This window comes from Lepus europaeus, chromosome 5 (genome assembly GCF_033115175.1).
Source record: "Lepus europaeus isolate LE1 chromosome 5, mLepTim1.pri, whole genome shotgun sequence".
Lineage (NCBI taxonomy): Eukaryota > Metazoa > Chordata > Mammalia > Lagomorpha > Leporidae > Lepus > Lepus europaeus.
The window spans coordinates 57,422,282-57,710,639 of NC_084831.1; the positions used below are offsets into that span (position 1 = coordinate 57,422,282).

At 40.0% G+C, this 288,358-nt stretch overlaps 1 protein-coding gene and 1 pseudogene across 5 annotated transcripts; one reads left to right on the plus strand and one right to left on the minus strand.

Annotated features, from left to right (window-relative positions):
* The first annotated feature begins 28,159 nt into the window (after nucleotides 1-28,159).
* LEPR (leptin receptor) lies at nucleotides 28,160-168,468 on the plus strand. Of its 5 annotated transcripts, XM_062191488.1 has the most exons (22): nucleotides 28,160-28,483; nucleotides 28,764-28,808; nucleotides 45,570-45,716; nucleotides 65,238-65,297; nucleotides 84,135-84,464; nucleotides 86,562-86,591; nucleotides 87,087-87,210; nucleotides 114,135-114,343; nucleotides 117,286-117,431; nucleotides 119,866-120,010; nucleotides 126,257-126,547; nucleotides 126,692-126,809; nucleotides 129,043-129,242; nucleotides 131,734-131,882; nucleotides 133,559-133,718; nucleotides 133,836-133,918; nucleotides 138,889-139,105; nucleotides 140,466-140,648; nucleotides 142,556-142,651; nucleotides 143,684-143,789; nucleotides 144,736-144,811; nucleotides 164,298-168,468. In XM_062191488.1, exons 4-22 carry the CDS (start codon nucleotides 65,258-65,260, stop codon nucleotides 165,129-165,131), a joined length of 3,537 nt encoding a protein of 1,178 aa, XP_062047472.1. In that variant the 5' UTR covers nucleotides 28,160-28,483; nucleotides 28,764-28,808; nucleotides 45,570-45,716; nucleotides 65,238-65,257; the 3' UTR covers nucleotides 165,132-168,468. The 5 variants fall into 5 exon arrangements, with proteins under 5 accessions (XP_062047472.1, XP_062047474.1, XP_062047477.1 ...); XM_062191490.1 differs by lacking the exons at nucleotides 45,570-45,716; nucleotides 86,562-86,591 and having other exon boundaries at nucleotides 28,164-28,483; XM_062191491.1 differs by lacking the exons at nucleotides 28,160-28,483; nucleotides 28,764-28,808; nucleotides 45,570-45,716; ... (1 more) ...; nucleotides 84,135-84,464; nucleotides 86,562-86,591 and adding an exon at nucleotides 101,406-101,493 and having other exon boundaries at nucleotides 87,093-87,210.
* A 91,517-nt stretch (nucleotides 168,469-259,985) lies between these two features.
* Nucleotides 259,986-273,371, minus strand: LOC133759105 (large ribosomal subunit protein mL42-like; annotated as a pseudogene).
* Between the last annotated feature and the right edge of the window lie 14,987 nt (nucleotides 273,372-288,358).

Below are 288,358 nucleotides of genomic sequence, written 5' to 3' on the forward strand. Positions count from 1 at the left end.
ATACCCTTTCCCTGTCCCCTGCCTCTCTGCCTCTCTGTTAACTCTTCCTTTCAAATAAATAAATGTTTTAAAAACAGAAAAAAAAAAAAAAAAGAATTGCTACTGGCCAAAGATGAAGAATTTGAACCACAAAATACATCAAGAAGCACTGAATTATAATCTAGAATATGGAATAGATACCTATGAGTCTATATTGATATAAGTAAACAAATAAGTAATTAAATGGGAAGAAGGGTAGTCTGTAGATAGTAATATGCACATATTTTGTGTATATTATAATATACACAATAATTTGTGTATCTTTCCCTGTCTTCCTGGAGGTAGAGCAGAACTTTCAGTGCTGGCTGTGCACTGTGACTTCCTTCCAGAAGGTACAGTATGAAAAGAGGGAAAACACAGTAACAGTGTGGGATAAAACCTGGTAAACACTGCCTGAGCCAGGTGGTCAAAGTCAGTATTCACAGTGGAAAGTCCTGTTGATGGTAGATACCCTTGGTATGATGTAACAACGATGGCACTTCTCCTCCGTGCTCTTCCTCCCTACACAACACAGAAGCACAGTCGAACTACGAGGAAATCGTTAGACAAATCATGAGTGAGAGTCGAAACTGTCAATGCTGTCAAGAACAAGAGAAATAGGAGAAATTTTCACAGCCAAGAGACATGCCAGCTACAGAATGTGTGGCATCCTTGAGGAGACCCTCCTCAAGGATGTACAGTAATAATGTACAGTAAAATAATGTACAGTAAATACGGTACAGTAAAATGAGTGAGATCGGAACAAAGTATGGATTTTAGCTAAGAAAACTGCACATTGAGGGCCGGCACCGTGGCTCACTTGGCTAATCCTCTGCCTGCAGCGCCAGCATCCCAGATGGGCACCGGGTTCTGGTCCTGGTTGCTCCTCTTCCAGTCCAGCTCTCTGCTGTGGCCTGGGAAGGCAGTGGAGGATGGCCCAACTGCTTGGGCCCTGCACCCTCATGGGAGACCAGGAAGAAGCACCTGGCTCCTGGCTTCGGATGGGTGTAGCTCCAGCTGTGGCGGCCATTTGGGGGGTGAACCAATGGAAGGAAGACCATTCTCTCTCTCTCTCCCTCTCACTGTCTGTAACTCTACCTCTCAAATAAATAAATAAAAAATCTTAAAAAAAAAAGAAAACTGCACATTGGCTTATTTTTTTTAACTTTTATTTAGTAGATATAAATTTCCAAAGTACAGTATATGGATTACAATGGCATTTCCCCCCCCCATAACTTCCCACCCACCCACAACCCTCCCATCTCCTGCTCCCTCTCCCATTCCATTCACATCAAGATTCATTTTCAATTATGTTTATATACAGAAGATCAATTTAGTATATATTAAGTAAAGATTTCATCAGTTTGCACCCACACAGAAACACAAAGTGTAAAAATACTGTTTGAGCACTAGTCATATCATTAATTCACATTGGACTACACATTAAGGACAGAGATCCTACATGGAGAGTAAGTGCACAGTGACTCCTGTTGTTGACTTAACAAATTGACACTCTTGTTTAAGGCGTCAGCAATCTCCCCAGGATCTGGTCATGAGTTGCCAAGGCCATGGAAGCCCCCTGAGCTCGCTGACTTTGATCTTATTTCGACAAGGCCATAGTCAAAGTGGAAGTTCTCTCCTCCAGAGAAAGGCACCTTCTTCTTTGATGGCCATTTTTCCAGAGTGTCTTGGCTTTCCATGCCTAAAATACTCTCATGGGCTCTTCAGCCAGATCCAAATGCCTCAAGGACTGATTCCCAGGCCAGAGTGCTATTTAGGACAACTGCCATTCTATGAGTCTGTTGTGTATCCCGCTTCCCATGTTGGATCATTTTGTCCCTTTTTAATTCTATCAGCTAGTATTAGCAGACACTAGTATTGTTTATGTAATCCCTTTGACTCTTAGACCTATCATTATGGTCTATTGTGACCTGAAATTGATAACTTGGACTAGTGAGGTGGCATTGGTACCACATTGGCTTATTGATTGTCAACTTTGTAGTATGCAAATGATAGGGCAGACTTTGTGCGTGGCATGTGGGAACTCTGTTATCTTTACAACTTTTCTGTAAACCTAAAACTCCTAAATAAAAACTTTATTCGAAAAATACCTCAACCTCGTTTCATCTCACACCAATTAAGCCAAAATGTTCAGAGGCCAGACATGAACATTTTTCAAAGATCCCAGATGCTGTCAATGTACAGCAAATTTTGGAAATCTCTGGGGTAGAAGTCCTTGAGCCATGGAGGCTGTTACATTTTGGCACTCCTTAATTCATGCAAAATGCAAGTGTTGAGCGTTGCTTCTATTTTATACCTATGAGGTTGAATTTTTGACGAGTGTGATAAAAATAAAATTACTGGAACAAGTTGCCCATTTGAGCACCACTTGATGCTACCCTATTGGATTTGGAGTCCCTAATGGACAAATGTATCAGGCATATAATTACAAACAATATTATGTCTTAAAATTTCTCTTGTAATTTTCCTGCAATTGGAAAAAAAAGGCATCCGGGTGCCTACTTTCCCCTTTGTGTAATGGCTGTCCCCCACAGTTGTCCCTTCAGTGTGCCCCACTGGCTGGCCACCATTTCTGCTGTACATATATGGCCTGCTCAGAGAGCTGACTCTATGAACTGCAACACCCAGGCCACCTTGCCCCTTGGCTTCCATTTTGGTTCAGGCAGAAGGCAGGAGGTAGCTGGCATAATTTAGCTCTACTCTTTTCATTCCTCATCACAGTCTGGCAATGGCTACATTTGTTGCAACCCCAGCTCTGTCAGCCCCAGCTCTGACTTGGTCTGGCAGCTGGGTCCCCTTCCTTCACCCCTACAGACTGAAGAGCAGTAATGGTTTCCTGCTGTGATTAGTCTCTGGGTAACTCACCATCCCTTGTTGGGTTTCATTCGTTAACTTTCCTCATAGGTGTACACATCATCTTTTTAATGGAATGCTTTCAGTTTAGCCTTCCAAGGGTAGCAACTGTTCACTGTCATAATTCTTTTTTTTAAAGATTTATTTATTTATTTGAAAGTCAGAGGTACACAGAGAGAGAGAAAGAGAGAGAGAGAGAGAGAGAGAGAGAGAAAGAAAGAGAGAGATAAAGAAAGAGAGAGATAAAGAAAGAGAGAGAGAGAGAGAGAGAGAGAGGTTCCATCTACTGTTTCACTCCCCAACTGGCCACAATGGCTGGAGCTGCACTGATTCGAAGCCAGGAGCCAGGAGCTTCCTCCAGGTCTTCCCATGCGGGTGCAGGGGCCCAGGGACTTGGGTCATCTTCTACTGCTTTCCCAGGCCAAGGCAGAGAGCTGGATCAGAAGTGGAGCTGTGCCCATATGGGATGCCAGCACTGCAGGTGGAGGCTTTACCTGCTATGCCACAGTACCAGCCCCTGTCAGAATTCTGCATAATAACCATGAGTATACAGTTTTCAACTCTCTGTTCTTGGGGAGGATGACACCCTGATGCCCCTTTTTAAGTTAAACTCATGTCCTGCCTCCCCTGTGGTTTTAAAATGTCCTTTATTTTGTGAAATGATGTTGACTGTAGAGAATAGTATTTTTGCTCAACCCTTTTCTGGTGGAAGGAAGAGTAAGCTGGCTCCTCACACATTTTGAAATTTCACCATGTTTGAAATCCAGGGCCTGGGAACCATTGATCTAAATGAATATTAAACTTTGAGACAATAAGGGAATACAGCTGCACTTCATTTTACCACAAGAATCTTACAAATCTGGTGAAAGCTGCCAATAATGGTCACAGTTAGACACTCAAGTTACTGGGCTCAGTTGTTTGTATAACTTATGTCCCACTCTGGTAGAGAGGGAAATAGTACAAGGGAGAAACGGAGGAAATGATAAAATTTAAAGTGGTTATTTTGTGTGTCTATTGGCAGAGCAGGAGACTTGGAGCACACTTAGAGTATCAAAAACACAGACCAGTATTGCATTTTATTGGAGATTGAATGGCGGGGGGAAAGACAGAGAAGGAGCATACAAGTGTACCTGGAGGTTTAAGCAAGAAGTCTTTCAATGGAAGTGGATGTTTGGTGATAGTGACTTAAACTTTCCATGTTCACAGGCCCAGAAATGTTCACATCTGCACAAACCCAAGTTTTCTTTTTATAAATAATTACACAAGCTCATTTATGGACGACTGCATCACTAAGCAACCCTCATTGGACATTTGTGTTTATTGGTGTTTTTAACTCAACGGGCTTCATAATGTCAAGCACATTCCACCTATAATTGAAACAAAAATTTTGAAGTACCTTATGCTTGGGCAAGGTACAGGAGCTCAGGGCATGTGTTTATCATGGTTCAGTCTCCTTGACAAAATTTTTTCCATGCTAGGAATGTAATATCCTTCTTTGTTGTGTTCTGCTACATTTAATATTGGCTGCAAAGACATTAATATGTGGCTTTTTTTTTTGTTCTCAGTTTACAAGCATTTTTATTGTTTTTATTCTCATTTCTCTATTTTTAGCTGATGACACAAAGTAATCTTTTAAAATTAATTTTTTCCCATTTTATGCCACTAAAGAGGAATGAATATCTTACTCCCAGAGAGTTTTTTTTTTAAGATACAATCCAAAACAAGCTATTGTCTATGTAGCATAGAAGAAGAGTTAATGGTCTCAAGAGTTCTACCTCTTTACATTTCTACTATTGAAACAAAGTAATGGGAACTTTGAACTCTGATACATTTCTTTCCTTCTTCTGATGGTGGAAACTAGTCTATGAAATCTGGGAATGGCCAGCAACATGTTTTCCAGGGTTAGAGTGGTAAGAAAGAAAGTTAGGCAAGCAGTACAGGTAGAGATGGGAAAGTTACTGGTGGTTTTAGGATCCCTGGAGACCATTTGGATATTTTATCTTCCTGTCATTTGATGGTTAAAATCTTCCTGCTTCCATGAAATAAAAGTTATCCCTTTGTGGTTAAGCTGTTCCATTGGGTGGGACTGCATAAAGAGTGCAAGTGTAAGACGTGTGGCTAGAATTAGCTTCAGTAAAAAGAGGGAAACAAGGAAAGATCCTGAGGTAGCTTACATGACTAAGGGAAGAGTTGATCAATTCAGCTTTAGGGAGGCAAGAGTAGGGACTCCAGGAGGGATCAGAGCCCAGCGCTGGCAGTTAGGGACCGGCAGGACTCAGTTTTCCCTCCTGAGGCCTTTGCTCCCTTTCTGGGCATTGCGTCCTCTGCAGAGGAGCATTTTGATTTCCTGATACGTTTTTCTCCAGAACTTACTTTGCTTTGCCCTGTAACCTTCTACTTGTGGGTGCCTTTGTGTCCTTTGCCACAGAAGTAACTGCTGTAGGAGATGGTATAGCACATTGTGTTTTGAGTCTCAAAAATACAGGTGCAGGGTGAATTCAGGCTTGGAAGACTGGAAGAGCTGCTCCACTTTAGGGGCAGGGAGGCAAGCCCAGAGGGAAGCAGAGAGCTCAGTTGCTGTTTCACTGAGAAAGGGGCCCTGAACCCAGTGGGTGATTCCATTGCTAGGCAACACAGAGTAGGCATTCATGTTTACTGGTGCTTTCTAAAAAGGCAGAGGGGCTGATGCTTTGGCACAGTGGGTTAAAGCCCCAACCTGCAGCATTGGCATCTCATATAGGCATGGGTTCAAGTCCTGGCTGCTCCACTTCTAGTCCAGTTCCCTGCTAATGCACCTGGGAAAGCAGTGGAGCATGGCCCAAGATCTGGAAGAAGCTCCTGTCTCCTGGCTTTGGTCTGGCTCAGCTCCACTGTTGCAGCCATTTGGGGAGTGAACCAGCAGATGGAAGAATTCTCTATTTCTGTTTCTACTTCTCCCTGTAACTCTTTCAAATAAAATCTTTAAAAAAAAGGCAGAGTGACAAAGGGGGGGGGGGAGGGAGAGTGAGTGAGCGAGAGAGAGAGAGAGAGAGAGAGAGAGAATCTTTTTTCCATCACTGATTCACTCCCCAAATGCCTGCACTAGCCTGGGCAGGGCCAGGCTGAAGCCAGGAGCCAGGAACTCCACCCTAATCTTCCACACGGATGGCAGATGTCCAAACATTTGCACCATCAACTGCTGTCTTGCCAGGTGCATTAGCAGGAAGCTGGATCAAGTGAAGCCGCTAGGGCTCAAATCAGCACTCCAATAGGGGATGAGGGTGTCTCAAGCCGCAGTTTAACTTACTATGCCACAATAGCTTTCCCTTTTGATGTGTTTTATATAGAATATATTTATAATGTCAGGTACAGCTAATCTATAATTAAAGCAAATCTTTGAAGTGCCCCTCTAGGGTACTGAATTCTGAACTCTATTGGGGAGGAGCAATGAGTTTGGGGGAAATTCAAGAGCTTAGAGAATCAGTTTAGAGAGAGCTATCTTCCCTCAAACTGGACAGAGCTAGTGATGAAGATGAGACCCCAGTGTCCTCCACAATTTAAGGTAGCAGGATGCAATATTTAAGAACTATGTGATGAAGGCAGTCAGATCTGAAGCAGCCTTGTACAATTCCGACTTGACTTGGAAGGTGTAGGAGCAGCAAATAAATCCTAAGCATAGCACAGACACAATGTTGAGCTGTGGAACACTTCACCAAGGTGTCCATAACCCAGAGCAGTGCTTGAGAACACTTCTTGGTGCTCTTTAGAGAGACAATAGTGGAAAGCCAGGACAGTAAGTGATCCTGTGATCTGTGGCATGGATCCATGTGGATCAACACTCCACAAACAGGATGAGAAGTTAGACACCACATTAAACAGATGACCAAAGATCAGAACTTCTGCTTATCCTTGTACTGCCTACTTTATCATCCCCTCTTCCAGGCCAGCTCTCTGCCATGGCCTGGGAGTGCAATGGAGGGTGGCCCAAGTCCTTGGACCCTGCAGCTGCATGGGAGACCAGGAGAAGCACCTGGCTCCAGCGCGCCGGCTGTGGCGGCCATTGGGGGGGTGAACCAACGGCAAAGGAAGACTTTTCTCTCTGTCTCTCTCTCTCTCTCACTGTCCACTCTGCCTGTCAAAAAAAACAAAACAAAACAACAACAACAAAAAAACGAAGTTAGATAGGAACTTGTTTTTTTTTTTAACTATTATTTCTTTTTATTTATTTATTTATTTTTCGTTTAGTAAATATAAATTTCCAAAGTACAGTTTATGGATTACATTGGCTCCCCACCCCCATAATTTCCCTCCCACTTGCACCCCTCCCATCTCCCACTCCCTCTCCCATTCCATTCACATCAAGATTCATTTTCAATTATCTTTATATACAGAAGATCGATTCAGTATATATTAAGTAAAGATTTCATCAGTTTGCACCCACACAGAAACACAAAGTGTAAAAATACTGTTTCAGTACTAGTTATAGCATTACTTCACATTGGACAACACATTAAGGACAGATCCCACATGAGAAGTAAGTACACAGTGACTCCTGTTGTTGACTTAACAATTTGACACTCTTGTTTATGGCGTCAGTAATCTCCCTAGGCTCTAGTCATGAGTTGCCAGGGCTATGGAAGCCTTTTGGGTTCGCTGACTTCGATCTTATTCTGACATGGTCATAGTCAAAGTGGAAGTTCTCTCCTCCCTTCAGAGAAAGGTACCTCCTTCTTTGATGGCCCCGTTCTTTCCACTGGGATCTCACTCGCAGAGATCTTTCATTTAGGTCCTTTTTTTTTCCAGAGTGTCTTGGCTTTCCATGCCTAAAATACTCTCATGGGCTCTTGAGCCAGATCCGAATGCGTTAAGGGCTGATTCTGAGGCCAGAGTGCTATTTAGGACATCTGCCATTCTATGAGTCTGCTGCGTATCCCGCTTCCCATGTTGGATCGTTCTCTCCCTTTTTTATTCTAGATAGGAACTTAACTGAGTTTTAGTTTTTTTTTTTCCTTTGTTGACCACCTCTTTTTTCTTTTCTTTTTCCTCCCTCCCTCCCTCCTCCCTTCACTTTCTCCCTTCCTTCCTTCCCTCCCTCCCTCCCTCCCTCCTTCCTTCCTCTCTTTCTCTCTCTCACACTCTCTTTCTTTCATTTAGTTTATCAGTTGGCAAAATGGAATCTCAATGAAGAAGTTAAGTTCAGTTACACACACACACACACACACACAAAATTGGGCTACACTTTCTGAACATGTGGTTTTGTGGCAGAGAACCTGGCTGCTAGCAGCGGCAGCTCACAGCAGCAGTCATCCCTTGCTACCCAGAAGAGATTGGTTCCAGGATCCTTGCTTATACCAAAATCTGTGGATGCTCAAGTTCCTTATAGAAAATGGTGCAGTATTCGTGTATAACCCATGCACATTGTCTTGCATGCTTTAGACCATCTCTAGATTACTTGTGATATCTAATATAATGTAAATGTTATATAAATAGCTATTTATTTTAAAGGAACAATGACAGAAAAAAAGTACAGGTTCAATGTGGACATAGTTTGTTTTTGAATGTTTTCAATCTGCACTGTTGAATCTGTGCATGGGGAACCCATGAATAGGAGGCCAAGTGTGCTTAACCATCTGAGAGGAAATATGTCTTCACTCCTTTCACTCTCACACCCTGGTAGCCCCACTGCATCTACCATTTGAAAGGCCCCAGGGATTAATTTTGCCTGGCTTTTCTCTGGTCATAAAAATTCCAGCTACGGAGTCAGAAGTGTGAGATACTAAGAGAGGTCCAGAAAGGTGGGACCATATGCTAAGTGGCTTCTGAAGCCCCGATGCCCCAGTGGCACCCCCAATTGTACCATGCTCTTGGAGTCAGTCAAGGAGCAGCTCCTCTGCCAAAAGAGAACATTTTGACCAGAGGGAGAAGGAGAGTTCTGGTAAAACCAGTCTGAATTATGTTCTGTTTCTCATAAGACCTTACTAATAAGAACTTCCTTAATTTCACTTGATATGATCAAGGCAAGAAGTTCACATCATGTGCAAGACACCATGTCTTTCATAAATCATTCATTCAGAGCCAGAACTTGGACAGTGGAAAAAAATAACGCTCAACCTTTAAATTGTAAATTCGTACACTTTGCAGCAGCTTCACTGTGAGTGTTGGCTTATAGGTCGGTGAATAGGCCTGGTGGTTTTGCTCTGAAATCCCATTATGCTCCTGCAGAGAACAAAGTGCTTTGTGCTATGTGAAAATTGGTTTGTAGAATGGGTGTACCAATCAGGAGGATCAGCAGTATTGGCCACTTTCCTTCTAAGGTCCGTAGGGACTTGAAGCTGAAATGTCTTACAACAAAAATTTCATTTAGTTGTATAATCCTAAAGTGATTTTTATTCCAGCCAACTGTTTGTTTATAGCACACTTTCTGGCAATCTTCTAGAAGTAATTTCCCAATATTTATTCTTTTATTCTCTTATCTTTATTTTCCATTATATTCTTTTGGGTACAAGGAAATAATACTTTGACTTAATATAAAATTTGGAGAATTTTGTGTTTTTTCCTCATACTCTTGTGCCCACTTCTGATAAATAAACAAAAACATAAGAAATATGAGGAAATGGCATGCGGTATTGAAAAAAATGTAAACAAAAAATTCTTAGGGACAAGCCAACCCCTTAGTAATAGTAGTAGACTTCCCTTTCAACTCGAATCAGCTTTGCTGATGTCTCACTGCTGTTACATAGATTTCTTGGCACTGTAACAATATTCTCCCATATTCAAGTCAACAACATTCCGAAGGACTAGAAAAAGTGAGCCAAGAGGTCCGAGAGTGTAAGTGAAGTGCAGGGAAATATGGTGCTTGACTTCAGGCATGGTTCTAGTTTGCAATAATAAATTTCTAAGAACACATCTTACAAGAGATATTTTCAAATCATTGCATTTTTTCTGACAATAAAAGTAACATTTGATCACTGTAGATAACTTGAAAAGGTAAAATGAGTTCATCCATTAATCTACAATCCAAAGACATCCACTGTCAGCATTTTCAGGCATTTCTCTTAATTTTCCTCCCCCATATATGTATATTTTTATTTATTTATTTATTTTTAAAAATTATTTTAATTAGTTTTTTTATAAATATCTTTTTTAAAGATTTATTTATTTATTTGAAACTCAGAGTTACACAGAGAGAGGAGAGGCAGAGAGAGAGAGAGAGAGAGAGAGAGAGGTCTTCCATCTGTTGGTTCACTCCCCAAGTAGCCACAACGGCCAGAGCTGCGCTGATCCGAAGCCATGAGCCAGGGTCTTCTTCTGGGTCTCCCACGCAGGTGCAGGGGCCCAACGACTTGGGCCATCTTCTACTGTTTTCCCAGGCCATAGCAGAGAGCTGGATTGAAAGTGGAGCAGCTGGGTCTCAAACCGGCCTCCATATAGGATGCCAATGCTTCAGGCCAGGGCATTAACCTACTGTGCCACAGAGCTGGCCCCTATTTTAATTAGTTTTTAAATATTCAATGTGATGTGTAGATACAATTCTTTTTTTTAAATTTTTTTTTTTGACAGGCAGAGTGGACAGTAGAGAGAGAGACAGAGAGAAAGGTCTTCCTTTTGCCGTTGGTTCACCCTCCAATGGCCGCCGCGGTTGACGTGCTGCAGCCGGCGCACCGCGCTGATCCAATGGCAGGAGCCAGGTGCTTCTCCTGGTCTCTCATGGGGTGCAGGGCCCAAGCACTTGGGCCATCCTCCACTGCACTCCCTAGCCACAGCAGAGAGCTGGCCTGGAAGAGGGGCAACCGGGACAGAATCTGGTGCCCCGACCGGGACTAGAACCCGGTGTGCCGGCGCCGCAAGGTGGAGGATTAGCCTAGTGAGCCACGGCGCCGGCCTGTAGATACAATTCTAAGGACATCATAATATTTTCTTCTTCCCTCCCTCTTCCTCTCTCCCTCCCACCCCCCACCCCTTATTTCTCCCTTTCTTTCTGTATTTTTTTTTATTTTTTTTAGCCACAAATGGCTACAACGGCTGGAACTGCACTGATCCGAAGCCAGGAGCCAGGAGCTTCTTCTGGGTCTCCCACGTGGGTGCAGGGGCTCAAGGACTTGGGCCATCCTCTACTGCTTTCCTGGGCCATAGCAGAGAGCTGGATCAGAAGTGGGGCAGCTGGTCTCGAACCACGCCCACATGGAATGCTGGCTGTGCAGGTGGTGGTTTTACCAGCTATGCCGCAGCACCGGCCCCAGTAAAGCATTCTTAGCCATTGGTTTGACAAAGACATGACAGTTTTACAAAACTATATTTGTAACAATACTGATATGCACAGACACTTCTTTTTTGTTTGGTTTTTAAATTTTAGCTCCCACATATAAGGGAATACATTCAGTATTTGTCTTTCTGGGTCTGGCTTATTTCACTTAACATGATGCCCTCTAGTTACACACATTTTGCTGCAAATGGTAGAATTTCATTCTTTTGAGTAATATTCCATTGTTTAATTTTTTTATTTGATAATAGGTAGAGTTAGACAGTGAGAGATAGAGACAGAGAGAAAGATCTTCCTTCTGTTGGTTCACCCCTAAATGGCCGCCACAGCTGGCATGCTGCGCCAATCCAAAGCCAGGAGCCAGGTGCTTCCTCCTGGTCTCCCAAGTGGGTGCAGGAGCCCAAGCACCTGGGTCATCTTTCACTGCCTTCCTGGGCCACAGCAGAGAGCTGGACTGGAAGAGGAGCCACCGGGACTAGAATCTGGCACCCATATGGGATGCCAGTGTTGCAGGCAGAGGATTAACCAAGTGAGCCACGGCGCCGGCCCCCATTGTTTAAATTTACCACATTTTATTTATTTATCTGATTATGGACAACTATGGTTAATTCCAAATTTTGACTATTGTGAACAGTGCTGCTATAAACATGGTGGTGCAGGTATCTCTTTGATACATTGTGTTTAAGTCTTTCAGGTATATACCCAGTAGTGGGATTGCTGGATCATATGGCAAATCTATTTCTAGTTTTTTTTTTTTTCCCAAAGAAACCTTTTATTTAAGGAATACAAATTTCATAAGGACAACTTTAGGACTACAGTGATTTTTCCCGCTATACCTCCCACCCACACTTCCACACCTCCACTTGCTTCCTCTCCTGTTCCCAATCTCGTTCTCCATTAAGATTTATTTCCAGTGAACTTTGTACATAGAAGATCAACTGTATACTAAGTAAAGATTTCAACAATTTACACACACAAAAACTGTTTGAGAACAAGTTATATAGTTAACTCTCATAACTCATTGAGGACAGAGGTCCTGCATGGGAAGTTAGTGCACAGTGACTCTTGTTGTTAATTTAACAATTAGAACTCTTATCTATGATGTCAATGACCACCTGAGGCTTTTAACATGAGCTGCTTAGGCTACAGAAGCCTTTTGAATCTACAAACTCTGTCAGTATTTAGACAAGGCCACATGCAAGGTGGAAGTTCTCTCCTCCCTTTAGAGAAAAGTGCATCCTTCTTTGATGGTCACTTCTTTCTGCTGGGGATTCACTCACCAAGATCCTTCATGTAGAACATTTTTTTGCCGCAGTGTCTTGGCTTTCTATTCCTGAATTCTCTTATGGACGTTTCAACCAAACCAGGATGCCTTAAGGGCTGATTCTGAGGTCAGAGTGCTACTTAAAGTGATTGTCACTCTATGAGTATGCTTGTGGACTGCTTCTCATGTTGGAACATTCTTTCCTTTTTATTCTATCTATTATTATTACCAGACACTTAATTCTATTAATGTGATCGCTTTAGCACTTACTCCCATCTATATGTTCACTTTAACATTTAATATGATCAGTTTAACGCTTAAGATGGCATTTTTACCACACAGCTTAATGGGATTTGGGGTCCTATGGCAAGTTTTTAAACTGTACCCTTAAGTAAGTCCATAGGAATGTATGCAGAACTATACAGCTTTATAGTTACAAACTTCCTCCTCTCTCTCTTATTCCCATTCTTATTTTTTACTGAGATCAATGTTCAATTGACTTTATACACATATGATTAAATCTATGTTAAGTAGAGTTCAACAATTAGTATGAAGGAAAAAAAAACTGTTTCTCAGCAGTGAAGACAAAGGCTGTTGAAGTCATTGCTTCTTGAAGTGTCAATTTCACTTCTACAGATTTCCTTTTAGGTGTTCTATTAGTTACCATCGATCAGGGAGAACATATGGTATTTCCCTTTGGGACTGGCTTATTTCACTAAATATGATGTTTCCCAGTTGCATTTATTTTGTTGCAAATGACCAGATTTCATTTTTCACCACTGTGTAATATTCCATAGTGTACATATCCCATAATTTCTTTATACAGTCTATGGTTGATGGAAATTTGGGTTGGTTCCATGTCTTAGCTATTATGAATTGATCTTCAGTAAACATGGGGGTGCAGATAGCTCTTTTTTACTAATTTAATTTCCCTTGGGTCAATTCCTAGGAGTGGGATGACTGGATCATCTGGTAGGTCTATATTCATATTTCTGAAGTATCTCCATATTGTCTTCCATAGTGGATTTACCAGTTTACATTCCCATTAACAGTGGATTAGGGTATCTTTTCCCCTACATCCTCACCAGCATTTATTGTTTGTTGATTCCTGCATGAAAGCCATTCTAACAGGGATGAGGTGAAACTTCATTGTTGTTTTAATATGCATTTCCCTGACGGCTGGTGATCCTGAGCATTTTTTCATGTGTCTGTTGGCCATTTGAATTTTCTCTTTTGAAAAATGTCTTTTTAAGTCCTTTGCCCATTTCTTAACTAGGTTGTTTGTTTTGTTGTTTTCATCTGTAATTTTGTTAACTTGGGTCTTCTCTCTCCTTTTTTTGGTTAGTTGAGCCAATGGTGTGTGAATTTTGTTTATTTTTTCAAAAAGCCAGCCCTTTGTTTTGCTGATATTTTGCATTTTTTTTCAATTTTGTTTATTTCTTCTCTAATTTTAATTATTTCTTTTCTCCTACTACTTTTAAGTTTGGTTTGCTGTTGTTTTTCCAGATACTTCAGAAGAATTGATAGTTCATTTATTTGGTGCCTTTCCAATTTCTTGATGTAGGCACCAATTGCTATAAACTTTCCTCTTAACACTGCTTTTGCTGAATCTCACATATTTTGGTGTGTTTTTATCTTCATTGGTTTCTAGAAATTTTTTGATTTCTTTTATGACCCGCTGTTCATTTAGGAGCATGTTATTCAATCTCCATGTTTTTGCATATGTTCTAGAGATTCCTGAGTTGCTGATTTCCAGCTTCATTCCATTGTGGTCTGAGAAGATGCATGGTATGATTTTGACTTTTTTGAATTTTCTGATACTTGCTTTATGGCCTAGTATGTGTGGTCATTGTTAGACAAAGTTCCATGCACTGCTGAGAAGAATGTATTCTGTGGCTGCAGGATGGAAAGTTCTGTAGATATCTGTTAGGTCCATTTGGTCTATAGTATTGCTGAACTCTGCTGTTTCCTTGCTGACTTTCTGTCTGGTTGATCTGTCCATTGCTGAAGGTGGGGTATTGAAGCCTCCCATTACTATTGTATTGGCATCGTTGTCTCCATTTAGATCCCTTAGCATTTATTTTAAATAGCCAGGTACCCTATAATTAGGTGCTTATACATTTATAATAATTACCTCTTCCTGTTGAATTAATCCCTTAATCATTACATAGTGCCCTTTTTGTCTCTTTTAACAGTTTTTGTGTTAAAATCTATTTTGTCTGATATTAGGAGGACTACACCAGCTCTTTTTTGTTTCTGTTGGCATGGGATATCTTTTTCCATCCTTTCACTTTCACTCTGTGTGCATCTTTGTTGGTGAGATGTGTTTCTTGTAGGCAGCAAATGGATGGGTTTTGTTTTTCAATCCATTTAGTCTGTGTCTTTTAACTGGAGAGTTGAGGCCATTTACATTCAAGGTGACTATAAGAAATGACCTGGCCCTGCTATTTTCCCAAAAATATTATTATTTTTTACTTTGGACTTCCTTTGTACTTTTACTGGGATATTGTTTTCCTTTGTTTACTTTCTTTTTCTATTTTTTTGACAGGCAGAGTTAGAGAGAGAGAGAGAGAGAGAGAGAGAGAGAGAGAAAGGTCTTCCTTTTTTGGTTGGTTCACCCCCCAAGTGGCCGCTACGGCTGGCACATTGTGGCCAGCGTGCTGCGCAGATCCGAAACCAGGAGCCAGGTGCTTCCTCCTGGTCTCCCATGTGGGTGCAGGGCCCAAGGACCTGGGCCATCCTCCACTGCACTCCTGAGCCACAGCAGAGAGCTGGACTGGAAAAGGAGCAACTGGGACAGAATCCGGCACCCCGACCGGGACTAGAACCTGGGGTGCCAGTGCCGCAGGCAGAGGAGTAGCCTAGTGAGCTGTGGCACTGGCCTGTTTACTTTCCTAGTGATGATAATGTTTCTGTGTTTCAGTGTGCAGCACATCCTTAAGCATCTTTTGCAGGGCTGGGTGGGTGTTGACAACTTCTTTCAATTTCTGTTTGTTGTGAATGGTCTTTATTTCACCTTCATGCATAAATGAGAGTTTTGCAGGGTATAGTGTTCTTGGTTGACAGTTTTTTTTCTCTTAAGACTTGGACTATATCTTGCCATTCTCTCCTAGCCTATAGGATTTCTGATGGGAAGTCAATTGGAGACCCTCTTAAAGTAATCTGACATTTCTCTCATACACATTTTAGAATCTTTTCTTTTTGTTTTACTATGGTGAGTTTGATTGCAATGTGTCATGGTGAAGATCTTTCTGGTCATGTCTATCAGGAGTTTATCTGCTTCCTGTACTTGGATGTCCTTTTCTTTCTCCAGATTAGGGAAGTTTTCTGTTATTATTTCACTAAAAAGACCTTCTAATCCTTTCTCTCTTTCCTTCAGGAACTCCTAGAACCCATATTTTGTGTCATTTGATAATATCCTATTGATTACCAATAGTGTTTTTTAGTTTTCTAATTTCTTCTTGTTGTTTTTGGTCTGTATAATTTCCTGAGCTCTGTCTTCTAAGTCAGATATTCTTTCTTCTGCTACACCAATTCTGTTGTTAAGGCTTTCCACTGCATTTTGTTTTTGTATTGAATTCTTCATTTCCAATATTTCATTTTGATTTCTCTTTAAAATCTCAATCTCGTGGGAGAAATTTACTTTCATGTCATATACAAATGTCATTAGTTCGTGCATTTGCTTCTGATTACTGCTATGTAATCTGATGATCAATTTTTTGAATTCCGTTTCTGGCATTTCTTCAATCTCATCATCCTCACAAACTAATATTGAAGTGTTTTGTTCTTTTGGGGGTGTCATGTTGTCTTCCTTATTCTTGTTTCTTGATTTGGTGCATTTGGTATTTGGCATTTGTGGCGATACTTGTTTGTTTCTTCTTTGTTTTTTAATTGTGGTGGCTTTTATCTTTGTACTATATCTCTGTAGACTAGCGGAGTGTCTGCTTTCAGTGAATACCCTCTGGTGTGTGGTAGGTGTGGCCAGGAGCTCTGTTTAGTTCTCCAGGTTGAAGGGTGTGTCTGAGGTGACACACCCAGGTTTGGTGTGGTAAATCTCTTATTATTATTTTTTTTTATCAGAAGGGAAGTTTATTTTGTGCTGCTGAGCTCTTCTCCTCAAAGGAGACCAGTGCCTGAGCACTAGCCCCAGGGGATATAATATTCATCTGATCTTCTCCAAGGACCACACAAAGGATCTGTGCCATCCTCAGTGTAAGCACAGATTCCCCAGCAATGTCCCTCACCAGGTAACCAGGAAGCCCTGAGCATGTGGACATTCCCACAGTGACTGCCCAAAGTCCCAGCCACACCATGAGTCCTCCCACACATCTTCAGTTTTTTTACAGTCTCAGCACATAAGCCTCCTACAGTCTTTAGCACCCACACCCCCTGTCAGTTCTCTCCACCAGACTGACAAGTCTCCACTCTGCTGGTTGTTGGGTGCCATTGCGAGCTGGCTCAGCTATTACTTATGTCAAAAAATTAACCTGCTCTTTTGGTTTGTTACAGGATTCTATTGCAGGGTAATCTGAGAGAGAGAAATGTGCCCCTTCTTTCTTTTCTCCTCTAATTTGGCAGGTACACTATCCCCCTCGGGGCTCCAAGGCTGAATTCCTCTAGGTTCTTCCTGCAGCTATATTGCCAGTGGCTTGTGCTATGGTAGTCTGATTTCACCTCACTCCCCAATGCTGGTGTGGCACTCTCAGCTGCTGGGGTCCTGAGTTATGGGTGTCTACGCCCTCCACATAGGTCCACTGTGTCCCTCTAATTTGCATAGAGTTTCCTTTGCCATTTTCTTCCTAACTCTTCTCTGAGACTGCACTCTCTTCACTTACTTAAAAACAATATTACCCTAGACTAGAGCTCTAGTTTTTTTTTTTTTTTAAAGAGATCTCCACAGTTTTCCTCAGTGGCTGCACTATTTACATTCTCACTAACTATGAATGAGTGTCCCCCTTTCTCCACATCCTCATCAGAATTTGTTATTCTCTGTGCTTTGGATTTTAGTCATTCTGACAGGGGTGAGGTGGCATCTAATTGTGGTTTTGATTTACATTTCCCTGATGGCTAGTGATGTCCAGAATTTTTTTCATATATTTGTTGGCCATTTGTATTTGTTCTTTTGAGAACCCTCTATTGAAGTTATTTGCCCATTTCTCTACTGGATTGATTGGTTTTTGATTGTTCAGTTTGTCATACTGTTGGTTTGCAAATATTTTTTCTCATTCTTTTGGCTTTCTCTTCCCTCTATTGATCATTTCTTTTGCTATGCAGAATCTTACACCACTGAAATACAAAGGTTCACAAGAAACTACTTTGAAGAACTGTATGCTAATAAACTGGGAAAACTTGAAGAAATGGATAGATTCTTGGATTCATATAACCTACCAAGAGTAAATCAAGGTGATATAGACAAGCTAAACAGATCCATAACAAGCATTGAGATTGAAGCAGTAATCAAAAGTCTTCCATCAAAGAAAAGTCTGGGACCTGATGGCTTTACTACTGAATTCTACAAAGCATTCAAAGAGGAAGTAACTCCAGTACTCTTAAAACTATCCCAAAACATTGAACAGGATGGAACACTGCCACACTCTTTTTATGAGGCCAGCATTATAGTACTGGAGGTTTTATTTATTTCTTTGAAAGGAAGAGCAACAAATAGAGAGGCTGAGACACAGAGAGAGAGACTGGTTCACGCTTTAAATAGCTGCAACATACAGGTTTGGGCCAGGCGAAAGCCAGGAGCCAAGAACTCCTTCCTGGTCTCCCTCAAGGATAGCAGAGGCCCAAGTACTTGGGTGGTCTTTCACTGCCTTCCCAGGCAAATTAGCAGGAAACTGGATCAGAAATGGAGTAGCCAGTACTCAAACTGGCACTCAGATACAAGATGCCAGCATCACAAATGTGGCTTAACCCACTACTCTAATACACCAGCTCCTGCATATATATTTTTAAAATACATTGAGATTATGCTACACATATAATTCCCATAATATGTTCTATGGAAATTAAGAATAAAAATGCTTCTTTGGTATGTTAATTTTAAACAATACTGAAGATCTATAATCATTGTGAAATAAGTATTCATAAAATAAATCACTTTTGCTTTTGCTCTCCTTAGTTATACAAATAGAAAATTATACAGTTTGCCTTTTATATATCAATCCAATGTATATAAACTGAGCAATTTCCACATCTTACTGCCATAAATATTTTAGGGTAGAGAAAAAACCCAGCATTGATAAGACACAGCCAGCGAGTTAAGCCACCACTTGTGATGTTGGTTTCCCATATCAGAGTGCTAGTTCAAGTCTCAGGTATTCTGCTTCTGATCCATCTTCCTGCTAACGGGCCTGGGAAGGCAGCAGATGATGGCATAAGTACTTGGGCCCTTGCCACCCACGTAGGAGACCAGGATGGAGTTCCTGGCCTCTGGTTTTGTCCTGGCTCAGATCTAGCTGTTGGTGCTATTTTGGTAATGAATCAGTGGATTGAAGATCTTTCTCTCTCTCTCTGCCCTCTCTCTGTTGCTCTGCCTTTCAAATAAATACATAGATATTTTAAAAATATACACAACCTTTTCCTTCAAGGCATGTGTTCAGCTATATGTTCAAGTAACCATTAGATGGATCAGCTAGTGTTTCATGATAAAACAGAAACAATAAATTTCCCAGTGATCATAGATGAAAACATACTTCCAATCTGGGAGGATTATTTCATTGGGTCTTGGCATGTTAGCTAGGATTTCAAACAGTAGGTGATGGTGATGGGTGATAATTGAAAGAGTATTATAGAATGGAGGAAGAACATTCAGGACAGAGTAAAGTAAACAATGTCAGGAAGTGGGAAAAAATGAAAAATGTTTTTAGGTGATTGTGAGTTGTCTCCTGTCATGGAAGAAAACGCTGGTGAGTTAGCTAGGTTGATGAATGTGAGTACCACATTGAGTTTGAACTTCTTTCTGTAGGCAGAATTCTTTTGAAAAGGAGCATAAAATGATCCAGATTGTACCTTAAGAACTATACAGAACCCAAAATTCCTAAAAGAGTGACAGGGCCATTGGTGTGTAACTTATATAATTGTTTTCTAAACATCGTGTATTTACTTGTTCTATAAGTCATTGGTATATTTTTATTTTTGCACTCCAAGAATACCTCCTTAGAACTTCTTAGAAGAGCATAAGAATTTCCTGACGTATCTTAATGTTTAAACTCTCTTGTCTTTATCACAATTTAGGGCTTGTCCTACTTATATATTTGGGCATATTTTCTTTCATAAAATGCTCTATTTATTCAAAAAGCATTAGGGAGCAACTAATTCAGTAGAATATTGTATTAATTAATGAGCATTATAGGAACTTTTGCCCTGGATAAATCTAGGTTAAATTCTGGGCCTGAACACAACACTGTAGTAAGAAATATTTTGAATGTCATTAATTTGAAAAGAAAATTGCTTGCACTTCAGAGTATTAAATTTGATTAGCTGATACTAATTAGCCTGTTAATTAAATATTGATACTCAGATGTTCTTTATTTGTTCTTTAACTTCCTTTCTGAAATTTAAAAATACTTCTTTTTCATTGCTTATAGTTATTGTGTTTAACTTTGAATTACTAAAACCTTTTGAAATATGAAATACATTTGTGTTTAATGTGGAAAATTGATTTTAGGCTCTAATTAACTGGCTTTTATGTTACTTGTTCTGAAGTTTCCCTAGTTGAATGTATTTCTGGTGTAGGCAGAGATGCTGGTTATCCTTTACTCAAATAAAGGTGTCTGCTAATTACGTCCAAGTGGCATGCTAAGTGACACCAAAGTTTAAACTTATTTATGTAAAAGGCTTTCTTTCTATGTTTACTTTAGTCTCAGAATCCATTATTTCATTCAGCAGTTATTGTTTATTCAGCTAATGCAATTTAGTAAAACTAAATGTAACAAGGCATTTACTCAAATCTAAGAATGTACATTTTTATTAATTGTATTAACAAATTCTTTTTAAAACTATAACATCTTTAAAGTTTATGAATAGAGCTCTTTTTTAAAAAAAGAATGTATTTATTTATTTGAAATATAGAGTTACAGAGAGAGAGGGAGAGAAAGAGAGATCTCCCATCTGCTGGTTCGCTCTCCAAGAGACTGCAACGGCTGGGGCTGGCCGATCCAAAGCCAGGAGACAAGAGCTTCTTCTTGGTCTCCCACGTGGGTCTAAGGGCCCAAGCACTTGGGCCATCTTCTGCTGCTTTCCCAGGTGCATTAGCAGGAAGCTAGATTGGAAGTGGAGCAACCAGGACTTGAACTGGCGCCAATATGGGATGCTGGAGCTGCAAGCGGTGGCTTTACCTGCTACTCCACAGCACTGGTTGGCCCCAGATACAGCTCTTTTATTACTAGATCTAAGTGCTCTGTACCCATTTCAAAAACCTTATCACACATTCTGAGAATTCAATTTTGCTGCTTCATCATCCTTTTTCCCTTCCAAAGGAAGACTAAATCAGAACAATTATAGTAACACAAAATAAAAATGAAGCTGAGTGGTGCTCTTTCAGATATTAATAACTAAGCAGTGTCAAATCGTTTTCATGAAGTTCTAGTGCTTAAGTGATTTCTCCTAGTTTCTAGACACCAATAGTAATATTGTTACCAGTATGTCCCAGACCTTTTGGACATTACTAATGGAACATGGAGTATAAAGCTGACCAAAGATAAGGAAACTTTGCTAAGTACTCTGTAACTATAGATACAGTGGCTCCTGGAGGGAACATCAGAGCAGCAGAGCAGACACATTATAAAGTGTCAAGTTACCTAGTTATTCTTTCACTGCTTAACTGAGCTCCTCAAGGCCTGTGTGTGTGTGTGTATAATGCACATCAGTTAATTTTCCTATTTGCCAATTCATCTTGAAAATTTCCCAACCATCTTAAAAGTAAGTTACCTCTATTTCATCTTTTCTTTTCCTTCTCTCTCTCTCTCTCTCTCTCTCTCTCTCTCTCTTCCTTTCCTCTCTCTCTCTGCATCCATCCATCCACCTTTACTGTCTATCTCAAATGGGGAACAGATATGATCAAAGTAAGTAAAACAGTTGTCACCTTTGAAGGGAAAAATCATTCATACTCTATGGATGGTAGGTGAACTCTATTGCGGATGGTAGGTAACATTTTTATTTTATACTTCTTATATAACTTGTCATTTACATTCCAAATCTTATTCATATAAATGCTTTGAAGTTGTAGCTACAAATCATAGATTTTTTTTTTATATGAGAAGGACCTTGATCACCATCATTCTAGTCTAATTTCTTCCCCATCCAATGCTGTCCTATATTTCTTAAGGACAGCCATTTAGCCTCTATTTAAAAACACCTATGATGAAGACCTCATTGTCTCCCCAGTAATCTCTTTCCACTTCTAATGGCTGTGTGAGTTATACACGTATTCCTTAGGTTTGGTTTAAATCTGGCACCTATGCTTTCTACTCACTGACTGATGTAGTTCATTTTATAGGACTTACATGGAATAGTCTTATCATATCTTTTTATGACCATCTTGTTTGAAATGAATGTCATTTCTTGCCTTATTCCCAAAGTTTCCCAGTTTCATTTGATGTGTTTATTAAAATGCACTGTTTTGTTTCTTCACCTCCAAAATTTAAAGAAAGATGTTTATCTTATTTGTTTTTATCTATTTGAAAGGCATGATAAAAGATAAATCTATCTTCAATCCACTTGAGCACTCCCCAAATGGCCATTGACTGAAGCCAGGAGCCTGGAACTCCATCTGAGTCTCCCATATGGGTGTCTGGGACCCAAATAGCCATCATATACTGCCTCCCAGGATGCAATGACAGGAAGTTGGATCAGAAGCAGTGGTGCTGGGACTTGAACTGACACTTACTTAGATTTGGGATGCAGGTGTCCCAAGAAGCAGCTTAACCCATTGTGCCACAATGCCTGCCCCTTCAGAAATTTTTTTCATTAGCTCTTTGGCCTATTTTGTATTGTTGTCTGTGCTTATAGCTGAGTAGTTTTTATCAGACTGTTTCCTGTCTATACAGAATTTTGGAGACCAAACAGCTTTCCTCCATTTTGTATTCTATCTTTAAAATTTCAAGCTAGGAGTGTTTTTCTACTGGTATAAAATTCCCAAGAATCTTATAGGTTTCCTGGGTATATTAAAAATTCATGCTAGAAGAAAAGAAGACATTTATCTGTAGATTTTTCCCTAGATAAGCTCATCTCTATTTTGGGATTCTACTGAAATGGCTGTGGGGATCTGAGTCACCTGATGAATTTCTTCAGGGAGCCTTTATGTGACTGAATAGTCTTTTTCATTTTTCTGAGGTGTCAGCAAAAGGTTGGACAGCACACTCTCAGATTTTGCTCAACAGTCAGCTCTCCTGACAGTGAATCCCTTAAGTTTTGTGTCTACTGGAAGTCGAATGTTGTGCTTTGGCCATGGTTTGTCCTACAAAGGTCCATGTGTTGGAAGCTTGGTTCTCAGTGTAATGATATTGAGGGGGTGATGGGACTTTAAAGATGCTGGACCTGCCGTGAGGTAATTAGGTCGTGGGAACACTGCCCTTGGAAGAAGGTATTTATGCCCATGGGTTTGGTCTTGTGGGATTGGATTAATTCCTGCAAGAGTGGGTTAATTTGAAGGATCAGGCCACTTTCACACTCGCTTTCTTCCACACATGCCCACCCTCTTCTCTCCCATGTGCTTTCACAATGTGATGCTATCTATCATGATAAGATGCAGTAGGAGGCCCTCATCAGATGCAGCCACTGAGACTTGAACTTCTCTGCCTCCCAAACTGTGAGTTAACTAAATCTCTTTTCTTTTTTTTTAAAAAAATAATTTATTTATTTATTTATTTGAAAGTCAGAGTTACACACAGAGAGAAGAAGAGGCAGAGAGAGAGAAAGAGAGGTCTTCCATTAGCTGGTTCACTCTCCAATTGGCCACAATGGCTGGAGCTGTGATGATCCAAAGCCAGGAGCTTCCTTGGGTCTCCCACGCAGGTGGAGGAGCACAAGAACTTGGGCCATCCTCTACTGCTTTCGCAGGCCATAGCAGAGAGCTGGATTGGAAGTGGCGCAGCCGGGACTTGAACTGGTGCCCATAAGGGATGCCGGCACTGCAGGTGGCGGCTTTACCGGCTACGCCACAGTGTCGGCCCCACTAAATCTCTTTTGTTTATAAAGTGCTCAGTCCAAAGTATTTTGTCATAGCAACAGAAAAATGTACTCAGATATTGGATAAGCTAAGAACTTTCTAAATCATCAAGTCCTGCTTCTGTTTTAACAGTTCTTTGCTTTATTTCTTTCCTCTCATATTTTATTATAAACAACAAGAAAAAAAAACAGGATGCACCTTCAATATCTTGCTTGGAAATCTCCTTGGCTATACTCTCAATCTCATTGTTTACAAGTGTTTTCTATATAACAAGACGTCATTCTGCTAAGCTTTCTACCATTATGAGGAAGTATTGCCCATCCTCAGGTTCCCAGTCACATATTTCTCTGATTCCCTCCTGTGTCCTTACCAACAGTCACTTAATGTCCTATTTCTGCCAATAGTCTGTTTGCAATGATTTATGTATGCTCCAAGGTAATGTCAATTCTCTCTACCACACTTCTCACCTCCTTCTGAGAAAGGAGAGTTGTTAATATCTACATTTCTATTAGAAGTCTGTTTCAGATACGATTGGCTTTCATCTTGTTCCTAAAAATTCTACTTCCTACTCACTATAAAATTCCAAAGGCATTTGCACATTTTTAGGTCTTGGTTACACCAGCTTTCCTCTTATATTTACCAAAACCTATCATGTTTCAACTAGAAAGATAGTTATCAAGAAAGAGCTGATTGTGAGGAATCGGTTTATGTAATCAAATGTCTGGGCAGATCAGAAGTCCATAAGGCAGTCTGTCTGGGGATGCAAGCTGAAGCTCTCACTCGTAGGATGCTGCTGCTAGCCACAGCTTCTTCTTTTTAAGGGGAGGCTTATCTATTTTCAAAAGCTTTCTTCTGGCTGGAAGGCCTGAAGAGCAGTCATGCAATTGCAAAGGCCTGATTGAACCTAACCAACTTTCTCTTTTGGGATAGTCTTCATTACTTATAGTTGACTGATTATGGACTTTAATCACATCTGAAAAATACCTCTACAGAAACTCCTAGATTAGTGCTGGATTGCGTAACTGAGGATCGTAGTCATGTTGACATGTCAAAAAGGCCACAGAAAAATCACAATGTCCCTATGATATTCTTTCACCAACAAAAGCTGCATCCTTACATATAACCCAGTAATTTTCTCTTGAGCATTCAGGCTATAAGATAGCAACACAAAAAATTTCCAGGTAGGTTGTGAAGACTAAATGAGAAAATAATAAGCAAACACAGTAGACTACCAGGCAACCAGTTATCTTAACTACAGACATAGTTACTTTTCAAGGCAATTCAGAGAGGTGGTTATCAACTCCATTTTACAAAAATAAAAGAAAAAGGAAACAGAGACTTCAAGAGAATAAGGAATTTATTTAAGGGCTCATAGGGAGTATGCATAAAAACTCAGGCGAACAGAATCCAGACCCACATGCTTGACTATCCTGCCTCTGATGCCATGAAAAACAACTTACAAAATGTTTTTTGTAAATGGCGTGTGTAACTGTTTTTATATGCATGTGTATAAATGTTTTGTATGCATTTATAAATGTGTTATATACTTTTATGTGCATGTTTACATACATTTATAAATGTTTTAAGTGTATGATAATTAGGCATATAAACAATAGCAATTATTGTATTTTGAAAAACATTCCAGAAAATGTGTAGGGTGCCATAAATGGGATAAGGCACTGTTTTAATTGAAATTATAGTCAGTTTTACAGTCCTTCCCAAACGTCCACTGCAGTGGATATATGTGCTTTTGGGGTCCCCTTTCCCTTTGGGAGTAATACTTTAATCTTATTTTGGGGTAGCAGTTTACTCAAATCCTTAGTTCTTCAGTTGAGGTGAGACCAGCCTTCCTTCCATACCATTATCCAGGAGTAGACAAATGACTCACGCCAGGACAGTTGTCATATACCAGCTCACTGGTCACATGGTTGGTTTAGGGATGGGCACCCTGGTAATTCAATGAATGAGATCCAGATTGGCAGCTGTAATCATACAGGCTGATTGTGTAAAAATGTTAGGGTGGAGGAATAAGAAGGAGAGAGTAAGTCAGAGAGCAGAGGTAAACTACAAGAGAGGGGACTCAACCATTGTTTGTAAAGAGTTTAAGGAAGTGATGTATTAATAATATCAACTTAATAGTTGAGCAATCTTCAAGTTTTTTAAACTAGCAACCAAAATACTTGGATAAAATTTTTCATCCACTTTTAAGTAATTCTAAGTTCAGTCATGATTGATTGCTCCCTGCAGGATCCAATTCTGTGTAAATAGGCATCTTATTGATTTTTTTTCAAAAGAGAGAAGATAGGTGATATCATTAATTTCTTTTTTACATCAAAGGTTTACTTTTAGGGATTTTTCCATCATTCAAGAAAATACTGAATGAGTCAGAGTGTTAATCTGGTTTGCTCTAGTAAATTCTGTGTTCTTATTATAGAGATGTTTTTCAATGTGACAATAATTGTCTGATTGGTGGCGGTTTATTTTTATTCATTCACAACTGTTTATCAGGCATCAGATACGCACAAAGTGATGTGTCAGAGGAAATGAGATTCGAAGGTGGCCTCTAACCTAGAATGTAAACCGAGAGCTATAAGGAGCTCCTGACTCAGAGCCTGGTGTGTAACAGGCGCTCAGCGTGGGATCACATTATCAGAATACCACACATACGGAGGTAGGATGTATTTCTGTAACAGTGGTAGCTTGTGTGGGGCCATGCTTGGTCTGTGCTTCTAACATGAGTTTAGGGCTGGGGCTTTTGTATTTCTGTTCTGCTAGGCAGTTATTCTTCATAATGCCTAGGTAAGAATACTCACCTTTCATGGTTCACAGTGAAATAATTAATAATACTTGGTGTTGATAGAATTTTGAATAATGTTGTTGGAAGGACAACTTGATACCACAGTGAACAATGATTTTGGTCCCTATTATTAGCTTATCAGTTGTGGTGGGTTAAATATTGACTTCCTTCCTTCCCTGGAACCTGTGAGTGTGACTTTAGTTGGAAAGAGGGACTTTGCAGATTTAATTAAATTAGGGCTCTTGAGATGTGATCATCCTGGATTGGCTGGAGGTCATAAACCCAACGACAAATGTCCTTACAACAAGCAGAAGTGAAGGCATATACTCAGAGGAGAAGGCCCTAGGAAGATGAAGGCAGAGGCACCAGCTCAGAAACCCTGAAGCCACCAAAAGCTGGAAGAAGCAAGGCAGGATTTCCCCTGGGCGGGGCAGGGACAGTAAACTTGTGGATATCTTGATTTTGGACTTCTGGCCTGTAGAACGTGAGAATAAATCTCTGTTGTCTTAAAAAGCAAGCTTATGGGAATTTGCTACAGCACCCCCAGGAAACGAATGTTAGTTTATACTGATAAATTAAGGATTGCTCTCCTGTTGTTTAGTTTCGTAATAATCTGGGGAAGCTAGTGTGTCTCCTGCAGTTCTCATTTCCATCCCATAGAGATACTTGTCTGTTTTTTGAGGTTGGGTGAAAACGCAAAGGATATGTTTCTGGGTTATTTTTGCCTACCCAAGTACCCCCAGAGGTTTATTTAGTAAGTATGACATTTCTGAATAAAGTGGCTTTGACAAGTGGCTCAGCGACCCAAATATTCTTTAAAACAAAACAAAACAAAACAAAAAAACAGTCCTGAGAGCTTATCCCTAAGTCCAGGAAGTTCCACGTGCAGAGTTCCCCCAAGCGCCCTGTTTGTGTATATAAGGCAAAGTGAAAACCAGTGAGCCAGGAGAACTCTCCTCTGATGCCCCGGGACTGTAGGCCACTCATTTTCTCTCTGCACCACTGTCTCCCACCCACCCCCTTTTCCTCTATGAAATCAATGTTCAGAGGCCTTGAAAAAATAACCACTCACCAGCTCTGGAATATAACCACTTCCGTTTATTGTTTCTCCCTTGGCCTCTAGGTTTCCAACGTCACCCAGCAGAACTCATACTTTCATGAGCTCCTGCTTATGTGTCTGTCCTCCTACCCCCAACTCCAAGGTCAAGGAATGCAATCACTGCACCTAGCATACTGTCCAGTACAACGTGGTCCTCAGCAAAATTGTATGAGATAAACAAATAAATGAGTGTGCATTTTGAGTGGCGAGCAAGAACATGCTATTTACCTCTGGACTGGACAAATTAAGGCTGTCAAGGGCAGATTTTTGTTGTTGTTTTTTATTGGCTTCATGAAACGTCACTAAGTTTCAGGACTGAAAGAGGAGTGGTCATTTAGTCCAGTGCTCTCCCAACACTCACGACCCCGATGCTGGCTGTTGTGTCCTTGGGGACAGGAAACTCACTACCTAACCACGTCCAGCCTTTTCCATTTCACTCCCCTATCCCCACCCCCGCCAATTACTCCATCGTTACTGTGGCATTTTCTACACTTGCCACAGCAGAGGCCAGTCAGTCCCGGGGTACAAAGGACAGGGGAACACCCCACGGACAAGCTCAAGGCAGACGGGCACGCTCAGGGAGGGCGGCTTGGACCTCGCTGCCCGCAACTCCCGACGCCGCCTCCCTGCTGGCAGGGGTCCCGCTCCCCAGCCCCCGGCCACTGCTCCCCCGGCCCCCCCTGGCATCGCGCCGCACAGCGCCTCGCCCCGCTGCCGCTGGGGGTCCGCGGACCCAGCCCCGGTGCGATCGCGGAGAACGCGTGGCGCGCGGGCGACGGTGCCGCGCTTCCCGCCTCCTCCCCACCGCAGCCGCAGCTGCTCAGCCCCTCCTCCCCGCAGCCCCGCTGCCCTCCGCTCTCCTGAGAGTTTCCCGGCACCTTCGGCGAGGAGTTTGGAGCGGCCGGGCTGCGCAGCCCACGGCTGGCCAAGCGCGAGCGAAGGAGCCGGCGACGCAGGTGCTAGGGCCCCGGGGCCGGCGCCATCTCTGCTTTCCGTCGGGGTTCGACTCCGGGCCAGAGGTGAGACCGGCGTCCCTCTCCTCCACCTCCTGCCGCCACCTCTTCTGGCTCAGGGCGCTGGGACGCGGGCGGCTGGCGGGGAGCCCGCGGGCCCCTTGAGGGGACCGCCACCCTTCTAGCAGGGCCACCAAAGGCAGAGGGGCCGGGCCCCGCGGGCGGCGGGGTGGGGTGGACGCGGGGCGACGCTCGGCCCGCGGGGCGAGGGGAACGGGCGCCGCGCCGCGCTCACCTGCGGGGACCCGCGGAAAGGACTCGGCCACCCTGACAACTTCTTTTCCAGGTCTCCTGCCTACTTTGGAAGTCGAAGGGACTGCGACGTAAACCAGTAAGTCCTGGGGCCCTGAAGGAGGATGTGTTTGTTGCTCCGACAAAAAGTTGTACGGTAGGGATGGATGGTGTAGACCCTAGCTTCCGTTTCCCAACCTCTACACCTTCCCGCAAGCAATTCCGAAAGCAAAAACACCCCACAATACAAACTCTCCCTCCTCCCACTGCAGTCGCAACCGAAGCACTTACTTAAAAGGGATTTGTAGCGGTGAGAGAAGAGACCCAAATGAGGAATCCGCTTTGGAAACTCCAGGTGCGGAGATAGCATCTAGGAGGCTGGTTACTGCGGGCTCTGGCTCTAGGACCTGGGTTGACATCCAGATGAGAATGGCCCTCCTAAGACCCAGAGGGCTGCTTATCCGAAGGATTGCCTGCCTCGGTGAGCATTTGTTTCCATCCGTGTAATGGAACAGGTCCTCCTTCAGAGCTTTGCCTTGGAATCAGAATATCTGAATTTTGGTTCCATTTCCCGTTTATCGACTGTGGTGCTGCGGTGAGCTTCACCTCTGTGAGGCTCGTTTCTTCATTTTTCAAATTGGAGGGTTGGGTTAAAATAATCCCGGAGGGGCTTTTGATAATATCCAAGGTGTATCCCAGATTAAAAGTCTGTAATTCTTGAACTCTTTTACCTGGTACAGTGCTAGCTTCGTAATTCCATGAAACAAACAAACAAACAAAAATAAATAAATAAATAAAAAATAAAAAAAAAATTCAACAACCTATATTGATCTTGGCATCGACTTAATACTTTCAGCATTTTCCAGCCAAAAGCTGTAGAGAAAAGCATTTATAAAGAGCTCAGAAATATATGTGGTTTATATGTGAATGTTTAGATCTCCTTTGAAAATGATTTAAAGAATCATATGTATCATTATGCCAGTGTTTGTAACATTACAATAGAAACAAGTGGATTTAGCCTTGCTCATATTCTATTGCAGTGCTGCATATTTGGAGGAAATGGAAATTGTTTTGGAGGGAAAGAAAAATTGTACCTTTCCTGACAATTACTGCTGGTGAACAGTGTTTGGTGCTTTTTAGCATAAAGTTGTGTGCAGAATGTTAAAAAAGTGGTTTCAGACCACTTCTGAGCCTCTCTGAAATTAAGCTCACTAGCAGAGATGCCAATTTTAGAAATGTGTTTAGTCCTCTTGGAATGAAGCCCAGAAAATAGCAGAGGTTAACTACACAGGTAAACCAGAAATTAGGAATTGACGCCCACTCAAAAGTTGTACCAGGAGTGTGGACTATGATGTGTCAGCCCGCTTTTCTCTTTTTTGATTAGAAACCATTGGCTTACTTAAGCAGGCAGAGAATGTTAGAGCAGCCTTTTGTCACTGCTTGTACCAATAGCATTTTCACCGATAGCATTTTCAAATCATTTGAGATTTAGTCACTAACTAGTAGTGTTTCTGGCTCTTTTTGGTGGATTTGACCTAAAATATAAACAAATCTCTTCCCACGCACGTGTACTTTGTATGCCATTTGGGAGAGCCGAGTGGATTTGAAGTACTCTTAGGAACACATTGAACTGACTTTTGATGCCTTTTCACCTTTGAGTTGGAAATGTCATGAATCACTCATGTATTCCGGTGAAATAGATGGTTATCTTCTTAAAACAGACGCTCAGAGTTAAGTCAATCGCACGTTGATTGAACAGGGAGTAGCCCAACTGCAACGCCCTGGCTGCTAGTCGCTTGGAAAACAGCTGGAACATGGATAGATCAGGTGGCTCCCCATCCTCGGCCAACTCATTCAAGGCTCTGGAGTGACATCGTGGCTGGCAGAGGCTCTGTTCCTCTTTTGTAATGTGAGGCCTTACTTTCTCATGAATTTATCGAGGAAAAAACAGTCATCTTTTCACACTTAGATCACTGTGGTAGGACCAAATGGTTTGTGTTTGTGAAATGCAGTATTTCTGGAAGCTCTGGAAAATAAAACCTAAAAATATTCACAAAAGAACTGAATCCTCCTGGCAGATCTTGTACTGCATTCTTCATGCTGCCAGCCAAACACACACACTCCTGTGGAGTTAAAAATGAAGAAAAAGGCTTATAGTCTGCCCTCATTCTTAAGATTTTATGTGATTTACAAATCCCGATTTTAATTAAATTAAGAAGGCACGAATATTCACCTACTGGACAAACTTAGCACATACAAGCTTTTGAAGTTTGTATTCAGATTTAATCTGCTTATGATTGGAATATCCTTACACTCTTTTTGTGCCTCAACAGTGACATTATCTGTTGTGTTTTCACACACATGGTCCTATTCATCTTTCACTTTTTTTTAACACTTTGAATTAATATATGTATTTATATATGTATATAATAGTTGGAGAAGTAGTGAAACTAATTTACAAGCTAGCAAAAAACAGAACGCATTATATTATAAAGCAAATACCCCACTTCTCACCCACCACCCAAGAAAGAGAACATTGTGATTACCCAGAAACTTCTTGCTTGTTCCTTCTCCTCACCGCAAGTCTGATTTTATCTTGGAAAACAATGTGTAGGCATTCTTTCATAGGTTTCTTTGCTTACCTTTAGATTTGTGAGATTAAGCCATTTCTTCTCTTCTTCTTAAAGCAAAACTTTTTGAAAGCGTTGTCTGTATTCCCATCTCCAGGTGCTCTCCTCACACTTTTCAATAGAACCCTGTTCCCTTCTAGCTTGTGTTTTCAGTACTCTGCCAGGACTGCTTAGTCTGCTGCTGTGAGGGTCCCAGTGACATCACCTTCACTAATCCAACAGTTAGATGTCAGTGTCCACCCTCCTTCACCTGTTGGTAGCATTGTAACAGTTGCCACTCTGCTCTTTGAAACAGTTCTTTGGGGACACCATGCACTCTTGATTTTCCTCCTTCTTCACTGGCTTCTCTGTCTGTCTCCTTCGCTGGCCTCTCCTCTCCTGGGTTTAAACTTGCAGTGGCTTCCGCTTTAGCTCTTTTCTCTCTACCCAGATGACTTCATGCAATCTCTGTGTTTGTGTACTGATACTGATGATTCCAGAAGTGACAGCTCCAGCCTTGACTTCTCCTGAACCTCAGGCCTGTGTTTCCAGCTGCCTACTCAGAATTTCTATTTGGACATCCAGTAGATATCTGCATTTCAACATACTCTAAATGGAATCTTCATCCTGCTCCAACCTTTGCTATCTGCAATCTTCCCTGTCTCATATCTCATACATAATGTGCTGGGAAATCGTCTCTGCTATATCTTCAAAATAAATCCAGAGTATAATTACTTCATATCACCCCCTGGCTGCTATCCTGGGACAAGTTGCCATTATCTCCCATATGCATGGATCATTGCAAGGATCTCCAGACTGGTCTCCTTGTTTTTATCCTTTGGTCCTCTCAATTCATTATCAAAGCAGCAACCAGAGCTCGCCTTTTACACTGTTAAGTCAGTTCATGACATTTTTCTGCTTCATACTGTCCAGTGACTTTCCAGTTTTGTACACAGTAAAGACCAAAGCCTGTAGGATAACCTACAAGGCCATACCTGACCTTTCTGCCCTTCCTTCTGCCCATCTGATCTTGTGTCCCACTGTTCTTCCTCTTGCTTACTTAGTTCCTGCTACACTCTGCTCCTTGTTGTTCCTTGAATGTGTCAGAAGCCATCTTTACACTTTAGCTTCCTTTGCTTGGAATGCTCTTCCTACAGATATCCACAGCTTGCTGTAATTACTGTCATTTCCCTTCAATATTTGTTCAATTGTCTCTTTTTCCAGGAGGCCTGGTTATCGTATTTAACATCTTTTTATCTTGAAATATATTCTTTTCCCTTTCCTTTCTTTTTCTAATAGCATGTATTCACTTTTTACAAAAGATATATTTATTTATTTGAAAGTCAGAGTTACAGAGAGAGAGGGAGAGACACAGAGAGAAAGAGATCAACTGCCTGTTGGTTCACTCCCCAGATGGCTACAACTGCTGGGGCTGAGCCATGCTGAAACCAGGAGCCAGGAGCTTCATTTAGGTCTCCTGCATGGGTGGCAGTGGCCCATCTTCTGCTGCTTTTCCCAGGCCATTAGCAGGTAGCTGGATTAGAAGTGGAGCAGCCGGGTTGCTGACATCACAGGCTATAGCTTTATCAGCTATGCCACACACTGGCCCCTGTATTCACTTTTGAAAATCTTTTGTGACTTCTTTTTTTAAAAAAAGATTTATTTATTTATTTGAAAGGCAGAGTTAAAGAGAGAGAGAGAGAGAGAGAGATTGATTTTCCATCTGCTCGTTCACTCTCAAATGGCTGCAGTGACCAGAGCTGGGCCAGGCTGAAGCCAGATGCCTGTTTCTAGATCTCCAGTGTGGTGGCAGGGGCCCAAGCACCTTGGCCGTCCTCTGCTGCTTTGGCAGGCATATTAACAGGGAGCTGGATTGGAAGCAGAGCAGCCAAAACCCGAACCTGCTCCTCATATGGGATGTTGGTGTTACAGGTGGCAGGCTAACCCACTGCACACCAGTCCTTTGACCTCTCAATTACCATTTTTTTTCCTGTAGCATTTCCACTAGAATTTAACCTTCATGGGAGGTGTTTTTTTTTTTTTTTTCTTCTTCTCATTTTTTTTTTTTTATCCCTAGTGGGATATAGGGCCTGGCATATAGGAGCTGCTCAGTAATTTTTGTTGTTGATTGAATTTGCTGCTTCTTTGTTTCCATTGCTGGATCTGTTCCACTGTATGAATATAACATATTCATTTTAAAAAATTGATTCTGATTATGAAATCCTTCATCCACCTTCCTTTTTTGTTGCTGTAAATGAAGCATCTATGATTCATCTTGTACATGAATCCTGGCGCACAGAGGTAGAAGTTTCTTTAGATGAAACTAGGAGGCAATTATTGTGTCACATGACTTTCAGACTTCTGCTATATTAGATAATGCCACGCTTTTTCAAGTGTCGGTTTACCCATTTATTCCTGCTGTCATTGCTCTGTATCTTTGCCAAAACTTATTATTATCAGAACATTTAATTTTGACCCATCTGTTGGTATAAATTATCTCATTAATCTTTATTTTATAAATTAGTAGTGAGATTGAACCTGCTGTCTGTGAGTATAGGCTAGGTTATGCTGCAATAACAAATAATACTCAAATCCCATTACATAATGCAATTTCTCATTTCATGCAAAGTCTCCTGTGGATCAAGACAACTTTCCAGGGAACTGTCCTCCATGTAACAACATGGTGGGTTAAGGACAGGGAGGCTTCGCCATTCTGCAACCGTATGATCTAGAATACAAGACTTTCCCATTTGGTGGAATAGAGGAGAGCAGCATGGATAATCATGAACCAGTTTTGCCATCTGGAAGTAACATGGGTTATTTTTACTTACACTTTAGAAGTGAGAGAAGTCACATGGTAATGTCTGTCTCACTTCAAGGAGTGAAGATCAATAACTATGAAAATATAAGTGAGCAGGATAACTGTACTTATCACCTGTAATTATGTAAAAAATTATCCCAACTTCAGTGGCTTAAGACAACAGAAATTGATCATTTAAAATATTAAGAGTTGATACATGTGTGAATCTGTTTTGGGGAGTCTGTACTTGTTCATGTGACCTCTCTATTTATCTGCCAATGTTACCTAGCCTCGATTAAAACAGATTTAAAAAGTAAATCTTGCTATCTGATAGAGCAAATCCTTCCGTTTTGCATCATATCCAGGAGTGTTATTGCCTTCTTTGACCTTTGCTTTTCCATACACACTTTAGAATCAACCTGTCAAGTTCTAAAATGTTTGTTAGAAACTTGATAAATATGGTATTGAGTTTGTTTCAATTTCTGTGTGATGAAAAGGAAATTATATCTTTTAAATATTCAGTTCTAGAATATGTGACTATCTTTCTTTATATACTGAGGTCCTTTTTTTTTTTTTTTTTGACAGGCAGAGTGGACAGTGAGAGAGAGAGACAGAGAGAAAGGTCTTCCTTTTGCCGTTGGTTCACCCTCCAATGGCCACTGTGGCCGGTGCGCTGCGGCCGGCGCAATGCACTGTTCCGATGGCAGGAGCCAGGTGCTTCTCCTGGTCTCCCATGGGGTGCAGGGCCCAAGGACTTGGGCCATCCTCCATCTGCACTCCCTGGCCACAGCAGAGAGCTGGCCTGGAAGAGGGGCAACCAGGACAGAATCCAGTGCCCCGACTGGGACTAGAACCCGGTGTGCCAGCGCCGCAAGGCGGAGGATTAGCCTGTTGAGCCACGGCGCCGGCTGAGGTCTTTTCTAATGTAAGAAATGTAAACTTTGGCTAATTTTTTCCTTAGGAGCCCTTGAACATTTTTCTATTAGACTTATTCATTGGAACTTTATAGTTTTGAAATTATTTTAAATGACATGTTTTAAAATTTCATTGTCTATTTATTGCTGGCATATGGAAGTACACTTAATTTTAAAAGTGTTTTAAAAATAAGCTTTATTGGAAGCCAGCATTGTGGCATAGATGGTTAAGCTGCCTTCTGCAACACCAGCATCCCATTTGGGTGATGGTTTGAGACCTGGTTGCTCCACTTCTGATCGAGTTCCCTGCTAATGGCCTGGGAAAGCAGTGGAGCATGGCCCAAGTCCTTGGGCCTCTGGGATCCCATGTAGGAGACCTGGAAGAAGCTCCTGGCTTCTGGCTTCAGTCTGGCCTAGCCCCACCAATTGTGACCATTTGGGGAATGAACCAATGGATAGAACTTTCTCTCTCTCACTCACTCACTCTTACTTTCTCTAGCTCTGCCTTTCAAATAAATAAAAATTAATCTTTAAAAAATAGGTTTTATCGGACAATCATTGGACTATCATTCACATACCATAAAGTTCACCCCTTTGTTGTATATAATTTGCTGGCTTTTTGTGCACTGACAGAGTTTATGTGCTTTAACAGAGTGTTGCCATCATCACATTAAATACAGTGAAATACATAAAGAGTATTTTATCAGCCCAGAAACACATCCCATGCTCATTTGCAATCAGTCCTCTTTCCCCAGTGTTCCCATCCCTGGCAACCATGGCTTTTTTTTTTTTTTTTTTTTGGTGCCTATGATTTTGCTTATTCTGGACATTTCAAGTAAATGAAATTGTGGAGTCTCTCCTAACTGGCTTCCTTCAATTAGCATAATGTTTTCAAGGTGCATGTATGTTGTAGTATATCAATGCTTCATTCCTTTTTCATTGCTGAATAATATTCCATTGTATGACCATATCAGTTTTTTTTAGTCTATGTATGAGGGGATGAATATTTGGGCAGCTTCCACTTTTTGACCATTGTGAATTTTGTACAAGGAGCAGGATTGCTATGTCATATTACCATGTGACTATATTAAGCACTCTTTAACATTAAAAAAATATGCTAAATTGTTTTCTAAAGTTTCTGTATCATTTTACTTCCCACCAACATTCTATAAGTGTTCCAGTTTCTCTATATCATTGTCAATGCTGTTACTGTCTTTTGTATTATAATCTTATCAGATGTCAAATGGTATGTTATTATAGTTTGATTTGCATTTGCTGATATCTTCATCAATATTTAAAACTGCTAAATTTCAGAGGGCACCATCCAAAAAGTGAAAAACATATAACCCCATCAATAAAAGAAAATATTTATATGGGAGAAAAATCATGTACCTGATAAGGAACTTTCACCTATATATAAAAAACTCTTACAACACAGCAGTAGAAAGACAAATTACCCAATGAAAAATAAGCAAAGAACATTCTTCCAAAACTTTGTTATATGTTTAATCCTTTTATATGTTACTGGATTTAGTTTGTTGGTATTTTTGTATCAACATCCATAAAGGTTATTGGTCTGCAGCTGTATTGTGATGTCTGTGTCTGGTGTTGGTATCAGGTAATACCGGCCTCAGAGAATGAATTGAGAAGTGTTTAAAATACTTGACGTTGCATAGTTATAATTTTTCAACAGCAACCTTGGTAATTAAGTTAATAAACCTACATGAGGATATTTTTGTATTTTGTAACTTTCATGTCCTCTTTGAGTAATGTCAGTTTTGTTTCTTCTGTTGTAAACTTAGAATTCCCACCTCACTTCCCTACTGCAGTGACGAGGACCTCTAGTGTGTTACCAACGTGAAGTGCAGACACCACTGAGAAGGAAATTTGCAGTGGGTTTGTGGGAGATATTCTTCATCAGATTTAGGAAATGCCCTTCTATTTCTAGTTTGCAAATAGCTTTTGTCGTGAATGAGCATCTGCTGTTATCAGATACTTTTTATATTTGAGTACTCAAGTAGTTAGATGCTTTTTATCCTTTGATTTATTAAAAGGATTAATCATGTTAATTGATTTTTAATGTGTTAAATCAGAATTGTTCTGCAGTAAATTCTACACGTTATATGGTCATTGTTTTTGCATGACAGAATTTCATTTATTGATATTTGCTAAATCTTAAAAAAATTTATTTCCTACGTGACAATGGCTATACTTTTCCTTTTTCAAATTGTCTTTGTGTTTTGGAATTAAGGTTATATTAACTATAAATATGGATTGGCAGATGTTCATTTTTTTCTGAAAGAATCCTTGCTCATTTGCAATTATTCTTTAAATGTTTTGTAAAACTCCCTGATATTTGTGCATTTAATTTCTTTCTTGTTACTGTGCTCATTCAAGTTTTTTCTTTATTTTTCAAAATTTAGCCAATTTTGGTAAATTATATTTTCTGTGAATTCATATCATATAAAATTTCAAATTTATTAGTATAAACTTGGTCCTAAATAATTCTGTATTTGTACCTCTTTTTATTCTTATTGGTTATTTGCACCTTCTCTCTTTTGATTCATTAATTTTATTAATTTTATTTGCCCTTTCAAAATGCTGATTTTATATTGGTTGATTCTCAACCTTGTGTGTTTTCTGTTTTTATATTTTATTAATTTTGTTCATTATTTTCTCTCCTATTTTCTTTAGATCCTGGTTTTACTGCTCTAATTGCTTAAAAGAATGTTCTATCAAATATTTTAGCAGCGTATAAGGAATATTAATCATATTTTCTGCCTTTTTCCTGTTTTTTAAAGATTCATTCTAATTTATTTGAAAGGCAGATTGTCAGAAGGAGAGAATGCTGGCCCTATGAAATAAGTTTTGAGATGCTGTTTCATTATCACCAATTTAAAACACTGTCTGATTTTTGTATATTTTTGCCCAATGATTTACTTAATAATATTTTTATTAATATCTTAAACATATGGCATTGGTCTTTATTTCTGTCTTTTAAAACACTATAGTCTGTATGACTTTAACCCATTGAATTTTTGGGAAAGATATTTTTTGTCTTTTCATATGCAATTTTTTTTTAAGATTTATTTATTGAAAAGCAGAGCAACAGAGGGAAAAGGAAAGATAGAGGTCTGGGCCAGGTGCAAGAGAGGAGCCAAGAACTCTATCAGGCTCTCAAGTGGGTGGCAGGACCAAACTACTTGGGCCATCTTATGCTGCCTTCCAAAGCACATTAGCAGGGAGCTGGACTGGAAGCGGAGCATTTGAGATTCCAACTCCAATATGAGATGCTGGCATCAGAACTGGCAGCTTATCCCCATGTGCCACAATGCCAGCCCCTGATCAGTTTTTAGTTCTTGAAAATTATGTGTAATCTGCAATTTTTAGTGCAAATTCTATGTACAATTTGTTAATCTTATTCCAATCTCATATTTCCTCACATGTTTTTTGGTGCCTGCTTATTTTCTTGATGGTTGAGAATAGTATATTAAAATTTGTGCCATATTTGTGTATTTCTGTCTTTTTCCTTGTAGCACTATGAATTTTTCACTTTATGCATTTTGAAACTACCTTATAATATACATATTATTTTAACACTTTATCATAATGTCTATATACATTTTAAATGTCATATTTTATTCCTGCCTAATTGAAATGCTTACCAACTTGGAGTAACCTTATTTCTCTATGCATTATAGCCTATTTTGTATAACACTGCTGTAACTTCACCAGCTTTTTTGTTTAGTATGCACATGATAAATGCTTCATTTTTTGCCTTTGCTTTCAAACTTTTATATATTTGTTTTAGATGTGTCTGTGGTGTATCCTTTTTCCATCTTTCTACATCTTTCTGTTTTAGATGTATCTCTTGTAAAGAACACTGGTTTATTTAAAAATTAATTTATTTTCATTTTATTTGTAAGTGGGGGGGGGAGAGAAGAGAAAGAGAAAGAGAGAGAAATAACTCTTTCATCTGCTGGTTTCTTTCCCAAATGTCTGCAACAACCAAATTGGGTGAGGCTGAAGTTAGCAGCTTGGATTTCAATCTGAATCTCCCATGTGTGTGGCAGTGACCCAAATACTTGAGCCATTACCTGCTGCCTCACAGGGCACACATTAGCTGGAAGCTGGAATTGGAAGCGAAGCTGGGACTTGAACCTAGACATTCTCACATGGGATGCAGATACCCCAAGTGGCATCTTAACCACTGTGCCAAACTCCTACTGCAAGAGCGCTTACTTCTTTTTTTTAATTTTTAAAATTTATTTTATTGAATTTTATTTTATTTATTTATTTGACGGGTAGAGTTACAGACAGTGAGAGAGAGAGAGAGAGAGACAGAGAAAAAGGTCTTCCTTCCGTTGGTTCACTCCCCAAGTGGCCGAAACGGCCGGAGCTGCGCTAATCTGAAGCCAGGAGCCATGAGTTTCTTCCTGGTCTCCCATGCAGGTGCAGGGGCCCAAGCACTAGGGCCATCCTCCACTGCTATCTTGGGCCACAGCAGAGAGCTGGACTGGAAGAGGAGCAACCGGGACTAGAACCGGTACCCATATGGGATGCTGGTGCCACAGGCAGAGGATTAATCTAAGTGTGCCATGGCGCCAGTCCCAAGAGCACTTATACTTAAAGTATTTTAAATTTGATGTCTTATCATTGGATAATTTAGTCATTTTACATTTTTATATAATTTTTAAAAATATTTATTTATTTATCTGAAAGTCAAAGTAACACAGAGAGAGGAGAGGCAGAGAGAGGCCTTCCATCCGCTGTTCATTCCCCAAATGGCTGCAACGGCTGGAGCTGAGCCAATCTGGAGGCAGGAGCTAGGAGCTTCTTCAGGGTCTCCCATGCTGGTGCAGGGGTTCCAAGGACGTGGGCCATATTCTGTTGCTTTCCCACCCCATACCAGAGGCTGGATCAGAAGTGGAGGCACCAGGACTCGTACTGGCACCCTTATGGGATACCGGCACTGCAGGCAGTGGCTTTACTGGCTACGCCACAGCGCCGGCCCCCATTTTCATATAATTAATGATATATTTAGACTTGTATTTACTTTCTTGTCTTTATCCTATTTTTTTTAAAAGATTTGTTTATTTATTTGAAAGTCAGAATTACACAGAGAGAGGAGAGGCAGAGAGAGAGGTCTTCCCTCCGCTGGTTCATTCCCCAATTGGCCGCAACCGCCGGAGGTGCACCAATGTGAAGCCAGGAGCCAGGAGCTTTTTCTGGGTCTCTCATGTGGGTGCAGGGGCCCAAGGACTTGCACCATTTTCTACTGCTTTTCCAGGCCATATCAGAGAGCTGGATTGGAAGTGGAGCAACTGGGTCTTGAACGGGTGCCCATATGGGATTCTGATGCTTCAGGCCAGGTCATTATCCCACTGTGCCACAGCACCGGCCCCTATCCTATTTTTTAAGTTCTGTATTTAAAATTATTTTTAATCATTCCAAGTTTTGTTTCATTACTTAAAATTTATTTATTTCTATTATTCTGTGATTATTTAGAAGCTACCACATGAATATTTAAGCTATAAAGTTAAAAATGAATCAACTTTGAATAGTAATGAATTCAAGAAAGTGCTCAAGCTCTAATACTATCTTGATATATATTATGAATATCTTGAATTTCATTTGTTTATCAACATATATTTGTTGTGAACTTATTTTAGGTTAAGTAATTTACTAGATTCTGAACAAAACAGATGGGCATCCTTGTGTTTATAAAACATAGCAGGGGATAAACATTACATGAAATCAGTAAATGATGCCATGTATTGAAAGGTGAAAAGTATCATGAGAAGAAAGAAAAAAATAGAGGTGAGTAAAAGGGGTCAGAAGTGGACTGAGGGTTAGAGGAGTGAGAATGAGTAAGAGTGAGAGCCCACAAGTGAAAGTTAAACAATGTGGGAATGTGCCTACACCTGGACCAATAATTTACATAGTTTGTGAGGGCATAATAAATGTTTCTTTTTTCCTTTTGTTTGTACTAGACTTTAGTTAAAGGTTTGAGCCAAATAGAGATTCTCAGGAGCTTCCATAATGGTATTATAATAGGCTTTAAAAATGTGAACTCATGTGTAAGAACAGCTGTCACTGAATACCGGTTTTGTGAAGGCACAGAACAACTTAGTTTTTCTCCAAATTATATTTTCTCATTCTACTTTAACAACAGCTGTTATTTGAGTTTCTAAATCTATGAAAATCTAGAAACTATAAACATGAGGTAATCAAGCATTAGATTTCTGTGTGCAGCAACATAATTTCTGAACCAAACTGGTCTTTAGGAAATGAAAGAAAAAATTATGCACATACATAGATACACAAACATGTTCACACAAATGTAGTGTGCATGTGTGTATAATGGAGAGAAAATGTGCTGGTACACATATAAACACCCAATAATTTTTGCTATTCTGTTAGTTAGATGTTACCTATTTAGAGTTATCACATCCTCATCTTATTAAACTTACCTGAGAGGTAGTTGGGCATTTCTCTAGTGAATTGAATATCTTACACCAATATAGCTAATCAAAAGGCTGATTTAGGAGTACTGAACAATTAGGATGTAAAAAACGTCAATAAAAGCAGTCATTTTCTTCTGGGATGTCTGGGCCCAGGTTCTTGTCACTGGTGCAAGAAAGCCCAGAGGATGAGCTATTACCTCTGGGATAGGTAAATCTTAGCAGAGGAATAGATTGTGAGCAAAGTGAAAGTATGCACTTGAGAGGGAGTGTATGCACACATGATAGTGAGCTGTGTCTAATGAGGTTCTGGGTTATTCCTTTATGTGATCTGGAGGAGCTGAATATTCATAGGGGGCAGTGTTTGAGGTTTTTTATAAATATTTATTTATTTATTTGAAAGTCAGAGTTACACAGAGAGAAAAGGAGAGGTAGAGGAAGGGAGAGGGAGAGAAGTAGTGAGAGAGAGAGAGAGAGCACTCTTCCATCCTCTGGTTCACTCCCCAGTTGGCTGCAATGGCTGGAGTTGTGCTGATCCAAAGCCAGGAGCCAGGAGCTTCTTCTGGGTCTCCCATATGGGTGCAGGGGCCCAAGGACTTAGGCCATTCTCTACTGCTTTCCCATGCCACAACAGAGAGCTGGATCGAAAGTGAAGTAGCTGGGACTTGAACCGGTGCCCATATGGGTTGCTGGCACTGCAGGCAGTGGCTTAACCCACTATGCCACAGCACCAGCCCTGAGGTGGTGTTTGAATACTTCCCATTGACTTGCCCTTTTTGGGAGAGAGATTTTAGAAGTGTCCTGGCATCAGGTACTTGATGAGAGGAGAAATGTCAGTCATGGTAATTTTATTATAATTTAATATATTAGCTTTGGGTCATTTTGGGGATGCAGTCAGCATCCAGGTTGGATATTTTCAGCTGGCACTGGTTCTGGATAGCACTTTCGCAAAAATAGTAGTTTTCTTTTTTTTTTTTTTTTTTTGACAGGCAGAGTGGACAGTGAGAGAGAGAGACAGAGAGAAAGGTCTTCCTTTTGCCGTTGGTTCACCCTCCAATGGCCGCCGCAGTTGGCGCGATGCAGCCGGCGCACCGCGCTGATCCGATGGCAGGAGCCAGGGACTTATCCTGGTCTCCCATGGGGTGCAGGACCCAAGAAGCACTTGGGCCATCCTCCACTGCACTCCCTGGCCACAGCAGAGAGCTGGCCTGGAAGAGGGGCAACCGGGACAGAATCCGGTGCCCCCACCGGGACTAGAACCCGGTGTGCCGGCGCCGCAAGGCGGAGGATTAGCCTAGTGAGCCACGGCGCCGGCAAAAATAGTTTTCTTCAATACAAAGCAGGAGCTAGAAGATAGTGGTTTGGGCCGAGTAGCCAGGGTTGTAGGGAGAGACTGGTGATTTCAGCGCTCTCTTTGCTAGCTACATGCCTATATCATCTTTTCCCTCTCAGAAATTTTCATCCCTTAAACTTTATTAGAATTCAAGGGAAGTAGAGCCATCCTTTGTAACTTCTTCATGCTGTGTCAGGGCATTGTCTCTGCCTAGCCCATAGATGAAAACCCCTTACTAACTGATCTAGAGGTTCTATTGGAGGAACTGGAGGTTTCTCACCAGACGTTGGTAATCGCTGGAATCACTAGTGATCATCATCTTTACTTAAAACTGTTGGATTCTGAAAGAGACAAATTTGACAATTAAGAAAAAAAGGAGCAAGAGTAAGAAACATTTCAAAGAAGGGAGAGTACTTTTTGCTACTTCCCATATGGTAGAAGCTGAGGAATTTCCCTTTCCTAAAATCATGGAGTCACTTGGCTTGATCATAAATCCTTTAGAAACCCTCTTTCACAAATCCACTATTGTCAGTGTAAATTCAGCACATTTTATTAATCACCATACACACATACTCTGTACTATTCTGATGGTAGGTAATTTAGGGCTAGTTGATTGTCCATGAACACATTAGCTAGGGAATCTAAAGAACCTTTTAGTTGCCCTAGGGTCTACTCAGTGGTCTGAGTTTCTTAAAGTGGCTTTATGGTATCATTAAGATTTTTCTCCTTTTGCTACTATGGTAGACTTCATGGTATTAAGATTTTTCTTCTTTTGCTATTATGGTGGAGGACTTTATCAGGGAGTTTTCCTGCCTATGGCCATTACTCCAGGAAGATAGGAGAAGTACGAAAATCATGTCAGCTGGGAAGCATAATAGCCTGAGTGTCTTTCTCGTTAGGAGTAAGTTTATGGCAAAAGCAAATGTTTTTTTGTATTTTTTAGCTTTTTGAAGATAAACTTGGGTTCCTCAATTGGCTCACAAGAGTATGCAGAGCTAAACTCTAGGTGTGCCTTTAAGACTCAAGGGATGGAGGTTTAATTATTGTCAGACATACCCAGCTAGAAATTCCCTGTAATGTGACTGTAACAGGAATAGTAAGTAGTATCTGATAGTTTCATTTACATTTAGGATGTTATTGGTCTGGGGGATCCCTATATCCAAGTTTTTAACGAGACTAGATCTCCTGGAGAAGCTGGCTGGTCATTTAGAATTTGTGGGCAATCTTGTTCTCATTGTCTGAGACTTCTCTATCTGACCTATGTTGATAATATGTATCTGAATCAAAGAGGGTTTCAGAGATGAGGAAGGGTCTCCCAGATAACATCCTAAAAGGACTGAGCTTTAAGATAGCCTTGGGTGCTATCGTCATCCTATGGAGGACAGCAAGAAATAGCTTAAACCAGGATTTGGAGGTCTTTTGACATTATTTTGTCAGAGTCTTAATATAATGGTTGCAATTTTCAACATTGCATGATGACTGGGGCCTCCAAGAGGCATGGAATTTGTAGGAGATTCTGAGTGGTGACTCCCTGATGAGTTATTTGAGAGACAAAGAAGGGCAGTTGCCACTGTGGAGGCACCTTGGGAGTCCAAAATGTGGGATTATTTCTTTCAGCAGTACATTGGATACTTCTTGTTCCCTTTCTCTTTGGGTCAGAAAAGCTTCTATCTATCCAGTGTATGTATCAATGAGGACAAATAAATATTTGTGACCATTTTATGGGGGATGTTAATGAAGCCTTATCTGCTAATCCTTACCAGGATAAGTTTTTCTCCTTTGGATGGAAGTCAGTAGGAGAGGTGAGTTGATGTGACTGCCATGTTATTTTGTAGAAAGAGGGGTCAGGGTTGGGACATTTCCTTTATAACATCATATAATCCTTTTCTTTCAAAGACATGAGTAACTATTTAATTTAAGGCCTCTGTTCCAAGATGGGCAGAGTTATTAATTTCTTTTATAATTTTCCACTGAGATGCCATTGGGAACATTAATTTATGATCTAAAGTCCACCATCCATTGGTATCTTTATTGTAATCCTGTTGCTGGGCCCACTCTATCTCAGGCATCGTAAAGTACGGACTTCCAGCTATCTCTGGATGCTGAGGTATTAGAGTTATTTCTGAAACCTTCTGAGTGGCAGCTTTCTTTACTGTCATATCCACCAGTGCATTTCCTCTTATTATCTGACTTCACCTTTTGGTGTCTCCTGCAATGAATACCCCAGCTATATCCACAGGCTCCAAAACTGCCTGGTGGAGAATCTGAATCTTTTGGCTGTATTTAATGTGTGTTTTTTGAGTCAGTAGGTGTCTTTCCAAATTTCTGTATGTGCATATAGCATGAGGAAAACAAATATCGACTTTTCTGGTCTTTTTCTTGTTATAATACTCTAGTCAGTGTGATAAGTTTTGCCTTCTGGCCTTGTCATAATGACTGGGGCTCCACAACTTGAGTCTACTATGGAATATCTTGTGTTTCTAACTCCTTCCTTCATGAAACTACTGCCATTAATGAACATCCAACACCAGGGTTTTACATAGATTCATATTATTGCTCAGGTTTACTGGAGTACCGGTCTGCAGAAGAGTGGTTCCACTTTTCAGTATCTTCAAATGGTATAAGAGTAAGCAGTTCAAGGATTTGGTGTACTTGAGAGTTACATCTGATGATTCTAAAAGAGGAGACTGGTGTTTAGTAAGGTGTTTTCCTTTTACTCATTGTTTTCCTTTAATCTCTAGAACCTCTTGTATTTGATACAGAGTTTGAACTTCTTGATGGTTTATTCTCCAAAAAATGTAGCAGTAACTGCCCTCAAATATCCAGGCCATCTACAGCCACTGAGGCCAACTATTTAGAACAGTCCTGGAAGTGGAGCTTATTTCTGGGTGAGTCATCCAGGTCTATTCCTTGCTTTCAACTGCAAAGATTGTGAAGGATCTGTTTAAATTAGGAATCCCTGGTGCAGGGTCTTTTGTCAGCATACCCCTAGACTTTCAAAAGTCTTCTTGTAGTTTTCTTGTCAATTTGAGTAGATCAGTATTTTGAGTAGATCAGGACATTTTTATGCCTTATACAGGAGGTTGGCCATCAGTCCAAGTCATGGAATACATAACCTGAATAAACCTTCCATCCCCAGGAATGTTATTAGCTATGTTTTTGTCTGAGGCAGCGCCACATGCAGTATGGCTTCCTGTTGCTTAAGTAATAGAGTAAAATTTCCCGAGGTCTTGGTGTATCCCAGGTAGGCTACTTCCTGTTTAGAGACATGAGCTTTGGTTGGGGGAAACTTTGCATCCTGATTTTCCTAAAAAAATTGAAACCATAATGGTATTTTCTTCTGAGTACTCCTTAGAGAGACTGCAGATGAGGCTGTCATCTACATATTATAAATGAGTTCCACTCTTTAATTTGAGCTCTGCAAGTTCCTTGGCAAGTGGATTGCCAAACAAAATGAGGGCTATCCCCAAAGCCTTGAGGAAAGATTGTCCAGGTGTACTATTGAGTCATATTTATTTATTTATTTATTTATTTTAAATTTTTTTTGACAGGCAGAGTGGACAGTGAGAGAGAGAGACAGAGAGAAAGGTCTTCCTTTGCCGTTGGTTCACCCTCCAATGGCCACTGTGGCTGGTGCACTGCGGCTGGCGCATCGCGCTGATCTAAAGCCAGGAGCCAGGTGCTTCTCCTGGTCTCCCATGCGGGTCCAGGGCCCAAGGACGTGGGCCATCCTCCTCTGCATTCCCAGGCCATAGTAGAGAGCTGGCCTGGAAGAGGGGCAACCAGGACAGAATCCGGCGCCCCGACTGGGACTAGAACCCAGTGTGCTGTCGCTGCAGGCAGAGGATTAACCTATTGAGCCATGGCGCTGGCCTACTGAGTCATATTTGAGGATGCATTGGTCCATTCAAAGGTAAACAGATATTGGGATTCTGAGTATAAGGGTCTATAGAAGAAGACATCTTTCAGGTGTAGAACTGTGACCCAAATGATGCCTCCATGTATCTGGGCCAAGATAGTGTAGAGATTTTGTACAATTGCATAAGGCAAGGTTGTAGCCTCATTTATGACCCTGACTTCCTGAACCATTTGGCATTCACCATTTTTGCTTTAAAACTGGCAAAATTTGCATGTTACAGGGACTGGAATGGAACCAGGATTTCATGATGAGAAATTTATTAATCAAAGTTTGGAATCCCCACTTGCCTTCTGGTTTTAAGGGAAATTGACTTTGATGAGGAAATCTTGCCTTGTGCTTTAGGATAGGGGCAGCATGTGTAGTCTGTCCAAGTATGTCCTGAATCTAGACCTGAGCATCTACTCTGTTTTTGATTTCTTTCTTTTTTTTTTTTTTTTTGGTGTTCACAAACTTTCATATTTATTATGTATATTTCTTTTTTTTTCTTTTTTTTTTAACTTTTATTTAATGAATATAAATTTCCAGTGTACAGCTTATGGATTACAATGGCTTCCCCCCCCATAACTTCCCTCCCACCCGCAACCCTCCCCTCTCCCGCTCCCTCTCCCCTTCCATTCGCATCAAGATTCATTTTCAATTCTCTTTATATACAGAAGATCAATTTAGTATAAAGATTTCAACAGTTTGCACCCACATAGAAACACAAAGTGAAACATACTGTTTGAGTACTAGTTATAGCATTAAATCACAATGTACAGCACATTAAGGACAGAGATCCCGCATGAGGAGCAAGTGCACAGTGGCTCCTGTTGTTGACCCAACAAATTGACACTCTAGTTTATGGCGCCAGTAACCATCCTAGGCTGTCGTCATGAGTTGCCAAGGCTATGGAAGCCTTCCAAGTTTGCCGACTCTGATCATATTTAGACAAGGTCATAAAAGAGAGAGTGAGGATAGTAACCAATGATCCTAAGAGTGGCATTTACCAGGTTTGAACAATTATACAGCATTAAGTGGGGAAGAGGACCATCAGTACACACAGGTTGGGAGTAGAGCCATTGGTGGTAGAGTAGAGGTTATGATTACAAAGGAATGAGGCCCAAGTGCACTAGACAGGGCCTAGAACAAAGGACAGAGTCATTATTAGAGGAGCTAAGAAAGGTGCTGTCTAAGCTACAATGAAGTTTTCTGATTGAGAGGCAAATAGAACCTGATAGAAGGGGCTTGATAATAATCTGGTGGGCTTTAGGCCTTGTAAATTCAGAGGCCCAGACCTATCTATCTCTTCACATGGGGTATATCCTAAGGGAGGTGTGAACCTCCTAGGGGAAGGCACTCTGTTGACTTTCATTACTTGGCTGGCCTGGGAGGAGAGCTGGTCAGGTAAAGGCAGGGGGCATCTCTAACAAGAAATTTACAGTTCTGCCTGCAATGTTGCTGACCCTACTTGACCATCCCCTCAGCTGCAGTGGTCACTTTGGAAGTTGGGCTCAGTGAAGGGCTTTTCAGCTTAGAGCCAATAAGATCTGTGGCTCTGACCTGGGCATCCTTCGACTCCAGGGCAGGTCCATTTCCAGTGATCCAACTCTTGGCAGAGCTGCCAGGGCTCTTCACAAGCTGACTTCTGCTGAAGCCCAGGCTTACCACATTGAAAGCCACTGCAGTGGACTGGCCTGTTGGGTCTCCTTGAGGGCAGATCACCGTACAGATCAGCCATTAATAGGCCTGCCACCCATTGCTTCTGATGCCTAGCTTTCTTTTCCTCCTGGTTTGTGTTCAAGCAGACCAGAGGATGCAAGTCAAGGGAGTGCCCGTGTCCCATCTCTAATCTTCGGTGGCCTGAACTACAAGTCTATAGTCACAGGCATGTTCTGTAGTAGTTTTTCTAAGGTAGACAATGCCCATGAGGAAAATTATATTCTCACTTTAAAACTTTCTTTCCCTTTGGTCTGAAAGGGAGGTTTTTTCTACTTACTGTATACTTCGCTGATGGCGAAGTGAATCTAGCTATGAGATTATTATTTGAGTTCTTATTTTGGCTATGCTATTGCAGAAAAATGTTAGCCATCTCTTTTATAAGGTCTAAAGATTAAATTGTGTATCCTACAGATTCCTTCATAATAGAATTAGTTTCCTATCTTGAAGAGAATAGAGAAATGAAAGAACAAGTTGGGCTTAGAATAGAGAAATGAGGGAGCAAGTCCTAGATCGCTTGCTGACAATAGCAATATCACATGAATACTTAGCAAACCGTTTCAACCATTAGATAACAACTTAAGAAAACATTTACCAGAAGGTCCAATGCCTTCTATAAATTTTTTTTTTAATTTTAAGCATCATGTATTTGAAAACACGTCTTAAATATCTAACATGGTATAGTTTGTTTAACCAGTAAACTTAAGCACAACCATATAAAATGTTTTTAGTTTCTTTCTACCAACAAGTTTAAAACATATGATACACAGATTCAGGTCATACAAATTAAAATGTATCTTTGATTGATTTTAGCAGCTTAAATTTATGGACAATCTTATCTAAAAGCCATTTAAAATAAAACTCTTAATAAAATTTCCCCCTGTGGACATACAATATGTACGCACATATAACATATCATAATAGACCAATATCAAAATCCAAAATATCTGGTTGAAATAAGATTCCTTAAAATCATGACATAACATAGACCAAATCTGATCATTGTTACAAGGTGATTATTCAAGTCTTTGAAAATAAGCACATAGTTAAATAACCCATAGCTCTTCATCTCCTCCCTCTCTTTTTCCACTCTTAGATTTAACAGGGATCACTTTTCAGTTAAAATTTAAACACCTAAGAATAATTGTGTGTTAATTACTGAGTTCAACCAATAGTACTAGAACCACAACAACAACAACAAATACTAAAAAGGATAAAGTATTACATTGTACATCTAAAGTCAGGACAGGAGCTGATCAGTTCATTGTTGCTTATAGTCCATTTCACTTAACAGGTTTCCCCTTTGGCACACAGTTGTCACCGATCAGGGAAAACAAATGATATTTTTCTCTTTGGGACTGGCTTAATTCACTCAGCATGATGTTTTCCAGATTGCTCCATCTTGTTGCAAATGACTGGGTTTCGTTGTTTCTTACTGCTGTATAGTATTCTATGGAGTACATGTCCCATAATTTCTTTATCCAGTCTACTGTTGATGGGCATTTAGGTTGGTTCCAGGTCTTAGCTATTGTGAATTGAGCTGCAATAAACATTAATGTGCAGATGGCTTTTTTATTTGCCAAGTTAATTTCCTTTGGGTAAATTCCAAGGAGTGGGATGGCTGGGTTGTATGGTAGGGTTATGTTCAGGTTTCTGAGGAATCTCCAGACAGACTTCCATAGTGGCTTAACCAGTTTGCATTCCCACCAACAGTGAGTTAGTGTCCCTTTTTCCCCACATCCTCTCCAGCATCTGTTGTTGGTAGATTTCTGAATGTGAGCCATTCTAACCGGGGTGAGATGGAACCTCATTGTGGTTTTGATTTGCATTTCTCTGATTGCTAGTGATCTTGAACATTTTTTCATGTGTCTGTTGGCCATTTGGATTTCCTCTTTTGAAAAATGTCTATTGAGGTCCTTGGCCCATCTCTTAAGTGGGTTGTTTGTTTTGTTGTTGTGGATTTTCTTGATTTCTTTGTAGATTCTGGTTATCAATCCTTTATCTGTAGTATAGTTTGCGAATATTTTTTCCCATTCTGTTGGTTGCCTCTTCACTTTCCTGACTGTTTCTTTTGAAGTACAGAAACTTCTCAATTTGATACAATCCCAAATGTTAATTTTGGTTTTGACTGCCTGTGCTGTTGGAGTATTTTCCAGGAAGTCTTTGCCTGTGCCTATATCTTGCAGGGTTTCTCCAATGCTCTCTAATAATTTGATGGTTTCGGGTCGTAGATTTAAGTCTTTAATCCATGTTGAGTGAATTTTTGTGTAAGCTGATAGGTATGGGTCTTGCTTCAAGCTTCTGCACGTGGAAATCCAATTTTCCCAGCACCATTTATTGAATAGACTGTCCTTATTCCAGGGATTAGATTTGGATCTTTGGTCAAATATAAGTTGGCTGTAGATGTTTGGATTGATTTCTGGTGTTTCTATTCTGTTCCATTGGTCTATCCATCTGTTTCTTTTTTTTTTTTTATTTTTTTTATTTTTTTTATTTTATTTTTTTTTTTTTGACAGGCAGAGTGGACAGTGAGAGAGAGAGAGAGACAGAGAGAAAGGTCTTCCTTTGCCGTTGGTTCACCCTCCAATGGCCGCCGCGGTAGCGCGCTGCGGCCGGCGCACCGCGCTGTTCCGATGGCAGGAGCCAGGTGCTTCTCCTGGTCTCCCATGGGGTGCAGGACCCAAGCACTTGGGCCATCCTCCACTGCACTCCCTGGCCACAGCAGAGAGCTGGCCTGGAAGAGGGGCAACCGGGACAGGACCGGTGCCCCGACCGGGACTAGAACCCGGTGTGCCGGCGCCGCAAGGCGGAGGATTAGCCTGTTGAGCCACGGCGCCAGCCCATCTGTTTCTGTACCAGTACCATGCTGTTTTGATAACAACTGCCCTGTAGTATGTCCTGAAATCAGATATTGTGATGCCTCCGGCTTTGTTTTTGTTGTACAGGATTGCTTTGGCTATTCGAGGTCTTCTGTGTCTCCATATGAATTTCAGCATCATTTTTTCCAGATCTGAGAAGAAGGTCTTCGGGATCTTGATGGGTATTGCATTGAATGTATAAATTGCTTTTGGGAGAATAGACATTTTGATGATATTGATTCTTCCAATCCATGAGCATGGAAGATTTCTCCATTTTTTGGTATCCTCTTCTATTTCTTTCTGTAAGGTTTTGTAGTTTTCATCGTAGAGATCTTTAACGTCTTTGGTTAAGTTTATTCCAAGGTATTTGATTGTTTTTGTAGCTATTGTGAATGGGATTGATTTTAGAAGTTCTTCCTCAGCCGTGGCATTGCCTGTGTATACAAAGGCTGTTGATTTTTGTGCATTGATTTTATATCCTGCTACTTTGCTAAACGCTTCGATGAGTTCCAGCAGTCTCTTAGTAGAGTTCTTTGGGTCCCCTAAATAAAGAATCATATCATCTGCAAAGAGGGATAGTTTGAGTTCGTCCTTCCCAATTTGTATCCCTTTAATTTCTTTTTCTTGCCTAATAGCTCTGGCCAAAACTTCCAGAACTATATTGAATAGCAGTGGTGAGAGAGGGCATCCCTCTCTGGTACCTGATTTCAGTGGAAATGCTTCCAACTTTTCCCCATTCAATAGGATGTTGGCCGTGGGTTTTTCATATATTGCTTTGATTGTATTAAGGAATGTTCCTTCCATACCCAGTTTGCTTAGAGTTTTCATCATGAAAGGGTGTTGTATTTTATCAAATGCTTTCTCTGCGTCTATTGAGAGAATCATATGGTTTTTCTTCTGCAGTCTGTTAATGTAGTGTATTACGTTGATTGTTTTGCGAATGTTGAACCATCCCTGCATACCGGGGATGAATCCCACTTGGTCTGGGTGGATGATCTTTCTGATGTGTTGTTGCATTCTATTGGCCAGAATTTTATTGAGTATTTTTGCATCTATGTTCATCAGGGATATTGGTCTGTAATTCTCTTTCAATGTTGCGTCTCTTTCTGGCTTAGGAATTAAGGTGATGGTGGCTTCATAGAAAGAATTTGGGAGGATTCCCTCTTTTTCGATTGCTCTGAATAGTTTGAGAAGAATTGGAGTTAGTTCTTCTCTAAATGTCTGGTAGAACTCAGCAGTGAATCCATCTGGCCCTGGGCTTTTCTTTGTTGGGAGGGCCTTTATTACTGTTTCAATTTCTGTGTCAGTTATTGGTCTGTTTAGGTTTTCTATGTCTTCCTGGCTCAATTTAGGGAGGTTGTATGTGTCTAAGAATCTGTCCATTTCTGATAGATTTCCCTGTTTGCTGGCATACAAGTCCTTGTAGTAATTTCTGATGATTCTTTTTATTTCTGTGGCGTCTGTTGTTACGTTTCCCATTTCATCTCTGATCCTATTGATTTGGGTCTTTTCTCTTCTTTTTTTAGTTAGTTGGGCCAATGGGGTGTCAATTTTGTTTATTTTTTCAAAAAACCAGCTCCTCGTTTGGCTGATTTTTTGTAATGTTTTTTTGGATTCAATCCTGTTGATTTCTTCTCTGATTTTAATTATTTCTCTTCTCCTACTGGGTTTGGGTTTGGTTTGCTGCAGATTTTCTAGATCCTTGAGATGACTTGAAAGCTCATCTATTTGGTGCCTCTCCAATTTCTTGATGTAGGCACCTATTGATATAAACTTTCCTCTTAACACTGCTTTTGTTGTATCCCATAGGTTTTGGTATGTTGTGCTGTTATCCTCATTTACTTCCAGAAAATTTTTGATTTCTCTTTTAATTTCTTCTATGACCCATTGTTCATTCAGGAGCATGTTGTCCAATCTCCATGTGTTTGCACGTGCTCTAGGGATTCCTGAGTTGCCAATTTCCAATTTCATTTCTTTGTGGTCTGAGAAGCTGCATGGTATGATTCTAATTCTTTTGAATTTGCTGAGACTTGCTTTATGGCCTAGTATGTGGTCAATCCTAGAGAGGGTTCCATGTACTGCTGAGAAGAATGTAAAGTCTTTAGATGTAGGATGAAATGTTCTGTAGATATCTGTTAGATCCATTTGGGCTATAGTGTCGTTTAAATCTACTGTCTCTTTGTTGATCTTCTGTCCTGTTGATCTGTCTATCTCTGAGAGTGGAGTATTGAAGTTCCCCAGTACTATTGTATTGGGGTCTATGTCTCCCTTTAAGTCCCTTAACAAGTCTTTTAAATAAGCTGGTGCCCTGTAATTAGGTGCATATACGTTGATAATCGTTATATCTTCCTGTTGAATGGATCCCTTAATCATTAAATAGTGCCCCTCTTTGTCTCTCCTAACAGTTTTTGTGGTAAAGTTTATGTTGTCCGATATTAAGATGGCTACGCCCGCTCTCTTTTCATTTCTGTTGGCGTGGTATATCTTTTTCCAGCCTTTCACTCTCAGCCTGTATGGATCATTGTTGGATAGATGGGTTTCTTGTAAGCAGCAAAAGGATGGGTTTTGTTCCTTAACCCAATCAGCCAGTCGGTGTCTTTTAACTGGACAGTTCAAGCCATTAACATTCAATGTGACTATTGAGAAGGAGTAACTTTGCCCTGCCATTAGCCAAAGATACTTTCTAATATATGGTTTGAGATTCCTGTGATCTTTTGCTGTGAGGTTTCCTACCTTTACCTTCTTTCATATTGGTGACCATGTTTCTGTGTTTCTGTATGTAACACATCTTTAAGCATGTTTTGCAGGGCTGGACGAGTGGCGACAAATTCTTTCAATTTCTGTTTGCTGTGAAAGGTCTTAATTTCACCTTCATTCACAAATGAGAGCTTTGCAGGATATAATATTCTGGGCTGGCAGTTTTTCTCTCTTAGCACCTGGGCTATGTCTCGCCATTCCCTTCTAGCTTGTAGGGTTTCTGATGAGAAGTCAGCTGTGAGTCTAATTGGAGATCCTCTGAGAGTAATCTGGCGTTTCTCTCTTGCACATTTTAGGATCTTTTCTTTGTGTTTCACTGTGGTGAGTTTGATTACGACGTGTCGTGGTGAGGATCTCTTTTGGTCATGTTTATTAGGGGTTCTATGAGCTTCCTGTATTAGGATGTCTCTGTCTTTCTCCAAACCTGGGAAATTTTCTGCTAGTATCTCACTGAAAAGGCCTTCTAATCCTTTCTCTCTCTCAATGCCTTCAGGTACTCCTAGAACTCGAATGTTGGGTTTTTTAATAGTATCCTGTAGATTCCTGACAGTATTTTTTAGATTTCTGATTTCTTCTTCTTTTCTTTGGTTTGCCTGTTTCCTTTCCTGTTCTCTGTCTTCTAAGTCTGATATTCTCTCTTCTGCTTCGCCCATTCTGTTTTTAAGACTCTCTAATGTGTTTGTCATTTGATCTATTGAATTCTTCATTTCATTATGATTTCTCGTCACTATCACCATTTCTTGTTCCACTAGTTGTTTCATTTCATTTTGATTCCTCCTTAATATTTCATTTTCACGAGAGAGATTTTCTGCCTTGTCCATTAGGGATTTCTGTAGTTCAAGAATTTGTTTTTGAGAACTTCTTAATGTTCTTATCAATTTTTTGAGATCTGTTTCTTGCATTTCTTCAATCTCCTCATCTTCATAATCTTGAATTGGGGTGTCTTTTTCATTTGGGGGTGTCATAGTGTCTTCCTTGTTCTTGTTAGCTTGGTTTTTGCGTTTGTTGTTTGGCATGTTGGAGATATTTGGTTTCTTCACTGTGGTGTTTTTTCTTGTTACACTATGGCTCTATATTAAGTGTACTGTCTGCTTTCAGTGGTGCCTTAGAGGCTTGAGATGAGCGTGGACTGAGAGCTGTGTTTGGTTTCTCAGGGCTGAGGGTGTGTCAAAGATGACACTCCCAGGTTAGGTGTGGTAAATCTCTCTCTTTTTTGATTGAAAAGGGAAGTAATTCCGCACAGCTGAACGTAATTGGAGGTAGTTAGCAGGCAAATGATATACCCACAGGAGCCAGAGATCGGAAGCTCTTTCCCACGGACCACACAGGCAATCTCTGCTGCCCTCAGTGTGGGCTCCAATTCTCCTGAGATCTCCCACTGGGTTGCCAAGTTAGATGCTAATCTCCTGTTATTTCACCCCTCCCCCCAGAGTCAGGTTTTTCTGCTAGGCTCAGGGCTGGTGCAGACCTGAGGTCGCCCTGCTTATGACGTATGTCAAAATGGCGCCTGCTCTGTCTTGCTCGCCTTTGAGAGGTGAGCGGAGAGAGAGAAACTTGTGTCCGTATCGGTCGCTTTTTTTATTTTTTTCCTCTCTCTCTTCTAGTTAGCCTGGTGAACTTTTCCCCACGGAGTTTCAAGCCTCGTTCCCCCTAGCCTCCTCTTTCCGCTTGCCCGCTGGTGTCTCGGGCTATTGTGGTTCGGCTCACCTCGCGTTCCAGCGCTGGTGCGTTGAGTCTGCTGCTGGTGTCCCGAACTTGGGCTCCCACGCTCTCCACGCAGGTACACTGTGAATTACTAGTTCCGGAAGAGTTTCCTATGCTGTTTCATCCCCTACTCTTCCTTGACTCTGCAGTATCTCCACTTATATTCACCTGTCTCTGTCTCCGGACTAATAGTTTGCTCTCTGCCTATTCCGCCATCTTGCCGCTCTCCCTCTGTTTTTGATTTCAACAGGGATATTTTCCAGTTGGGTCTTGTCTCAGCATCATAATAAAACATTTAGATTTAGGAAAATTAACCTGAGAGAAGTGCCTAGAGAGGATAGATCCCTTCCTAGGAAAGAGGTCAGACAGCTCTGGCATTGCCGAAAACTGGTTGGAGATGAGGACAATGTGTAATTGAAAAACCAGAGGCAGAGTAAATTGTCAGAAGCAGGACTAATTTTATATTTTTAGTACCTGTAATTGACCTCTTATCAAATATTCAGTTAATAGTTAAATCAATTTATGTATAGGTTTTAACTTACTTTGTTGGTTGGATGCCTACTTGGACTCAGCTCTGCTGGGTTTATGATACCTAAATCTATAAGTCACTATTTATCCTTTTGTAATTTTTAGGAATTAATTTGTGACAAGATCACACAGAGTCATAGCAGGAGTTAAAGTACATGAAATTGTGTTTTAAAAAAAGATTTACTCCTCTGCCTGCGGCGCCGGCATCCCATATGGGCACTGGTTCTAGTCCTGGTTACTGCTCTTCCAGTCCAGCTCTCTGCTGTGGCCTGGGAAAGCAGTGGAGGGTAGCCCAAGTGCTTGGGCCCCTGCACCTGCATGGGAGACCTGGAGGAAGCTCCTGGCCCCTGGCTTCAGATTGGTGCAGTTCCGGCCATTGCAGCCATTTGGAAGTGAACCTATGGAAGGAAGACTTTTCTCTCTGTCTCTCTCTCTCTCACTGTCTGTAACTCTACCTGTCAAATAAATAAATAAAAATCTTAAAAAAATAAAAAGATTTATTTATTTATTTAAAAGGCACAGTTGCAGAGAGAAGAGGAGAAAGAGAGAAAGTGAGATCTTCCATCCACTCCCTAAATGCTGTAATGTCCAGGTCTTGGCCAGGCTGATGCCAGGAACCAGGAACTTCTTCCAGGTTTCCCATGTTGGTACAAGAGTATATGTACATGACCATCCTCTCCTGCTTTCCTAGGCATATTAGCAGGGATCTGGATCAGGAGCACCTGGGACTCAAACTGGCACCCATATGGGATGATAGCATTGCAGGGGGTAGCTTAACTCATTGTGTCACAGTGTAGGCCCCAAAATTGTGTTTTCAAAGTGGCCTGTACTTATGCCAGGATGATGGATATATATATATATATATAAATTATTTATATATATAAATTATTTTAAATACTTATTTAAATATTTTATATACATAAATTATTTTAAATATATGTACATATACATTTAAAATAATTTAAATCTTTAGCAGCTAGTTGATAGGAATAACATGACAAATTTTTGTGATAAGTGACAAAATAGAAGTAATCATTTTCAAAATGACAAGGCTTCTAGAAATATATCAGGCTGTATTTATTGTATTAAATTTTGACACTTAAATAGCATCTTTCATTTATATTTAAATAAAATGCTTCAGAGATGTTATTTAAGTGAGAGATAGTTGCTGTTCCAACAGAAAGTAAATCCAAAAATCAGTGGCAGATAGAGGTCATTGACCTTATTCATCAAAGCAATAGACTTGTCAGAATTGCTATCTTATTTTTTTAGAACACTATTTTCAGTTAATTTACTAGAGCCCATGAGCCCCTACAACTCCACATAATTTCTATTTATTTATTTACTTAAATAGATTTCATGTGGTGCATAGATACAATTCTGATTATAATGATAATTCCCTCCATCTCCTCATCCCTCCCTCCCCTTCTTATCTCTTCCTTCCTTCATTTTTTTAAAGTTTGTGATAACATATTTTTAACTTACTTTATATTCACAGGCTTAATGATCCCTTAAATAAAGAATCCAACAAGTACAAAGTAGAAAGCAGAATTGCTTTATTTTATTAAAAAATATTTAAAACATTTATTTGAAAGGTGGAGGAACAGAGAGGGAGAAACAGAGATGGGGGTGGGGAGTGGAGAGAGAGAGAGAGAGAGAGACAGAGAGACAGAGAGAGAGAGAGAGATCTTCAGTCTACTGGTTCACTCACAAAATGGCTGTTAGAACCAGTTCTGGGCCAGGATGAAGCCAGGAATCTGGAACTCCATCAGGTGCAGGGCCCCAAGCACTTGGACAATCTGCTGCTGCTTTTCGAGGTGCATTATCAGGGAGCTGGATCAGAAGTAGAGCAGCCAGGACTCAAACCAGCACCCATATGGAATGCTGATGTCAAGGGGGGAGCATTTAACCCATTGTGCTACAATGCTGCCCCCCCCCCCCCCGAATTGCTTTCTTAACTCACAAGCTGTTTACAAGGTCCAAGACTTTTGAGATCATGGAGCAAATTGTAAATGATTTTGTTTTGATACATCACTTAAACACTGATTGAGAATGCTCTGTTTATATTTAAGTAGAATTTGATAGATCAAAATAACACAACTAATCCTTTATATAAGAATTTAACAGTCTGATTTTTCTGAAAATTCATAATATGATTACTCAGTAGAATATAGACTTTGACTTTTCTTTTGCTTGATGTTTATAGTAATAAATGAGAAGTTGGCCGGTGCTGCGGCTCAATAGGCTAATCCTCCGCCTTGCAGCGCTGGCACATTGGGTTCTAGTCCTGGTTGGGGCGCTGGATTCTGTCCCGGTTGCCCCTCTTCCAGGCCAGCTCTCTGCTGTGGCCCAGGAGTGCAGTGGAGGATGGCCCAAGTGCTTGGGCCCTGCACCTCATGGGAGACCAGGAGAAGCACCTGGCTCCTGCCTTCGGATCAGTGCCGTGCGCTGGCTGCAGCGCGCCAGCTGTGGCGGCCATTGGAGGGTGAACCAACAGCAAAAGGAAGACCTTTCTCTTTGTCTCTCTCTCTCACTATCCACTCTGCCTGTTAAAAAAAAAGTTAGTGTAATGATTAATATGCTTATTGTGTTTGATATATTATGAAAATTGACTTATTGTTTGCAAATGCAAAATCATGGACAAATTATCATTTAGGTCAGATTACAAATGAGTCTTTATATAGACTTTTTAATTAATTAATTAATTAATTTTGACAGGCAGAGTGGACAGTGAGAGAGAGAGACAGAGAGAAAGGTCTTCCTTTTTCTCTTGGTTCACCCCCCAATGGCCGCTGTGGCCAGTGTGCTGCGGCCGTCGCACCGCGCTGATCCGAAGCCAGGAGCCAGGTGCTTCTCCTGGTTTCCCATGCGGGTGCAGGGCCCAAGCACTTGAGCCATGCTCCACTACCTTCCCGGGCCACAGCAGAGAGCTGGACTGGAAGAGGAACAACTGGGACAGAATCTGGCGCTCTGACCGGGACTAGAACCTAGCATTCCAGCGCCGCAGGCAGAGGATTAGCCTATTGAACTGTGGCGCTGGCCTTGTCTTTATAGACTTTATAAAGATTTCTTCAGATGTGTCTGTATTTCAACATAGGTTTTCCCTGCTTTTTTTTTTTTAAGATATATTTATTTATTTGAAAGGCAGAATTATAGAGATGCAGAAGCAGAGGCAGAGAGAGAGAAAGGGAAACAGGGCAGTCTTCCACCCGCTGGTTCACTCCCTAGATGGCTGGAGCTGTGCTAATCCAAAGCCAGAATGTTTGTCTGGGTCTCCCACACAGGTGTAGGGGCCCAAGCACTTGGGTCTTCTTCCACTGCTTTCCCAGGCCATAACAGGGAGCAGGATTGGAAGTGGAGCATCTGGGACTCAAACTGGCATCCATGTGGGATGCCGGCACTGCAGATGGCAGCCTCACCCGCTATGCCACAGTGCCAGCCCCTCGCTCTTTCTAAATTCCTAAATAGCTGATAAAGTGTTCTCAGAAACATCAGGGATAAGTATTATCTACATTAGTTGATTCAACAAATAATTACAAACCCTTATTATGTTCTAGAGCATACATTCACACATTAAAGAAGTCTAAGATGTCTGAGAAACATGGTATGTATTCTTTTTTTTTTGGTGTTAAATTTATTTTATTGCAAATAGTCACAACAGATTCTCATATAGGAAACCAACAAACAAGATAAATAGCATTTTTTAAAATGCGCTGGTTAGTATACAAATAATTTGTTAACCTTAGGAATCCAATTGAAATACACCAAGACCTGAAGAATCCTGCATATTCTGATTCAGGAAAGATTCAGGGGCTATGAAGGTTTAAATGAGCTATGGTGAATTTCATAATTTAAGAATTGCCACAATATACTCCTTTGTTATTACTTCTGAAAAGTAGGGTTACCAATAAAACACTAATCAGAGTTATTTTTAATAGATATCACCTACCTACTTTTATGTGGTTTATGAGATCAGTATCCTTAGTGTGCTGTTGTAAATCAGTTTACTTTGGAAGTGGACAGATGGGCCTGTGCTATCCCAATCTACAATTATATTTTCCTTATGATGATTTATTATGGTTATGTTGGGCATTTGCTTATTCATTTTAAAAATGTTCCCATGCAATCTATCATGTTTCTGCCATGATAGAGAGAGAACTTTGGCAACTATGAATGTTTTTTAAAGTGCAGCCCTAGTTGTTTTCTAGTGAAAATGACTAACCATTTCCTAACCATAGCTCAACTCTAAGTATTGGTGATAGTGATTATATTTGCATGTTATATATATGAGTATTTTAAAAGATTTATTTATTTATTTGAAAGGCAAAGTTACAGAGAGGCAGAAGCAGAGAGAGAGAGAGAGAGAGGAAGAAAGAGAAGAGAACAGAAGAGAAGAATGAGAGAGAAAGAGTGAGAGTGAGAGAGAAAGAGTGAGAGAGAAAGAGTGAGAGAGAGAGAGAGAGAGAGTCTTTCATCCGTTGGTTTACTCCCCAGATGGCTGCAATGGCCAGAGCTGTACTGATCTGAAGCCAGGAGCCAGGAGCTTCTTCTGAGTCTCTCACACGCGTTCAGGGACCCAAAGTCTTGGGCCATCTTCTACTGCTTTCCCAGGCCATAGTTGAGAGCTGGATTGGAAGTGGAGCAGCCAGGACCAAAACCAGTGCCCATATGGGATGTCAGCTGTGCAAGCGGTGGCTTTACCTGCTATGCCACAGCGCTGGCCCCAATATCTAAGTTTTTAATATAAGATGTCAATTCTACCTTTTGTTTGAATGACTTCTAAGGCACATGGTTCTTTTAACTGTCTATATATGTGGTGGAATGAGAAGGCCATGCCAAGATGGCCGCTGGCAACAGAAACTGCCAGGAAACAGGCTGTGATTGGATCTTTCGGAAACCACATGACAACGGAGCCTGACTGACAACAGGCTGTGATTGGATGGCTTCGGAAACCACATGGCAACAGGGTGTGATTGGTTAGGGCATAGACCACCCCTTGACTAGATTGGCTGCCTTGGCTATATAAGCTGCTGTACCAGCTGAAATAAACGAGTCTATGGGCTGTTCGCCTTTGGCCTGCTTTCACCCGACTCCCGGGGTCTGTGTGGTGACTCTGCGCTTCTTGCCTCCACCACGCTCCTCCTCTCAGAACGAATCCACAGCACCATATATAGAATGCTTCTATTTTCTGAATGTTTGTGTTGCCCTAAAATTCAAATGTTGGAGGCCAGCACTGTCATGTAGCAGCTTAAGCTACTGCCTGCAGTGCCAGCATCCCATATGAGCGCCGGTTCGAGACCCGGCTGCTCCACTTTTGATCCAGCTCTCTGCTATGGCCTTGGAAGGCAGCAGAAGATGGTCCAAGTGCATGGGCCCCTGCACACGCATGGGAGACCCAGAAGAAGCTCCTGGCTCTTGGCTTCAGATCAGCACATTTCTGGCCATTGCGACCAATTGGGGAATGAACCAGCAGATGGAAGACTTCTCTTTTTGGCTTTCTTTCTCTCTCTATGTAACTCTGCCTTTCAAATAAATAAATATTTAAAAAAAAAAAAACAGAGGTTGAACCCTAGTCATCAATGCAGTAGTGTTAAGAGATGGGGTCTTCAGGAGCGACTAGGTCATAAGGGTGTAACCCTCATGAATGGCATTAGTGTTCTTAGAAAGAGGCCCAATGGAACTTGCCCACCCCTTCCGTGTAAGGATATGGGTAGAAAGTACCATCTAAGAGGAATGCTTATGAGCCATTCAGTTTATAGTACTTTGTTACAGCAACCTGTAAGAATTGACACCTACTTTCCAGGGGATTGTCAGAGAATATTATATCAAATGGACAGTTTCGTGTCCATCAGTGCCTCAATTTATGGAGCTATTCTTATGGGTGGTTGCCTGAGGAAGGTGCACTGCATTTGTGAAAATTCAGGAACTCTTAACCTTTGAGTTTGGGCCAGATTTTAGAGGGTTGGCTCACTCCTTGAAATGGTGGACCATAATTTTATTTGCGTGGTTTTTTTCCTGGCAGTTGATACACTTCTGTTGCCAATATACAGTGAGGTTCATGTTCCAAAAAATGGATAAGAATCACCATTCTCAAGTTCTTGTTATAAAGCCAGACTTTCAAAAAGCTGAATCTGGATAATATTAGAATCGTTTTTTAAAAGATTGCTTTTACTCAATTTGTCTTGTTGTGATGCAGCCCTTATTAGGAGACATTTCAAGGAAAGTCTCCTTCCTTTTGTTCATTCATTCATTTCTTCATTCACTCACTTAATGTATATGAAGAACCTGCTATCTGAGGGATGGGCTTATGTGTGAAGGATATAATGATGAAAGAAACAAAATAAACATCCTTTGATTCAATGGTGTTTACATTTCTTACTAAGTGGTTATAGACAATAAACAAGAAAAATAACAGTGCTATTCCCATTAGTTAAGTAACAAGGAGAAAAAAATTAAGTAAAACAGAAAGTATGACATATTACAGTTGGGAAAACATAAACATTTTAGTTAGGATGGCCAGGGAAGGCTCCTTGGAGACAGTGACTTGAACAAAAGGGAAAATAGTGGCTGAGGAGGTCAGAGAGGCTATTGGGACCCAGGACCTTGAGGTCTTACCCAGGACTTGGATGTTTGCTCTGTGTGACAAGGGAATTGCCATAGTGTTCTGAGAGAGACATGCTCTATGTATGTGTTCACAAGATTAATCTGATTGATGTATTGAGAATAGATGAATTGAGGAACAAAGGCAGAAGCAAGGAGATCAGTTGGGAGAGTCTTCTCATAGTCCAAGGAAAAGTTGATGGTGATTAGAGCAGGGATTGGCAGTAGATGGGGCAAGAAATGACTGAGTTTTGAAATTCCCTTGAAACTCTGGTACTGTTAGGATATTTGTGAGAATGTTAACCACTTAAGAAGCTCTCCAGGAAACATTTCTTAGTGTTCTTAGTGTTTGAATTATTTTTACTTCTCCCACTCCTCCACCAAAGTGCTTATGTCCTCTGTGAATGTATCTGACCATAAGGAAGTTTAGAACACATTAATTACCCATGCTCAGGAAGCATATTCAACTTAATGGTATTTTGCATATTTAACTTACTTTCTCACCCTTCCATAAGTTTTCCCTTTGCTTGACATTTTATTACAGTTTTAAATTTCTGTCATTCTTTTTCATGTTTTTGAGGCTCTCTTAATATTCTTTTCTGTACAATTTAGGACATTTCTCTCATTAAATCTATGTGAGAAGCCACCTTTCACATTGTCTTAAAGGTAATACCTGTATTCTTTTCACATTTGTGATTGTTCCTTTGCTATATAGGAAAGAAATTTACTATAAGATTCAAACCATCAGAATAGCTTGTGTTTTGCATTAAATATAGGAATGTTTATTGTATGTAAGGAAAACAACTTACCTATTTGGTTATTAAACTCAGCAGGTCAGTTGAGTTAAAAGTGAGTCAAATAGATTTTTGGGCTGAATTACTAGTCATAAATTTAACTAAAACACTTAGTTCAGTGATGTGTTATATCTGTGACATTTCCTAATTTTGAAAGTTGCCCTTGAGTTTATTTGATGAGAACATTTAATATCATAAACAGGAACAAAAGAAGTAGCGAGGAATTTGCTCACATTCAACATGATTAGATCTTGTGGTTTACAAACACTGAACTTGATTTCTAGAATCTAAAGAAACAGTGTTATGTCAATATATATCAAACCAAAATTCTGATGAAAATTGATGAAAGTCTGAAAAGCAAATGCATCAGACTACAAACTGTTTATATTTACATACTTTATTCCTAAGGAAATGTAAACTGTAAAATAAACAGTTTTTTCTATCACTCATCACATGATGCCATTTCTCAGATATAGGTTGCTATTTTAATGCTCTTATGACATATTTCTCACTGAATGTTTTATAATATTTTTGGGGATAAAAGTGTGATTTCTATTTTAAAATAAAATCTCTCAGACTCATAAACACTTTGAAAGGGATTGTAGAGATCACCTAAGGGTCTGATTTGTAGATGCAAACCCTGAAGTCTATTATGTTGAAATCAAAGTCCAACAGCTTGTTAATGGACTCCTAACTACCAGTTCAGGGCTTTAAACAAAAATCTTGGATTACTGACATTCAGTGAACTGAATTCCTAGCTCTATGAGATCATCAAAAAGACTGAAACATCAAAGTCATGTTTTCATTACAAGTACAAGTCCAACATATTAAAAGGTTTATTACCATTCTAATTAGTGATGTGCTAGTACATGGAATCTTCTGTGTGACATATTTCAGGGTGAGTAGAATTCATGGAGAAGCCTGTCTCTGCAGTCTTTCCTATCATTGTATATACCATTATTAAGCCCTCAGACTTCCTGTCAATTACTTTTAGCTATCCTTTGTGAATATTACCTCATCTGAAAATGAACAATGGGTTTCCAAGAGAATTCTGGAAAAATTTCTCCCATTAGTATAAGCAATATGCCATAATTACCTCTTCTATAACCATTTGGCTTTGTGGTATCACAGTGATGATAAAAGCTTTTAAAAAATAAGAGAAAGTTAAGCACTGAGCATGAAAAAATTGAAGTTGGTGATATTAATGCTATTGGATTAACTGTTACCTATTTAATCAGCATTTTGAATACATTAGTTAAATTGAACCTTATACTATAATACCTGTCTTGATTTCTATGGCAAAAAGGAACTCTGCATTTTTAAAAATTATTTGGCTTATAGTTTAACTATGAACTACATATAGATTGTTCTCAGGAGTAAATTATAACATAGTTCAATGTGGGATGCTTCTCTGATATTGATGCAAACTCTTGCAAAGAATTAAAATGTGAAAACTTCTTTGAGAACCTTTCCTTTAATGTTTTCCACAGACAGATTGTATATATGAGGTTTTTTTTGTGTGTATATGTATGTTTTTGACTTATTGTTTTTCAGGTGCACATATCTGAAGTAAGATGATTTATCAAAAATTCTGCATGATTTTGTTACAGTGGGGTAAGTTTGCTATTTTAATGCTGTTATGTAATGCTCATATATATGCTCATAATTAAACTTGCAAACCAAACGAAAGTATAAATGTCAAAATTAAAGTCTTCCTTACCTCCTGAAAACAACCTAATAGTGTATTCCTCTGGGATTTTTTTTTTTTATTTTTGACAGGCAGAGTGGACAGTGAGAGAGAGACAGAGAGAAAGGTCTTCCTTTTGCTGTTGGTTCACCCTCCAATGGCCGCCTCGGTAGCGCGCTGCGGCCGGTGCACCGCGCTGATCCGATGGCAGGAGCCAGGTGCTTATCCTGGTCTCCCCTGGGGTGCAGAGCCCAAACACTTGGGCCATCCTCCACTGCACTCCCTGGCCACAGCAGAGAGCTGGCCTGGAAGAGGGGCAACCGGGACAGGATCGGTGCCCCGATCAGGACTAGAACCCGGTGTGCCGGCGCCGCAAGGCGGAGGATTAGCCTGTTGAGCCACGGCGCCGGCCTCCTCTGGGATTTTAACACACACACACACTCTCTCTCTCCCCCCCTGTGTCTCTTGTTCTCATAATTGCAAAAATAGAACTGGTCTCTACATTTTGTTCTGTATGTTTCCTTTCCCATGCAGCAGGTTTTCAACTTATCACAACCATTTTTCTTATAAGTTTTTACCAATGTACTTGTTAATTTAATGGTCCTGTGACAATCCTGTATATGAGTGTACCTTAATTTATTTGATCAATTTTGGATCAGTAAATTCTTTTCTTTAGCAATAATAGTACATTGAATTCCATATATCTGTATCTTTATTTGGAAGCATATTTATTTATGTTAATTCCTGAAGAGGAATTTACATGTTGAGTAGTACACACATTTTCCAATTTCATGCTGTGATAGCTCCTCCACAGAGCATTGTACCATTTATTGTCCCAACATGAATATGAGTACATAAGAATGCTGTCCTATTACATTTCTGCCAAAGAAGCATATTATCATTCCTTTAACTTTTTTTCCTTTCAGAAAAGAAATATATGGCAGCTCATTTCAATTTCATTTATTTGATTATTTATAATGTTGAGCAGTTTCTTGACCATTTATATTTCTGATGCAATTTTCTAGTTCATATACATTGATAATTTTTTACTACTTTTTATTGGCCTTAGTTGAAATTTAGAAATTTCTGAAATGTAATATATATTTAGCCCTATAAAAAGATCCAATAAAATGTATGTGTATAAAGAGATTTATTATGAGGAATTGGCTCATACAATTATGAAGGATGCAAAGTCCCAAGATCTGTAGTCAGCAAGTAGAGGCCCAAGGGAGCCAATGGTGTAGTTCCAGTACAAGTTGAAAGGTCTGAAAACCAGGAGAGCTGATAATCTAAGTTCTAGTCTGAATGCTAGCAGCCTCAAGACCAAGGAAAGCATGCTTGAGGCAGTCAGGCAGGATCACTCTCTCTTATCTGTTGTTGTATTTGTGTCTTCAGTTGATTGGGTGAGTTGCATTTTATTAAGGAGGACAGTCTTCTTTCATTGGTCTAGCAATTCAAATGTTAATTTCATCCAGCAAGAACCTCACAGTCAAACCTAGAATAATGTTTGATCACATGTCTGGGTATCCTGTGGGCTCAGTCAAGCTGACACATAAAATGAACCATGATATGCCTTAATGGGATGGTTCCAAGATGGCAGAGTAGGGAGAGTACTTACTGCTCTAGTCCAGGAGAAGATAGTTTAAACAAAGTGGAGAGAGTGTAGTCTCAGGGAAGAGTTAGGGAGAAAATGGCAGAGGAAACTCCACCAAAATTAGAGGGACACAGTGGACCTTAGTAGAAGGTGTGGATGCCCACAGCTTGGGACTCCAGCAAGTGAGAGCCTACGCACCAGCGTTGGAAAGTGAGTTGAGACCAGACCACAGCAGCCCAAACCATTGGCAATAAAGCTGAAGTAAGATCCTAGAGGGAACCTGGCTTGGAGCTCCAAGGGGATTACTCTCAGAGGATCTCCAATTAGACTCACAGCTGACTTCTCATCAGAAACCATACAGGCTAGGAAGGAATGGCAAGATATACCCAGGTACTAAGAGAGAAAAACTGCTATCCCAGAATATTATATCCTGCAAAGCTCTCATTTGTGAATGAAGATGAAATAAAGACCTTTCACAGCAAACAGAAATTGAAAGAATTTGTCACCACTCGTCCAGCCCTGCAAAAAATGCTTAAAGATGTGCTACACACAGAAACGCAGAAACACGGCCATCAATATGAAAGAAGGTAAAGGAAGAAAACTTACCCGTAAAAGATCATAGGAAGGGGCCGGCGCCGTGGCTCAATAGGCTAATCCTCTGCCTTGCGGCGCTGGCACACAGGGTTCTAGCCCTGGTCGGGGCAATGTATTCTGTCCCAGTTGCCCCTCTTCCAGGCCAGCTCTCTGCTGTGGCCCAGGATTGCAAAAGGAAGACCTTTCTCTCTGTCTCTCTCTCTCACTGTCCACTCTGCCTGTCAAAAAAAAAAAAAAAAAAGATCATAGGAAGCTCAAAGCATATACTAGAAAATATCTTTGGGAAAACGGCAGGGCAAAGTTACCACTTATCAATAGTCACATTGAACGTTAATGACCTCAACTCTCCAGTTAAAAGACACAGACTGGCTGAATGGATTAAGGAACAAAACCCATCTATTTGCTGCCTACAAGAAACACATCTTTGCAACAAAGATGCATCCAGACTGAAAGTGAAAGGTTGGAAAAAGATATTCCAAGCCATCAGAAACCAAAAAAAAAAAAAAAAAAAAAAAGCAGGTGTAGCCATTATTAATATCAGACAAAATAAACTTTAACACAAAAACTGTTAAGAGAGACAAAGAGGGGCACTATATAATGATTAAGGGTTCAATTCAACAGGAAGATGTAACTATTATAAATGTATATGCACTTAATTACAGGGCACTGGTTTATTTAAAAGATATGTTAAGGGAATTAAAGGGAGACTTAGATTCCAATACAATAATACTGGGGAACTTCAATACTCCACTCTCAAAAGTAGACAGATCAACCAGACAGAAGATCAACAAGGAAACAGCAGATTTAATAGACACTATAGCCCAAATGGATCTAACAGATATCTACAGAACTTTCAATACTACATTTAAAGATTTTACATTCTTCTCAGCAGTGCATGGAACCTTCTCTAGGATTGACCACATACTAGGCCATAAAGCAAGTCTCAGCAAATTTAAAAGAATTAGAATCATACCATGCAGCTTCTCAGACCACAGTGGAATGAAGGTGGAAATTAGCTACTCAGGAATCCCTAGAAAGTATGCAAACACATGGAGACTGAACAACATGCTCCTGAATGAACACTGGGTCATAGAAGAAATCAAAAGAGAAATCAAAAATTTTCTGGAAATAAATGAGAATAACAACACAACATATCAAAACTTATGGGATATGGCAAAAGCAGTGTTGAGAGGAAAGTTTATAGCAATAGGTGCCTACACCAAGAAATTAATTGGAAAGGCACCAAATAAATGAGCTTTCAGTGCATCTCAAGGATCTAGAAAAACTGCAGCAAACAAGACCCAAATCTAGTAGGAGAAGAGAAATAATTAAAATCAGAGAAGAAATCAACAAGATTGAATCCAAAAAAAAAAAAAACATTACAAAAAGTCAGCCAAGCGAAGAGCTGGTTTATTGAAAAAATGAATAAAATTGACACACCATTCGCTCAACTAACTAAAAAAAGAAGAGAAAAGACCCAAATCAAAATCAGAAATGAAAAAGGAAATGTAACAACAGACACCACAGAAATAAAAAGAATCATCAGAAATTACTACAAGGACTTGTATGCCAGCAAACAGGGAAATCTATCAGAAATGGATAGATTCCTGGACACATGCAATCTACCTAAATTGAACCATGAAGACATAGAAAACCTAAATAGACCCATAACTGAGAAAGAAATTGAAACAGTAATAAAGGCCCTCCCAACAAAGAAAAGCCCAGGACCAGATGGATTCACTGCTGAATTCTACCAGATATTTAAAGAACTAACTCCATTTCTTCTCAAACTATTCAGAACAATTGAAAAAGAGGGAATCCTCCTAAATTCTTTCTATGAAGCCAGCATCACCTTAATCCCTAAGCCAGAGAAAGATGCAGCATTGAAAGAGAATTACAGACCAATATCCCTGATGAACATAGATGCAAAAATACTCAATAAAATTCTGGCCAATAGAATGCAACAACACATCAAAAAGATCATTCACCCAGACCAAGTGGGATTTATCCCTGGTATGCAGTGATGGTTCAATGTTCGCAAATCAGTCAATGTGATACACCACATTAACAGACTGCAGAAGAAAAGCCATATGATTATCTCAATAGATGTAGAGAAAACATTTGATAAAATACAACACCCTTTCATGATGAAAACTCTAAGCAAACTGGGTATGGAAGGAACATTCCTCAATACAATCAAAACAATTTATGAAAAACCCACGGCCTAGCATCCTATTGAATGAGGAAAAGTTGGAAGCAATTCCACTGAGATCTGGTACCAGACAGGGATGCCTACTCTCACCACTGCTATTCAACATAGTTCTGGAAGTTTTAGCCAGCGCTATTAGGCAAGAAAAAGAAATTAAAGGGATACAAATTGGGAAGGAAGAAGTCAAGCTATCCCTCTTTGCAGATGATATGATTCTTTATTTAGGGGATCCAAAGAACTCTACTAAGAGACTATTGGAACTCATAGAAGAGTTTTGCAAAGTAGCAGGATATAAAATCAATGCATAACCGGCGCTGTAGCTCACTAGGCTAATCCTCCACCTGTGGCGCCGGCACCCCCAGGTTCTAGTCCTGGTTGGGGCGCCGGATTCTGTCCCAGCTGCTTCTCTTCCAGTCTGGCTCTCTGCTGTGGCCTGGGAATACAGTGGAGAATGGCCCAGATCCTTGGGCCCTGCACCCACATGAGAGACCAGGAGGAATCACCTGGTTTCTGGCTTCGGATTGGCACAGCGTGCCGGCCACAACACGGCAGCCATAGCGGCCACTTGGTTGGTGAACCAATGGAAAAAGGAAGACCTTTCTCTCTGTCTCTCTGTCTTTCACTGTATAACTCTGCCTGTCAAAAAAAATCATAAAGGAGTTTGGCAAAGTAGCAGGATATAAAATCAATGCACAAAAATCAACAACCTTTATATACACAGCAATGCCATGGCTGAGAAAGAACGGCTAAGATCAATCCTCTTCACAATAGCTACAAAAACAATCAAATACCTTGGAGTAAACTTAACCAAGGACGTTAAATATCTCTATGATGAGAATTACAAAATCTTAAAGAAAGAAATAGAAGAGGATACCAAAAAATGGAAAAATCTTCCATGCTCATGGATTGGAAGCATCAACATCATCAAAATGTCCATTCTCCCAAAAGCAATTTATAGATTCAACGTGATACCAATCAAGATACCAAAGACATTCTTCTCAGATCTAGAAAAAATGATGCTGAAATTCATATGGAGATGTAGGAGACCTCGAATAGCTAAAGCATTCTTGTACAACAAAAACAAAGCTGGAGGCATCACAATACCAGATTTCAGGACATACTACAGGGCAGTTGTAATCAAAACAGCATGGTACTGGTACAGAAACAGATGGATAGACCAATGGAACAGAATAGAAACACCAGAAATCAATCCAAATATCTACAGCCAACTTATATTTGATAAAGGATCTAAAACCAATTCCTGGAGCAAGGACAGTCTATTCAATAAATGGTGCTGGGAAAATTGGATTTCCACGTGCAGAAGCATGAAGCAAGACCCCTACCTTACACCTTTCACAAAAATCTACTCAATATGGATTAAAGATCTAAATCTATGACCCGACTCCATCAAATTATTAGAGAATATTGGAGAAACCCTGCAAGATATTGGCACTGGCAAAGACTTCTTGGAAAAGACCCCAGAGGCACAGGCAGTCAAAGCCAAAATTAACTATTGGGATTGCATCAAACTGAGAAGTTTCTGTATTGCCAAGGAAACAGGAAAGAGCAGAGACAACCGACAGAATGGGAAAAATATTTGCAAACTATGCTACAGATAAAGGATTAATAACCAGAGTCTACAAAGAAATCAAGAAACTCCACAACAAAGCAACCAACCCACTTAAGAGATGGGCCAAGGACCTCAATAGACATTTTTCAAAAGAGGAAATCCAAATGGCCAACAGGCACATGAAAAAATGTTCAAGATCACTAGCCATCAGGGAAATGTAAATCAAAACCACAATGAGGTTTCACCTCACCCCAGTTAGAATGGCTCACATGGCAAGGATGTGGGGAAAAAGGGACACTAACCCACTGTTGGTGGGAATGCAAACTGATAAAGCCACTGTGGAAGTCAGTCTGGAGATTCCTCAGAAACCTGAATATAACCCTACCATACAACCCAGCCATCCCACTCCTTGGAATTCACCCAAAGGAAATCAAATTGGCAAACAAAACAACAGTTTGCACCTTAATGTTTATTGCAGCTCAATTCACAATAGCTAAGACCTGGAACCAACCCAAATGCCCATCAACAGTAGACTGGATAAAGAAATTATGGGACATGTACTCTATAGAATACTATACAGCAGTAAAAAACAATGAATTCTGGTCATTTGCAACACAATGGAGGAATCTGGAAAACATCATGCTGAGTGAATTAAGCCAGTCCCAAAGGGACAAATATATTATCTCCCTGATTGGTGACAACTAACCAAGCACCAAAAAGGAAACCTGTTAAAGTGAAATGGACACTATGATAAACAGTGACTTGATCAGCCCTTGCCCTGACTGTTGATGAACAACTTAATACTTTATTCCTTTTAGTATTTTTTTTGGTTGTTCTTCTTGATAATATTGTTTGAATTCTGTAATTAATACACAGTTATTCTTAAGTGTTGAAACTTAACTGAAAAGTGATCCCTGTTAAATATGAGTGGAAATAAGAGAGGAAAGAGATGTACAATTTTGGACATGCTCAATCAGACTTGCCCCAAATGGCAGAGTTAGAAATATACCAAGGGATTCCAAATTCAATCCCATCAAGGTAGCATGTACCAATGCCAACTCACTAGTCCAAGTGATCAATTTCTGTTCAAAATTGATCATAATGATAGGATTAAGAGTCAAAGGGATCACAAAAACAAGACTAGTTTCTGAAAATAGTAACCAATAGAATAAAAAAAAAGGGAGAGAATGATCAAACATGGGAAGCGGGATACACAGTAGACTCATAGAATGGCAGATGTCCTAAACAGCACTCTGGCCTCAGAATCAGCCCTTAAGGCATTCAGATCTGGCTGAAAAGCCCATGAGAGTATTTCAGGCATGGAAAGCCAGGACACACTGGCAAAAAAAAAAAAAAAAATGACCTAAATGAAAGGTCTATGCGAATGAGATCCCAGTGGAAAGAATGGGCCATCAAAGAAGGAGGTACCTTTCTCTTAAGGGAGGAGAGAACTTCCACTTTGACTATGACCTTGTCTAAATATGATCAGAGTCGGTGAACTCAGAAGCCTTCCATAGCCTGGGCAACTCATGACAAGGGCCTAGGGTGATTACTGATGCCATAAATAAGAGTGTCAATTTGTTAAGTCAACAACAGGAGTCACTGTGCACTTACTCCTCATGTAGGATCTCTGTCCTTAATGTGCTGTACATTGTGATTTAATGCTATAGCTAGTACTCAAACAGTATTTTTCACTTTGTTTCTCTGTGCAGGTGCAAACTGTTAAAATCTTTACTTAATATATACTAAACTGATCTTCTGTATATAAAGAGAATTGAAAATGAATCTTGATGTCAGTGAAAGGGGAGAGGGAGCAGGAGAGGCGAGGGTTGTTTGGGAGGGAAGTTATGGGGGGAAGCCATTGTAATCTATAAGCTGTACTTTGGAAATTTATATTCCTTAAATAAAAATTTTTAAAAAAAACTAAAAAAAAAGAACAAGGAAGACAATATGACACCCCCAAAAGAACACTACACTTCAATACTAGATTGTGAAGATGATGAGATGAAAGAAATGGGAGAGATGGAATTCAAATAATTGATCATAAGATTACATAGAAGTAATCAGAAACAAATGCATGAGCTACTGAAATTCATACAGGACATTAAAAAAATTAATCCTATGAAATTGAGATGTTAAAGAGAAATCAAAATGAAATGAAGAATTCAATAGAACAGATATAAATTCACTGTAGAGCCTTCAGAACAGAATTGGTGAAGTAGAAGGAAGAATATCAGACTTAGAAGACAAAGCAAATGAAAGTATACAGTCTAAGCAAAGACAAGAAGAGGAAATTAGAAAACTAAAAACACTATGTGGAATCTACAGGATACTGTAAAACGACCCAACATATGGGTTCTAGGATTTCCTGAAGGCATGGAAAGAGATAAAGGATTAGAAAGCCTTTTTAGTGAAATAATAACAGAAAACTTTCCCGGTTTGGAGAAAGAAAGGGGCATCCAAGTATAGAAAGCACATAGAACTCCTAATAGACATGACCAGAAAAGATCTTCACTATGAGACATTGTAATCAAATTCACCACAGTAAAACATAAAAAGATTCTAAATGTGCACAAGAGAAATGCCAGATTTCTTTAAGAGGATCTCCAATTGCACTCACAGTGAATTTCTCATCAGAAATTCTATAGGCTAGGCGAGAATGGCAAGATATAGTCCAAGTCTTAAGAGCAAAAAAACTGTCAACCCAAAATATTATACCTTGCAAAGCTTTCATTCGTGAATGAAGGTCAAATAAAGACCTTCCATAACAAACAGAAATGAAAGAATTCGTCACCACCTGTCCAGCCCTACAAAAGATGCTTACGGATGTGTTGCACAAAGAAACACAGAAACATGGTCATCTCTATGAAAGAAGGTAAAGGAAGAAAATCTCTCAATAAAAGTTCAAAGAAAATTCTAAATAAAAAATACCAATATTTTTGGAAAAATGGCAGGGCCAAGTCGTTACCTATCCATGGTCACCTTGAATGTAAATGGACTCAACTCTCCAGTTAAAAGACACAGACTGGCTTAATGGATTAAAAAACAAAACCCATCTTTTTGCTGTCTATAAGAAACACATCTCACCAACGAAGATGCACGCAGATTGAAAGTGAAAGCATTGAAGAAGATATCCCATGCCAACAGAAACCAAAAAAAGAGCTGGTGTAGCCATACCAATAACAGATAAAATAGACTTTAACACAAAAACTGTTAAAAGAAACAAAGAAGGGCACTATATAATAATTAAGGGATCAAATCAACAGGAAGATGTAACTATTATAAATGTATATGCACCTAATTACAGGGCACCTGGCTATTTAAAAGAAATGTTAAGAGATTTAAAGGGGCCTGCACCGCGGCTCACTAGGCTAATCTTCCGCCTTGCAGCGCCAGCACACCAGGTTCTAGTCCCGGTTGGGGCGCTGGATTCTGTCCCGGTTGCCCCTCTTCCAGGCCAGCTCTCTGCTATGGCCCGGGAGTACAGTGGAGGATGGCCCAAGTGCTTGGGCCCTGCACCCCATGGGAGACCAGGAGAAGCACCTGGCTCCTGCCATCGGATCAGCGCGGTGCGCCGGCTGCAGCGCACCAGCTGTGGCAGCCATTGGAGGGTGAACCAACGGCAAAGGAAGACCTTTCTCTCTGTCTCTCTGTCTCTATTCACTCTGCCTGTCAAAAAAAAAAAAAGAGAGATTTAAAGGGAGGCTTACACTCCAATACAATAGTAAAGGGAGACTTCAGTCCTCCACTTTGAGCAATGGACAGATCAACCAGACAGAAAATCAACAAGGAAACAGCAGATTTAATTGACACTATAGACTTAATGAACCTAACAGATATCTACAAAAATTTTCTTCCTACAGTTGCAGAATTCTTCTCAGAAGTGCATGGAACTTTCTCTAGGATGGATCACATACTAGGCCATAAAGCGAATCTCAGCAAATTAAAAAAAATTGAAATTTGTTGGTGGAAAGAAGCTAAAAATGTTTTTACATGTTTGTGCTTGAGTTTGCTGGTTAAACAAACTAAACTGTGTTAGAGATTTAAGGGATGTTTCTAAATATATGTATTCTTAAAATTTATAGAAGGCATTGGTAAATATTTTCATAAGTTTTCATTTGATATTGTTATTGTCAAGAAGCAATCTGGTAAGCCTGACTTTTCCCCCCATTTCTCTATTCTCTTCAATATTATAAACTGAATTCATACTGAAGGACTCTCCAGGATGTACAGTTTGATTTTTGGATCTTATAAAAGGGATGACTAACATTTTATGTAATAATAGCATAGCTAGAGTGAGAGCTTAAATTATGATCTCATGGCTAGATATACCTCACCATGGGCACAGTGAACAGGCGAAACCTTCCTTTCAGACCAAAGGGAGAGAAAGATTTAAAGTGAGGACATAGCTTTCCTCATGGGCATTGTCTACTTCACATAAAACCACTATCTTACCTGCCTGTGACTATAGACTTCTAGTTCAGGCCACTGAAAATTAGAGATGGGACTTGAGCACCCCTTTCCCCACCGACTTTGCATTCTCTTGTCTACTTTAACAAAAACCAGGAGGTAAAGAAAGCCAGGCGTCAGAAGCAATGTAAAGTTAGGTGGCAAGCCAATTAATGGCTGCTTTGTACAGTGATCTGCCATCAAGGAGACCCAACAGGCCAGTCCACTGCATTGATTTATATGAAAAGCCAGGGCTTTGGCAGAAGTCAGCTTATGAAGTGCCCTGGCAGCTCTGCCAGCCAAGAGTTTGGTCACTGAAATGGAACTACCCTGGAGTCGAAGGACTAGAGGTCAGAGCCACAGACCTTGCTGGCTCTAAGCTGAAAAGCCCTCACTCGTCCCAGCTTCCAAAGTAACCACCACTTCTGAGGGGATGGCCGAGTAGGATCAGCAACACTGCCAGCAGAACTGTAAACTTTCTGTTAGAGATGCCACCTGCCTTCATCTGGCCAGCTCTCCTCACAGGCCAGCTAGGTAATGGAAGGCAACAGGGAGCCTTCCCAAGGGGAGGTTCAGACCTCCCTTAGGATGTACTCCATGTGAAGAGATAGATGGGTCGGGGCCTCATAACTGACAAGGCCTCAAATAGCCCACAAGATTATTATCAGGCCCCCTTCTGTCAATTTCTATTGGCCTCTTAATTGGACTACTTATTCGTGGCTTAGCACCTTTCTTAGGTCCTCTAATAATGACTCTGTCCTTTGTTCTAGACCCTGTCTAGCTCACTTGGGGCCTCATTCCTTTGAATTCATAGCCTTTATGCTAATATCAATAGTGCTGTTGGAACTGGGAAGGGGAGAAGGGAGGAGGAGGAGGGGTGGGAATGTGGGTGGGAGGGCTGATATTGTGGGAAGAATAACTATATTCCTAAAGTTGTACTAGTGAAATTTATATTCCTTAAAAATAAGTTAAGAAAATAACTCTTAACAATTCATTATGTTTGCAAATATTTTTTTACTTACCATTATTTGCTTTTTAACTTTATTTTCTTTTTACAATACTAAAATTTATGCACACACAACATTGATCCAACACACTTAGAAACAAGACCTATTAACATTTAAATATTTTAGTTGTTTTTAGCAAATGCATCATTACTCAATTATAAGCAAATTAGGTAATAACAAACAGCTTTATTTTCTATATTATATTTCTATATATATTTAAAATATATGACCATGACACACAATAAGCTTAGTGTCAGATGAAAAGGGAGATGCCATCTTAAATACTATTCACTATTATAATCCTTACAAACTATTAACAAATATGATGCTATAAGGGGCTATTATAAAGGGGTGGTGATTACACTGGAAATTTCTACCTTGAATATATCTCAAGAATGCTTTTAGAAATTAGATGTATACTAGTCTGTCCTCCTTCCCATGGAGGGAATATACTCAAGAGAAAGCATTAAATGTTCCTTTAATGCCTCGTATTCAACAACTGTGACCCATAGAAGTTTTTGTTTTTAATCATCTACATGTTGACGATTACTTTTTTAAACAGTGAAACTTAATTTATTATTTATTCTGTCTCTAATTTTTCTTTTAAATTTATTTTTTTAAAAAAAGTTGACATACAAAACTGTGTGTGTTTATTATTTGCAACATAATGTTTTGAAGTCTATATGCAATGTGGTGTGGTTAAATCTAGCTAGTTAACAGATGCAGTCATCTCCCATAGTTATCATTTCAGTGGTGAGAACACCCAACAACTTATTTCTTAACATTTTTTAAAAAACATAGCCCATTCACCATGCTGTGCCAATCTCTTAAACTTATCCCTCCTATCTCAGCATAAATATGTATCCTTTGACCAACATTTCCTCTCCACCAACAATCCTGTCCTCTGGTAACCACCATTCTACTCTACTTCTAAAAGATCAACTTTTTAAAATTCCACGTATGAGTGAGAACATGTGGTATTTGTGCCTGGTTTATGTCACTTAACATGATGTCCCCCAGGTTTTTCCATGTTGTCACAAATGATATAATTTCTTTCTTTTTCATGGCTGAATACTACTCTATTATTTACATATACTGTGTTTTCTTTATCCGTTCATTACGGATGGACACTCAAGTTGATTCCAAATCTTGGTATTGTAAATAGTACTGCAATAAACATAAAAGTACAGGTACCTGTTTGATAAACTGATTTCATTTTCATTGGATATATACCTAGTAGTAGAATTGTCAGATAATGTAGTGGTAGTTGTAGTTTTAATATTTTGAGGATCTTCCAGAATGCTGTCCATAATTGCTGTACTAATTTACATCCCATACAGTGCACAAGGGCTCCCTTTTTCTCCACATCCTCACCAACACTTGTTATCTTTTGTCTTTTTACAAGTCTTTCTTTTAAAAGTATTTTACTTTAGATTTTGGTTAACACATCATACTTACACACTTTTTATTTGGTACAGTGTAATGTTTCAACACCTATTCATAGCATAAAGTGATCAGATTAGGCAATTAACCTTTCCATTTCCTTATCTTTTATTTGTGTTTGAAGCCTACTAACTCCTCAGTTCCATTTTTTATACAGAGTATAAAGTACTATCATGAACTATAGTCATCCCGTCATGCTGCAGAGCACCAGAACTTGTTACTATCTCCTGGCTGTGTTTTGGTACCCAGTGTCAAACCTCCCCCGGTTTGATAACAGTCATTCTTTCAGGAGTGAGGTAAAACCTCATCATGGTTTTGATTTGCATTCCTTTGACAATTAGTGAAGTTGAGCAGTTTTTCATAGAACTGCTTGGGATTTAAATGTCTTCTTTTGAGAATTGGTTATTCAGGTGACTTGCCAGGTGATTTGCCTTATTTGCTATTTTGAACTTTGAGTTTGAATACTAACTCTTTATCAGATATACAGGGTCTTCAAAAATTCATGGAAATGGTGTGTTTTGAAAAAACAATGCATAGACTTCAAATTTTGTTTTGCACCAAAATAAATTCATACTAATTTGTTATAACATGTTTAAACAGGATCTAGTTTAAGAAACTGAGAAACATAAGACATTGATTTGAAAACAGCCTCTGTTAGAGCAACATCAGTTCTGTTGATGCTGAGCAAGAACAAACTCCAATTTATGGTGAAGCTTGGGTGGGAAAATGTTGAAAAATCACTTACGCTTTCCAAAAAGTTTATGAGAACAATACTCCAAAGAATTGATAATTAACAAAAAGATAATTTATTTTAAGAAGGAACAAGACAATGTTGTAGAAGCCTGCAGAAGCAGACCACCCACATCAACTTATAAGAGAAAACCAAATCATATTTGTGCCCTATTTGAAGAAGATCAGATCAGTGATTAGCAGAAGAAATAATAATCAAAGTTTCTACCAAATAGGTACCAAAACTTTTGCGCCTAGACTAGCTGAAGACACAAGTGAAGCCTTCAGTGGAAAATTTAAGCAAGGGGGACCAAGATACTTATGCATTCCTTCAAAGCATTGGAACAGGAGCTAAATATGGATTTACCAGTATGATAAGAACAGCACAACGAATTGGCTACCCAGAGATGGAAGAGATCAAGTCAAAGCAAAAGCACGCTAGCCAGAAGCAAAGATGATGGCAACAAATTTTTGTGATGCCCAAGTATTTTACTTGGTGACTTTCTGAAAGGCCAAATTGTGAGAATGTTTTAAGAAAGTAAGCCAAAGCTTTATCAGAAATACCTTGGGAAAATTTCCCCAGAGAGTTCTGCTCTATCACGACAATGCTTCTGCTCATTCCTGTCATCAAACAAGAGCAATTTTCTGAAAATTTCAGTGGGAAGTCATTAGGCATGCTCCTTACAGTCCTGATTTGACTCCTTCTGGCTTTTGTTTCCTAATGTTAAGAAATCTTTCAAAGGACATTTGTTTTTCCTCGGTTAGTACTTGTAAGAAGATTGCATTGACATGGTTAAATTCCCAGGGCATTCAGGTTTTTAGGAATGAACAAAATGGCTGCTATCATCACTCCCCGAAGTACAAAAATGTCTTTAGCTTAATGGAGATTATGTTGAGAAATTAGGTTTATACATTTTATATTTATCTTTTAATTCCATTTCATCCACAAACCTTTTGATATCCCCTCATATTGTTTGCAGATATTTTCTCCTGTAGCTTGTCTCTTTACTCTGTTGATTGTTTCCTGTGCTGTGTGGATGCTTTCTAGATTGACGTAATCATGTTTGTCTATTTTTATTTTTGTTGCTGTGCTTTTCAGCTCATATCCAGAAAACCATTGCCTACATCAATGTCGTGGAGCTTTTCTCTCTTGTTTTCTTCCTGTAGCTTCATAGTTACGAGTCTTATATTTAAGTTTTTCTTAATCTAAATCTAAATTAGATTGTGTTCCAAGGTTTTGGCAACTGTTACCTGTGTGCAGACCAGTTCTGAGCCTCTCTGTTGCTACTTGACTACAAAGGGGCTCTTATAACCTTCCCTGCTAGTATTCCTTGTTGTGCATATGATCTTTTTCATTGCAGCTATCTGTATCCTACATTTGAGATGAGCTCTGCTATTATAGTTTTCCAAAAAAACTATACCACAGGGACTATCAAACAGAAATAACATATTATCTTTTATATTTTTAAGATTTTGTTAGCATTTTCTATTTACTTGAGAGGCAGAGTGACACAGAGAGAAATCTCTGATCTATTGGTTCAACAGCCAGAGCTGAGCCACGCCAAAGCCAGGTGTCAAGTCTTCCATGTGGTTGGCAGGGAACCAACTATTTGGACCATCACTAATACCTCCCAATTTACATGTTAACAGGAAACTGAAAATAGAGATAGACACTCTGATTTGAGATGTGGATGTCCCAAGTGATCACTCTCTCTGCCTCTGTGTAAAAGATACATTGATTCATTTGAAAGCCAGAGTTACAGAAAGTAAGAAAGAGAGAGAGAGACAGACAGACAGAGAGAGATCTTCTATCTGCTGTTTTACTTCCCAAATGGCTGTAATGGCTGGGGTTGGCCCAAATGAAAGCCAGGATACAAGAGCTTCTTCCAGGTCTCTCACGTAGGTGCAGGGGCCCAAGGAGTTGGGCCATCCTCCTCTGCTTTTCCCAGGCACATTAGGAGGGAGCTGGATGGCAAGTAGAACTCCCAGACTCAGACTCAAGTACATAAGGGATGCTGGTACTGCAGTCTGTGGCTTAACCTGCTGTATCACACTGCTGGTGCCCCAAGTGACCTCTTGACTGCTAAGCCAAGTGACCACCCCTCTTATATTTTTTAAACAATTTTTGAGATGTATTTAATAGAACTCTTCATTGTCTTTTCCTTTAGCTAATTTTCATTAGACTCTAATATTTCATATTGATTTCTGAAAGGTTTGTGGTTTGATCAGGTTTATGAATCAGAAAAGCTCCTTGAATATTGTTACCTGAAACATATGCCTTCAGATGAAAATTTAGGATCTTTTGTTGTTTAGAATTCATTTGGAGGGAAGTAAATATTTGTAAAGGAAACATGTAAACAAAGTAGACCCATTTTTAAATTAAACTGATTCTATATTTTTGTATCTATGAAGTTTATTATTCCATTTTAGACTTCAATACTTTTTTTAGAAGAATTTAGATAGATTTCATGACAGTCAACTGAATCCTCCATGTGTAGGTAAAAATGCTCTTATGTAGTGTTATTAGACATTTATGGTTTTATACAATAAAAAATCTTCTGTATTCACGAGATGTTTTATTTCAGAAAAATTTGTTAGAAGGATTGAAGTCTGAAGGAACACAATTTTTTTAAAAATTTTTTTGTTCATAAATGTGAATTTACAAAGTGCAACTTTTATATTGTTGTGGCTCCCTCCCCCCCAACCTCTCTCCCTCCCATGGCCCTCCCCTCTCCCTCTCCCATCCTGCCCTTTATCGAGTTTCATTTTCAATTACCTTCATATACTGAAGATCAACTTAGTATATACTAAGCAAGGATTTCAACAGGCTGCATTCACACAACCGCACAAGGTATAGGGTATCGTTCAACTAGTAGTGTTTTTAAGTTTCATAGTAAAACACATTAAGGACAGAGATCCTACGTGGGGAGCATGTACCCAGTGACTCCCATTGTTGATTTAACAATTGGCACTCTTATTTATGACGTCAGCAATCACCCGAGACTCTTGCTATGAGCTGTCTAGGCTATGGAAGCCCCTTGAGTTCACTGACTCTGAACTTGTTTAGTCAAGGCCGTGTCACAGTGGAGGTTCCTTCCTCCCTTCAGAGAAAGGCGCCTCTCTCCTTGATGGCCTGTGAAGGAACACAATTGTAACGAGGATTTACTTTTGGTGATGTTATGGTACCTTATATTAGTCATGTCAATCGTTTTTGGTTTAATCTTTGTATCTACACATACTTATACTTATCTACATATTTATATTTTTTACAAATAGGTAATATTTAACAATAATTTCTTAGGTTGTTGAATATTTTTATATGTATGGACTTTATAATTAAAACCACACTAATTGGCTTTTACAGCTTCTATTTTCTTACATTGTTAAGTAGACTTTTAAAAGGAGTTTTACATTCCCAGCAAAATTGGGAAAGGTACAGAGTACCTCCTGCATAGCCTCCTCATTACCAGCATTCTCCATTCAAGTGTTACCTTGAACCCACTCTGGCATATCCTTGCCACCCAGTCTTTTTTTTTTTTTTTTGACAGGCAGAGTGGACAGTGAAAGAGAGAGACAGAGAGAAAGGTCTTCCTTTTGCCATTGGTTCACCCTCCAATGGCCTTCTGCGGCAGGCGCACCGCGCTGATCCGATGGCAGGAGCCAGGTGCTTCTCCTGGTCTCCCATGGGGTGCAGGGCCCAAGCACTTGGGCCATCCTCCACTGCCTTCCCAGGCCATAGCAGAGAGCTGGACTGGAAGAGGGGCAACCGGGACAGAATCCGGCACCCTGACTGGGACTAGAACCCGGTGTGCTGGCACCGCTAGGCAGAGGATTAGCCTGTTGAGCCACAGCGCCGGCCAACCACCCAGTCTTTACATTGAGGTTCACCCTTGGTGTCCATTCTATGGTTTTTGATAGATATTTATCTTAGTTAAAGAATCAACAAATATATTCACTGCACTATTCACTTGTGTGCGCTGCCTGCTCATTGCTCCCCATCTCCTACTCCACTAACTATTGGCATAAACTGATCTTTTTATTTCTTCATAGTTTTGCTTTATCAAGAATGTCATATACTTGGAATCCTATTGTGTATAACCTTGTCAGAGCAGCTTCTTTCTCTTAGTAACATGCATTCAAGTTTCCTCCATGTCTCTTCATGGCTTAATAGCTCTTTAGCAATGAGTAATATTTCATTGTCTGGACATAGCCCAGGTTATGCAGCTATTCATCTTGATGACTTCTGTCTTCTTACATTTTTACATTTACCATAACTCTTCAGAATTTTCATTCCATACAGATTCATACAGAATTCTCAGAATTCATTGCACATTAGTGTATCTGTAAATGATAACACTGTTGGATTACTTGAGTAATTTGAAAAAGGGATTATGAAGAACTAATTATTATTTTATTCTTAAACAGTTATTTAACTTTTGAGTGTTTTTGGGGGTACAGAATTATAGGAGTGTTTCATTATTCTCTTAAAACTGTATGTATAAAATACATAAAATCTGTTCCCTTTATATAAATTTTAAAAAAGAAAAAAAAAAATAAATGGTAACATGATCAACAGAAGCTTCCTGTAAGAAGTCTGTGTATATCACTTCTCAGAAAGTGCATTAAGAAAGTGTCTTATATGGTGTCTCCTATCTGGAGGAACCTGAGTGGGTTCATAGATCCAGGTATCCTCATGTTGATGACACATCCTTTCTGTGGTGTCAATGAAAGCAATGTTCTCGTATTGGTGTTAGTCTTTTTTAAGAAATACTAAAAGAACACTTTATTGTTTGCTTATCTTATTGCACACACAGATATTTATCATTTGTGCTGAAGGTAGAATAACTTCAATTTGGAAAAGGAAATTAAAATATTTAGCGTTAATTTCCTTTTATTAAAGTATAAATATAAAATGTTAGATTAATGAAGAAAAATTAAGCATAAATTTCCAAAAGGATGTGCCTGAGAGTAGAGCTGTTTCAATAAATAAATAAGTGAACCCTCTTAAGTATAACACATTGAACAATAAGAGCTACTCATTAGACATTGATTGTTTAGAACATTAAATAGTTCTTGTTGAGCACTACATGGTCCAATCTCATATACTTCCTGTTTATGTCTTTGTCAAAATGATTTCTCATTTTCTATGTCTTTTTAATGTTCTAACAGAGTTTGTTTGTGTGATAACTGCATTTAACTTGGCATATCCAGTTACTCCCTGGAGATTTAAGTTGTCTTGCATGCCAGCAAATGCAACCCATGACTACTTCCTCTTGCCTGCTGGAATCTCCAAGAACACTTCAAATTCGAGTGGACATTATGAAGCAATTATTGAAGATAAATTAAATTCAAGTGACACCTACTTTTCTAACTTATCCCAAACAACATTTTACTGTTGTTTTTGGAGTGAGCAAGATACTAACTGCTCTGTGCATGCAGACAACATTGAAGGGAAGACATTTGTTTCAACAGTAAATTCCTTAGTTTTTCAACAAGTAGGTAAGTATTGTAATGCTCCAAACATTTTCTGTTATTTTTAAAAATTATATTTAACAAAGTGTTTTAATTCTCTGAAACTTTAGGAAATACATGCCTTATGAATATGATTTTTTTTTTTGACAGGCAGAGTGGACAGTGAGAGAGAGAGACAGAGAGAAAGGTCTTCCTTTTGCCGTTGGTTCACCCTCCAATGGCCGCCGCGGTAGCGTGCTGCGGCCGGCGCACCGCGCTGTTCTGATGGCAGGAGCCAGGTGCTTCTCCTGGTCTCCCATGGGGTGCAGGGCCCAAGCACTTGGGCCATCCTCCACTGCACTCCCTGGCCACAGCAGAGAGCTGGCCTGGAAGAGGGGCAACCGGGACAGGATCGGTGCCCCGACCGGGACTAGAACCCGGTGTGCCGGCGCCGCAAGGCGGAGGATTAGCCTGTTGAGCCACGGCGCCGGCCTTATGAATATGATTTTTATTGTATATTATCATTTTTATGCTAGTAGAAGTGGGATTCATCATGTGACCAAACTAATAAATAAACATGAAATTATTTTATATCCAATTAAAATGTAATAAAGGAACTTTTTCATCTTTAAGTACATGCCTTGTAGTCTTATAAATTTGCTTTAGAACAGAAAAAGAACATCTTAATTTTGCAAAATAGATAAAATATCAAATGACCACTAATACTATAGGATTTGTTAAATTTTAAAATGTTTATAAATAATTTGTTCAGGCAAAGACTCTCTCTAAAACAATATACATTTTTAAAAAAAGATTTATTTATTTACTTGAAAGTCAGAGTTACAACAGAGAGAGGAGGAGAGGAACAGAGAGAAAGAGAGAGTTCCGTCCGCTGGTTTGCTCCCCAATTGGCCGCAATGGCTGGAGCTGCACCCATCCAAAGCCAGGTGCCAGGAACCACGCGGGTACAGGGGCCCAAGGATTTGGGACATCCTCCACTGCTTTCCCAGGCAATAGCAGAGAGCTGGATTGGAAGTGGAGCAGCTGTGACTCGAACTGGCACCCTTATAGGATGCTGGCAACTGCAGGCAGCAGCTTTACCTGCTACGCCACCGTGCTGACCCCACAATATACATTTTAGTCAAGAGGTTTTTTTTGTTTGAAGTATAATGCATACTGAGCATAACTAGGTTATTTAGTATTTCACCTGTAAATATAAACAATAAATTTGTTTCCTGGAAAGGCTTAAACTAGCAGTCAATTGAGTCAGCCATATAAAGAGGCTTACAGGATGAAAATACAGGGTATGTATATTTTTCCTATTTAAGGTTAATCAGGATTTCTCAGTTGATACTGTTAATTTTTGGGCAGATAATTCTTGGTCATAGGGAGTTGTCCTTTGTACTGTGAGATGGTTAGCTGCAGCCCTGGCCTTTACCCATAAATACAGATACCAGCAGCATCTCCTGTCCAGTTATAATTACCTACAGTAGGAAATCATGTCTGGTTCAGCACTGTTGATTTAGTGGAAGAAATACTCCAGTGTGTTGAAATCAGTTTAGGAATAAGGTTAAAATCTAAAAATGCAATAAAATCAGACTTTTAAAACAAGTTAATAGTCATAACACCTAGTTTTCCAGTTTGATGCATAGCCATTAATTTAAGTTTAAATAAAGCCCTTAAAAATCTGTACAGAAATTTAGCCAATCCAGGGATTATTAAAATGAGAGGTCTTCATGAAATTCATAGAAGATGTGTATTATGTAAAAACTATCCATGAAATAATTTGTACCAAAATAAACTTTCCACAGAATTTTTAAACTACCTTATATACAAGAGTGCTAGAGATGAGCTATGAAATGATAAAAAATTATCAGTTGGGAAGAGGAGTGATTACTATGCTATAGAATTTATTTTTACAGTATAGATGAAGGCTAGTACCTAGTTATTTTTTAAAATGAGCTTACCTAATCAAAACTATGGAGAGAATTTCAATGAATTATTCTGCCAAGTAGGCTGTTTCTTCATAGGGCTCAGCAGTGTTACACGGTTTTTCTATCTGGAAATGCATCTGGTTTGATATTAGTATTATCTTAGTGTTGTCATAGTTTTTAATAGTTGCTGTTCTTGCTTTCTAAACTACAGATCTGCAGTTGTTTATCTCATTATTATCAGGTGAGTTTTTCAGCATGCAGTGAAATCTTTCATCAGTTATATTTAGGGCCTGTGACATTTGAAAAACGGGCAAAAGAGGCATACATCGTATTTTGAAGGTGAACCACTGTGCCTTCATTTACTGAAGCTGAGACTCAAAACGTTCCTCCAAATATGCTTGTACCTTGTCAGTTCTTTTTTCCTCTTAAAAAGTGATAATAAACTGAACCAGATGAGTTTATGGGTATTTTACCCTGCTCAGTTGGCTTGAGATTAAATGAAAGTTTGGGAAACAATAATTGAATTTAATTTTCTTACTTTGCAAAAAAGTAAACTAGAGACTGAGGGGACTAAATTACTTGGGTGCATCCATACCATTAGTTTGAGCTGCCCTTTCTCTCTTAGACTGGGCAGTGGATGTTGTATCAGGACATTGGTAAATTTAATTTAGCTCATCTCTTTCACGGAACTGTTCAGAATGTTTTTCAGGTTTATTGTAGTTTGTTTTTAATTCAGGTGAAAACTGGAACATACAGTGCCAGATGAAAGGGGACTTGAAATTATTCATCTGTTATATGGAGTCATTACTTAAGAATCCTTTCAAGAATGTTGACCTTAAGGTCCATCTTTTATATGTTCTGTAAGTATCAAATAAATTAACTAGGACATTGCTATTACCACAAATACATTTTTTTAAAAAAATGGACAAGAGCTTATATTTATAGAAGTAAATTATGAAACCTCTTATGTTTCCTCTTAAATCTATATCCATGTATACAGAACAGTTTTTGTGTTTTTGCCTCCCCAAAAACCTTTTATTTAAGGTATACAAACTTCATGCATTTCATAAATACACCTTTAGGAATATATTGATTCTTCCCCCACCTGCTTTCTCACCAATACTCCCACCCCTCCTCCTCTCTCTCCTATTCCCATTCTATTTTTTACTAAGATATATTTTCAGTTAAATTTATATACATAATATTAACTCTATGCTAAGGAAAGAGTTCAACAAATAGTATGAAAAATAAAACTGTTCCACAATAGTGGAGACAAGGGCTGTTCAAAGTCATCACATCTCAGATTATCCATCTTACTTCTATAGATTACTTTTCTTAAAGATTTATTTTTATTTGAAATACAGAGTTACAGAGAGGGGTAGAGATAGAGAGGTCTTCCATCCCACATGGGTGCAGTGACCCAAGGACTTGGGCCATCGTGTACTGCTTTCCCAGGCCTTAGCAGAGAGCTGGATCAGAAGAGGAGCAGCCAGGACTACAACTGACTCCCACATAGGATGCTGGAACTTCAGGCTTTAACCCTCTGCTCCACACCAGTGGCCCCTTCTATAGATTACTTTTAGGTGCTCTATTAGCTGCCACAGATAAGGGAGAACATATGGTATTGTCCTTTGGGACTAGCTTATTTCACTAAATATGATGTTTTCCAGGTGCATCCATTTTGTTGCAAATGACAAGATTTCATTTTTTTTTCCTCTGTGTAGTATTCCATAGTGTACATATCCCATAATTTCTTTATCCAATCTTCAGTTCCAGGGCATTTGGATTGATTCCACATCTTAGCTACTGTGAATTTAGTGGCAATAAACTTGGAGGTGCAGATAACTCTTTCATATGCTTATTTCATTTTCCTTGGGGAAAATCCCAGGAGTGGAATGGCTGGGTCATATGGTAGGTCTATTTTCATATTTCTGAGGTATCTCCATACTGTCTTCCAATGTGGCTGTACCAATTTACATTCGTACCAACAGTGCATTAGGGTACCTTTTTTCCCACATCCTCACCAGCATTTGTTGTTTGTTGATTTCTGTATGAAAGCCATTCTAATGGGGGAGATGAAACCTCATTTTGGTTTTATTTGCATTTCCCTGATGGCTAGTGACCCTGAACATTTTTTATGTGTCTGTTGGCCATTTGGATTTCCTGTTTTGAAAAATTTCTGCTTAAATCCTTTGTCAGTTTCTTAACTGGGTTGTTTACTTTGTTGTTGTGTAGTTTCCTGAACTTTTTATATAGTCTGGACATTAATCCTTCATCAGTTTCATAGTTTGCAAATAATCTCTCCCCTTCTGTCAGTTGTTTCTTCACTTTGCTGAGTGTTTCTTTTGCAGTGCAGAAGCTTCTCAATTGGATGTAATCCCATTTGTCAATTTTGGCTTTGACTGCCTATGCCTCTAGGGTCTTTTCTAAGAACTCTTTGCCTATGTCAACATCTTGCATGTTTTTCCCCAAGGTTTTCTAATAATTTGATGGTATCAGGTTATAGATAAAGGTCTTTAATCATTTTGAGTGGATTTTTGTATATGGTGTAAGGTAGGGGTCTTGCTTCATACTTCTGTATGTGGAGATGCAGATTTCCCAACACCATTTGTTGAAGAGACTGTTCTTGCTCCAGGGATTGATTTTAGCTCCTTTGTCATAGGGTTGTCCTTTGGTTGTAGATGCATGGATTAGTTTTTGGAGTTTCTGTTCTGTTTCATTGGCCTATTCATCTGTTTTTGTACCAGTACCAGGCTGTTTTGATTATAACTGCCCTGTAGTATGTTTTGAAATCTGGTATTGTGATACCTCCGGTTTTGTTTTTGTTGTGTAAGGTTGCTTTAGCTATTTGGGGTCTCCTGTGTTTCCATATGAATTTCAGCATCATGTTTTCTGTATCTGAGAAGAATGTCTTTGGTATTTTGATTGGTATTGCATTTGTGTTTTTTATACAACATTCATCTCACTAGGTTTCTTCTTTTCCTGTTGATTCAGGTGGCATGATAATACAGATATTGGTGAGCATATTTTCTGGGGGAAGTGTGAACTCAAGTAAGGGATTTTGGCTATTTGAGTCAAAAAGGGGGAAAAAAGCCTCATTTTATATTTCTTCAGGTAGAGATTTTCATGTTTTGCTAACTTATAAATATAAATATTAATACTTATGCTAACTTAAAATATAATTATTTAAAATTTACTTATTCTTGGTAGAACCAAGATGTTGATTTTATTTATTTAGAAATTATTTCTTTATTTTCATTGCATTTGAAAGTAGGGAGAGAGAGCGAGAGATAAATTGGTCTTCTATCTACTGTTTTACTCTCCAAATTCCTGAAACAACCAGGGCTGGGCCAGGCTGAAGCCAGGAGCCTGGAGCTCAGTCTGGGTCTCCCATATGAGTAGCAAGAATCCATGTACTTGAGCCATCACCTGCTAACTCTCAGCATGCACATTAGCAGGAAGCTGAATTGGAGATGGAGGAGCCAGGATTCAAGCCAGGCACTCTGATGTGGGATTTGGATGTTCTGAGGAGCATCTTAGCCTCTGAGTTAAATACCTGTCTCCAAGATGGTAGTTTTAAATAGCCATGCATCATTTGCCTTCTTATAACTCCAGCGATAATATACACCATTTCTATATGAATTGTAGCTTTTAAATTTTTTTTTAAAATTAGTTATTTGAAAGTGAAAGATACAAATAGAGAGAGAGAGCGAGGGAGAAGAGAGAGAGAGAGAGAGACGGAGAGAAATTTTCTACCACTGGCTCATTCCACGGATGGCTGCAATGGCCAGTGCTGAGCAAAGCTGAAGCAAAAGACCAGGAGCTTAATCTGGGTCTCCCACCTAAGTGGCACTTGAGTCATCTTCTGCTGCTTTTTTTCAGGCCATTAACAGGGAGCTGGATTGGAAGTGGAGCAGCTAAGATACTAACTGACACCCATATGGGATGCTGGTGTTACAGGTAGTGGCTTTACTTGCTATGTTACAATGCCAGCCCCTAAAATAACCTTTTATTTGTTCTTTAAATTTGATACTTAAGAATAAAGATATTTACTTCTTTCAGTTCAAAAGTTCTTGAGACCATGTAGCACATACAGATGTTAGACCCTGTCTTTATTAAGATGAATAGAGACAGAAAGTAGAATAGTGGTTAATAGGGACTGGAGGAGAGGATAAAGGAGAGTTATTGCTTGATGGATTCAGAATTTCAGTTTGGGAAGATAAAGGACAGTTCTGGAGTTGGATGGTAATGACAGTTGCATAGCAATGTGAATGTACCGTATGACACTGAACTACAGATGAGTGCAGAATTTCAGTTTTAGTTGTTACTGATATATATTTGGAGGCACATGTTGTCTTAGGAATACATGACTGATGAGGGAGGAGAGGAGAGTAAAAGCTTCCTTAGGATGGAGACAGCTGACTTGAGTTTTCTGAGACCAATAAGAGCCAATAAGAAGGTATACCGGCTACTGTGTTGTGTTGAGAGAGCAATCAGCATCATCTGGAAACTTGTTAGAAATTTAAATTCCGTGGTTTCACTCCTAGTATTGTGACTCCACAATACTAGGGGTGGGATCCATTAATCTGTGTTTTATAAGGTCTTTGGGTGATTCTTAGGAAACTCAAATTTGAGAATTCTTGATGCAGGCATTAATGTAACAGATTTTAGAGTCAGATGACATGGGTCCACCACTTACTAAATGTGTACAGATAGTACTTACTGTGCTGAACAGTAGTTCTTCCACTAGAAATTAACTAAATGGAAGTAGTCACACTAATGCTTTAATATTATTTATTGAATAGCTATGTATTGCCAAATGCTTTCTAAAACATTTGCCAGTGTACTCTCCAGAAATGCCTTAATGAGCTAAAAAATATAAAAACCATATTATTTAAAAGTGGGAGAAAATAGTGTTCAGTAGTTAGCCAGAGCAGAGAGGTGTATTAAGATCTAATATTTATGGATTTGGCAGTGAAAGTAAGGGGGAATTTAGTCAGAGCTGGTTCAGGGAAATGAGAAGGGAGGTTTCCAGAGCAAAGAGAACCTTGAAGGAAAGACCATAAGGCGTTCTTCTGGCACCTGAGAAGGGACCCTGCAGTGCTGGAACTCATATATTCGAGGAGGGCACACCAAATGACAACAGGTGTAGAGGAGTCTCTGAGGAGGCCACTTTGTGGCTGGTTCTGAGAAGGGGAAAAATACTGGTTACTGGAACCAACTGTTGCTGCCAGTGAGGAACCTTCACAGGAGTGATTCTTTCTTTTTTTAAAAAATATTTTATTTATTTTATTTGAGAGAGTTACAGATAGTGAGAGTGAGACAGAGAAAGGTCTTTCTTCCGTTGTTTCACTCTGCAAATGGCTGCAATGGCTGGAGCTGTGCTGATCTGAAGCCAGGAGCCAGGTGCTTCTTCCTGGTTCTCCCATGTGGGTGCAGGGCCCAAGGACTTGGGCCATCTTTTACTGCTTTGCCAGGCCATAACAGAGAGTTGGAAGTGGAGCAGCCAGGACTTGAACTGGCACCATATGGAATGCTAGCACCACAGGTTGGGGATTAACCTACTGTGCCATGGCACTGGCCCCAGGAGTGATACTTTCATGAATAGGAAGTAAAACAGGGAAAATCATGCCCCTTATTGCTCCATTAGCATTATAGTCTCCTTTGACATCCTCATAGTTAGAATTCAACAAGAATCTAGGTAGTTGAGAACTGTGGCTTTCAGAATTGAAGCCCTAATATGGCAAAAAAAGGATAGGATGGGTTTAAAGCTGAGGGCTAATAGCTTAATCATTAGCATAATTAATTGCTTTGGCTACTTAGCATCCACATACACTGTTTTCTGTAACTTCTATGAGTTCATACTTTCACTTAATAAGGTGTACCTACATCTTAAAGCAAATTGGATGATGCTATGACCTAATTGTCATTATATCCATTTGTGGGCAATATTTACTGTATTGATCCCTGGGCATATTAATGGTTCCTTGAATTGAGTTACAGTCCCAGCTGAAAGAATATCCTGTAAGCTAACTTGTGAAGTTAACACCAACAAGAATATTTATATAAAATAAGAGGAAGGAGGGTATTGAGAAAAAATTAGTTAATATATAATATACACACATGTACAGTATAAGGAAGAAGAAAATATGTGTAGCTGCTACTGTCCTCATTTTTATATTGATTACCAGGGTATAATTAATAGTTAAACTTATGTTATAGTACTGGATTAATTCTTAGAGCTACCCCAATAGGAGTAGGCTTGATGGGGTGACATTGATGTCACATATAGAGACTGAGTATCTGAGGTCATCATTTCCACCTTTAATACTGGCCACTGGTTGCCACCATGCCAATGAATCTAGAAGCCCTTGCTTTTTTGCACAGCTCTCCAAAGGGTCAGTGTCCAGATGGGAGTTTCTGATTGGTGATAATTTGCCTTCACTGCCAGTGTTTCAGCCTTGTATGATGGTAGATGCCCCGGTCAGATGACTCAAGAAATGAATTATAAATTTCTAGACAGCTGAGAAGGCAGGTTGAGTTTGGAACATGGAGGTGAATGAGTAAGAGATAGGTTAATGGATACCCAAAGGTAGAGAGTTGAAGGATGGAAAGCATGTTTCTAGTATATAGAGAATGAACCAATAGGAAGAGAAAAGTTGAAGAGATGATAGAAGGGGACCCATTGAAGATGACAGAGAATGAATTGTTGAACAGTAAAGTTCTGGAAAAAGCATACAGATTAAGGATTGGCCTTACAACAAAGGAAGTTCACTTCAATGAGTATTGAGAAGAAAGAAAAAACTGTGATAGGTAAAGATGTACTTGAAGTTGGAGCAAAGCATTTCATGTTTTACTAAGCAAAATAGGTTTTATCTTAGAGAAAATTTTTCCTTTGCAGAGTAGTACATTCCTATGATCTCTATATATCTCTATATATTTCATATATAGAGATTTGAGAATATAGTGACACATCCCCCCCTCCCCTCCCTCCTGTCCATGCTCCAACAATTTCTCCTCCTCCCTCTCACATTCCCATGCTTAATTTTTACAATATTTACAGTTTAGTTAACTTTACACTAAGTAAAAGAGTTAAACAAATAGTATGAAGAGAAAAAAAAAGGAAGCAAACAAAAAAACAAACTTTGTTCATCATTGGAAGAGACAAAGGCTTATCATTGAATCTCAAAATGTCTATTTCACACCATATATTACATTTCAAGTACTCTATTAATTATATTAGATCAGGGAAAACATACGATATCTGTCTTTTTGCGAATGGCTTATTTCACTAAGTATAATGGCTTCCAGTTGCATCCATTTTGTTGCAAAAGACAGGATTTAATTTATTTTTTTACAGCTGAGAAGTAGTCCACAGTGTGTGTGTGTATATGTGTGTGTGCGCCTTTGTGTGTGTGTGTATATATATATATATATATGTACGTACACACACACCCCATAATTTCTTTATCAAGTCAACAGTTGATGGACATCTGGGTTGATTTCATATCTTAGCTGTTGTGAATTGTGCTGCAGTGAACATGGGAGTACAGATAACTCTTTCATGTATTGATTTCTTTTGGTTTGGGTAAATTCCTAGGAGTGGGATGGATGGATCATAAGGGAGGTCACTATTCAACTCTCTGAGCTATCTCCATACTATCTTCTACAGTGACTGCACCAGTTTACATTCCCACCAAAAGTAGACCAGAATACTTTTTCACCCATATCCCTACCAGCATTTGTCATGTGTTGATTTCTGTATGTGAGCCATTCTAACTGGAGTGAGGTGAAACCTCATTGTGGTTTTAATTTGCATTTCTCTGATGGCTAGTATTCCTGAGCATTTTCTCAAGTATCTGTTGGCCATTTGAATTTCCTCTCTTCAAAAATACCTGTTCAAGTGCTTTGCCCATTTCTTAACTGAATTTGTTGTTGTTGTTGAATTTCTTGAGCACTTTATAGATACTGGGTGTTAAGCCTTTATCAGTTGCATAAGTTTGCAAAAATTTTCTCCCATCCTGTTGGCTGCCTCTTCACTTTGCTGACTGCTTCTTTTGCATTGCAGCACTTCTCAGCTTGATGTAATTCTATTTGCTAATTTTGGCTTTGATTGCCTGTGCTTCTAGGTTCTTTTCCAAGAAGCTTTTGCCTGTGCCAATGTCTTGGAGAGTTTCCCCAATGTTCTCTAGTAATTTCATGGTATTGAGTTGTAGGTCTTTGATCCATTTTGAGTGGGTTTTTGTGTAAGGTGTAAGGTTTGGCTAGTTTAATTTTTCTGCATGTGGAGATCTAGTTTCTCCAGCACCATTTGTTGAAGAGACTTTTGTTTCTCCAGGGATTCATTTTAGCTTCATTGTCAAAGATAAGTTGGTTGTAGATGCATGGATTGATTTCTGGAGTTTCTATCCTGTTCCATTGGTCTACAAGTCTGTTTTTTTGCCAGTACCAGGTTTGTTTGATTATATCTGCCCTGTAGTATGTCTTGAAATAAGAGATTGTGATGCCTCTGGCTATCTGACTATCTGGTGTGATTGCTTTAGCTATTCGGGGTCCCATGTTTCCATATAAATTTTAAAGTCATTTTTTCTAGATCTGTGAATACTGTCCTAGGTATTTTGATTGGGATCACATTGAATCTGTGAATTGCTTTTGGTGGTATCAACTTTTGATAATGTTGATTCTTCCAATCCATGAATATGGAAGTTTTTTCCATTTTTTAAATGTCTTCTTCTATTTCTTTCTTTAGTGTTTTGTAGTTTTCATTGTAGAGATCTTAGACATACTTTGTTAAATTTATTCCAAGGTATTTAATTCTTTTTGGAGCTATTGTGAATAGGACTGATCTTTCTCAGCCATGACATTATCTGTGTATGTAAAAGCTATTGATTTTTCCAGATTGATTTTATATCCTGCCACTTTACCAAACTCTTATGAGTTCCAATAGTCTCTCAGTGGAGTCTTTGGATCCTCTATATATAGGATCTTGTCATTTGCAAATAAGGATAGTTTGACTTTCTCCTTTCCAACTTGTATCCATTTGATTTTGTTTTCTTACCTAATGGCTCTGGCTAAAACTTCCAAGACTATATTAGATAGCAATGTTGAGAGTGCGCATCCTTGTTTGATTCCAGATCTTAGTGGGAATGCTTCCAACTTTCCCCTATTCAATAGGATGCTGGCTGTGGGTTTGTCATAAATAACCTTGATTGTGTTGAGAAATATTCCTTCTATACCCAATTTGCTTAAGATTTTCATCATGAAAAGGTGCTTTATTTTATCAAATGCTTTCTCTGCATCTATTGAGATAACTATATGGTTTTTGTTCACCAGTTTGCTAATGTGTTCAGAATAGCTTGAGAAGAATTGGAATTAGTTCTTCTTTAAACATCTGGTAGAATTCACCAGTGAAGCCATCCAGTCCTAAGCTTTTCTTTGTTAAGAGGTTCTTTATTATTGATTCAGTCTCCATCTTGGTTATTGGTTTGTTCAGGTTTTCTGTGTCTTCATTACTCAATTTTGGAAGATTGTATATGTTCAGAAGTCTCTCCTTTTCTTCTAGGTTTCCCTATTAGTTGGCACACAGCTCTTTGTAATAATTCCTGATGATTCTTTGTTATTTTGTGGTATTTGTTGTTAGATTTCCTTTTTCCATTTCTGACTTGATTGATTTTGGTCTTCTTCCTCTTTTTATTTCTGGTTAGTTGGGCAAGTGGTATATCAATTTTATTTATTTTTTCAAAAATCATCTCTTCATTTCCCTGGTCTTTTGTATATTTTTTAGTTTCAATTTTGTTTATTTCCTCTCTAATTTTAATTATTCCTTTCTTCCTACTGATTTGGGGTTTGGTTTGTTTTTTCTAGGTCCTTGAGATGCATTGATATCTCATTTATCATACCTTTCTAATTTCTTCATGTAGGCTCATATAGATATAAACTTTCCTATTTACAATGCTTTTGCTGTATCCCATAAGTCTTGACTGATATATTGTCATTTTCTTTTTTTTCAGAAATTTTGTTATTTCTCTTTGGATTTCTTCAATGACCCATTGAACATGTTGTTCGGTCTTTTTTTTCTTTTTTTTTTTTTTTTGACAGGCAGAGTGGATAGTGAGAGAGAGAGACAGAGAGAAAGGTCTTCCTTTGCCATTGGTTCACTCTCCAATGGCCACTGTGGCCGGCGCGCTGTGACCGGCGCACCGCGCTGATCCGATGGCAGGAGCCAGGTGCTTCTCCTGGTCTCCCATGGGGTGCAGAGCCCAAGCACTTGGGCCATCCTCCTCTGCACTCTCTGGCCACAGCAGAGAGCTGGCCTGGAAGAGGGGCATCCGGGACAGAATCCGGTGCCCCGACCAGGACTAGAACCCAGTGTGCCAGCGCCGCAAGGCGGAGGATTAACCTATTGAGCTGCGGCGCTGGCCAGTCTTTTTTTTTTTTTAAATGTATTTATGGGGCCAACTGTGGCTCACTTGGCTAATCCTCCACCTGCAGTGCCGGCATCCCATATGGGCTCCGGCTTCTAGTCCCGGATGCTCCTCTTCCAGTCCAGCTCTCTGCTGTGGCCCGGGAGGGCAGTGGTGGATGACCCAGGTGATTGGGCTCCTACACTCATGTGGGAGACCACCTGGCTCCTGGCTTCGGATCGGTGCAGCACGCCAGCCGTGGTAGCCATTTGGGGGTGAACCAACGGAAAGGAAGACCTTTCTCTGTCTCTCTCTCTCACTGTCTAACTCTACCTGTCAAATAAGTAAAAAAAAAAAAAAAGATGTATTTATTTATTTGAAAGCCAGAGTTACATAGAGAGAGGAGAGGAAAAGAGAGAGGGAGAAGAGAGAGAGAGAGGTCTTCCTTCTGTTGGTTCACTCCCCAATTGGCCACAATGGTCAGAGGTGCACCAACCTTAAGCCAGGATCCAGCAGCTTCCTCTGGATCTCCCACACTGGTGCAGGGGTCTAAGGACTTGGGCCATATTCTACTGCATTCCCAGGCTATAGCAGAAAGCTGGATTGGAAGTGGAGCAGCCAGGACTTGAACTGGCACCCATAAGGGATGCTGGCACTGCATGTGGTGATTTTACCCCTGTGCCACAGCACTGGCCCCAATCTAGAGAGTCTTGATTTATTGATTTCCAGCTTTATTCCATTGTGGTCAGAGAAGATGCATGGTATGATTTTGATTTTTTTGAATTTGCTGAGACTTGCTTTATGGCCTAACATGTGGTTTATCCTAGAGAAAATTCCATGCACTGATGAGAAGAATGTGTATTCTGCAACTGTGGGAAAAAAGTTCTATCGATATCAGTTAGGTCCATTTGGTCCATAGTGTCAATTAGTGCTGTTGTTTCTTTGTTGATTTGCTTTCTGGTTGATCTGTCCATTGATGAAAGTGGAGTGTTGAAATCCCCTGTTGCTCTTGTATTAGAGTCTATATCTCCCTTTAGATCCATTAACATATATTTTAAATAGCCAAGTGCTCAGTAATTCAGTGTATATACATTTATGATAATCACATTTTGTTGTTGAATTGATCCCTTAATCATTACATAATGCCCTTCTTTGTCCCTTTTTGCAGTTTTAGTGTTATAGTCTATTTTGTCTGATATTAGGATGGCTACACCAGCTCTGTTTTGGTTTCTGTTGGCATGGAATATCTTTTTCTATCCTTTCACTTTCAGTCTGCATGTATCTTTGTTGGTGAGATGTGCTTCTTGTAGGCAGCAGATAGATGAGTTTTGGGTTTTTTTTAATCCATTCAACCAGTCTATGTCTTTTAACTGGAGAGTTGAGGCCATTTACATTCATGGTGACTATTGATAAGTAATGACTTGTTCCTGCCACTTTTCCATAAATATTCCTATTGTTTACTTGTGACTTCTTTTATACTTTTACTGGGGGATTTTTCTGCCTTCATGTTCTTGCGCAATGGTGGTTATCTTTCTGTGTTTTCTGTGTGTTGCACATCCTTAAGCATCTTTTGTAAGGCTGGATGAGTGGCGACAGATTCATTCAATTTCACCTTTATTCATAAATGAGAGTTTATTCCATTGAGAGTTTTACAGGGTACAGTGTTCTGGGTTGACAGTTTTTTTTCTCTTAATACTTGGGCTATATCTTGCCTTTCCCTTCTAGACTCTAGGGTTTCTGATGAGTCAGCTGAGTCTAATCAGAGATCCTCTGAAAGTAATCTGGTATTTTTCTTGTGCACCTTTTAGAATCTTTTATTTTTGTTTTACTATGGAGAGTTTGACTACAATGTGTAAGCTTTCTGTAATTATTTCCTAAATAGGCCTGCTAGCCCATTCTCCCCTTCCATACCTTCAGGAGTTCCTAAAACCCCTATGTTGGGTTGTTTGATAATATCCCATAAATCTCTAACACTGTTTTCAACTTTCTTCTTGTTTTTTGTTTTTGTTTGTTTGTTTACTGTAAGATTCCCGAAGATTTGTCTTCTATTTCGGATCTTCCTTCTTCCTAACCAAGTCTGCTATTAAAGCTTTCAACACATTTTTTATTTGATCTATTGAATTCTTTATTTCTAATATTTCATTTTGATTTCTCTTTAAAAATCTCAATTTCATAGGAAAAATTTTCATTTATATCATGTATGGTTTTCTTTAGTTCATGGATTTCCTTCTGGTTATTTTTGAGTAATCCTATGATTACTTTTTTGAATTCTGTTTCCAGCATTTCCTCAATCTCTTCATCTTCTCATTCTAATATTGAAATACTGTTGTGTTAACTTTTACTTTTTTTGGTGGGGGGGTGTCATGGTGTCTTCCTTATTCTTGTTTCTTGAATTTCTGCATTTGTTTTTAGGCATTTGTGTGTTTTGTTTTTGTTTTTTCCTTCTGATGGCTTTCTCTTTGGACTATGTCTCCTTGCCATAGTGGAATGTCTGCACTTTCAGTGACTATCAAGAGGTATGTGGTAGGTGTGGCCAGGGAGCTCTGGACAGTGCTCCAGAGTGGGGCAAGTACCCAGGGTAAAAACCACGTTGGGCATGGTAGATCTCAGTGCCTGGTGTTAGCCCCCAGTGTGTTCCCCACCACCAAATAGACCATAAAAATGACCTGAAGAGTCCTCACTGTGAGCACCGAGAGTGTGTGGAGCTGCTCCTGGTGATTGCCCAGAGACCCAGCTCTGCCCTGTACCTTCTCATATAACCACTGAGTCCCCACAGTCTCAGAGTACAGAGGTTTCTCTATGCCCTGCCAGCCTGCCCAGTCTAGAGAGAGGGAAATGTTCCTTGAGACAGCTCCACCCAGGCATCTTGATCTTGGGAGTGTGCGAGCACCTCACCATCCTGTGTGGTTTCCCAGCACCTCCCAGCCAGGCTCAAAGTCAGCAGGGACTGTGGATTGTTCCCTCTGACAGAATCTCTGGATCACATGCATACAAAGAGCCACTGGCTGAATGTTGCTGTCTCCCTGCTACTGCCGCCAGTACTGCCTAGACGATGGCATCAACCCGTTGCTGTGCATGCACAGAGCCCTCACATCTCCTGCCCCATCCCAAAGTGGTGCCCGTGCTTTCTCAGCTGAGCAGCAGGCACTGATGTGGGGAAGCTGGGGTGAGACAAATGTCCCTTCTGCTTCCACTGGGTCTGCGGGCAACCGCTAGTCCCCATGGCTCCAGTCCAGACTCATGCCATGGTCTCCCTCTGGCTATGTCACCCTGGATTGCCATAGTCTGGTCTCACCTCCGTTTTCAAGCTGCCACCTGCTCCAGCTCTTGGCTGCTGCAGCTGTGTGTTGTGTTGGTGCTTACACTGCCTGTATGGACCCTCTGCACAGGTCCACAGCGCACTCCTCTTGCTCTCGTAGGATCTTCAATGCAGTTTTCTCTCTAATTCTCCCCTATGCCCTTTTCCTGCACTGTTTATCCTTTACCTAACACAGCATATTCTTCCCTGATCTGGCATCTTGGTTATGCCTTGTGGTCTTCATTTTCTGAAAAAAAAAAATTATATAAAAGCATGATAGGCTGGCGCCGCGGCTCAGTAAGGCTAATCCTCCACCTTGTGGCACCGGCACACTGGGTTCTAGTCCCGGTCGGGGTGCTGGATTCTGTCCCGGTTGCCCCTCTTTCAGGCCAGCTCTCTACTATGGCCCGGGAGTGCAGAGGAGGATGGCCCAAGTCCTTGGGCCCTGCACCCACATGGGAGACCAGGAAAAACACCTGGCTCCTGCCTTCGGATCAGCGCGGTGCGCTGGCCGCAGCGCACCAGCCGCGGCGGCCATTGGAGGGTGAACCAGTGGCAAAGGAAGACCTTTCTCTCTGTCTCTCTCTCTCTCACTATCCACTCTGTCAAAAAAAAAAAAAAAAGCATGATAAATTTAATAACCTAGCTGAAGTTGAGATTTTTAACTTTAATTCGATTAGCTGAGTATTCATCTCAATGAAAGGACTCAGAATAATGTGAAAATTATTTTAAGTAGATTTTCCAATTTGTTTGATGGATTTAACAGATTTTGGGGGGTCTGCTTTCCTTTCAAACTCAAGTTTCTTAAATACAGTAAAACCTATCAAAATTGCATGCCATTTGAGACATGTTATCTCATTGTTCGCTGCCACATACCTTGTATGATTTCATTAATATATCCATTATGCCAATTATCACATGGTGTTTCCGCCTTGAATTTTATTTCTGTGTGGCTCTTTATATCTCCAAATAATTAAATAAGACTCTTTAGCTTAGGAGAAATGCTGGCCAACAAAAGTATAACAAATGAGACCTCCATGGAGGAGAAAATCTATTATGGTACTACTGTAGAAACGTTTTTAATCGAAATCATCTTTTCTGAACATCAGAGAATTCGCAAGAGAAATATTTTGAAGGCTTCCATGTATAAAAAAGTGTATTTGTTAGGAGTCTAATGTTTATAAGGGATTTAGAACCTCATAAATGTTTCCTTTAAGGGAAAGTGTTGTTTGAACTCAGATATTAATGTTTGTCAGAGAGTCTAAAGGAGAGGTACCTAGAAATGTGATGTTTTAAAACTGCTGTAGATATTTTATCTTAGACCTAGGAAGAAATCCTCTTCTTCCTTTTTTAGATGCCTGCTGTGTGTATCAGGCTGAGTGTGGGAAACCATGTTTAACAGCACTGACTCACCCTCTGCCTCCTGGAGCCAACAGTCTATGGTAAAAGCAGAGAAGAGAACAGTGAAGTTTGAAAGCCCTGTGGTGACATAAGTACAAGGTCTTGTGGAGACATACTAGAGATATCCAGCCTAAGTCAAGAAGAGGCAGAGGATTATGAGCCTGAAGGAGTGAAGACCTTTTGCAAAGGCCCAGAGTCACATACAGCTTATGTGAGGGCTTGGAAAACTAAGTGTGGGTGATTTGGGAAGCTGGAGAATGAAGAGAAATCAAGGTGGAAGAATAAACAGGAGTCATAGGAAGAGCACTCGAGGTCATGTAGGGGAGTTTGGAGTTTTGTATCAACACCTGGTTTACCCTGTCTCTTCGGCATTATTCTTCCAGTGTTCTTGGTGATTTCAACAACCATGTGTGTGAGCTTCAATTCCTTGACTTCTTTATATTCAATTCTCTTATTTTTTCACCCTACCTAAATCACCCCTCCTCATGGAGGTGACTTTGTGTTCACTGACAAGTGTGTTCTTTCTATATAATTCCAGTTTCAAAAATCTCACTTGTTTACCACCTCTCCCTTCACCCCTCACGTTATGCTCTCTATGGCCCAACTTCAGAAATAATTCTCCGCGATCCTTGGTTCCCCCTTCTGGGCATTTGGTTCTGGCCTGAGTCTGTCTTCATGAAAGGTAGCCACTATCTGCAGTCTTCCAGTTGTCTCAGACTGCTTCCTCTCAGCACAGTTTTGGGAAGCACATGGCTTTTTTTCTTTTTCTTTTTTCTTCTTTTTCATTTTACCCTCTCTGTTTCCTTCAGTCTTCTTTTTAAAAAGATGTATTTATTTGAAACACAGAGATTACAGAGAGACAGAAACATCTTCTATTCGCTGGTTCACTCTTCAAATAGCCACAACGACTGGAGCTGAGTGGGTCTGGAGCTAGGAGCTTCTTACGCGTCTCTCAAGCAGGTGTAGGGGCCCAAGTGCTTGGGCTATCTTTTGCTGTTTTTTCCAGGCTCATTAGGGACCTGCCTTGGAAGTGGAGCAGCTGGGATTCCAACTGGAACCATCCATATGGGATGCCAGAATTGCAGGTGCAGCTTGACCTGCTGCGCCACAGTGCCAGCTCCCCTTTCAGTCCTTACATCATCAGCGTTTGTGCTAGCCTCTCACAAATCACACAGGCCTCCTGTGAAATGCCTTGGGGTTCACTCGATTACATAAAATTCACAAATCTGTTCAAGATAATCTCTGATGTACCTTCACTTCAATCTTTGGTCAGAGGCCATTTCTTAATTTTAACAGCATTTGCTATCTGGAGAGACTTGTACTTCAAACCATAAAGTCCGGGTCGCTTCTATCTCACATCTCTTTCCTCAGTGTCTGTCTTTCCTCATAACAGGAACAAACTCAGAGGCCACTTAAATGCTTGCTTAGAAATCTGAATCAGATCACACAGTTTAGCAGGTGCTTTCCACATAACTAGAGTGGTAACTAAGCTTTCTGTCACTATGCAAGAAACATCCCCATTCCTCCAGTTTCTAATAATATGTTCCTCATTGCTTTTTGTCCTCACCAGTGGTGTCTTCAAAGTCCAGATTTCTATCAACAGTCTGTTTGGCAAGTTAGACTTTCTCTCCCATGCTTCTCCAAATCCTTCTAGCCTCTGTCTGGGTATTTGTTAGGCATCACTTCTGGATACAAATCTCCACATTAGTGATCTATTGTTGCATAGCCAATTACCCCAAAGCTTAGTGGCTTAAAAGAACAATCATTTGTTATCTCATAGGCTCAGTAATCCAGTTGTGGCTTAGCTGGGGATGTGTGCCTGAACGTAGCTCACAGGGCTGCAGAGGGTACCAGCCACCAGTACTGCAGTTCACTTCAAGCTGCAATCTTAAAGGGATCTGCTACTGAGCTCACTGCTTGGGCTTCCAAGTTCTCCTGGGCTGTTGGTCTGAGGGCCACATCCTTGCTGCTGGTTGGTGGGAGGCCTCCAGTTTCTGGTCATGTGCGTCTTTCCAAGTGCAGCTCACAACATTGCAGCTGGCTTCCCTGAGAGCAAGCCAGAGACCCACTGATGACTTGACTTTGGATTTCCACTGGGAAAACAAAAGCAGGTGCATATTTTCAAATGGTTTCTTTTCTCACCCAGATCTACTAGATTGTCCACATTTGTCCCCATGCAATTTCCTTCTCTTTAACTGTGTGTGGATTCTGTGTACTCCAGTCTAATGTGAACCCTTTCTCAGATGTTCTGAGCCCTATCCCCTGTTACTTCTCAAGGACTTTATTCTTGGCATTATCCCCTGTCTTGCCTGCAAAGTTAAGTTTCCTTTGCAGCTGGCAGATATGCTGTAATGATTCACATTTAAAAGAATAAATCTTCCTTGATCAACCATTTCCATCAAGTAACCACCCAGTTTCAACAACTCCTTTTTGAAGAAAACAGAGCTTTAAACAGTGTGAGAACTTAACCTCTTTATTAAAAAGTCCGTAAAAGTGATCCTGGCAATGAGTAAATAAAGTGGCTTTGGATTATTCCCCAGTCATAAACAACTAGGAAACTGCATAAATTCCTGGAGACAGAACATGCACAGGGCTGAGGGGCTTAATCCAAACCAAGCAATATTTCTGCATTGAGGAGACAGATGTGAGTTCAGATAGAGGTAAGAGGCTCAAATTCTGGGGGCAGAGTACTTGGAAGTAAAGATGTACACAGAAATTTTCATTGTGGTTGCTTTGACTTTTGGGCTGAACACCAATCTGGTCATGAGGTTGGCTAAGAAAAATTCTAGGAAGAGGACAATTATCAAGGAGCTATAAGCTTAATTAATTCATTGAAGTCATCCAAGGCTCAGAATCATACAAGTTACCACAAAGCAGATTAGAGAGACCTTATTGAATATCAATGGCATTTCACAAATCTCTGTAACAGCTGCGCTTTTAAAGTGTATCCAGATTATCCCTAAAGACAAAACTTTTCCATGCTCTCACCAAAAAGCTTACAAGAAGGCTCAAATGATTCCCAGTGGTGCTCAAATAATTTAATTGATTGCTGAAACACAATCCAACACTCTTTAAAGCAAAATAATACAGTAAAATACTCAAAATGTAACTTTTATAATGTCTGGCACCCAGTAAAATAATACTAGAAAAATGAAGAAATAGGAAAGTGTGACTTGTAACCAAGAGAAAAAGAAAAATTATTCGATAGGACCAGGTCCAGAAATCACAGAGATGATGTAATTAGCACAGAGAGTTACATTAATATGCTCCTCTGTGTGCTCACGAATGGACAGGGAAATATCAAAATAGCAATGAAATAAAGCAAAGATGTAACAAGTCAAGTGAAATTCTTAGAGACAAAAATGTATTATTTCAGAAGTAAAACTACTAGATGTTAATTGGGACATTTTTGTAATAGTGCTATTCAGTCAGGAAACATTTAGTGTGCATAGCCAATAGTCCTAGGCTCTGTGAGAGACACACTCTTCCCTCCCTGGTGCCTCCTCCCCTCTCCCCTCCCCTCCCCTCCCCTCCCCTCCCCTCCCCTCCCCTCCCTACTGTCTTCTCCTCTCTTCTCCTCTTCCCTTCCCCTCTCTACCCTCCTCTCCTCCCCTCTCCCCTCCCCTCCCCTCCTCTCCCCTCCCCTCCTCTCCTCCTCTCCTCTCTCTTCTCTCTCTCCTCTCCTCCTCTCTCCCCTCTCTCCCCTCTCTCCTCTTCTCTCCCCTCCCTTCCTGCTTTGCTGCCTTCCTTTCCTTCCTTCTTTTGTGTCAGGGTGGACTCAAAGATTCTTATTTTACTTCATGGACTATAATTACTTTCTTCCTTTATTTTATTACTTAGATTGTCCCAGGTTTGGCCAAAGGAGTCTATTTGATCTGGCTCCTGTGCCTTTTACGTTTTTATTTATTTATTTTTTGAGGACTTCCTTACTTTCTGGCACTATTACCCTTTAATGTTGGTCTTATAATTTTCCTGATGTAACACTGGAATTAGCCATGGTTCCTTTTATTGGAGATATTTACAAAGGGAAGTCTGAAGGCAGATTGCTCATTTTTACTGGGGTGTCTCTCAGAGATAGCTACATGTGTGCAACAGACACAGCTCTACATTTCTGTATCCCTGCATGTACATACATTAAAAGCATGCATTTATACTGTGTTTCATTCTAGTTCAGAATCACATGGTTCGTGCTAGACTCCTCTCTTCCTCCTTTTCTCTAGCGCCTTCTCCAGCAATGAGAAACCTGGATTCTTTTCTCCACATTGTATTATTTATTTGTTCAGTCCTAGAATCGACTTGAGATCGTTTTAAAGTTGGAATTAATAAGCCATACCACTGTGAAAAACAAAACCACACCAACTAGGGTTTAGCAGAATACTGTTTACACTCATTTTTGTCTCTTCTAAGACCAAAGTATGTCATCAAAGTATTATGCTCTAAAAGTAATTAGGGTAGGTCTTCCCCTTTCCTTTATGCGATTATGTTATTTACTTGATAGGTATCAAGGTCTGTTTTTTCCTGTTTTCATTCCTCTTTTTTTTCTTTCTCTCCTCCCATCCTGATACTCCATTTGTTTGGAGATATCTTACATCTGAAGAGTGCTTTCCACTTTACAATGTCCTTCTTAAACTTGTCTTCTAATAAGATTCATCAGTTCTTCTCACCTGAGCCTGATTCAGTAAGTTTGCAGTAGACCAAGATTGTTGATTGGAAACAGGATTGATAGCCTCAGGCCTACTGAATTCCTCAAGGAAAGTTAGGAATCTATTTAACAAGTGCTCCAGGGAGTTCTTATTATGAGACTAGTCTGGGACGGTAACTTAATCTTCAAATGATTTGAGAGTGGCAAGGTAAATTGTTTTGGTAACATTTCTGTGTATTACCTGAGATTTAAAATAAGTGACTTGGTTAAAAGATTTGCAAAGCTAATAGCAAATTTTTGAATTGCTGTTTTATTGATTTTTCTACTAAGTTTAGTAGTCAGTTTATATAACAGGAACTTGTTTGGCACCCATTGATACTGTTCTTATAAAATTTAGTGTAGATCTTGGTTAGAGGGTTTTTTTTTTTTTTTTTGACAGGCAGAGTTAGACAGTGAGAGAGAGACAGAGAAAGGTCTTCCTTCCGTTGGTTCACCCCCCAAATGGCTGCTACGGCTGGCGCGCTGCGCCCATCCAAAGCCAGTAGCCAGGTGCTTCCTCCTGGTCTCCCATACAGGTGCAGGGCCCAAGCACTTGAGCCATCCTCCACTGCCTTCCTGGGCCACAGCAGAGAGCTGGACTGGAAGAGGAGCAACCGGGACAGAATCCAGCACCCCGACCGGGACTAGAACCCGGGTGCTGGTGCTGCAGGAGGAGGATTAGCCAAGTGAGCCGTGGTAGCAGCCATGTTTTTAATATATCCAAAGATATTTGGGTGGGGGAGGGTCAGAGAAATTGTCTGTATATCATGTATAGCTAACAAAAAATGAAATTTCAGTACTTAATACCATGTCTTTACTTATGTGGAGGAAAACTGCTACAAAGGTAAAATTTGCAAAGAAGCCAAGTTTAAAATTTGTTTGGAAAATGTTTTTATATTATTTTCACTTTAAGTAAAGTTTACTCACAAGAATAGAGATTAAATCAATAGTGGCACTAAATTTTACATGTGTGTTTGACAGAGCATAATGTATTTTTTTTTTTTTTTTTTTTAGAAAAAATATATTTGAAAGGCGGTGAGAGAGAGAGAAAGAGGCAGAGAAACAGAGATCTTCTATTTGCTAGTTCACTCCCAAAATTTGTAATAGCCAGCACTGGGTCAGGCCAAATCCAGGAGCCTGGACTTAATCCAGATCTTCTAAGTGGGTGACAGGGCCTTAGTTCTTGAGGCATCGGTTGCTACCTCCCAAGGTGCAAATTAGCAAGAAGCTGGCTCAAAAGTAGAGGAGCCAGAGCTTGGCCTGGACACTCCACAAGGGTAGCAAGCTTCCCAAGTGGTGATTTAATGGCTGCTCTAAATGCCTACCCTACATAAATTATCTTGTTACACATAAAATCTTCAAGAGTTTCAGAAACGCTTGATGTTTGGTTGATTTAAACTAAGTTTATTATCTTGTTTAAAATTTTTTTGTTTTTTTTTAACCTTATGCTTTAAAATGATCAATACTTTTAGAGTATCATGTGACATTTATAAAGACTTGACAATTTTACAAGTCCTTTGGCAGGCAAAATTTTGTAAATTCTTACGCTGACTTTGGCATGTAATAAGGCTGGTGAATTTCAGGTCTCATACAAAGCTGGAACAGTTTCTCCTCTCATTAGTTTGAGGAACATCCAATGCTTTTTCTGAAAAAAAAATTGAAATATTAATATAATTCTCTAATCCTCCAATTTATAAAAGTATAAACGCCACCCAGAGTCTTATTTAGATGTGAATAACAACATCTTTATTAATCCACTGATAGAATGCCAGTGGCAATGGTGACATTTACCCTGTGCTAGAGAAGGCTTGTTAGTGTAAGGAAATGACTAAGCATGGAGCACAGGCTTCTGTTCTGCATCTGTGTTCTCTCTGGACTCCAGCTCCCTGACCTGTAAAGTAGATTATATTAGTCCTCTCATTTAATGGTTTGAAAAATTGCAACCAATAGTGTTCCTCAAGGTATTTCATATATGTTGAAATGATGAAATTTGATGATATATTTAATGTGCTTTTGTGTCATTTACCGATCAGTGGGGGTTAGAAAATGTTTTTTTGCCTATACCTGAGGTGGGCACATTTTTTTTTAAAGGGGCAGGTGGTAAATATTTAGGGCTTTGCAGACGATGTGGTGTTTCACAGCTGTTAAACTCTGCCTTTGTTGTGCAAAAGTGGCCACAGTTAATATATAAGTGAACTAGCCTGACTGTGGTTATGATCAGGGCAGTTTGAATTTCATATAATTGCCATGGATTATGAAAAATTTTTCTTTTTTAAAAACCTTTTGAAAATGTAAGAAACTATTTGTAGTTCAGAGGCTATACAAAAGCAGGCAGAAGGTTAGATTTGGCCTGTGGGCTGTAGTTTGCTGATGCCTACCTCAGAACATTTGGAAATCAGTTTAAAATAGATTCCTATAGTTTCTTGATGAGCTTATTTGCTGGAGTGGTTTGACTAATTTGTTAAAGGAGTTGTTTTTCTAAAAATTTTGAATTATAATATATCAAAGTAAATATATATTATATAGTATAAACACTATTAATTTATATAGTATGTATTATATTTATATAGCATGTATTATATTTGTATAGTATATACTATATTTGTATAGTATAAATTACATATAGTTGATATTGGAGATGACCCCCTAAAATCTGTACAGAAATGTGGCCCTTTAAAGTTCCCCAGAAGCGCCATCTGGGATGCCACATATGCTACCAGAATTTGGGGTGCCATACGATATCACCATTATTAATGAATACCCAATATTAAAAAGCCTGAGAGGGTCCTTGCCTAATATTTAGAGAAGAATTCTAAATACCGGCATAAATAAACAAGGTAGTATGGTACATTTTAGGTTTTTATTTAGTGCAAAAGGTGCATAGAAAAGTGAGGGCTTTAGTTCAAAGAGAAGGGGAAATCTGGAAACTAGGGTAGTGTCCATACCAAGCAGAGAGCAGGCCAAAAGCCACATGCAGCAAGCGCTTTGCAAAGCACAGGCAGAGCGCCTTTTGGGACGCTCCTTGCCTTCTATTTATTTTTCAAAGGAGAGTGGCTTGTGGGCAGGTGGGCACTCAGGTATGGTCAGGTAGAGTATGATGTCACATGGTGAGGGTATCAGGTAGGGTGCGAGGTCACACAAGGGCATGGCGAAGGCATGATCTTCAGCTCACAAACCTAATCGGTTTTAGCTTGTTTACTTCATAGTCATTGATAACATATATTCTCTATACTCTGTATATCAATGAACAAAATGAAAACTGAATAAAAAGAAAACACAAAGTGAAGTGATAGAGAAGTTATTGAGATAATCTGATTGGTAACCACTCCTTTAAAAAATATCCACCATATTTAGAAAAGGATGGCATTGACAAGCCCATCTAAAGAGTAAGGTCATATGATTCTAAATTCATTTTAAAAATGAAAAATGTTGTTGCGGTTGGAGCAGCTGTGAAGAGAGGATCTCAGTTCTTTGTCTGATGGGAAAGAAGAATTATCACAGGGACAAGGTAGCAAAAGAAAAGCAGGATTTATTGAAGTTTGATGATTCAAAACTATTTTGTGGATACATATGGAAGGTCTTTATTTCACCTTCATCCATAAATGAGAGCTTTACAGGGTACAGTATTCTAAGTTAATGTTTTTTTTTTCTCTTGAGACTTGGAATATATCTCACCGTTCTCTTTTAGCCTGTAGGGTTTCTGATGAGAAGTCAGCTGTAAGTCTAATTGGAGATCCTGTGAAAGTAATCTGGCATTTCTCTCATGCACATTTTAGAATCCTTTCTTTATGTTTTACTGTGGAGAGTTTGATTACAGTGTATCATGGTGAGGATCTTTTCTGGTCATGTCTATTATAGTTCCACTTCCATTTCTTTCTCAAAATTAGGGAAGTTTTCTGCAGTTATTTCACTAAAAAGACCTTGTAATCCAGTCTCTCTTTCCATACCTTCAGGAATTCCTCAGACCTATATGTAGGGTTGTTTGATAGTATCCCATAAATCTCTGACTCTATTTTTTAGTTTTCTGATTTCTTCTTCTCTTTTTTTGTTCTGACTATAAAATTTTCAGAGATTTGTCTTCTACCTCAGATATTTTTTCTTCTGCCTCATTGAATATCTTCTTAAAGCTTTCCACTGCATTTTAAAATTTGTTTTATTGAATTCTTCATTGCTAATATTTCATTTTAATTTCTCTTTAAAATATCAATTTCATGGGAAAAATTTTTGTTCATGTCATGTACAGATTTCTTTAGTTCAGGAATTTCCTTCTGATTACTTCTATGTAATCCTATGATCAATTTTTTAAATTGCATTTCTGGCATTTTTGTCAATCTCTACATCTTCACATTCTAGTATTGACGTGTTGTGTTCTTTTTGGGGCATCATGTTGTCTTCCTTATTCTTGTTTCTTGAATTGCTGCATTTATTATTAATCATTTATGGTGAAGCTTGTTTTGTTTTTTTCCTGTGATGACTTTTCTTTTTTAAAACATTTTATTTATTTATTTGAGAGGCAGAGTTACAGAGAGGAAGAGACAGAAAGAGAACTTCCATCTGCTGGTTCACTTTCCAATTTGTCACAATGGCCAGAGCTGCACTGATCTTAAGCCAGGAGCTTCTCCCAGATCTCCCACACAGGTGCAGGGGCCCAAACAGTGGGCCATATTCTACTGCTTTCCTAGGCTGTAAGCAGAGAGCTGGATCAGAAGAAGAGCAGCCAGACTAGAACCAGCACACCAAGGCTTAGCCCACTACGCCACAGTGCCAGCTCCCTGTAATGGCTTTTGTCTTTGGACTATGACTCTGTGGCTTAGTGGAGTGTCTGCTCTTTCAGCGAACACTCTGAGGCATGTATTGGGTATTGTCAGCAACTCTGCTCAGTACCCCAGGATGAAGGTAGTGTCCAAAGTGACACCCATGTTGGGCATGGTAAATCTGGAAATTTTTTTTATCAGAGGGTGTTTGTTCTGCTCTGTGGCATATTCTCATACTCACCTGCACTCCTCAAAGGAGACCAACGCCTGGGCACTAGCCCCAGTGTGTACAATTTTCATCCACACTGCCACAAGAAGCACATAAAAGATCTGTGCAGTCCTTGGTGTGAATTCAGATCCTGCAGCAATGATCCTCACCACGGAATCAGGGAGCCCTGAGCATGTGGTGCCACCCACAGTGACTGCCCAAAGTCCCAGCCACACCTGTGCCTTTCCCTACAGCCATGTTGTTTTCACAGACCTGACATACAAGGCTCCCACAGTCACGAGCACCCAGACGCCTGTCAGTGCTCCCAGCCAGACTCAGGTGTCTCCTCTCAGCTGGTTGCTGGGCATGCAGATATGAGCTGGTGCAGCTGTTATGTATGTCCAGAATAGCCCCTAGTGCTGGGTGGTTGAGGAGAGAGAAATACACCCCCTTTTTAGTCCCTCTAGATTGTCAGATACACTCTCCCCTACAGGGCTCCAAGATAGGCCCACGCCAGGCTCTTCCCACAGCTTTAGGGCCAGTGGCTTCAGCTACATAATCTAGTCTCACCTCACTCCAAAGCTGGTGCTGAGGCTCCTGACTGCTGTGGTCTCAAGCTGTGTGTCCACACTCTCCATGTAGGTCCTCAGTGTCCCCCCAGTTTGCATGGATTTTCCTCTGCCATTTTCTCCCTAACTGTTCCCTGAGATTGCACTCTATCCACTTTTTAAAAAACTATCCTCCCCTTGACTAGAGCAGTAAGCTCCCTCCCTATGCCACTATCTTCTTATTTTGTTAATTTGTGTAGTTCTTTAGTTTTCCTGGTCAATCATCAATTTAATTTATCTTAAACTGCTTTTGACTTTCTTGATCTCTGCTATTTCTCTGTTTTCCATTTTGTTGCATTCATATCTGATATTAATTTACTATCTCTTGTTCAGTTAGGTTTAATTTTCTCTTATTTTCCACTGGTGTGTTAGGATAGAAGCCGAGGTCCTTGATCTTTCTTCTTTTTGAAAATTGGTATTTAGTCTCTGTCTTTAATGTTGTAATTTTCCTTGAAGTTATCACTTTAAATAATGTCTCACGTTTTTATATGCTGTGTTTTCATTTTTATTTACTTTAAATTATTTTTCTGATTTCTTCTTTGATGGTTGTTTAGAAGTGTATTTTTAAGTTTCCAAATATTTAGGGCCTTTCCATATGTCTTTATTATTGATTTCTGTTATTTATTCTATTTTCGTGTGACTTGAACATTTTTTAAACTTGTTGAGATTTGTTTTGAGATCCAGAATATTGTCTGCCTTGCCAAATGTACTATGTGCTCTTGAGTAGAATGTGCATTTTGCTATAGATGAAGTATTCTTGCAATGATTATTAATCAAGATTGGAGTACTGTTAAAGTCTGTGTCCTTACTGGTCTCTGTCTGCTTGTTATATCAGTTATTAGGAGAAGGATACATAAATCTCCATCAATAGTTGTGGGTTAGTCTGTTTCTATAAACTTTTTGCTTCATGTACTCATGTTATGAAATTCTTATGAGCTGCCCAAATGTTTAGGATTATTATGTCTTCTTGGTGAATTGACCCCTTTTTCACTGTGAAATGACCTTCTTTACTCTGGTAATACTTGTTGCTTTGAAAACTACTTTGTCCAATGTTAGAATAGCCATTCCAGCATTCTTTGGAATAACCTTGTAATGATTTATCTTTTCCCACCTGTTTCCTTGTACTTATTTGTGCTTTATAATTGTTTCCATGAATGCAGTTTATAATTGAATTGGGCTTTTTTAATCCAGGTTGATAGTCTCTGCCTTTTAAACAAGATGTTTAGAATGTATTTAATACAATTATGGCTATGTTTAGGGTTTTTTTCTCATTTGTTTTTTGTTACTTTTTCTCTTTTTAATGGAACTTTTTTTTTTTTTTGGACAGGCAGAGTTAGACAGTAAGAGAGAGAGAGAGAGACAGAGAGAAAGGTCTTCCTTTCCATTGGTTCACCTCCTAAATGGCAGCTATGGCCGGCGTGCTCGCCGATCCAAAGCCAGGAGCCAGGTGCTTCCTCCTAGTCTCCCATGTGGGTGCAGGGTCCAGGGACTTGTGCTATCCTCCACTGCCTTCCCAGGCCACAGCAGAGAGCTGGACTGGAAGAGGAGCAACCGGGACAGAATCCGGTGCCCCAACTGGGACTAGAGCCTGGGGTATGGGTGCTGTAGGCGGAGGATTAGCCAAGTGAGCTGTGGCGCCGGCCAAATGGAACATTTTTTTATGATTCTATTTAATCTCCTTTATTGCTTATTAGTTACATCTTCTTGTTTTGTTATTTTAAAGGTTACTTTAGCATTTACAATATATATCTTTAATGTAGTATAGTCTAAGTGGTATTTTATCTCTACATGATGTGCCACTTCATGTATGGTATGTAACCACTACAGCTGTATAATTAGAGTTCTCCCTTCCTAAGGTCATGCTGAAGTCATGTACTTTACTCTGATCTGTGTGACAGACCCCACACTTTTGTTTTAAATAATCTGTAGATATTCATCCTTTTCATTCAGTTTCATTCTTTGTATGAAACTGGAGTTTTGAATGCTCTCATTTTCCTTTTCTTTAAAGAAGGCCATTTTGTAACAGAAAGGGGGCCAATTCACTAAGACTGTATTACATTCTTTAGCATTTTTATAATGCAGGCTTCATGGTATTGAATTCTTTATATTTTGGGCTACCTGTAAAAAGCCTTCATCTCACTTTATTTTGAAAGATGTTTCAGTGGGTGTAGGGTTTTAGGATTGCAGCATTTCTCTCTTTTTAGTACTCCATTGTGGTTTTGTCCATTTTTTGCTTATGCAATTTTTGATGATAAACCTGCTGTAATCCTTATCTTCATTTTTTGGATATAATATATCTGTTTTTCCCCAGATATCTTTTAAGCTGGATGTCCATAAAGCTTATTTCAATTTGGATACAGTGTCCTTATTGTGAAACCTGCCTAATATGTTCACATCTATGTTAATATTTAGGTCTTATTTTTAAATATAGGCCTGAAATGTTAGAAGATTCTCTTCTGGTCCCCCAAAAAGGCACTTTTCAGATGGTGCAGTGCAACTGCAGTGTTCATGAGCGTTGTGAGTGTCATGTGCCTGTGCCAGCAGCCAAGCTCAACTACACCCTTCTTATGTATTTCAAAGTCACATCTGGTGGAGTGTTTTTCCAGTCCCCTCTCATGTCGGTTCAGCTCCTAAATGTCGGTAAGTTGTGCATAAAATGGTAATTCAATTAAACACCAGCCATCCAGACAGGTTAAACATTGTTGACAATATCCCAAGATTGTAGGTGTCCTTAAAGAAATAAAATGGTAGTGTGATGGAGTGTCCAGATTGCAGCTGGTATTTCTTTTAGGGAGGTCAAAGAAGTCCTCTTTTAGGGCTTAGCTTTTTAATTGAATGAAGAGCAGGCATTCATGCCAACATCCAGAGCAAAAGGTGCTCCAAGCAGGAAGAACAAAATTCACAAACTCCTTGAGATGGAGTGAATTCGTAAATTTGAGAACAAAAGAGAAGGCTCCAGTACTTGGAGTAAATGAGATACAAGAATATTAGGAGTTGTGGTTTTACTTTTTAACCAGGGTGTAGAGCATATGAGGCCAGTATTGCAGAGTTTGGGTTTTATTCTAGTTGCAATGGCAACTTTGGAATTAGAGGATTGATATGATCAGATGTGTGTGTGTTTAAATTTACTCTGCTCTTTGGAGAATGAAATTGATAGGGAAGGAAGTGAGGCATATTTGGAAGCCTGGAGGAAGGAGCCAAGATGGGAGGCTTTTGGGATAGTCCAGGTGGTTTAGGGTTGTATCAGTGAAGAAATGAAGAATTGATAGATTTGAATCCCTTTGGGTCCCTTTGGAAGATGGTGCTGACCACTCTAGTGGATTGGATTAGAGGATGTGAAGGACAGAGAGGAATCAGAATAAGCCTTAGACCGGTACAGAGACAGGGACACTCAGGGAGGATTAGGTGTGTGTACTGAAATATGTTCTATTTTCAATACATTATATTTGAGATGCCTGTTAAAATTTCAAGAGATGTTGAGTGGACAATTGGATAATATAAGTTTAAAGTTCAGGGCAGATACAGTTGGGAATTGTTAGCAAATAGAGGTTTATGGGATTGTGTGAGATCACCTGTTTACAGTTCAGGAATAGAATGAGGGGGTGATCAGTGAGAATGAGAATCAAGTAAAGTATTTTAAGAAGAAGGGAGTCGCATCTGTGTGTAATGCTGCAGCAGGGAGAACAAGACGAACTGGAAACTGACATTGGATTTGGTGAAGGGTAATGACCTTGATAAGGGCATTTTCAGTGGGCTGATGAGGAAGATCTGACCAGAGTTAGATTAGTCAGGGTATGGGATATGAAGAGTGAGGACCACCCAGCTTTTTGGAGGAGCGATGCTTTGAAAGAGGCAGATAGGTGTGTGTGGGGGGGGGGGGGGGTATGCACAGCTGATCTATAGGGAATCCAGGAAAATTTCTTTTTAAATTTCTAATGCTGATGCATAATAGTATGCAGCTAGGAAATGGATAGTAGTTTGTACTTTTTGATTTCACTTCTCTCTGGTGTCTTTGTTTTGTTTTGAATTTCACATGTGGTTTCCAGACTGATGTTTAGCTTTATAGTAACTAAAATTTGTAATTTGTCAAATTTTGACCAAAGCAAAAGAGAAAACTGTCCAATTTCCTGAAAATATGCAATGTAGATAATATATTGTGCTATTTTATTAAAAATAAAATTTAAATTACTAACTGGTTCAGTATAATAATAATTTCTGTGTATATGAGTGATTCTTATTAATTGTAAAAACCTCAAGAAGTATTAAAATGTGCAAAGAAGAAAATATATCATCTGTTATCTACCATTTTGGAAACATTTTTATTTTAAATATACATTTGTTCATATCCTTTTTATTTGCTAACCTTAACAAATCAGAAACCCAAGAATAAATGTGAAACATTTTGAAAGACACCATGGAGCAAAACAAAGACACCAAAGAACAAATGAAACGTTTTCAGTATTCTTCTACATTATGATTTTTAATATATGTTTTATAGATTTCCATTATTATATGAACCATTGTTAAGATGTTTAAATTGTTTCTACAAATATTTCAAAGGTTTGGTTTGTTGTTTGAAACTATGTATGGGTGTGCACAAAAAAGCCACATACTTATAAATACAAACACATATGCATACATCAATATACACACATACATTTGAACACAGAAATCATCTACCAAGTTAAACTCATTAAGTGAAGAAGCTTCATGCCTACTTCTGGTGACAAGGCAGGGCCTGCTGATGCTGCATTTATGCATGTTACTCTTTGTGTTCTAGGTTACTTCAGTAGATGTGTCTTGATTGTTGTGATTTTAAATCAATAGATATGCTAAATTTTGGGTATTTCTATGTGTGTTCCAAATGGTTTCACAAGTGAGGTGGGTAGGGTTGGGAGGAGACTTCAAGTAAGTTTGAGAAATGCTGGATTAAATAATGTTAAGTATTTTTACAGTATTACCTATCAAAATAATCTCACTGATTAACCACTTAGAAGGAAGGAAATTAAGATACATGTCTTGCTCTGATAAGGGGCAAGGAGGAGACACAGTAGTATAGCTTTGTTTTGGTTCTGTAAACAGCTCCGAATAAAGGCACCCTTTTAAATAGCGGAAAAGCAAGATATGCTGAAAATTAATTCTGAGTTCCTTTTATTCAGATATGATTATCATGACATTTATTTATCTTAAAATTGCTCTCTTTGTGTCAATTGTTAAATCAACAACAGGAGTCACTGTGCCCTTACTCCCCATGTAGGATCTCTGTCCTTAATGTGTTGTACTATGAGAATAAACGGTAAAACTATTATTCAAACAGTACTTTATACTTTGTGTGTCTGTGTGAGTGCAAACTGTTGAAATCCTTACTTAGTATATACTAAGTTGATCTTCTGAATATAAAGATAATTAAAAATGAATCTTAATGAAGAATGGGATGGGAGAGGGAGTAGGAGATGGGATGGTTTGCAGGTAGGAGGGTGGTTATGGGGGGAAAAACTGCTATAATCCAAAAGTTGTACTTTCACAATTTATATTTATTAAATAAAAGTTTTTAAAATGTTGCTCTCTTTTTTTTCCTTAAGTGAAGCCTGATCCACCATTAGGCTTGCGTATGGAAATCACAGACAGGGGCAATTTAAAGATTTCTTGGTCCAACCCAGCCCAGGTACCATTTCCACTGCAATATCAAGTGAAATACTCGGAGAATTCCACAACAATTATAAGAGAAGTAAGTATATTTTGGTAAACAAAATCAGAAGTTGAAGAGTAACTAAGGCATCCACAAGTCCCTCAGAAATTACGTTCTGCATACTGAATATACCTGGTCAGCAGGATGAATTGTAACTGAACATTATCCTTATCCTTCAAAAAGTTTGTGGGAAATGGAACTAAAAGATAAGTTTATTTTTTTGCAAAAATTTGTGAAATCTGTATCTACAAGGGTCCTTTAAGACATTAATGAAAATGTATATTATGAAAAAACTATGCCTGGACTTCAGTTTTTGCACCAAAATGAATTTATCTTTTAATTCTATTTTCCACAAAGCTTTTGAAGTACCCTCATGTATGTGTGTGTGTGTAAATATATACACATATTTATTTGTGTATTTATATCTATGCAATCATGTTGCTTAATGACAAGAATATATTCTGAGAATCTGACCATTAGGTGATTTTATTTTGTGAACATCATAGAGTATATTTATATAAACCTTGATGGCTTAGTTTTTTTAATTTGTTGTATTTGTTTGAAATGCAGGGTGACAGAGAGAGAGGGAGAGACAGAGAAATAATTGTTGACATATGTTGTTCACTCCCCAGATGGCTAAGGTTGGGCCAGGCCAAAGCCATGATCCAGGAACTCCATCCTGATCTCCCACATGGGTGGCAGGGGCCCACGTGCTTTTTTTCGTAAGATTTATTTATTTGAAAGGCAGAGCGACAGAAAGAGATCTGTAGCATAGGTCTTGGCATCACTTCTTGATGCAGTCAAGAGTCTTGGGAAACCCAGAATGTGTGAGGCTGTGACCTGATACACAGCATACCGTTTTACAGTAATTTTATTTTTTGCCATACAAAAATAATAATAAAATTATGGTGTAGCAAGTGTATAAATCAGTAACACAGTCATTTATTGTCTGTGTCAAGTGTTAAGTACAGTTCATAATTGTATGTGGCTGGCAGTGCTGTTTGTTTACATCAGCATCACTACAGACCTGTGAGGAATAGTTTGCACTGTGAGTGTTATGTTGCCTGTGATGTCATTAGGTGGTAGGAATTTTTCGGGTCTATTATAATTTGATGAGACCCCTATCATGTGTGCTGTTTGTAATTGACCAAAATGTCATTATGTTGCACATGATTTTGTGTGTGTGTATGTGTGTGTGTGTCCAGTTACAGAGACTTGAATTCATAATCATAATTTTTTTTCACATGAAGTTTACTGATGTTACATTTCAATCTGACTTTTTAATTGCTCAGTATATTTGTTCACAGGCAATGTATGCATGTTTGCTGTAACATGTGCCAGGTCATTTTTTTGCATTCATTCATTCACTTGTTGAGACCCTACTAGGTGTCAAGAACAGTTCTCTGTGCGTCAAGCCACACTGGGATAATATAACAGGCTAAGGGGAGTTTGGGAGCACTGCTTGGGGAGGGATGATTGTACATTAAATGGACATTGGTCAGGCCTGCTGGAGAGGGTGCTATTTGAGCAAGGAGTGGGAGGAGGTGATGTTGATGTCTGCTGGAACTGGGTTTCCAAACAGAAGAGCAGTGCAGAGGCCAGGGTGGCTGAGCTGGAAGGGGAGTGAGTTAACACAAGTGGATGAGGACGGGCAGATACAGGGAGGGGAAGAGGAGGAGGAGCTCAGGAAGGGCCTCTTGGGCCTGTGAGTGCTTTGGCACTTTATGAAATGCGGTGTGTGTAATTTAGCAATAAAAACCATTCTTTTAAGATAAAAGCTAAGTTTTTAAGATTGTTTTCACACAGAGCCGGAGGGGCGTCTTTAGCGTTGGGAATGGAAGGACCCGAGTTAAGGCTTCTGCAGACTTCAACTTTCTCATCTGTGAATCAGAGATGATAGGAGTTTAAATATCAGTAACCCAATCCTGTTTCATGTATCACTGACGCTTTTCATCATTTTTAGTCTGTGACACCCTCACCCACAGTTTTCAAAGGCCAGAGAGTTGAATAACTTTAAGTATTTTATTGGAAAACTGAATGTGTTTGGTAGTGATGCTCAGCTCTTGGCCGTTTTGAAAACCTTCCCTATGGTTTGTACCCTGCATTTTGGTCCCTGCACTATAGCTTATCATGCCCCTCTGCATGCAACTCATGCTGTAGAAGGCGGCTGGAGGCTCCCCTATCTTTGGCTGCATTTCTCAAAATTCTAAAGGTCTTTTGTTCGTTACCATTCAGTTAACAATTGTTGCTAATTGTCCTTATGAGGTTTCTTGGACCCATGGACTAATAACATTTCACTGACTAATGTGTAAACATTTGTTATTTTGCTTTCTGGTTTGTTTAATGCGATTATGGCCAGGTAACTACCATGTAAGATTTTACTTCTTTGAAATTTATTGGGGTCTGCTTATGGCCAGTTTTGATAAAGATCCCATCACTTGCTGCTCTGATGTTTTAAAATAATATTCAACAGGTTGCTGAGATTGTATCAGCTACATTCCTGCTAGTAGACAATGTGCTTCCTGGGTCTTCATACAAGGCTCAGGTGAGAGGCAGGAGACTGGACCGTCCAGGAACATGGAGTGACTGGAGTACCCCTCAAATCTTTGCCACGCAAGGTATGTTTTCTAATAGTTTTTGTTGAGAGGGAAATCCGTTTACTGAGTTTGTCTTTGGTATATGTTAATTTTAAATTATAGAGTCCTAAAACAAAAGAGGGCACACGGTGTTAACTTTTTATTTAAATTTTGAATTGGCTAATTTGTTCATTAAAATTCTTTCAGAGTTCTAGATTTATGTGCTTTCATAGCATACCTTGTTGAATTATTATTCTTATCAGAAAGATAAAACAGTTAATTTAAAATCTCTAAATTAACAAATTCAGAAAACCATTTGTATTGATGTTTCCTTAAATTAGATTTGAAAACCTAGCATAACCTGTGTTTATCTGACATACATTTCAAATTTTAAGATTTTGTTTTAATATTATGTATTATCTAAAAATATTTTTGCTACAGTGCTTGCTTTTGAGAGTGTTCAGTGTTAATTTGTCATATTTTTGAAGTTATTTTTAACATCAGAAGAGTCACAGTTTTAGTCACAACCTGCTTATGAAGACGAGGTGCTGTGTTTTACTGAGGAATAGTCCCAGTCCTCCACGTGCTAAGTTGTGACTATGGGGACACCTGCTAGTCCTTGACTGGTGGCCTCATCTGTCGAAGGGGCAACAGTTTCTTATTCAGACTCCCTCTGCTTGATTATGGAAATGTGGAGACAGCAAGTACCAAGTGAAGCATGAAGCAAATATTCAACCCACTCAACCCAACAGGTTCATTTATTGTTCCCTTGCTACTTGGTACTACTGGTTTAACAGCCCTGACTTTGGAGTCTGATGGAAGTTTGTACAGTCCTGGTCCGCACCATTTATTTGTGAAGTCTCTTAACCTGTCTGTATTAGTCTGTTTTCTATTGTTATAACTGAATACCTGAGCTGGGTACTTACTTATTAAAGAAAAGAGGATTATTGAAGCTCAGAGTTTTAAAGGCTGAAAGTCCAAGATCAGACAGTCATGTCTGTTTCTGCCTCTTTTGAGGGCCCTGCTAGCTGTGTCACAACAGTGGTGAAAAAGCAAAGGGCAATGGCTGCATACAGAAGGGACAAAATGTATGGTGTGGCCTCGCTGATAATAACCCACTCTTGTGAGAACTCAGTTGGCAAGACCAGCATTAATCCCTCCAGAGGGTAGTACTTCCATGACCTAACCACCCTACTCTAGGCTCCACACTAAGGAACAAGGTGACAGCACATGCACCTTTGGGCAAAAACCATGTCTAGACCATAGCACTTTCCATGCCTCAATTTTCTCATCTGTAAAATAAGTAATTTTATATGGATAAAATGAAATAATGTACATAAAGTGCTTACTAGGCACTCAGTAAATATTTGATATTATCAGTTTATAATCCACATGTTCAAAATCTCTAAGTGTGCTGAGGGTGGGAGACTGACAAATATGTAACTAATTGCTTAGCACTGTAGGAAGGGCTGGAAAGAGTGTTAAGTAGCCGTGAATTCTGGCTGGGAGAGCTGGGATCTTGGGTGAATAGATTTAACTTTTCACCTTTATTCTTCATATCACTTTCATTTCTCTTCCTCAAATCATTATTGACTGTCACAATGTATGTATTTTGATGCTGATAATTCAGCGTTTGCAGTTTTTCAAAGGAAGGCTGAATCTTCTGTTTTCAATGATTATGTAATTGCTTAATAGCGCTGAATGATTATCTGGGCATATTTAGAGAGGAATGAATTAACAGCATCAAATTCTAAAGATGTCCCATGTGGAGGTTTTTACACACTTGTGTGGGGTGAGATGGTTAGGGCAACAGGGAACTTTTATAAGGAAATTAGAAGGCCCTGGCTGCTACATCCCCTGATGGACCTGTGCCACCTTATCTGGCTGTAATTGTCCACTGAAGTGTTTTTCTTCCACAGTGAAATGACATCATTCTTTACCTTTCTATTTCTTAATTTGAACTGAAAACCTACCCTCTATGAAAAAGAGATAAATTCTAAAAGAAACAATGTTGAATTTTGAAATTTTCTAGGATTCAAGGTATACGTTAAGACTTTTTAATAATAATTCTTAGAAATATTATGTATTTAGCTGTATTAAAATGACAAACAATCCAATATAATATAATGGATTTTGTGTTACAGTTCATCCGTGATTTTATTTTGCATTTTCCATTTTTTTTTTTTTTTAAATTAATTTACTTATTTGAGAGTCAGAGAGATAGAGATAGAGTTCCCACCCACAGGTTCACTCCCTAAATGCCTGAACAGCTGTAGCAGAGTTAAGAACTCAGTCCAGGTCTTCTGTGTGAGAGGCAGGAACTTGACCTCTTGAGCCACTGCCTACTGTCTACCATGGTCTGTGTTGGTCGAAAGCTGGAATCAGGAGCCAGAATCAGGAATCCACTCTGATATGGAATGTGGACATCTTAATAGATATCTTTAACCTCTAGGTCAAATGCCTACCCTCAACTTAGATTTTTAGGTCTGTGGATAGTTGTATTTTTACTTCCATTTTATTTTGTAGAAATCCTTTTTATAACTCATACCAATATCTACAGGGTTAAATTTGCTTGTTTTAAAAATATGTTGGCTCATTTTTGTGTTTTGTTCATAAGGTAGTCAGATTTATTAGCATACACTTAGATTATTTATTTGAAAGTCAGAGTTACACACACAGACACACACACAGAGAGAGAGAGAGAGAGAGAGAGAGAGGTCTTGCATCTGCTGGTTCACTCTCTGATTGGCCGGAGCTGCGCCAATCCGAAGCCAGGAACCAAGAGATTCTTCTGGGTCTCCCACATTGGTGTAGGGGCCCAAGGACTAGAGCCATTTTCCATGGCTTTCCCAGGCCATAATAAAGAGCTGGATCAGATGTGTAGCAGCCTGGACAGGAACTGGTGCCCAAATGGGATGCCGGCTCTTCAGGCGGTGGCTTTCCCTGCTACACCATGGTGTTGGCCCTTAGCATACATTTAAAATGCACACAACTTAGCTACTTTATTTGCTAGTACAATACTCAACAATATTACCATTAGCAGTACTTAGTCACTACTCAGCCATCTGGTGACTTTGGACCTCCAAACAGAAAATCTGAAAATAAAGGAAAAATTCAACAGTAAACGGTTGCCACAAGGGTAGAATTTACTGATTTAGCAATGCCTGTAAAGTGAAGCTTACTAATTTAATCAACCTAGATAGCTTAGTAGCAATTGAATGGTTGTAGGTGGCCATTACAGGAAAGGAAGAAACTCACCAGATAGGAGATCAAGTACACCAAGAGTGAGTACAAAAACACCCATTCAGGTTGCTCCCAGGTATATTTTTGTGTTTTATCACTATTTACCATAATTATGTAATGAAATAGTGTTGTGTACTGAATCACAAACAAAATGTGTGACTAGGTTCAAACTTCTCTGCTGAATCATGATCATGATCATAATCATAATAGTTGACAGCCTGCTTCCTGAGTTTGAGGCATTGTTCTAAGTACCTTACGTCTGCTTTTATCCTTTCAACAGCTCTATGCATTAGGCACTGCTATTCGTATATTATAGATAAGGAAGTTGAGATTTAGAGAGTAAGGTAAGCAGTACAAGTTCACATAGTAAGAAAGTAGAACTGCATAATTACAAAGTCATAAACATTAATAAGGCAGAAAAGTGCATAATGGATTATTTTGATGGATTTCCTGTGGCACTAAAAACATACTCAAACCTAGAACATTTTGTGGAACCCTTCATTTTCACTATCCCTAGCACTATGGAGTTTAGTGTTGCTAATGTTTTTTAGGTTTCAGTTGGCTGAATTACCTTTACAGCAGTTTCTACACATCACAGCACTTACCACAAATGAGCCTTGACCCCTGGATGGTGTGTAACAAAAAAGGATGTTTCTCCAAACTTGGGAACTTCCCATTCTTTGTGTAAAGGGATTTGAATCTAGGTATTTAATATCTTTGTTCACTGGTAGGTGATATAATGACATTCACCAAACAGAAACCTTCTGTAATATTGAGTCATTATTTAGAGTTAATTAGCACACTTGCCTGATTGTTTCCAAATACTCTGGGTTTTACTGAACTATTTTTTTTTTTTTTGGAACATAGGTTTCCTGGTGTAGTACAAACAATATGAGTTATCAGTACCTTTGTAGTTACAGCTTTTTATTGATATAATTTTACCTACCAAATACACAGTGAATAAAACATTAACTACTTCTAATCAAGAAATTCTTATGAATTGTGTTGAAATTAATTGGCTAAAGTGTCACTATCAGAGGTCTTGGATGATTAGAGGAAAACCGAGGACCTTTGCTAGAACTTAGAGTTCACAAATATTGCAATTAGATTGTGCTGCATACTGAAAACAACTTTACAAATGCTGAATTCTTGTAACATCTTTATTAACTTTATTTTTGTTGCTACCAAGACAGAGAAAAGACAGATATTAGGCAATTCCTATATTTTGTATTTGACAGCTCTTACAGTGGTTCAGAGAACATATTTTCCCTTAAAGAAGAATAGGTGCATCTGCTCCAAGAATTAAAAAAAAAATCACTTTTCCAGTAGCTATAAGAAACACATTTAAAAATAACTTTATCTAAATGTTTTGATTTGTGATTTGTATTTTTAAGTAATTCAACAATATTTACCAATAGAATTTTATTTTAACAAAGTTCATCGATGGAGATCATGTGAAGTTATTGCTACTTGGTCATGAGAAGCAAATCATTATGGTTTTCTTATTCAAATTAAATGCTGCATCATGTTTCATATGAGGATAAAATTATATTATTTTGTAAACTAAATACTCGACATTTACCTCTTATCAATCTCAATACATTTCTTCAATGCAAATTTTATAAATTGTCGGGTTTTTTATTAACATTTAAAAATTTTAGCTAATGTTTAATTATGCCAAAAAACTGATTTTAATCTTACTTCTCAAATAAGCCTTATTATCTGATTTGATTTTGAAGTGAAATGCTCTGAAGCTTTGTTTTATCATCTTTAAGATGACAAGCTTCAACTTAATTTATGAAAACTCATACTTTTTAAAAAAATAAGTATTATACTGAGACATTTGAGTCAGCTCAGTAATGAGGGTGTGGAGCATATTGAGGTGGGTTACGAGCTCTCTGGTCTGCAGTAAGGAGTGGACAAGATAGGCTCAAGTGCCACCCTTGACCAGGGTTAGGGTTAGCCTCACTCAAGCTCAGAAGACTAGTGCTCTGGCTCTGTCCAGTCATTTCATGCTACAAGATTTTTTTCCTGTTTTTATTTGACTCCCTATATACAAAATGCAAATATCATACAGATTGTATGTAAGTATGAAGATGTTGGAACTTACCATGTATTATAATGTAAACTTGGGCAATAAAAAGCAATAAAGTGTTTTTTTAAGCACGGTGCAGGAGATATGTAAGAAAACAGATCTCCTATCAGCAGAAAATGACTTGTCTTAAATCATGCTTGTGAAATGCACTGATAATTCTATAATGCACTATGACAGAAATACTTTCTATCATTTCATTTTATCCTGTTCTCACTAAAAATATAGGCAAATGAAATAATAAGCAACAACACAGGACTGAAAAATAATATGAAATAGTGTGTGGACACTTAAATTATGTTTTATAAAAATATTGGTTTCTTTTATCCTTGTTGACAGGATCTTGGTATTAAATAGCTAAAGATGACATGATAGATATTGATAGGTTTCCCAGCTTCGTATACTGTGCATCATTCGTATTGCTTTTCCTAACCAATTTTCTTATTTATACTTCACTTTTCTACTTTACCTGCTTATTGAAATTTTCATGTATCCAATCAAGGTAATAGCAAACACCATTATTTCTTCAGGATTTTTATCTCATGGTGGTTTGTTTTAAGAATTCATTCTAGGTTTTATTGATTCTTCAGACAGGATCTGATGGAGAACATGTTATTGTGGAATTAAGCTATTATTTCATTTTAGTTCATTTTCTGCCTATAATTTAACAGGTGATAAATACTGAGTAAAACATTTTATGATGAATAGCCTTTGTGTTTAGAAAATAGTGAAGACATTCATGGAATGAATGTCAATTTGTTCACTTAGGATGAGAGTACTTGGAACACCGAATAACTGTACAAGAACAGGCAGTTAGAGTTGTCCTGTTTCTTAGTCTGTTCATTTTAGTTTTGGCCCTGCGATGTGATGTGAATCTTTTTTAACAATGCTATAAACTGCTTATGTGATGTTTTCTGTCTTTATCTGATATCCTGCTTTTCTTCCCTCTTCAGATGTCATTTACTTTCCACCTAAAATTCTGACAAGTGTTGGGTCTAACGTTTCTTTTCACTGCATCTATAAAAACGAGCACAAGATTGTGTCCTCAAAGCAGATTGTTTGGTGGATGAATTTAGCTGAGAAAATTCCTCAAAGCCAGTATACCGTTGTGAATGATCGTGTCAGCAAAGTTACTTTTCCCAATGTGAATGCAACCACACCTCGAGGGAAGTTTACCTATGACGCAGTGTACTGCTGCCGTGAACATGAATGCCATCATCGCTATGCGGAATTATATGTGGTTGGTAAGGATACTGAGGTTTTATTTATTTTGTTCCATGAGGAAAATTTTTATGGCAGACCCTATTTTAGAGTCCTATTAAAAATGTAAGCAATGTTTTTCATTGGTGTTTTTGCTTTATATTAATATTTTAATGTGTTTTAAATAGATGTCAATATCAATATATCATGTGAAACTGATGGGTACTTAACTAAAATGACTTGCAGATGGTCAGCCAATACGATCCAATCACTTGTGGGAAGTACCTTGCAGTTGAGGTACCATAGGTATGTGTTATTTTTGTTGTTCTTTATTTCTGTGGGTATAGTGAGTTAACCATTTTCTTTCTATCTTTTTTCTTTTAAGATTTATTTATTTATCTGAAAGGCAGAGTTAGAGAGAGGCAGAGGCAGAGGCAGAGAGAGAGAGACGCTCCATATGCTGGTCCACTCCCCAAATGGATGCAATGGCTGGGGCTGTGCCAGGCTGAAGCCAGGAGCCTCACTAGGGTCCCCCATATGGGTGCAGGGGCCCAAGCACTTGAGCTGTCTTCTACTGCTCTTCTCAGGCACATTAGCAGGGAGCTGGATCGGAAGTGGAGCAGCCAGGACAGGAACCAGCACCCTCGTGGGATGCTGGGCAGGGGGCCTTACCTGTTATGTCACAATCTCAGCCCTGTTTATTTATTCTTAAAATCTTAATTTTCAACTTGAAAAACAAATCACCTTCCTCAAATACTATATTCTGAATTCTACCCCTAACACTACAGTCTATTCTTCAGAAATAGAAAACTGAAGCAATCTGCCTGCCTTGAAAGGCAACAGTAGCTCCTCAGGCTACTGGATGAGAGCATTTTTAAATCAAGGGCATATTCCTGCTATGCTCTTTACTTGTTTAGCCTGTCTTCACATTGTTCTTGTGGTGGTCTCCCATGTAGGAAGGTGTCAGTGGAAGGTGAATGTCAGTCCACTGTGTCAGTTATCTTACCAACATTTACAGAATAACCGTGAGAGAAGCTGTGTAGACTTGGTTGAGTTTCTTAACCTCACTAAGCATCAACATTCTGTGTGTAAACTGGAGAGAATGATAGGACATACAGGGTTTCTGTGAGAACTGGGTGTCTTTCATTTACTATGAAGAAATGGTATAATCTCTCCTCGTAAACGTTCAGTGCATGGTCATTGCTGTCCTGATCGCATGGATGCTGACCTTTCTCTACCCAAGGAGATTCCCTCATGCCTCATTTTCATTTCTCCCCATTCACACACACGTAAGCAGCCATGATTGTAATATTGAGGAAATAAGAAAGAAAAGTGTTAGAAAAAATTAGCAAATGAGAGAAGGCACATTTTTCCTCTCTCTGTTACCTCCTTACTCCCGTTCCTAAGGGAAAGAGTGTCTGCTACATTAGCCCTTAAATACCAGATTCTGAGCAAATAGTCACAGAAGAGCTGTTTCGCAGAAGAGGAGGAATGCTTTGTACGTTCTGAGGTGGAGTGTTGATTTGGACTCCTTTAGAAAATATTTTTAAAAACTTTTCTTCTCAGTATATTGGGCTATATGTTTCACACACATATCAAGGATTGGAATTATTTCAAGCATATTAATTTGAACTTGAAAACAGGAGTGCACCATTAATTGAGCTATAATTATTGTCAGTTACATTTTCAGTGTGTGGTGGAATCTAAGTCCCTACTTAACGGTGTGAAGAATTTGCCTTCCTTCCATGCCAGGAATGCTCTGATACCTTTGGCTATACTTCTAAAATTATATTATCAATATATACTAACAGTTTGACTTTCAAACTATTGTAGGTTCTATCTCTAATTAATTCATTATCTCCGTGATAGGACACTTAGTGTCTAATGGAATGTTTAATAAGTTACTATCTGTTTCTATGGAAAGACATAAAATCTGGATATAGCTGGGAATTCAAGTGAACCAGCAGACGGAAGACCTTTCTCTCTCTCTCTCCTTCTCATTGTCTGTAACTCTACCTCTCAAATAAATAAAATCTTTTTTTTTTTTTTTTTTGACAGGCAGAGTGGACAGTGAGAGAGAGAGACAGAGAGAAAGGTCTTCCTTTGCCGTTGGTTCACCCTCCAATGGCCGCCGCGGTAGCGCGCTGCGGCCGGCGCACCGCGCTGTTCCGATGGCAGGAGCCAGGTGCTTATCCTGGTCTCCCATGGGGTGCAGAGCCCAAACACTTGGGCCATCCTCCACTGCACTCCCTGGCCACAGCAGAGAGCTGGCCTGGAAGAGGGGCAACCGGGACAGGATCGGTGCCCCGACCGGGACTAGAACCCGGTGTGCCGGCGCCGCAAGGCGGAGGATTAGCCTGTTGAGCCACGGCGCCGGCCTTTTTTTTTTTTTTAAAAGACTACCTTTCTAGTCAGGACATCTCTTTCGAGATGGAGCAAAAAAGTCTCTATTTTAAATGAAAAAAAAAAAAAATCAGTATTCTCCAACATTGTTTTTAGCCATGTTGTATATTAATTGACTACTTTTGTTTCTCTCAAGGAGCAGCCTTTATTGTTCTGATATTCCATCTATTCATCCCATATCTGAACCCAAAGAGTGCCATTTGCAGAGGGATGGTTTTTATGAGTGCATTTTCCAGCCAATCTTCCTATTATCTGGTTACACAATGTGGATTAGGGTCAACCACTCGTTAGGTTCACTTGACTCTCCACCAACATGTGTCCTTCCTGATTCTGTAGGTATGTGAAACTGTGTTGTGTGTCTTCATTTTTATCAGCAGATTTGGGTGCAGATTGAGGATTATTTAAAAATGTATTTTGCCATTTTCTGATCACGCTAGATTTTGAAAAAAAAAAGTGTTCCAGTTTACAATGGAATTAAGATGATAATCAGTCTGAGAAAGTTGTACAGTTTTGAGTTCATTTTAAATTATCAATAGCATACTTTTTCAGCAATTGGAGTACTTTTAAGATGTTACTTGATGAATAAACATGAGTCACTGTGAACTAAATTTAATATTGTTTTTATAAATAATGCACTATTATATGTGTTCTTCTTCCAGTGGACTTAGGAAAACATTTGATATTTTCAAAAATCATCTGGTAATATCTCAAAATCTAAACTGATTTTTTAAAAAAAGATTTTTATATATTTATTTGTTTACTTGAAAGACAGAGTTACAGAGAGAGAGAGGGAGAGGCAGAAAAAGAGAGACATTTTCCATCCACTGGTTCACTCCTCAAATGGCCTCAGGGGCCAGGGCTGAACCAGGCCAAAGCCAGGAGCTTCTTCTGGGTCTCCCATTTCGGTGGCAGGGGCCCAAGCACTTGGGCCATCCTCTTATGCTTTCCAAGGCCATTAGGAGTGAGCTGGATCAGAAGTGGAGCAGCTGGAACATGAACTGGGGCCCATATGGGACCCTGGTGTCACAGGCAGTGGCTTAACACACCATGCTGCAATGCAGGCCCCTACACTGGATATTCTAAGTGTAATCTGAGTGGTCATAACTGAAGGCTTTAATTGATGTGACTGGATTGGAAGCAGAAGGAATCGAAAAAACTAAAGTGAAGTGGAAAGAATAGGTAAGAATGATGACATTCATCATGCTATTTAAAACATTCTTTTCAAAGATACTTTTTAAAGGATCAAGAAAGCTCTAATATCATTGTGAAATCTTAGAGATATGACCCACTAATGATTGTGCACTAGGAAGGAAAGAGTATGGTGCTAGGTACTGTTAGGAAATTCTGACAAAAATAAATGTTATTGTTTTTTCAGTTAGTTCACATTTGAATTAAAACCTACGTTTTCTAAAATATAGGATAAAGTTGCTTAATTGATCCAATGTGAGCAGATCATTTCTACAGCCTTGTTCCCAGGAGAACAGTTTTTTCTAGTTGATGAGGAGCTACTTAAAATGTTAACAGCTGGTTTAACCAGTTGACGATGTGTCCTCTGCAGAGGAATGCTCACTTGGTGCAGAGAATCCAGGCAGGACTATGGAGTTCAGCACTGTGACATTGACACTGAGTCGGGATGAGGTCCTGCATGCCAGAGGCTCCCTGCTGTGCCCAGGCTCTGAGTTGTAAATATGTTGAGTTTCTGTGTTGCCTTTTACTATTAGAAACGGCTCTCCAAGTAAACTATTAAGAATTTGAGGACCCTTTGTGTAGGGGACAGAAGCCTAAACTAATGTTTTGACTTTAGTTCTGAGATCAGTAACATAAATGAGGGATAAGAAAAGAAGAAAGATGGGGGCCCATATTGTGGTATAGCTGGTAAAGCCACTGCCTGTGACACCAGCATCCCATATGGGTACCTGTTTAAATCCTGGCTGGCTCTACTTCCCATCCAGCTCCCTGTTAATGTGCCTAGGAAAGCAGCTGGAGATGGCCCAATTTATTGGGCCCCTGCACCCATGTGGGAGACCCAGAAGAAGTTTTTAGCTTCTGGCTTTGGCCTGGCCCAGCCAGGTTGTTGCAGCCATTTGAGGAGTGAACCAGCTGATGGAAGATCAATGTCTGTGTGTGTGTCTCTCCTCTCCCTCTGCCTTTCGAATAGATAAGTAAATCTTGGTTAAAACAAAGAAAAAAGAAGAAAGATGACTCTTTTCTTTGCATTTCTGTGGTTTTTCCATTATACCTTTTGTTTGAGTGTGTAATTACTTATGGATGTATAAAAGTAATTATTTTTAATAAATCATTTGCTATTCAGATCATTTTTATCTCTGTATCTGCCCATTAAAGGCTTGTTTTCCTCAGAGTGTAAAAAAAATCAAGGTTTTATGCTGAGACACTATCTCTGACTTTGACCAAAAAAACTCAATGATAGCAAAAGAGTTTGAAATTCATACATGTGAAAATTGATGCAGTGGATTTTTTTTCTTTTATTTACAGCTCTGGATAGAAAATGTTTCCTATTGATATTTATTATGTATTCAGTATGATAGCTTCTGCATGTAAAAGCCAGTGTCTCAATTTCCAATCAGGAATGACTTAATTTGCAGAGTCACATGGGCAGTGTACTGATTTTTTTCTATTAACCTCTTTTTTTGAAAAATAGAGATAGTCCTTTTCTTATGTATCGCAAAAGTTTTAGGGGTTCAAATAAGAGACTGAATGAGAAAGTTTTCAAAAATAGATACTGCTTTATAAATAATAAGTTATAAAAATAAAGCAATGCATTTGAGCATGTTGCTGTTTGGTATAATAGTGTTTTTCAAATTTCTAGTGAAACCGATGCCTCCATCCATTGTAAAAGCAGAAATCACTGTAAACATTGGCTTACTGAAGCTATCTTGGGAAAAGCCAGTCTTTCCAGAGAATAATCTTCAGTTCCAGATCCGCTATGGCTTAAGTGGAAATGAAAAACAATGGAAGGTATCTTTTACTTAGAGAGTTCTTCAACTTGCCTCATGAAATGCTATTTCTTGTATGTTTAAGATTTTTAATGATTATTTCAGGGATACCCTTCTGTATTCTATAGCTATTTTCATTAAGCAGTTTAAACAAAGTGTAGCCCTTTTAAAGAGCAAAAATTTCCCAAGATGTGTGTCCCAGATATTTGCTCCCATAAAGTTTTCCTTGAAATAAAGAGCAAGCTGCATTGTTGTGTCATCCTAGTGTAGAGTCACAGTATATATATATATATATATATATATATATATATATAGAGAGAGAGAGAGAGAGAGAGAGAGAGAGAGAGAGACAGGCAGAGTTAGAGAGAGAGAGAGAAAAGTCTTCCTTCCATTTGTTCACCCCCCAAATGGCTGCCATGGCCGGCGCGTTGCGCCGATCCGGAGCCAGGAGCCTGGTGCTTCCTCCTGGTCTCCCATGTGGGTGCAGGGCCCAAGCACTTGGGCCATCCTCCACTGCCTTCCCGGGCCACAGCAGAGAACTGGACTGGAAAAGGAGCAACCAGGACAGAGTCCAGCGCTCCAGATGGGACTAGAACCTGGGGTGCCGGCGCCGCAGGTGAAGGATTAGCCAAGTGAGCCACGGTGCTGGCTGAGTCACAGTATATTAAAGTTTTGGAGAAGTTTCTACATTGAAAAAACTTTCATAACTGTTTTACCCAGGTTCCCTAGACCCATTTTTCCAAGGAATCTTTTTCCTCTAACGTCTTTTGACATCCATCAATATACGTAGGCTCAGTGGGCTGTATTTTGGAAGAAGCTGCATTAGTTAAACATCTGGAATCAAAGTCATGGTGACAAGTATGCACATCGTGGCTTCCCATGATGGCTCTGTGACAGCAGCCTACAAAGACTTGCAAGTGTCAGGAACCCTAACTATGCCATTAGATCACAGCAGTTATAACTGAAATGAATACAATGATATGCCTGCTTTTTGAAGGAAACAAAATACCAGAGATTCTCCACAGTGTGTTCTAACTACTGAGTTAACATTCTTAAAGGTCGTTGTAGACGAAGATAAGTAGTGGTGTCAGAGAATGAGGTTGTAAGTGAACCAGTCCAAAGTCTCATTGCCATCAGGAAGGTAATGACACAATGAATAAGAAAATGCTTAACTTGAAAGGACTCACAATCCAAACCTGATACAACTATTTCTGAAGGTAGAAAACACAACATCAGTTCCCTCTTGGTTATAGGGAACTGTTCAAGTATAAGATTAAATGCATGGGGCCAGCGCTGTGGAGTAGTGGGGAAAGCCACTGACTGCAGTGCTGGCATCCCATATGAGTGCGGGTTCAAATCCCGGTTGTTCCATTTCCAACCCAGCTCTCTGCTATGACCTGGGAAAGCAATAGAGGATGGCCCAAGTGCTTGGGCCCCTGTACCCACATGGGAGACCTGGAGGAAGCTCCTGGCTTCTGGCTTCAGATCGGCTCAGCTCCAGCTGTTGTGGTCATTTGGGGAGTGAACCAGTGGGTGGAAGACTTCTCTCTCTCTCTCTTTCTGCCTCTGCCTCTGCCTCTCTGTAACTCTGCCTTTCAAATAAATAATATATTAAAAAAAAAGATTAAATGCACATCAGGACCCTTTAGATACTTGTATGTAGTAGCCGTGAGTTTAATGCTTTGGCTTATTTTACAGGTGTATGAGGTACATGATGCAAAATCAAAGTCTGCCAATCTGTCAGTACCAGACCTGTGTGCCGTCTATGCCGCTCAGGTGCGCTGCAAGAGGTTAGATGGACTAGGATATTGGAGTAATTGGAGCAAGCCAGCCTACACTGTTGTCAAGGATGTGAAAGGTCAGCAGAGATTTCACAGCTGTGTCTTGAAAGTGCATACAGATATGTTTTATATTTGGCTGGAAAATATTTCTTCTAAAAAGACATTAACAGTTGGCCTCCTTGTCAATTTTGCAGTTCCTATGAGAGGACCTGAATTTTGGAGAATAATTGATGGAGATGTTACTAAAAAGGAGAGAAATGTCACCTTACTGTGGAAGGTATTCTTGCTTCTTATATTATTCTTAAGTTTTACTTTCATGCTCTTAAAAGATAATCCTGTCATTATTAATCTCCAGAACACTCTGCAATCCTATGTTTTCATTTCATTTTTGAGATGTAATAGCAGACAGCTAAGAGTAGGGCATCTGGAGCTTTGGCATGGAATTAGGAGATAATAATTCCTTCTCAATGTACTATAGTTATGTCAGCACTGTTTTGGAAAAGTTATTTAGAATTGTTGAGCCTCAATTTTGTCAGCTATATAAATGTAAGCTTGGCCTAGATGGTATCTTATATTACTTTGAGTTCAAAATATTATTCATATTTAATCCTGAGCAATATAAACATGACCTTTCTTACATACCTCAAAGATATCTAAAACATAAGAGATTATTCTGTGTGTTTGATGATGTGTAACAATGACTGTTACCATAAACTCTGGGAATTCTGCCTAATAGTACTAAAAGCATTCTCTCTCCCAAATGAATTAATTTCTATCCCCAGGGAATAGATTATTGGGTCAGCAGATACCAAATTTGAGATTGATTTGGAAATAAGGCACATGAAATAAAATACCATTTATGATACCTTACATGTGAAATTTAAATGCAAAATTTTAGTTTAATTCCCGAGATTGAATGAGCACATTTGAAAATGGTTTTCTGATCTATGATTAATTCCTAAGTAAAAACTGAGGTTTATAAGAGTTTATGGAGGCCAGTAAAGCAACCTCCAGCAGCACTGGCATCCAACATGGGCACTGGTTCCCATATGGGATGCTGGCACTTCAGGCCAGGGTGTTAACCCGCTGCACCACAGCGCTGGCCCTGATAAATTGCTTTATTAAAATTAAAAAGTTTTGTTCTGTGAAATGCTATCAAGAGAGTGAAAAGAGGGGCCGGGAATGTGGCACAGTAGGTTAATCCTCCGCCTGCGCGCCCATATCCCATATGGGCGCCGGTTCTAGTCCTGGCTGTTCCTCTTCCAATCCAGCTCTCTGCTATGGCCTGAGAAAGCAGTAGAAGATGGCCCAAGTCCTTGTGCCCCTGCACCCACATGGGAGACCAGGAAGAAGCTCCTGGCTCCTGGCTTCAGGTTGGCGCAGCTCTGGCCATTGCAGCCATCTGGGGAGTGACCAACGGAAGGAAGACCTTTCTCTCTGTCTCTTCCTCTCACTGTCTGTAACTCTACCTCTCAAATAAATAAATAAAAATCTTTAAAAAAAAGAGTGAAAAGGTAAGGCATAAACTATGTGAGCATATTTTCAAAGCATGTACCTGATAACCAGATTACACAGAGAACGTAAAATTCAACAATAGGAAAGCAAATAGAAAAGTTACAGATGGGCCAACTATCTGAACAGACACCTAACCAAAGTAGATATACAGATGGAAAATATATTAAAAGATTTTCAACATCATTTTTTATAAAAGAATTTCCAATTAGCAATGGATGTGACTCCATACCTATTAGAATGGCTAACATCCAAACAGTTGACAATGCAAATTGCTAGTGAGAATGCAGGGTATAAGACCTTTTACTTACTACTGGTAGAAAAGCAAATGGTACAGCCACTTTGGAAGGCAGTGTGGTAGTCTCTTAAAGTTAATGTAACATTATGATATGTTATTGCAGCATTGCACTCTCAGGTATTTTTTCAGGTGATTTGAAAATTTACATCTATGTAAAAGCTTGTATGTGAGTGTTCAAGTAGCTTTGTTCACAATCACTGGAAACGGGAAGCAACCAAGATATCCTTCAAAAGTGAAACTCTCATGTATAATATTGAAATTGTAGGTACATAGAACCATGCATTTATTAATACTGTAGAACTTTGTAGTACAAAGAGTGAACCTTAATGTGTGTAGTTAAAAAAGTCATTGACGAGGCTAGAGGCTCCTGGGATGGAATGCAGGCTGAGACAAGGGAAAACAACTTCACCGAAGGTGGCAGGAGAAACTTTGGAAATGCCTAGAATCTTAAAATTAAGGACAAAAGAAGCTACACAAGTGCTGTATTCCAGTTGATATATATTTCATGGAATAATGGGTTAACAATTTTTATACTACTATACATGTATCTTGGAATGGAGCAATTAAGTAAATGGATAGTGAATGGTGTGACAGAAGTTCTTCACTGTTGGAGTGAGAGGTTACAAGCAAGCAAGGCAATAGTGCCAGGATGATCATGTGGTGACAGATTAGAGTTGGAGACATCGACATGAACTCATATTTAGCTTAGTACAATGCCTTCCTCCCTCCCTCCCTTCCTTCCTCCCTCTTTCCTCCCTCTCTCCTCCTTCTCTCCCCCTCTCCCTCTCTCTCCCTCTTTCCCTCTTGCCCTCTCTCCCTTTACCCCTCTCTCCCTCTCTCCCTCTCTCTCTGTTTATTTATTTTGAAAGAATCGCAGGCTGCGTGTTGGGGAGAGGGATTGAGATCCACTCGTCTACTCCCCAGATGACTGCCACAGCCAGTGCTAGGCCAGGCTGAAACCAGGAGCCAGGTGCTTCATATGTGTTTCCCACATGGGTGGCAAGGACCCAAATACTGGGACCATCTTCTGTTGCTTTTCTTAGGTGCATTAGCAAGGAGCTCAACTGTAAGTGGAACAGCCAGGACATGAACCAGCACCCATATGGGATGCTGGTGTCACAGGCTGTGGGCTTTACTCACTATGCCTCAACACCGGCCCCCAGACAATTTGTTATAGGAATACTTAGAGATATGTGTATATACAAGGCTTCTGTGATTGTAAACTAAGAGGGCCTAAAAGTAATGACACGGCTAAGTATTAAGCAGCATACACTCATAGTTTTGTTTCTAATATCATTATTTTTTAAAAGATTTATTTATTTATTTGAAGGATTACACAGAGAGAGGACAGGCAGAGAGAGAGAGAGAGAGAGAGAGAGGTATTCTACCCACTGGTTCACTCCCCAAGTGGCTGCAATGGCTGGAGCTGTGATGATCTGAAGCCAGAAGCCAGAAGCTTCTTCCTGGTCTCCCACGCGGGTGCAGGGGCCCGATTACATGGGCCATTTTCTACTGCTTTCTCAGGCCATAGCAGAGAGCTGGATTGGAAGTAGAGCATCTGGGACTCGAACCAGCACCCATATGGTATGCTGGCACTTCAGGCCTGGGCAGTAACCCACTGTGCCACAGTGCCCCTCTAATGTCATTGTTAAGAGGAAAAAGAGCTTTGGGGAGAAATGGCTAATTTTAGTGTTGGGGTGGAAACTATATCAGATGAGCCTGGAACACCTTATAGAACCAGAAGATAAAGATGTTTATCATTATTTTTACTTGATGGTTACAAAATAAGTATTTGTCTATTAAAATTGACATGGATCTTTAAATAAAATACAAAATTTGAATGGAGACGTTTCTTGCTGTGACTGCTAAAATCTTTGTCCCAGCCTACTCAGATGATTGCACATTGCGAAGGGATACATGTGCATATGTTTATTTTTCTCTGCCCTTCTTACTTGGAGATATCTCGATGGCAAACAAACAAAAGCAGTGTTGTAGTGTGAGGTATTGAGTCCAGCTTTCTCTGCCTTTCTGTGGATTGCTGGTAATGTTACCTGCAACAAGTGAAGGTGAGTGGAGAAGGAAGCTATATTGTAGAATTCTGTAAAATGGAAAATGGAATTGGACTAGATACATGCTTTATACGGGAATCTTCAGAGACTAGAATGAGTTATTTAACTGTAAGACAGAAATTCTGGGTTGCTGTATTCACTGGGGTGCTTATTAACCTTTGCAAACTCCTACCATTATAAATAATCTAAGCATGTCAGAGGAAGGGAAATGAGTGACAGATCTTGCTAGATTAATACACACGATGATGTGCATCTTCTCAGCTCCTCCTTGTTAACAGAATTTGAAGGTTCTTCCTTGTTTGCTTTTTAGATGAGAAAATTCTGCCCATCAGTGCTTTTTTTTCTAAGTAAAACATCTTAGCAGAAAAATGTCCTAATTGTATTCTTTTTTAAAAAAAAATTATTTATTTATTTGGTGGGCAAAGTTAAGAGAGAGATAGGTCTTCTATCTGCTGGTTCACTCCCCAAGTAGCCACAACTGCTGGAGTTGGGCCAATCTGAAACCAGGAACCAGGAGCTTCTTCCAGGTCTCCCATGTGGGTGGAGAAGCCCAAGGAATTGAGTCATCCTCTGCTGCTTTCTCAGGCCAGCTAGATTGGAAGTGGAGGAGCCAGGACTTAAACCAGCATCTATATGGGATACCAGCACTGGGAGCAGTGGCTTTACCTACTATTCGACAGTGCACCCCTCACGTTGTATTCTTACTTCATTATCTTCAAATGATTTATTACATTTTTAAAAAGATTTATTTATTTATTTATTTGAAAGAGTTACACACAGAGAGAAGGAAAGGCAAAGAGAGAGAGAGAGAGAGAGAGAGAGAGAGAGAGAGAGAGGTCTTCCATTAGCTGGTTCACTCCCCAATTGGCCACAATGACCAGAGCTGCGCCAATCTGAAGCCAGGAGCCAGGAGCTTCTTCCTGGTCTCCCATGCGGTGCAGGCGCCCAAGCACTTGGGCCATCATCTGCTGCTTCTACAGGCCATAGCAGAGAGCTGGACTGGAAGTGGAGCAGCCAAGACTTGAACTGGCACCCATATGGGATGCTGGCACTGCAGGTGGCAGCTTAACAAACTACACCACAGTGCTGGCCCCTTCAAATGATTTATTCTTAAGAAAAAAAAAAAAAACAAGACAGGGAAAGTCACTTTTGTGTGCTCCATAGCCACCCAGACAGCTTTGCAGAGATGGTGGTCAGAGGCAGCCTCTATCCCTTGCACTTCCCCGGTCCGTGAGCGTTTTAACAGGCTGTGTTGGCCTTGATCTGACTCCTGCCTTCTGTGCAAATGTACTCTCAGAGTTCCCTGAGTTGTTTGGGTATAAAAAGCACTGCAGCCCTGACACTAATTCATATTTGTGTTTCCTGCAGCCCCTGATTAAAAGTGACTCACTGTGCAGCGTGAGCAGATATGTGGTAAACCATTACACTTCCCACAATGGAACGTGGTCTGAAGATGTGGGAAATCACACCAGATTCACTTTTATTTGGGCAGAGCAGGTGCATACGATTACAGTTGTGGCCATCAATTCAATTGGTGCTTCGTCTTCCAATTTTAATTTAACTTTCTCATGGCCTATGAGCAAAGGTAAGAAGAGGTAGAGTAGAAATCCATTGAGGTGTAATCCATTGCCCCTTGTATTGCTTAGGCTTTGGAAACCTCTCGCACTGTCCCAGGAGCCTAAAATTATCTGAATCTGAGAGTGTATCTTTCACCCTTCCTGGTCTCTGTCTGAAAAATAGCAAAATGCATTTTTCACTGGTATGTAATGCAGTCCTTGGGGTTCCATGTGGTAAAATGTTAGTAACATGGTATTATAATAAAAGAAAATATTCTAGTAAATCTAATATATAGGCCTTTGAAGATTGTAGGTCAATGTCTCTCTCTCCCTCTCTCTCTCTCTGTATATACAAGCATATAAATATATAGAAATAAGTTCACATATATAGTATTGTATATGAAGATACTTCAGAAAGTTTACAGAAATGTGTATTATTAAAAAATTATACCAAAATTAATTTATCTGCACTTGGGCCATCCTCCACTGCCTTCCCGGGCCACAGCAGAGAGCTGGACTGGAAGAGGAGCAACCGGGACAGAATCTGGTGCCCCAACCGGGACTAGAACCCGGAGTGCTGGTGCCGCAGATGGAGGATTAGCCAAGTGAGCCACAGCGCCGGCCTGTGTGACAGATATTAATCAAATAATCTAATATTTACAAACTGAGATAAGTATCCTTGGGAAAGGAATATAATTTTAGAAAAGAAAAGAGAAAAGGATCCTGAGTTGGCATTATAGGCCAGAGAAGCCACCTTGAGGACTTGGGGTTGGACTGAGAACCTGCAGTGTGTGTGGGATGGAGCACTGGCTTTGATGAAGGATGATGAAGGAACAGCCTGAGCAGAAGTCTTCTTGATGTAGCAAAGGAAATGAAGACCAGGGTGGCTTCAGTGTGGAGAACAGAGAGAAGTGGAGAGGGAGGTTGATACTTGGTCCTTGGGGCCTTGGAGCAGTGGTAGGAATTTTACCTTCCAATGTGGAAATCACTTTGGAGGGTTTTAACTAAGATTCTCTGCAGAGAACATTGAGATGGATGGATTTGTACTGTGAAAGCATCACTCTCTCAGAGGAATTTAAAGTGAATCAGAGAGGGTGGTTAATAGGCCTGTTAAACTTTCTGAGAACACTTTGTGGATGATGTCACAAAGTTCCTTTTTTAAGATTTTTGGGTAGAATCATGTTTCTCTTCAATGTTGTATATGCCCAGGTCTCTCTGCTTATATAAACTCTCATGATACAAGAATAATCTCCATGTGTTACATTATTTGTGTAAATTGTCTGCCTTCTTGTCCTTCCCCCTCCCCCAGTAGACAGTAAGTTCCTGAGAGTAATAGTAGATTATTATTAATTTTGAATTTAAAAATAAATTTCCTTCTTTTCCCCTCAGTAAATATCGTGCAGTCACTCAGTGCTTATCCTTTAAACAGCAGTTGTGTGATTCTGTCCTGGCTACCATTGCCCAGTGACTATAACCTAATGTATTTTATTATTGAGTGGAAAAATCTTAATGAAGATAATGAAATCAAATGGCTTAGAATCCCTTCATCTGTTAAGAAGTATTCTATCCATGGTGAGTTTACGCTGCCTTAGTAAATTACTTTCATGGATTAGTGTGATACTGAACATTATTAATTCAAATAACATAGCCAGTGAGTTAAGACTGTAGAAGATACCATCATCTTAATACGTATTTTCATATCACCTACTCACAGCATTTAATTGTTTCCTTTGGTTCTTTTCACACTATTTGTTACACTTGTAATTATGTTACGTGTTTTCTCTCTGTACTTTCTGCTATTAATATTTTTAATGTACTTTAATGTTGAGTGCTTATTTTTAATTTTATTATTTGAGAGGCAGAGATATAAACATATGTAAAGAGACAGAGAGATGCGAATAGACACAGAGAGAGAAAGCTTCCATTTGCTGGGTCACTCCCTAAATGCCTTCAGCAGTCCTTGACCAGGGCCAGTGCTGGGAGCTGGGAACTCATTCCAGGTTTCCCACGTGGGTGGCAGAGGCCCAGTTACTTGAGCCATCACTGCAGCCTTCCCAGGTGCAGAAGTCAAAAGTCGGAACCAGATAGTGAACCCAGGCCACTCCAATATGGGACACAAGCATCTTAACTGACACCTTAACCACTAAATGAAATATCTGCCCTTTTGTCATTATTTTTAATGGTAATATAACATTTAGTTCCAAAATATATTTAAACTATTTATTGATTTAATATTATTTATGTTGCTTCCAGAGTTACCTTTTAAAAAGCCATTTTTAAAATGGCTTCTGTTATCTACTGCCAAATTGTATCCCTAACTGTGTGTCAACCTATAATATCATTAGCAATGAGTGGGAGTGCTGGGCTGAAGGCCTGAGGATCTAGCACCTGGTGAGCTATGGCGGTGTAATCTCGCAAAGGTAGACTAGTTATACCAAGAGGTAAGTAGAGTGCACAGGATAAGGTACTTCCTAAGTTTGTGGTAAATGGAATTAAGAGATATATTTGTTTTGGTGCAAGAAATTTTTTATTTCCATGCATGCAAGTGGTCTTCACAAAGTTCATGGAAAATATGTATTATAGAGAACTATGTGTGGGTTCAAAAAGCTTTTGCTCCAAAATAAACATCTCTTAATTCTGTATTTCCACAAACTTTTTTGAATATGAAGCACCCTCATATAAGTACATCATACAACATCTCCAAGTTTGAGTTTAGACTTAAAGTTAAGTAGGAAGCTCAGGATTGTCATGATTCTATTATATGGTACCTTTCCAAGGACTTACATCTCTGCTGCATGCCAGAGACCTAGAGGTTAGGATAAATTTATTTACAAATTATTGATAGAGAGCTGAGTTCAGTTCATTACCATTGTTGTCTGGGAGGTTACTCTTCATGCTTTTGTTTAAGCCTTGGGGATACAGAATATTGGCTTCAAAGAGATATGTCTCTTTGGGAGAAATATTTGTATATCATTAGTGTTTGTAAAAATCACCCCTGGATCAATTTTGAGCTTTGCTGCAGGGGTGACAATTGGGTGCCTGTTCTCCACCTGCATCTCCTCTGCATAGGATTTCTTAGTCGTGTTGAACGCGGAAACTAAGTAAGCTGTGATTTCTAAAAAAAGGAAATATTGCCTGCTTTTGGGATAAGGGAGAGGAGAAAGGGCATGTTGTCCTGGAAAAGGAAACGAGGGAAAGAAACAGCTTTTACGTCCTGAACCTAACCTGTCACTGTTTTATTACCTTGGAACATTGCAGTCTTCTATCCCTGGAGAAGATTCCCCAAAAAGTGTTTGGAAAATTACTGTTATTGCTAGAGAATCTGAGGTACTTAGGTTATTTTTGCAACTCCCTAGATCATCAATTCAGTTTGTATGTTTGGATATAAAGGATACTTGCTTCCTTTAAAAAAAAAAAAAGGTTCTACTCATTTATGTTATTTTAGTATAAATGAGCCTTTGCTATGTTTTTCTCCTCAGATAATTTTATCCCCATTGAGAAATATCAGTTCAGTCTTTATCCAGTATTTATGGAAGGAGTGGGAAAACCCAAGATAATTAATAGTTTCACCCAAGGTAAAACCTTCACTTTTTCTTTTTACTCTGATTTGTGTTTCCTGATTTGTTAGAGGTAGTTACCGTCAGCTTACTCTATCTGGTGGAATCCTGGATGTACCCTGTGTGGACACATCCTGGGGTATTTCAAGAGGAAATGTTTTTTCCTCCCAAAGTAAAACCGGAGAGATAGAGAAGTGAGTACGCTGGGCCTCTTGTATTTCTGATTCATCTTACCATGTTAGAGGTGGCAGCATTTTGATGGCATTATCACTCTTTAGATTTTCTTCAAATCCAAGAAAACAGCAATGAGTTTCAAGTTTCAAGGGAGAAATGTTTTCTCTGATTTGAGAATCAAATTTTAAAAACCCACTTATGCATTATTTGGCAAGTATTTATTGAGTGCTGTTCTGAGCATTGGGGATTGAAGAATAATCTCAAGTCTACCATCACGGAGCATAAATCCCATGCTGCACTGGGAGTGGTGGGCAGCAAAGAAATTAATACCATATGATGTCGGATAGAATTAAAATCACAGAAAATAAAAGTAAATTGAAAGATTGGAGTGGAACTGGGGTATCTCAGTCAGGGTGACCCTAAGTGGTCTTCCTGTGGTGGTGATATCTGAGGGATATTATGTACAAAGGCCCTGGTGAGCGAGCATCTTTGGAGGGAGGGCAGTGTGTCTGAAGTGAACACCACAGAGACTGTCAGGTGTCGGAGGATGGCTTCCCCAGAAGCAGATGCTGAGACAGAGTCATCACAATTTTACCTGGTGCCTTGACTCATGAAACTTAAAAATTATCAAATGAACAGGATTGGCAAAGCAACAGTTGTGAAAGAATGTCTTGTTGAAGTATGATAAGACTGAACAAAATTGCTATTTTGTTAATGTGATTATAGCATACTTTTATATTCCTTTTTTACTTTCATAGTTGAAGTTAATATATATTTATGATGAAATCAGAAAAAAGCCTTTTATAATTTTTGATGCAGAAATAAATTAAGATTTTATTAAGTTTCTGAGCTGTGTGGATTGTGTTTCTTTTTCAGATAATGATGAGAAACTCCAGAATGATGCTGGTCTATATGTAATTGTGCCAATAATTATTTCCTCTTCTGTCTTATTGCTTGGGACATTGTTAATATCACACCAAAGGTATTGTATTTGATGTTCAGAATCTTAATCACAGAAACCTCTAAGCATATTGAGAGCTTGACTTGAAGTTGAAGTCATGAATATTAAAAAGCATTCTAAATATTTTTTACATATTCCAAATACAATTAAGATGGCATAAAAAGGGAAGACCTGTTTTCAGAAAACAATATTTCATTTTGCTGTGACACATTAAAACTCTTAGAAAAAAATCTAATTTTAAACATATATACATTAAGGAAATAACAGGCTTATAATGGGAAATTCTGGGAATATGTGCTTGAAAGTGGCAGGAATGGCTTTCAGAGCACGGCAATTTGGGTTGAGAACTTTCAGTGGTGAAGTGGACTTTGAAAGTGGGCTCTTAGTGGTGACCTGGAGCAGTCAGTTCGTTTATGATCAGCAGGCACCCAGCTTTTTAGAAGTCAGCTGCATGGCTCCAGGCTGTCTGGTTTTTCAGCAGATGGCCTTGAATTTCCTGGCTGATTCCATGGCTGCCACATTACTGTGTGCTGAGAAGGCCAGATCAATGGGGTTACTTCACATATGCCAGATCTCTATAGAAACTTTTGTGTTCAAGCAGAAAAACTGGAAGAGGTAGCTTTAGAATTTGAATGTATCTTTTAGTCAAGTGAGTTGGTTGGAGCCATATCAAGTGTAATTCTTTCTGACACCCCCTTAATGGCCATTTATCATACGTTATTTTCTGGGAAGAACCTGTGCAAAGTGTCTAGCACAATGCCTGGCACACAATTTTCAGTAAGTGTTGGCTATTTTTATGATTATGGTGATTATGAATCTTCGTCTGCATAGAAATTTCATGGAAATCTTTATGGAATAGCATGTAAAAGTGATTCTGACCTAATTTCTATTCTGCTATTCAGTAACTGTTAATGTTTTCAATATGAGTATTTTTCTGTAATCCTGATTTTTTGGTTATCCTTTGTAGAATGAAAAAGCTGTTTTGGGAAGATGTTCCAAACCCCAAGAATTGTTCCTGGGCACAAGGACTTAATTTTCAGAAGGTCGCTTTTTAAATTTTCTTAACCCAGAATACATAATATAGCAATGTAGAAACACATGTATTCTTGAGCTTTAAACATTTTTAAATTTTAAAAGTTCTTATTTTATTCAAGTAATTTTAAATATGAGGCTATATACAATAATAACAAATATAGGAATTATAACAAATAACAATATAGGAATTTGCAATCAGGAGGAAACAAAATTCAGTAGATGGATTGCCATATGAGAGTTGACAATATATATAATTTGTGCCTCATTACATAATAAATAAATACTAGAATATTGAGTCAACTCTGATGGGTATTTGAGTGTATATATATATATATATATATTATTGGTATAAGCTGTTTTCTTTAGACAAAAGGCTGGAATCAATATACCTTTCAAAAATATTTTTTTATTTATTTGAGAGTCATGGGGGTGGGGGATAGGGCAGAGTGAGACAGCACTTTCATTCCCTGGTTCACTCCCCTAATTCCTGCAAAGACCAGGGCTGGGTCTGAGTCAGAGCTGGGAGGCAGGAAAACAACCAGCTCTCTTATGTGGATGGCAGGAAACCAATTACTTGAGCCAATGACACTGCATCCGAGGATCTGCATTAGTAGGAAGCTGGAGTCCGAAGCCAAAGCTGGGAATCAAGCCCGGGCACTCATATGTGGGACCTGGGCATCTAAACTGCTAGACTAAATGCCCACTCCCTGGAATCAATATTTTTAACTTCTGTAGTTACCTCTATTAATTCAAACCTATATGATTTTATCCTCAAATATTACAATCTGAAAAATACAGTTATTGTAATAAAGCGGATTTATGCAGGTAAACTACTTTGTGAGATAAATTAGTCAAAAATAATGATTGGTAAATATTTTTGTAATTGGATTTTTCAGACAACCTAAAGTTTAAGGAATGTTTTATTAATTCTCATGATTTCTCTTGAAACAAGACAAGGCTGGCTTTCTACTTGGGTAATTGGAAAAATAAGTTTAGTTTTCATGTCAAAATACATGATTTTTAAAACTATGATAAGGGGCTGGCGCTGTGGCTTAGTAAGTTAAGCCCCTGCCTGTGGTGCCAGCATCCTATATGGGCGCTGGTTCCTGTCCCCAACTGCTCCTCTTCAGATCTAGCTCTCTGCTTACGGCCTGGGAAAGCAGTAGAAGATAGCCCAAGTGCTTTGGGCCCCCTACACCTGCATAGGAACCTGGCTCCTGGCTTTAGATCGGCTTAGCTCTGGCCATTGCAGCCATTTGGGGGTTGTCAACCAGCAATTGGAATACCTCTGTCTCTCCCTCTGTTTCTAACTTTGTCTCTCAAGTAAATAAATAAATCTTTTAAAAAACTGTAATTATTTGGAGTTATCTTTATCATTAATCACTTGTTAAGAGTCTTCAGTGGTTTCCTTTTGCTACCAGATAAAATGCAGTCCTCTTAAGCTACTTCTCAACAAACTTCCTCTGCAATGTGTTGTTATCCTACATATCCAGTTATTTCTGTCTCTGGCTTTGGTTATGCCTTTACTAATCCTTTCCACAAAATACAGAATCTTCCTCATCACCAAAGGTCTTGCATTAGGCCCTTCTTTCTTAGAAATTTCTGCCCCATTTGAGTTTCTAGAGCATTTTATTTATTGTGGATGGTGCTCTGAGTTCTGGTACTGTGTTCTATCCTATGCAAATATTTGTGAAATTCCTTCGCTATGTGCAAGATATTAAAGTAGGGATTCATTAAACAATTACTGGAAATCATAATAAGAGCATCGATTTATTTATGTGAAAGTCACTGATACAGTCTAAGATTTTACTTCCTTTCTCAGTATCTAAGTTTCTTCTGCAAAATGAGATTAATAGTGCTTATTTTATTGAATATTTTTAGAGATTAAAAAGGATGGCACTTGTGATATAGTAAGGTTTCAGTAAATATTATTTTATATATTTAAAATATGCAAATACTTGTATTATTCTTTCATGTATGCTTCAGGTAAGAATTATTATCTCCCTTTTGTGGAAGAAAAAAACTGAAGCTGCTAGTGGTTAGGTGATCTGTTTTAGAGCTGGGATCAGTTTACCATTTGTCTGCTTTTGGATCCTGTTCCCTGTAGCAGTAGCTATCAGTTTTGTTTTGTTTTGATTCTGCCCCACAGTGAGAAGGACATTTAACTTCGCAACTTAGTACATACCTAGATATGGATGTGCAAAACATGCACAGAAGTGTTTTACTACTTTCTTGAAATGTAATAAATAGAATGTGAAAAACAATCCTATTTCATTAAAAAATTCTGGTTGCAACCCACTGCGTTGATTTCACAACATTCAAATGGCCTGTGATTTGCAGTTAGAAAAACACCATTATGCAGTTTCTCAGTGAATGAATACATAAGTGATGTTGTAGACACAGTGGACAATGCAGAAGATTGAATTGTAATCTTCTTTGAGGAGAAATAATGCCCTGTGTTCAGAGCAGGCAGCAGTGTGGATTTACACAAAACCATCCTTTTTATAGAAACCTCCGTTTGCTTGAGTCTAGCCAGCTGCATGTCTGTACACTCCTCAGCTGTGCTGTTGCTCACTAGAAGCTGTGGAATCACCTTTCGTGAAAACAGTGGCTGATTTTTTTCAATTAATCAGATACTTACTACTCTTCCTTTTCTTCCACTATGAATCCATGCAGTAACATTTCTTGTAATCATGGTGATATTTCAGGTTCATGTACTTGTATATGTCATTCATTCATTTGTTCAACAAGCATATCGTATGTAGGTCAGGCTAGGCTGTTGGTAGGTCTTAGGAGAACAGAGTTTTTAAAATTCTCCTTTCTACTTAGTGAATGGGGCAGTATGGTCAAAGAAGTGTAGCTGGGTTGAAAGTAGAATAGGAAGAATGTGTCTGTTTTTGCCTCGATAAAATAATTTGTTTCATTCATTGAGAAAGTTATTGAAAACCTGTCCCATGCCAGTCACTATGCCGTTCCCTGGGGCTATAATGATGTGAAAACCACTGCACTTTCCTGCTGTGTACAGTCTAGTGGAGAAGATAAGCATAAACCCATTTATCATGGAATTAAGGTTGCAATTTTAATCTACATGTTATAAAAGAAGGGGACCCAGTGTTCTAACTGCTTATGATGTGGGGACCTGGCGTAGTGTGTGGAGAGAGGTTGAGTGGGTGAAGTTAAGAAAGTGACATTTGGGCCGGCACCATGGCTCACTTGGCTAATCCTCTGCCTGTGGCGCTGGAACCCCAGGTTCTAGTCCTGTTGGGGCGCCGAATTCTGTCCTGGTTGCTCCTTTTCCAGTCCAGCTCTCTGCTGTAGCCCGGGAAGGCAGTGGAGGATGGCCCAAGTGCTTGGGCCCTGCACCCACATGGGAGACCAGGAGGAAGCATCTGGCTCCTGGCTTCGGATCAGCACAGCACGCTGGCCGTGGCTGCCATTTGGATGGTGAACCAATGGAAGGAAGGCCTTTCTCTCTGTCTCTTTCTCTCACTGTCTAACTCTGCCTGTCAAAAAAAAAAACAAAAAAAAACCTGACATTTGAGCCAAGGTCTGCTACATGAATAGTCACGACCTAGGCACCTGCAAATACAAAGCCATGTGCTAACGAGGACCAGAGCACATTCACAAACTAGAAGTAGAGAGACTAGGAGTCATCGAAGGTTTTTTTTTTTTTGGGGGGGGGGGATTCTAAAGTAGAAGGCTTTTGGCAAATCAGCTAAGGGCTTATGTAAATTATCTAAATTAAATTTTTTTAATTAAACTTTTATTTAATGAATATAAATTTCCAAAGTACAGCTTATGGGTTACAATGGCTTCCCCCTCCCAAAACTTCCCTCCCACCCACAACCTTCCCCTTTCCCGCTCCCTCTCCCCTTCCAATCACATCATGATTCATTTTCAATTCTCTTTATATACAGAAGATCAGTTTAGTATATATTAGGTAAAGATTTCAAAAGTTTGCCCCAATATAGCAACACAAAGTGAAAAAAAATACTGTTGGAGTACTAGTTATAGCATTAAATAAGAGTGTACAGCATATTAAAGACAGAGATCCTACATAATTTTTTTAAAATTAATTTTCTATGCCATTTCCAATTTAACACCAGGTTGTTTTTTTTTTCATTTCCAATTATCTTTATATACAGAAGATCGATTCAGTATATAATTAGTAAAGATCTCATCAGTTTGTACCCACGCAGAAACACAAAGTGTAAAAATACTGTTTCAGTACTAGTTATAGCATCACTGCACATTAGACAACACATTAAGGACAGATCTCACATGGGATGTAAGTACACAGTGACTTCTGTTGCTGACTTAACAATTTGACACTCCTGTTCATGGCGTCAGTAATCTCCCTAGGCTCTAGTCATGAGTTGCCATGGCTATGGAAGCCTTTAGAGTTCGCTGACTTTGATCTTATTCCGATAGGGTCATAGTCAAAGTGGAAGTTCTCTCCTCCCTTCAGAGAAAGGTACCTCCTTCTTTAATGGCCCCGTTCTTTCCACTGGGATCTCACTCACAGAGATCTTTCATTTAGGTCTTCTTCTTTTATTCTTTTCCATGGTATCTTGGCTTTCCATGCCTACAATACTCTCATGGGCTCTTCAGCCAGATCCAAATGCCTTGAGGGCTGATTCTGAGGCCAGAGTATTGTTTAGGACATCTGCCATTCTATGAGTCTGCTGTGTATCCCACTTCCCATGTTGGATCTTTCTCTCCCTTTTTGATTCTATCAGTTAGTATTAGCAGACACTAGTCTTGTTTGTGTGATCTCTTTGACTCTTAAACCTATCAGTGTGATCAATTGTGAACTGAAATTGATCACTTGGACTAGTGAGATGGCATTGGTACATACCACCCTGAAGGGATTGTATTGGAATCCCCTGGCACATTTCTAACTCCATCATTTGGGGAAAGTCTGATTGTGCATGTCCCAAATTGTACATCTCCTCCCTCTCTTTTTCCACTCTGAAATTTAACAGGGATCACTTTTCAGTTAAAATTTAAACACCTAAGAATAATTGTGTGTTAATTACAGAGTTCAACCACTAGTGCTAGAACAACAGCAACAACAACAACAAATACTAAAAAGGATAAAGTATTACATTGTACATCTAGAGTCAGGACAAAAGCTGATCAGGTCATTGTTTCTTATAGTGTCCATTTCACTTTAACAGGTTTCCCCTTTGGTGCTCAGTTGTCCCCGATCAGGGAAAACAAATGATATTTGTCTCTTTGGGACTGGCTTAATTCACTCAGCATGATGCTTTCCAGATCCCTCCATCTTGTTGCAAATGACTGGGTTTCATTGTTCCTTACTGCTGTATAGTATTCTATGGAGTACATGTCCCATAATTTCTTTATCCAGTCTACTGTTGATGGGCATTTGGGTTGGTTCCAGGTCTTAGCTATTGTGAATTGAGCTGCAATAAACATTAATGTGCAGATGGCTTTTTTATTAGCCAAATTAATTTCCTTTGAGTAAATTCCAAGGAGTGGGATGGCTGGGTTGTATGGTAGGGTTATGTTCAGGTTTCTGAGGAATCTCCAGACAGACTTCCATAGTGGCTTAACCAGTTTGAATTCCCACCAACAGTGGGTTAGTGTCCCTTTTTCCCCACATCCTCTCCAGCATCTGTTGTTGGTAGATTTCTGAATGTGAGCCATTCTCACAGGGGTGAGGGGAAACCTCATTGTGGTTTTGATTTGCATTTCTCTGATTGCTAGTGATCTTGAACATTTTTTCATGTGTCTATTGGCCATTTGGATTTCTTCTTTCGAAAAATGTCTATTGAGGTCCTTGGCCCATCTCTTAAGTGGGTTGTTTGTTCTGTTGTGGATTGTCTTGATTTCTTTGTAGATTCTGGTTATCAACCCTTCATCTGTACTATAGTTTGCAAATATTTTTTCCCATTCTGTCAGTTGCCTCTTCACTCTCCTGACTGTTTCTTTTGAAGTACAGAAACTTCTCAATTTGATGCAATCCCAAATGTTAATTTTGGTTTTGACTGCCTGTGCTCCTGGGGTCTTTTCCAAGAAGTCTTTGCCTTTGCCTATATCTTGCAGGGTTTCTCCAATGTTCTCTAATAATTTGATGGTTTCGGGTCATAGATTTAAGTCTTTAATCCATGTTGAGTGAATTTTTGTGTAAGGTGAAAGGTAGGGGTCTTGCTTCAGGCTTCTGCACGTGGAAATCCAATTTTCCCAGCACCATTTATTGAATAGGGCTATCCTTATTCCAGGGATTAGTTTTGGATCTTTGATCAAATATAAGTTGGCTGTAGATGTTTGGATTGATTTCTGGTGTTTCTATTCTGTTCCATTGGTCTATCCATCTGTTTCTGTACCAGTACCATGCTGTTTTGATAACAACTGCCCTGTAGTATGACCTGAAATCTGGTATTGTGATGCCTCCGGCTTTGTTTTTGTTGTACAAGATTGCTTTGGCTATTCGAGGTCTTCTGTGTCTCCATATGAATTTCAGCATCATTTTTTCCTGATCTGAGAAGAATGTCTTCGGTATCTTGATTGGTATTGCATTGAATGTATAAATTGCTTTTGGGAGATTAGACATTTTGATGATATTGATTCTTCCAATCCATGAGCATGGAAGATTTCTCCATTTTTTGGTATCCTCTTCTATTTCTTTCTTTAAGGTTTTGTAGTTTTCATCGTAGGGATCTTTAACATCCTTGGTTAAGTTTATTCCAAGGTATTTGATTGTTTTTGTAGCTATTGTGAATGGGATTGATCTTAGAAGTTCTTCCTCAGCCGTGGCATTGCCTGTGTATACAAAGGCTCTTGATTTTTGTGCATTGATTTTATATCCTGCTACTTTGCCAAACTCTTCGATGAGTTCCAGTAGTCTCTTAGTTGAGTTCTTTGGATCCCCTAAATAAAGAATCATATCATCTGCAAAGAGGGATACTTTGAGTTCTTCCTTCCCAATTTGTATCCCTTTAATTTCTTTTTCTTGCCTAATAGCTCTGGCTAAAACTTCCAGAACTATATTGAATAGCAGTGGTGAGAGTGGGCATCCCTGTCTGGTACCAGATCTCAGCGGAAATGCTTCCATCTTTTCCCCATTCAATAGGATGTTGGCCATGGGTTTTTCATATGTTGCTTTGATTGTATTGAGGAATGTTCCTTCCATACCCAGTTTGCTTAGAGTTTTCATCATGAAAGGGTGTTGTATTTTATCAAATGCTTTCTCTGCGTCTATTGAGAGAATCATATGGTTTTTCTTCTGCAGTCTGTTAATGTAGTGTATTACGTTGATTGTTTTGTGAACGTTGAACCATCCCTGCATACCAGGGATAAATCCCACTTGGTCTGGGTGGATGATCTTTCTGATGTGTTGTTGCATTCTATTGGCCAGAATTTATTGAGGATTTTTGCATCTATGTTCATCAGGGATATTGGTCTGTAATTCTCTTTCAATGCTGCATCTTTTCCTGGCTTAGGAATTAAGGTGATGGTGGCTTCATAGAAAGAATTTGGGAGGACTCCCTCTTTTTCGATTGCTCTGAATAGTTTGAGAAGAATTGGAATTAGTTCTTCTCTAAATGTCTGGTAGAACTCAGCAGTGAATCCATCTGGTCCTGGGCTTTTCTTTGTTGGGAGGGCCTTTATTACTGTTTCAATTTCTGTGTCAGTTATGGGTCTGTTTAGGTTTTCTATGTCTTCCTGGCTCAATTTAGGTAGGTTGTATGTGTCCAAGAATCTGTCCATTTCTGATAGATTTCCCTGTTTGCTGCCATACAAGTCCTTGTAGTAATTTCTGATGATTGTTTTTATTTCTGTGGTGTCTGTTGTTACGTTACCTTTTTCTTCTCTAATTGTATTGATTTGGGTCTTTTCTTTTTTTAGTTAGTTGGGCCAATGGGGTGTCAATTTTCTTTATTTTTTCAAAAAACCAGCTACTTGTTTGGCTGATTTTTTGTAATGTTTTTTTGGATTCAATCCTGTTGATTTCTTCTCTGATTTTAATTATTTCTCTTCTCCTACTAGCTTTGGGTCTGGTTTGCTGCTGATTTTCTAGATCCTTGAGATGACTTGAAAGCTCATCTATTTGGTGCCTTTCCAATTACTTGATGTAGGCACCTATTGATATAAACTTTCCTCTTAACACTGCTTTTGTTGTATCCCATAGGTTTTGGTATGTTGTGCTTTTATTCTCATTTACTTCCAGAAAATTTTTGATTTCTCTTTTAATTTCTTCTATGACCCATTGTTCATTCAGGAGCATGTTGTTCAATCTCCCTGTGTTTGAACGTGCTCTAGGGATTCCCGAGTTGCTAATTTCCCATTTCATTCCTTTGTGGTCTGAGAAGCTGCATGGTATGATTCTAATTCTTTTGAATTTGCTGAGACTTGCTTTATGGCCTAGTATGTGGTCAATCCTAGAGAAGGTTCCATGTACTGCTGAGAAGAATGTAAAGTCCTTAGATGTAGGATGAAATGTTTTGTAGATATCTGTTAGATCCATTTGGGCTATAGTGTCATTTAAATCTACTGTCTCCTTATTGATCTTCTGTCCTATTGATCTGTCTATCTCTGAGAGTGGAGTATTGAAGTCCCCCAGTACTATTGTATTGGTGTCTAAGTCTCCCTTTAAGTCCCTTAACAAGTCTTTTAAATAAGCTGGTGCCCTGTAATTAGGTGCATATACATTGATAATTGTTATATCTTCCTGTTGAATGGATCCCTTAATCATTAAATAGTGCCCCTCTTTGTCTCTCCTAACAATTTTTGTGGTAAAGTTAATGTTGTCCGATATTAAGATGTCTACACCCGCTCTTTTTTCATTTCTGTTGGCGTGGTATATATTTTTCCAGCCTTTCACTTTCAGTCTGTATGCATCATTGTTGGAAAGAAGAGTTTCTTGTAAGCAGCAAAAAGATGGGTTTTGTTCCTAAACCCAATCTGCCAATAGGTGTCTTTTAACTGGACAGTTCAAGCCATTAACATTCAATGTGACTATTGAGAAGGAGTAACTTTGCCCTGTCATTTGCCAAAGATTTTTTTCTAATATATGGTTTGAGACTCCTGTGATCTTTTGCTGTTAGGTTTCCTTTCTTTATCTTCTTTCATATTGGTGACCGTGTTTCTGTGTTTCTGTATGTAACACATCTTTAAGCATCTTTTGCAGGGCTGGATGAGTGGCGACAAATTCTTTCAATGTCTGTTTGCTGTGAAAGGTCTTTATTTCACCTTCATTCACAAATGAGAGCTTTGCAGGATATAATATTCTGGGCTGGCAGTTTTTCTCTCTTAGTACCTGGGCTATATCTCGCCATTCTCTCCTGGCTTGTAGGGTTTCTGATGAGAAGTCAGCTGTAAGTCTAATTGGAGATCCTCTGAGAGTAATCTGGCGTTTCTCTCTTGCACATTTTAGGATCTTTTCTTTATGTTTCACTGTGGTGAGTTTGATTACAACATGTCGTGGTGAGGATCTCTTTTGGTCATGTTTATTAGGGGTTCTATGAGCTTCCTGTACTAGGATGTCTCTGTCCTTCTCCAAACCTGGGAAATTTTCTGCTAGTATCTCACTAAAAAGGCCTTCTAATCCTTTCTCCCTCTCCATGCCTTCAGGAACTCCTAGAACCCGAATGTTGGGTTTTTTAATAGTATCCTGTAGATTCCTGACAGTATTTTTTAGATTTCTGATTTCTTCTTCTTTTCTTTGATTTGACTGTTTCCTTTCCTGTTCTCTGTCTTCTAATTCCGATATTCTCTCTTCTGCTTCACCCATTCTGTTTTTAAGGCTTTCTAATGTGTTTGTCATTTGATCTATTGAGTTCTTCATTTCATTGTGGTTTTTTGTCACTATCACAGTTTCATGTTCTACTAGTTGTTTCATTTCATTTTGATTCCTCCTTAATATTTCATTTTCACGAGAGAGATTTTCTATCTTGTCCATTAAGGATTTCTGTAGTTCAAGAATTTGTTTTTGAGAACTTCTTAATGTTCTTATCAATTTTTGAGATCCGCTTCTTGCATTTCCTCTGTGTCTTCATCTTCATAATCTTGGATTGGGGTGTCTTGTTCATTTGGGGGCATTATAGTGTCTTCCTTGCTCTTGTTACCTCGGTTTCTATGTTTGTTGTTTGGCATGTTGGAGATAATTTATGTTTTTTTTTTTTTTTTTTTTTTTGGCTGTGGTGTTTTTTTCTCGTTATACTATGCCTCTAAGTGGGCTGTCTGCTTTGATGGATCCTTAGAGGTTGTGATGGGTGTGGCCAGAGAGCTCCGCTTGATTCTTCGGGTTTAAGGCTGTGCAAAAAGCGACTCTCCCAGATTGTTCTCTCCCTTGCTCCTTGCTGGATTGCTCTCTCTCTCTCTCTCTCTCTCTCTTTTTTTTTTTTTTTTGACTCAGTTGGGAAGTTATTTGGTACAGGTGAGTGTAATTGAGTGTAGTTGAAATCTGGCCTCTGTGAGTATTCATTTGATCTACCCCTGGGACCATACAAAGAGTTTATGCAGCCCTCAATGTGTTTTCAAATTTCACCGAAGAAGTTCCAAAGTTACTGAGTTTGTGAACTCCTTGGTGGCACTTTACATATGTAAAATAGTGCCTGCTCTTCCTTTTGCTCAGAGGCCTCTGCTTTTCCCCCCCAATGTCTCGGGTTTCTGACGCCTTTGTCTTACCTCCTGTTGGTTCCCGTGCTGGGGAGATTCTGAGGCTGGTCTCCCGTGGTTGGGTTTCCACGCGGTGGGCTCCCTGTAGGTCCTCTGCGTCACATCCACTAGATCCGGAAGCGTTTCCTCTGCAGTTTTTTTCTTGAATCTTTGCCTGAGGCTACAGTAATTCCACTTTTATGAAACTTTATTTTCCCAAACTACGGCGCATGTCCTCACTATCCGCCATCTTCTAAATTAAATGTTTTTACTATATAAGTATATATTAATTCAGGGGATGACCATCTGTCTCTCTAAAAAAAGATTGTATTTATTTGAAAGGCAGAATGACAAGGAGAGTGAGAAAGAGAGACACACGCACAAACACAGAGAGAGGGAGAGAGAGAGAGAGATTGATTTTCCATTCACTGGTTCACTCCTCAAATGGCTGCAATGGCTGGGGCTGGCCAGGCTGAAGCCAGAAGTCTGGAACTCCATCCTGGTCACCCACATAGATGATGGGCCCATGTACTCAAGCCATCTTCTACTGCCTTCCCAGGTGCATTAGTAAGGAGCTGGATTGGAAGCAAAGCAGCCAAGACTCAAACCCATGCTCCAGTATGGGATCCAGCATGGCAGATAGCAGTCCACCAACCTTCATCTATCTCTTAAAAAAGAAGCCAAGACACTCCTTAGCATGTCAATCTCTGAAATCATACATACGAGCCACCACGGACATGATTTCTATGTGTTTACCAGGGCAAGGGGATGATGAGGCCCAGGTCTGCAAAACTGTGGATTAAACTTTGACCAAGTGACGTTTCCCTCACCCAGAAGATGCCTGGCACAGAGAAACTACTGAGTGGGTGTGACTTGACTCAGTGCCTCATTGTAGATTTTATATGCCCCCACTGTCTTGCCTATATGTCCTAAATGAGCATATGTGTGAATGCAAGTCAAAAATACAAGATATTACTTTACACCCAGTAAGACTGCTATAGTAAAAAAAATGTTGGTGAGAAAGTGGGGCAATTAGAACTCTCATACACTGCTGCTAAGAATGTAAAATTGTGCAATCCTTTCAGATTCACAGTTCTTTAAAGGTTAAACTTTGAATTACTGTGGGACCCATCAGTTCTACTCCTCTCCTCTTCTCCTGTCTCCTCTCCTAGTGTTCCCCCTTCCTAATGCTCCTACTGCATTTTCTTTCAATTCCTGTACAACCTCAGTAAGATCTCCTTAAACGTCCATTTCTTATTCATTACATGAACACTTTCCTGGAGCTCTCCATACCTTTTTTTTAAAAAAAATATTTTATTTATTTGAAAGAGTTACAGAGAGAGAGGTCTTCCATCCTCTGGTTCACTCCCCGGATGGCCACAACAGCCAGAGCTGTGCCAATCCAAAGCCAGGAGCCAGGAGCTTCTTCCGGGTCTCCCACATAGGTGCAGGGGCCCAAGGACTTGGGCCATCTTCCACTGCTATCCCAGGCCATAGCAGAGAGCTCGCTCAGAAGTGGAGTAGCTGGGACTAGAACTGGTGCCCATAAGGGATGTTGGTGCTTCAGGCCTGGGCGTTAACCCGCCGTGCCTCAGCGCCGGCCCCTCTCCATACCTTTTTCTTTGTAAAATTAAAGGACGTTAACCCTCTTACCCATCACCCCCATTTCTCCCAATACTTTCCATTATCTCTGTAAAATATAACTTGAGTCTGTGCTGTAATTTATGGGTTAGTAAAAAATATAAAACCAATAAATTGAGTTTATAATATTGTGATAATGTAAATACGTTCCTAACAGAACTATGCAATATAATGTGATTATATTTCTTGGTGATTCCAATGTGAAAAGGCAATTTTTTTTAAAAAAAGGAAGCATTACACCAGTTGATCAGAATTGACTTTAAATTAACTTCATTTCTGTCACTTTTGGTTCTTACTCTTTTTTACTTACTAAAGTTTCTCATTGTCTATAATTTCCTTGTCTTTCTTTCTCCCTTTCTCCCTCCCTCCTTTGTGTCTTCCTCCATCTCTCTCTCGTCCTTCTGTGTGTTTCTGTTATATGAGCTACTTTACCCAGTAGTTGTCTTCTCTGGAGACCTCATTCCTACACACTCTGTCCAGGAGGTCCCCCGTCCTCCTCCTTTCATCTGAATTACACTTGGATGAAATTGCTTGAAGCCATCACTCTGAGCTCTCTGGTAACCAGTTTCTGGTCAGTACTGTTTCTTGGATTCCTTCTCTTCCTCTTTCTTAACTGCCTTCTTGTAAAGCCTTTTGAGTAATATGTGAGAAGGTCTTGGTCTTTGATGCCTGAAGCTCCTTTTGTCCTACCTTCCTTGATGCATAGTTTGGTGGGGTATCAATTTCAAATTTGAAAAAGGCTTTCCGATTGAACTTGGAGTACTTCCTGCCTTCTCCTCCAGCATCCAGTTATTTCTGAGAAGTCAAATGCCATTCATATTTTGATTTTTCACTGTTTACTTGCAGTTTTTCTCTTATAAAACATTGTCTCTTATAAAACATTTTTGATGTTCTGAAATTTTGGTGTTGAGTTTACACTGGTTCTTTTTCCACTTTACACTTTGGATGTCATGTGAATAGATTCAATTCTGTGTCTTCTGTAAACTCTAAGAAAATCTTACGTTTTCTTAGACAATTTTATTTCCTCTTATTTATTTGGCTTCTGTTTTGAGTGTCTGCATTTGTTCGATGGAGTGTATGCATAGATCATCTGTATTTTTTATCTTTCAGTTAGTGTTTTGTTTCTTCTAGTACTTCTGTTGAACTTGTGTTTAGTATTATAGTTGCAAATTTCCAAGTATTTTTTTTCGGAGTTCTTTGTTTGGATTTTATGAATGCAGTATTTCCTTAACTCTTACTAGAAATATCAGTTGGAAGATTTAGTTTGTTTTAAAAATTCTCTTGGGGTGGGCATTTGGCTGCTTGGGATGCCTGCATCCACTATCAGAGTGCTTGGGTTCCAGCTCCTGCTAATGCACACTCTGCTCAGCAGGTGATGGCTTAGGTGCTGGGGTCCCTGCCATCCCTGTGAAGGATCAGAATTGAGTTCCAACCTCCTTGCTTTGACTTGATCTAGCACTGGCTGTTGTGGACATTTTAGGAGTGAACTGCTAGATGGAAGATCTGTCTTTCCTCTTCCCTCACTGATGCCCCCGTCTTAACTCTCTCTGCCTTTCAAATAAAAATAAATACATAAATGAATAATTTTAAGATTCTCTTTTCTTCTACTCCTGAACCTCCTGTTCCTGTTGGGTCATGCTTTCCTCTAGTTTATCTTGGCCTTTCTTTTACTATCTGAGCCTTTCCTCAGATCCATGGTAATCCTTTCATGTGTAGGAATGAAACAGTAGACAGGCTGTCTGGGAGGGTCGTGTATGTAGGTAGGATGCTGCTGCTGGGCAAGGAACCTATGTTCTGAGATAGTAATTTTGATCTCAAGACTGCTGTGCGCCTCCTCAGACAGTTTCGTAGGTGCTTTTGAGAACAAGTCCTCAGTTGGGGTGTGGAGGTGGTTCTTACACCAAGGCGCCTCCCTGTGGGGTGGAAGAGTAGGAGAGCCGCACCCCATAGGCAGAACTGGTGCTGGGCCCCAGTTTTCTGCTTCGGGTCTCTTGCTTGCTTGTCGTCACTGGCTCTTTCTGCCCCACTCTCTCCACTGCGTTCAGCACGCTTAGCCAGCCCTGTCTTGAGACAGCTGCCACCGCCTTCAGCTTCTGGTGCTTGTTTTCCTCTGAACCTTTCTTGTTGTTTTCTGTCTTTCAGAAATGAATTCAGATCACTCGTTTTCAGGAGCTCTCTCAGATCATACTTTTTTGAGGGCCTGATTTGATTTGTTCACATACTTTCATTCTAACAAATTCAAATTTCACACTGAGAAGACTATAACCTTTCGTCATTTGTTTTGTAATTTTTTCTCTTCAGCATTTTTTGCCTAACCTGTTATTTTTTCTTCCGAATATGAACATCTGATTTTTTCTGTTTATTAAGCCTTTTTGGTTCACTTTTCATTCATTTCCCTTTCATTAACTTATTTTTCTTTATTTTACAGTATTTTTCTCATCATTTATATTTTTGTTGTTGTTGTTCAAGCCTGCTCCTTTTATGTCAGTTTTCACAAGAGTATATTCCACTTAGCTTACTTTAGGAGGGCTGAAGTTAAAACCAAATGGGTTTTTCCTTAAAGACCCCCCTAGATTCCTTAGCCTGCCCTATGTCTCAAGAGAAGCAGATCAACAATCCATGGATTCCAAGACCGTCCTCCTCACAGACCCGAGGCAGAAGCATCCCTGAAACGGATCTAGAACGGATCTGCAAGTGTCTAGAAGAGCTGGAATATGTTATAGTTAGAAGTTCTCTTTAGAAGTAGTCTTACCCCTTATGCCTGGAAGTGCATGTTACTGGCCTACAAGAGTGTATTTCATTCTCTTAAAATATGACTTGTTTTCTTTATCTTCTTGTTCTATAGAGCCCTCAGCTTATCAAGAATCAGGAGACAGTATCAATTAATCTGTTAACTCTATCACAGCAAGTAGAACAAGCAAAGTAAAGAACAAGTTCTTCTTTCTGTTTTTCACCTTCCACTGTGTTCTGGAAAGACCATTGGGCTAGGAAAAGGGGGACTAAGTCAGGGTCCTCATCCTGCTGTGATTAGGTGCATAACTTTAAGCTGATCATCCCCGTGCGGCACTTTATTTTGTCTGAAAAAGGGAGAGACTGAGACTGGGACCAGTTGATTTCTTAGATCTTTTCTCTATATGAAAAGAATCCATGATAATGGTCCTATGATTCTGTTCTTTGCTATTTCAATTCTTCTCTCTTTTAATTTTTCTTTTCATTTCTCTCAACTTTTATTTTTTCTTGTTGCAAATTCTCTACTAACACTGCTGGTTTCCTCCCTCTTCTAATTTTCCTGGCTCCTTGTTTTCCTCTCCCTGTGCCTATTCTGCTGTTCATCTGTAGTTTTCTATTTCCTGAGGTAATCAGAATTACTCAGAGTGTGACATTAAACCCTTGATTTAAAACATGGGAGATGCTACTGGTTCAAATGGTACCCTTTCCTAGAAGGATGTGTTACTATCATGTAACATAAGAACTTATAGTCCAGAGCCCAAGTCTGACAGAAAATGTTTTGAAATCTTTTAACTGGCTTTTTGAGTGATTTTTTGTTTTGCTTTCTTATTTATTTTATCTAAACAGAGAACGGACATTCTTTGAAGTCTAATCATGATCACTGCAGATGAACCCAATGTATCAACTTCTCAACAGTCTATAGAGTATTAGAAGATTTTTACATTTTGAAGATGGGGAGAAAATCTAAAACATTTTGGTTGAACTGTTGAGAACTAATATATGGTGGATTATGTTGCTTTAGAACAAAATAAATGTGTAAATTTTGGGTCAAGATACAGGTTTAAGTCCAGTTCATTTTGGATGTATGATTACTTTTCAGGTCATTTAAAGTTTGAAAGTAATATCCATGATTTTTGGCTTTTGATTTATCATTTTCCTGGTCATAAAACACTAAAAAATTATACTTATTGTGTCATTACATAGTAGCGATCATCAAATATTTAGTAGCCAGTGATGTAACTAGATGAATGCTAAATCTACAATTTCTAGCACAGAACTTTGCAAATACAGTCACTCTTAAGTATAGAAAGCAGTGGAAATATTTAGTTTTTATTTTTAATGTCTAATTTTGGGTGTTCTTTTGAATACCTTACAGCTTTTATGTCTAACTTTGGTCAACCTGAGAATTTTAGCTTTCAATAACCTTGAAGTGGCTTTTGTGCAAACTTCCATTTCAGTTCAAAGAAAGCCATAAGTTGTGGTCTGTGCTTGTCACGGGCCAATAGAAATTACAGTTCCTATCAGTATGACCCAATATATCCAGGTCAGATTGCCCCGTTCAGAAAAGAACACTAGCATCCAGTCCAACCTCTTGTGAAATTCTTGCCTAAGTCTATTTATTTCCACTGAACTACCTAGGACTTCTGGCTGGCAGGGAAGTAGGCAGTAATACAAGAAAGGGAGACTCTTTGGCACTTTTATAAGTAGTTGATGGTAAGGACAGAACTTTTCCTACCTGAAAAAAGACCACTAGCTAGTTCCGTAAATTTAGCATATGAAGTGTGTTGTATTGTTCACATTCAGGCTAAAACAAAGCCTCTGTTTGATGAACCTAAATAATATTTAAATTTAGGATATATATGTGTAGATCACTTATATTTAAATTTTATTCAAAGTTTCAGTTGAATATTAAAAAAAAAACTAGAGAATAGGAAGAATGTGCCTTTTTCCTTTTCATTGATTATTAACAGATGTCACTGGAAAGTAAATCTAAGAGTGGAATTGTGAGAAGTTACTTAATTCCTACCAGATGAATACATATTTAATATGTGCCCAGGCTGTTGTAAAATCTCCAAAAAAATGAGATGCATGGAGTGAAATAGTTTTCTAATAAACAAAGCTAAAAGTTTTGTGACCCATTGATAAAATATATCTTAATAACATATGGATATTTCCTATTATTAGTAGAATCTTCTGTCTGTATTTGTAGACATTTACACTATTTGATTTCAACAGTTAGCTTCCTGTTATGAAGTCTTTCAGAGTATGATCTCTACCATACACGTCATCTGAAGATCCTCTGTGAGCTGGACTACATGCTATCAGTTACTTCCACATACTTTTATTTTCATTTTGATAGCATCTGATTCCTTTATTTAGTGATCTGAATTTCTAGGTCCATTTAAATTTTTAAGACCATTCAATGAATGCATCATAGAAATGTTAAGAACAGACAAAATAGACCAAGCAAATATTTGAAGAAAATCATAAATGTATGGATTTCTGCCAGAAAGAAAATAGAAATGGAAACTCTTCCTCTTAATATGTTATATTCATAGAATAACAAGAAAATTTGTATTAGCACAATATTTGTCATTATACAGTATTTTAATATCTATGTAAGTCTATTTCATTATTATATTTAGTGTTTGATATATTTATTCTTTTATGGTTTTAGTCACTAATATATTTCACTTAAAAGTTTTACCTGTGCTAAATAAATTGTAATTTTATATGGAATATATTTGCTATTATTAAGAACAGTTGAGTATTCCATTATTTCAGGCAGTAGATTTGAATTTATTCCATTAGTTTAAAAATTATAAGATTCAAAAGTTAAAATACATATATAACATATAAACTGAACACATTTTCTATAGCACTAAATTTAGTTGTATTAATTTTTCAACATGATGTATCTACAGTATTTTTTATTTTATATTCATTTTTTCATTGTGTTTACATTGTATGAATTGGGCTTTTTTGCACATAGATTCTTGATTTGTAGATGCTTGGCAAAACTTCTGTTGTGATGTAACCATTGTTTCTATAAAAAACATGATGTGCATTTGTCCTGTGTATTTGTCTTCATTTCACGTGTCCTATAGTATATATTTTCATATGAAGTTATTCATAAAGAATAGTAATTTACAAGTCTGTGATCACCTCTTTCACCCCCATTGTTTCTGACAGATGAGGATGATTCTTATTTTTAGATAGTCCCAAGAAGAGTCTTAGTATGACATTAGGTAGATATGTTCCTACTAATCACAAATTTGTTTTTTTAAGATTTATTTATGGCCGGTGCCGCCACTCAGTAGGCTAATCCTCCGCCTGAGGCACTGGCACACTGGGTTCTAGTCCCAGTCGGGGCGCTGGATTCTGTCCCGGTTGCCCCTCTTCCAGGCCAGCTTTCTGCTGTGGCCAGGGAGGGCAGTGGAGGATGGCCCAGGTCCTTGGGCCCTGCACCCCATGGGAGACCAGGAGAAGCACCTGGCTCCTGCCATCGGATCAGCGTGGTGCGCCGGCCGCAGCACGCCAGCCGCGGCGGCCATTGGAGGGTGAACCAACGGCAAAAAGGAAGACCTTTTTCTCTGTCTCTGTCTCTCACTGTCCACTCTGCCTGTCAAAAAAAAAAAGATTTATTTATTTTATTTGAAAGGTGGAGTTACAGAGAGGTAGAGAGAGAGAGGTCTTCCATCCACTGGTTCACTCCCCAAATGCCCACAATGGCCAGAGCTGTGCTGATCCTAAGCCAGGAGCCAGGAGCTTCCTCCGGATCTCCCACGTGGTGGCAGAGTCCCAAGAACTTGGGCCATCTTCCACTGCTTTCCCAGGCCATAGCAAAGAGCTAGATTGGAAGTAGAGCAGCTGGGACTAGAACTGCCAGCAGCTTTACCCACTACTCCAAAGCCCTGCCCCTAATCACAGTTTTTTGTTGTTTTTTTTTTGCCTTCATACTATACTATATAACATAAAAAGTTATTGTAACCATCTTTGAAAAAGTTGTTTTGCTTAACTGATTTTGTTTCGACGTACTTTTTAAATTTGGGGCTTACATTTTCAGTTTGTAGAAATGTAATTTACTATAAAATATTGGAAATTCTTTATAAGACCCCATTTTCCAATTATAGCAGCCAATCTTTGTTGAGAAATTAGCACTCTCAGCCACTATTTCATTTATTTCTAGCGCAACACCATGAAGGAAGATTTGAGAACATTTTTAAAGATGGAGACACTGAAAGAAAGAGTTTTATGTACCTGTTCATGGTCATAGAATTAGAACTCAAGTCTAATAAGTCTTTCTTGTCCCCCTTTTAAAGATTATCTTAACTGCCTCTCCCCTGTGATGTTTGTGATACCTGGCTTGGTCCAAAATGAGGTACTTGTGGTTGACTTCTGTCTTTTATCATTAACCTGACCTCCACGTGTTCAAGTATGACATAAAGAAGCATACATTTTAATACAATTGAACCTTAAAATACATGTCTTCTCTTTTAGCCAGAAACGTTTGAGCATCTTTTTACCAAGCATGCCGAGTCAGTGACATTTGGCCCTCTTCTCTTGGAGCCTGAAACCATTTCCGAAGACATCAGTGTTGACACATCATGGAAGAACAAAGATGAGGTGGTGCCAACAGCTGCGGTCTCACTGTTTCTGCCATCTCCAGATTTTGAAAAGGATTCTATGTGTATTGGTGAGCAAGGCAACAATGCTAACTTCTCAGAGCTGGAGAGCACCCAGGTAACCTGTGAGGACGAAAGCCAGAGACAGCCCTCCGTGAAATACGCCACACTGGTCAGCAACTCAAAATCAAGTGAGACCAGCGACGAGCGAGAACTGATCAACAGTTCAGTGAGCAAATGCTTCTCTAGCAAAAATTCTCCGCTGAAAGATTCTCTCCCCAATAACTCATGGGAGATAGAGTCCCAAGCATTTCTTTTATTATCAGATCAACACCCCAACATAATTTCGCCACATCTTACATTCTCAGAAGGATTGGACAAACTTTTGAACCTGGAGGCAAGTTTCCCCGAAGAAAATAATTGTGAAAAGTCTGTCTATTATTTGGGTGTTACCTCAATCAAGAAAAGAGAGAGTGGTGTGTTTTTGACTGACGAATCAGGAGAGCTGTGCCCGTTCCCAGCTCACTGTTTGTTCACTGACGTCAGAATCCTCCAGGACACTTGCTCACAATTTGCAGAAAATAATTTCGACTTAGGAACATCTGCTAAGAAGACCTTTGTATCTTACATGCCTCAGTTTCAAACTTGTTCCACTCAAACTCATAAGATAATGGAAAACAAGATGTGTGACTTAACTGTAATTCCATGAGAGACCTGAGTAGTGTTATAATGAACTATGTGAAGTGTAATATATTCCTCTGCACTTGTGGATGAGGGAGAGAAAACCGTAAGAGTCAAATTTGAAAATGATTGTCCCAAACTTAATGGTGTCTGTCATCCCTCAGTCATACAGACAAAAAATGTGAAGAAGCCTTCATAAACCTCCTGATGCAGATGGACTTTTCTAGCAGTTTTATTCACAAGCTACAGTGGGAAGGTCTCTTGTTTCTAGCTATAAATAAGCCCAAGAAATACTGTCTTTTGTGAATATTAGATTTGTGTAGAAAGAGCTAGTCTTCTGTATTACATCAACACCTGAAAGAAGACTTCTAAGTGACACTTGTGAGATGTAATTGTTGTTTCAGGGGTGTTTGTTTTGCCATGAATTGTCTTTGTTTTGCACATGTGCATGCTCACACACACACACACACACACGTTTACACCTAATAGGTATCCTTGTACATTTTGAAAGTATGTGTTGTGTTTTTATTCTGTGCTATCAGACTGTGATTTGAAGTAAGTACTTCACTCAGTGTTGAAGATAAATAGAGAGCTTAGGCCTCGTTTAATGAGTTCGACTTGTGAAGCCTGGCTGTCCCAATCTAAGATGCATTTCATAGAATGACACCACCCATTAGAATGGTAATACCCATAACCAATATCTTAATGACAACAGAAACAATTTTGAAAACATAATGCAAATGTTAAGTCCTCTTTAAAAGATCTGAAATTGTCACTTTCTGATACAGTTAGATTGCACATCACTGTTTTATCACTCTGGAATCATTGTGTTTCCCATGCCCATTTGCACATACACTCTTTTCCCTCTCATGCATTGAGCATTCTCTACATAAACCAACACTGTGCTAATACTTTACCTCAGTTAATTACTGCAGTAATTGTGGGGACATGCTTTACTGCTAAACCTCTGTTAATGACAGGGACATTATTTGCCCATGGTTACAGAGTTACTGGGTGATGAAACCAGAATTTATATTTAGGTCCACATATTTTAATAATAATTATCTTGTTTTTAATCTCTACCTTATATTACAAATCCATTAAGTATACTTACTTGTCATCAAATAAAATTTCTTAAGTAGAAATATAATCCTGGGTGGAAATAAGTGAGAATTAGATCTCATCCATGCCTTTAAGGACTTAACAATGAATGCAGAAGTTTATTATTTGTTTCAACTTTTGGTATGGTAAGGAAACACAAAGATTGCATATTGGCAGTAAGCTAGGAAATGACACACATGGATGTCCAATGACAAGAAGTAAGAAGCTGAAGATTATTGGTATCCTCAAAATGAGTATTTTTGTGTTAAAAAAATATGCCTCTGGGTTTCTAAACAGCATTAGAGTTTCATATGTAGAATTCTGATTTTACTATTATCCTAAACATATTCCTACATCCCATTTATCTTCTAATTGTGCCATATGACCTGAGCAATTATAGGCAACAATGAGGATCCCAGACCCCAGTTGATTTTTTTTCATATTTTATGGTAATTTCTCACTCAAATCATTAAAATTGTTTCATTAGTTTGAGAGTATTTCAGCAAGCTCATGGAAAAGTGGAATTAAGAGATGTTTATTTTGGTGAAAAAAATTTGAAATCCCTGCATAGTTTTTCAAAATCTGCACTTTCCATGAACTTTTGAAGCCATCCTGTGTTAAATCCCTCTTTCCAAATTTCAAACGTATGTTCCATCCCTTCAGGAATATTGAGATTACTCAAAAGCTGAAGGAAGACAAACTTTAGATTGTAAGTATTGTTGAGAGTTGCACATCCAGGGCTCATATGTAGAGTTGGACAACATGCTAATGGATTAAATTATATGCAACCAGAAAGTTCTGTGTCACTTAGATGTGAATGAAAAATATTTCTTCCTAAATTATTTTCTGTAGTCTTATTTTAAGAGAAATTTCTTGTACTTCTCATATTTTAGGGGTCATCTTAGTTTATCAAACTCTAGTATTCAGTATTGAGAAGTACATTCTCAATTTTAAAATAGTGAAGGATAGTATAATCATCCATCCTACTATGATTAAAACAGTTGCATTTGAGGAAACATTTAAACAGTTACTTGCAATGTGAAGAACTAGTTATAAAAGGAAGCTAGCTAAGTCAGTAATTTTAGTCTTTCTTGAATAACAGTTTTGTTAAAGAATAAAGCACTCCTGTACCTAATCACAATGTTTCAGGAGCAATTTAAGACACAAAAATCCAATAGAACTGAAATGTTATTTCATGTATTTGTATGAGCATCAAGAAGTGGTTTCCACGGTGTTTTATATTGAATGACTTATTTTTATACAAGTTTATTTATTTTAGAAAGCTGGTGAAAATGTCTATTTTTCAAAATTAATTATGTTTAATATATAGGGTATTTAGTTCCATTTTGTGAGGATCTCTGACAGGGTATTTTTAATAATGTTTATTAGAAAAAAACCTGGATCTAAGAATGAATTTGGATGATATTTAATTTTATAGTGAAATACTTATATTGAACATGTTGTATTTTTAAAACCTGTCATTAAGTGGCATGCAGTTAATACTTTCTAGTCTCAATTGGTTTGTTAATAAATATTAGAAATATAAGCGCCGAGGTATTCATCAGTAATTGTCCTATAAAATTTAATTATCCTAATTATCATGTTTTTCCAAGAGAGAAGGTAGCCTGAAGCACGAAGGAATATTTTCATCTATTTGTCATTATGAATCATAAGCAATGTTAAAAGCTTTGAGAAGTGAAAGTCCAAATAGAATTACCATGAATTTATTTTAGTATTATTTTTATTAATTGGATAATAAAATCAATAAATATTTCAAAATATAAGGAAGTAATGCTTACAGTTTATGTAAGTTTTTGTTCATTGTTAAGCTTTAGTTTTAACTTCGCAATTCCTACAAACATGTGTGTTGCATTTGAAGGGGCTTGAAAATATTTTGGATCCAAGTACTTCCAATTACTGTACCCACTCAAAAGATCACCCTACCTCCTTGTCATACTGGCATAGCCACGCGTAGTGAAAGATTACTCATGTTAATCATCAGGAGCTCTTTATTTTGATCTCACAGTTCTTTAAGAAATCTTATTCGTAGTGATTTATGATATGTATTTTGTCATTTAGGTTTCTAACTGTGGATTTTGCCTCTATGTGAGCTAGTATTCAGATCTATCCTCCTTCTCACTTTGTAATTTTAAAATGTAATTAAAACAAATTAAAAAACAAAACCAAATGCACACAGGGAAAAAAAACCATCAAATAGTATAGATAAATATAAATAAAAAGTGGTTCTCTTCCTTTGTGCACAACTCTCGGTTTCTATTCCTCAAAATAACTTCCATCGTCCTCATTCCACAAAGCCTTTTAACGATTTATACAATTGGGAAAGTATTCTGCTTGCTGTTAGGAAGTCATCTGCTTCCCACAGCACAGTATCTTGGTGATATTTTTTATATAAATTACAAAATACCTGTATCATTATTTTTAATAATTGTATATTGTTTCATTTTATCAAAGTACAGTGGTTTATTTAACTGTTCACAATTGATTAATATTTAGGTTGTTTTCAATATTTTACTATTCTGAACAACACAGAAGTGAGCATTCACATACATAATTATGTCTTGTCATATTTTCACAAAACTACTTGTTAGGACTTTTGGTTGCAAAGGTGATAATCAACTCAAATTTGGTGTATCTTTTTTGATACTTTAATTTTAACATGGTGAATGTAGTTGAATATATTTTCATAAGTTAAGACCATTTTTTTCTTCTTTCATATTCCTTGACTAATTTTCTAATGGACTATTAGAATTTTATTGATTGCTTGTAACTCTTTTTTACATTGTTCTTAAGACATGCATATATACTGTAAGGTGCACAAGCCTTCAGTATAAAGCTTACTGAAATTTTACACATTTTCTTCTGGGTAGATAAGAGTAAAATTGCTGGATCATAGGATAGGTTATTTTACTCTCCTTTGCCTCAATGCTTAATTTTGGTTATTTTTTAAAATCTGTATTTGATGATACTAGTGATGTCATTTGCTGTGTGTAGTTAAACCCATTTGTTGAATTCTGTCCTTTTAGCGATTTTAATGGATTTTAATTGTCTCTTCAAATGTGATACTTCCACTTCATCCATCTTTTCCTTTAGTTCATTAAATATATATGCTTAATATAGTTCTTTTCACCAGCCTTGTTTCTGTACTTTAGTATATGAATGAATGATTTCTGATTCTATTCACTGTTTTTTCTCTTTATTTCTTGATTGTTCACATGTAATTTTTGTTTGGATGCTGGGTATTATGAATAATATGTATTCGAGACTAGATTTCTGATCTTCCCAAGAATATAAATTTTATTCTCTTAGGCAGTTAAATTATTGATGGGTCACTTTGATGCCATTAGGCTTTTAGGCTGCGTGAGGGAGGTTATATTTAAGCTTTTCTGATCCTAAGCATAGTCTTTACTATCATCCCTAGGCATTCGCTTTCTGGGCTTGCAGCGAAGTTTCTCTGGTGTTCTCAGTGTCCTCCCATTCTGGCTGGGGTGAAACTATAAAACGTTCCTAACTTCACACTCTTATCACTAATCAACTGTAATCCACAAGCAGCTCATTTCTACTAGGGATGTTAGACTTTCACCCCACAGAGGTACAGGTTATGATTTGGCCAAGGGCCCAAGGGACACCAGTATGGATTCTTGGAGATTCCTCTCTATAGTTAGCTCATACTGAGACTCTTGCCTCCAAATCCCAACCTCCTTGCCATTTACAACTATGGCACTCCCTGGGATACTGCTTCTGTTTCTTTAGGCCCTAGTCCCCTATATTTAGAGAATAATCCTAGGGAGAAAGTCATAATAAATATGGCTTATTTTGTGCACTTTCTTCCCTCGTATCCCTGTGCAATCTTCTGGCTCGTGCATTCTATATTCTGTCAAGTTTTGTAGATGCTTTTAGGAAAGTAAAACTGACTCTGCCATGGTCACCACTGAGACTGTGCATGAATTACTTATATATTAAAAATCTGTTCTTTCTATTTCAAATATTTAAATATTTATTAGTTTTTCAGTTATATTTTGGCTTTGTAGTATTTTTTGTCTTTTATACATTTACCTTCATACATTATTACATTTTCAACCTTTTAAAATTTCTTCTGGATTTCCATCATCTTTAGAAAAGTAACCCCAATTATAAAAATTTATTAAGAATTATTTTCTGTTATTTTATATTATATTTTTTGGATTTCTAATTTTGGTTTCTTTGGGATTTATGCTGTTGTAAGAAGTGGAAAAAGGATATAGCCTTTATTTTTTTTAAGTGGTTAGTCAGTTGTCCCAATAGATTTGATCTGGGAAAATAATAAGCAAACAAATCTTTCATTGCACTCACGTAAAATGTCACATTTTATCATTTAGTGATTCTCAAATGTATTTATGTTTATTTATGAGCTATATTCTTTTCTATATAGATTTTTCAGCCTGTTTTTCTCCAGTATTAGATGTGTTAATTACCACAGATGCTCAATAAATTTTAATATCTGGAGATACTCTGCTCACTATAACTAACATTCTTTCCAGAATAATTTTAGTTTAATTGAATTTTTATGAAAAATTCCTTTGATATTTCAATTGGAGTTAAAAGTGTTGAAAAATGTCATCATTGCAATATTTAGTTCCACAAGGTTAAATGTCAATTATAAAACAAATTTGGGCTGAAGATATTACTTGAATCTTCCCAAATAATGACCAAGATAAATACATCAGATTATATGCAATATTAAATTCTTCCCATAATCTACCTTTGATATTAGAGAATAGGAATTTGACAGGTGCTTATCTTAATTCAGGCTACTGTAACAGAGTTCCATGGAAAGAAATGGATTCCTGACTGTTCTGGAAGCTGGAAATCTGAGATCAGGCTCCCAGCGTGATAGGGTCTGCTGAGCACCATCGTCCAGCTTGCAGACTCTCATTTGTTCTTCGTATCCTCACGTGGCAGAAAGAGAGCTATGGGGTGGCCTGGGGTGTCTGAGAACTACACTCATTCCACTCGATGGCTTCAGTCTCATGACCTAATTAACCCACATAATCTCTATCTCCTAACATTAAATTAGGAGTTAGAATTTCAAGATACAGATTTTGCAGGGACATGGTCAGTTCTTTGCAGTTCACTTTAATGCTTTAAAAGTGAAGCTGTGGCCGGTGCCGTGGCTCAACAGGCTAATCCTCCGCCTAGCGGTGCCGGCACACCAGGTTCTAGTCCTGGTCGGGGTGCTGGATTCTGTCCCGGTTGCCCCTCTTCCAGGCCAGCTCTCTGCTATGGCCTGGGAGTGCAGTGGAGGATGGCCCAAGTGCTTGGGCCCTGCACCCCATGGGAGATCAGGATAAGCACCTGGCTCCTGCCATCGGATCAGCGCGGTGCGCCGGCCGCAGCACGCCAGCCGCGGCGGCCATTGGAGGGTGAACCAACGGTAAAGGAAGACCTTTCTCTCTGTCTCTCTCACTGTCCACTCTGCCTGTCAAAAAAAAAGAAAGAAAGAAAGAGAGAAAGAAAGAGAGAAAGAAAGAGAGAAAGAGAGAAAGAAAGAGAGAAAGAAAGAAAGAAAGAAAGAAAGAAAGAAAGAAAGAAAGAAAGAAAGAAAGAAAGAAAGAGAAGCTGTAACTAGGGTGGCTCCCTACCCCAGTGTGTCTGACCAAGTTTCCTTTTATGAACCCTTTGCTAGGCAACATACCATCTCTGTTCTCTTAGGTCCCTTGTGGAGCTGAGAAGTAAATGGATGCAAATAGATCAACAGGAGAAAAGCACACAACCGGACTTACTACAAGTTTTATGTGACACAAGAACCCTCATAAGGAAATGAAGTCTCAGAGCAGCAGATAGTGAGCATGACTGCTAAGCCAGAAGAACAGTGGATCGTAAAATGTGTTAATACAGAGAAGTAACTAGGAAGCTCAAGATTTCCCTCAGCTGCAATGTTCTGTACCTGATAAGAATCTTTTTCCCTCTGGTATAAGAATATCTTTCACGTGGGAATTCTGTCACCTGCTCTTAAGAAACACAGTGAAAGCCAAAGTGATCTCTCTCTTTTCACCTGCTGGTTTTTTTTTTTTTTTTTAAGGGTCTTTAATTAACAATGATCAAAATGCTAGAGCAGCCATTTTGGGATTGGTGTGGTCTTAACTCCTTCAACTCTTAAATGTGTCCCAGTTTAGACAGTGAAATTCTCGTATATGGTAATCCTAAATATAAAGAACTAGCCCTGCTGATATTAGTTGTTACTGTTGCTTTCATCACTTTAATATACCAGAGGTTTTTAAATTTATTCACACACAGAACACCTGAAAATCATAGTGTTCTTTAAGGAACAGCAAGATACTGATACACTTCTATCTTATCACCTCAGAAGCAACTGCATTGTAGCAAATGGCTATTATTTGTGTATTTATATCTGCTGTTCAAAAATCAGATAAAAGCTTTTTTAAAAAGACTTATTTATGTATTTGAAAGGGAGAGAGAGAGAGAGAGAGAGAGGGAGAGCGTCCATCTGCTGGTTCACTCCCCAAATGGCCACTATGGCCGAGGCTGGCCCAGGCTGAAGCCAGGAGCCTGGAGTTTTTCCCAGATCTCCCACCTGGGTGGCAGTGCCCCAAGCAGTTGAGCCATCTTCCAGTGCTTTCCCAGGTTGTATTGGAAGTGGAGCAGCCAGGACACGAACTGGTTTCCATATGGGATTCCTGCGTCACAGGTGATAGTTTTACCTACAATATCACAGCGCTGGTCCCAGATAAAAACTTTTTTTATCCAGCAATGTAGTGAGCTAGATTTTCAGAGAAAGCTTTCCCATTACAGCGTAAATTAAAAAATGCTAAATTATAAACAATCATTTTAATTTATGGCTGCAGTTGAAAGGAAATTAAGGGACCTCCAGAGAACGATGTACCATTGGAGTCAACTGCCTTCTCGGACCTGTAGTCTTCCTGCGAGTGGTCCACATGTAGAGGGAAATGGAGATGAGCCAGTGACCTCAGAAGTGAATGGGATAAAACTGTGCCCAACACAGGAAGACAGGCGGGTGCACCTAATGTACTCGTGTCTGAATGGAGCAGAAAAAGTGAAAATATTATGGGAATGAGTATCTTGATTTTATTCTGAGTTCTTGTCCCCACAGAGATAAGAACTCAAAGCAAAGGCATAAGAAAAGGTGCACAGGTGAGAACCAGATTATTTGAAAGAGAGAGAGTGAATGTATGGTCACATGTGAGTGCAGGCAACCCCACTTCGGGAGACACCTGCTGTGAGTGGGCTGGAGAAGAGCCAAGTCAGGGTGCTGAGGAAGTCATGGGAGAAACAGGGAAAAGGCATGGTCCGTGGGGACAGCAGGAACTGCCGCGTCCACGCCCTGATTTCCTTCTTGTGGACTCCTGAAAGAGGACATACGTTCTTCCCGTGGGGTGAGCCATTTAACCCGCTATCCCGCTGATACCTGAGGGCATCTTAACTAGCAGAAGAGACTGACGTGGGAGTGAGCTGATTACCAAAGAGCAACACGGCTAAAACAGCTCCTCCCAGAAGGAGGAGCGTGGGTTATCTATTTCTGGTTTTGGAGAATGGTCCCTACTAAATTGAGAAAGAAAAAATCAAACGCTAATTTTCAGGTTGAGAGAAAAACACAAGCATTAACACCAATCGTGAGCCCAGTAAAACTAAAGAACGTTTAGTATGTTTTTTTTTCTTTAGAAATAATACAATTCATATAAATTCCTGACTGCGTGCCATGCTTTAAGCAGCAATATGAAGACAAGTAAGCAGGTGTTGGCCCTGAGACAATACAGATAAAGAGAACTTCAGCAAAATTAGACTGAACTTGAATTTTGCCTGAGAATTTCACGATTTTTGATACTCGAAGAATGTTCCATTTCCTTCTCACAATGTAGGATTTGTGTTGGGCTGGTGCCGCGGCTCACTAAACTAATCCTCCGCCTGTGGCCCCGGCACACCGGGTTCTAGTCTTGGTCGGGGCACCAGATTCTGTCCCGGTTGCCCCTATTCCAGTCTAGCTCTCTGCTGTGGCCCAGGAGTGCAGTGGAGGATGGCCCAAGTCCTTGGGCCCTGCACCCGCATGGGAGACCAGGAGGAAGCACCTGGCTCCTGGCTTTGGATCAGCGCAGTGCGCCAGCCATAGCAGCCATTTGGGGGGTGAACCAATGGAAAAGGAAGACCTTTGTCTCTGTCTCTCTCTCTCTTTCATTGTCTAACTCTGCCTGTCCAAAAAAAAAAAAAAAAAAAAAAAAAAGGATTTGTGTTGAATATCATCAGAGACTGTTTTTCTGAAGTGCCCAGAAAATCTTGTCTTGTAAGGTAACAAGGTCGTCTGTCCCTGTCCCCATGTGATTTTGTGACTTTTGGAGATCCTTCCCCTTTCTGCATTTTAATTTCCTTCACTGATAAGTGAGAAGCTGGCTTTATGTAATTTCTCCAGTGCCTCTTTTTTAGTATAGCTTTAAATATATGTATTATATTTATCTATTTATTTAATTTGAAAGGCAGAGGGACAGAGAGAACGAGATCTGCCATCTGCTGGTTCACTCCCCATATTCCTGCAGTATCCAGGGCTGGGCCAAACCAAAGCCAGAAGTTGCAAACTCCATCTAGGTCTCTTACACAGGCAGCAGGGACTCAACTACTTGGGCCATCACCTGCTGCAGAGTGTGTATTAGGAAATCGGAATCAGGATCAGAACCAGGACCCTAACCCAAGCACGCTGATGGGGGATGCAGGAGTCCCAATGGCATCTTAGTTGCTAAGCCAAACGCCCATCCCTCTGAAGTATCTTTCAGTTTCAAACTTCCTTTTTTTTTTTTGGTTTGTTTTTTGCCAGTGCTCTTCTTTCCCAAGGTTACCAATCTCACCAGTGAAGACAAAATAGACGCTGAGTCAGGGGAGCATTTTTCACTTCCAAATGTATTTTTCTTTTCGACTCAGCACGCTGGGTTCTTCTGCTGTGCTGATTTTAATTTCAAGAGCTGTCCTGAAGCTGCACTTAACAGGCTTTAAGCACGGCCACATGCACACATGTTCTGCAGCCACTAGGCACGTAAACCTCTGAGAAAGGTCTCATGTGGATAAAACTGATGGGAACTGTCAACGGCTTGTGTTAGGTGATAGTAGAGCCAGCGGCATGCGAAATTGCTTGTAATTTCACAGGGACTATGTCGACAACACACTGTGAAATATGGTGGGAGAAATAACTGTATCTATGCATTTTTACATTTTAGAGCTACACACACATTATATATGTATATAATATATGTGCATATACACATACCTTATATATGTGTGTGTATTGCATATAACGAGACATAAGAGCATATTAAATGAACGATGATGGCTTATATATATGAAAACATATTAGTAAAGAAGTCATCTGTAGTCTCTCTCTCTCTCTCTCTCTCTCTCTCCCTTTCAAACAGAGAGAGATATAAACTTTCAAAGAGACAGAGAGAGAGAAAGGGAGGAGACCGAAAGAGAGAGAGCTTCCGTCCTCTGGTTCACTCCGTGAATGGCCACAACAGCAAGCATTGAACCAGGCCAAAGCCAGAAACTAGGAGCTTCTTCCAGGTTTCCCATATGGGTAGCAGGCATCCAGAAACTTGGGCTATTTTCTGCTGCTTTTCCTAGGCCATTAGCAGGGAACTGAATTGAAAGTGGAGCAGCCTACCTTTAAGTTATCAAATATTTCTTAAATTTTAAATTTCAATGATATCCTTTTAACTTGGCAAATAATTCTCTTTTAAATCTTCCTAGTCATTTTATGATATCTTCTTCTACATTTATTTATTTATTTATTTGACAGGCAGAGTGGATAGTGAGAGAGAGACAGAGAGAAAGGTCTTCCTTTTTGCAGTTGGTTCACCCTCCAATAGCCGCTGCGGCCGACGCATCTCACTGATCCAAAGCCAGGAGCCAGGCGCTTCTCCTGGTCTCCCATGTGGGCGCAGGGCTCAAGGACTTGGGCCATCCTCCACTGCCATCCCGGGCCATAGCAGAGAGCTGGCCTGGAAGAGGAGCAACCGGGATAGAATCCGGTGCTCCAACCGGGACTAGAACCCAATGTGCCGGCGCCGCAAGGCGGAGGATTAGCCTGTTAAGCCATGGCGCTGGCCCTTCTACATTTATTTTTTTAAAAAGTCTTACATCCATTTTTTGAGATGGAGGGAGGCAGAGGGAGAGAGGGAGAGAGAGAGAGAGAGAGAGAGAGAAACCGACCTACCATTCACGATTCACTCCCCAATGCCTGCAATGGGTGGAGTTGCTGGTCAGATCTGGGAGCTTGGAAACCAATCCACATCTCCCACGTATGTTCCAGGACCCAGCTACCTGAGCCATCACCTGCTGCTTCCCCAAAGGTCTGCATTAGCAGGAAGTTAGAATTGACAGCAGAATTGGGACTCATACCCAGGCGTCCAGTACGGAATGTAAGTGTCCAGCTAGCATCTTAACTATTAGGCTCTTAAATGCCTGCTCCCAGCATCTATTTTTAATACAGTTTATCAGTAATTGTGTTATAGCCTGTAGCCAATAATGCCAATGTTTGACATCTTATGTCATCTAAATCTATCAGTATTTCTGCGAACTCTAACAAAAGTGGACTGTTTACTCATATTTTGCATGTTTATTTTAATTGTGAATTCATATTTAGATAAACTTAATTTTTAAAAATTCTAAGAGCTCTGAGTTAATAAGCTATTCCCCAATGTAGATTTGCATAGTCTTCTTCCTGGTGTTGGGGCACTACTATTCTTTTAGAATCTTACTTCTCAGCTTATAGTTTCACACAGTGCATTGCAGGTACGAGTTTGAATTCCAGTTCTACATTCTCATGAAGAAACTGATTAGAGTTACTTCTGTTTTTCCCTGCCTACAGATATAGGCAAGAAAGATGATTGATTGCTTTAAAATTTCTTATTTTTTAAAAGATTTATTTATTGATTATTTGAAAAGCAGAGTGAAACAGAGAGGAAGAGACAGAGATCTCCCATCTACTAGTTCACTCCCCAAATGCCCACAGCAACCAGATCTAGGCCAGGCTGAAACCAGGAGCCAGGAACTCCATCTGAGTTTCTCACATGAGTGGCAGTTACCCCAGTACTTGGGCCATCATTGCTGCCTCCCATGTGCATTAAACAGAAGGTGAATCCAATGTGCATGCAACTAAAAGAAAAGAAAGAGAGAGACAGAGAGAGAGAGAGAGAGAGAGAGAGAGAAAGAAAGGAAGGCAGGCAGGCAGGCAGGAAGGAAGGAAGGAAGGAAGGAAAGAAGGGTTGGAGGGAAGGAGAGAGGGAGGAAAGTATCTATGAACTACATTGAATCTGTTCTCTGTGAATGAATATCATATTAACATGCAAATAGAAAGCATCAAAAAAAAAATTAAAGTGTAGAGTAGCCAGGCCTCAAACCAGGCACTGTGGTATAGGATGTGGATCTCCAAGCAAGGGCTTAACTAGCTGTGTCACAGTGTCTGACCCTAAGTTTTATTTTTGATTGACAATTAAAAATTGTACATACTTATAGGGTGCCAGGTGACATTTTGGTACATGTGGGTTTTTTTGGTAATGATCAAATCAGGATAATTAGCATATCTGACATCTCAGTTTCATTTCTTTTTGGAGAGAATGTTCAAAATCCTCTCTTCCAGTTCTTTCCTTGGACAAAAAGAGGGTCCTGGCTTTGTGTGATGCTCTCAGGCCTAGAGCCCCCTGCTGTGTACACAGAGCGTGGTCTCTTGGTCCTGTATGGCCTTGAGGATAGAGTTGCCAGATAAAATACAGGTCACTGAGATATGTTTGAATTTGGATAAGCAATAAATGATTTTTTCTTGCAAATATGTTTCATGTAATATTTGTTTGCCTAAAATTCATGTTTACTAGAGATTCTGTGTTTTTATTTTCTAAATCCAGCATCCAAGTTTTGGTTTTCTTATCTTTCTGGTTTCAATTTCCTGCTCAAGTTTTTTGGCCTTAAGGATTTCATCAGTTTTTGATGTCATATTGTCACAGGCTCATCATTGCTGCAATCACTGGCCATCATGGTGGGATGTTACCTTTCCCCTGCGGTGGAGCTGGGAGGGAATTTAAGGCTCAGAGCACCTTGAATGCTGTGTGCTCCAGCTCTTAAGGGCTTCACTAAGGTCCCCAACCACCTATATATAGCATTATCACATCCCTTACCCTTCTTAATGTCATTGTCAGAACATCAGAGGAAGGGATGATTCCTATCTAACAAACAAAGCCATGGAGACAGAATGTGGAAAGGAAATGCAGTCTTGCTGAAGTGGATGAGAGTTACAAGGGAGGCGGTTATTCTTTCAGATCTGCTAGGTATTTGGCCTCTGGTTGAGGGCACTTAAAGTGAGAAATGTTAATTATTTTCTCCAGGGCAACTGGTCCATTAGAGTCCTTGTGACAAATTGACTGCTTCAGTTCCCTAAATTCCCTTTTCAGCAATTTCAGCAACTTCAGCAATAGGCGCCTGGCATTGTCTGTACAAGGCTATCTACCATGCACACTGTGTTCATAAAGAAAGAGCAGAGAAACTGCTCCCAAGGCGAGAAGTACAGCTGAATTCAATAGCTCAGCCTGATGTGCAGGATAAGAGTGCTAGAGAGTAAGGGAACCAACAGAGGTGGTAGAGCTGTGGGGAGCATAGCATAATAGAAGAGAATCTTTTTTGGAAAGTCAAACCCAAAAGGAAGAGATTCATGTTGAGTGTTGAGTGCCATGTGGAGGTATAAGGATTGCAAGTCAACCAAATCACCCTTAGCTTCACCACAGGTACAAACGCTGAAAGTCAGAAAAGTATATGGTTGTAAACCATTACATATGAGGAAATTAACTTTCTAAAATAAAAATCTTTTGCAGGACTTCAATGCTATCAGATTATGATCATTAGTTCCGAAACTACCCAGTTAAGGGCAAGCATCTTTTTTTTTTTTTTTTTTTTTTTGACAGGCAGAGTTAGACAGTGAGAGAGAGAGAGAAAGGTCTTCCTTCTGTTGGTTCACTCCCTAATGGCTGCTACGGCCGGCGTGCTGCACCCTGGCACTGGCCAGGAGCCAGGTGCTTCCTCCTGGTCTCCCATGTAGGTGCAGGGCCCAAGCGCTTGGGCCATCCTCCACTGCATTCCCGGGCCACAGCAGAGAGCGGACTGGAAGAGGAGCAACTGAGACAAAATCTGGCACCCTAACTAGGACTAGAACCCAGGGTGCCGGCACCTCAGGTGGAGGATTAGCCTAGTGAGCAGCAGCGCCAACCTAGGGCAAGCATCTTAATTATTGGGAGGTATGTGCCAGGTAATCTAAGATTGAAAAACAGCCATTGGCGTTGCTGTATGTGAAATATTTTAGCTCCAGCAAAAATTTATCTTTAAATGGCTTGATTTGAAACTGGAAGGGAAAGCTAACCCAGGCTAAGTGGGTGGTGTTGTGTATTTATGTTGTTTTATTGTACTTGAAGCATCTATCAGCATTCTAGACCAACTCCCTTGTATGAGAGTGTGGCTTACTTTCTAAATGTCTAGGTGGGTGGGTGCTAATGGATTGTTGCTGGCAAATGAAGAGAAACAAACTTAGAGCTCAGACCTTCAGTCTCAAGTTCATTATCAAAGCTAATTTTTGAGACCTAATGGTAATTTTTGAACGCTTAAATGGAAAGTATAACTATTCATTCGGGTGGGGAACCTTTTATCTATGATTGGCCACTTGCATGTTTATAACAATTCGTGGGCCACATAAAATTATCAACTTCAAAATTATCCTGCTATAGACTTAATGAATTTCAAGTCCCACCTGTGCTTGCCTTGTAAGGGCCAAACCAGATGATTTTGTGGGCTTCATATGACCTGTGGGCCAGACATACCCTACCCCTGATGGTGTAATAGCTTCAATTCTTCAAAGATTAAAGAACTGGCCGGCGCCGCGGCTCACTAGGCTAATCCTCCACCTTGCGGCGCCGGCACACCGGGTTCTAGTCCCGGTCGGGGCACCGATCCTGTCCCGGTTGCCCCTCTTCCAGGCCAGCTCTCTGCTGTGGCCAGGGAGTGCAGTGGAGGATGGCCCAAGTGCTTGGGCCCTGCACCCCATGGGAGACCAGGATAAGTACCTGGCTCCTGCCATCGGATCAGCGCGGTGCGCTGGCCGCAGCGCGCCTACCGCGGCGGCCATTGGAGGGTGAACCAACGGCAAAAGGAAGACCTTTCTCTCTGTCTCTCTCTCTCTCACTGTCCACTCTGCCTGTCAAAAAAAAAAAAAAAAGATTAAAGAACTTACATGCAGTTGCAACAAACTAAGATTGTAAGCAAAAAAGACTCTAGCATGTAAGGAATCGTTGAGTTTGGGAGATTTATATTAGAGCTGAAAGATTAAAGTTGATGAAATGACCCTTGCAATTCCTAAATTCCAAAATTATTGGGAAGTGCATCAGAGAATATCTAAGTGATGTCCTTCTGTTTCAAGGGTCTTTTAGAAACAAATGATAAAATAGCCATCTCTTTTCTCCGAAGTTTTGCTATAATGCTAAAAAGTTAAAAGCATTAAAAAGCTATTAAGCAGTCTTCGAGATATTAGCAAAATGATTATTTGATGATATTTGGGAATTATTGTCAACATTTTGTGTGATAACAGTCTGGTTATGTAGGAAAATGTCATCATTCTTAGGTAATATCTGTTGAGGTTTTAGGGATGACTTAAAATATCCGCAACTTACTTTCAAATGATTCAACCTATGATATATAATCCTTACTTACATATACTCTGAGTTAATATAAAAATGTAAGCAAGTATTGAATGCAGGTAGCATATTTGCAGATGTCCATTATTCTTTTATCTTTCTGGATGTTAAAATATTTTCATAATAAACATTGAAAAAGAGACAAAGAATTTAGAAAAGAGAAGCCTCATTAGCCAGTGTGATTTGAATATCATCTAGTCTAGGATCTGCTCTCAAACATTTCCTGACCTCACTCCCCAGTCATTTTCCTGGTAGGGTATAACTGTAGGCTTAAGTTTATTGGTCTAAGAGGTGATAGGGAAAATGAATGCAGCCTAGATAACAAAGTCACTGTTGGCTTTCTTTTTTTTAAAGATTTATTTATTTATTTGAAAGCCAGAGTTACACAGAGAGAAGGAGAGACAGAGAGAGAGAAGTCTTCTATCTGCTGGTTCACTCTACAGTTGACTGCAATGGCTGGAGCTGGGTCGATCTGAAGCCAGGAGCCAGGAGCTTCTCCTGGGTCTCCCATGTGGGTGCAGGGCTCAAGGACTTGGGTCATCTTCCACTGCTTTCCCAGGCCATAGCAGAGAGCTGGATTGGAAGTGGAGCAACCGGGATTTGAACTGGCCTCCATATGGTATGCCAGCACTGCAGGCTGTGGCTTTACCTGCTATGATACAGTGCTGGCCCCTACTATTGACTTTCAAAATAGTTTGTTTTTAAGACTGTGGCCAAAACAATAGTGTAGAAGACTTCATTTTTGAAAGTCATGCCTTGTTTGTGTTGATAAATATGGTGTTTACAAAGCCATGGCTTAGAGAGCTTATATTAGAGTTATATTCTAAATATCAGAAAAAATAATCTCCTTTTCCAACATTATGGTGAGATAAATAAGTTGAAAATTTTTTACTAAATTAAAAATTAGGAGTCTATTAAATATGGTAAGTATTCTTTAAAATGTTTAGATGAGGTTGGGGGCAGGCACTGTAGCAAGTGGGTCAAACTAGCACTTAGGATGCCTGCATCCCACATTGGAATGCCTAGGTTTGAGTTCTGCCTCCACTCCTGACTCCTGATTCCTGCTAATGTATACCCTGGGAGGCAGCAGATGATGGCTGAAGTGCTAGGGTCCCTGTCAGCCATGTGCAAGACCATGGAATCCTGGCTCCTGGCTAAGGACTGGTCCAGCCCTGGCTATTGCAGGAATTTGGAGAATAAACCAGTGGATGAAGATCTCTCTCTCTTGCTCTTGCTCTCTGCCAGTCTTTCCAGTAAACAAAAGTAAATAAGCATACTTGCATGGGCTTACAACAAGATGGAATTGAAAACCAGGGCCACAAGCAACTGAATTTCCTGCTGATTCTCTGATATTCGCTGATTTAAGCAACGCAGAGGCTTGTGGATTAGGGCATCTTAAGGGCAGACAAGACCTTGGGCCTTTAAGAAGCAGAATTTAGAACTAAGATCAGGTTATTTGAAGGCTACTTGAACGACTCCATCTTCAGGGAAGATATTAGATAAAATCTAGCTGTTAGCAAGGAGGTATAAGAATAAGCTTATGAATGTTGTTTTGAGATGTGAATGGGAAAGAAAAATCTTCTTCTGAGATTTCATAGCCAGAGTCCTATTACGACTCAAGTTTGGGAAATGAATTTATTCCATTTGCAAGGTTGGGTAGTGGTAAGCCAAGATGGTAACTAGAAGTGGTCTTTTGTTGTAATATCCTCATTGCTTTTGCCAAAACCAAGTTTGAAACCACCCTGGAGGGACCCATTTTTAGCAAAAGTTTGACAGGATTAACAAAGGATCAGCCAAACATGAACTTATGGTCCAAAGTTACAAAGCTTGCAAGGATACGATCTTCCATGAATGGAGAAAAAAATCAGGATTTAAAGAAAATGAAATTATCAGATGTACACCCTAAATGAATATGAGTAACTTAATTTAGGAAACCGGAATTAAATATATGAGAAAAGAGAGCAAATGGCTAAAAAGACACAAATGCAATTTATAGAAATAAAATGTAGTCATTGAAATTAAAGTGATGACTACCACTGATAAATCAGAGGTGAATGGCAGGAGAATTTGGTAAATCTCCCTCACTAAAGAGGAGTTCACAATCAAAATTATGCACCATGAGAGTAAGTCATCAAACCCAATTAAAATCATGGTTAGAGCCAAGAAGAAGCCAAAGAACTGAAAGTGATGTAAAAAACTCAATCAAACACAACAGATTAAGAAACCATTTTTATTCATTTGAAACATACAGAGACACAGAGAGACAGAAACACATAGGGATATTGTCTTTCATTTGCTGTTCACTCCTCAAATGCCCACAATACCTGGTACTGGGCCAGGCTGAAGCCAGGATCCTTGAATTCAATTCAAGTCTTCCCAGTGGGTGGCAGGCACTGAAGCACTTTATTCATCAGCTGCCTCCCAGAAGGCACATTAGCAGGAAGCTAGAATTGGACGTGGATCCAGAACTTGAACCCAGGCATTCTGATACTGGATGAAAGCATTCTACGTGGCATCTTAACTGCTGTGCCAAATGCCTGTCTCTACAACAGATTTTAAAATGACTAAATATAGCTTTTAGAAATGAAAAAAAAGTCATTACAATTTTTAAACATGCAATTCAATGTCGGGGTCTCAAGCCCAATGCTAGCCCAATGCTAGCCCCTGACCAGCAGGGGCAGTACAAGCACTCCCCAACGAGGCGAACGGGAAAGGTAAGGTCGACGGGTCAAGAACACACCACAAGCACCTGTGAGTTCTGTTGAAGCAGGAACCACATTATTGAAGAAGTGTGCAGGCTTATAAAGCTTATGAGACATGCGCAGTAGGGGAGCCAATCAGCGAAAAGGTCATGCAGGCGTGGGTGGACCACACACAGGGGCATCTTAAGCAAAGTATAGGGATCACGCACTGTCCATGTGTCCGGAACCAAAGCGGACCTGCAATGCTGGTGGTCTGATCTTCTGTAGTTAACTGCAGAGGCCACAGACACACCCCTCGAACATCTTCTAGGCACCATATTGTAATGGAGATTTGGGGCAATGCCCAACATTTCCCCCTTTTTGTTTTATATTAAAGAGAGGAAGAGGAACTGAGCGGAGAGTGTGCCTGTCTTAGGTTGTCCCCTCAGACTGGGATCAGCCCTTTAGGGAGCATGCCTGTCTTAAGTTGTCCCCCTCCGGGGATCTTACCCATCTTTGACTACTACTCCAGCTGATAAGGGCTGCCCCAGGGGATCTTACCCATCATTGGCTACCACCTCAGCAACTCAGGGTATGATGTATTATACCTCTACATCTTGGCAGTGGCCATAGGCGGATGTATAGAGTTCCCAATCTGGCGCTTAAAGAGCGGCATAACCCAGTTCTTAAAGAGTGGCATATTGTTGTCGGACCACCATTAACTGGACCGCAGTGATGAGATCTTGGACAAATTTACAAGGACAATGGAGACCAAGGGGCCCACAAGGGGGAGGAGATAAGGAAGCCATCCCAAGGCCCGACCACAGGTCAAGGTCTTCTTGGAGGGTCTTGATCTTGTCCTGGAAGATTCCAGATTGATTAGCATAAAAGCAATACTCCTGATGTACCATGATGATCCAGCCACAACGAGGCAGAGAGTCCAATATGGTCTTTTTATCCCTGTAAGAGAAAAGAAAAATCACTCCTCAGGACAGGGTCCTCCTGGGTGATCTTCATTGGCAGAGGGGAAATATTTAATGTCTCTCGCAGGTACCCATGTGGGATTAGAATTCCCCTGAGGGAAGACACATCCAAATCCTCTACCAGCACTTATCAGTGGGTCTGACCCTCGCCAGCATCCTGTTAGTGGGTCCTTCCATTTCACCCTAACCGAAAGGTAGGGTACTTAGAGGGACCAATGTTTGTGAAAGGCTGACAAGGGCTGATGTTTTGGAAAATTTAAAATGAGCATGGCCATTCATAGCTGGTCTCATGGGGGGTATGATTCCCCCTTTTTGTTTTATAAGTTGGTATTTTGTTTTTTGATGATTGTTTGTCCTTGTGGGTTGTGAGGAATTCCAGTAGAGTGTTGAATTATTTTACATCTTGGCAGTACTTCTAATTTAAACATCCCGATTGGTTATTATCTCTGCAAGATGAGAGATATATTTTTTGACATCTCCAAGGGCCCTCTGGAGATACCAAAAGTTTAGAGAATTAAGAATTTTGATTTTTAGAAAGTTTGTTAAAGGTGCCAAGAGAACTTAGAGTATCTGGTCAAAATAGAATTCCTTAACATCCTGAAATGACAGCCATTTATTTAGTTGGGGTGATTTTAACACTTTTAGACCAGATCTAATCATAATGAGATTAACCAAGGCTGTGGGATAGATCTGATCAGCGTTAAGTAATCACTCAAACATTAAAGACATGCAAATCCAATAATACATGAAACCTTCAAGACACGTGCAAACTCTCATCAGATAAGTTAGCTACAGCAGCACAGAAAAGAGCTGATCATCAGTGTAGGAGCCCATTGCTTAGGACAGGGAAACACATCTCGAAACAAAGCGCCAGAGAATGAGAGGGTCCTGTAGGGCTGGAGGAAAAGTTTCATTAACTGCTAAGAGACCCATCAGGTTGGAAAGGGTTAATGGATTAAGGTTCTCACTCCGTTATCCTTTTTGCTGTGAAGTACTTAAGGTTTCTGATTGGCTTATAGGAACAGTCAGGCATGTCTTATATTCACCTGTGAAGACTTAAAAGGTAGAAGTTTAATCCAAATTAGTCGTGTTTAACAGCACCTGGTAAGGTCCCTTTTATTTAAGCTGAAACTGATCTGAAGAGGATCTTCTTCTAAACGGCTTGCTCAGGAATTTCTAATGTTGGAGTTTTTGTTAAAAACTCTGAATCCTTGGAACATCTTTGCAGCTCCCCTGGCCAGCACAGTGTCTGTTTCAGAGGCTTTTAAGCAAACACAGGCTTAGAATCCAAATCCTGGAATCCATAACAACTTTTGTAGCTACCCTTTTCAGCACAAAGTCTGCATCAGGGCCTCTTTAAAGCTGTACACAAAAGTTTGGAATACAAATCTTGGAATCCAAATTCCATAGAATCCTGTCATCAGTAATTCCCAATACCGGAGCTTTTAGTTAGAAGCTCCTTAGTTCTCTGGAACAGCTTTTGCAGCTGCCCTGTTCAGTACGGAGACTGCATCAGGGCGTCTTTAAAGCTACATGCAAAAGCTTGGGATCCACATTTTGGAATCCAAAGTCCACAGAATTTTGCCATTCTCAAAAATCTCCTCGGCTGCCTTTAAATATCTGACCCTATGTTATGGCCATGCCTGCGTGGGTGCAGCAGGCCACGTTGACTGGAAGAGAGTGCAGAGCAAGGCTGTGGTCCCCCATTTACAGGAAAGATTACCTACGCCGGGGCCTAGCAGGACTGGCCGTGGGGTTGGATAGGTGCACTGTTTACAAGATGGCGGCAGGCGAATATCCATAAAGGGGTGGCCACATGGGTGGCACAAAGCCCTCTGTAATTGGAAGTGCGGTGGGTTGAGGCAGTGCTGGGCCTTTACGGGTTACCGTCACACCTGAAGACTCTACCTGAGTTTTAACTGCCTCTGGGGATTTATGAGCCTCCTCATTAAAGGCCACCCAGCCCATCTGTTTCCTATCAACTGGCTTAGGTGTGCAAGATTTTTTGTGTGGCTTTAAGCCTTGAGTCTTTAGTGTGTATCTCAGTGCCTTCGGTACTGGATCCTCAAACAGCATGAGATTGCCCCATCCTTTCGGGGATACCTTGAGAGCCTCACTTAGCTGTGTCTGGTGGTACTTTCACTTAGGCCGGAGTCAGTCCTTCCTTAGGGCTCGTTCGAGCCCATCGTGCCCCACATTGGGCGCCACTTGTCGGGGTCTCAAGCCCAATGCTAGCCCAATGCTAGCCCCTGGCCAGCAGGGGCAGTACAAGCACTCCCCAATGAGGCGAACGGGAAAGGTAAGGTGGACGGGTCAAGAACACACCACAAGCACCTGTGAGTTCTGTTGAAGCAGGAACCACATTATTGAAGAAGTGTGCAGGCTTATAAAGCTTATGAAAGACATGCTCAGTAGGGGAGCCAATCAGCGAAAAGGTCATGCAGGCGTGGGTGAACCACGCACAGGGGCATCTTAAGCAAAGTATAGGGATCACGCACTGTCCATGTGTCCGGAACCAAAGCGGACCTGCAATGCTGGTGGTCTGATCTTCGTAGCTTACCTTCAGAGGCTGCAGACACGCCCCTCGAACATCTGCCAGGCACCATATTGTAATGGAGATTTTAGGCAATGCCCAACAATTCAACATCAGAATAAACACAGCCAAAGAGAAATTTGGTGAGTTAGAAGATAAAGATCTTGAATTTATACAAAATGCAGCCCATGGAGAAAAAGGAATATAAGAAAGAGAGATCTGAAGACATGGATGTAGAGAAGGGGGCACATCAGGTGTCTAGCACGAATTCTAGACAGAATGGAGAAGAAGGCAAAAGGTAACCAAAGTTTCTTTGCAAAGCAATGTTTCAGAATCAATGAAAAACCTGAATCTTGAGACCCAGAAGTCACAAGCTCTAACTGAGGAAAAAAAACGGAGTATCTTAGAAAGTAAGTTCAGTGATGTAGAAATAAAATGTGACAGTGATGTTGCCATGGTAGTGAACATCCAGCAGATGGCAAAGGTAGCTCCTCCTGGAGAAGAAAGCTGAAGTCCATGGGGAAGGAGGATTCATCAAAAGTCTCCTCAAGTCTCGTCCAGTAATTAACCTGGAGTCTGGCTGATCAGAACGTGGCGATTTGGCTCCCATCTAGTACCCGTCAAGTGTGATGGGATTCTCGTACATTTTTGCATGGGTCACTCCCTCACTTCAGGCAGATGGTTACTCAAGTTGATTTCCACAGAGAGAGACGTTCAAGACTAAGCTATCTAACGTTGTGCCTTTTCAAATCACTCTTCATTTTAAATGAAAGCATTCTTCAGCTAAAATAATATTAATATTTATCTGGCTTGCTTTTTATTTCCTATGTCTTTCAAGGTAATAGATGCTTCAAAGGAGCATAGAATTGTGTTAAGTCTGTTTCTATTCTTAGAGCAGTGCTTAAAATGGAATAAACCATTTTGGCAAGCTCTTTGGAATTGTAGTTGTATAAAGAGTATTTCTCTGACAAAAAAAAAGTACATCTGTCTTCCTTGCACCCCCCCTGTAAATGTATATTCAATTGTGAGAAGTCTGAGCATAATTTCAGCACCACTGAGTTCCTCATTACATCATAAGCCAAGTGCTTTTCAAAGTTAATCTCTCCTGCACAGAGTACATTAAAGTAGCTCAGAGTGGCAACTAAGTCAAAATTTGGGGGGCACAATTCCTTGATGAATTCCTTGAAAGATACAAAATACTGAAGTCTAATCAAGAGAAAAAAGAAATAACCAGAATAGACTATATCTCTTAAAGAAATCAAATTTATTATTATCAGTGTTCACATTGGGAAAACTCTAGATCCGTATGGTTTCATTTGTGAATTTAGTCAAACTTTAAAAGAAGAAATAATACCAACTCTGCACAATTTCTTCCAAAATAAAAAGGAGAATTCACTTCTTCCCAATTTATTTTATTGACACTGGATGCTCCAATACCTAAATGAAACAGAGACAATAAAAGGAAGAAAACTATACTCATAAACATAGACACAAAATCTTTTTAAAAAATTAACAGTAAAACCAAACAGAATATATAGAGGATAATATAGCACAATCAGTTGGGGTTTATTCCAGGAATATAAGGCTGGAACATTAGAAATTATTCAATGTAATTCATTATATTAATAATTTTTTAAAAATCTGATTATCCTAATAGATACAAAGAATTTGGCACTATTTGTGATTTAAAAAAAGTTCTTTAAGAATTATAAATAAGAGGTAATTTTAATCTGGTAAAGAGTATGTGGAAAAAAATCATCACAGTTAACACCATTTTAATGGTGGAAGACTTAATGTTTTTCTTCTAAGATTAGGATCCAGCTAAGATATTCTCTGTCCCATTTCTTTTTGCCATCATACTGGAACCCCAGGTCATTGTGATAAGAAGGGGGGGGGGTGGTGGAGAGAACAGAAGGAGGCAGAGGAGGTAGGGGTGGGGAGGAAGAGGACAAAGAGGAGGAGAAAGAAAGAAAAAAAAGGAACTTCCCAGCAGGTTTTTTCAAAGATTTTGACACTCTAATTCCAAAATTTATATGGAATGTCACAAGAACTAACAAGGCATGATTTTCAGAAGCAGTCCGGAAAGGATAGTCAGCAAGTGATGCTGGCGCAACCAAATTGTCCTATGTAAACCAAGAACAGCAAAGAAGGACCTTAGTCTACACTTTGTACTGTGTGAAAAGTTAACCAAAACATGGACCATAGACTAACTGCAAAATCTAAAGCCATACAGATTCTGAAAGAACAATAAGAGAAAACTTGCATGATGTTGGATTAGGCAAAGAATTTTAAAATATGATGTCAAAAGCAAAATTAGTAAAAGAAAACTTGTAAGAGGGACCTTGCATTAAAGTTTGAATCTGTTAAAGGTTTGAAAAAGCAATCTCCATACAGGAAAAAAGTATTTGCAAATCACATTTCTGACTAAATGCTGCATCAGTGCATAGAAAATACTCAAAACTAAACAATAAGAAAATAACCAAATTTTAAAAAAGCAAAATTCTGAACAGACCCTTCATGAAAGAAAATATGTGGATGGGGAATAAGCATATGCATAGGGACTCAGAATAATTAAAAATGAAGGAAACTAAAGAGATACTACTGTACTTCTAGAAAAATACCTCTAGTTAAACGAATCTTAATTCTGTGTGGTGGAGCTGTTGGGACTCCCTGACACTGCTGGTGACAAGGAAAGGGATGTGGCTTCGTTAGAAAACAACTTGGCAGTTTCTTGTAACATTGAACATATACCATGAAATGATTGCGCAGAAAACTTCTGTCACACAAAAATGTGTTAACACGTGGTTACAGCTGCTTTATAACTGGAAATTAAAGTGGTCAGAACTTAGAAACAACCCAGTTAGCTTTCAACTGGTGAGTGAGTAACCAAATAGTGGTACACCTAAAAATAGAATAGAACTCAGCAATATAAATGGTCAAGGCATTGATTCTGAAAATAACGTGGATGAACCCTAAATGCATTTTGCTAAGCAAGAGGAGCCACAGCGAAAGGTCATGTATTGTTTAATTCCACAGACACACCCAGAGGGAGGGAAACAGATCAATGGGTTCCAGAAATGCAGGTAAGGAGGAGGAATTCTATGTAAAGGAGACACAAAAGATTTAGGAGTGGGGCATGTGATAGAAGTGTTCTGTGTAGATAACCAACTGCGGATTTGCTAAAACCCATAAAATTTTACAGCACAGAGAAAGGGGATTTTTATTGCTTGTAGGTTCAAAATTTTAACCAGGACACGGGCCAAGATAGAAAACCCATCATGACAAATGGATCTGAATGTTCCACAAATGAATCCCTAACCGACGCTGAGGGGGACGGGGAGGTAAGGAGCTGATCTGTGTAACTCTGGAAAACTGCTTTCATGAGGCGGATACTGTACAACTAAAGACAAGTACTGCACAGGCACATTGTTCTCCGTAGGCAAGTTTGCTTCTAACAGGACTGTGGGCTAGGAATTCTGAAACTAATTCATCTGGTTGAACAAGTAAAGTAAGTACATTGTGTTGCGAGAGCTAGGTTCCCAGTGTGGGAGAATGAAGTCACAACAATGAAAAGCAGGAAAGCTGGACTTGATCCTGTGATGCTATTGCCTTGGGCTACGGGTAGGGGTCAAGGTCCCCAGGTTTGTTGTGTTGGAGACCCACCCTCAACTCTCAGCCCTCCCTGCTGGCCTGTACCACACTCGCCTCTCTCCCAGTGGTGCAGGGCAGGTGTTTGCTCCTGGATTCTAAGCTCACAGTGGGAGAAGAGGATATTCTCTCCTGTCCTGGTCCAGCCACTGTGTGCCTGGTCTCAGGAGTGAGGTTATTTTTGCCTGATTACTTCTGTTGCTTTGCTGCTGTCTGCGTATTGTTCATCCCCAGAGAATTGCGCCAAGCAGTGTCTTGCTTAATTTTGTACCTCAAGCATCTGTGACGGTGCCCAAACTTCCATTGAATGTAATTGAACAAACCCTATTTTAGTAAAATGTTTCAGTGTGGTGTTGGTATTGCTTGCATCCCACAGGACAGTTAAAAACGAATTAAGGACATTTCTTGTTTGAGAATCCTTTGCTCCACATCTTTCAAACTGGTTGTAATGACACTCCTCCTTCCCCCATAATAGGTGATCTGCTCCCCTCACTTGTCCTGAAGAGGCAAGATAACTGGCATTTACTGGGGACTTCTTGTGTGGCAAGTGTTGTGCTGGTCATTTAACTCTCATGTTCTTATTTCAGTCCTCATGATGTTTAATATCCTCAATGAGAAAACGAGGGACCAAGGGCACGCAAGTATCAAGGCTGGTTTGTCACATGGACTGCTTCTCCTACCAAGACCCCTTGTGAACTTGGAAATGAGAATGCTTCACGCTGTGACAACTAGAGTGGGCAGTGTGGGGAGGACACAAGAGCTCTAAGCTCAGGACCTCCTAGGGGTTAGGAAGCGATCATGGGGTGGACAGAAGTGTGGACTCATTCGGTTGTGCTTGAAGTGGACAGGGGTAAGTCAACACAGGGGAAAAAAGGGCAGATGCTTCCCGACTTACGATGGGGTCGCGTCTATGAGCCCATCGTAAGTTGGAATATCCCAAGTGGAAAATGCACTGAATCCACGGAACTCACTGAACATCACGGTTCAGCAGCAGGACACACTGTAGCATGTTCGTTTTCTCTGGTGGTCGCATGGCTGCCTGGCAGAGGGTAGCCTTCTGCACGCGTATCGCCTGCCTAGGAAAAAGGTCAAAATTCAATATTTGACACGGGGTTCTACTGAACACGTTTCACTTTTACCCCATCGTAAAGTCCTAAGTCCTAAGTCAACTGCGCCAAGTTCATCACCAACAGGGTAATGAATGGTTCCTGCCCGCCGTAATTCTGGATTTGCGTTGTGTTTTGCTGCCACCTGCTGGTCACCTACGGGAAGGAAGAGGGAAGCTTCGCAGCAGGCGGTCAGAGCGCTGGGGGCTTCGCCAGCCCAGCCCTGGCGAGGACTACACTGCCACCTGCAGTTGATCTCAGGGAACTTGTATTTATGCCCAGGCTGTAACTTCTTCCCGAGGACTCGGAACAGTTCCAAAGTGAAGGCCCGGAAGTCTGAACTACAGTTTTCAAACTCCGGTTGTGGGCCGGAGCCTGGCCTTCGGGTATTCTGGGTAACGAGGGAGGTGGGCAGCTCCTGGGAAGGGTCCCCGCTCCTCTCGCTGCCGCAGAGGTTCCCCGGGAAATGCTGGGCTCCTGCAGGTGCCCCATTTGGAACACGCTGAGAACCTGGGGTAGTCCCAAGGACGGGGACTTCTCCCTGGCCGTTAGGAGCCCTCCAGCTAACACATCTGCCCATGGATTGACGCAGGAGGGAGCCCCTTCGTGCGGGAGTGTGCGCACAGCAACAGTCTACAGGCAAAGCAGGCAGGTGGCAGCCGACCTCGCAGGAGCCAGACGCCAACCTGGGCAGTGGGCCTGGGAAGGACCCCAGACCACTTTACAAGGTTGCCTGTTGCTTTCCACCCTAAACCTAAGGAAAACACTAGAACCAATGTGTGTGTAAGTTCACACATATACAGAGAAGATATAATTTGCAATAAAAGACCAAATATGAACAGTACTTATCTGAATATGACGGGATTCTTGCTGTTTCCTTATCGTCATCTCCTAGGTTTTTTTCTGTAGTGCAGAATTTGTTACTAGTGTAATATCTCTTAACCTGAAAAAAGTGTCTCTTAATTACACACTCTGGTGCTAAGACTTTAGAAAAGGGTTATTTTCATCTACTTGAAAGAGGGGCCGGCGCCGTGGCTCACTAGGCTAATCATCCGCCTTGTGGCGCCGGCACACCAGGTTCTAGTCCCGGTTGCCCCTCTTCCAGGCCAGCTCTCTGCTATGGCCCGGGAGTGCAGTGGAGGATGGCCCAAGTGCTTGGGCCCTGCACCCACAAGGGAGACCAGGAGAAGCACCTGGCTCCTGCCTTCGGATCAGTGTGGTGCGCCAGCCGCAGCGCGCCGGCCACAGCGGCCACTGGAGGGTGAACCAACAGCAAAAGCAAAACCTTTCTCTCTCTCTCACTGTCCACTCTGCCTGTCAAAAAAAAAAAAAAAAAAGGGAAGGAGGGAGGGTGGTGAAAGAGAGAATGAGAGAGAGAGAATCTCATTCATTGGTTACTCCCCAATTACTTCCCAAATTCCCACAACAGCCAGGGCCAGGGCTGGGCCGGGCTGGAGCAGGAGCCTGGAACTCCATCTGGGTCTCCCACATGGGTGGCAGAGGCCCAAGCACTTGAGCCCTCATCTGCTGCCTCCCGTGCTGTATTATCAGGAAGCTGGATCAGAAACAGAAGTAGCTGGGGCTCAAACCAGCACTCTGATCTAAGATGTGGATGTCCCAAGCAGTGGCTTAAATGGATGCATCATAACTCCTGCCCCATACCTGAGACTCTGTTGTTGTTGTTAGCAGGATAGACAATCCCTGAGATTGCAGTGATTGTTTCTGTTTGCGCTCCGGCTGCAAATTTTCCCAGCTTTGGAGACATCTGCCCTGTTTTTTTCTCAGGATGAGCTATGCTGTGTCACAGGAGACATGTACTTCTGCTTTGGCAGAAGGAGACCTCATATCAATAGACCAGGGCTGGAAAGCCCTCCTGACCTACATCCTACCCAAGGTTTCCCCAACTGAGTCGATCATCATCCCTTTTCCCCATTGGGCCATCTCTCTCCATGTGTCCCTGCGGTGAGTGGGAGACTCTCGTGTTCACTGAATTGTACAGATCAAAACCTAGCTGTCCATTTTACTCCTGCTTCTCCCTCACGTCCCATATACAAATGGATCCAAAATAGAGCAAAAGTTATCACTCGGCGCCGGTGCTGTGGTATAGTAGGCTAAGCTTCCGCTTGCAGTGCTGGCATCCTATATGGGCGCTGCAGGAGTCCCGACTGCTCCTCTTCCCATCCAGCTCTCTGCTATGATCTGGGAAAGCACTGGAAGATGGCCCAAGTCCTGCACCTGCGTGGGAGATCCAGAAGAAGCTCCTGGCTCCTGGCTCCTGGCTTTAGATCAGCTCAGCTCTGGCTGTTGGGGCCATTTGAGGAGTGAACCAGAGGATGGAAGATCCTTCTCTCTGTCTCTCCCTCTCTCTGCCTGTAACTCTCTCAAATAAATCTTTTTTAAAAAAGTTATCACTCAGCAAACTGATTTCATCACTGTCACAAGTTTACTTCCATAGCCTCCTTACAGGTATTTCAGCTTCCAATTATGCTATACTAATAATCAATGTCCACACAAGAGACTCTTTCCCCAAATAAAAATCAATATCTCTCACCTGTTTAAGCTTTTGTGGCTCCAATTTTACCTGTAGAATAAAGCACACCCCTACCTCCTGGCTGGCTTATGAACTCCATTTTATGATCTCGTGGAATGCTCCAGATGGCAGCTCTATTTAAGAAAGAAAAGCTGCTATTTGAAGGCTTCCAGTTCTAACATTTCCAGGAGTGAGGATGAAAGGACTTAGCCTGGAAGGATCACTTGGGTCCTCTGTGTTAATTGTGCAAACGTTAGGCAAGCCTGTACCCATTGTCTTGCAGGAAGGCATAATAGGAGTTTTTGAAACTTGGCACTGGCTGACTCTTGCCTCTAGGGAGGAAATCAATAGTGCTATTGAATTTTCTGGTAGCAAAGAGAATGCACTTGACCTCTTCCCCTTTGAGTTCTGAAGTTATAAGAGACTCTGGTGGATTGACAGTCTCAGCTGATATATTCCCAAGAAGCGCCTTCCCAAGAAAGGTGAGTTTGGATGCTGAGCGAATCTTACTGATAGGAAACATAACTGGTTCCCATGCACAGTATTGACACCTACTAGAAGAGGCTCTGAACTAGCAGGCAGACAGAATGAATCATTCAGTCATCTTTTGTCCTCAGTCACATCACTGCTGATGAAATGGGCACATGAACATATGGGTCATTTTGGCAGGAAGAGATGCAATATTTGGGTCCAACTGCAGGGGTTTCTTCACTCCAAAGCTGATCTATTTCAACTTCCTAGGATGACCAGCACAGGCCTCTCAGACTATGTAGCCATTGTTTTGTTTTGTTTTGTTTTAAGATTTGTTTATTTATTTGAAAGTCAGAGTTACACAGAGTGAGGAGAGGCAGAGAGAGAGAGGTCTTCTGTCTGATGGTTCACTCTCTGATGGCCACAATGGCTGGAGCTGTGCCGATCCGAAGCCAGGAGCCAAGAGCTCCCTCCGGGTCTCCCACGTGGGTGCAGGGGCCCAAGGACTTGGGCCATCTTATATTGCCTTCCCAGGCCACAGCAGAGAGTTGAATGTGAGTGCCCTGATGCTGTTGGGATGGGCTTTTGAAGGCTCAATCAAGCACATACTCTGGGATAGTACAATAAAGGGATGTCTATTCTATACCAAACAAATCAATGGCCAATATACCAAGGGCCTTCAAAGAGTTCACAAAAAATGTGTATTAAAGCAGACTATGAAAAAAAAAGCAGACTATGAATGGCTTTCAAAAAAATTTAAGGGGCTGGCGCTGTGGCTTAGCAGGCAAAGCTACTGGCTGCAGTGCCGGTATCTCATATGGGCACTGGTTTGGGTCCTGGCTGTTCCACTTCCAATCCAGCTCTCTGCTAATGGCCTGGGACAGCAGTAGAAGATGTCCCAAGTGCTTGAGCACCTGCAACCACATCAGAGACCTGAAAGAAGCTCCTGGCTTTGGATCAGCTCAGCTCCAGCCATTGTGGCCATTTGGGGAGTGAACCAGAGGATGGAAGACCTCTCTCTCTCTCTCTCTCTCTCTCTGCTTTTGCTTATCTGTAGGTCTCCCTTTCCACTAAATAAATAAATCTTTAAAAAATTCAAAATAAACATCTTTTAGTTTCACTTTCCATGAAGTTTCTTTTCTTTTCTTTTCTCTCTCTCTCTTTCTTTCTTTCTTTCTCTCTCTCTTTCTTTCTCTCTTTCTTTCTTTCTTTCTTTCTTTCTTTCTTTCTTTCTTTCTTTCTTTCTTTCTTTCTTTCTTTCTTTCTTTCTTTCTTTCTTTCTTTTTGATTTGTTTATTTGAAAGGTAGAGTTACAGAGAAAGAAAGGAAAAGACCAAGAGATCTTCCACCTGCTGGTTCACTCCCCAAATGGTTGCAACAGCCAAAGCTGGGCTGGTCCAAAGCCAGGAGCCTGGAGCTTCTTTCAGGTCTCCCACATGGGTGCAGAGGCCCAAGCATTTGGGCCATCCTCTGCTGCTTTCCCAGGTGCATTAGCAGGGAGCTGGATCAGAAGTGGAACAGCTGGGACTCGAACCAGTGCCCATGTTGGATGCCAGTGCTGCAGGTGGTTGCTTTACTGGCTATGCCACACCAGCCCCTCTATGAACTTTCTAAAATACCCTTGTGTGGTGTTAAGCTCTCAATAGCTGAAATATTTGGATGTATGCAGCAAGAAATGAAAGTAAATGTGATCTTATCACTTCCAGTGACTCAGTTGGGAAGTTTATGCTTTCTACCCTCAGAATCTTGAGTTCTACTGGGTGGAGGTCCTGCTTCCCTCAGGAGTGGGGTTGCCTCTTCCAGGGCGGGTCTCACTTTGTGAATTGGATGCTGGGACTGCCATCTGGCTATTTTGGACTCCTCATGCACATAAGCCATCCAGCAAATAAAGGAGCGACTGTACTTCTTGGCATGTTGGACTGGTGATCACCATGAGGTGCTGCTATTGCTGCCACACCATGGGGAGTTTGAAGGAATATGCTTGGAACTCAGAGAATTCATTGAGTTTCTTTTTTTTTTCAGCCACTAGGTCACGAGTAGGCAAATGTTTCTCGAAGGGCTAGATAGCAAATGTTTTCAGCTTTATAGGTTATACGGTCTCTGTCACAACTCTTCCTCTCTGCCTCTGAGCATGAAGGTGGTCACAGATGTTACATAAATAAATGGCATGGCTGTGTTCCAAGAAATGTTATGTCCAAAACAGGCAGCTGGCTCGGTGCTCTCATTTGTTGACCTCTACTGTAAATTTAACCTCAAGTAAACAAGAGGAAAACGTTAAATGCCACCGTGCAGTCAGCCAATCCAGAATGTGGGAAATTCTACAGAACAAATGACTCATTTTCTTCTTCAGCAGATAAATGGAATAAAAACAAAAAGAAAGCACTTCCATATATTAAAAGAGATTAAGAAACACAGTGATAAAATTCAATGTTTCCCCTCAATTATTAAAATATTAGATTATCAGGAAAAATTAAGCATAGGTTGGCAATGATATCATGTTAAAGAGTGAAAAAAAATTTTGTTGAGTGTGATGATGATATTGTTATATTAAAATCAAAGGCCTCTGTAAATAATATATGATAAAGTGAGGTATTTATAGTAAAATACTGCATCTGCAATTTGTTTTAATTTAGTTGAGAAAAAACAAAAGTAATTTTATGCATGGCTGGTGCTGTGGCATAGCAAATGAGGCCACCACCTACAGTGCCAGCATCCCATGTGGGCACTGGTTTGAGTCCCAGCTATTCCTTTTCCGATCCAGCTCTCTGCTATGGCCTGGAAGAGCAGTGGAGGATGGGCTATGTCCTTGGGTCCTTTGCACCCACATGGGAGACCTGGGCTCCTGGATCCTGGCCCAGCTCCAGCCGTTGTGGCCATTTGGGGAGTGAACCAGTGGATAGAAGACTTTCTTCCTCTCTCTCTCTTTCTCTCTGCCTCTGTCTCTCTGTAACTCTGGCATTTAAATAAATAAATAAACCTTTTAAAAAAGTAATTTTATGTGTGTGTAGTGGGAGATAGGTACTGAGGAAATAAAAATAATGGTAAAATATTGACATTAGTTGAAATGGGTTGTTAGGTGCTTGAGGTTTTGTTGCAGTATTTTCTCTGCTTTTATGTTTGGAAAAATCCACAATAAAACATTTAAAAATGGCAAAAGTAAGTTTTTATTTAATGAAAATACTGAAGATGTCGCCATGCAAAATTTTCTGTTCCTTTGCTGTTCAGGTTCTTACCAGATGAAAACACATGTGCCCAATTCTGTAACTACACAACTTTCCCAGTTGCCTCTGCTGTAGTTCAGTTTCCAAGCTAAACCCATAGGTAAGTACTTTGTTCTATTAAGTTTTATTTCCCACCAGCAATTCTTTAATCTTTTGAGCTAAAGTATATTTGTTTAGTATGTACAGAAGTACAAGGGGTCCCCCACCTCCATCCCATTCCCTATTTCCTTCAAATTAGGGAAATGATTTGTCTCAATATTAGGCACATATACCCATGTGCCTCATATGCCACAAATCCCAAATTTGGCCACTTCCCAAATTAACCTCAAGGGCCTGGTCCCTAAAGAAATGGGAAGTTACAAGTGTCCATGACATTGCCTTCAATACATAAAAATGGTCCATCCCTGCGTATCCTACATGCTTTCAATTGTTCTGTCTCCTGTTGTAATGTTATTTTCAATATGAAGGGAATGTCATATGCAGCGCCCCTCTTCATCTTAGTGCGCTTTATTGGCTCCTAAGCTTTCAATAACCATGGTAATGAATGACTTGCCTTTGACCCCAGGCCCAGGGATTTTGTGCACACAGAACGCATCAGATGTTTAGCTTCGGATCAGCCACAATCTTGATGCTGAGCCAGAGAAGACAATGGGACACAGACGTTGGGTGGAGAAATTTCGCATCTCTGAATATCCTTTTGAGGGGCAACCTGCTGAAGGGGCAGGGTGAATGCTGCTAGAAAGAAACTCAGGCTTCTCCACCTCAGCCTTCAACCTCACCCCAAGCAGAGCCTCAGATCCACCTGCAGGCCCCTTACCCTTAGGAAGAGAGCTTCCCCTCCTTCCTACCACCTGCTTAATCCTAGCTGGAAATACAAAGGCTCTGAATTTCACCCAAGAAGGCTACATAGTCTTGTAATTCATCTACCTAGGGGGCATGCCTTTTTCCACTTTGCACCAAGACAACATATGTTCTAGGCCAGCGCATGGGCCAAAGGCTTAAAAGCTTACCCAGGGCTTTCTTCACACAAAGAAAACTGTGAAAATTGAAATGAACAAATGCTATATTAAATGTGTTGCATTGGAAATATTTTAATTTCCAATTAACTGAAACATATGTGTAATATATTAAGTGAAATATGGAATGTGGCTGCATTTTCATAGACTTGATGCGATGTAGGGTGGGGCCTTCAATAGCAAGAGAGCCCAGGTGCCTTTAAAGGCTACGATATCGTCCCAGGACCCAGCAGCACTGAAGGCCCCTGTAGATTACACCGGCAGCCCATCAAAAATCAGAAACTCACCGTGCTCACAGCAGGCTCCAATGGAGTGTTTACCCCAGGTCTGGGGTTTGATCATTGTTGACCCTCAGTGTGGCCCTGGTGACCTATCTTGCTCTGTCTGGGCTTCATTTCCTTTTCATGGAAATAATTTATGTTCTGAGGGAGGTCAAGGTCTTGGGAATGGGAAGGAGAGTGGTAAGTGAAGGCTCAGTGCAGTCCCCTAGCCCCTGCAGCCAATCCAGGGCAGAGGTCTCCTCATACTCCCAAAAGTGGGCTCAGGAATCAGTCTCCTCCTCCTTCCTCCTAATCCTTTCCTTGGTACCCACAGCTCATCCATCCAACTCTGGGTTTTAAAGGGAAACTATTTGTCTAGGCCAAGATTAAAGTCCTACCCAGGGCTCTAGCCAGCCGCCTTGAAGCTAGGACCTGCAACCCCAGTCCAGTGCCAAGGTAATATCCGGTTTCCTTAATCACTGCAATGGGACTGTGGGTGGTTTCATGGAGAAATCTGAGTGAAGCAGCAGACTGAAAGCAGCTTTGTCACCATTTATTTAACAGATGGCTACTAGTGAACACCTGCCTTGTGCCAAGATCCTTATTGCTTATATTACCTGGGATTTCCCAAAGAACTAAATTTCCTTTCCCTCAGTCCTTTGTTTTCTAAACCCAGTGGGTTTGTTGTTGTTGTTGTTGTTGTTGTTGTTGTTGTTTTATGAGTCAGTTCATGTTGCCTTGTTATCCCAAGGAACAATGGAGAAAGAATGAGGGTCCACCAGCTGTCTCCTAGAATAAGCTTTTGTGGATTTCACGTTTGGGGGGTGGGGTATCTCCATTTCTTGAAAGCGGCGGAAACTGGATGGGCTTTGGAATCCAGTAGATTGAGATTGGCATCCTTGCTTCTGCCAGCCATTCCCAATATTATCAGTTAGGTCACTTAATCCTTCTTTAGTTAAAATGTTGTCATTTGTGGGGCTGGACTCATCAGCATTCCATATCAGTTCTAGTTGGAGTCTTGGCTGCACCACTTCTGATCCAGCTCCCTGACAATGCACCTGGGAACCCAGCTGAAGATGGTCCAAGTGCTTGGGTCCCTGCCATCCCTATGGGGGACCTGGACAGAGTTCTGAGCTCCTGGCTTTGACCTGGGCCGGTTCCTACCATTGTGACCATTTGGGGAGTGAGCCAGATCTCTCTCTCTTTCTCTCTCGTTATCAGTCTACCTTTGAAATTAATTAATTAAAAATCCTTAATTTTTTTGTCTTTTGCAAAATAATGATGGGTACTATTTACTATCTGGATAGTGACTGAAGGATTCAATGCTCCATGTATGCATTTAACACTCAGTGCATGCTCCACACTTGGCTTTCCTTGTCCCTCCAACCTCCAACATGGTGTTCACCAAGAAGTCACCTTCTGCTTCCTTATTGAAGAAGGCAAACTGATTTTGTCCCAATACCTACCGAATAATGGCAGAGGTGGAATTTCACTGTCCAACATATTCCCAGTGGGAGTAGTGAACAGTAATATGGCATTGCAGTCACTAAGGGGAAGTGGACCGGAGATGATGCTAACTAATTTACCAGAAAGGAATATCTTCTTATGAAGGAAATATATGGGGTTTTCAAAAAGTTCCTGGGAAATACGTGTTGTGAAAAACTATGCCTGGATGGATTTTTCTCTCTCACCCTGGTATTTCTCTCTCTCTCTCTCTCACCCAATTTTATTTTGTTACTAAGATAAATTTATCTTTTAATTTGATTTTTCCATGAATTTTTTTGAAGTACCTCTCATTACCAGGAATGCAACAAAACTGAGAAAGTAACTGGGGATAGAGCCATTTCACTCTCCCTGCCTCCTCGCAGACTGCCAAACAAAAACCCATGATAATCTTAATTTTCCCCAAATTCATGATTTGCTTGATCTTTTCCTTTGGGCATGGATTTAATTGCCATGTCCTCACACTTAATTAATTGCTGTGCTATGTATGCACTCATTCCTCACCCATACAGTTTTCTTTCTCTTGGAGGCCTGCGTATCCTCCACAAGTGTCTGTGTTATTGTGACCAAGGACCATTTGAACACTTGCTATTTATAATCTAATATTTCTGAAGGGTATTTTGGCAGAACATATATATCAAAAGCTTTATCATGGGCATGCACTTTAAGTTAGCAATTCCAATTCTAGGAATTATTCCAGTGAAAATAATTGAAACATGTTAAAAATGTATTGGGGCTGGTGCCGTGGCTCACTTGGTTTATCCTCCACCTGTGGGGGCCATATGGGTGCCGGGTTCTAGTCCCAGTTGCTCCTCTTCCAGTCCAACTCTCTGTTGTGGCCTGGGAGGGCAGTGGAAGGATGGCCCAAGTCCTTGGGCCCCTGCACCCTCATGGGAGACCAGGAGGAAGCATCTGGCTCCTGGCTTCGGATTGGCACAGTGCTGGCTGTAGCAGCCATTTGGGGAGTGAACCAACAGAAGGACGACCTTTCTCTCTGTCTCTCTCTTTCACTGTCTAACTCTATCTGACAAAAAAAAATGTATAGACCATCACACTATTTATGCATTGAAGTATCCTTACATTGCAAAGGGATTATGGAACAGTATCCAGCTATTAAAATTGTGTTGTAGAAGAGTAATGGAATGGAAAATGTTCACAATTAATTTCTAACCAGAAAAACAAGTAGACTATAAGGCATTTAAGATAATAAACCTGCTGCATTAAAAGCTAGGATTTATAAAGGGTCTAGAAGGAAACAGGCAAATTATTTAGTGATTCTCTCTGAGTGATGGAGTTAAGGGAAATATTTGTTTTGTTTCTTTCTGACTTTCATGTTGACTTTCTGATGAAAACGTATACAACATGGGTTACCAGTGCTATTCAAACTAAACAAGTATTCTATGATGATGGAGAAGAAGTGGGAGGAAGGAGGAGAGAGTAGGAAGAGAACGGTTGAAAGAGGAAGGGGAAGAATAATGGCAGAGGAGATGCTTATAGAGAAGAAAAAGAGTCCAAGGGTTTGGGAACATCCAAGGGGTCTTCAATATGTTCACAGACAATGCCTATTACAAAAGCAAAAACAAAACAAAACAAAAACCAAAAAAAGCTAGGCATGGTTTTCAAAAACAAGCATCTAAATATACTTTTCCACAAACTTTTTGAACTTGGCTGTAGAACTTGCCCACTCCTGTGCAGAGGAAGCTGGGCCTGGGAGTTTCCTGCATGCCCTTGGGGGATTCCTTGCCTTTCCCCAGAGCCACCGCTGCCTGGATACCACTGAAGAGTTGCTAGGGTCCTCAGAAAAGCTTGCCGGCCACTGACTTAATTTGTTTCTGGATAATGGTCAAAAGTGTGCCTTGGTGGATGGAACCCTTACTGCCCAACATTTTCAGATTTCAGGTGTCTTTTCCTGATAAACATTCCTCCAGCACATATAGGCAGTCCCATTGTTGCAAGGAGTTTCAAAATGCTTTCAAAATGGTGTTATTTACCTCAAACATTTATGGTCACTGTGATATACATGCCTCAGAAAGCCTCTGATGGAGTAAGGGTTGCGGGGTGGAGACTTTGCACGGTAGCTTTGATTTGTTTAATGATTCCTTACTCACAACAGAGTGAGTGTGACTTCAGCCAGCTAGTCACCAGTGCTCATCTACTCACGGCTGCGTCAGCATCCATGACTGAATTGCATTTATATTTTAGTGTCCATCACTACTATGGCATTTATTTTTAAGAAAGATTATAATAGCAAAATTTTGCAGGTCAAACTACTATAACTACATTTGAGTGATCAAATAATATTTGTTGTCACAACTGACACGAATGGGTCTTGAGGATAAGGTTTCCAGAGCATATGGAATGAGACGTTCATGTAACACAGATCACACTGCAACACTGTAGATATCTTCCCTACCAGTTTAAACATTTGGTACAGAGGCTGTGTGAAATATCCTTGTAGCACAACTTCTAGGCTAGGCAGCTAGCTTATGAAGTCTTCATGTCACTCAACTAGAAAGGGCTCTCCAAGTACCCATCTTATAGCCATGTATTTTTTCAGGAAGGCATTGCACTTTGCAAATATAGCACCCACTTTGATATCTATTTGAAACTACAGTTGTTTGATGAAGAAGGAAAACAACTACCATTTATTTAAAACATTCCAAGTGCAGTCATCGTGTCACTAATTTGACATGTATCACCACGTCTCATTCTCAAGACAACACTTGGAGGTAGGCACCATTTATGTCCATTTATGAATGGGTCTGAGTCTTTGGCTTGTCCCTGGTGATACAGCTGGTAAGAGGCATGATCAGAATTGAAAGCAGCATATCTGACTCCGGAGCTGTGTTCGTGACTGCTCTGGTGAATAGGCTCTTGTAACGCTTTTCGATTAGAACTGCATCTTTATTCATTCTAATTGTTCTTCCACAGCGTAGCATACAACAGGCATTTAAGAAGCACCCGTTTAATGAAATCATATGGGCAACAATGATGATCTGGTTCGAGTTGTGAATACCAAAATAACACTTCACTCACTTCTGAAAGACACGTAGTCTCTAGTCGGTTTTCTCTGTCTCTACTGTCACCACTAGCCCAGGCCACCGGACATTTTGCCTGGATGCCTTCAAAAACCATCTAACTATTCTCTGTATTCTTGGCTGCCTCTAGTCTGTTCTCCCTGCAGCAACCAGAGGCAGCTCAATAAAATGCAAAACCTTTCTCCTTCACACTCAGAAATTCAGAGGTTTTCCTTTGCTGCTAGGATTGAGTCTCAACTCTTTAACATGGGACCCAAAGCCCATTCAGCCTCACCGCATACCATGTCTCCCATGGCCCTCTGGGTCCAGCCACTCTGCCTGCCTTCAGTTCTCACAGTGCTGGTCTCCACCACAGGGCTTTTGCCTATGCTGCCTCCTTTGTTGGAAGTATACTTTCCTTTTCCCTCCACCCTCTAGCCCTACTAATTCCCTTTGTCTTTCATCTTTTTTTTTTATTTAAAGAGTTTTATTTATTTGAAAGAGTTACACAGAGATAGGAGAGGTAGAGGCAGAGAGAGAGAGAGAGAGGGAGGTCTTCCATCCACTGGTCCACTCCTCAGTTGGCCACAACAGCCAGAGCTGGGCTGATCCGAAGCCTCTTCTGGGTCTCCCACACGGGTGCATGGACCCAAGGATTTGAGCCATCTTCGACTGCCTTCCCAGACCATAGCAGAGAGCTGGATTGGAAGTAGAGCAGCCGGGACTCAAACCAGCATCCATATGGGATGCCAGCACTACAGGTGGCGGCTTTACCTGCTATGCCACAGCGCCGGCCCCTGTCTTTCTGTCTTTCATCTTTTAGATCTCAGTTCAATTGCCTTTGCTCAGAGAAGATCTCCCAGATACCAAAGTCTAGATTAAATTATTCTACAATCCCTTTTATGGTACCTTGAACTTCTGTAGCACTGGTCACTGTTGCAATATTAGACTCAGTTGGTTTGTGGGTTGTCTCTCCCAGTCAACTGAAGTTTCATGGCATAAAGGTGATGAAAAATTTCCCTCACTTTTGTGAAGGCAGTCAGTGCCTATCTAAATCCAGGAGCCAGGAGCTTCTTCTGGATCTCCCACATGGGTGCAGGGGCCCAAGCACTTGGGTTATCTTCCACTGCTTTCCCAGGCCATTAGCAGAGAGCTGAATTGGAAGTGGAGCAGCCGGGACTTGAACCGGCACCCATATCGGTTGTTGGTGCTGCAGGCAGAGGCTTAATCTACTATGCCACAGCGCTGGCCTCTAGGCAATTATCTTGCTTAAGGGGCTGTGCTAGACAGATAATAAAAGGAAGCCACAGGTCAGAATGGCTGGGTCACTGCCCACTTATGTGCTGCCTTCTTTCTCTTCTCATTACCATCTTCCATTTTCCTTCAAGCACGAGAAAAGGCTAGTCCAGAATGCAGATTGCCTGCCAGTCTGGGTGCTACAGAGAGATACTGATTAAAGGTGGAGATCAAACCCCTTCTCTAAGTTTCATCTACTTGAACCTTAGACCGGCTGGGATACAAGCTGCACTACCACACAATCTGCTGGGAAGCCAATTTGCTACCTGGTGCCACGAAAAAGATGACAGTTGTTCCTTCAAGTGTGAGAGATGATCAGCTCATTAGGAACTCAAAGGAGGAAACACAGTGTTAATTAGGTGTACACTTTTAACCCTTTGGCTAAGTGTAAGAGCAAAAGCACTAAGAGGCGTGTGTGTTTAATGTGTGCACGTGTGTGTGTGTGTGTTGAGCAGTGCTGATCTACATCTTTTAATTCACGGTGGATAAATTCAACTTCATGAAATGGACGTGGTGAGTGCTGTGCTGACTTTTGAAAGTACCTCTGGCCCAAAGTGCTGGAGTTCTTATCTGCTTTTTCTGTGTCCCCTCTGTCTCCGTTTGCAAAACTGGAACCGAGAGAAGCAGAGTACAGGCAGCCTCCTAGAACACATTGTTAAAACGCATGGCTTCTCCCCCAGGAAGAGAGAGAAGCCAACGAGAAGGACAAAGCTTTTCTCTACTGGGGCACAGCATGTCTATTTTCTAAGAATTTTCAGCACTCACTCTAGAGAAAAGAAATTCAATGCATCTTTCTAAGGGGAAAAAATGAAATGTGCTACGATGGATATCTTTGTTCAAATGTTGCTCATCCCATCTGCCCCGTGTGATAACCCCCTTCATGAGAGTTTTTGTTTGTCTTATAGCTTTGCTTATTATTGAATTTAGAAGTGTTAGAATGTTAGGTACTCCTTGGGGTTGAGAACTTTGGGGTCAGATTGTGAAATTTGTAATTTAAATATTTCTCACCTTGATATCCAGAGTACACAATTTCATAGAAGCTAAAATTATCTATCAAAGTAAAGACATTTACGTCTCTGGGTTATCAATGCATTTACCTCTCTGGGTTATCTTTTAGGAGATAAACTTGTAATAAAGCGTAGAATTCATTCTGGACAAGACCAATGTCTGTCTTGTTCTTTAATGAATAGCACAGTGCGTAGCTCACAGCAAGCCCTCTAGAAAACAGGATGAACAAATAAATGATTCTTGCAACATCCCTATTATTTTCAGCACTATCGCCTTAAGCCTCTCATTGTTTGGGAGGGTCCTTGTTTCTCCAGCTCAGCTTAGCCTTAGACATCAATACCTTCTGCTTGCAGGTCAGCATCTACCCAGGCTCTGCACTTGTGCTGGATGATCTTGTTACCCTTCCCACGCTCACAGTGCCTGGGTTCTGAAGGCAGCCTTGTTGCTGTAAGCCCAGCACCTGCTAGGCCTGGATGAAACCTCTAGAGTGCAGTGCTTCCGTGCCTATCCCCCAGCAGCCTCCTTCCTGCGGCTCCGAGCGGCGCTGTTAAGGCCTTCAATCCCGTGCCCCTCTTTTACTGTCTTGCAGGGATTTTGTTTCCACCATAACCAGCCATTGGACAGCCACAGACAACCTGACTGTGAGTCGCTTCTCTGCCTGGTGTCTCCCCCCATGCAACAAGCATAGAATGTGCCCTTGCAGTTCAGAGAAATTAACATTAACAGCCAATACTTACTGAGCATTTATGTGTTTGGGATAATTCTAAATGCTATGCCTATTTCATCTTACTTAATCTTTATAGGAACCCTAAGAGGAAAGTACTATCATTATACTCTTTTCTTTCTTTTTTTTTAAGATAAGGAGATTAAGTACAGAGCAGCAAAGAAAATTGCCCTAAGATTAAACAGCAGCAGGATTCAATTAAAGTCATCTAATTTCAGAGCTCATATTCCTAAGTAGTTTGCCACAACTAGTGTCAATTTAGGCAGGAAGAATGTTCAGCCATTCCACAGTGATAAGTTTATCAGCTGCTGTTTACTCTAATCGACTGGGAATTCATTCTGACTGTCAGGTATTTTGAACATTGGCTCATCCCTTGGGATGTTGTGAGGGAGACTCTTGGCCATCTCTTAGAACTTGCTTTGTGACTAAGTCCATGGTGCTGCTCTGTCTGGATCTGGATTCTGTTTCTGCTTAACCAGTCCTACCTAGGAGGGCACGAGGCTACTGCAGAGATGAAGTGGACTAAGACAAACCCTTGCTTTCAGTCTAGTTAAGACAGAACTTGATTATAGAATAACAGACAATGCTTGATCCAGGGCAGCAATTAAGAGATACAGACAAAACCATACTGGAGTTCAGAGAAGGGGAAATCACTAAGACATAAATGAGGTGAGAGTGAGCTGAACCTTGAAGGAAATGTTGGACCTTTAAGACGATCAAGAGAGCCTGAGAATACCATGCGTGCAAAAGCCAAGTCAATTTAAACTGATGTTCAGCAGAAATATTGCTAATCAGCAGAAGGTATCAAAGTTCAAACTCTGAAATTCTGCTAGGTAGATGTTGATAAAAAATGGAAGTGAAATTATGCTTCTGGGGTCACTTCCCAGGACACTGGCAAGCTTTCTCTTGTATTGAAACGGTGGTCAATGGACGTTTTCATTGAGTACTAGTGGCATAACCGGCTGTGCATGTACAGGGAGATAAGCAGAAGCATTATTTCAGGTGCTCAAGATGTTGAAGGAGAAGTCCCAGACAGGGGACCTAGTGGGAAAGCTCTGTGTTACTTGGGGGAGGGTGGAGTCACTCCTTTTAGATTAGGAAGTAAAAGCATGAAAAATGCACAGAAATCCAACTGCCTGAACTTGAAATCCAGTCTTCTTCCTTTGCTAGGACTGTTAGATGTATTACTAAATACCCAGAATTAGATTCCTGGCCTACTCATCTAAAAGGAGGTACAGTGGTTGAATGGAAGGACTTTGACTTATTGGTTCAAATACTCATTTTGCCATGCCTTATTTGTAAACTATTGGGGAAGTTTTATTTTTTAACCTCTTAGTGTTTTAATCTCCTATCTGTTAAATGGAATAAATAATAATTCATAAAGTTATTACAGATGCCATTAATTCATCTAAAATTAAGATAGTAAGAAAATTGATAAGAATTATACACTTCTATACTGCTGTAGTTTTAATGATTTTGTGACTTTTTAAAATTTATATGAGTGAAGTTGAACATCTTTTCATTGATTATTGTTTATAGCCTTGCCTATATTTTTGCTGGAATATGGTCTTTTTATTTTTTATTTGTTGAACTCTTTATTTAGTAGAGCCATTAAGCCTTTGACTGTAATGTAAATTAAAAATTAAAAAAAACTAAAATAAAAAATAGTGCCTGGCACAGGAGAGGTGTTTAACAAATGTTAGTTACTGTTAAAATCTGACAAATAGATACAATGGCATGACTTCTTCATTATCTTCCTTATGAGAGTTCCAGAAGATGATAACCTACAGTGAAATAAGCTGGTGTATGTTAACTTCTCTGTGTAGGAGAAAAGGATGGCATTGCTCCTCCTCTCGGGAAGCCTACATGACAGCAGGTGTTGTGTGTGGTGGACATCTGCATTCCTTACCACAGTACCTGGTTTACGCTCCAGCTATTTTGCTTCCAATCTGGCTTCCTGATAATGAATTCTGGGAAGCAGCAGGTGATGGCTCAAGTACTCCTGCCACCCACATGGGAGACCTGGATGGAGTTCCAGGCCCCTGGCTTTGAGCCAGTGAATGGAAGATCTCTCTCTCTCTCTCTCTCTCTCTCTGTGTCTCTCTCTCCCTCTCTTTCTCTCTCTCTTGTTCTGCCTTTCAAACACCAAAATCCAGAAGCTCCCATGCAGGAGGACATCAGTGTGGTGGTTAAGATGCCGTCACATAAATAAGGGAGTGCCCGGGTTCAAGTACTGGCTCCCTTCCCAATTCTTGTTTCCTTCCAGTGCACATCCCAAGAGGCAGCAAGTGATGGCTCAAGTACTTGGGTCCTTGGCACCATAAGGGAGACCTGGATTATTGAGTTCTTGCTCTGGGTTATGACCTGTTCCAGCCCTGGCATTTTGGAATTGAACCAGTGAATGGAAAAATCTGTTTTTCTTTTTCTCTCTCTTTCTCTATTTTTTAAATGAAAATAAGTAAAAATAAAAAAAGATTTTCCAATTTTATTTGGGAAACATGATCTTTGCCTTCCATCTCCCCCAAATTATTTATCCTAGGAAACTGAAGTCCCCAGGCGTGTGCTAGTCCTGGGAGGATGACAGACTGTCCTAAAGCCTCTGCAGGCCTTTGTCCCTAGAATGTCCATCAGGAGTGTCTGATGTTTTGGGATATGATTTTTAAGGGGTGCATCCAACCTTGGAACCTGGTGGATTTTGGAATCAGATTGCTAAGGCTGTAATCCTCGCTCTAGGTGAGCTTTGTCTGATTAAATTCTTTGTGTGTCAGGATCCTCCTATGTAAAATGGGGATCAAAGCAAATCCCACCCCTTGGGGTCCTGTTTAGGATTCAGAGTCCAACACAAAGCATTTAGGACAGTGCCTTACATACAAGCAAGTGTTAACTCTCAGTATGTTTGACATCATTTCCCATCATTGCTTTTAAACGGAGGAAATATTTTCCTTTTCTGAGGTAAAACTGTCTCTGCCAGGCTCCCATGGGCAGTTCTGTCTCTTTCGGTTTCAAATCTGTCTGGATTCATAAATTAAAAACGTCTGGGCCAAGACACCAGTTCTCCTTTATATGTGTTCAAAGGTAGGACCTCCCCAGCTGCTGAGTCACCAGCCTCCCAGGAAGGAAGTTGGTCTCTGCCCTTTTACATTCTCCTCTTCAGGATTTCCGCAGTTTCTGACCCATCTCAGCTGGCTTCGTGATCTTGGTGTTTCGGATGGACTCACTTCGATGGTGCTCTTGGGAGCTCTCGTTAAGGTTTCCTTGATGTAGGCAAAGTGTGGCCTTTGACTCACACCCCTGCTTGCAACCCCAGCCCCTGGTTTTCCGGCTAGCTCTTCAGCAGATTCTCTTTTATTGGAATTCTCATCAGGACTTGAGTTCAGACTGGCTTTCCTGTGTGTGGCTCATACTCTGACCACAGAGACCAGGCACCATCCCTCGCACAGAAAAAGTCTGCGATGGCTTGTTTATTGCAAATGTGGCTACTTTTATTCTCCACTCAAAGGCCATTTTGTCTTTCTCACATGAGGGTCATGCCACATTCCTTAGTGTTTTCCTGCTTCACAGGGAAAGTTCAAGGTCTCCTAGAGGCCAGTGGAAGCCCCATCACTCAACTTAAAGTGGCTAAGAAAAACCTTCCCCTCCTTTTCTCCAAGGCACTCTCTTCAGAATCCCTCCCATCTCTGTATTCACTCTCTGCACCCTTTGTAAACTTTATCTGCAGCTTGATATCTGCTGTGTGCTACATTTGTCAAAACTGAGATAGAAAACTGTCTTCTCTAACATCCTGTTGTTTAAAAAAAAAAAAAAACTACAGCCTCTCTCTCTCTCTCTCTCTCTCATCAAGGAGCCCCGAGGATTCAGCTGATGAAAACCGGCTGGCAATCCTTCTGTTTTGAAGAGCACTGTAGAAGAATCACCTGTATAGAAGCAATTAGACGACAAGAAATAGCTGGGTCAAATCTTAGGCGGAAGATGGCAGAAGTCCCAGGCTGATGTAATCCGTTTCTTTGTTGCTTATTTCATTTAACTACTGGGAAAGAACACCAATATTCTGCCTTAGGGACTTGGTTAAAAGCTCTTCAGATTGATAGCTGCAGGATCTTGAAATGAATAACGTTTTCAGGTTTTATAGTGGCTTTGCTGAAAACAAGCAATTCTTAATACATTTAATTTAGCTACAGGAATAATTAGGAATATACATTTATATTCATAGGAGCTAGAGATTTGATGTGGGGTTCTGTGATAGTTCATTAAATGGGGAATAATCATAATCCCTTAGGGATTCATTAAAATACTATTGACCTTTGTTCCTTTGTCCTATTAAAATTTTTTATTTTTTAATTGTTTTTCATTTGAAAGAGTCACACACACACACACACACACACACACGGAGGGAGGGAGGGAGGGAGAGGAAGAGGGAGAGGGAATGAGGGAGAGAGAAAGAGAGAGAGCTTTCAACCATTGTTTAGCTCCCCAAATGCCTGCAACAACTGGAGCTAGGTCTACCCAAAGCCAGGAACCATGAACTCTATCTAGGTCCCCTGCATGGAATGACAAGGACCCAAATACTTGAGCCATCATCTGCTGCCTCCTAAGGTGTGCATTAGCAGGAAGCTGGATCAGAAGTGGAGGCAAAATTCAAACCCAGGCACTCTGATAAGGTTTGGAGTGTCCCAAGTATGTATCACAATGCCTGAGCCTTGTCTACTTAAATCCTATATTAATTACTTAATAAAAAGATATGACTTAGAATGAAATTAGCATAAGTGTGTGAATAGTTAGTATTTAAGAAGTGTAGGGGAGCTTGCGCTGTGGCACAGTGGGTTAACGCCCTGGCCTGAAGTGCTGGCATTCCATATGGGCGCTGGTTCAAGACTCGGCAGCTCCACTTCTGATCCAGCTCTCTGCTATGGCCTGGGAAAACAGTAGAAGATGGCCCAAGTCCTTGGGCCCCTGCACCGGTGTGGGAGCCCGGAGGAAGCTCTTGGCTTCGGATCGGTGCAGCTCCGGCTGTTGCAGCCAACTGGGGTGTGAACCATCAGATGGAAGACTCTGTCTCTTTCTCTGCCTCTCCTCTCTGTGTAACTCTGACCCTCAAATGAATAAATAATAAAAAAAAAAGAAGTGTAGGAAAGCACATACATTTTTGTATACCAGGAGGAAGTGTAATTGTTACAGCTTTTCTGAAGAATGATTTGAGACAATACAGCAAAGACCTTAAAAATTACACACTCTTCAACCCAGTAACTCTCTTCTAGAAATCTATCTTGAGGAATGAAAAAATATTCAAAGATATTTTTCCGAAGACATTTTTGTTCATAAAGAAACTTAAAATCTCCACAATAAAGGTTTTACTAAATTACCATTTATACATATGGTGAAATTTTATGGAATCTTTTAATAGTAGAATATGAGACTATATAAAAATGGAAAACACTTAAAGAAAAACAAGTACAAAGGAATATGTAGATTGAAATTCCATGTTTGTTTTAAACTTTTTATATTTACATATAAGTTATATTTAGATCATGAAGAACCAACATTTTAGCGATGGTTATCAATGAATAGTGGAATTTTGAATGATTCAGTCCTTTTCTTACCTGTATTTTTGAATTTTTATATGACTCATGAATTAAGATGCTTTGAATAAAAGATAATAATCACAAAGGACGTTAAGTGATCCAGTAACAAGAAATATATCAAAAAGGAGAGTTACATGCATCCAACATTAAATACAGATCAATTTAAGAGAAAAATAGAAGTAACAAAACTGGAATTTTCTTATCAATGAATGTTGATAAGTTGTGTGGGTCTGAGCAGCAGAGAATTCCCAAGATATATTAGACAAAGGGTTAGGTGATGTTTTTGCTTTTTTTTTTTTAAATAAGGACATAATAAAGCATTTTTTAGGAACGAGTATAACTCAGTTTCCTATATTCTGTGTAAGTGTTCTCAATAGTCCATCTGTTTATGTCAATAGATTTTGAATTGTATCTTATTCTTTTTCTTAACTGGAGAAAATTAGTTTTTAAAATTTGTGTTTATTTCTTCCTATGATGGAAGATATCAGTTATGTTTAATTACTGGGACACATGGTAGTTTCAGTTCCTTTGAGTTCATTGGAACCCTTGGAATCACCCTTATACCAAATTCTTTAATCTGCAATGCAAGTTTATTATTCTTCAGGGCAAATGTTTGAAGGGAAACTTTGTGGAAATAGAAAAGCTCTCAACATACCATTTTATACAACATACAAGAGAGAAAATTTATGCATTCATAAATAACCAATGTGATTGTCTTGGGCCCAACTGCATTGGTTGTGTCTGTTCAGGATGGATAACAAATAACAAAAGGAGATGCCCTTGCTCTATGCATGCTGAAGAGAGAAAAGTGCTCATACTGTCTCTTAGCTATAAAGCACAAAAGGGAGAAAGTATTTGTGGGAATAAATGGAAAATCATTAGCAGGTCTCTGTTAAGAGGGCAGGGGAGAGAGCTAATGCATTAAGGTCAACCTGGCTTCTCAGAATATGGTGATCGAGCCCATCACCCGCCTCCCTCAACTCTTCACCCTCATCGCTTTCGTCACTTTCTCTTTCCAGATGACCTGAAGCCTTGGCCTGTAAAAGAGAGCGGTGAGATATACCTATGTGCTGTATGTGAAACAGCTGAACCATGCAATCTGCTGCCCACATATCTGAAACTTGACAGGAAGAGGAAAGACCTGCCCCTTGGAAAGAACTCTATGCAAAGCAGTGTGTTCTGAGAGCAGACTGAAGAGTGAAGAGCATAATCCGTGGTATGTGCACTGCATTGAGCTAGAAATGGAAAAGCAGAATAGTATAACTTTTAAAATATATAAAAATTTGCTCTTTAAGAGACATAAAAAGCTTTAAATCCATTCAGTGAAGCATCTTGCTCTGAGATGGGAAATCTATTATGAAGATGTTAATCCCAGATTAATTTAACCCTACATGGAATTCCAATCAAAATTCCCCCAAACAAAACATTTTAATGATCATCTAGAATGGGGGTCTGCAAGCAGAGTCCTTGGTCAACCTCTAACCTGCTATTTTAAATGAATAAAGTTTTATTGGCGCACAGTCATATTTTCTTTACATATTGTCCATAACATCTTTTATACTACAATGGCACAGTTGGGTTGTTGTGACAGAAACCATTAGCCCTGCAAAGTCTGCAATTTACAGAAGATTGTCAGCCACCAATCTAGAAGGAAAAAACTGAAATAAAAATACATGGAAATTAAAAGTGAAATGAAGCATGCACATCTACATTTTAATGAACAATAAAGTCTTAATATCCAATGTTCCTTGTTTCCAAGAAACAAATGTTTTGTCACATTGTAATGTTCTGCAATTGATACAGAACACCCTAAAATTGGTAGGAGGAGTTGCTAAAGAAACTGGGTCCCCTCACTGATAGACAGAAAGCCAATCACTAACAAAGAAGAGGTGGAAAAAGGAAGTACTTACCGCAAAGTGCAGAGCAAGGAGCCAGGCACCTATCACTTAATTTCAAGGCTCCCTGAGGGGTTTGGAGTGCGAGTTTTTTTTTTTTTTTTTTAAGATTTATTTATTTATTTGGAAGTCAGAATTACACACAGAGAAGAGGCAGAGAAAGAGAGAGATAGAGAAAGAGAGAGGTCTTCCATCCAATGGTTCACTCCCCAATTGGCCGCAATGGCCAGAGCTGTGCCGATCCGAAGATCCAGGAGCCAGGAGCTCCCTCCGGGTCTCCCACATGGGTGCAGGGACCCAAGGACTTGGGCCATCTTCTACTGCTATCCTAGGCCACAGCAGAGAGCTGGATCGGAAGAGGAGCAGCCGGGACAAAAACCAGCGCCCATATGGGATGCTGCACTTCAGGCCAGGGTGTTTACCCACTGCACCACAGGGATGGCCCCGGAATGGGAGTTCTTATAGATGAAAGTCAGGGTTGAGAGGTGCGTGCTCAGCTGTGTCCAAAGTCCTGGTTGTTCTGCAGTGCTCATGACCCTTCTTCTCTTGGTTAGCAATATGTCCTTTTGGGAATTTTGAGGATGGCAGAGTGGGCTTTAGTCACTGTGGAGACTACATGTAACTGGCAGTTGTCTTTTACTATCTGTCTGGAATTCCTTGAAAAGAAACCCCCTGAAGCAAAACCAAACATTGAGACATTATCTATAGGGGGAATAAATGACATCAGAGTTCAGTGATTAGGAACCCCCAGAGCCAATGATTATTAGGGACTTTGTAGAGCCAAGGGACACTGCTCCCTGAATTCGGTGAATTTATTCTACTAAGCAGTTGTTTACAATCATAAAAGTAGGACAAGCAAACTTTAAGGTAAAGGATGGAGGCAGGGAGACCCAGGAGACTAAGACCTAGTGCTATCTAGTGTTGTGTCCAGTATGAAACCCTCCCCAAAACAACTCACAAAAGGCAGGCTGGATGCAACAGCAAAAGGATTTTATTACCAGCTAGCTGGGGCTCTTACTGGTAGCTCAGTGCTGACACAAGAAGCCCCGTCCCTCTCACTCCCAGCATTTTTATGCACTCTTAGGGGAGTTCCTTATTCCTTATATGGAAATTGTCTAAATTTATGCATTTTATTGGTGCATTTGAGCAACTTAGGGGCTAGGTGTCACACAGAAAGGAGGAAGAATCTAAATTCCAGGAATAGTTTCACTCCTCCAAATGTACTTAATCTAAGCTAATTTAGGGTTTGAATTTATTACTTATAACTGAACTCTACACTAGCATCTGAATTCAAGGTACTATATAGGGGCTCAGTGTCAAAATTAATTTGTGAATGTCACAATAACTACAAAACTAAACTTATTATCCATCACACAGAAGAAGAGCTGTTACTGTCTTTACTTGTCCAAAGCTAACTTTCTGTGGAAAATATCTTTCATCTTTGCCACCTTGTTGAAGCTATGTACATTGTTAATAGTACACACTGTTTAGCTGAGATAAATCTGAGATCATGTCCTTACATTAAAAGCATAAACATGCTACACATACATCCTAAGGCAAAAAACTGGAAGCATGTTTAAGCATCAATTTGTAAAGATAGTAACACAAATTTTCAGGCTAAGAAAATAGATATATGATTTCAGATGTGTTAAATGATTGGTGCATACTTATTTCTATATACACAATTCTGTCTAGCAGTCAACCCTTCTATTAAGGCTAGACTGATATGCAACAAAATCTTAACAGTTATGTTCAAGTTGGGAAGTTATTAGAGACTTCCCATGTTTTTAATATTCTTTTAGTTATTTAATATTTTTAAATGGTGTATATGAGAAGTCATCAAAAGATTCATAGGGAATGTAAATTATGTAAAAACTTTACATCAACTTCAAATTTTATGCACCAAAATAAACTCACACTAACTCGATAGAATGTGACTGAATGATCTAGCTTGAAGTCCTAAGAAGGATAAGATGTCAGTTAAAAAAGAACCCGTATCAGATAAACATGACTTCTGCTAAAATTAAAGCAGGAACAAACATCAAACTGATGTTGAAGCTTGAGTGGAAGAATGACAAAATCAGAGACATTTTGATCACAATTTATGGGGACCTTACCTCAAAGAAATAAGCAGTTTACAAATGGATGATTTCTTTTAAGAAGGGAAAAGACAATGTTAAAGATGAAGCGTAAGTTGCAGACAACACACATAAGCTTGCAACAACAACAATAAAAAATTAACCTTGCTGGTGCCCTATTGAAGAGTAGCAATGAGCAGCAGACATGTCTATTGGTTCAGTTTTCACAATTATGATGGAAAAATGAAAGTGGGGCAAACTTTCTGCTGGATGGGTGCCAAAACTATTGCACCCTGATCAGTTACAGACAAGAGGAGAGATTTCAGTGGAAATTTTACACAAGTGAAATCAAGATCCTGAAGCATTTCTTTGAAGAATTGTAACAGGAGATGAAGTATGGCTCTGCCAGAATGATCCCGTAGGAAAAGTACAATCAAAGCCACAGCTACCAAGAAGTGGAAGTGACTGGCCAACAGCGCTGTGATAACCACAGTGTTTTGTGATGTTTCAGGAACTCTGTTGGTTTTCTGAGGGAGCCAAAGAAACATAGCTTGGTTATTACAAGGGTGTTCTGAGAAAGTCAGCCGAAGTTACCTAGAAAATCCCCTGGAGAGCTTCACCAGAGAGTCCTTCTCCATCAACACAATGCCTGATCATTCCTCTCACTAAACAAAGGCACTTTTGTGAGAGTTTTGTTGGGAAATCATTAAGCATACGCCTTAGGGTCATGATTTGGCTTCTTCTGACTTCTTTTTGCTTTCCAGTCTTAAAAAAAAATCTCTACAGAGAATCCATTTTTTTGTTAGCTAATAATGTCAAAAAGACTGGCTTGACATAGTTAAATTCCCAGGACCCTTATATTCATGGACAGGCTAAGTGGCTGCTATCCTCACTTATGTAAGTGTCTTGAATTGATGGAGCTTATATTGCGAAATAATTTCTGTCCTTTATGTTTTAATTCCATGTTCCATGAAATTTTTGAAGTCCTCTTTTATAATTTTTAAAGAAATGAAAGCAGTTTTCATTAAAATAAACCCAAAAAGCAAATGGCAAATTGGAATTTTTTATAATAAATATAGGAAATTATTATTCTCCTTCCATATCATGTATTACTCATCAACAGTATCAAAAGATGAATCTCCAATATGTACATATTAGAGGACATGAAGAGGAAAGTCACAAAACAGTAAAAATGTTCATCCTGAAAGCAATCAGAGTAGTGCATTAAAATTAGATTCCTCAGAGCCAGCGTTGTGGCATAGCAGGTTGGGCTGCCACCTGAAATGCCTGTATCCCTTATGGGTGCCTGTTCAAGTCCCGGCTGCTCCACTTCCAATGCAGCTCCCTGCTAATACACCTGGAAAGCATTGGAAGATGGCCCAAGACCTTGGGCTCCTGCATCCATGTGGGAGATCTTTCTCTCTGTCTCTCCCTTTCTCTGTAACTCTGTCTCTCAAATAAATAAAGTCTAAAAAAAAGACCTTACTGGGAAAACACATACTAAAACATTGATACTTTTGGATAAGAAAAGATATTATTCCTTTTTTCATTGCTTTTTCAATTTTTCTATAGTATTAATTAATATGGTAATTAGAAAAATATGAAAATATAAATGAACAGTGTATGTGGCAAATCAATAATGTTAATTTATGACTTCTTTTTAAAACCTTTGCTACCATAGAATACTGATTTGTTAATAATTGTGTTCATGTTTAAAACAATTTACTTGTTGAGCATTATGGTTGGTGGTGCTTTAACTCTATGATTACAAAGTAAACTGATATTATGTTATTTTAAAAATTAAAGAAAAAAGGAAAGAAAGGAGGAGGGTTTGAGGGAGAAAGGGAAGAATGATTACCTTAGGATTGTATCTATGACATACATGAAATCTGTTCTACTTATATCAATACAAATAATAGATGCAAGGAAGAAAAAGTGCTGATTGAAATGAATGAATGTGCCATGAGTCAAAAAGAGCTGAGTTAATATCCTGGTTATTTTGTTTCTATGAATTTGTATCCTTTAAATCCCAAGGGATTAAAAATACATACTTTGCAGAACTGTGGAGGATGAATGATCCTTTCTAAATCAGTGAGCTTGAGACAAAAAATATGATCTCAACCAAAGGTGATTTTTATCATAATATAAAGAACATACTTCTAAAGGGTTGTAATGTGTGACCACATATTGAATCCCCTATCCACTAGAGCATTTATTCAATAATACATTTCCATTAAACAAGGAGGTTTTTGAAACATGAACTAAGAAGATACAGATTGTACTGAATGAGCTCCACTTATGGCCAAATTTATTGGCAAACAATTCTCATAGGCCACCCCATCGCATCTAACTTTGCTGCCATAATTAAGCATTAGAGAAGTCTCCCCTGAAAATAATACTGTCAAATAATCTATGTTTCTGTTGAATTTTTACACTCTTGTGCAACATATCATTGTGAGACTCTGGATGGATGGTTGAAAGACATACACTATAGTCTTTTTTCTAAATAAAAGATTATTGTGAACAAGGAAATGGGAAAGAAGACTTTATGTAGTATTAGGAAAGGGTTCATATAGAAGTATAGAGCCTGGAAATGGATTCCTTTAAGCTATAGCTAACCACATTCTTTTTGGAGTGTTCAGGTAATCCCAGAAGGATCACATCCCAATTTGAAAGTCAGTCTTGGGCCGGTGCCATGGCTCATTAGGCTAATCCTCCGCCTGTGGCGCCGGCACACTGAGTTCTAGTCCTGGTCGGGGCGCCGGATTCTGTCCCGGTTGCCCCTCTTCCAGGCCAGCTCTCTGCTGTGGCCCGGGAGGGCAGTGGAGGATGGCCCAAGTCCTTGGGCCCTGCACCCCATGGGAGACCAGGAGAAGAACCTGGCTCCTGGCTTTGGATCAGCGCAGTGCACCAGCCGTGGCAGCCATTGGAGGGTGAACCAACGGCAAAGGAAGACCTTTCTCTCTGTCTCTCTCTCTCTCACTATCCACTCTGCCTATCAAAAAAAAAAAAAAAAAAGAAAGTCAGTCTTGGAAAATGGAATGGTTTTGCCCAGTATTAAATATTTCATGAAGGAGCAAAAATGAAGTAAATTAGTATCAAACATATAAAAAGATAAGGTGGATTTATTCATATAATAACTAGAACAAGTAACATCTGGTTAAGTTTACAAAGTGCGTTATCAGAAATAATTCCTGGGGTCTTTATGACATCACACTGAAGAGGTTAAAACAACATCCTTTCTTTAAAAGAGGAGGTTGGGATTCACAGAGTGTAAGTGGTTGGCTAAGGGGAGGTGGCAGAGCCAGTACACAAAGTCAGTCTTAAAGATGTGCACTAGGTAAAAGTAATTACCTTCACCATATAAAGTCTGGCACCACTTTAAGCAACCATTTCAAATCTTTCAAAGATTGATTTTTTAAACACCTTATAAAAATAGAGTTTTCAACAGTTTTAGGAAAGGAGCATGTGGAATATTCAGATGTTTTTAACTGCAAATATTACTTTTTTTAACTTTCAAGCTAAAAGTTCTATTGCTAATTAGTTTTTAAGCCTATGGGGGGGGGGGGTGCTATGGTGCAGTGGGTTAAAGACTTGGCCTGGTGTGCCGGCATCCCACATGGGCTCCAGTTCTAGTCCTGGCTGCTCCTCTTCCAATCCAGCTCTCTGCTATGGCCTGAGAAACCAGAAAATGCTTCAAGTCCTTGGGCCCCTGCACCCACCTGGAAGAAGACCTGGAAGAAGCTCCTGGCTCCTGGCTTCGATCAGCGCAGCTCCAGCCGTTGTGGCCATCTGGGGAGTGAACCAGTTGATAGAAGACCTCTCTCTGTAACTCTGTCTTTCAAATAAATAAAAATAAATCTTTAAAAAAAAGCCCATTAGGGAACACAACAGAGCCCACATAATGACTCACCATCAGTAATGATGTCATAATAGTTTCAATGGCCAAAGTTTTTATGTGAATTATTCAGTATTTTAGTTTGCGACGTGAAACATTAAAGAAGTCAAATGTTATTTGTAATATATAACTGGGTACTAGTACTTTTAGTTAATTAGAAATTAAAGCTGATATATTATTTTCCAAAATATTCTTTCTTAAGATGCTCTTGTTGTGTGGATTTTCTGTCACAAAAATGTGATGATATTTGTCACTGCTAATTAAAAATTTAAACTATTGTTTTTGGAGGAGATTACCACAGAAAATTCTGAGACTAAAAATCTTGTGTTAAGAATAAAACACTTCGGGCCGGCGCCGTGGCTCAACAGGCTAATCCTCCGCCTTGCGGCGCCGGCACACCGGGTTCTAGTCCCGGTTGGGGCACCGATCCTGTCCCGGTTGCCCCTCTTCCAGGCCAGCTCTCTGCTGTGGCCAGGGAGTGCAGTGGAGGATGGCCCAAGTGCTTGGGCTCTGCACCCCATGGGAGACCAGGAGAAGCACCTGGCTCCTGCCATCGGAACAGCGCGGTGCGCCGGCCGCAGCGCGCTACCGCGGCGGCCATTGGAGGGTGAACCAACGGCAAAAAGGAAGACCTTTCTCTCTGTCTCTCTCTCACTGTCCACTCTGCCTGTCAAAAAAAAAAAAAAAAAAGAATAAAACACTTCACCAAATATCATGTATGCCATTTTGTAAAACAGTATCACTTTATAGATATGGTTAAGCAATGCTAATTTTTATAAATACCATCTTACAAAACAGATGTCTTCAGAAATGAGTAATCGATTGCTCTTCTATGTGGGCGGGCCTCCAAGGGTGTATCCTACATCCCAAGGGAGGCCCTTTTTGGAAGCGTGGATAACTAATTGCTTCCCATCACTGCTAACTGACAAAGGAACAAAAGGTTCCTTCCTGTCCATGAAAGCCAGTCATCATGTCACGAAAGGAAAATAGCAGATCTTTCTTGTACTGCAGCATACCCATCCCCACAAGATGAATATATTCGGGTCAGAAATCATTGTCTGTTCCCCAAAAGATGGTTGTCCAAATTAGAAACATTCACCCGAAAATATAGAAGTATGGAGTTCTTTCATTTAAAAAATAATTTTCTTAGCTTGGAACATAAGTGGGAAATTATCTCTTGATGAGAACGTTGAATAGATGGATTTAAAGAAACTCTGAAGACACTTCAGAATTTAGGAATGGAAACAAATTGGCAAAAATGATTAATTAGCGCATACAAATGGAAGTGTTTCCAGAATTCTGACATTAGGACAAATGCCACTGTTGTAAGGTGAACTAAGAAACAGTGCCATGCAGTGAGTTTTTCTTTTTTTTTTGACAGGCAGAGTTAGACAGTGAGAGAGAAAGAGACAGAGAGAAAGGTCTTCCTTTCCGTTGGTTCACCCCCCCCCCCCCCAAATGGCCGCTACGGCCAGCGCTGTGCCAATCTGAAGCCAGGAGCCAGGTGCTTCCTCCTGGTCTTCCATGCGGGTGCATGGGCCCAAGCACTTGGGCCATCCTCCACTGCCTTCCCGGGCCACAGCAGAGAGCTGGACTGGAAGAGGGGCAACCGGGACAGAACCAGCGCCCCAACTGAGACCAGAACCCGGGGTGCTGGCGCCGCAGGTGGAGGATTAGCCAAGTGAACCGCGGCACTGGCCACAATGAGTTTTTCTTAACATTATTTTTAAGATTTAGTTATTTTGAAGTTATTTTGAGAGCCAGAGTCTCTCTCTCTCTCTCCCTCTCTCTCTCTCTCTCTCAGATCTTCCATCCTATTGTTCACTCCTCAGATGGCTGGTTGCAATTGCCACTGCTGGGCCAGGGTGAAGCCAGGAGCTTCATTTGAGTCTCCCGCGTGAGTGCAGGGACTTAAACATTTAGACTATCCTCTGCTGCTTTCTGCAGGCCATTAGCAGGAGCTGGATTGGAAGTGGAGCAGCTGGGACATGAGCTGGCACCCATATGGGATGTTGGCATCACAGGCTATGACTTGAGATCCTCTATGCTGCAATTCTGGCCCCTCATAATGCTATTTTTAAAAATGTGTTAAGTAAATTGCAAGATATTGTCTCTCCTATTTTTTTTTTTTGTTTCACTGATACTAAAGCACTCTTTTTCAAATGAGATAGTTATGATAATTAACAATAGTTCATTTTCTTTTTCCTCTAGGTTGAAAAAATAGAAGCTGGCATACTCATGTGGGGCCTTCTTCTACTGTGTCTAGCTCTACAAGCCTATATAACAGCATGGTGCCCTAACGTCTGAGAGCAACTGTGTAGAGGTGGAGCAGGCAAGCTTGTGAGAATAAGGTCTTGTGAGTGTCCTTCGATGCACTTCCCATGAAATCCAAACTTCTCATCTTGCCCTCTGAGCTCCCACATGGTCTTCCCCCTGCCCACCTTTGTGACATCACCTCTTCCTATTCTCCATTTGCTCAAGAAGCTCTGGACATACTGACTTCCTTTTTCTTTCTTCAAGAGCAAAAGTGCTTGCCCATGGCCTTTGCATTCACTGGTATTTATCTAAAGTAGCTTCCTGCGCTCCTACAGTAACCTTCTAACAAATCAATTAATTTCCTTCATTGCACTAAGTGGTAATTTTATTATTTGCTCATTTCTAACTTATTTATTGTCTATCTCCTCCTGTTAGAACATAAGCTCCAAGAATGCAGAATGTTTGTTTTGTTATATCCCTATTTCCAAGAGTGGTGTCTGGCAAAATAGTAATAGGGCACCACTAATTAGAAGGAAGGAAGGAAAGGGGGAGGGAAGGAAAGAGATTGTAATGAGACTGAAAAGGAGTGGGGGAGAGAGAGAAAAGTCAGTTGATTTGGGCCATAGCATGAGTTTAGGGATATTTTGATAATTCCTTTATTTGATGTCTGTGACCTTCTCCAGAGTGAAAACTTTGCTAAATACAAGAACCTTGTTGATTTTTCACTATTGTATTGCCATTGTTTAAACAGGGCCTGGAACAAAGCACTCAAAAAATATTGGTTGAATTAATGGAGAAATGGTGAGCTAAACTTAGGAAATCCTGTGAAATATGAATGAGACAAGGATATTCTGAATGACAAGAAGTATTTTTTCCTAGCATTTGAATTCGAAGATACATGAAAAATAAAATTACACATAATGTTAAATTAGACCTAGAGAACTCTTCAGTGACAATGTTGAAAATAATCATGGAGCATTTGATGTGAATTGCTCAGATTACCCATTTTGCTCCAAACTGAATCAGAAAAAAATGTATGTTAGTACCTTGTATGGCCCAGGCACTATGCTCAGAATGTTTACCTGTGTTATCTTACTAGGTCCTCACTAACAAATCATGTCGGTTTCACAGATTCAACAGTTGTGTTGCCTGGCAGCTATTCCTGGGAAGTACAGTTAGGAAGAATCCTATCCCATCCAGGTGAGCTCCAGGGCACAGAGGTTCCTTGCAGGTGGGCTTGTGATGCATTTCCCTTACTTTGTTCATTTGTACCCACAGATCCACAGAGTGGGTGTTCTGGGTGAAGGGCTCAAGGCTGTCAGTCACCGGCTTTCAAGCATGTGTGGATCTGTGACAGATTCATGTAACCCTGACGAATGCCGGTTTTTAGGAAAAAAATGGCACTCCTGAGAGTGACATTACTGTAAGAAAGGGAGAAGTCTGGCATTAGTAGCCAAACAATATGGCTCATTTTCAGAGGCCCACACTGGGGTCTTCGGAGATCCGTATGGTGCTGGTAATGGAATTTGCTTTCACTCAGCTGCTCTGTTGGTAAGTTTGCACCTGGGGAGAAGCAGGCTGCTCTGTCAGGGCTTCGGTTCCAGATCATAGAAACGACCGGAAGCAGAAAGTGATTGAACACAGATGCTTACTGGCTCAGCAGTGGCCCATGCCAGCACAATGATCGCCTATGCCCTGATTCTTGACCACAAACGCCAGGGACCCCTGTTGTCACTGCTGCAGTAAATCCTAGTGCTTCCATGGCCAGGATTCCCAGCAAAGATGAGAAACACAGACGGGCAGCCCTTACCTCATTCTTGCCTTCTAAATCTGGGCTTGCAGCAGCCAGGGTGCTGCTGGAGGCTGAGCTGTAAAAGCGTCTGAGAAAGGTTGTTTTTAGTGTTCTACCCTCTGGAGTGCAGAGAACCAGCCTGCAACGTCTGCTACAGACCACGAGTGTGAATTGAAAGTCAAGTTTCTGGATGCTGAAAAGCCATGTAGCATAAGTAACTGAACACACTGAGCACTGAACACACAACTGAACAGCTGAACACACGAAAGGCATTCTCTCCTCTATTATATAAGAGTGGAAGTAGAGATCCTTGGCATAGTGGTGCTGGGATGGCGTTTTAGGGCCATTACTATCCAGGCATAAAGAAATCTTGCTCCACTGCCACCGCAGCAGCACAGAGAGGAGCAAGTTCCCCTGGGAACTGTCATCCCTGAAAGTGTGGGCTTTAAAGCAAGGCTGACTCATGAGCATATGCAACACGCAACTCCCTGTGGATTCTAGAGAACTGGTTCCGGGAACTGTCACCCAGTGCCAAAAAGGAGGAAGTTAAAGTCCCCAAGAGCTGCACATCGCTATACCTTCATTTGACTTAATGTGGCTCTTTTGGTTATACTGATAAAAATAATGAAATTTAGGGTTAGGTGACCAGCTTGCATAGTGATCCATTGGAGGAGCTACTATTTAGCTCTTTGTAAAATGGATTATATTTCTATCAGTTAGGATACTGTGGGTCAAAAGCAGCAGAAAATGTTGCCTTAAATTCTCTTGAACAATGGCCTTGATCTCCCCACCCCCTGTCTCAGTAATAGGAAGCCTGCAGGTACTGTGAGTAGGAAGGCAGGGCTCCAGATCCACCTCTAGGATTCTTCCTTACTCCAGCACTGGCATTTCTTTCTGGTTGGAGATCAGTTGGATTCCAGGTTGCAGGCCTCACATTTGGACATGACAGTGGCACTTAAAAGAAATGGGTCACTTTCAGCTCTGGTCTTCAGACCATGTAAGCTCGTTTCCCACAGCCCCCCAGCAGATTTCCTCTCATGGCTGTTTCCCCAGAACAAATTCTCTCCTCTAAACCTATCCTGGGAAAAAGAAATGAGGCTAACAATCACCACCAGCTTCGCAAACTGAGATCACCCACTGGCTGAATTGGATCACCATTGGCTGGATAGTCCCCTGCAGCACCTGGCTATGCGAAAAAGTGATGGTTACCTGAACAAAACCAGGGTTGTGCTAGAAAGAGGGAAGGTGAGTGTAATGGAGGTTTGGTAGGCAAGGAACAATGTCAGCTGCAATCTCTCTATTAAATAATTGAGTGTTTATTAAGAGAAAATTATTCTCATGGAGGCTGAGGGATGTGTTGAAGAATGAGGGAATAGCCAAATGTTCAAGAAAAAGTTAGAAGATCATTCCAAAGGGCAGAACACAGAGGGGAATCTGTTGTACAATAGGCTTGCCCCCAACGTGTGGACCCTGCTAAGTTTTTATGAGAAGGTCCTCTGAAGAGGAGGCAGGACACAAAGATTCAAGATGTAGAAAGGAGGGTCTGAAAACAGAGACAGAACAAAGTTACAGGTGAAAAAAGAAAGGGAGGAGGGGACTTCCAGGCTTGTAATTAGTCAGTGGAAGGTGCTGTTGCTGGGATACCTGTTCAAGTACTGCTGGGAATTACAACCCGGGGCAGCTGGCTTCTAAAGAGAAGGCGTGGCTCTTAAATAGCTCACATCCTTTGTGCCTGTGGTCATTAAAAAATCCTATTTAATGATGAGGGAATTCAACAGAGCTGGCGTTCTGAGGTCGTAGCCTTGCGTTTCCTGCCTACGTGGAGAAGTTGACCCCTCCTCTGCTTTGCTCCTGCTGACTTGGAAGCTGTGGACGCTGAGTGTGGACTGTACAAGAAGCAGATGTTCAACATTCTAATTAACGACATGTTGAGTCCTCTCAAAGTTTGCCCTGAGTTCTAAGTCACTGAACCACAAACCTCTGCGGTGGTCCCATGAAAGGCTTTCCAGGACGTCACTGTGCAGCCGCTTTCCAGGAACCCTTTTAAGCCTCAGCTCTGTCTCCCGTGATTCTTGTGTTGCAAGTGACTGACGGCATTATGAGAAGATGTACAATGATCTCTGAATGTGAATTTCAGCTTTACGGATACTTCCTGGTCCAGGTACCGTTGTATAAGCAGGAATCTGGTGTTTGCATTTAAATGAAGCTGACTTATCTAAGAATAATGCTAACAATAGCCTTCTCCTGCTCTTGCTTAAGCTATTCTTGTTTGACTCTTTCTCACATCCGTGTTCCAACTGCTGCAGCCTGACGGAGGTTCCATGCTTTGCAATCTCTTTGCAAGCTATGTGCAGTGACTTCATATGTTGGTCCCATTCTCACCCCTCCACCCAAAATATTCCTCTAATTCCAGCTCCCATGGATTCCTAGAAAAGAATTTCCTGTTGTGCTGGCTCTGCTTCCAGTCCTCATAGTAGAAGGGCCTGAAAGCTAGTCTGCAGGTAAATCTATTTGTGACCATCTCTTGGCTGTTTGAGAGCCAAGCGGATGTGTTGTGCACATTGTAGTTACAGTGTGTTTTATTTTAAACTCTAGTTTTGTAGAAACAGAGAAATCTCTCATTCACTGATTCACATCCCCAGTGGTGCTGCGATGATGGATCTGGGCCCAGCTGAAGCTTAGAGCAGGGAACTCAATCCAGGTCTTCCTCATGGGAGACAGGAACCCAATTACCTCTGCCTCTGAGGATCTACGTTAGCAGAAAGCCAGAGTCCGAAGCCAGGGCCAGGAGCTGAACCTGGGTACTCCCATCTGGGATGTGGGCATCTTAACTGGTGTTTTCATGGCTAAATGCCCTGCCCTACAACACATTTAAGTTAAGATTAAATCATATGTTCTACTCAGGTGCCTAGGCAGGAAACAAGGAACAGGTTGGGTTTCCTTTGGCAAGTCAAGATTGATCAGGAGAAGAAAGCATAGATGACAGACATCAAACATGATAGATGTTTGCAATAGTTACCAGCATAGAAGTTTCAGAAATTCAATGGAGTATCTACTCAAAATAATTACATTTCAACCATTTGTAGTGATTTCCTATGACTTCATGTTCCCTTGGTATCGTTTTGAATACGGATTTTAACTTTTTCATACCAGAGTGGGTTTAATCACCTTTCACACAATTTCTAGTTCTTCCCATCTCCCACTTGCTTGATGTGGTCTATCCGGATATCTGCCTTCTACGACTGGCCACTGTCTCCCAATAAGATGGTGAGGTATAAACCACTTAACTTGCTCCACTGACCCTATACCCTGAATGGACTACACAGATATGCTTTAGCGATCACCTCTCACAGCATGGCCCCATGGAGGCTGCACTGCTTTGCTCTAAACCCAGCAATTAGAACTCCTCACAGGTAATCTGCTTGGGTATCACTTGGTCCTTGATGAAGACTTCATCCCACCGGTCCCTCTTTCTCTCCTGTATTCCCCACTTGTATGTCCTGCATGGCTCCCCCTTCTCATCAAGCTCTGCAGCGCATACTCCCACTTCTCCCTGGGATCTGGAATAAGCTGCTTTTGTTATATTATGTGTTGTTGAGTTATCGCCTTTGTGTGTCACCTGACTGACACACCTGAATTTAATTTCTTTCCAGGGCAGAGCTCTCTTGAGAGAGGTAAGAATAACCTGGACATAGGTCAGATAGGAGCCACAAGAGTGTCCACAAATCTCTCCAAGTATTCTGTGAGATGGATACCTGGTTATGGACCAGACAGACGTTAGGCTCTCTTCTATGATAAAGATGTATCCTATGAGAGGCACATTGTAAACAGCCAGGATCAAATCCCTGGAGCCCTACCAAGGCAGATCTGAGTTTATAGCTACTCTCCAGAGAGAAAGTTCAAGGCAAAATTAGAAAACAACATACAACATTGTGTAATTAGATTTTTCAAATAAAATTTTCTATAATTGAATCTAGAAACCTTAGACCCTTTACACAATATATCCTGAGAACTTTACATCTCGTCCTGGTTATTTTAATTATGTACAAAGCTAGTTTGAAAAGCTCATGGAAGAATGAAAGTTTATTTTGAGGCAAAAAATTCTGAAATCCGTACATAGTTTTTCATAATACACAGCTTCCACGAACTATATTAAATCTCATGATGTCTGGATTTTGAAATTTTTTTCTTTTTATTCCATTTTCCATGAACTTTTTGAGCTTTTTTTTATGTCTAAGGAAGGCATTATTTTGACTGACTTAAAAAGGTTACATCACATTCAGTTATTTAGTGGAGTAATTTCAAAAAATGTAAAGCTCTGTCAATATTCCTAAGGGCTAAAGTCCTGAAGTTTAACATGTAAAGTAATGTTATAAAGAGGATTGTAGGTGTCATTGCCATGTGTGATTAAGTATTAACACAGAGCAGAATGTAACAAGTAATATTAAACTACAAAAATTTTCATAGTGGGGTATAATTATGCAATATTTTATTTCTGATTATAGAACAAATATGTGTTCACCTGTACCATGAATGTTCCAGTGTTGCACAGTAGGCACTTACTCTGCTCTAGGCGTTCGGCACTTGATTTGGAAAGTGCATTGTTGCTTAACAACATCCCCAGATTTTTTTCAATAAAAATTGAAGCAATTCCCAAACCATACCCAGTCTTGACAATCTCCTGTGCACAAACAGGAAACAAAGCTATGGTTCATGCTCTCCTTTCCTACCCAACTACTCAGGGCAGAAAAGGCTAGAGGATAATAAGATCTGTGATTTCAGTCACTCCCAGTTCCTACTCCTGTAAGTTGATGGAGTGTAAGTATACCTTATATGCCTCTGAAGCTGGAGATTCACAGAACTTACTCAGTTAATACAGTATGATCGCTTTGTTTCCCTTGTATTCTTAGACTCTACACCGGACTATGATTCTGTGTCTTCAAGGCTTACATTAAATTGTTATTTGTGATTTTAGTTCTACAGTTCTTTGAATACTAACATCTTTCTTTTATGAGAGTGGTCTTTCTGCTTTTGTCAAAATTTTAGAGGAGATAAGAGAGAGTAGCAATCAGCTGACCATGTAGACTGGGCTAGGGGTGTGTGCTCAAGTAGGGAACTTGTAAAGTTCATGAATTAGCAAAGTAGTAAAATCAGAAGTACTATAGTCATTGCCCTTTATTTGCATTTTTGCTTACCACAGTTTTAGCTATTTGCTGTCATCCACAGTTTGAAAATATTAAGTAGAAAGTCCTACAAATAAGAACTTATGTTTTAAATTGTGCATTGTTTTGAGCAGTGTGATAACATCTTGTACTGTCCTATTCACTCCACTAGGACATGGGTCATCACTTTTTCCAATGTATACATAACGTATGCATCACCCATCCATTAACCACCATTAGGAGCTGTCTTGGTTATCAGGTCAACTGTCACAGCGTTTGGAGGGCCAACAGGTCCAGGTTCTTATCTCTGATGCACAAAAGAATTCAAGGACAATATGTAGATAAAACTTAGCAAAGGAAAAAGATATATTAACGAAGTGAAATACATGCTCAAATGGAGCGCCGGCATGCTCTAAAGTGAGCTGCAACCCATGAGTTTCTGGGTTATAACTTTATATGTTCTGGAAGCATAATTATTTATAAAACCCTTCAAGGAATTCCAGAAAAGAAAAAAGACCTGGGTTATATATCATCCATCAGTTGGTTCACTCCCCAGATGGCCACAAAGGCCAGCACTAGGCCAGGCCAAAGCTAGAACTTCATCCTGGTCTCCCTTTTGGGTGGCAGGGGCCAATCACTAGGGCCATCTTCCACTGCTTTCCTAGGCCAATAACAGGCAGGTGGATCAGAAGTGGAGCAGCAGAGACATGAACTGGCACCCATTTGGGATGTGGCATTGCAGGTGGCAGCTTTACTGGCTATGCCACGATTCTTGCCCTGCCCCTTTGTTTTCTTAACCTGTCATATGAATAATTATTGCTATTTTTACTTTAGAGAAGAGTGTTTTGGTGTATTTTCTGTTGTAGCAAAACGCCTGAGTCAGGGGACTTTATAAAGGAAAGACTATGGCACTAGTATCTGTTCAACTCTAGGGAGACTCTCGTAGTAGAAAATATCACAATGGTAGGGGAATATGCAGAAGAGATCATGTTGGCAGAGAAGAAGCAAGAAAGCAGGGAGGGGTCAGGCTTTCTGTGTGACAACCCACTCTTGTGGGATGTAGGTCACTCTTGCTAGTCCTTACCCACTCCAAGAGACCAGCATTAATCCAGGCATACGGGTGGAGCCCTCAGTGACCTAACTGCCCCACTAGGTCCTGTCTCTTAAAGGTTCCACCACTTCAACACCACTTCACTGGGACCAAGCTTCTAGTACATGAACCTTTAGGGGGGACATACTCAAACCATAGCGCAGAGGAAATAGTTGCTTGGGGAGCGTAAGTGGCTTGTCCAAAAGCATAGTAAACTTTTCAACAAGTTATGACTTTTCCATGATGCTGTGTACTGAGATGAAGTAAATTAATGATAGGAAAAGCTCTTTGGAAAGGAAAATTGCCTGTTGTGTTTTATGTTCTAATTCAATTCTTTGTGCTAGATGATAGTAAGAAATAAAGATAAAACATGACACCCCCCCCCCCCCCCCGTTTAAAAGTGGGAAATGAAGAATTTTATTTCTGTTAGGCTCATCTCTATTGACTCCACCTACCTCTTGTATTCATTGTGTAACTGTGTATTAGGAGACAGTTATTGGGCCGGCGCTGTGGCTCAACAGGCTAATCCTCCGCCTAGTGTCGCCGGCATACCAGGTTCTAGTCCCGGTTGGGGCGCCGGATTCTGTCCCGGTTGCCCCTCTTTCAGGCCAGCTCTCTGCCATGGCCTGGGAGTGCAGTGGAGGATGGCATAAGTGCTTGGGCCCTGCACCCGCATGGGAGACAAGGATAAGCACCTGGCTCCTGGCTTTGGATTAGCGCGGTGGGCCAGCTGCAGCGCACCAGCCTCAGCGGCCATTGGAGGGTGAACCAACGGCAAAGGAAGACCTTTCTCTCTGTCTCTCTCTCTCTCACTGTCCACTCTGCCTGTCAAAAAAAAAAAAAAAAAAAAAAAAAGAGACAGTTATTTGTCTTACCCCTAATTTAGGTTTTTGTAGGATGATCTTCATTTACTTTGGTATTTGATCACTGAGAGCAACAAAAATGTACCTACAGGGATGGGGAAATGATGTCTCCTTCTGTTTTTTCTTTCCACCCCTCCATGATGCCTCAAAGTGGCTGATTCACTCAAGAGGAAGAAAGGCAGATGGAGTTTATAATACATCAGTACGTGGAATGGAAAAAAAGCACACCAGGAAGAAGGCTTCCAGAAGAAACATTATGATAGGACATTTATTAAATAAATGTGAGTTCAAACATATCTCATCCCTGTAAATTAAGTTAAACATACAGGCTTGATGCACTCGCTCTTTCTGAAGCAGTTCCTGTCTAGCTTTCTTGAAGCTGTCCAGACAGGGCTAGGTTAGGATCTTTCCAGTATTTCAAAAAACAGGCATCAGCAGCAAAATCTTGTGCTTTCTGTGTACTATTTAAAAAACTTTTGGTGCTTGGATCATTCACTCAATACATATTAAGTTCCCCAAATTTACCAGGTTCTGAGTTAAATAAGAAAATATTAATAGTCAATTTCTGTGTTGTTAATCAGTATTTTTAAAAAAGATTATTTGATCTATTTGAAAGACAGTTACAGAAAGAGGTAGAGACAGAGTTCTTCCACTTGCTGTTTCACTCCCCAAATGGCCACAATGGCTGGAGCTGAGCCAATCCGAAGTCAGGAGCCAAAAGCTTCTGCCAGTCTCCCACGTGGGTGCAGGGTCTCTAGGACTTGGGCCATCTTCTACTGATTTCCCAGACCACAGCAGAGAGCTGGATAGGAAGAGGAGCAGTCGGGACTCGAACTGGTGCCAATATGGGATGCTGGTGCTTCAGGCCAGAGCTTTAACCTGCTGCCCCACAGAGCTGGCCCCAAAATCAGTATTAAAATATTTCTAAAGCTGGTTAGTTAGGGTTCTCTTGGCTCCCATAAACAGCAAAATGGTGGACTGCCCTGGCTTCAGGGTGGTCACCTACATGTCCCAAGCTGTTGTATTCACCCTTCTTTCTTCCTTGCTTTTACTATTGCTCCTATTTTCTCCATTTAAGAGAAGATATTATGAAATCTATTTATATCTGCTTATTAACTTGGTTCTCCCAAGCTACTTATTCCCACAAGCATGCAGTTTTCAGCCACAGTGAACTCTGGACTTAATTCCCTACAGATTTGTTTCTGGAGAGGCAAGCAGGCTTCCTTCAACCAGCTTCATCTAAGTGGAAGGATCCTGCTTGGCTGAGGAGATGCTCAACTATGGACCAGGTGGTCGGGTTCAGCTGTTGGTCCACTCATGGTCATATGCCCATCACTGGGGCCAGGAAGGTCAGGTCTGTCACCAGACTATGAGGTGGAAGAAGGAGATAAAGGGCACAAGGTTACATAAAGAACAGCCACCAAAATGAGAACAACTCATTAGTGTGCTGTTACAAGAGATGCCATGTAAAAAAAAAAACTATCTAAAATTATATATTGTTTGCTTGAAATCAGATACAATTTCAACAGGAGAGTACAAAGCATATGATCAGAAAATCTAAAAATGATGAAATAAAATAACCCAAAAATTTAAAATGTCTGATCAGCACTACTACCCATCAATTTCTACCTGAATCTTCATTTTCTTCTAAATATTTCCCCTGTCCCCAAGATTCTCCTTATTACACTCCAGTAATCCTTGTAGTACCAGTACATCTCTTACTCTTACCACAATAGCAATTGGTTAATTATGAGTTTGAAAACCTTTTCTCTTGTGAGATTGTAATCTCAATGAGAGCAAAGACAAGTCTAATACAGGGCCTGACATACCATAAACACTACATAGGGCCGGCGCTGTGGCTCATTAGGCGAATCCTCCACCCGCGGTGCCGGCACCCCGGTTTCTAGTCCCGGTTGGGGTGCCAGATTCTGTCCCAGTTGCTCCTCTTCCTGTCCAGCTCTCTGCTGTGGCCCGGGAGTGCAGTGGAGGATGGCCCAAGTGGTTGGGCCCTGCACCTGCATGGGAGACCAGGAGGAAGCACCTGGCTCCTGGCTTCAGATCGGTGCAGCGTGCTGGCCATAACATGCCGACCGTAGCCGCCACTTGGGGGTGAACCAATGGATAAAGGAAGACCTTTCTGTCTCTCTCTCTCTCTCACTATCTAACTCTTCCTGTCAAAAAACAAACAAACAAACAAAACACTACATAGATGTTAATAATGAATACAATGAATTGAGAATAATTACATATATATATATATATATATACTTGTTGCATTCAATATTTGCAAGAATATTCTAAATTTTTAGTTATGCAGGACCTTTAAAGTGAAATTCTTATATACACTTCTGGGTAAATTATACACTGACATACATTTCTAGAGGACACTTTGGCAATTGGGTTTAGAGTCAAAAGTACTCATAGTCTTCGAATTGTATTCAGACATTTAAGGAAATAGTTACATACAAGGCTATTGCTGCAACTGCCTCTTTAAATTTCTTCTGCCTGCTTAACAACGCACATGCCTAGCTTTAAACTTGTGGCAAGTAGAACGTATCTATGATCTCTCCTTGTGCAATTATTTAAAGATTGTGGATCACTTCCCCTTCCTCCTGGAGACTTGATCTCTTGGCTCACTACCAATATCTCCAGCACTGCTCTGGTCTTGATTCTTTTATTAGTTATTTATTTGAGAGGTAGAGTTACAAGAGAGGAAGGGACAGAAAGAAAGGTCTTCCATCCTCTGGTTCACTCCCCAAATGGCAGCAGTGGCCAGTGCTGGGTTGATCCAAAACCAGGAACCAGGAGCTTCTTCCAGGTCTCCCACGAGGGTACAGGGGCCCAAGAACTTGGGCCATCTTCTGCTTTCCCAGGCCCTAGCAGAGAGCTGAATGGGAAGAGGAGCAGCTGGGCTACGAACCAGCGCCCGTATGGGATGCTGGTGCCTCAGGTGGAGGCTTAGCCCACTCCACCACAGTGCTGGCCCCTGGTATTGATTTTTGACGCTTTCATCACCTGCATTGGTGAGCCTACTGAAACCCTGGCCTCTCAGTTCCTAATCCTTGTCTTGTCTTGTTGTTTTGAGCTCCATCCCACCTGAGAAATTCACTGCCATGGTTAAGCCACCCAATACCAGAATCTTGAAACACCACCTTCTATCTTAATGATTCATTTCCTCTAAGACACTCTTACAAAGAGCGTTAGATGCACGGTACCCTAATTCTTTCACTCCTCCAGGACCTACAATCCATCCCCCCATGTCCTAATTTTCCTCTTTATTCCACTAGATTCTGCATTCCTTCATTATAATTCCCACTCCCCCACACCCTGTTGCACTCATATGGCTTAAATAAAATTGTGGCTAAAGAAACTTCTCCGTTTAAACCTGCATCTGAGCTGCCATGTTGACTGGAGAAAAACAAGAAGTGCAGTGACTGCTCTCAGTTGAATTTCACCATCTGCAATTGCAAGTGGAACCCAATGTCTGGCAGTTCTGCTTTTACACTTGACTTTTTCCTTTCCCATTAGTTCATTAATTCTCCATAGTTGCCCCATTCTCTCCTCTTAAATGTGATGTTCTTGATTTCTACTTAGAAAAATAAGATCAATCATAACAGAATTTTTCTACAGTAGCTCTCCAAGCACACTTACCTGCCTACCTAAACCTATGCTTTCTCTGCTCATTTAAAGCAAACTTGTACATTGCATCTCATCCCTACCTACCTACTCAAGGACATCACTCTGGAAAATCTTTCTTCTCACACAGCATCAATGTTTTGTTTTAAACCGGATCATTCTCCTCCATGTAGAACATGCTGTTATTTTCAGTTTTTAAAAACAACACCCTGGGGCCGTCACCATGGCATAGAGGGTAAAACTGCCACCTGCAGTGTAGACATCCCAGCTGCTCTACTTCCGATCCAGCTGCCTGCTTATGTGCCTGGGAAAACAACGAAGATGGCCCAAGTCCTTGGGCCCCTGCACCCACATGGGAGACACAAAGACGACCCTGGCTCCTGGAATTGGATCAGCCCCGCTCCAGCCATTAAGGCCATTTGGGGAGTGAACCAGCATATGGAAGCGTTCTCTCTCTGTCTCTCTCTCTGTTACTCTGCCCTTCAAATAAATAAATAAATAAATAAATCTTAAAGAAACAAAACCCCAAAACACTCTCTGCTTCCTCCTCTAGCTGCCAACCTTGTTTCTCTGTTATTTTTACAGTAAACACTGTGGAACTTTTATCTATTTTTCTTATATTTTCTTTTTTAAGATTTAGTTATTTGAAAGAGTTACACAGAGAGAGGAGAGGCAGAGAGAGAGAGAGGTCTTCCACCCTCTGGTTCACTCCTCAAGTGGCCACAATAGCTGGAGTTGTGCTGATCCGAAGCCAGGAGCCAGGAGCTTCCTCCAGGTCTCCCATGTGGGTGCAGGGGCCCAAGGACTTGGGCCATCTTCTACTGCTTTCCTAGGCCATAGCAGAGAGCTGGATTGGAAGTGGAGCATCAGGGTCTTGAACTGGAGCCCATATAGAATGCTGGCACTGCAGGCTAAGCCTGCTAAGCCACAGTGCTGGCCCCACTATATTTTCTCTTGATTCTCTCCCTCTTGGGATTTCATCTCTCCCACTCCGCAAAATCAGCCCTTGTCAGAATCATTATCTACTTCCTTGTTTCTTTCTCTCTCTCTCTCTTTTTTTTGACAGGCAGAATGGATAGTGTGAGAGAGAGACAGAGAGAAAGGTCTTCCTTTTTGCCCTTGGTTCACCCTCCAATGGCCGGCGCATCTCACTGATCCGAAGCCAGGAGCCAGGTGCTTCTCCTGGTCTCCCATGCGGGTGCAGGGCCCAAGGACCTGGGCCATCCTCCACTGCACTCCCGGGCCATAGCAGAGAGCTGGCCTGGAAGAGGGGCAACCGGGATAGAATCCGGTGCCCCAACCGGGACTAGAACCCAGTGTGCCGGCGCTGCAAGGCGGAGGATTAGCCTGTTAAGCCACGGCGCTGGCCTACTTCCTTGTTTCTGGATCGAGCAATTAATTCTTAGACTTTAGTTTTTTGACTGCCTCCAGTTGACTTCAATACTATGAATCTTCTGATTTTCTTCCTTCTTTATAGTTAATGCAAGTTTAGCCTCTTTTGCTCCTTTTCCTGCTCTTGACTCCTAAATGTTAGAATGCCTTGATCCACTACCCTTAGATTTTCTTGCTTAACTCTCTGCACTGACTCTCTTGGAGGTTTAGTCCATTTGAATGGCTTAAATACTATGTAAGTATTAATGACTTAGGAATTATTTCTTTGGGCTAGATTATTTCCTGAGCTCCAGACTTCTTTCCAACTGCCTACTTGATTTTTTTCACTTGGCCATTTACTTTGCAGGTCAAACTTATCAAACATCAAATCCTGACCATCTGCCCCTTCTAGCACGCCCTCTTAGATATAGCTCATTAAATGACATATCCATCCTTTCAGCAGTTAACATCACTAACTCCTTTCTTTTCCTCGTGTTATCTATTAGAAAATTCTCTGGCACTACTGACTACTTCTCATCACTTTCCCACTCTCTCCAGTTCAAGATACTTTGCTGAAATACATTCTGATTGGTTTCACTGCTGTTGCTCTGTATTTTTAGTTATTATAAACAAATACAGGAGGTTGGGTACTTGTAGAGGAGAGAGATTTATATGGCGCATGGTTCTGGCTCTGGTGAGAGCCCTCCACCCCAGGCTGCATCGCTTTAATGTGGATGTTGTCATGTAGGAGCGAGAGTGCATGGTGAAGAACGAGAGGCTGGAGTGACAGGGACGGATGGATTTTGAGACCTCTCACCAGGTCCTGCCACTTTTAAAAAAATGCTTATTATTCATTTTTATTACTTGAAAGATAAAGGGAGACAAAAGGAGAGAAAAGAGGGAAAGGGGGAGAGGGTAAAGGGGGAGGGGGTAGAGGGAGAAAGAGAAAGAGGGAGGGGAGGGGGAGGGGGGAGAGAGACAGGGGAGAGAGAGAAAGGAAACATGAAGAAAGAGAGATTGATTGAGTGCATCTGCTGGTTCACTCCCTAAATGCCCACAACAGCTGGGGCTTGACCTAGGCCAACCAATCTAGGAACCAGGGACTCCATTTGTGTCTCACATAGGGGTGTGAAGGACTCAAATACTTGAGCCATTCCTACTGCCTCCCAGGGGCATTAGGTAGCTGGATCTGTAGCAGAAGCAGAGGCGGCACTGGATCCAGGCACTCTGATATTGGATGCAGGCAATCCGAGCGGTGGCTGACACAACCTACACTCCAGGTCCTGCCTCTTGAAGGTCTCATTACCTCTTTGCTTTGCCACACTGAAGACCAAGCTCTCAATAATGAACACTCAGGGACTGCCCTCAATCCATAGCCACACCATAGTAACCCCTTATCTCATTTTTGTCCACTCAATACAGCATTAGAGTGATTCTTTAGAAGCGTTGAGTCTGATAACTCCTTTCCTCTCTGTAAGCAGCTCCAAGACTTCCCAGTTTTCTCTGACTGCAAGTCAGCTTCACCAATATCTACCATAATCTGGCCAACACAAACTTTATGACCACTTCTTCTATAATTTATCCACTCGCTTGGTCCATGCCAGTCACTCTGGTCTCCTTGTTATTCTTTGAACACTTAAGCAAAGCTCTGTCTCAGGACATTTGCACTGGCAGTCTTTGGGATGCCTTTCCACCAGAAAACATGCAGCTCATTCCTTAAGTCTTTGATTTCTCTGTTCAAATTGGCACATCAAGACGAGATCTCACGTTAGTCTTTTTTCATTTACGTGCTTTTCTAGAATGTCTCATCTTTTTTCCTTGTCTTCTGTCCCCTCTAATTCTTAAATATATCATCTGCTTTTCTTGTTTATTGCATGTCTTTACTAGAACATAGGTACCATGAGGGCAGGACTTTTGTCCTCATAATCTAGAATTCTGCCCTGTCTCATATTGTCACTGACTGCATTTTGACAAATGAATAAATGAAACACTCTTAGTATGGTAATGCTCAAATGAGTTGTGGCAAATGAATCAAGTTTCTGCATGATGAGACAAACAAATCCATCAAAAGTCACATTAAAAGAATCTTTGGTGAGAAGAAAAACATTACTTATCGGAGAAATATGAGACTAGTTTCCTTTTTTTAAAAGATTTATTTATTTATTTGAAATTCAGAGTTACACAGAGAGAGGAGAGGCAGAGAGAGAGAGAGAGAGAGAGAGAGAGAGAGATCTTCCATCTGCTGGTTCACTCGTCAATTGGCTGCAAGGGCCGGAGCTGCTCTGATCCAAAGCCAGGAGGCAGGAGCTTCTTCCGGGTCTCCCATGCAGTTGCAGGGGCCCAAGGACTTGGGCCATCTCCTACTGCTGGCCCAGGCCATAGCAGAGAGCTGGATCGGAAGAAGAGCAGCCGGTCTCAAACTGGCACCCATACAGGATGCCGGTGCTTCAGGCCAGGGTGTTAACCCACTGTACCACAGCGCTGGCCCCTAAGAGATTAGTTTTCTATAGAAAATAATTCTTTTAAAATCTGTATGCATGCACAGTTTAGAAAATAATGTATGTTTTTAATTAACTCTGCAAATACATAAGAAAAAAGGTTGGAAAGAAAACTAGAAAACTAATAATGGGGACTATTAGTATTTCCATGAAAGGATTAGTCAGCTCAATTAGACAAGATAATTAAGTTAGTAGAATCAAAATAAAGTGAAACTATCATTATTTGCAAATGATATGATCGTATATAACCAGAACACCCAAGCAAACCCACTGAAAAACCACTAGAAGCAAAAGAAATAAGTAAGGTAGTGGGTTTGAAATTTATTAAACAAAAAGTTTCCAAATATATAAAAAAGCTACTAAGAAATTAATATGAAAGAATTAATAGCACCAGAAAGAAAAAAAAATCTAGAGATAAATTTTATAGTGAATGTGTAGGGCCATATCAAGAATATGTTTAGCTAGGTTAAGGTACCAAACAGGTAATTCTCCCCATTCAGATGCACGAAAGAAGGAAACGCTCCAAGTGGTTACTGAGCATACTTTAGAATTTTTAAAAAATCAGATTAATTTTCAATAAATATTTTGATGTAACTCTCCTGGAAGCAAACTTTTGCATGGTTAGTTATTTGAAATGTATTTTATGGTGAACAATAGAAATGCAAACTCTATGGTTTGGAATCACTGCTAAATAAAAAGGGGGGGGGGAGAAATTATGAAAAGCCATTGTAATCCATAAACTGTACTTTGGAAAATTATATTTACTAAATAAAAGTTTAAAAAGATAAAAAAAATGTTTAAAATCTGAGAGATGAATGAATACTTAAACACATGAAGGACAAACACCATGCTATTGTTTGTAATTGAATTTATTAATACAATATAAATTCTAATATAATACCAATGGATTTGGGGAATAAAGAAAACAACACTGAAATCTGTATGGAAAAATAAACACCCAAATATATCTTGAAAAAAAGAATAATGAATATGGACTTGCCATATTATTTATCAAACTATCAAAATAAGTTACCATAATGAAATAATTTCAGGCTAAATAAGAAATAGAAATTTAATGGCATAGATAAGATATTGAATGAAATATATATCAGAGTTTATTTTACTTTAAATACATTATTTCAGAGAGGTTGGAGTAAAAGTTCTTATTCACATGATGGTGTTCAAGCAGCTGATTAATATTTTTTTAAAAGGATCTATTTAGGGGCCAGCGCCGTGGCTCATTAGGTTAATCCTCCACCTGCAGCGCCGGCATCCCATATGGGCGCCGGGTCCTAGTCCCAGTTGCTCCTGTTCCAGTCCAGCTTTCTGCTGTGGCCTGGGAGGGCAGTGGAGGATGGCCCAAGTGCTTGGGCCCTGCACCTGCCTGGGAGACCAGGAAGAAGCACTTGACTACTGGCTTCGGATTGGCACAGCTCTGACTGTAGCGGACATTTGGGGAGTGAACCAATGGAAGGAAGACTTTTCTCTCTTTCTCTCTCTGTGTAACTCTGTCCAAAAAAAAAAAAAAAAAAAAAAAAAGGATCTATTTAACCTAAGCCTCTCCCAAAAGTTAATATCACAAACATCTAATATGAATCAAAACATTTCAATGTATAAAAAAATAAAGGTTTTTGGATACATTGTGATTTTTTTTAATCTTGAAGTTGGGAAGGCCTTTCTACAAAGGCATAAAGTAAAGAAGCCATAAAATACAGGACTGGATTGACAACAAACATTCCTTGCATCACAGAGTGCACATATAAATCAATCAGGAAAATAGTGAATCATTCAGTAGAAAGTTGAGGGAGTGTCATGAAAAGAACCTTACAAGCCGGCACCGCAGCTCACTAGGCTAATCCTCCGCCTTGCGGCACCGGCACACCGGGTTCTAGTCCCGGTCGGGGCACCGATCCTGTCCCGGTTGTCCCTCTTCCAGGCCAGCTCTCTGCTGTGGCCAGGGAGTGCAGTGGAGGATGGCCCAAGTCCTTGGGCCCTGCACCCCATGGGAGACCAGGAGAAGCACCTGGCTCCTGCCATCGGATCAGCGCGGTGCGCCGGCCGCAGCGTGCTACCGCGGCAGCCATTGGAGGGTGAACCAACGGCAAAAAAAGGAAGACCTTTCTCTCTGTCTCTCTCTCACTGTCCACTCTGCCTGTCAAAAAATAAAAAAAAAAAATAATAAAAAAAAAAGAAAGAAAAGAACACTTACAGAAAGAGAAATACTAATTTCCATTGCATGTGTTGAAAAGTGCTCAGTCTCAGAGTCAACTCAAGTCACAGTCAAAATGACAATGGGGTCATTTTTAATCCCCTTTGGACAAAGGTAACCTGTGATGATACCCAGTGTTTGTGAAGTAAAGGCTGCTGACATATGTTATATATACGTTGGTTAGACTTAGCATTATTGCATCTTTTCTTTTTTTTTTTTAAAAAGATTTATTTTATTTTATTTGAAAGGCAGAGTTATAGAGAGGCAGAGGCAGAGAGAGAGAGAGAGGTAGGTGTCTTCCATTCACTGGTTCACTACTCAGATGGCTGCAATGGCCAGAGCTGAGCTGATTTGAAGCCAGGAGCCAGGAGCTTCTTTCGGATCTTCCACGTGGGTGCAGGGGGCCCAGGACTTGGGCCATCTTCTATGCTTTCCCATGATATAGTGGAGAGGCGGATCAGAAGTGGAGCAGCCAGGACTTGAACTGGTGCCCGTTTGGGATGCTGGCGCTGCTGGCCATGGGTTTACCCACTATGCCACAGCGCCCACCCCTGCATCTTTTCTAAGTGACAATTTGTTAGTTCAAACAAAATTCTATATAGGCCTGTCTTTGGAAGCAGGGACTTGACTGCCAAGAATTCATTCAATAGATATATGCACAAGATTAACTAAGATTTGTATAATGATTTTTAATTTAAGTATTATTGGTAATAACAAAATGGAACATATGACTATCAGTGTTCATCAGTAGAAAATTGGTTAGACAAAATAAACTTTCATCTAATACCATGTTGCCAGAAAGTGGAAGAAATGGCTCTGCATGTGGTAGCACGAAAAGATCAGCAAAAATAGACATACATGACACAGAGTATTCTTATGTGTATCTGTATGCGTATGTATCCTCTCTCTTGTAAAAACACTTTAACATTTTATGTATGAGAATACATGTGATGGTGCACACATAAACCCTTTCTGAATAGAAACAAAAGGAACTCGTTCAGTGGTTGTCCTTGGGCAGAGCAGCAGGTGAGAGGTGTGCAGGAGAACTTAAAGTTATAGACAGTGAGAGGGAAAGAGAGAGAAAGGTCTTCCTTTTCCATTGGTACACCCCCCAATGGCCACTGCGGCTGGCGCAGCGCGCTGATCAAGCCAGGAGTCAGATGCTTCCTCCTGGTCTCCCATGCGGGTGCAGGGGCCCAAGCACTTGGGCCATCCTCCACTGCACTCCTGGACCACAGCAGAGTGCTGGACTGGAAGTGGAGCAACCAGGACTAGAACCCGGTGCCAGTACCTCAGGTGGAGGATTAACCAAGTGAGTCATGACGCCGGCCCCAAGTTTTCATTTTTTATCCCTTGGATTATTTGCCTAAAATACTTTCAGGTGCTTTTACAATTTTCTTCGTGTTGTCATGTGTTATCTGCATGGCAGAACTATGGAACCTTTTATTTTGTTTCTTTATATATGTGAGAATGATAAACAACAGTATGAATTCTATTCATATTTATTTTAATTCCCCATAGTCTGGAGTCTGAATAATTCTATACCCTATGTGCCCTCCAGGATAAACCTTTACACCATGCATATCTATTAAATTAGTAGCGTGTTCTGTTCTATAGAAATTTAGAGTACATATAAAAAATTCATTTATAGTTTGACAACTGGTAATCTGCAGCTTTCTCTTTTGCAGCACTCAGATGATGCAGTAGTTGATCTAAAAGCCACTCCTCAACAATGTTATAAAACCATTTTTTTCCATCATAAAGTGATGTGAATCTGATTGTTCTCAATAGCAAAAGAACATACAATCACCTTATCCAAAGGGAATTGAATTAGTTACTTCAGAGCAATTTGAAAGTATAGAATTCCACGCTATGATGTATTCACTGCCCATTTTTAAAGTCTTTCATTGAAAATACAGACTATCTTGAAGGCAAATAAAGCATAGTCACTTGATATGTGACAATGGTATCACCAGTTATACAGGAATAAAGACGTTTCACAGACGTTGATCCATTTAAATTGTCAGGAGAACCCATTGAAATTGATGTTACTATCACAGCCCTTTTATAAAAGCCAGAGTGGGTCTTGGAGTGAGTCACTAAGGGAGGTTTCTAGCACTAGTGACATTACCCAGAAGACACAAAGCAATGATAATGTGCATTGAATGAGTGACTTCTTAATATCATACTGATAATAAATTCAAGAGCAGAGAAAGGAAACAACATATAATGAGCATCACCTAGGTGTTAACATATCGATCTTTTTACACTTGGTAAGTCATTTAATCCTCACAGTGGTCCCACAAGGCAGACACTATTATGGCAATTTGACATACGGGGAAATAGAGGCCAGCATGTTTAAGTAAATTGTGTTCTTGAAGCATTTGGATGGGCAGTGAGGCATCATTAGGAGCCCCCAGCCAGTCCAGATCACTGCCCCTTACATCTTGTTCTTAGCTCTATGTGTGGACAGTGTAGTCCCATCAAGCTGGCAATCCAACAAGTTGGCCACCTGACCTTTGTCTGGTGTAGCAGCCTACAGTCATATGCAGAAGTACACGGGGTTCCTGAAGGAGGCCTTTCTAGTTTTGCCCCTGGATGTAACCACAATGGCACCTTTCTCTCTTTGCGTGCTTACTCATCCCCCTTGACTACCCCAAGGCAGTTTTCTTTCTATGGCCTTCTGTTTCAGACATCATGTGCTTAAGGCTTTGCATCCACAGGAGTGCCTGTTTTTTCCTGCACACACACTCCCTCTGTGTATCTGCCCTGATTTGAGCTCATCTACACCCCCTGGGCACTTTCTCCTTGCCTGGAGACTGGGAACTTTGCAACCTCGTGAAACTTCCACTATCTACCACTTTCTTAGTGGGTAGGGACCTTCTTCAGGTTTTCTTCCTCAGTCCTATGATACTCTTTTGAAATATCTTTCCAAATTTATGGTTACTCTCATATGGTAGCTTAATAATTCTTTATATTAGTATTTCCCTGTTAATCAATACAGAGGACTAGAAAGAACAGTAAGAGTCTAAATAAAGGAAAGTGGTGTTCTCCCTACTCTAACAGCTAATCTGGAACTCAGGCATTCATATCTGACTAGTTTAAGATTTATTTATTTGAGAGGCAGAGAGGCAGAGAGGGAGAGAGGGAGGTCTTTGATCTGCTGGTTCATTCCCTAGATGCCTGCAATGGTCGGAGCTGTGCCAATCTGAAGCTAGGAGCCAGGAGCTTCTTCCAGGTCTCCCACATAGGTGCAGGGGCCCAAGGACTTGGACTGTATTCCACTGCTTTCCCAGGCCAAAGAAGAGAGCAAGATCAGAACTGGAGCAGCCGGAACTTGAACCAGTGCCCATATGGGATGCTGGCACTGCAGGCAGCGGCTTTACCTGCTATGAACGCTAGTCTCATCTTTAACAATGCTGTATATTCCAATTGACAAAGAAAAACATATATTGATCATTATAATTCACTCTTCACAAAATAACATGTGAAAATGTTTGGACAATAATAAGCAACACCTGTTTATCTTATTGCATATGAACTACATTCATTTAGCAAACTCCAGGGCTATTTTGCTTTTATATCCAGGAATCAGACTTAGATAGATGTGATTCTCAGTTGTTCAAAGTTTCTTTCCATGTAAATGGTGAAATAAGAGCTTGCAAATGGTTTCCCATATTGATTATCTTATTTGATTTCTGTTTTATCATTATCAATGCCATTTCTCTTTAGTTAACGTTGCTGGACTGCACTCATGTTTAAAGTGGTCTCTAAGAGTTTTGGCTGGCTTTATTCTGATTAATGTAGCACAAAGAACAACTGAGCAAGGAAGCCAAAGGGCTTGTCCCTTCGATTGCTAAATATCTCTAGGTATGATGTTGTATTTACTGTAGTTATGCACTGTAACCTCTCTTTCTGCCAATGTCATCTCCTAAGGCCAGAAGCAGCCTCAGGACATGAAAAAGATTAAATATAAAAATGGGGATATGTATGCTCCACATATAACAAGTTACGTGCACAAAGATCACTGGAAACCCAGATGTTCTAATACACAGCTAACATTTAGGAGGCATGGTGTATGTATCTGGTATATGTTCATGCCTACAGGAAGTATGAGTATTTATCATAAAACTTTCAAAGCTCATTTTTTAAAAAGATTTATTTGTTTGGGTCTATGACTCTGATGCAGATGGTTAAGCCTCTGCTTGTGGTTCCAGCATACCAAAAGGGCACCAATTCTAGTCCTGGCTGCTCCACTTCTGACCCAGCTCCTTGATAATGTGCTTGTGAAAGCAGTGGGTGATGGCCCAAGTGCTTGGACCTCTGCACCCATGTGGGGAGACCCAGAAGAAGCTCCTGGCTCCTAGTTTCAGCCTGGCCCAGTCCTGGTTGTTGCAATCATTTGGGGAATGAACCAGAGGATGGAAGATTCTCTCTCTCTCTCTGCCTCTCTCTCTCTCTCTAACTCTGCCTCCTACATAAACAAACAAATATAGAACAGTGGCAGCTTGTAAATAATAGAAAGTGCTCGTATAAGAAACGTGTCAATTCTGAAGATACAGCAGTGGACCATGGTGTCTTGGGCCAGGAAACAACAATTGCAAATAGTGGTGGAATTGATGTGTTTTTCTCCTAGGTCTGATCTATAAAACCCTTGCATTGGTCTTATTCTTTTCCTTCAAAGCAATCAGATTCTGGATACATTTTGAAGACAGACCTGACAACTACCCATGAATACAGAGTTCATGAAAATGGGAGTCGAGTGGATCAGATTATAGAGCATGGGGTTAAGTCACCTGGGAGAATCATTGTGAGCATTTTAACAGAAGCAGCTAAGTCTCGGTAAGATGCAAATGAGAACAGTGTGCTGTATAGCTTATTTGGTCGTTTTCAACTGAATTTTTCCCTTGAGCATTGAAACATGAAGTGAAGTAGAAAGGAAATTACTTAATTCATTAAATGGAAGAAGAAACGCAACAAAGAAACCATATGATTGGCCAAGGAGACCCATTAAGGATGAAACTCCTGTATTTACATTTCTATCCCTGAGCTCTTTCTACTGTGCCACCATGGCTATTAAACATCACCACCTGCAATGAGACAGAGAGATAGAGACAGAGAGAGAGAGACAGAGAGAGAAAGAGAAAGAAACACGCACCTGCTCGTATGTGAGATACCAACTCTGAAAGCCAGGATCAAGTCATCCCACAGATAAGGATCTATTATTTTAGAGCAACCCATATTATACAACCTTAGAAATTATGATAAAAGCATAATAGATAAAAACATGCTTTCTTTTTTATTTGCTTATTATTTATCCTCAGATACTGTGATCTGCTGGTGTGAGCCACATCCTGTGAGGCTTTCTTTCCAGTTAGTTTTGCATTCGGCCACTTTTTCTTTTTTTATTGTACACAATAACAGCCAGTACTGCACACTCAGAATGTTATTTTGCCACCCTACTGTGAAAGTTCATTTCTTGAAAAAAAAAGAGGAGACATAAATATATTACCATTTAGAGATTCTAAAAAAGGATGGAGTAGTATATATAAACTAGGTATTCATCAGAAATTAATTGGTTTCTAATACCAAGAACAGTCAATAAATACTTGATGAAAAAAGAAAAGATATCTTAGAAGAGTGAGTTACTGAAGAGTGGAATCTTACTGTGTAAGCGCTCTGTTACAATAGCAGTAGTGAGAAGCTTATTTCTTTATAAGACTTGAATACAAGGGGATAAACAACATAAAGCTTTTGTGTTTCTGTGTGTGAAAATGGGAATTCTTACAAATAACCTGGAGAGGATCATATAATTAGCTTGCTTTTTCCACTGAGAAACTCAATACATCTTAAAGAAGGAAACAAACAGAATATACCAGTATCTTCTCTTGAGAGCAGAGGCAAGGCTATAACCTGTTATTTCTAACCTCAGTCATCATTTTAACTTTATTTTATTAGCCTGTTGGCTATCTAAGTTTTCAAAGTGGCTTCTTTTAAAATTGCTTTTTATAGTTTTACTCAAGTTCCTCGCTTACTTTATCTGGTTTGTAGCATTATTTCAATCATTTTCAAGTAGCTATTCTCAACAGAAAACCATAGCAGAATATCAGAAGCACCTAAGAAGCATTTCAAATCCCACGTCTTTCCATTTTTCTCTTCCCTACTGCATTCTGATTCCACCCCTGAAGGCCATTTCATAGAGCACTCCTTATAACGGTTCTTGGACAAAGTTTATGGAAGTGCTGGTAACAGCATTCTCTCCTAAGCCTTTTAGGCAGCATAATAACCAAGGCAGCAAAATTTTTTTTTACTGACTATGAATGAGAGTCACAAATCACCCAAGCTTAGCACAAACTAAATGAGAGCAATAACATATAAGAATCAAATTCCAGGTTAATATTCTTTTCATGTTAATAATCTTTAAACTGACAATAGTGGTAAGGAATAAAAATGCATTACTTCTGTAGAGTCATGCTCCCAGTGGTTTATTATAATAAAGATTTTAATCTTACAAAGTAGTTTCAATTCATTCCTCTAAGATGCCATTACTTTGCAGAATAATTAAAAGATGGGAAAGTGATTATCTGGTATACTCTAGGGTATTTATCATTAATTCTGAATGTCTGTACCTGAAGACTTCATACAACTGATTGCTATACTTACAAATTAACTGGATAAAGAAAATAGTAAGCACAAGTAGTTTAGAGGCAACTTAGGTGTTTCTGGGAAGAAAAGCTGGGTACTGGGTGTGGGCCAGGGAGACACATTCCGGAGGTATGAGCAGAGTGAAGTGGAAGAAGAAAGAATGAATGTGAAACATTAGACCTCCCTGAGGAGTTTCTTGGTGTCTCATGTTTCTAAGCCTTAAAATCACAAATATCTGAAAGCCTTGCCTTCCCTGTGGTCTTCCTCAGTGCTCGTATGTGGGAGTGATTCTCTTCCTGATGTATTCTCACAGCAATAACTGCGTATGGGACCTGCCCCATTTTTAGTTCCTTACTGATGAGTCTCTACTCACTATCATGGCTGTCCCAGTCATAGCTAATTAGATCAGGGGACAAAAACTGACGTACAAGAGCTCAGCAATAAGTTGGCAGACACCTGTAACCTGGAGTGAAAATATAGGATTTCTCACTTGGGATTCTGGAGTTGAAATCTAGTTTCTGGAAGAGAGCCAGGGTGGAAAATCATAAATGCAAAGACTGAGTCTAGATCAAGAAAAGATGTATTTGTTATTTTTTTTAAAGATTTATGTCTGTTATTTTTATGCAAGGTAGAAAATGTTAACCATTCTAACAGAAAATGGATAATTAAGAAAAATTATCTAAAAATTGCGATTGACACATGGGATCACTGGGTTTTCTCTCGGCCTGTACTGAGCTTGAATTTATGTTGACTAGAGTAAGCCAATGAGAACAAAAGATAAGTTAAAGAATTTAGCCTATGGAGAGGTAAATGATTTCTATCCAGTGGAATAGATACAGCAGAACTTTGATCTTATTGCCCTAAAAAGTATGAACTGCTTCTTGATCTAACCTAGCTATCATAATCTAACATTCTTTTATTGAATTCCCTATATACATCTTACTCCTAAAAGATTTTTTTTTTTTTTTTTTTGACAGGCAGAGTGGATAGTGAGAGAGAGAGACAAGAGAGAAAGGTCTTCCTTTTTGCCTTTGGTTCACCCTCCAATGGCCGCTGCGGCCGGCGCATCTCGCTGATCCGAAGTCAGGAGCCAGGTGCTTCTCCTGGTCTCCCATGCGGGTGCAGGGCCCAAGGACTTGGGCCATCCTCCACTGCCCTCCCGGGCCATAGCAGAGAGCTGGCCTGGAAGAGGGGCAACCAGGATAGAATCCGGCGCCCCAACCAGGACTAGAACCCTGTGTGCCGGCACCGCAAGGCAGAGGATTAGCCTGTTAATCCATGGCGCCAGCCTCCTAAAAGATTTTTTGGGACTTTAAAAAATATGTTTTATTAATTATTGAATTATATAAAATATTTAATGCATGCTTGTCATATTTGTATAGAATTATGTTTTTAAAATATCTTGAAAATTATTCTTTGTTTTTGAGGACCAACCACCAACACACCCAATAAAACTCTCCCCTCAGAAACAAATAGTCACCATATTTGAACATATTATCCCAGATATACCTTTTCTTGGCTCCTACAATGAATCCCAAGTGATAAGAACATATTAGTCTTTGCTGTCTCTATAGTTTTCCTCTGTAGTTGCATTTCCCCTCTTTGCTTTCTTGTGGCTGATGAGTTACTCTCTACAGGTAACAGGTGAATCTCTGTATTGGGTTTGTGCTTTGACCGCTGGGTGATTGTTGTGTAAGGCTGATGGAAGCCCATTGTCTTTTTGTTGAGAAATGACAGAATCCAGCTGATCTATTTTACTTGTGTCTGTTCAGGAGCTTAATTGATTTCATTAAGAACTTCACACATATTAGGAAGAAAAATGGTTTGTTGGAGATCCAGACCAGTGAGTTTTTGCATGTTTATTTCTGATCTGTGGCTGAATTGTAAAACAAGCTAAAAGGTACATTTCTGTGTGCTTATGATCAGAAAAGCTTTTACCTCGTCTTGTGTGAATGTGAAATATTTTCCTTACTCTACAAAGTATAATAGATTATTATATTCCTTAAGTCATTGGGTCTTTTTCTCATTGGTTTGATAAGATAAATAAGTGGTTGTGAAAATAGAGTATTTTCTAAACTCATGAAAACAAGGAAATTGGGCCAGCGCTACAGCTTACTAGGCTAATCCTCCACCTTGCGGTGCCGGCACCCTGGGTTCTAGTCCCAGTTGGGGCACCGGATTCTGTCCCGGTTGCTCCTCTTCCAGTCCAGCTCTCTGCTGTGGCCCGGGAGGGCAGTGGAGGATGGCCCAAGTGCTTGGGCCCTGCACCTGCATGGGAGACCAGGAGGAAGCACCTGGCTCCTGGCTTTGGATCGGCACAGCACTCCAGCCATAGCTGCCATTTTGGGGGGTGAACCAACGGAAGGAAGACCTTTCTCTCTGTCTCTCTCACTGTCTAACTCTGCCTGTCAAAAAAAAAAAAAAAAAAGAAAATAAAGAAATTGAACTTAGTATTATCTTAAATGTGTTAGACTTGTAAGAGAAAAATAGTCTACATAAACTGCTAGTTCAGAATCATTTTCTGTGCAAGAGTCTGTTAATATAATTATATTTGGAAAAATTAGGTTGGCTTAACTTTCTCTTTAAAAATCAATAGTAGCCTTTTATTTTTGAATTTTTCATTATGGAGTATGAAGTAAGTATATAAAAAATATTTTGTCTGTTTTCTTAAGAAAAGTTTGCTTATCCAGAATTTTTTAACCTTTTTATGCTGATTTCCTGATCAAATAAGTTAACGTTACTCCTACATAGTATTTACAACTATGCTAACTTGTGTTCAACTGAATTAGTCATAATTCCAATAAACATTTTATGGCAGCAATCATGTTTTAAAGTATGTCAGCTTATATATACTTTCCAAAAATCTTTAGGTAATTTATATATTTGTACTCATGTTAAATATTTTTGAATAATCATTGAGTTACTTGATAATTTATAATTAAGATGGACATTGAAACTTTGACTACTAAGCATAAAGAGTTTATAAACATTTGCTGCTTATTTTAATGTATCCAGTGACCACATCTTTGGGTTATATTAATGGCATGCTCATTTTTGCTTCTTTAACAAAGTGAGAAGGGATGTAGGAAAGGCATGTGTGGCTATAAAATACTGAATTATGAGCATTCATCAGATTTTCTCATTTGCTAAAAAGCTGTAAATGACATATTGTCTATTATCTATCTTTTGTTTTTTCCCTATAAAACAGGGATTATTACATTAAAGTTATAACTAATTTGGATGGCTAAGGTTATCTCAGCAAACTATAACTGGGTAAATAATTTTGTTTTTCAAGTGAAAAGGAGAGCGTTTTTGTCCTGAAGTAGTCACCCCTGTTCTTGAACATGAAAGGGCACAATGAAGGACACAACTTGGGCAATGGGACACATGTAGAATCGTTTGAGAGAGGTGAGTTTGCCTACATTGGTTTATAGCATTTAAGCCTATAAGGGACCTGTAAAAATTGGTAAAGTTCATACAATTTTGATAGGCACTTTCTTGAAGCTAATTTAAGAAAAATAGAGCTTTTATGAAACTCTTATCAAATATATTAATGTAGAACCATAATTTGACTAACACTGATAAGCAATTGAATTAGAGTTTTAGCATTCCATGTAATCTATCCAGATAGCTAAGATTCCAAATCTCATCTAATGATCTCTGGATTGTTTTTTGCTTCTTCTTCTTCTTCTTCTTTAAAAAAAAAAAAAAAGACTTGTTTATTTATTTGAAAGTCAAGGAGAGAGAGAGAAAGATAAGGAGAGAGAAAGATAGATAAGGAGAGAGAGAAAGATAAGGAGAGAGAGAAAGACAGATAAGGAGAGAGAAAGAGAGAGAGAGAGTGCGCGATATCTTCCAACTGCTGGTTCACTCCCCAGAGAGCCGTAATGGCGAGCGCTGGATCAGGCCGAAGCGAGGAGCCAGGAGCTTCTTCCAGGTCTCCCGCATGGGTGGCCAGGGCCTAAACACGTGGGTCATCTGCTGCTGCTCTCCCTGGGTATTTATTAGCAGGGAGCTGGATCAGAAGTGGAGAAGCCTGGGAGGCTGGCATCATGGTTTTACCTGCCACTCCACAATGCTGGTCTATTCTTTCCCTTTTTTAAGGGAACAAAATTTGTTCACTTCTGAAAGAGCTAAGTTTCCATAATGTGCTTTTATGTCTGTTTGAAAATATCTATTGTCACCTTGACTAAATTGGTAACTTATTTCTCAGGAATCCAATAGCTAATATTAAAGTGCCTTATAGTGTTCTAATTTTTTTTTTTTAATTTCTCTCTCTCTCACTCTCTTTCTCACTCTCTCGGCTTTTTCTCAAGACTGGATTCCAAATTAAGGAAAAGTAAAAATTTCAAGATATTTTTCACACTTGAGATTTCTTTGAGATTTTACATAAAGCCCCCAGAAATGTGCAAAATTTGTTATTTTCCCTTATAAAAAAAGGCATGCTAACAATAATTTAGTTTGATACGTTCCATATTCTCAATTAGATTAACATTATAAAAGCTGCATTGGGAAGAACAGTTCAGAGAAGATGCTCAGTATATGCTGGTTGAAGTTTGTATAGGAAAAATGCTATTCATAGAGATATATTACAACTTGTATACTTAATGGGAAGGCCATGGGGAGTTTTCAATGCTTTTGTAATCCATACTATGTTCTCTCATGGGAAACATCAACCTCTTAGGAAATAGCAATGTACTGCTCATCAAGATAAAAGTTTACTCTCTGCCATTCTGTTATTATTAGTTACTGATAATATGTGGTTATTAAAATAACCATAGCTGGCCAGTGCCGTGGCTCACTAGGCCTGCGGTGCCAGCACCCCAGGTTCTAGTCCCGGTTGGGGCATCAGATTCTGTCCTGGTTGCTTCTCTTCCAGTCCAGCTCTCTGCTATGGCCCTGGAAGGCAGTGGAGGATGGCCCAAGTGCTTGGGCCCTGCACCCGCATGGGAGACCAGGAGGAAGCACCTGGCTTCTGGCTTCTGATCAGTGCAGCACTAGCCGTAGCGGCCATTGCAGGGAGTGAACCAGCGGAAGGAAGACCTTTCTCTCTCTCTCTCTCTCTCTCTCTCTCTAACTCTGCCTGTCAAAAATAAATAAATAAATAAATAACCACAGCCAGTCAGTCTCACACTCAAGTAGGTTTTTTATTTATTTATTTATTTAATTTTGACAAGCAGAGTGGCCAGTGAGAGAGAGAGAGAGAGAGAAAAAAGTCTTCCTTTATGCTGGTTCACCCTCCAATGGCCGCTGCGGCCAGCACACCGCGCTGATCTGAAGCCAGGAGCCAGGTGCTTCTCCTGGTCTCCCATAGGGTGCAGGGCCCAAGGACTTGGGCCATCCTCCACTGCCTTCCCAGGCCACAGCAGAGAGCTGGCCTGGAAGAGGGGCAACTGGGACAGAATCTGGTGCCCCGACCGGGACTAGAACCCAGTGTGCCGGCGCCGCAAGCAGAGGATTAGCCTATTGAGCTGTGGCGCTGGCCTCAAATAGGTTTTTACTGCCCCCCCTCCCCCGACATTTTCTTAAGATCTTGCTACAACCTGCAGGCTATAATTCGTGTTTTCTCTCTCTATAGATATAAGCAGACTCAGAGTCTTGCAAAAAGGACTGTAGCAGGTGCTCTGAACTACTGATGCTTCAAAAAGTAAATTCTTGGTACGTGCTTCTAAGTTGACATTGCTTAGACAATTGTCAGTTATACCAGTTTACTGAGTCAGGGCTTTTATGATTTTTCTTGTCTGCAAGTCAATATGCTTCCAAAAGCTGACTGCTATTGTAAGAGTCATATTAATAATAATTAGAAAAATTTTTAATCGGTGTTTGTTTAGAATATTGTAAAAAAAGAATATTGTTTATTATTTTTAATTTTCATGTTAATATATAGTAAGTCCCTTTGTTTTCTAATAATCCCTTTACATCTAATACATTTGGTAGACTGTTCCTTTTGTAAACTGAAACAAAACATCTAAAAATGTTATTTGATTCTCACTGAACCCTCAGAATTCAGAACTAAACTCTTTAATGAATCTTACTATTCTTGGCAATGTATTTCATATGTATTTGGCAAGAACTTGTTTTCTTCCCTGCAAGTATATAATTGACAAATCAAATTATGCAACAAAAACCATACCTACTAGAGTTCTATCTTGAAAATAAATCTCATTTTAATCTGATATGCCAAGGCCATTGATAAGGAGTGATTTTGTATGAGAAGCCAATGAACACCTAGCTTTCCTAAGAAAACTGGCATGTTACTTCACATGGGGGATTCAGAGTTCATAGTTATAAAGAAGGCTTCTCCTTGGTGGGCCACACCTTAGCAAACTTCAGGGGCCTCAAAAAAATAGAGAGATGAATTCATCCAAACATTTATGCACTGCAGATAAAATATGATGGAGAAAATATCTTTGTCTCTGTGTCCTAGACTCAGGATAAAGGGGCAAATAATAGGGACTTTTTTTTTTTTTTTGACAGGCAGAGTTAGACAGTGAGAGAGAGAGAGAAAGGTCTTCCTTCTGTTGGTTCACCCCCTCAATGGCTGCCATGGCCAGCGCACTGCACCGATCTGAAGCCAGGAGCCAGGTGCTTCCTCCCGGAAGCACTTGGGCCATCCTCCACTGCCTTCTGGGGCCACAGCAGAGAGCTGGACTGGAAGAGGAGCAACTGAGACAGAATCTGGCGCCCTAACCGGGACTAGAACCTGGGGTGCCGGCACCTCAGGTGGAGGATTAGCCTAGTGAGCCATGGCGCGGGCCAAATAATAGGGACTTTTAAAAGCTCAGTCCAAGATTCCGTATTAAAATCCCTGGATAAAAGTCAATTATCTAGTATATTCTCAGTACTATTTAGCCCTAGATTTACAAAGTAAACTCAAGGGACCTTATGTGATTATTAACAGTTGTGTTGCACTTAAAAAAACAATCTGACAAAACTTACAGAGATCAGCTATTTTGTGATCATGAATGTTATTCAGAGATAATCAGAAAGGGGGAGAATACAAGAGAAAATCTGAAAATTGCCAACAGACAAAAGAGATTGTATGTATACTTAAACATAAGGCTGGCTTTGACTTTCTCCTGACCAGTGTATTTTATAATTTGGGAGGGACAGAGATGAATTTACAGATTTTTGTTTAGTTTCCATATTAACTGAACTAAATAAAATACACATACATTATATTATTATGATGGAAATTTTTTTAACACTTTGAAAATTATACTTGAACACTGGTAATGATATTGGAAGTTGCAGGATAAGTAATTGGGCACTGCAATGTGTCTTATTGCCAAGGGGACGGGGCCCTAACTACAGCAGTTGGCTAATTGTTTTCAGGGTACAATGATCAAGAATAGTAATAATAGTAATAACCATTTGAAGAGAAACTACTAAGTATCAGGCACTATTCTAGAGACCTTGCTTGTAATACCTGTTATCATCACCACAGCTCACATAGGAAATATTTTTCCTCTCATACTAATGGAATAATTGGGTATCAGGGAATATGGATAACTTGTCAAGCACAAATAGCAAGCAACAAAATGGTTCTAACCCCAAGTGTCTGATTACAAATTTAATGCTTTCCCCTCTCATGCTATTCAGCTTTTAGTAAACACAGTCTCTACTTTCAAGATGCTCATAAAAGTTTAAAAAAATTATGCAATGCACAAAAATGTCTAAAATGTCTACTTTTGGAATGGTGTTTTATTTATTTATTTTTTAAAACTTTTATTTAATGAATATAAATTTCCAAAGTACAGCTTATGGATTACAATGGCTTCCTCCACCCCTATAACTTCCCTCCCACTCACAACCCTCCCCTTTCCCACTCCCTCTCCCCTTCCATTCACATCAAGATTCATTTTCAATTCTCTTTACATATAGAAGATCAGTTTAGTATATATTAAGTAAAGATTTCAACAGTTTGCCCCCACATAGCAACACAAAGTGAAAAATACTGTTGGAGTACTAGTTATAGCATTAAATCACAATGTACAGCACATTAAGGACAGAGATCCTACATGATATTTTTAAAAAATTGATTAATTTTCTATGCAATTTCCGATTTAAAACCAAGTTTTTTTTTCATTTTCAATTATCTTTATATACAGAAGATCGATTCAGTATATACTAAGTAAGGATTTCATCAGTTTGCACCCACACAGAAACACAAAGTGTAAAAATACTGTTTCAGTACTAGTTACAGCATTACTTCACATTGGACAACACATTAAGGACAGATCCCACATGAGACGAAAGTACACAGTGACTCCTGTTGTTGATTTAACATTTGACACTCTTGTTTATGACATCAGTAATCTCCCTAGGCTCTAGTCATGAGTTGCCAAGGCTATGGAAGCCTTTAGGGTTCGCCAACTTCAATCTTATTCTGACAGGGTCATAGTTAAAGTGGAAGTTTTCTCCTCCCTTCAGAGAAAGGTACCTCCTTCTTTGATGGCCCCGTTCTTTCCACTGGGATCTCACTCAAAGAGATCTTTCATTTAGGTCCTTTTTTTTTTCCAGAGTGTCTTGGCTTTCCATGCCTAAAATACTCTCATGGGCTCTTGAGCCAGATCCAAATGCCTTAAGGGCTGATTCTGAGGCCAGAGTGCTGTTTAGGACAACTGCCATTCTATGAGTCTACTGTGTATCCCGCTTCCCATGTTGGATCGTTCTCTCCCTTTTTGATTCTATCAGTTAGTATTAGCAGACACTAGTCTTGTTTGTGTGATCCCTTTGATTCTTAGACCTATCAGTGTGATCAATTGTGAACTGAAGTTGATCACTTGGACTAGTGAGATGGCATTGGTACATGCCACCTTGATGGGATTGTATTGGAATCCCCTGCCACGTTTCTAACTCCACCATTTGGGGCAAGTCCGATTGAGCATGTCCCAAGTTGTACATCTCCTCCCTCTCTTTTTCCCACTCTTATGGTGTTTTAAGGGACTTCAAATAGTCAGTTGTCCCTAAAAGCAACAAGAATGTGGGCAAAAGTGCTCAAAATCAGCTTTTCTGGAACTTTGGAAACTAAAGATTTTGCAGTAATTCAAGGAATGCTTTTTTAAGGAAAATGGCTAAATCTTGATGAGATTTGAGCCCATTAACTTGCCTTAAATTCATCTCCCTCTCCGTAGCTCCATGATAGCTTTAGAAACCAACAACCTTGCAACTATAGCCATTGTGAAGTCAGCAGCCTATAGCCACTGAAAGGTGCAGAATGTTTTTTTTTTTTTGACAGGCAGAGTGGATAGTGAGAGAGAGATAGAGAGAAAGGTCTTCCTTTTTGCCTTTGGTTCACCCTCCAATGGCCGCTACAGCCGGCGCATCCCACCGATCCTAAGCCAGGATGCCAGGTGCTTCTCCTGGTCTCCCATGCGGGTGCAGGGCCCAAGAACTTGGGCCATCCTCCACTGCCCTCCCGGGCCATAGCAGAGAGCTGGCCTGGAAGAGGGGCAACCGGGATAGAGTCCGGCGCCCCAACTGGGACTAGAACCCGATGTGCCGGCGCCGCAAGATGGAGGATTAGCCTGTTGAGCCACGGCGCCGGCCGCAGAATGGGTTTTGAGAGCCTCAAAATACTAGCCCAGAGAATTGTTACTGTTTTTATTTGTCTGTGAGTTTGTTATAAAGCAGCATTCTTAGGATCTGTCTCATTCAACCTTCATTACCTCCTAAATGCTCTGTCTCCAAATACAGTCACACTAGGGTTAACCTTGTCACATGAATTTTGAGGTACACAATTCAGTACATTGCACATGTGAGTAATGTATGAAAGAGAGCAGCTGTTCCTATATAATTATCAGGCATAGCATGCTTTAAGACAACATTTGTAAGAAAAGAAAACTAATGACTTTTTATAATGATAAGTGTCAAGCCCTCAGGGAGACATCTAACTGTAAACCTATGTGCATCTATTGACAAAACTCCAAAATACAGGGAATGAAAACCCCCAGAATTAAAGGGAGAAATGGCCAGTTTAGCAATGGAGTCCACAATCGCCTTCTCCTGGTAGTGGAAAGAGCAATTATGCAAACCATTATTGAGGAAATAGCAGGCTTACCATGATAAGCCAATTATATTTAACAGACATTTTTAGAATATTCTACCAACAACAGAATATACAATTTCACATGAGCACGCAAAACATGAATTATGTGTTGGGACATAAAACAGGCCTCAGAAAAATTAGAAGGATTGAAATAACACAAAGTAACTCCACTGACTGTTGTGTTCACTGTTCATAATGGAATGAAATTAGAAATCAATAGCAGAAGGAAACTTGGAAATATGTGGGAATTAACACACTACTAAATAACCAGCAAGTCACAGAAGAAAAAGCAAAGATAAATTAGGAAATGAAGTGAAATAAATGAAAATGAAAATGAATACACATCATACCAGAACTTGTGGGATGCAGTGAAAGGAGTGCTTAAAGCAAAATTTATAGCTATGGAAGCTATAAATTTGTTGCTTGCCATGAAAATAGAATGATCTCAAATCAATAACTTTTCACCTTGAGAAACTAGAAAAATAGCAAGCTAAATTGAAGTAAGACAGAAGAAATGAATTAAGACTGGAGTGGAAATAGTGGAATAAACAATCGAAAAATTATAGAAAAAGTTGGTTCTTTGGCAACAAACAAGAATGACACATTAGACTAACATAGAAAAAGCAAGAAAATTCAAATTACTAAATTAGTAATGCAAAAGATATCAACTTCTATCTTATTGAAATTAAAAAGGATAATAAAGGCATGAAAAAATTGACAAAATTCATTGTCATCAAATCAGAAATGGGAAAATTCCTGGAAAGAATTCCTAGATAGATGAAAACCTTAACTGATAAGACAGAAATTCTGGATAGACTTGTAATAAGCAAAGAAATTTTATTAGCAATCAAAAACTTTCCACATAGAGAAGCTCAGGCCAAAATATTTTCAGAGATGAATTGTCAAAGTTTAAGTAGAATTGACAACTCTTCTTCATCTATTAAAAAAAAAAAACCAGAAGAGGAATAAATGCTTTGTAGATCATTCCATATGGCCAATATTCTCCTGATACCAAAACCAAAGATATCAAAAGAACAGATCAACGTGCCTTATGAATATAAATACAAAAATCCTCAACAAAATACATTTCTTTTATGTCATTCCTCCACTCTTTAACAGCCTAGATTCTATTGTCAATTGTTGGATTTAATCCCTGACTTACATCATTAACTACTTCTGTGGGCCTAGTTTTAAATATATATATATATATATATATATATATATATATATATATATATATAAATCTGATTTAATTAACATTGTGTCCACTGTACTTGCCTTTGTGTAGCTGAATGTTGTTGGAGAAAAATGCACAATGTGTTCTTGTTTTACATTCATGACCATTAACTTTAAGGCAGTCCTTGTGCTATCTGGCAAATTTATTATATGTTTATCACAAGTTAATTCACTCTATTCCTTCTAAAAAGAAAGAAAACCAACTTTCTTTCCTTGTATTTATTCAGACTTCCAATACCTCATATCTTTGCCCTGTACTGATGACGCTTCATCTTTATTTTCAATTTAGAAAACAGGTACATCCATAATTTTTCATTGTAGTGCCACTATCACATCTCCTTTGCAGCTTTATCCATAGACTAAGCCTACTTCAGTAGATAAACTGTCCTTGTTCCAAAGGTAAAGGCAACCTCCACTGGTGCTCATGATCCACTCCTCTTTTCTTCTCTGTGATACTGCTTCTGCGATTGTCCCTGTTTTCTGCTACATCATCATTTTTTTCCAGGCTGCAGGATTATTCCCATATAGCATAGCAATGCTCTAGCATCTCCTTTATTTAAAAAAATTACCCCTCCAGCTGCTGCCTCATTCTCTTGTTCCTGTTTACATAGTGTCCTCAGAAGACCTGCCTGATTGTATCTACTTCTCATCCAACCCCTCCATTTTTTCAGAGACTTTTAAAATTATTTACCATTATTATATAATAGTGAATACACCAGATTGCATTTTCTCAAATGGCAAATGAAACATAGGATAATATTTCCCTTTGATTCCCTCAATATCATCTGTCTTTAGGAGGATTCAGTTTCTTACGACATCTGTGATACTGTCCATGAAGATACCAGCGGTGCTTAGTCCTAAAGAACAATTTTCTATGTTGTTCTATCATTGGTCCTTGTTCAAGATGCTCGTTTTTCTTCTAATCTCGTTGTCATACTTGGTCATGTATCATTCATTATTTACAGAATGTGGTTGAGGGATTGGTTTTATCTATTCATAGGGAATGTCTACAGAAGGGTGGTATCATGCGACTGCCATCAGATGTCAAAGCAAGCGCTACTTTGCTATTATGGTCATCTAAAAGATAAGAATATATAGATTGTGATAAAGACAATATGAAGCTTTGTTATAGAATGGAAATAATTGTTTCCAGATAGTTCTGTCTTTTTAATTTTATATATCTCCTTTAAAAAGTTATATATTTATTTATTTTTTTGAGACAGAGAGAGAGAGAGAGAGAAAGAGAGAGAGTGTGTGTGTTACCATCCATTGGATCACTCCCCAAATACCTGCAACTGTTGAGATAGTGCTGGGACCCAAGCCAGGAGTGAAGAATGCAATTTAGGTCTCCCATGTAAGTGGCAGCAATCTAACTATGTAACCATCACTGCTACCTCTCAGGGTCTGCATCAACAGTAGGTGGAGTCAGGAATAGGGCTGGGAGGGGAACCCCAGCACTCTGATAATGGGATGTGGGTGTCTGAACTGCTAGGTTAAATGCCCTCCCCCTTAAGATAGTGCTGCTACTGCCATGATGTACCAAGATGATTATCAGGGGATTGAAAAGATGTTTTGAAGAGAAACTGCTTTAAAACTATGCTTCTAGGCACACTGTGTTTCACACTGTGAAAGCTTGTCTGCAGAAGCCTGCCATCTTCTTTCTTGCATTCTTTCTCAGATCCACTTTATTCAAGCTTTTCTCCCATTCCTTTGACTCTTACTAAAGTCATCAGTGGTCTCCACATTGACAAAAATTAAGCTTAGTGTTCAGTATTCATATAATTTGAAAAAAATCAGCATTTGTTATGATTGGTAAGTCTCTTCTTTAAACAATTTATTCAGTTGCTTTAGAATGGTCACTTTCTTAGTTTTCCCTCAGATGTGTAGTCTTCATGGCTGGGTTCTCCTTGTTTCTCTGATCTCCAAGTTTTGGTGTCTTAGAGCACATCCTTTTCTTCTCAATCTAAACACATTGCACAGGTGAACTTACCTATAATTATGACTTTATTTATAATCAACTACATATTGAATTCCAAATGTATAGGGCAACATTCCATGAGATGGGTGTGTATGTGTTAGTGTGCATGTGTGTCACAAGCTTACTCCTTCTATCTGCTGGCAGTTTTTCACTGATTCTTGGCATAGGTCATAATGTAGTTTTAGAAAATGAGAGCCCATTGACAAGAAAGATGGGATAGTGTTCGCTAAATCTTAGCCCACAGTTGAACTTAGACCTCTGTACCTTAATCTGAGCTTAAAATTTTGTACCTTTGAAGCTTAAGCTACTGTAGTTAAATTAGTACTGTGCTTTTTCTAGAAAAATCAGCAGAACATGAACGGCTGCCTGAAAGTCCCTTGGCAAATTCTGTGAGAAACTGTTTGTCTATTCATAGTCATTGATAAGTAGGATATTCACTTTATTCAATACTGTATTACAAGTGCTTAATATCATGGCATACAGGAGTATTCACATTTTACATGTTTGATTAATGTTGATTGAATGATTCAGCAATGAATGAATACAAAGTTTTATAATACTGTTCATTAAATAAGACTTTCTTTTCTTTTTTTTTTTTAAGGTTTACTTTTAATGTTGCCATCAGAATTGAGAATGTTTTCTGCCCTTCTGTACGTACAGAGTTAACATGATGTGTAAATGAGTTCTTGGAACTAAATATGCTACATTCAAATTCAGATTTTTCATAGCACTTTTTCCTTTGTGGGACTAATTATATTTGTGATGAGACTAGAAGTTACTACCACTGATAATTTGGTAAAAATACATTGTCATAATTTTCCATGAAAATGGCAAAGAAATATATTTTTTTAGAAATATCAGACCATTCATTAATAAATTATGTTCAAATTCTCCAGACTCCTAAGGTTGATCTCATTGTGGCCAAGCAAATTGATTTTCAAATCCATGCCAAGAGTTCAACAAGCATTTTCTCACTTGAATTTTCTAAGTTTTCTGGACCACATATTACTCTGTACATGTTACAAATGATTTTGTATCCAGTGTTGTGGTATGATAGGATAAGCCAGCACCTAAAATGTTGGCATCCCATATAAGCATCCATTTGAGTCCTAGCTGTTCTACTTCCAATCCATCTGCCTACTAATGTGCCTAGGAAGGCAGCAGGAGATGGTGCAAGTGCTTGAGCCCCTGCTACCTATGTGGGAGACCCTGATGGAGTTCCAAGCCCAGTCCAGAATCAGTGGATGGAAGATCTTTCTCTCTGTGTGTCTCTCCCTCTCTCTGTAGATCTACGTATCAAATAAACAAATAAATTGCTAAAAACAAATCAAACCAAATGACTGCATTTTACAAATTTTCCAGACTATACAGCATTACTTATCAACTTCTACTGAAAGGAGACTATGGTATAATCTAGTATAAAAAGACTGTCAACATTAGTTGTACTGCTATTGTTCCAGATCTTATAGATGAAATTAGGGGACTTTTAAACATTGTGTGTCACAATATTTATTGTACTTTCGAAAACCAGGAGGAACTGGAATTTATGTGTATATTGTAGAAGGAATATGAAAACTTAAATTGGCTTGAAGCCATGTTTTTATGTCAAAATAGGTTACTATTTATACTTGTTCTTCCAAAGGTTGGGCCATAGAAGTGAGACCAGAACAAGTATACAGTTTTCCAGACTACATATAACACTATTGTTTCACTATTGACAATGACCCTTATTTTTAATTTTTGCCAGAGGCCCTTGGTAAGATGAACTGGATATTCTGATGTTGGCATTATCAGAGGATGACTCTGCTACCACTTGTGGACTGAAGTTTGAGAACAGTCGAGTTGAATTTGTAGGTGTTAAAAGTTCAGTAGGTGGCTGGGCTCAACTTCATTCTTTGCCATCATCCAGCTTTGCCTAAAGTCTAATATAGAAGAGCTTTCAAACCAGGTGTGGATAAATATATCATTCCTTTAGAAGTTGTCATTCCTTTTTATGTTGACTATATGATTAATTAATGAAAAGGAAGACTATGTACCTGAAATAGCTGTGTGAATCATGCCTGCTAACATGATTATACCTTGCATGTGAAAATTAGTTTGACCTTTTCATAGAAAGAAATCACTTGTAGCACTATTATTATTCTGTGGCACATCACATTTCCCTCCCAACATCCAAGAGAGCCTGGCAGATAAAAACACATAATTCATATCACATCTAATAAATTTTATATTTTATTTAATGTTAAATAGGTATAGTTATCATGATTTTCAAATCAATGTAAAAATTTACTGAGAAGCTTCTCACCTGCGTCCTTGACCCTATTCTATTTCCAGAGATAACCACTTTTGTTTATTTGTTGGGTATCTTTTCCTTTTGTGAAAATTCATATTCAATTAACACAGACTCACATTTATAATTTTAGCCCTTTGTTATCAACGATGACCTACTTTTTAAAATTTGATAATATATCTTGGAAAAATTTCCATGTCAATAAGTGGAAGATTTTCTCTCTTGTGTTGTAGCTGCGCAGCTGTATCTTTGTTAAAATAACTTTTGACTATTTAATATTTGCTATTCCTAACAATTTATTTTATACCAGTTTGCCTTTTGCCTTTGCTTATGCTGTTTTCATTTAATATATCTTTTTCATTTTCTTCTCACTTCTGGCAAACTGAAGTTTTCTTTTTGTTATACTCAAACTTTTCAATCTACTTTTTATGGCTTTTGGATTTAAGATCTTTGCTCATGTTTTCTTCTAGAACTTTTCTTATTTATTCTTCTATATGAAATTTAAACAGCTTTTCTGGATCCTAAAAAATTCTGTTTTGGGATCATTATTTGAATTTAACAAATTGATTCTTACTGTCTTTATGATGTTGGATCCACCTACTCAAGAACATGGAATGCCTTTTTGTATTCATATAGACTACCTTTTGTAGTCTACCACCGTTTTCTGTGTATTGCGGTCTAATACCCTGCTTAGTTATTCATAGGCATTTTATTCACTATGTCATGTAACTGCTTATTCTTTATAGATATAAAGTTTGTTTTTTCTGTATGTTGATATGATTCTTATTGTTCATAATAATTTTCAGTGGATTTGCTTGGGTCTTAAAACTACTCTTTTTTTTTTTTTTTTTCTTAAAATAGAGGAGATTTTATCCCAGTATTAGAGTTCTCCCAAAAGCAGAACCATAGGATAAACACATATACTTACGTGAAATGTACAGCTTCAAAAATTCATGGAAAATATATATTATGAAAAAATACCTAGATTTCTATTTTTTCAATGAACTTCTTAGAGTATCCTCATACAAATGCGTTATGGAGAATGAACTCACGACTTACTCCTCATGGTAGTGACAGTGTGGTTCCATGCTCTGCCATCTGCAAGCTGGAGACTCAGGAAGGCCGATGGTGTGTTTCCAATCTGACACAGTACAGAGTTCTGAGGGCCAAGGGAGCTGATTGCAGGGGTCCTAAACCAAGGGCAGGAGAAGGCCCATGTTGCAGCTCAGACAGTCGAGGAAAGAGAGAGAATCCTTCCTTCCCTGACCTTTGTGTCCTGTTCAATGGATTGCATGGTGCCCAGCCACATTGGGGAGGGTCATTTGCTTTACTCAGTTCACTAATGCAAATGCACATCTCTTCCAGAAACCCTCTTATAAACAGACTCAGGAATGATGTTCACCCAGATTCTGGGCATCCTAATACACAGTCAAGATGACTTAAAATTAACCATCACAATATTCCTTAATTCTAATGTGTAGACTTTTAAATTCTTTTGCTTCCTGCACTTACTTATAAGCCCAGAATAATGTTACAATACCTGCATTGCTGTGTTTTTTCTTACTTTAATGGAAATGTCTTTAGTGTGAATCTGTAAGTATGGTTTTCACCTGAGGTAGATGTTTTCATCTTGTTACAGAGGTATAAAAATGTCTCAAAAAGTTCATGGAAAATGGAATTAAGAGAAAAGGGATTTTACATAAGCTTTTTGAAGGCCTGTTGTGATAATAAAGGGTTTTCTATGGCATTAAGAACGACTATTGAATTTTTCAAATGCCTTTTTAATGTCCTAGAGATAATTCTATGGCTTTTGCTGTTAGATTTTTCCCTGTTATTATTTACCTGGATAGATTTACAAATGTTGAATTATTCCTTTTATTTTTGGATTCTGAATTGGTAAGATTGGTCAATGTGTTTTAATTACATGAACATCTTGTTAGCTTTTGGTATCAATGTTATGTGCTTTATAAAATTTAATTGAAAATATTCCTTATTGTATGCTTTTAAATAGTTTAGATATCATAGGAATTATCTGTGCTTTGAAGATTTGGTAAATTCTCCTGGGAAAAACATATTGCTTTGATAATTCACTGAAGTGGGGCAAGGAATCAATAATTTTCTCATTTTTTTTTCTCTTTGGTTGGGTCAATTTTAGCTAACTATATTTCTCCCTGAAATTATCCACTTAATCAGATCTTCAAATGTCTTTTTCTACAGTAGAACATATATTCCTAATGAGGAAAATATATAAGAATCTTTGACATTGCCGTGTTTAAATATTCCAAAATTTTTCTTGGGTGAGAAAAGTTGAAAAAAGGATGGAAAAACATTTAATAGATTAAGGAAGTCTTTAGAGTTATATTAACATTGTATTTTCTATGTTTTAATCATTGATTATTTTTCTTTTAACATTTTTTGTTGATAAGAATATTTTAGATGTTGTTACATTTTTTGAACACCAGTTTGGAAATATGTATTAGTTCTAATCATCTTTCCCACCTAGTTAATTTTGATTCTTCCAGATTGCTTAATTTCTTTCTTTAATTTCCCCTGTTTATTTACAGTTTTTCTAACTTTTAAAAAATATTTATTTATTTGTTTATTTGAAAGGCAGAGTTATACAGAGAGAAGGAGAGGCAGAGAGAGAGAAAGAGAGAGGTCTTCCATCTGCTGGTTCACTCCCCAGATGGCTGCAGTGGCTGGAGCTGTGCCAATCCAAAGCCAGGAGCCAGGAGCTTCTTCTAAGGGTCTCCCACGTGGGTGCAGGGGCCCGAGTACTTGTGCCACCTTCCTCTGCTTTCCTAGGCCATAGCAGAGAGTTGGATTGGAAGTGGGGCAGCTGGGACTCGAACTGGTGCCCATATGGGATGGTGGCACTGCAGGTGGCGGCTTTACCGGCTATGCCACAATGCCGGCCCCTAGTTTTTCTAATGTTTTGAGTTGGTGCTTAATTCACTATTTAAACTAAAGCCACAGCAAAGAATTTTGATAAAAAGCATTTTATTGGTCATTATTTTCTAGAAATTCTACAAGTTTTGTTCACAAGAGTTTTTGCTTGTGATTTCCTGGTGAATGTACTTTTGTTTTGCTGTCTTTTTAATTATTTCCCAGTTTGTGATACTGTGACCTTAGAATGTTGAACACGATCTCTTATTGCATATGGTCCTTATGACTTAGTACATGGCTAGTTTTCATGAATATAATGTAAAAAGAACATGTAATCTCTATTTTTTTATATATTTATTTGACAAATAGAGTTAGACAGTGAGAGAGACAGGCAGAGAAAAAGGTCTTCCTTCTGTTGGTTCACTCCCCAAATGGCCGCTACGGCTGGAGCTACGCTGATCTGAAGCTAGAAGCCAGGTGCTTCTTCCAGGTCTCCCACACAGGTGCAGGGGCCCAAGCACCTGGGCCATCCTCCACTGACTTCCTGGGCCACAGCAGAGAGCTGGACTGGAAGAGGAGCAGCCAGGACTAGAACAGGCGCCCATATGGGATGCCAGCGCCACAGGCAGAGGATTAACCAAGTGAGCCATGGCGCCGGCCCCTGTAATCTCTATTTTTTTTTTTTTTTGATAGGCAGAGTTAGACAGTGAGAGAGAGAAAGGTCTTCCTTCCGTTGGTTCACTTGGCCAGCGCGCTGCACCTATCCGAAGCCAGGAGCCAGGTCTTCTTCCTGGTCTCCCATGCAGGTGCAGGGCCCAAGCACTTGGGCCATCCTCCACTGCCCTTCCGGGCCACAGCAGAGAGCTGGACTGGAAAAGGAGCAACTGGGACAGAACCGGCACCCCAATAGGGACTAGAACCCAGAGTACCAGTGCTGCAGGTGGATGATTAGCCTAGTGAGTTGCGGGGCCGGCCTGTAATCTCTATTTTTAAGACATGAACTCTGATATATCTAGAGTTAGACTGAGAGATGAGTAAAACTTATTTTTGGTCTGTTTCTTTTTATATGTCTTTCTATGTCCTGTAATATCTGCTTCATACAAATTGATGCTATGCATTTAGTTCAGATATTCGTAACTTTAACTTCTTCATTGTGGTGTTTACCTTTTGTATTATAGCATGTCATTCTTTGTCTCAATTAATACTTATTTTTTCCTCCATCCAAGTTCTCAGGTCATAACTTCTGCTTTATAATTATTCCTATAAAGGAAGACATCTATATATGTGGTGATGGGGCATTATATGGGTAATTTTGGTTTCCTTTTATTTTTAACCACCTAAATATTTATTTTTCAATGTTTGCCTGTTGTTCTATATAGAGTTTAATACAATTTGAAGATAATTTAAAAATATTTTGAATACTTGTTGATTGAGAAGTATGTGTGTGTGTGTGTACGGTTTTTGTGATATTTAGGAAGGTATATATTAAGGTGTAGATTTACTTTCTTTTGATTACCTTTGTAATCATATCTTTATATGGTAGTCATACAATAATTATTTATTGTTTTTGCCATAGTAATTAGCTATGCACCTCGATAAATTGGCATGGATTCTCTTCTCTGCAATTCATTTTACTCATTTTTCTATTTTGTTTAAAATTGGAAACTCATGACTAGAGCCTAGGGAGATTTCTGACGCCATAAACAAGAGTGTCAAATTGTTAAGTCAACAACAGGAGTCACTGTGTACTTACTCCTCATGTAGGATCTCTGTCCTTAACGTGTTGTCCAATGTGAATTAATGCTATGACTAACACTCAAACAGTATTTTACACTTTATGTTCTGTGTGGGTGCAAATTGATGAAATATTTACTTAATATGTACTAAATCGATCTTCTGTATATAAAGATAATTGAAAATGAATCTTGATGTGAATGGAATGGGAGGGGGAGTGGGAGATGGGAGGGGTGCAGGTGGGAGGGAAGTTATGGGGGAGAAAAGCCATTGTAATCCATAAACTGTACTTTGGAAATTATATTTACTAAATAAAAGTTAAAAAAAATTTCTTAGTGTTTACATCTACCTTTTTTTTTTTTTTTTTTTTTTTTTTTTTTTTTTTTTTTTTTTTTTACAGAGTGGACAGTGAGAGAGAGAGACAGAGAGAAAGATCTTCCTTTGCCATTGGTTCACCCTCCAATGGCCGCCACGGCTGGCGCACTGCGCTGATCCAAAGGCAGGAGCCAGGTGCTTATCCTGGTCTCCCATAGGGTTCAGGGCCCAAGAACTTGGGCCATCCTCCACTGCACTCCTGGGCCATAGCAGAGAGCTGGCCTGGAAGAGGGGCAACCGGGACAGAATCCGGCGCCCCGACCGGGACTAGAACCTGGTGTGCTGGCGCCACAAGGGGGAGGATTAGCCTGTTGAGCCACGGCGCCGGCCTACATCTACCCTTTTGTACATGATTATTGTATTATCTGTATGTCAGCTTTAAATTATTTTCATCCCTAACAGTTATAGATGACTCAGTGCATTTACTGTAATTATCACCACTTTCTTCCTTTCCCTTCCAAATATTTGTGACGTGCAATTTCTGTGCTTTCAAAAGCTGTAACATTTATATATTTTATTGTCTTAGTTTTATATCAAAAATATATTTGTTGCTCACCACTAGTCTTTTTGAAGAAGTTTTCCTGGATTTATGATGGTTTATTCTCCACATGGGAGGAATATTCTTCGACTTGCAATGTCTTACAGTTATGACCTTTATATTTGATGAGCAGTTGGCTAGATATTCTGCTCTTAGATCACATTTTCTTTCCCTGAGGATGTCACAGATTTGGTTCCATTGTCATGAAGTCAGTGCTTCTCAGGAGAAGACTGAGGGTAGGTTGATAGAATTTTCCTCATACAAGACTTGATCTTTTGCATTTCTGATACAAGGATTCTTTCTTTATATTTATTTTATTTTTAAAGATTTTATTATTTATTTGACAGGTAGAGTTACAGACAGTAAAAGGGAGAGACAGAGAGAAAGGTCTTCCTTCCGTTGGTTCACTTCCCAAATGGCTACAATGGCCAGAGCTGCGCCAATCTGAAGCAGGAGCCAGGTGCTTCCTCCTGGTCTCCCACGCGGGTGCAGGGGCCCAAGCACGTGGGCCATCCTCCACTGCTTTCCCAGGCCACAGCAGAGAGCTGGACTGGAAGAGGAGCAGCCAGGCCTAGAACCAGCGCACTGGCACCTGCAGGTGGAGAATTAACGTAGTGTGCCATGGCACCAGCCCCATCTTTCTTTATAGTTAAACGTCAATAATTTGCCAGCTTGTCTTGGCTCCACCATTATGAATCAATTTTCTCCATTACTTTTAACATGTGGATATAATTCCTTTTTTTTTTTTTCCAATTTCAGAAAAAATATTTCTTTTTGTTTCAGTGTGTTTGCTCTGAATCTTTTTCAGAGTCTTCACTTATATGTGTGTTGGCTCTGCATTATATTTCTTTTATCATGAGTTTCACAAAAATAATCAAAAAATATTTCTCTTGGTTTTCATTCAATTTAATTTCACAGATCTGTCTTCACCATCTTACTCATGCATGGTCCTGTTTCCCAAGTTGTTTCTCCAAATATTGCCTTTATTTCTGGTTTTGTTTTTCTTCTAAAACTTATTTACATCATCTCTTCCCTGCACTTCTTGATCTGTGCTTTGTAGTCTCTCCTAATAGGTTATATTGCCTCATTAACATTTTAGTGAATATGCTTCATTTAGAGAGGGCTTTTAGCATACTGAATAACAGCATAGACTCTGGAACAAGACTGGGTTTAAATTCTGGCTCCTCTCTAACGAGCTGTGTGATTATATTAGTCAACTTTCCACTGCTGTAGTGAAATATCTAAGCCAAGCTACTTATGAGGGAAGGGGGTTTTGGCGCTTTACAGTCTAAGATCAGGCAGCTCCACTGATTTGCCATCAACTGATGGTGTTCATGCTTGCAGAGTCCTGGGGTGGCACAGAGCATCACACAGCAAGGGGGAGCACACACGCATGTCTGTGTCTCTCCTTATAAAGCCACCACAATTTGATCAAGGGGCTCCACCCCAACAAATTAATCAAATCTGGCTACTTTCTTAATGCCATAACGGATTAGGTTTCTTCTCTCCTAATGCCATTCACACAAGCTTATGAGGACCATGAGACTTTGGGGACTACTTTGGGAAAGAATGCATGTCATAATGTGTGTCTCATTCTTTCCATCAACATAATGGGAATGATAATACCTAACTCACAGGTTGTATTGAAAAACCAATTTAGTTCATATTTGTAGAGTGGGTAGGAGTGCTGTTTGCATCAGTAAGTACTATGCAGGTGTTTATGTTTGCTTTTTAAAATTATTCATTATAAGTTATATAGTCAATTTTCATTGGCTTTGTGGCAAAACTTCTCCTCACTTATGTAAGTTTTGAAGTTTCTTTCTAGAATTCTCCTTACTATATCTTTATTGGTCTTGCACTGGTTTCCTCTTTATTGTAAATGATCTTTTTTCTGGTCAAAGGCTTTTTTTTTTTTTAAAAGGTTTACCTGTTTTATTTGAAAGAGTTATAGAGAGAGAGGGAGAGACAGAGAGAGAGGAGTCTTCCATCCACTCGTTCACTCCCCCAGTGGCTACACACAGTAGATGAGCCAATCAGAAGCCAGGAGCCAAGAGTTTCTTCCGGGTCCCCCATGCCAGTACAAGGGCCCAAGGACTTGGGTATCTTCCACTTCTTTCCCAGGCCACAGCAGAGAGCTGGATTGGAAGTGGAGCAGCTGGGACTTGAACTGGAGCCCATATGGGATTCCAGCACTGCTGGCGGCAGCTTTACCCACCATAGCACAGCAGCGGCCCCTGGTCAAAGTCTTTGCAGAAAGTTCCTGAAGGGGAGGCTTCAAGACAGCTTTCAAATTCTCAAACCAAAAACCTCCCCATTTTTGCAGTAAATCGTTATATTAATGACCTCCAATAATTCCTTCATAAATCTGTGCTCTTATAAAATCCCTGCCCACATTGGTTCTGGATTTAGCCCTATGAGTTGCTTTAGCCAAGGGACATTTGCATATGCAGAAGCATGACAGGATGTGAACATGCAGCTTGCCCTGTCTCTTGTTCCTCGAATCCTATCTACTTTCACATGCAAAAACCTCAGTAGCTTCCTGGAAAGATGCCTTAGGGGTCCACACCACTCCTCTGAGGCCCAGATGTATGTATGAAACCTGCTGACACCAATGGAGGCAAATCATTGGTAGCTTTTTAAACCATTCTTTTGGTCGTCTTTGGGCAGCAACAGGGTGGCAGCATCACTTTATGGCTGATTCAAGAACAGAGGGCTTCCCTTAGTCATGGTGTCTTCCTCGGTGGACTTTCTCTGAGTCTCTGAAGTGAATTGGGTCAGGAGACCTTCTGCCAGGAGTTCTGTGCTTCCCAGCTATTACAAACAAGGAATAGAGCTTCTACATTTCCTTGTCATGTCATCAGCTTCAAGGACTACAGTCTGGCTCTGTCTGTGCCTCCTCCTCACCTCCCGGATTTCCATGCACCTTCTCTGCCTTACTTCTTACCTCTGCTTCCGTTTTTGAGAGACAAAGCTTTTGGATTTCATTGTAGACCGTTTGTTTTATGAAACATGGTTTTATTGGCACTTTCTGCTATCTCTACCACTGGTTCCCTTTGCCTCCCTGCACTTTTCCGTATGACTTCTACCCAAAGGCAGCTGCCTTTGACAACTTGTACAAGTTTGTTGGAATTTGTGGGTAAAATCTGTATAAGTTGATTGAAAATAACATTTAATTTTTTTTTTTTTGCCATTTTTCTTGTTAGTTTATATGACTTCTGTGAAGAGGAAGGAAAGATGCTTAAACAGCTGACATTTTCATATTGGAGTCCCCTTAATTAATCTGGAACAAGAGCCCTTTGGAAATATTTTTTCTGAACATGATATAGTGGCCTCAAGAGCCTTGGTAATCATAAACACCTCAAAGACTCTAATATTCAGAGCAGGGGAGCATGCCCCTCAAGCTTCCTTGACTGAATCACAACTTAGGTTCCCATTCACATGCTCTATGGGCAATGGGGTCTAATAAATTAATCCTCACTGTAGTTCAAGTAAAGATTATATGGTCATCACTTTGCATATGGGGAGTGTGCCAAGACTATGACTATATTACCGAATTTCTCGGCTTCTCTCCAGATGCTCACTGCTTTAGTATTGCTAATTTTGGCTTTGGGCTCCATTTCAAGGTAATCAATATGGTGGATGGTATAGAATGCAAAGCAACAAGTCCAGGGAGGCAGGATTACTTTTGGATGCTTGGCAGTATCTCAGCTGTGGAGAACTGGATGGTGTGCAGTTCAGTGGCCGGTGCTTGAAAATAGTTTCCCCAAACACCATGAAGAAGTAGTACAGAGCAGGAACTCATCCAGTCCCTACACTGTTAAGCTCCCAGGCATGCCTTTCATTGCACAGGTATGCAAAGCTGGCTTAGACCACAGAGTGAAAACCAGAGGTTGATTCCCCTCCAGTAGCAAGCCCCTATTTGTCCTTTAATAAGTAGTTCAGGTGAGATGCCATTCCCTGACCTATACAGAGAAAATAGCTTCCATTTATGTAATTAGTACGTGCTTTTGTTGTGTTATAACCTATTGCTTACGGTGGGCTTTGCAGGTTGCTTCTGCCACGAGACAGCTCCTCAGGTACTGAGGCTGTATGGGAACCATCTCAGCGCCCCCAACATCTGGCACAGTGCATGGTGCTCAGGGCAAAAATGGGCGAGCCTCAGTGTTTATTGGAATCAATAGAGAAATCGGTACATTTTAACGGTAAGTCTTTTTGGTCTCTAGCTACTTCAACAGCTCAGAAAAAGTTGCCCTATCCTTCCGTCTCTCCTGTTTTCCTTGCCCCCTTCCTTCTCCTTTTCTGTTAACATAAAACGGTTGGAGGACTCAGGAAAAGGATAGCCGGGCTTTCCCACATCCCTCCTCATCACGCGTGAACTCGCACACGCACACACACACACAATGGCAGAACTGCAAGCTGCGTTCTTAAAGCAGGGTCCCTCAGTCCCCCGGGTGCTTGTTACTGGGCCACACAAATTCCCGAGTTGTGGAACCCTGTCCCAGGAGGTCCTTGGTGGAGCACCTCCTTCACTAAAGTGGTGTGACCCTTGCACTTATTCACGCCGGAGTCCTTTGTGCAACAGGAGAGCAGGGGGCTCCCACCTCGAGCCTCCTCCCTCCACGGGGGCTACCTCAGTGCTCGCTGGCTGCCCCGGCCTGGATTCCACGCGCCCCTGCCCCAGGCCCCGCTGCAGCCCATTGCTGCGGGAGCTGCCTGCAAGGCGCGGGACTCCCGGCAGATGCGTGGCGAGGGACTGCCTCGTTCCGGGGCGGGCGAATGGGAGCGCGCGCGGGCGGCGAGGGGGCGGTGTGTAGTGGCAGACGCCGCTGGGATTATGAATGGGGGCGGAGGGGGGTTGGCGGTGTGGGTTCAAACCCGGCTCGGCGGCACCCGGCTTCTGAGAGGCACGCAGGCTGTGCGTAATCCTTCAGCGCTGGCTGCCGGGAGATGCGGGGAGCCACCGGGAGGGACTGAAGGGTCATTTTGCCGAACTCCCTTGGTATCGCGCCCGCCGAATACCCAGGAGCCGGTGAGGTAGGTGCGGAAGTGGGGGAAAAACTGCGGGCTGGGCGGCATGCCCGGCTCCCGGGGATTGACAGGTGGTGGTCTCAGCAGTTACAACCTACTACACGGCGGCTGGCCCGTGCCACAGGGTCACGGTAAGTCCCCACCCCGGGCTGGGGCGCGGAACCAGTGGTCCCCGCGAGCGGGATCCGGAGAGGGGCTTTGGAGCTCCGGTGGCGCACAGAGGCGCTCTGGGGCGCTTCGCCGCGGCCTCGGTCGCCCTGGCGCGGGTCCCTCACGCCAGCTCGTCCGCGCGAGCCCCGCAGCCGCTCCGGCCCGTGCGTAGCTTCCCTGGGCTGCCAGCCAGCTCTGGGCGGCTGCAGGCTTCTTTCTGGTCACCGGCGGGGCTGCCTCCGGACTGGCGCTCGTCCCCTGAGAGCGAGGGAGGTTCGCTCGCGGTGCACGGTCAAGCGGGGCCGCGCGGAGCCGCACCAGAGCCCGGCGTCCAGTGCGCGGCGGCCACCGCGGTGCAGCAGAGGCGCCTCGGGCGGCCTCCCCTCGGGTAGCCTGAGGTAAGAAGTGCCTAGGAAACTGCAGGTTTATTTGCCCCCTTGCCTTACTTTGCACACAGAAGCCGAAATGGAGAGTAGATGATGCGGGGTTGAGGGGGCGCGAAGAGGGATTGCGGCCGCCCCGCCGGGAGAGTCGCTTTGGCGATGTCGTTGTCCCTTTGAGGGAAACCCCCAACCGGCCCCTTCCCCACCGCGCCTTCCTCTGCCCTGGCCCTAGAATCCCTTGGCGGGTCGCCTGGGAGTGCGCCAAGGGAGGGTAGAGAGAGGCTTCAGGATTCCGGGTGATGGATGGGTGTGCGGTGCCCAGTGATTGATGGCGGGCACGGGCGGGAGCCCCAAGTACCCAAGAGTTTGCAGGGCTGCGGCCCCAGCTTTGTCCTGCCTGTGCCAGTGGCGGGGGCACCAGGGAGGGCGTGCCAAAGCCGCAGCGTCGCGAAGGCTCTGCCTGGAAGTTTTGGGAGCTCCGTCTGGGGTTTGGTGAGATCTGAGCTGTGCTCAGGGCCTGGCCCTTTCTAAGCGAAGAGAGTGTGTGTTTGGGGCGTGAGGGGCCCCCACTTTCCTCCTCACCGTCTGTCCTTTTTCCTCTTTCTGTTTTGGTTCCTTCCTTTTCCATAGACCACATTCCATGTGCCATACTTCGAACAAAAATCAGTGTGGCCCATAGCGTTGAAGCAACAGTAAAGAGAAGCGCACAGAGGAACAAGCAGTCCTTAATTGCAGAGTGGTTTAAAAACTACCCCGTATATTTGTGTTAAAAATAAACAAGACTTTTGAGACCTCACCTAAAATTACAGTGCATTTACATTTTGTTTACATCACATGTATTAGATGCTACTCAACAGAAATGCTGAATCTATGCATCGCACATCTTCCATCTGTGTGAGATGTAATTATTCTTGACGTTATGTGAATCTTTGAAACTCGGAGGTTTCCCGCTGCTTGAAAGCTGAGGGCCGCATGTATGAATCAAAGGCATATTGAATTTAAAAAACTAAAAAATAAGAAAAGACGAGATGATATACCCTTTTTTAAAAAAAGTAGATTGTACACCCTCTACTTTTCTTTAGGCAAAAGCTGATTATTATATGAGTATAGTTCATAAAAACAACTCTAGGATATCCAAGTGCTTCTACTTGGATCTGGGGTGCAGGGGAGGGATCTGGAATGGACTTGTATATGAATTGACAAGAAGTGAATAAAGCCAGAGCTTTCACTTTGGGCAAGAGGAGATCCAGCTGCCAGTACCTTATTCATCTACTGACATCCCGGGAGAGGAACCCTCTTCACATTCAGCATAACCTTGGCCTTTACTCTTCCAATCAATACTTGTAGGTCTTGGTTAGTAATGTCTTCGCTGCTGCTTCTGTTCTTCTTTAAACAGCAAAATGCCGATTTGTTAACTTACAGAACATTAGTATGATGGTTAAATGGTCTAGAATTGTGGAAATGGCATAAGTGATTCATTGAGGCTGTGTATATATATCTATCATTTTGTATATTGCTTATTATAATTGTGAGCTACAATTTTGCATGTGTCTATTTGTATTTTTCTCAGCTGATTTGCTTCTCAGTTTATTTCTGGCTTGACATATTATGTACAGATGAATTATCTTAAATTTCTCTAGAGGAAACCTACGTGGGCACACTTGTTTGCTTTTGGAATGGAGCTGGTTTTGATTTGAGGAATAATCAGTCAATCATATGTAGTTTTCTGATTTTGGAGCCCTTTGTCAGTCAAGAGACAGGTATTTAAAAATAACAGAGACTGTGTATGTTACTCAAGTAGATGTATAGGATTTGTTTGATAAAGGTATTAGACACAGAACTGGTACTTTGATTTCAGCTTACAAACTGCATATTTAACATTAACATAGGTTGCTGTTAATATGAACAAGATACACATGAAGAGAACTTGAAATAGATCAGGGATTTACTGATTTGAATTTATCTTTTATTATTATGACACTAAACTTCACCAATTGCTCTTTCCAAGAAAATATAAGTTGCACAATTTGGACAAGGTGTTGGGGATGTTGTTGGTCATAGGACAAATAGGTTCCTGTGAGTATTAGTTCTTGCAGCCACCTTCATGTAATATGGCTCACACCATGATGTGGCAAATTCTTCTTCAAGGAAGGACTTGCCCTAGCTTCTGGGAACACTGTCAGCAGGTGGTCTACAATGATCAGACCCTTTGGGATTATCAGAGCTGCAGAAATCCTTCTTGTCCAATGTCACATCCCTTTCCAAGGCAGATCCAATCCAGTAGCTGATTCTTGTAGGAGTACAGAGGTTGGGCCATCTCAGCCCAACTCTGGATAACTCAGAAGGAAAATTCTACCTCTGGAACTGCTTGTGAGACCTGCCTGCAGTGCAGCTCAACTTTCCTCCTTGCCCATTTCTGCTTCTTTCCTTGTCCTATGTCAGGTGTGGATAACAAGGAATTCTTAAATGAAAGTGTGAATCAAACTTCATTTCAGAGTTGGCTTGTCAGAGAAACCAATGTGTGATGATACTCTTCCACACACATCCATTTTGCCAGCTTTAATCAATTTATTTGAAATGTAGTACCATTGCTTGCTGAGGGACATTTCCTTATCCTTGCTCCTCTTCTGTCCTTCCATGTTTTATCTTTCTTTCTTGATTTTTACTGGATTTTATAGAATTTCTATAGTCTCTTCTGTTGATCTGAATTTTACATGTTCCATTTCTATCCTGTCAGAAGTTTTTTTTTTTTTTAATGTTTTTGGCATTCATATTCTGCCTTAACAGGTGAAATGGATCAAAATATAAACTTTTGAAAACTATAGGTTCATTACAATATTCTGATTATGATTATATCTTATATTTCTTAATTCTGTAGTGATGTAATTCCACCATGGTTTTTATACCTCTATGTCATTTTTAATATAATTAGTTTAATTTTTTACAGTCAATGCTTATACTTTTCACATTTTGACTGTAGTTGTTGCTTCCTGTTTTACCTTTTTTTGGATTTTAATGTCTTCTTGTGAAATTCTTTGGTAAGCATGTGAAAATGATGAGTCTTGATTTTTTTTTTAATGGTAGTTCATCCTAACAATGGAATAATAGATCATCTAGGAGTAGAATCTTAAGCTGATAATTGTTTTTCTCATCACTTTGAAGGTATGGTCTTCTAATCTCCTTGTTTAAGAGTAGAGGTTTGTTTCTTAGTTGCTATGATTATTGTCTTTGTTGCTCTAAAGTTTTACTATGGCATGCTTATATATGGGTTTATTTTTATTGTTCCTTTTTGGTATTACTTCTACTTCTTTAATCAGCTAACTCATATTTCATGAATTATTAAAAATTTGTAGCAGGATATCATCATATATTGTCTACATTCTCTCTATTCTTTCTTCTAGAATTCTTATTAGGTATGTTTGACCTTCTGTTATATCTGTTCTTTCTATTACCTCTGTATCACTTTTCAATTAAAAATATCTTTAAGAGGGATTTCAGTAATTACTGAAAATTATTTTTAGTTAATTCTAATTCATTGATGCCGTATCTATTACTTAAGTTATCCATTGAACTATGATTTACTTTTTTATTTCTAGAAGTGCTGTTTGATGCCTTTTCATATCCATCTTCTTCATCCTGCCACCTCCCACCCTTGCTAAAATTTTTATCCTTTTACCATGCATTTTATCCTTACATTTTCTCTTTATTCATTATACTTGTCTTTATTTTACAATATCTTTCAGATTGTTCTCTTACTTGAAATTCTTCTGAGATAAACAGAGAAAAATTAAAGAAAACATAAAAATATTTGCCATTTCCTTAAGGGCTCCATGGTATATGATGTGAAATTCATGGTTTGAATTGAAGTTCTCCTTATGGGTGATATGCTATTTCTCTCTGGATTGTTTTAAGATTATTTTCTTTGTCTTTAATTTTCAGGAATTTAATCATGATATGTCTTGGCATGGGAGTTCTTTAAGTTCTATTTGAAATTTGATTAGCTTCTTACACGTGTAGGTTTGTCTTTCACCAAATTTGGGAGGTGTTGGGAATTATTTCTTCAAATACTTGTTCAGGTCCTCTTTCTTTTTCTTATCTATCTGTGACTTCCATGATACAAGTTTTGAATCATTTGTTATTGTCCCACAGAACCCTACATTTCTATTTTTATATTTTTATCTTTTAGTCTATTTTCTCTTTTATGTTTAGATTGGGTAAATTCTGTTGCTCTGTTCTCTAATTCTGTCTTCTGTTGCCTCTACTACTGAGCCCATCCAATAAGTTTTATTTGGGTTACTGTATTTTTCAGTTCTAAATTTTCTATTTAGTTCATTATGTAGTTTATGTTTATTGATTGTAATAGCCAGCTTTTAATCACTAAAAATCTACCTAAAACAAGCTCTTTATAAAGGAAAGAGGTTTATTTTGGCTTACAGATTTTAAGGTTCACAGGTGAAGACCAGACATCCCCACTGGTTTGGCATCTGGTGATGGCATTGTTGCTGGCAGAATCCTGAAGGGATACAGAGAATTATATGACAAAAGGAAGCAGTTGACTGTCTCTCACTTATGAAGCCACTGTGATTTGATGGTGGGAGTTCCACATTAAAAACCTAATCAAACCTAATCTCTTCCCAAATCTCTTTACCTTTAGATGCTGTAATTGGATTTCCACCCTCTTAGTACCCTCTTAGTACCATTAGCCTAAGAATTTCGGGACCATACCTTTAACATGTGAGTCTTTGAGGAACACTCAAACTAATAGGCAAACCAATAGCACTAAAACGTTTCTCTTTTTCCCCCAGGTGTTTCTAGAGAATTGATATTTTCTTGCTGAAGTATTTTATTTTATTTTTTTAAAAAAGATTTATTTATTTATTTGAAAGTCAGAGTTACACAGAGAAGGACTGGCAGAGAGAGAGAGATCTTCCATCTACTGGTTCACTCCCCAATTGGCTGCAACAGCCAGAGCTGAGCTGATCCGAAGCCAGGATCCAGGAGTTTCTTCTGGGTATTCCATTTGGGTGCAGGGGTTCAAGGACTTGAGCCATCTTCTACTGATTTCCCAGGACATAGCAGAGGGCTGAATCGGAAGTGGAGCAGCCAGGACTCAAACTGGCATCCACATGGGATGCTGGCACTGCAGGCAGCTGCTTTACCAGCTATGCCACAGTGCCAGCCCCGAAGTATTTTATAAATGAATGCTTTATAGTCATTCACAGATAATTCTAACATCTGATACACTTAAATGGTAGTGTCAGTTGATTGTTTCTTCTCCATTAGTGATCACTAATAGACTATTAGAACTCATAAAAGAGTTTGGTTAAGTTGCAGGATATAAAATCAACACATAAAAATCAATAGCCTTTGTGTACAGAGACAATGCCACTGCTGAGAAAGAACTTCTAAGATCAGTCTCATTCACAATAGCTACAAAAAAAATTTAAATAACTTGGGCTAAATTTAACCAGGGAGGTGAAAGGTCTCTGCAATGAAAATTATAAAACATTTAAGAAAGAAATAGAAGAAACCACAAAAAATGGAAAAATATCCTATGTTCATGGATTGGAATACTTAATATCATCAACATGTCCATAGTACCAAAAGCAATGTACAGAATGAGTGTAATCCCTATCAAAATACCAAGGACATTCTTCTCAGATCTAGAAAGAAGGATGCTAAAATTCTTATGGGAAAACAAGAGACCATAAATAGTAAAGCAATCTTATACAACAAAAACAAAGCCAGAGACATCACAATACCAGATTTCAAGACATACTGCAGGGGAGTTGTAATCAAAGCAGCTTGGTACAGGCACAAAAATAGACATGTAGACCAATGGAACAGAATAGAAATCCAAGAAAACAATCCATGCTTCTATAACCAACTAATCTTTGAAAAAGGAGCTAAAATCAATCTCTGGAGAAAGGAAAGTCTCTTTAACTAATGGTGCTGGGAAAATTGGATCTTGGTGTGTACAAGTATGAAACAAGACCTCTACCTTACACCTTATACAAAAATAAACTCAAAATGGATCAAGGATCTAAATCTATGACCTGATACCATCAAATTACTAGAGGAGAACATTGGGGATACTCTGCAAGTCATTGGCATAGGCAAACAGTTCTTGGAAAAGACCTAAAAGCACAGGCAAAGCAAAAGTAGACAAGTGGTATTACATCAATCTAAGAAGCTTTTGCACTAAAAAGGAAACACTTAAAAATTGTAGAGGCAAACAACAGAATAGGAGAAAATATTTGCAAACTTTGCAACTGATAAAGAGTTAATATCCAGACTCTATAAAGAGCTCAAGAAGCTGAACTACAACAAAACAAAAAATCCAGTTAAGAAATAGGCAAAGAATTTGAATAGGCATTTTTTTGTTTGTTTTTTTAAACTTTTATTTAATGAATATAAATTTCCAAAGTGCAGCTTATGGATTACAATGGCTCACCGCCACCCCATAACTTCCCTCACACCGGCAACCCTCCCCTTTCCCGCTCCCTCTCCCCTTCCATTCACATCAAGATTCATTTTCAATTCTCTTTATATACAGAAGATCAGATTAGTATATATTAAGTAAAGATTTCAACAGTTTGCCCCCACATAGCAACACAAAGTGAAAAATGCTTTTGGAGACTAGTTATAGCACAATGTACAGCACATTAAGGACAGAGATCCTACATGATATTTTTTAAAAATTGATTAATTTTCTATGCAATTTCCAATTTAACACCAAGTTTTTTTTTTCATTTTCAATTATCTTTATATACAGAAGATTGATTCAGTATACATTAAGTAAGGATTTCATCAGTTTGCACCCACACAGAAACACAAGGTGTAAAAATACTGTTTCAGTACTAGTTATAGCATTACTTCACATTGGACCACCCATTAAGGACAGATCCCACATGAGACATAAGTACACAGTGACTCCTGTTGTTGATTTAACAATTTGACACTCTTGTTTATGGCGTCAGTAATCTCCCTAGGCTCTAGTCATGAGTTGCCAAGGCTATGGAAGCCTTTAGGGTTTGCCGACTTTGATCTTATTCCGACAGGGTCATAGTCAAAGTGGAAGTTCTCTCCTCCCTTCAGAGAAAAGTACCTCCTTCTTTGATGGTCCTGTTCTTTCCACTGGGATCTCACTCACAGAGATCTTTCATTTAGGTCTTTTTTTCTTTTTTCGATGATATCTTGGCTTTCCATGCCTGCTATACTCTCATGGGCTCTTCCGCCAGATCCGAATGCCTTGAGGGCTGATTCTGAGGCCAGAGTGTTGTTTAGGACATCTGCCATTCTATGAGTCTGCTGTGTATCCCGCTTCCCATGTTGGATCGTTCTCTCCCTTTTTGATTCTATCAGTTAGTATTAGCAGACACTAGTCTTGTTTGTGTGATCCCTTTGACTCTTAGACCTATCAGTGTGATCAATTGTGAACTGAAGATGATCTCTTGGACTAGTGAGATGGCATTGGTACATGCCACCTTGATGGGATTGTACTGGAATCCCCTGGCTCGTTTATAACTCCACCATTTGGGGCAAGTCCGACTGAGCATGTCCCAAGTTGTACATCTCCTCCCTCTCTTTTTCCCACTCTTATATTTAACATTCCTGTTGAATAGGCATTTTTAAAAGTTGAAATTCAAATGGCCAACAGATACATGAAAAAACTCTCAGGATCACTAGCCATCAGGGACTGCAAATAAAAAACTGCAGTGTAGTTTCACCTCACTCCAACTATAATGGCTATCATACAGAAACCAAAAATTAATAAATACTGGTGAAGATGTGGGGAAAAAGTTACCCTGCCTTTGGAAATGTAAACTGTTACAGCCATTGTGGAAAGCAGTCTAGAGATTCTTCAGAAATCTGAAAATAGATTAATCATAAGATCCAGCCTCCTAGGAATTTACCCAAATGAAATGAAATCTGCATATGAAACAGTTATCTGTACCACCATGCTTATTGTAGCTCATTTTACAATAGCTAAGATATGGAATCAATCCAGATATCCATCAGCTGATGAATGGATAAAGAAAATGTGATATATATATATATATATATATACATACATGATGGAATACTACTAAGCCATAAAAAAGGAATGAAATTCTGTCTCTTACAACAAAATGGATGCAATTAGAAACCATTATACTTAGTGAAATAAGCCAGTCCACAAAAAATAAATATCGTATGTTTTCCCTGATCTGTGGTAACTAATAGAGTATAAAAAAGTAATGTATATGAACAAAATTGACATTTTGAGATTTGATTGTTGTTTTTTTTCAGCTCTTGTTTGTACTGTTGAGGAACAGTGCTTTTTCTCCTTTGTACTTTTTTTTGATTCTTTACTTAGTGGAAGGTTAAGCTTATTATTTTAAAATAAACTGAAAGTATGTCATTGTAAAAATTAAAGAAGAGAGTAGGAAGGAGAGTGGGAACTTGGGTGGAAGGGATTTTAGGGTGGGATGTAGCACTATGTTCCTAAACTGTATATATGAAATACATGAAACTTGTTTATATATGAATAAAAATTATTTTAAAAAACTGAATTGCACTCAAATCCATTTTTTAAGCTATTATGTTGGGAGGTTTTTAGTCCTTTTTAAAACTTGTGTTTTAGCAGACAATCTCATTAAGATTAGTGCACAAGTCCTGGATTATTTTGTGACTTTATGGTACTATTTTGTTTGCTTTATTTGTCTGGTGCTTATGCTGAACACTACCGTTACTACATGAAAAGGCAGAAGGAGCTTTCCGAGTCTGAGCTCTGTGGGGTCTCTAGGGATATTTCAGCCTACAAGGATAAGGAGAACTCTTAGACTTGGAGGTTTTTGTGGAAGGTGCTTTGAAGTCAGCTGGTGTTATCATCTAGACCTCAGTTAGATGCAGAGGAGGAATGACCTTACCTGATTATCTTCTGGTAGGTTAGATGTTAGGAGGCTGTACCCTAGTCACCTGTTCTTGGGTAGGGCTGCAGAAACCATTCTACTGTTTTGGTTATTGTTCCTTTCTGTGCCTCCCTCTCTCCACCATTCTAAGTCCTCTTTTGGCTGTCTCTTGCATTATTTCTAGAGTCTGCAGTTGTACTTTTAGGAAGATAGGCAGGGGGCAAAGAACAGATGTCATGTTATCAGGAGTGGAAGTGTATGCTTTTGCAAAACTAACTCCCAAGCCACATTATCCATTAATGGAGTTGAAAATACTAGTTTGATTGGATTTCCTGTAGTGTTGCACTTACTCCAGAGATAGTTTTTAAAAATCATATATTTAAGTTATTTATTATTACTGTAATTGGGGAATTAAATGTCAAGTCATACCAGTCAGTGGAATCTAAGATAAAAATCTTTGTGATTTTTTTTTTTATATGGAACATTTTTCTACAAGTTGTCTTAAAGCATTTGAAAAAAATTACTGCTTTTTGTCTGTTGCCATCTCTGTGGGAAATGCTAAAAAAATCCTTTATCAGATGGATACTTTAAATCTTACAGAAAATAAATGATACTGTTTGCACAAACAACTTGCTGATATTTTGAGTGGACCAAAGATACCAGGATTCCTCAGTTTTTGGCTCTCCTGGTCTACAACACAATGCTAACTCAAAGAATTACTGTATTTCCAGAACTGAAAGTCATCTTAGGGATCACCTCTTTCAATCTTATTGTTGTATACATAAGAAAACTGAGAACTTGAAAAGCCATAAGGGAATCCAAGTTTTCTGACTTCTTGGTATTTCCTGATTTTATGTTTCCTTTAAGAAATCAGAAATGCCTTCCTTTGATAAGGCATAATGACAATTTACAGGCAAAGATTTTTAAATACCATTTTCTAATGACAAAAAATACTCTAGTAAATTGAATTAACATGATGGTTCTTTTGGAAAGCAGTAGATGGTAGTTGGATGTTGTAGTGCATCAGGTTTAGCTGTCCCATGGGATCCCAGCACCCATTTCAGAGGGTTCATTTGGGTCCTGGCCATTCTTTTTTCAATCCAGCTTCCTGCTAATGCACCTAGGAATCAGCAGATGATGGTTCACATACTTGCATTCCTGCCACTCACGTGGGAGACCTGGATGGAGTTCTGGGTTCCTGGCTTCTGCTTGGCTCAGCTGTGGCTATTGCAGCCATTTGGGGGAGTGAACCAGAAGATGGAAAGTCTCTCCTCTCTGTCACACTGCCTTTCAGATGGAAAGTCTCTCCTCTCTGTCACACTGCCTGTTCAAATAAACATTTTTTTTTTCAAAGCAGAGGACATATTTGAAAATCTGAAATATGTGGACAAATGACCAGTGAAAGGAATATACACTCAAAAATATGAATCCAAATTGAGGGATTATGAACTCCTAGAGAAGATCTCCACAATCTGTTTTGTGTTTTTCTTGTCCTGTGTTAACCGTGGATTATTTTTTGCTGGGCAAAATGAATCATTTTATATTCAGAATAACCCTTGAAGGACTGTGGAGGGGGGCAGTTGTGGTAGACATAGGGCTCCAGTCTGTGGCAGAATGTATTTTCCTACAGATTGTAGAGAGCTGGTAGGTGGGAAGGATACATGACCAACAGGTGTTCAAGCAGGCTGTGCGAAATAAAACAGGCAACTCACCCACGGTGCTTGTTCTCCACTCCTCCTTAACACATGAGTGCACACACATACACACACACTCACACGCACACACCACTTAGGGCTCCTTGGAAAGAGTCTTTCATCTGCTTCCTTCTGCCCTCACTCAGTGAGCAGAAACAGTACTCCTTTGAGATCATTGCCCCTTTTGTTCTGGGAAGGCTGCTGTTGTGGTCATTTAAAACTAACTGTAGCCCTATCACATGTTAAGGACTGAAAAAAGAAAGCTTTCAGAGGCATTTTCTGTATTTACTGGGGGAATCTTTGAGGGTAAAAAGAAAACCACCTCCAGGTTTTTCTTATACCATGGATCAAAATAATTTAAGAATATACAGTGATAAATATCCCTGAATTTAGAGATCAGAGAGTAAGTTCAGTATTTGTTAAACTAACAAATTAATCAAGCACAGCTACCATTATATAGAAGAGTACTTAAAGGAAGCTCCTGTATACTCCTGTTGAGTAGTGTCATTCCCTGAATGAGAAATAATACTGAATTGTATATCAGGCTGAAAAATTCAATGCAGAAAGCAAGAAGAAAGTATAAAAAGAAAAGACATAATAGAATGAGACTGTTTTTCTAGTGCCTTGCCAGCTGACATATTTTAAAACTTCAGATGAACTTTAGTTTTCAGGGTTCCTCTTTAATAACTGACTGAGGACTAGGAATTGTAAGACATAAGTTGCAGTACTGCTATACTATTAATTGGGTCAGTGGCATTTGTGTAAGCCTCAAAGCATAAAATAAGGTTTTGGATTATGATAATCTCTAAATTTTTTTCAAACATTATGATTTGGTGGAAGTTCAGATTAGTGATGTTATTTGACAGAATATTAGGGACATTTTATGAAGGCCCATGTCTTTTAATTAAAATATAAAAATTAATTTTTAAATTTAAATTAGTATGATGCCTTGATGCACTCATAAATTTATATTAGTAAGAGAAATTGTAGTTGGGTACAGCACATAGCACAGTTTGGGGAACAAATACTTAATGCTGTCTGATGCCAGCAGTGGTGATGCACATGTGGATGGAGTTAGAATGTATTGGTCTAGAGGTATGGCAGGTATTGTAGATTGGCTCATTCAACTTCATTCATCCCTTTCATGTTTCATCTTCCTCTGCTACAAGTCAGAAAGCAAAACATTCAGCTTTCCAGTCCGCCTTCCTTGAAGCTGGGAGAGGCCCATATGGTAAAGATCAGATGGATATTTCTGGGTTAGTGCTCCTTTTCTTGAACAAAAATACAAAGCTTCTGGAGAAGGCTCTTGTCCTTGACCCTTAGCCCTTTTTTCTCCATAGAGCATGAATGTCGTGGTGAGCAGCACCCTTGCAAGCATGAGGAATAAACACAAATGCTTATGACAATGAAGCAGAACAAGGTGTAGCTTGGATCTTTAGTGCTTGGATCATTCCTGCACTGCCTACCTCCAGACTTATTATTTTAAGAGAAAAAAATAAGCTTCTTAATCGTTTTTCCCACTATTAGGTTTTCTATTACTCTCACCCAGTTTGCCAACTGAATACATAAATTAATTGTGAAGATATACATTTTATATCTTTTAAGGATGAAATTAATGTCTACAGATCTTTGTAATTACTGATCTTGAGCTGCAAAATTTTGACTAGTTAGTGGAAATGTTCTCATTCTGAAGAAGTTTGGGTGTGAACATTCTGAATAATATGTGAAATTTTCATTTTATTGTTCATGGCATGAAGAATAGCATGACTCTGAGTTTCTGTTTTGTATTGCTTAGAGAATATTTCAAAGTTTATTCAATGAGTGAAATTTATACGAAGAAAACTCTATTTTTGTGAGTCACACCTCCTACTTAGCTGTAATCTTTGGTAAGATGGGAGTATATCAGGAGAATACCAATGAGTCTTAAAAAATGTCTTCTTTTAGATTGTAGGCAAAATATATAGCATAGTGGGTTTACTTTTTTTTTTTTACCATTGAATGTAAGTTTGTTTCTAGCAGTTTCCTTCTGACTTCACACTTTAACATGACTGAGAAACATTTTAAAAGGTTAAAGAAGGCTGGCCTTTTCAATAAAGGGATGTACAAGATGAAACTTTTTTTGGTTGTCATTTGGCATAGCATGCACACATATTACATTTGGTTTTTGCATGATAAGTGAAGATAATTAATCTTTACATCAAGCCATAGAATGAGAGAACAAGAGATGTCCATTCAGGATATACTGGTCATATTTTATCAGTCAGTATCACACTCATTTTTGAGTGATCAAAAATTTGACATTTAATGACAAAAATGAAGAGTTTATTTTTTACACTCCATAAGATACCTGGAGGGAATGATCTTTAATAACAAGGGAGGTCATCAAGAATTTGAACTGTTTCTTGCTTGTGGCTGAACTATTAGTTGTGAAAAGACAATGAACTTCCCATGTGTGCATCTGTATGCCGCAGGCAGCAAGAATGGGCTAGGAACAAGGCACACAGCAGCTGAGTCCATCCTCTTTTTGTAAGGAAAAGAATAGTTTCTTGGAGAAAATGCATCTGGTAGACTTCTAGTAGCTTATTGACCAGAACTGTATCAATGGCCATCCCTAAGTGCAAGGAAGTTTGAGAATTCGATTTTCTTTTTTTTTTTCCATTTTAATATTTGAAAATTGATTCCTCCCCAAATGTCAGGATTCTGTTATGTAGTGAAGGAAGAATAGATTCAATCATGCACTGCATAGTGACATTTTGGTCAATGGCAGACTGAGATGTAACAGTGACTATACAATACAGCCTCAGTATGTAGTAGGCTATACCATCTAGGTTTGTGTAAGTATGCAGTAGGATTGTACAATGACACAATTGTCTGATGATGCATTTCTCTAAATGTGTACCTATTGTTACATAATGAATGTGTTGTTTTGGTAGCCACTATTGTCATTGCATATGAAGATTTTGAAATCATATTTTTAGCATTATCCCATAAATGTATATTCTGGTTATCTTAAACTATGATATCTTTAAATGTGTTATTAATTAGTATTTATATTAAGTTCCTAGAAGGTAAAATCATTTAAAATTTTGTATCAATTGTCACTTTGTGTCAAGGTAGCTGACTAATACCTAAGACTGAAAGTATATATCATAGTACTTAATAGTTATTAGTGTTAATCTAATTGTGGGAAAACAAGTAATTTCC

Excerpts from the sequence above, each read along its gene's own strand:
- LEPR (XM_062191488.1), top strand. The coding sequence starts at position 65,258 with ATGATTTATCAAAAATTCTGCATGATTTTGTTACAGTGGG. Across the intron at positions 126,548-126,691 it reads TGCGGAATTATATGTGGTTG|ATGTCAATATCAATATATCA; the intron begins GTAAGGATACTG and ends TGTTTTAAATAG. Across the intron at positions 139,106-140,465 it reads CTCATGGCCTATGAGCAAAG|TAAATATCGTGCAGTCACTC; the intron begins GTAAGAAGAGGT and ends TTTTCCCCTCAG.